The sequence below is a fragment of the Epinephelus lanceolatus genome, chromosome 12, assembly GCF_041903045.1.
Source record: "Epinephelus lanceolatus isolate andai-2023 chromosome 12, ASM4190304v1, whole genome shotgun sequence".
Lineage (NCBI taxonomy): Eukaryota > Metazoa > Chordata > Actinopteri > Perciformes > Serranidae > Epinephelus > Epinephelus lanceolatus.
In genome coordinates, this window is record NC_135745.1 from 23,857,470 (window position 1) to 24,069,525 (window position 212,056).

Sequence of the window (212,056 nt, forward strand, 5' to 3'; positions counted from 1 at the left end):
ATTATGGAGCCGCCCTTTAAACAAGTTGTTGAGGCAGCAAAACATCAAGTGTCAAATTCAATCTGGGTTGAACTTACAGGAGATGGGACGAAAGCTTCATGGTATTTCTTTGGGTTGATTCGCAACGGCCCCTGCAGAGAGAGTATGGACAATGTAGAATTTAATCCACCAGTTGACCACCCTGAGTAATGTCTTTCATACTCAGTATAGATTTTATCAGAGTGTCAGGAACAGAAACTCTGGGTTTGTACCTGAATGAGTTCTCCTCTTTTAAGGCCCTGGGAAACCTCTTCAAATGTCATGTAGGATTCAAACACTTGTTTCTTTGATCCTCTGCCTCCTTTGATCTTGCTCTTGTCAGCAGGAGAATTGGCACTTGGAGCTGAATAAGATTTAAGTCACTGATTTAATCCATCACAAACTATCAGATGTATATATTATTACATAAAATAAAATGTGTGTACATCTGCTGAGAATTTACATTTCAAAATCGTCAATTTACCTCTGGGCTGCTGCAGTGTTTTGTCTTTACCATGAGGGGATTTGGGCCTTGACATCTGAGTGTCAACCCCAGATTTGAATGCCCCTTCTCTGCTTCTCTCCTCTTCTGGGTACTTTGGCAGGTTTTTCTTCTTCGCCTTCTTCATCTTCTCTTGCTCCTGTCCACTTGTGCCGGCTTTCTTCGGGGACTGGGGGCGTCCAACAAGTGAGTTAGTCTCTTTTGAGGCGACATCTCTGTTAGAGTCCTTGTTTTTCTTCTGCTGCTTCTGGTGTTTCTTTGAGTCATTGGGTTTGAAAGAGCTGAGTTCCTCACCAGATTCGACGTCTCCATCTTGGCTGGTGGCTGTGTCCCTCCTCTGTCCCCATCGCTGTCTGTCAGATACACCCTGCTTCCTTTCACAGTCCTGCTGAGCACCGCGGGTGCTTATTTTCTCCATGTATAAAGACAGTGAACTCTCCTCTCTGCTTTTCATGGAAGATGGGGAGAAGTCGCTCGAATCTGAGAAATCATAGGGCACCTGGTCCCTTTTTCTCTGTGGTATGTTCTGCCTGTCACTCTGGGCTTTCAGCAGCATGTTTGGCCCATTTGCTTCCCTTTGAATTGCTGTGTCCCTTGCATATTGCTCTAGATACTGACTGAACTTACTGCTGCTGTGCTGGCTGAGGAGCCTGGCATAGGCATCTTTCTGAGGAGGAGTGCTCGACTGATTCTGGCTGCGCTTTGGCTCTCGACTCAGGTTTTTCGATTGCCGAGGGGAATCCATATGGCATTCCTTAAAAATGCTGTCTCTGGAAAGGCAAAAAGCGTACACTGTGAGTGCTGCCATTCAAACATGAGCTAATAAACATCACTTTCAGACAGGGTAGCTTTAATTAGGTAACAGTGCTTACACTTAAATCCACTCAAAATGTGCCAGAAATAGGAAATAGTTATATAAAACGAATGAGAAGAAAATCATAGCAACTCCTCAGCAGCTGAATGTTGCTGTCCAGTCAAGTCATCTTACATCATATAATTAGTCATAACTACAGACGTAAACATGCCTGGAAACTAACCAAAATGAAACCAAACTAACCTAAAATTATATTGGGAAGATGGTTATACGAGAAAACAAACTCTGTATTATCACATTATCTTCGGTTTTAACGTCTCGAGAAGCTCAGAATGCCTTTCAAAACATATCCAAGCCAGCACTCAACAGTTAACTACCGTTAGCTAACAGTTATTAGCACTGGCTAGTATTAGCTAAGCTACGAACAACGGGAGCTGTCAGTTTAACGTTAAATAACCACTAGTATGTCAAACAGACCGCGAGCCTGACCACGACAAACGACTCGAAAATAGACGGAAAGACTGTCAAATTTAAAATCTTAAATATTACCTTGTTCACTGCGTGTAAGTTATGTAACTTAGCTGCCGTTCAGAGCAAGATGCTAACTGATACTTTCACTTCCCCTGACGTCACGAATGGGTACAGTCATGATACATTTGGGTGCTGTCGGAAATTAGCATTACACAATACAAACGAAAGGCTCTGTCTTTAGGGGGTGTTTGTTTTTTTATGAGAGGGGAGGGAGGAACATTCAACTTAAACTGGTCGTATTTTATATTTATTTAAAATACCCTCAGAATCCCCAAATCCGCAAGTGGGTTTAAAAAGCATGTTTTCGTTAATAAATGGCCAAAATTACACCATTTATAGTAGTGAAAACGGATATTATCATTGGGTTTATACATTTACGACGGTATTTGAACATATCATGTCGCACCTACTTTATGAAATCTGAGTTTAAAATTGTGCTATTTCTTCAAAATCACTCTGTTTTGTGCCTTATTTAAAATGTTACCAAAAAGAAACTGTTTATAATAACCAGATCCAACACAAGGCTTAATTTGGCACTTCTGCATACACAAGAAAGTCTTTTTTTCAACATCAGGGTTTTGTTTTCGACCTTTAACTTGCAATCATTACAGGGTACTTTTTAAAAAATCTATTAAAACATACACTTTTGTTTATTTTATGATTTATTTGGGAAAACGATCATTATATGCACATGTTGCTATGAGCTACATGATCATTTCTTAAATAAATTAGCTGTTTGTTTTGCTGCTAACTCCCATCATAATGTTTACCTGTTGCACTGTCTCCAGACCTACATTTGGTGTGAATATATGCTCATTCATGGTGGAAGGAGGGTCACGCATTTTCTCACAGTCGCTCAGGGAGACTCAAGGAAAAATATTTGTAGCTTCGAGAAGGGTCAAGAAAATAAAAAGTCTCACCCTAACCACACCTGTCCTCTTATAAATTAAGTACAGTCCCTTAAAGAATCAGTGATAATATATACTAATATTATACAGTATAATATTGTCCTGTCCTCTCATCAAACATTACTCAGGGACAATCCTGTTGCTACTGTAGTTGAATAATCAGGCGGTACATTTTAGAAATGGCCCACTGACACTGAATTGGCAGTAAAATGTTTTTTAAAAAATGTTAACATATCACATTTTGCAAAAATAAACTTTTTATATCTCTTCTATACTTTTGAAGATATAGGCCATGAAAATAAAATGTTAATACCATTAAACCCTCTGAAGTCAAGATTTCAAAATGTTTCTCCTCTTACATACTTAAATTCACGTATTCAAACTTTGAATTCACTAAGCATTTACACTCAGTTAAAACAAAATCTGAAATAAGGCATTTAAACAGCTGTAATGGTGGCAGAGTGTCCAGAATCAGACACTCCAGATACTGTTAACATTTTAAAGATTTTATAGCCTACAGCTTTTTTTTTACTCTTTTCCATTTTTAAGTTTATCTAATTTCCATGTTCTCTACTCATTTTCTATATAATATGCTACAGTTTATAAGATACAAGATACACCATGTCAATGTCCATACCTTTTTTTATTTTAAGGTTTTTGGACTATTAAATGTGAAGGTGCCAGTACCTCCTTCTGTGTCCCCCCGTAAATGACGCCCCTTGATGAGTGACTCCAGGGGCTCATATATTTTTATGTGACACATTGCACCCACATGAATCAGCATCCCAGTAAATTATCGTGACTTCTGTCATTTTTATTCACTGAGCAGCTCCATGACCTTTAGATGGACCTGACTGGAAGCACAGGAGGGTCACAGGCCACCTCTAGAGGGCAGCAAAGACTGAAGATTTCATAATTTGACTATATGGTGACTTCCTGTGTGAGTCAGTTGAGCAAACAACTCATCCTATGTGAAGAGAACGATGGGAGGAAAGTAAAGTTAACATTGAGTCAGACAGGAATGTTGGTGTGATGTCTGGCTGCGAGTGTGTGAAGGCATGTGTTATCTTAGAGGATGAATATAGTTCTCTGCTATCACCTATATTTGCTGGAGATTCTCTCTTCTCTCCTGACAAGCTGATTTCACACCTGTCTGTTCACACTTGTTTCACTTGCATAGGACAAGACAACTCATGATGCCTCCTTCAAGCACACACACACACACACACACACACACATACACACAGACACGGTTTCTCAGTATAATTCCCAGGAGATGATTTTTATAGGGACGATTTTTGGCTGGGTGTATGTGTGCAGTCAGATGGAGCTCTCAGACATCTGAGTATGTAATGTAGACGAGGTTGTCATGTCTCACTGTGATAGAGGCCCAAAATATCCTGCAAACCTCACTCACACACATACACACACACACACACACACACAGATACATGCCTTCACTCGTGGTTGGGATCAAACAGTAGAGCTTTGCATGATTTAGGAGAAAACAATATTTTGTCTTACCTGCTGCTGCTAACTGTCATATGTCAATAAAGATGCTGAATACACTGAACTCCCCTGCACATATTGTCCTGTGACCCCCCTGCCAGTTGGCCTCACTGGCGACATCACAATGCACATTTTTCTCTGACACTTCCACAAAATCACTCAGACTGTCTGTGGAAACATCTGGTCTTCAATTATAACCCACCTGTGCAGCAGTGTGCATCAAACAGAGATGACGTGACAAGGCTCTAATTGGATTAATTGCATAATTTAATTATGTCTCAGCTACTGTTGCACCATTAGACAAAGACTGTATTTGTGCCTGTCTGGTTTTGGATATATAGACCTGTATTGTCATTGCATTTACATTTACAATTACACAGTTTTAGCTACACTACACTGGCTCCCAGTACCTTTTTGAATAGATTTTGGGGCTCTTTTACTTGTTTTTAAAGCTCTTACTGGTTTGGGACTGGCCTACATTGCAGACTCTCTGTTGTTTTATTATCCTTTACCAACCCTCAGATCTTCTACCGCTGGGTTTTTTATTACACAAAATTATACGCACAAGAAAATAGGCAACACAGCTTTTGTTAACAATGCTCCAAATGCCCTTCCAAAAGCCATAAGAGATTATCGTCAATATTTTATATTAATTCTCAAACTATTACTATTCTTATTGGTCTCTTTTTATATTTTGTTTATCATTGACTGTCTTTTTATTGCCTAGCTGCTAATTTGTGCTCGCATTTTTCCCTGATAACTTGATCCAGATGTCCAGGAGGTCTCTTTCTCTCCGAATGGATTTGGTTTAAACCAGTAAAATAACTTAATAAAGCAGTTTTACAAACCTGTGAATTTCAACCAGAAAAAAAAACACTGAATGAAGCAGTTTCACCTTACAAATCAGTGTTTTTTCGATGCTGCTCATCGTTGAGGGGCTGCTAACTATGGAGGCTGATGCAAAAATCCAATGAATGAATGGCCCTATCTAGAGACAGTGTTTGGTTTGTCCGATCTGGGCTCATGGCAGTGCAATGCGGCAGACTCCATGGGCAAGGAATCTGCCAAGGAGGTTAAAAAGGGGAGAAGTCACAGTCATACTATTGAGGTGCAACACTTGGGCAGTGAAATCTGGTCTGCACCTGCTTAAAGAGTCAGTAGCCGACACACTATCATAGAACATTGATGCGTTTCACTGAGGTGTCTGCAGTCGGCCTGGGGTTGGAATATATGTTTGTATGAAAAATAAAGATCTGGGTGAGAATTGCAATTCTGTAATTATTGAAAAAGTATGTGATAAAAGACCATAAACAAATGCTTTCAATATGTAAATGTCTATTAGAGCTCACTTTGAACTTGACGAAATCTGGCCCTTGGGCAGCGATTTGCAACGTCAGAAAGCAACTAAAAAGGCATCCTTTAATGTTGGCGTGATACACAGCTGTTTCCCATTATAGTTTTACAGCACCCATGGTGTCAGGTGGAAATGCAGCAGGACAAGAATGAAAGTTAAGGCAGCGAAAGTCCCAGTGGGGTGGGTTGAGTGGTGGATGGGTCCCACAAACACCGACTTTCACCCGAGAGAGTGGTGTTCGCATCCTGTAAGATTCTAAAGCCAAACCCTGTTCTTTTTTCCTAAACCCAACCATGTCTGTTTGTTGTTGAAGGAAAGAAAATGTCAAAAATATCAATTCATAGTGTCTTTTGAAAAAGACTGCATGTAAACATTTAATTTCCTGTGAAAACGTAAGTGTATCTTGAAAGAAGACAATGCATGTAACAGGTAGAACTTGACACGCCGTCCAAGAATGTCAACAACCAATGTACCCAGGGTACCTTGCACATCGTATGTGGACATGGAAAGTCCATGACCAAAACGTCAATATGTGACAAGGTCGGAGTGAGAATGTTTTGACTGCATGTTGGCTGCCATCCATTTGAGTGGACCCAAAGGTTCTGTCTAGCCAAGTGCACCCAAAGACCACCTGAGCAGACACTATTTTTATTTCTAGTGCCATCTACTGTAACCATTCAGCTTCACAGCTTCAGTTACATTGCACATATCATGTCATACTCCATCGTTGCCATGAGGTCAGAGAGTGTGTCCCAGCCTTCTATGAGTAGCCTTCCCTCCCTATGTAAATATAAACGTCTCATTCTAAGGTATCTAAAACACAACAATTCTTATTTTCAGGAGGCTGCTGCTTTGTGTCCCAAGGTGGCATAGTGCCAGTCAATTGTTTGTGTCCACTAGAATGCCAACCTGTGAGGCACTCTTAAGACAGCTGATGTTTAGTTTTATGTGTCGCCTGGACAAGTCAGAGAACCACATAATAGAAGCCCTAGTCAGCCCCCTGAAAAGCTGCTATAGATTCACTTCTAGGCTGAGACGGCATTGGTGCAATAGCTTGTATATCTCATGATATGCACAATTTTTGTATTTTTGTATCTCCTTTTTTTATACTATTTATACTGTATGTTGTGATATATGGACCTGTGTCTGCAATAAAGCTTTATATATTTCTGCCAGTATATCCAGATGAATCCTTTACACTGGACATTTAAAGGAACTTTTATTAATCTGTATGTCATTGGTTTGGAGGAACTTGCAGAGAAAACATGCAGACCTTTGGAAATATTTAAACCACCCAGACAGCTAGCAGATTAAATTCCAAGTGCGATCTCCCAGGGAAGCCACCCAAAAAATGTGACAACTAGACATCCATGTTTTTGATGAGACACACAGGTGCTACTCCTCTCTGTCCAACAGTGAGAGGTGCAGGCACAACTGGCTGATCCACATATTTTTAGGTGTTTTCTGACTCCAAAGTCAGCAGCACAAATCAATATTGCTTATAATATGTTACCAGATATCATAATTAGTTTGTTTTCTCTCCGCAGGTGGCTCAGTGATTAATACCATAGTCATCCCAGCAGTTAAAAAACTTGAGCATAGTGACACGGCTGCACTAAGTTGTCCATTGGCGTGAATTCCAGGCTAAATGTGTTTGTCTGTTTGTTGTTTGGCTCGTGATAGATTGGAAAACTGTCCAGCATTTACTCAGGCTCTTGCCAAGTGTCTGCTGGGATATGGGGTGCCGTTTGTAAAGTGGCTCACGCTGAAAATAACATCAACATTTTGCCACATTTAGCTTCAAACAATGTTTAAAAAAGTGTTGTGAATTTTTTAACGTCACCTTTTACCACATTTACAGCAATATTTGTTAACTTAGAAATATATTAAATAGTTAAATCTAAATATTAAACGTGGCACCTAAATGTTAAATGTTAAATCTAAATATTAAATCTAAATCTAAATGCTAAATCTAAATCTAAATATTAAATCTAAATCTAAATGCTAAATCTAAATGTTAAATCTAAATGCTAAATATAAATATAAATCTAAATGTTAAATCTAAATCTAAATGTTCTGGGTGAAACGAAATATTTAGCTAATATGCAAATTCACACTGCCGGTCACCGGAAGTACCAAAATAAAAGCTTGAGATGGTCAGACTGTGTTTATAGAATCAAATAACGAATTAAAACCAACTTATCGGGGGAAATAGACACTTGAACATACATTAGCATGATAATAACTACCTAAAATAACAAGAAACGTGTTTGGAGAAATTTTATTTGATGTGTACTTTGAGTTGTTAGTGTCCCTTCGGAGGGAATCACCTTGTTGTTTACAAATACTTCCGGGTAGAAAACCAGCGGAGTTTAGCTACATATATATATGCATATCTCACGTTTTTCACGTCACTATATCACCGTTTAGACTAATCTGGTGTTTGTAAAGTCTATAAACACAATGATTGAACAAACATTACTATCGCGTTCTGAAATTAATAACATGGTTATCGTAGATTAGCGGGGCTAACCGTTAGCTGTTAGCCCCGTTAGTGGTGTCTGTAATGACTCATTAACTCTCAACGATCAGTGAAAAAAAATTTTTTTTCCAGCAGATGTCTTAGTTACAACATGATTGAGCTAACTGGAGTAGTTTCATGTCGAATCCGACAACGGGAGGCTTTTAACAGATGACGTCCTGATGTTAGCTTTGCTGCTGCTGCAGCCACTGATGCTTTCGAGACATCGTGATTTTCCAAAACTGAATAAATACCACACATCGCAACACAAAACTGCTTTGCTAGCTCAGTCATGTTGTTACTAAGACATCCGCTGGAAAAAAATATTTTTTTCACGGACCGTTTAAGAGTTAATGAGTCATTACAGACACTGCTAACGGTGCTAAGAGCTAACGGTTGTTAGCTTAGCTTAGGTTGTTAGTCCCTCCGAAGGGACACTAACAACTCAAAGTACACGTCAAATAAAATTTCTCCAAACATGTTTCTTGTTATTTTAGGTAGTTATTATCATGCTAATGTATGTTCAAGTGTTCACTTCCCCCGATAAGTTGGTTTTAATTCGTTATTTGATTCTATAAACACAGTCTGACCATCTTGAGCTTTTATTTTGGTACTTCCGGTGACCGGCAGTGTGAATTTGCATATTAGCTAAATATTTAGTTTCACCCAGAACATTTAGATTTAACATTTAACATTTAGATTTAGATTTAATATTTAGATTTAACATTTATATTTATATTTAGCATTTAGATTTAACATTTATATTGATATTTATATTTAGTATTTAGATTTAACATTTAGAATTAGATTTAGATTTAATATTTAGATTTAACATTTAGATTTAGATTTAGATTTAATATTTAGATTTATCTAAGTTAACAAATATTGCTGTAAATGTGGTAAAAGGTGATGTTTAAAAATTCACAATACTTTTTTAAACATTGTTTGAAGCTAAATGTGGCAAAATGTTGATGTTATTTTCAGCGTGAGACACTTTACAAATGGCACCCCATACTGGGATAGACTTCACTCACCATTAACAAGGGAGACATGTGTCTATAGATAAAGAGCCACATGTATCGCCAACATTTGGTAATATACTATAACAATACACACACCATTCATTTGGAACATTGTGCTGATATTTGCAGATGAAGTAGATGTTTTCTTCTCCGAGCATTAGTTGATAAACTGTACGTTCCTCTGGCAGACGGTACCTGGGGAAATGAACATAGTTACAGTTTTCAGCAGACTTTTTCATCTTCATCAGGCAGCCAGATTATTGGCATTTAACAGAGTCATTATTTTGAACCATTTCCCTACTTTGAGTCTTGATGGCCTGTTTCTGTTTTATAGCACCACAAAACTGGTGGATTTGACTCGGAATTCTGACGAGTGACAGAGTGACTGAACGCTAAATATAAACTGCAAAATGTCTTTATTATTTACATAATTTCTCCCATCATTCTTCTTCATCACTTTCTGATATCTTTCTGGAACCCTACTGACTGATCCGGGGTGAACTGTCAGAGGAAGAGATATCAGATATCAGAAAAAGTTTTCCTTTACCATCAAGAGGCAAATTGTACCAGAGCTCACAGATGTCTGACACTGAGTGGTAGAAGGCTTTGTCCCTTTCAAATTCTGTATTTCTAACAAGATTAGAGAGGTTTACTTTAAAAAAATTATGATAACATATGATGTTGTCAAGATCCACTGGCTTGGATGAAAAATGTACAGTTTGAAGAGTGAACCTGAAACACTGACACATCTGCTTTATACTTGTTCACATTGTATTTAAAGGTCCAGTGTGAAGGATTTAGGGGGATATATTGGCAGAAATGGAACATAATATAATAAGTATGTTTAATTTAGTGTAGAATCACCTGAATTTAAGAGTATTCATGGTTTTGTTACCATAGAATGAGCCGTTTATATCTACATATGGGAGTGGGACCTCATTTACATAGCTCACCGTGTTGCATTGCCATGTTTCTACAGTAGCCCAGAATGAATAACCAAACACTGCTTCTAGATAGGGTCATTCGTGTTTTCGCATTTTTGCGTCAGCCACCGTAGTTAGCAGCCCCTCCGCAACGAGCAGTATCATCAGGACATATATTTCTCAATTGAAATTGCTTTATTCTGTGTTAGCCACCGTAGTTAGCAGCCCCTCCGCAACGAGCAGTATCATCAGGACATATATTTCTCAATTGAAATTGCTTTATTCTGTGTTTTTAAACGGTTTAAATCACCTGGTCCGTTTGTTTTGGAGAGGAAGAGACCTCTGCGGATAATTTGGCTCCCGGTGAAAACCCTCCTGGACATCTGGGATCTTGAGTTATCAGAGAAAAAAGCTGGGCTCACATCAGCAGGTCTCTAACATACCAAACAGTGTCAGAGAAATATTGATTTGTAAAGTGAGACTGCTTTATTCAGTGATTTTACCGATTCAAATTACCAGAACCATAAGCATGGAAGTATGAGTGCAGTGATGTGTACAATGTGTGAAATTAACTTATATATTCTCAAACATAAAAGGGAGTATAAATGAGCCTTATATCCACATAGAAAGCGAGTCCTCATCCCTGTATTCCACCATATTTCTACCGAAGCCTAGAATGAACAAGCCAAACACTCTCTCTAGATAGAGCCATTAGCATTTTTGCGTCAGCCACCATAGTTAGCAGCCCCCCTGTGACAAGCAGCATCAGAAAAACCCAGATTTTTTTTAACCTGAAACTGCTTTATTTAGTGTCTTTACCAGTTTAAATCACCAGGTCCGTTTGTTTTAGAGAGGAAGAGACCTCTACAGATAATTCGGCTTCCAGTAAAAACCTCCTGAACATCTGGATCTTAAGTTATCAGAAAAAAAATCTAAGACCACATTAGCAGGTGCTGAGCTAGTGACTCGTCTCCAAACAGCAAAGGAGAAACACTGATTTGTAACAAGAAACTGCTTTAATCAGAGTTTTTATTGGTTTAAACCACCTGGTCCATTTGTGTTGGACAGGAAGAGACCTCCTGAACAATAAAAAGTGAAGGAATTCTAACCAGGAGAAGTTTCAGCTGGTTGCCTTCAATTTTGGACAGATTTAGAAATACATATTTTTTTAGAGTAGATAGATAGATAGATAGACAGATAGATATTTATTGTCATTGCCTATAAAAAAAACACAACGAAATTTCGTTTGCAGCACCAAAATGGACGCTCTATTAAAATTAATCCTAAAGATGTTACTGTTTATTTTGAAAGCAATGTGGTTTTGTGCTGCGGAACAAGAACCTGTTGAAAATCCTCAGGCCTGTCAGGAATTCCAACTCTTAGTTTGTTTTCATCTGGTTTTGTTTTTGTCTCATCACTAACTCTCCTGTCATTTCAGAGGCCGTTTACACGTTGCCGGCTATTTTCATAAACGGACATTTCACCGTCTCCGTTTTCAAAAAGATCTTCGTTTACACTTACCCGTGTATATATACACAAGAGCATGCCAAACCTGTAGGTGGCAGTGTAACGAGAAGCTCAAGCCTTCCATGTATCCATTGTCACCATAGCAACATAGGTCGCACTTTTTACACAGGCGCAAGTCCCGGCGCATACTGTGACGTGGGCTGCCTATAACTCCGTTTATCTGCGTTTATCTCAGTTTACATGCAAACGCGCAACCGGAGTTTTCCAAAATCTCCACTCTGGCCGGAGTTTTTAGAAAGACTCGTTTTCAGAGGAGAAATCTCCGTTTGCATGTAAACGAAGGGCACAAACGAAGGAAGATGTCTCCGTTTATCAAAATCACTGTGTACGTGTAAACGGCCTCTCAGACCACACCTCCCTCTCAGCCCATGCAATCTGCTCATTACCTGCACCTGGTTTTCCCCGCCCATCTCCACACCTGTGGCTCATTCTCCCATTAGTCCTTCAGTATATATACCAGTCCATTTTCCCCTGCCCTCTGCCAGATTGTCATGTGTTCCTGCCAAGCTATCCAGCATTTTTCCCTTTTACTGCCTGATCACCTGTTTTTGGACCCTGTCTGCCTGTTTTTTGGACTCTGGATTCCCTGCCTGCTCCTTGTCGGATTTGTTTGCTGGTTTGTCTGATTTCCTGGTTTTGACTCTGCCTGAACTGTTCAAGTAAAGTGAACTTTGCCTGCAACTCTATTGCCTCATTGTTGTGCATTTGGGTTCAAATCTGTACTGGTGATTCTCACAAGGCCACATTTAACTGTCACACACCTAATGTTACATTTAATTCTTTTCCTGTACAAATAAATGTAATGAAATGGATTTTATGATAAATCTCATGATCCTGTAAATGTCATGCACACAAATCTATATTCACCAAGTCACCCCCTGTTTAAAAGTTATTTTTTATGATAGATTTTGTTATCTTAATTCAGTCTCTGGAGCATGTTTATAATAAAAAGTTTATCTGTCATTTATTATTATGAATTGATCTCTTCAATTACATCATTTTAAAATGTTGTCTTTTTTCACATGCTTAATGATTTTTTTTTTTTGTCTGTCATTTGTCTTACTTGACAATGTGAAGTCCAGGATGTCTGCCTGTGTATTGTCTATTTTCTTAATTTAAAAAAAATCCATTCCCACATCAAACTGGGGTCAAACCAGGTCAATAACCATATAGGCTCCAACATTATTGCTGCACTTCCACAAGCTGCACAGCAACCAAAACAGAAAAATATTTCCCACTTATGGAGCTTTGATGTTGTTGACAGTGTCTCCATTAGCACAGACGGAGAGCTGTGGTTGAAAGTGAAGCTTTTAACATCAGAAGGAGGTACTGTTATGACAGTAAACTGCATCTATGACAGGAGCACATAAACACCATAATTCATATCTATAAATACTCAAATCTTACATGAGTATGAAGACACGCGACTCATACCTATTAGAATATTTATCAGTAGATTATTTGAGTGTGAGTTGTTAAGTGTTGGAGAGATGTCTACCTTTTCTCCAATGGAGTGGAACTAAATGACACTCAGATTGTGGTGCTCAAAAAGACCGAAAAAAAACCTCAACAGACATCAGTACACCGTTACTCAAAATAATCCACGGGCCTTGTTTGAGCAGTTTCATGTAGGAACTATTTTCTGTCTAAAAAACTACACCTGCCAACCATATCACTGTGCAAAAGGAAGCATGCATCTACTGCTGCTCAGCCTTGCTTCCATTTTTTCCCAGTAGCCATTTGTGATATTGCAGTGAAAAAATTCCCTGCAACCGCAAAAGCATTTTTCCCATTGACCACCATTAATAAAGTGAAGTCTGTAAAACTGTTGACAGGACACCTTGAACTACAAAAAGCAGTTATGACTCTTTATATCATGAATTTTTGATCCATTGAGGTTTTATATTTGTAAAACTTTCCCGAGCCCAGAAAGCAATTTAAAAATCTGTGACGTCATCACTATGCAAAGTCTGTGAGTCGAGAGTGAACCAGTGGGCGGAGCTAATGGAAGGAACACTACTGTGCATTTGTAGTGGGCTGCATACTGAGGAAGTAAACCCAGAAAGTAGAAACTGATATGTTCCTTGTTTCTGCCAAATGAGCAGTTCCACTAGACTGAATAGGCGCCATCTTGGAGTCCGGTATCTAGTTATTATTTTACATCTTTACTACTCACTTGCCCAGCAATATTGACCTAGCTATCATTAAAATGCAGCCAAGGAGGACGCCCATGAGTAGATGCACGCTTCCTTCTGCGCAGTGATACAGTTGGCGGATGTAGATCGATAGAAAGAAAATAGTTCCTACATGAAACTGCTCACAACAAGGTCTGTGGATTATCTTGAGTAACCAGGTCATGATTTCTGTAAAGAGACATTGATGTTGAGTTTTTCAATTGACGTTGAGTTTTTCAAATCAATTTTTCTGGCACTTTGATCACCACAAGCTGAGTGCCATCTAGTTCCATTATATTGGAGAGAAGGCAGACATCTCTGCGGCCAAAACAATCTATAGATTGAAAAACAGCTCTACAGGTAAAGCCCAGTTCAGACCAAAAATTTGCGACGAGATGAAACTGTTTTAGAACATTGCAGCAGTGTGAACTGGCCGGGCTGAGCTCGACTCAAGCCGGCTGATGGTGTCACCTGCAGCTCAGCTGGTCAAACTGCTGGCAGCTGATTTTAAAGCACATCACCTGTTTCAACAGCCAGTCAGCTTGTGGTGAAGTCCGCTGGTCAAGTCAAAATGACCGCAGATGGCGTGTTTGCTTGCTGCAGCAGGTGCTCCGTCCACGTCGAGCCCTCTGTTTCAGTCCTCACAGTGTGCCGGTGTCGGACAGTGGGTTGCTGCTGCTGCTCCCTGTATGTTCTAATGCTTTGCCCACACACACACACACACACACACACACATTCTCACTGACTGTTTATTTATAATATTGTGGCGTTTTTATTATGAATACAGTCTGACAATCTGATGCTTGTTTTGTTTCTGTTTTTCCACCGTTTCATCACGACTATAAAAATGCAGCTGTAGCCAATATCTCACTATCACTATCCTCATTCATATTTTAAGAAGCTACAAATTATATTCAGCCACAAAATAAGCCTGATAATCTACAAATCAGAACAGAAGCACAGTCAGTTGTTGCATAGAGATGATACACCATCTCATCTAGTTGCATTGCTGTGAACAGGTTTTTAGAACGTTGCAGAACAGCACATTGTAAGTAGTTGCATGTTTCAACTTCATGAATCTTTGGTCTAAACTAGGCTTAAAGGAGCAATAAGCGAAATCGCTTCACCGCTAGGTTCGCTGTTGTGCACTGCCTGTAGAGCAAAACAAAGTGTGTCATGAGCCATTCCTCCCTCTACCTCTGCTCTCCAACACCCCCACCCCCCCCACTCGCCTTGTCTGTGCCGGCGAGCACCGCAGCATCTCCACAGACTATCACATCCAGACGGTTCTGGTGTTTCTTCCGCAGGCTCCACTTCACTCAGCTTCACTCAGCTGCCCGATATACCCGCTGCTTCTTCCCACATTAACCTGAATAACAAACCAGGGCTTGGTGCTCCGGTTGGATCCAAACGGAGAGCAGCTACCGGAGGCTAACTGGCTGTGTTAGCAGCTGAGTGAAGTGGAGCATGAGGAGGAAGCACCGGTTATTCCCACTTTCACTTCAGGCAGATTCACTCGCCACAGGGGCAAGGAAATAAAACCTAAACAGCCAACTTAGTTTAGCAGTTAGCGGTGTCTTTCACTCACTCTTGGTCTCTGCTGTGTTTAGCTATTTCCCTGCTTTCCTGTTAGCGTTAGCAACACTTGGCTGCCACGCTAACGCTCCAACTGAGCCGCGAGCCGGGCTCACAGTCTCATAGAGAAGAGTTGGGATGTTAGCATGGCAGCCCATTAGTGCTAACGTCCCCACGCTTCTCCGCCAGGCTCAGTGAGTCGGAACCGAGAAGCGTGGGGACGTTAGCGTAATATTGAGTAGTCGGCTGCAATGCTAACGCTCCGGGGGCCTGCTTCTCGGCTCCAGCGAGCTCTAGCGTGGGGACGTTAGCGTTAGCACTAGTCGGCTGCTATGCTAACGTTCCAACTCTTCTCCGTGGGCTCCTGGCTCACGGAGAAGAGAGGAATGTTAGCGTTAGCTCCCAGAGTTAGCACTAGAGCTACTACGGCTACTGGTGTACCTTGCAGCTCTACCAGCTTCTACCAGCTCTTCTAGTCACTGAGCCTCGCCTCCATTTCTGCAGATATATTACATTTATTACTGGTACCATCATCATTGAAGTAGGCAGGGGAATAGCTAAACACAGCCGCCAGGCTGCCCACCGGGCTACATTTTACAATGCTAATTGCAAATGTTAGCTGGGCTGCCGGGCTACTCACCTAACACAACTGTAACGCCTGACCCATTGCTGGGACAGAGCATGAACGTACATGAACGCGCAGCCGGACCGGCTTGTAAACAATGGGCTGGAGATCAACACAGAGAGAGGGTGTGTGAGGTCATGCTATACTCCAGATGAAATTACACCTCTAGTTCTTCACATAGCAATTTTTTAATGCCTTCAATCTAGAAATGATGAATTTCGCTTATTGCTCCTTTAAGAGAGAAATATGTATTTTTGATTTGGAGTGAACTCTTCCTTTAAGCATCTGAAAATTAGCTGCTCAAGGTTCAGAGCATAAAAACACACATCCACACACTTGTGAGGATGTGCTCTTGATGTCTTTATTACCATTACAAAACACCCTTAAAAGCACGACATGATCAACTTTTCCATCGAGCTCTGGTCACCTTGACAACTTTACTTGCTTCAGTTCAAATACAGCTCCCTGCATGGTTGTGGCAGCAGGGCAGACTCCTGCATGTACAACACCAAAGACAGACAGAATCAGAGGAAATCCTCTTTTGCTCGTGAGCCTTTTTTCTTTCCCTTGCTCTTTTCTGAGGAAATTTTACAGGAACCTCTGGGAGAACAGAGAGCGTGGGTGACAGAACGGCTGGTACAGCAGCCTCTCTACCACTGTTGCGGTTGTACGGACCCAAGTTGTAAAGCATGCAGATGAAGCAGCAAATGCCTATCAAATATTCATCGGGCCAGGGGAGGCAGTGCAGCTTGTAAAAGACGATAAAATAGAGGGGGCAGGAGAAGTCGCTTCTCTTTCCCTCTGATGCTCTCTCACTGCTTGTCTCTTTTCCTCCGCCTAATTCACCATCTCCACCACGCACACCTTTTTTGATGGGACCCGCAGGCTGCTTAGTCATTTAAGCCAATGTACAAAATGAATGAAGGAGCTGATAGTGATTTATGTGATTTACAGGTACTTTCCTGGCAGTATGATCTGTTCTATAATCCATCTGCTTATGAATATATCTCCTATCATGTCCCAGTATAAGGCTGATTTGGCTCAGATTGATCAGTGTGAGTGTGAACGTCTGTGAGAGGTGTATATGTAGTTGTAAATGCAGCAGGGCTGCAGACAGGCCACCTTCCTCATCACCGGCTGCAACGGGCAGCATGGGGAGATCTCTGCGGTCATCACCTTCCACTGCCATGGCAACGGCCTGCGAGTCACCCCGGGCGGGCCCCGCACGCCACAACGTCCATTTACAGTCCAGGGCTGACTGCTGATGAGCCCCGGAGAATGTCAGAGCAGACCAAGACGGACACGTGAACACACTCACGCACGACATCAAAACAGTGCTTTTGTGGCTTTTTTAAATGATCAACAACAGATGGAGGCATGGAGCATCTACAGGCAGCACAGAGTGGGATGTCCAACCTCCATCAGTGTGAATGAGTAAGAGAGGCAGGTGACACACGAATGTTCCTCTCTCTGACTTCCCTTTGTTCACATTTTCTCATATTTGTTCATATGTGAGTGTCTGCTTAAAGGGACAGTTCACCTTAAAATAAAAAAAAACATATTTTCCCTCTCACCTGTAGTGCTATTTATCAGTCTAGATAGTTTTGGTGTGAGTTGCTGAACACTGGAGATATCAGCCATGGAGATGTCTGCCTTCTCTCCAATATAATGGAACTAGACAGCTCAAGATAATCCACAGACCTTGTTGTGAGCAGTTTCATGTAGGAACTATTTTCCTCTCACCGAACTGCACCCGCTAACTGTATCATCGCACAGACGGAAGTGTGCTTCTACTCATGGACGAGAGGCTTGTGCTCATGGCAACACAAGATGTAAATATTAAAGGTCCAGTGTGTAGGATTTAGGGGGACATATTGGCAGAAATTGAATATAATATAATCAGTATGTTCTCTTTAGTGTATAGTCACTTGAAAATATGAATTGCTGTGTTCTTGTTACCTCTGAATGAGCCATTTATAGCCCAGTAGTTCAGTAGCCCAGGACGTACAAGCCAAACACTGGCTCTAGAGAGGGCCATTTGTGGGGTTTTTTCAGTTTTGTGTAGTTTTTGTGGTGGGTTTTTGTGTTTTTGCGTCAGCCAACACACTTACAATAGCAGCTCCTCTGTGATGAGCAGTGTCCGAAAAACACTGACTTTTTAACATGAAACTGCTTAATTCAGTGTTTTTACTGCTTTTAATCACCTGGTCTGTTTGTTTTGGAGAGGAAGAGACCTCTGCAGATAATTTCACTCCTGGAAAAAAACTCCTGAGCAATGAACACTGAAGGAATTCTAACCTGGTGAAGTTTCAGCCGGTTGCAATCTGCAGTCCTCACCACTAGATGCCACTAAATCCCCCTAAATCTTACACACTGGACCTTTAATGGCATCCTCCTCAGCTGAGCTGTAACATCAGCTAGCTCAGTGGTGCTTAGCTAGCAGTAGATGCACGTTTCCTGCTGTGCAGTGATACAGTTGGTGGATGTAGTTCAGTAGAAAGAATATAGTTCCTACATGAAACTGCTCACAACAAGGTCTGTGGATTATCTTGAGTAACCTGGTCATGATTTCTGGAAAGAGACATTGATGTTGAGTTTTTAAAATGTATTTTTTTTCTTGCGAACATCACAAGCTGAGTGCCATTATATTGGAGTGAAGGCAAACATCTCTATGGCTGATATCTCCAACACTCGAAGAGCAGCACAATGAGGAGCTTTGACATCAATTTTACATAATGGCCAAACATGGAATTACAACATCAGGGCTCATTACGTGATGCTATAGGGCCCTGAATGACTTTTTCCCATTGACTTACATGACAAAAAAGACGTCTGTAAATGAGTGGATACATTTTTTGAGTGTCACAACCACCACAAAAATGATTCATTTCACTATAAGGTTTTGATCCACCCTAAGACCCCGATTTCATACCGCAGAAATCAAGCTCTTTTGGCTTCATGTGCCTCTGAGTAACTTTCATATGAATGAACATAGCCTCCAAAGCTGTATCCAGTTCTCTTCATACATCTATGACTCAGCAACTCAGACCAAAACCACCTAGACTGATAAATAGCACCACAGGTAGAAGGGAACGTTTTGCATTGAACATGTCCCTTTACCTGTGTCTATGTATACAATATACAGGGTAACACTGTGTGGCCAAAAATAAGTGGACACCTCTGTACTGTGTACTTTGTTGTGTACTAGGCTCCATGGTTCCATTAAAGAAAGGTTTTACATATAATGATGTTTTCTTTCTGGGATGGCCTGAACAGAGCAGGTCTTGTGATCCCTGCAGCACATTTGAAGTCAAATTTGCATATAAATAATGCTGGTTTGTAGTGTTGACTTTTATGAGCTGTACATTATACACCTTCAGCATCATAACATAATGATGCAACAGAAGCTATAGGAGCACTCCCACACTCCTCACCTCTGATATGATACAAACATGTGCTGTAATTGTCACAAGGTTTTGATATATACATGAAAAAAGCCATCAACACTAACAGCTAGGTTTCTGATCATGAACGCCTTTACTGTATATGTAACTCCTCCACATTCTGTCATATCTGCAGCAACTAAGATGAAGGTGAATATACTTTGGTTTCTGGCTGCCTGAACACTGCAGCATTTACAGTATCATCCACTGCTGTGTTTACACAAGCCTCTCCATTTGATCGCCTTTCGTGAAGGACGAGACAACAATACAATTTATCCTCTGCATTGCTGACTTAATGACTGTCTCAGCAGAAGGGTCTGAGATTGTCATGAGCAGACGCAGCAACATGGGCTTCAGTGTAGGTCTGTAATGTGCATCCTATGGAAGGTGTGAGAGGTTTACAGAGAGGAAGGCAGAGAATGTTTGATTTCTACTTCTATGGGAGCCCTCATTTTCAGCCACATGAAGCTGAAGGGCACCACTACCTCATGTTCTCAGTATGACTAAAGGCATTCGTGTTTTCTTCCAGGTGAGTTGTAATTTCTCCATGCACTGTGAACACAAGTATAGTATGTAGTGTGTTAGCAGGTTATGTAACATCACTGTCATGTCTTTATTGTTTTTGGCTTAAATGTATGCTGCCCCGCGACCCGGGCCCAGCTAGAGGGATAGAGGGAATGGATAGAGGGATGGATGGATGTTAATTTGTACTAATCTGCCATTAGTAGGGATGCATTGATCCGATATCTGGATTGAATATCTGCCCCGATATCATCAAAATAGATGGATCTGGTATTGGAAAATGCAACCGATACCTGAGGCAATCCTTTCCCTTTAAATCTATTGCGACACGAGCTACGTCATACGTCATGGAGCGAAGGTGAGAATCTGCTGTGTGGAGGTATTTCACACTATTTCAAGTGTGCTGCCTCGGTTGGAAACGCCGCGCTACAGTGCCCTCTTGAGTGGCGAAAATGAGAGGATGTGCCCTATCAGCTTCCCTTTTGAATGATGAAAACGAACGGATGTGCCCTTTTGGCTGCCCTCCTGTCCCCATGTCATGCAGCAGGTGCCCTTTTTTCCTTTCGCCCCTGCCCTTCAAACATCCTGAGTCCGTCACTGGTTTATAGCTTTTTTGGTCACCTCTTTTCAGGTGGAAAAATATAAGTGGCTCAAAATTTATTTTAATCTCCACTAATCTGCCATTAGATATAGTGACATTAATGTTTCTTAACTTGCTTAAAAAATTAAAAAAAAACACCCTCCAAAACCTTTTACACCTGTCTTACAGATGAAAAAAAACTTACTGTAAGAAAATGATTCTGGTAAAAAAAATTTTTACTTATCAAAACTGAAACAGATTTTTTAAAAATTATTTTGACACAATAAATAAATAATAAATCACCTTATAAAACTTTTTTAGACTTGCCTCTTGGGGCCTTCATACACTTCTTCTTGGGGCCTCCATACGCTTCCATTTGTATTTTCTACATACTTGTTTATAGTTTTAGTTACATAAGTTTCAAAACACAAATGAATCTACGGAAGTGTATTGCATTCACTTGACAAATTAAAAAAAATCTGTTTTATTGGGTAATTTTTTCTGTTTTTCTGAGTAATTTTTTATTTTTCTGTTTTTCGGTGTAATTTTTTTTTCTGTTTTTCGTGGTAATTTTTTTCCTGAACGAGGAGACAAGATACTTCAAAATCTCGCGAGAAGCTCCCACGAAAAACAGGAAAAAAATTACCACGAAAAACAGAAAAATAAATAATTTACTCCGAAAAACAGAAAAAATTACTCAGAAAAACAGGGCTTTTTTATTTGTCAAGTGAATGCAATACGCTTCCATATGAATCAACCATAAAGATCCCAACACAAATTTTTGAAATGGTTCAGTCCTCTGTTACTGTAGTGTAGTGGCACTAATGTCTATTTACATTTCAACCATTGCTGCTTAATCCTCCTTTGTCTTTGTACATCTATTCCCTGACTTATTTTGTATATTTTTTTTATCTGTGATTTTTTTTTTAAAAAGATCTTGTGTAGTTGCATTTCAAATTGGGAGGTGTGTATCACTGTGGTATTTATGTGGTAGCCTATATATGTAAAGATAATGCAGTGCAGTCTGAATTTGGTGCCCAAAGTTTACTTTACTGTCAAGTCGAGTCCCTTTTAACTACAAAGCCCAACCTGATATCACAAATCTCACATTTGCTTCAAGAGGCTTTGCAGTCTGCACAAACATATGACACCCTCAATCAAATATAAGTGCAATATTTAGATGTCCACATACTTTTGGCCACACTGTACAAATAAAAAATAAATTCCACCTTTTTATAGCACAGTTATCACACTATTCTACTTTCAGCTTTAATGTAATCGACAGACTGCTCCTTCGTCCTCCTCACTGACAGCTCTTCATCATCAACACCACCACCACCATCCTCGCTTTCCTTCCTACGGGCGCTACTTTCAGCACCGGACAGCTCCCGTCTTCCCCACGCTCCGCCCACCTCCAGCAGACTGGCAGTAAGAAACAACCACACACACCGGTGGGCGACACTTTAGGTGGCCTATTAGGGTTTTATTGGGAGGGACGGAACTTCAAGAACAATTTGCTCCGTTCCTCGTCATCCTACTCCTCTCACATGGATCTCTCCGGGAAGGAGTAAGAAGGAGGCGGCGAGGCGCTCGGTCATAACGTCGCTACATGTGAATGGACTGCGGACTGATGAGGAGTCACTGTTGTTTCTGTGTGAGTTAGGAGGCTGGAGGCTGCGTGGGTCAGATTGTGGTGCTGTGAAAACGCAGAAGAAGAGAGGGAGAAAGTGTTGTGAAGATGCACAGGATGAGAAGTGGGAAGCCTGTGTCGTTTCCAGCATGAGATCCAGGACAGTCTCCGGTGCTTTGGTTATGCTCGCCACACTTTGCCAAGTGCTTTCTTCTCTGTGCCTTTAAAGAGGAACGATATGGCTCTCCTGGTCGTCCCGCTGCTCCTGCAAACAGGACTCGTGTTGGGATCAAACTACGGGTATGTGGAGTGGTCGGATAATGACCGAGAAGAGAAGCACCCACCGGTGTTCAGCACCCAAAACATCCACAGGGAGCCGCCCCACCACCCGACCTACTACCCGGTACCATACACCGAGCGCGCCGTGGTGGCGCACAAAATTGAAGAGGACCTGCCGAGGGTGGTGACCGCTTTCCTGCACACCGGGGACTCCTCAGCGCTGAGGCAGGTCAACTGCTCCCGGAGGTACGAGCTGAGCAGCCTGCGAGGCGGCCTCCACGTCGCCTCTCACTACTCCCTGCACAGCATCCTGGACACTGTAGCGCATGCCACAAACTTCCTGAACATGATCCTGCAGGCCAACAGGTCCCGGGAGCAAACCCCGCGGAGGGACATCCACTGGTACCACGCGCTGGTCCAGAGCATCCTCGAGGGGGACCCTAAAATCCACAGGGCGGTGGTGACCTTCCACGCGGACGCGCCGACGCCGGGCCCCCACGTTTTCCTCCAGGCGACCAGAACCGAGAAGGAGGTGGTGCTGCAGGACCTCTCCGACTCCGCGCACCGTCACCTGAGGAGCAGGAGCCCGGAGTCCGACTGGTACAATGAGTTCAGGGACGGGAGGAGACCGCACACGCACAGAAGAGTCCCGGAGGCGTTAGGCACCGGGAGTGGAAGCTACCTTCTGGACAAGAACCAGATCAAGTGGTCAGCACCGTACCTGGAGTGTGAACACGGGGCGTTTGTGCCATATTGGCTGCTCACCTTGTCTGCTGGCTTCTATGGACTGAAGAGCAACTCTGCGCCAGAGTTCAGGTGAGAGGAAGAGAGAGGGAGAGTAAAAACATATAGTTTATGTTTTATAAGTTTTGTGACAGAACTCTTTTTGTACTCAAAAGTACATTCAAATGTTTCTATTTGATATCGCATATATTAAGGTAGGCATATTACAGATGGCAGGACCATATCACTTATTTAACATTGAAAATTTTAGAAATTCTTTTTTGAAAGAAAAATCTCAAGCAAAGCAAGTTTAAGTATAAAGCTCCCTATGATACACCAAGGTTATTCAAAGTGCTTTACTGGCAAAGGATAAGAAAGAAAATAGAATAATGAATAAAATAAATGAAAGCACATTCAGGATTAATGACCAAATAAAGTACCATAAAACTGATAAATAAAAAGCTATGGAAAATAGAAAAGTCTTAAAAAAGAATTTCACTGCTGGAATGATTGACTTAAATAAAACTGGGCTGTCTATGCAGGAGAAAGATGCACAAATCTTTGACACTGGTGCTACATGACCAGAGAAAGCAGAGAAAAAGGGGCTGTGGGATTTGCTTTTGCTCACAAGGGTAGAAAACCTACATCTACTAGAATGCACTGCGCTGCACCGGACCAATAAACACTCCTGCTGGTGACTGATGTAACAAGAGCTTGGATGGTTTTCGCAGTTGGGAGAAATTTCCCTTGAGGGCTTTCTAACAGAAAGGGATCTCTTGGTTAAGGTTGGAAAAAATATATGGTTTGGGTTAAAATGAATCGATTTCTGTCAGAAAGGGTTTTCTCAAAGAAAGCCTACAAGAAAAAAATTCTGCCATGTGCACAGTTTTCTACAAGAAACAAATATGGCGGCCAGCAGGTAATAAACATCTCTATTTACAGTTAAGCTGTTTGATCTCATGATTTTCAGCCTTTGTTTTTACAATACAGGAAGCTGTGTGGCACCCAGTTCCTGTACACAAAGTCTTTTATTACAGCCAAACAGTGCACTAAAATATATTTCTGAAGACATTTTACAAGAAGAAGAAGAAGAAGAAGAAGACATACTTTATTGATCCCCATAGCAAAATTCAATTTTTCACTCTGTTGTCATATACACACAGGTCTGAAATACACACACATGCACAACAGCTTCCAGTCCACGCTTCATACTTGATCTGGACGTAGACTTGAGCCGGTGAGCCTCTGGTTCCCAACTCAAGTCCATATGGACTGAGCTACTGCCACCCCAAGATGTAATACAGGCAGTACAATAACATGATCTTGGTTTATATTTGCTTAGTCTTGTCTAGTTTTAGAGTTTGGTCTGAGATTGAGAGGGAGAGCACTCTCTTGATCCGCTTTCATAATTAATTATTTCGATGTGGCAGGCATATGACAATGCATAAGTATAATCTGTAGTTCAAGCAAGTGAAAATCTGGTTGAGCTGAGAGATGAGCAGGGAGATCTGGATGCTGGTAAGATGGAGGGAAGTTTACCACCGTTCATTTACACATAATACCCACACTGTTATGATACAAAGCTGATTGAAAATTAGCAAAGTGTCCCTTCAAGCTTAGTTTTAAAAATAGCTACAGCAAAATGGCTAAAAGCCATTTCAGCACATATGGCCTGAACTCCGGGCACCACTAACTGACCAGTCCCTGCAGATCTGAGAGACCTACCTGGCTTGAAATCAGCAAACATATCTGCAATATATTTTTGGCCCAGACGATTAGATGGTCACCCCTCAGACCAGGGGTCCTCAAGGTTTTGAAGACTGAGTGCTATTTTAGGGAGCCAGCATATGATTGAGGGCTGCACAGGAAGAGGGCACCTTTTTTTCCTTCACTGTTTCAAGACCTTTTTAATGACGTTACTAACATTTTACAAACACTATAACAATTTCAGTGATATAGCCTACACAACACTATTACATTCTAGTTACAATACATTTAAAAGAAATGAATCAGGAAGACAGCACAGTGTTTGACATTGTTTGTGCTCACAGCAGTCAAACAATAGCTTCTGCTGGTGTACGGCAACAGGCAACACCATTTACACAAACCACACAGAGATCTAGGTTAACACTCACTTAGGTAGGTAATGTAACCTTAGATTTGCATGACCAATTAAAAAACACAGTGTTAGATTAAAGCTGCAAACAGCGATGAACAAGCCCTCGCACCTTCCCCCACATCGGGGGTACTGGCAGGATCTCGGCTGACGTGGCTGTTAATTTCTGTGAAAGTCAGAGACAGATGGTATATCTCTCATCAATTGTGGGTGCTGGAATGATCTATTTCACATTTTGAACCACTTCCTGTGTCCACTATGTGGCGCTGTAGAACACACTAATTATATGTCATGATGCTGTAAATCAGTGGTAGACCCCACCATGTAAAAGTCATGTAAATCAAAGGATAATTGTCAGACAACACCTACTTCCTGTTGCCAGTAGGTAGCGCAGTCATCATGACACCTTATTTGCATGTTGATGCCTTCAGGCCTGGAGGCTTATAAAACAAGTGAAATTCTGGGCACATTGGACAAGGTACACAGAAGTCACGACAGCCTCCTGTTTCATGGCGAATACGGCGTCGCCATAGCAACATCTTTCAATTTAAAATCACAATAGTGGGGGTCTCAGCGTCTTGTGACAATGCTGACCAAATTTGAGGAGGATCTGGTCACTCCTGTGGGAGGAGCATGTCAAAGTATAAAACATGTAATTTCCTGTTGCTAGTAGGTGGCGCTATAACTATAACCTAAATTTAGCAAGTAGATGTGATGACGCCGAGACTTCTATCATGCATGACAAATTTTAGGCAGATTGGACAATGTATGCTCAAGTTACAACAACTTCCTGTTTCATGACAAAACAAGCAAAATGGCCGCCATGCCATGGCAACGCTGTTTGACAAAGACTCACAATTTTCATCACAAAGTATTTAATCTGAGGTGGATCTGGTCAACCTGCTTGGAGAAGTAAATGAAAGTATAAAACATGTAATTTCCTGTTGCCAGTTGGGGGTGCTGTGACTATAATTATTGGCATGAAGATTTGTTCATGTAAAGTTTGTGGCAGATGGGACTATGTATGCTGGAGTTACACACCACTTCCTGTTTGGTGGCAACTTGTGGAAATTTGGTGTGTGCAAAGTTTCTTGAGTTTTTGCATACCATAAGCCCTTCAAAAATGTGATTAATTTTTGGGAAATAATAGTTCCTTAAGTTTTAACAGGGTTCTCGCACTGTGTGGTGCTCGGGTCCTAAATATGTTTTTCTATAAGTGGTTAATGTTACACACAGTTTAACATTAATGCTACACATAGTACATTAAACGTAAACTTCAGCTAAAAAACATGACAAGGTTACTCCTCTTATGTGCAATATTTACAAAGTTTGTACAGTATCGAGAGAATGCCAAGAGTGTGCAAAGTAGTAATCAGAGCAAAGGGTGGCTATTTTGAAGAAACTAGAATATAAAACATGTTTTCAGTTATTTCACCTTTTTTGTTAAGTACATAACTCCACATGTGTTCATTCATAGTTTTGATGCCTTCAGTGAGAATCTACAATGTAAATAGTCATGACAATAAAGAAAACGCATTGAATGAGAAGGTGTGTCCAAACTTTTGGCCTGTACTGTATATGTATGCAACTAGCTAATGTTACTAATATAATTCTAATACTTGTCTCTAACGTTCACCTCAAATTATGGAAGCTAACTTTGTAAGAGGCGTGCAATGGTCTTTGAGCTCTGAGTCAGTTTGAACCCCTCGCTCCCACCCAGCTCCACCCTCTCGCCACTCTTGGTCACTGCTGGCTGTAAAAAACCAAGATGGTGCCAACCAAAATGCCAAACTAAGCGGCAATATCCAAGACTAAGAAATTAAGCCAACAGGAAGTGCCAAAAACTGCAATTCATCACATGTCCACTTGAGGCTGGCTCCAGAACAGAGTAAACCCCCACAGACCCCCGTGTTAAAATGCATGACTTACCTAGACTCACAAGTCAGTCTTTAGACGCTTTGCTTAACTAAAGACTGATGACTTTCTCCCTGATTTTGTGTTTAGATGGGCGGATACAATTTCAGAGTTTAAAAAAAACTCCCTACATTGCAGAACCAATAGTAAATCTGCAGGGCGGTCCTTCGGTGGCTCGCTGAACTCTTGTGCTTGTAAACATAGTCCCACTAGAAATACGTGTAGTGGTACAAAATGGCTCAGCCGCGCTCGCAGAAAATGCCGTCAAAGTTAGCGGATGTTTGTCGCGTTTGCAGCGACACATTCTCGCCAACTAAAAGAAACAAACATAATCTTTTACAAGGCCATGACTCATCCGTCCGGCCGGACTATAGAGGGAATCGCCTTGTTGTTTACAAATACTTCCGGGTAGAAAACCAGCAGAACTTGTCTGTAAAGTCTATAAACACAATGATTGAACGACATGAAACTACTCCAGTTAGCTCAATAACGTTGTAACTAAGACATCTGCTGGAAAAAATATTTTCTTCACGGATGAGCACACGTTTGATAAAACGGAGTTAAATCTCTCGGCATCCATTTTCAAGCTCTCCGTGTGTTTGTTTCCTTGCAGACGAGAAAAGGAGGAGCGCACGTTTCCGAGAAGGCGTGTCCTTTTCAAAAATGCAAGAGGTGTTGCTTTGTTGCCGGCCGTTTTCGCCGGTGTGTTAAACACACTTTAGAAAGGAGTGTCCCCAGACTATCAGAAGGCGGAGATCTCTGATTGTCTGGTGGCGAGACTATGACTTACCAGCCGAAATTAAAATGTTTACAACCTGGTACAAAAAATACGTTGGTCTCCATCGCTAATTTTCCCCTTCATGACAACTGTACAGGGGGTGAATTTTTAGATAACTCACCTGTCGACATTTTATTAAGGCTTAAACTTACTTATATTTAATGATGGGGCTGCTTGGAGTGACAGGCTTTCTGACGATAGTGTCCTTGGCTTCTCAATCAGATACACTCCTTGCTCCTCCACAGCGCCAGGCTCTTGCCCAAATATGGTCACTGCTGGCTCCAAAATACCAAGATGGCACCGGCTAAAATGCCAAACCAACTTCTAAGCAACTTCTAAGGCTGAGAAATTAAGCCAACAGGGGTTGCCAAAAACTGCAGTTCATCAAATGACCACTTGAGGCTGGGTCTAAAACAGAGTAAATCCCCATAGACGGCCATGTTGAAATGCCCAACTTTACAGCTACAATAAACATGTTTACAGCCTGATACAAAAATGGTTTTGGTCTCTATGGCTAATTCAAACATTCATAACAACTGTACAGGCAGTGGTTTTTGGTTTTTTTTTCAGCTTGATCGACAGGCTGTCTGCGAGGTGTTGCTACCAGTCGCAGCTGTCTGTGAGTCAGATCCACCCCTTGCTCCTCCGCAGCAACAGCCTCTCGTCCAAATATAGTCCATTTTGGCTACAAAAAACTAAGATGGCAGTGGCCAAAATGGCGAACTCAAGGCTTTAAAACGGTCCACAAACCAATGAGTGACGTGACAGAAGCTACATCCATTATTTATACAGTATATGTGCCAAACTCAAGGCTTCAAAACAGTAGTCAGCAAATCAATGGGTGATGTTACAGTGGGTTCAGACTTGACTGTAACACCAGAACCAGTATGAATAATTAAGTTTATTATGATTATGATTACATTTGCTAACGATTACTTCAGACTGCATAGTTGCCTTTTACAGCACGGCAAACTATTGCCTAGCCGCACCACTTTTTCAGGCAACAAATAGACAGTGTACTTATCATTAGCAGTCAGCTAGAACAAAGTTTCCTTCATTTGATTGACAGTAATCATCTATGAGACTGAATGTAAATATGAATCCTGATGATCTGCAGCCTTGATGCGAGTAACAGATGGTGTAAAAGAGGCTTCACAGACACAGGTAGACCTTTCTCATTTAATATGCTCGGCTGTCAAAGCACAGCTGTGCATCTCTACTGCTGCAGCCTCCCATCTAATGAACACTGCAAGCTTTACACTGTGTGATGGTTGGTGAAGGGATCTATAAAAGCTGGCATTTCTCTGTGTGTATGTGTGTGTGTATATGTGTGTGTGTGTGGGCACAGCAGCGCATAAAATCACCCAAGGATCTCATATTTCAAGGCTCCGAAAAGATCAATTTAATCATGAATAAACAATGAAAGATCCCAAACAGCACCTGAATTTCAGGTGTGCTCATTCCTTAGAGCCATCAAGTGGATATTTATCACACACATACACACACACACACGAAGACGTCCTGTACTATCATAACTCATTAAGTGCATGTTCAGGAAAACCCAAAACTTAAAAAGCCAAAATTAGACCACAAACACCCAACACACATCTTACACTGCCAAGAACATGTTCAGTAAAGTCTACTTTAACTGCAGCTAGATGACAAATAGGACAAATGAATGTGGGTGACATTTTATGTGGAAGAAATAGACATGTAGCTCTGTGGTTTACACGCAGCAGTGTGTCGTGCTGGTGATTTGGGCCTCAGGTTGGCAGCCATCCACCCCGCTGACGTGTCCCTGAGCAAAGTGCTGCATCACTACCCGCTACAGGGACAGTCACTCTCGGGTTATGGAGCTCGTGATGTGGCCGGGAGCTGCTCTGGAGTTACCAGAGCAGTCTGATCAGAGTCTGATCAGAATCATCATTCATTTTTAGCTTGCCGAGCGAGATATGTAGTTTCAATTTACTGTAACAGCTCACACATTTCTGGCTGTGATGCTCCGTTTGTCTGCAGAAACGTCTTGTTGTCCATCTGAGACTGTGGTCTGAGATATTACAACCATCAACATGCAGTGATGAGGATGTTTAGTCGAGAGAAATGGAAGATCTGCTTGTGCCAGCTGCCCTGAGTGTCTGTTAATGTTAAGTTTCATTGAATTAATTCAGAGGATGAATTCATAATTAATCAACTGACTATTCGAGCTCAGCTGAGAGGCCTTTTGAGTGAGTGTTAAAATGATTGTGACATTTTACAAGTAACTGTGATTTGTGACGGAAAGAGAAAAGTCAGATACTTTAAAGGCTCTATCTGACATTCAGAGCATTAATATAGCAGCAAACAGCTATTTGCTGCTTGACAATATATGGCCTCCTGAGCAGAGAATCATGCTAAACTTCTCTCTTTGTTGTCTGCATATTTCAATCAGGAGAGACAGAAGAATGAAGTAAAGATAATATTTAATACAGAAAATGAGTATGCAGATTAACAGATGATTTGTGCTGATAATGATTTAACAGAAGTCTTTGGTGCTTGGACACCAGAGGGAGATATTTTCTGATTGAGGGACATCTGAGTGGCAGCAGGATACATCCTCTCATGCAGTCCAGACACTGGTGGTGGCGGCTGATGACTCTGAGGCTGTTGACGCGGATAAGGCTGATGAATCTGTAGAGACTAGGTGGTGATGGGGAGGTGGGGGGCGCACATGACTGCAGCAAGACAGAACTACGGCAGAGAACGAACCATATTTAAAATGAGGAGCAGTAAGATGATAGGCTGACTGGCTATTGGTTGATTGTGGATCAGCTAATGACTCAATGGACCTACCCAAACAATGATACCTAGAGATAGTGAGTGAACATGTGTCCAAGGAATGAATGGCAGGGGGAGACAGAGCATGAGAATACACCAGGTACCACTGATAACACTACCCCAACTTACGGTGTCGTTGTGGAAGCAAAGCTCTCACTCTCTGGTTCTCCCCAATTAAATACTTTTAGCTCTGTCAGCACTGTTGCTGTTCGAACTGTTAGCACCATTAGCGGCTCTGCTACCTCCATGTTGAGAGCCGTGTGCAGACAACCTGTGTTTGAAAAACCTGAGTGGAAACAGAAAAAAAAAGAAAAATCTCAGTACATTTAAAAACAGTTTTTACACTTAGAGGAGGTGGAAAAGTTGGTGTTGATAAAATAGCTGGTGGCTTAAAATGGTTAACAGAACTCCAAGACCTTCCGACAGCAAAAAGCTGTTTATAAGTTATTCGTTTTTGTAAACTTTCTATTCCCATTGTCCAGTATATGCTCCCCTTTATTACACATCCATTGTTTGTCTTGATTTGAGGTTTGACCGGCGCTCTTCTTCTGCAGTGGTATAATGGCACCTGACTGGAGAATTAGCAGAGCTCTTAGTATTCACATAAAAATAATGAGTGGAAAAGCACATAAAATCACATTTTCTTTTGCTGATTTTCTAAAAATTCAACTAAAATTTGTGCTACATGTGGATGAAAACCCAACTGTAGATCTGCTCTGAATGTCACATACAGCTCCTTTAACTTGTGCATCACATCCCATTTGTGATATTGCCCAAGTTGGAAATTAGCACCCGCCACCTGCCAAATGCGGGTGAATCTGGCCAGTGGCAGGTGGATTTTATTAAACTACCCGCAAATTTAACCAACAATTGAACTGATTCATGAAAAAGTCAACTCAATCATGAGGCTACCAAAGTACTTTAGTGTGGTGTGTCCTCACTGCATCTTCTCAACCAGTCCAAGTGAGGTTTTTCTTCTTCGTCTTCTTGCTACTGGTGGACCGCAAACCATCCAACCAACTGTCGTAAAAGAAGATGAAGAAGAAGATTCACAAAGTTGAGTAGCGTTAGCAGATATATAGCATGGGTGCATTTGTCTTATGTGATGGAGTATTTTGAGGAAAATGTGGCGACATACTAGTATAAAGAGAGTGGTCGATATCATAGTTTTTGCTTGGGTGTCTGCATTTTGTTTTTGTGCATTTGAAGTGTGACTGTGTGTCTCTGTGAGAGATATAATTAAAAATTGATAAGTGTTAAATGAAATGTTAAACTGATACTTTTTATGATAACAATGTGTATTAGTTGTTTATTTTTTTATTTTTTGTACAGACAAACATAACACTAAAGTTAGTGATACACAAAAGTGTGATAAGAGAATGGTGGCTGGTAGAGTTTAATCCCCAACACTGAATATTGCATAATACTCCACATTAATTAAATAGGACTACACGATTCACCATTTCTGCATCAAATTGACGATGTGCGCATGCGCAATAATCACATCACAGGATGTGCGATGTCACATACGCAAATTAACCTAACTCAAACACATCATGCTATAACTTTTTTTAGTGTTAAAAAAAGAATTTTCCTGACTAATGTCACTGGCCAAGCCTTCCCCTTTAAGACAGGTTACTTATGTGATGTATCTGTGTGCTACAGGAAGTGAGACAAGTGCAGAAAAGTACTGTAACCGGCCGGTGCTGTATTGACAGGTGTTCCCCCGTCGGATAGTGTCGCCCTCCTGTTAGCACCATACGTAGCGATCCTCGCGCATGCTGCAGCAGACACAGTGAAGCGCGTGCCTCTCTGAAGGTAACGGTACAACAGTAGCTAGCTTAAAGTGTCTTATGTCTTAAAGTGTCTAACTAAGTTCAGGTTTCTGTGTAAAAACTGTAAAAATGGACGCGTTTTCTGTTCGCTTCACAAAATAAGTAAAACAACGTTATTGCGTCGTCTCCCAACATTCTTCGCCGAGTTACCGGACTATAAAAGCAACTTCACTTGCTAGCTAGAGCCAAGCTAAAGCTAATGGAGTTAGCCTAAAGAAACTATGGGTCTTCCAAAAAGGATTTTAAGCCAAGAGGCTGGTAAGGGAAAAGTTAACACTAACATTAAGCTGCAAAAGAAGTCTGCCCGATGAAGGAGAGGAACAGGAGGGAGCAACACAACGCATCCCTATTTTCAGGGTAAGCAACATGTATCATTAATAGGACTATTGGTGATGGGGGAAAAATCAATACAGCACAGTATCCTGAGGCAATATAATATCGATACACAGGCACCAGGTATCGATTTTTAAACATGTAAATTATTAATATTGTGAATACATATTCAGCTATTGGTAGACTGCTTGAACAATAAAATCAATTGCATTTTTAGTCAATTTGTTTTTGCTGCAATTAAAATGGAAGATTGACGTAAGATGAACAGACTTAATCTTATCAGAAAAACAAATGTTGACAGTTTTACTTTGATGACATAGTTTGCAGTTGATAAAAGGGAATGAATCGCAGTATATGTTAGTGCAATATTTGGCATAATGCAAAACATTTAAATAATACTATAAATAATACTGTATTGTGACTGGAGTATCATAATGATATGATGATATCATGATATCATGATATCATTTTGTTGAAGAGTATTATATAAATAAATTGGTGTCACGGTGAGTCAACCAGTCAGTGTATTAAACAACCTAATTTCACATTCCAAGATCAATACAGAGGATAGTTCACACTTAGAAAAAAGTCTTAAGAGGAAAAACACTTTCACACTTTTCAATCATGCTTTTTATTGTGTACAGCAACCTACACTGTGACACATCGAGTTTATTGTACATATAACAAAAGATGACAAGATTGTAAAAGTATATTGAAGACCACATTATTCATAAACACAGAAGAAAATAAAATAATGAATAAACAACATACACTGACACAACAGGTTCCCTGCACCTACATATCTCCGTGATCTGCCAAAAAAAAAATCACCCTACTATATCTAGAAGGCTTTATTATTTCCAAAAGAGCTATGTTAGTCATCAGATGAAGATTCCTGTATTTTCAGTATTTGCAGAAAAGAAAAAGGAAATTGGGCAATGTCAGTTGTTTCCTAATATTCCAATACACAGCCCTGTTATAAAACTTTATTTTTGTTGATGGCTGTTTTGATGATGGACATTGTACATATCGCCAGAACCCTTTTTTTTTCACATTCTTTTCAGGGCTCTCAGTCATACCCCATGGTCTTCATCAGTGGTTGGAGTTTGCTCAATTGTCATGAGCATTGATCCATTGACATGTGAGCACAGCTGTTATGATTTCATCCACACACTTTAAGGACTTTAAGCCCATGTTGGCTTATATTTGAGCTTGAAAATAGTAGTTTGACATATTTCAAACTCAAGGTCCACTTACTTGCTTTTTCGTTTTTTAGCATTCATGCCTAACTTAAAGCTAACACCAGAGAAAGGTCCTAAAAATACTATGAAATCCTAACAGCTACTGAGCTCACATGTCAACAGAGTCAGCCTCTGATGAGGAAGACCATGTCTTACAGTTGAAAGCTCCAGAAAAAACTTAGTAAATGGACTTTGAGTTTGTCTTTGACTTTGTCAGCAACAGTAGTGATGTCAGCAGAGAGCCAAGCTAGAGGGGAACATTATCCACCTTATTTTCAAACACGGAAGTAAATAGTGATCAACTTCCGTTTTTTGTGCATGACTTCCGGTCAGCCGCTTTCCCTCATGCTTTCCCTTACCGGAGCTAACAGTGCAAGCTAATTTTTTTTCAATTTTCAGTTGTTTATGTTAGTCAATCAGTTAGTTAGTTAGTTAGTTAGTTAGTCTGTGTATTTTGTATAGATAACTGTGCCCACGTTTCCGTTATAACGGAAATTTATTCCCTCTAAACGCGAATAAATCGCACGTCAATCATAAACTATGAACCAAAAAAGCACAATCTATCCCGAGTGAGACAAACTGCTTGATCCCCGTCTCCAGTGTACCAGCAGAGAACCTGCAGAACCGAATCAGCGAAAAAACCAACCTGATCTCACAGAAATACGTGAAATGACCACGACCTCTTAACACCGCATTCCGTGGTGGCAGCACGTAATGGGTTGAAATTACGTGCTGCCACCACGAAAACAATGCCAATGTAAAGTCAATTAGGATCCTCTCCCGTGGTGGACACACGGATTCTCTGATTCAATCACGTCACGTCAACCTCGTTTTCCTCAATGATATCTTTAACATTCCTGTACACACACAAAAACGCGGAAGTGTCCTTGATAACTCAACAATATGACAGGTTAATGTCAAGGCCATAAAATAAAATAAATGTATTTTGCCAGCTTTTGATAGCGTAGGGCTTTAAGAGCATTGTGCTGTGGGCGGATGGGGTGCGTTCCACTACTGTTTTGTAGCTGCTGTCGGCCGTCTGTGGGCTTCATTCCATTTCAGATTGCCATCCGTCTGCCTTAACTGAATCCAGACGCCACTAATAAATAAATAAATAAGAAGATAAAAATAAGGCTGAGCACGGAAGAACCAGAGAGGAAACACCATCACATGGAGCCGTCCACCCCTGGCAACCCGGCCACCCTCCACTCCACCAGGGGAGAGTGGACCCCAAGCCAGCGCCACAGAACCAGCGGCTGCCCCGCTGGTTATACGTCCGACCGTGGCAGCTGTCACACAAACCGCTGCTGAAAATTCAAAAAAATTCAATCAAAATACATTTTGATACAGGTAGGCTATATACATATTGCAAAACTCTGTAAAAGTACACCAAAGCATATTTTCATTTCCAAATATTTATTTGAAAACAAAACCATTCATACGGTCAATATAAAATATTTTGTTAGTAATAAAAAACAAATGTAATCTCAATGTGAGCCAGCCGGCGGGACTGTGGCTGAACCACTTCCAATGTTCATTCATTCATTCATTCATTCATTCATTGTTAATCTAATTATTATTGTAGAATGTATTTAGCAAATCACCACTCTCAACTGGAGACAGCAGCAAAAAAAAAAAGGCATTATAAAAAGCCGACAAATAGTGTTAATTAATTGACGTAAGACATTGAAGAGGTTGTCTCCTATAGTCTGTAATTTTTTATTTTTTTTTTATCATAACTTCTCGGAAATTACTCAAAAGTAGAACATGCTAAAAGTAAATAGTACAATAATAGGCTAAATAGTATCTAAGCAATAATAAAGTGTCTAAACAATAATAAATATTATCTAAGTTATCTATTAGGCTACCATTCCACTCTGTAAATAGATTTTAAAATTTCAATATGATTTTAATATTATTTTTGCTTATTTCATTATTGTTATTATTGGTTTTATTTTTTAGTATTTAGTATTGTATTGTCTGAGGATGACTCATTTTAGTAACTATCTACAGTAAAAAGGAAAAAAACAAGCAAAGAAACAAACAAAACTCATTTTATACACAGGGCCTTCAAAGTGCTCTCTGAAACCACACCTGGCATGGCTTGTGTCCAAAAAATGAAAAAATCTAAACTTTGTCGTAGAGCTAAACCAAATACATCATTGGAAAGGTCTCAACCTGGAGAGTGACATGTATGTCAGTATGAAGATTCTACATGGCTCCTGCTTTCAGCCATTGACCTTTGAACCTTGACCTCAGTGCATGTTTTAGGGCTTATAACTCAGCAACGAAAGGGGGTACAGACATGGGACCAACTGTTATAGAGAGCTCTTGACCTCAGCTATCATGTGAGTGTAGTCAACAACTGTGGGTGCTGTCAGATATGGATAAAATATGGATAAAATTAATTTTCACCCATTTAGAAATTAGATATTTAAAATCTGATTTCACAAATGTGTTTACCATCCCCTTAAAGTCCACAGTGTACTCTCAATTCAATATTTACAACTTCCAAATCTGGGAAAAACACTTAGATTTTTAAAAAAACTACAATTCCCTGGGACCGCGCCATGCAGTTTGATACATATCAGCAACATAGTTGTAGTTCTTCTGATTTGCAAAGTAGGGCTCTAAATAGGGTTGTAAAAAGATATATCTACTGAATATATCTAATATCAAGTAAAGCCGAACGAGTTATTACACTCCACCTAGATGAACTATGGTAAGAAAAAGTAAAGATGTCGGCTAATTTTCGAGATTTTAGCTAATACACTAGAAACGGCGTTTTTGGGACAGTAGGTTCGTTTGCGGCTTGTAAAATAGGGTTGTAAAAAGATAGATCTACTGAATAAATCTAATATCTAGTATAGCCGAAGTAGTTATTACACTATATCATTGAGGAAAACGAGGTTGACGTGACATGATTGAATCAGGGAATCCGTGTGTCCACCACGGGAGAGGATCCTAATTGACTTTACATTGGCATTGTTTTCGTGGTGGCAGCACGTAATTTCAACCCATTACGTGCTGCCACCACGGAATGCGGTGTTAAGAGGTCGTGGTCATTTCACGTATTTCTGTGAGATCAGGTTGGAAAAAACACACCGGGCTAAGCCTCTCTACCTGAGCAGCTGAAGCTGCGGCTCGCACCCTCGACACACAGACGGTGCTTCTGCATACCAGCCAAACGTGTGCGTAACTGTGAGAAATAAATATGTGAGGTGTACGCTGCTTTTCTATCTTTTTTCCCTTTTCTTTCTTTCTCTCTGTCAGCGACATACACTCCTAACACAGGACGGGTTGTTTTAATTGACTGAGTTGATCATTAAGCCATAGTGATGCGCTGATCGGCTCTGATAGCACCTGAATCAGCATGTACGCATCAACCATCCAGCCATTACAACATGATTGAGCTAGCAAAGCAGTTTTGTGTTGCTATGTGTGGTATTTATTCAGTTTTGGGAAATCACGATGTCTAGAAAGCATCAGTGGCTGCAGCTGACAGGGACAGCTAACGTTAACACTAGCAGCAAAGCTAACATCAGGATCGTCATCCGTTAAAAGCCTCCCGTTGTCGGATACGACATGAAACTACTCCAGTTAGCTCAATCATGTTGTAACTAAGACATCCGCTGGAAAAAATATTTTTTTCACGGGCCACTTTGTGAGTTTAGTGAGTTATTACAGACACAGCTAACGGCTAACAGCTAACGGTTAGCCCAGCTAATCTACGATAACCATGTTATTAATTAAACACAGAGAAAATACTATTTGTTCAGTCATTGTGTTTATAGACTTTACAAACATCAGATTAGTCTAAACGGTGATATAGTGACGTGAAAAATGTGATATATACATATATATAGCTAAACTCAGCAAGGTAAACAACAAGGCGATTCCCATTTACACAGTGGTAAGAGTGCTGGACCAGAAGTGTCGCACAAAAAAACGGAAGCTGGCTGCGTTCTGTTTTGCCTCCGTGTTTCCGTGAAAAATAAGGTGGATAAAGTGCTTGTTAGACCAGACTGTGTCTTGTAAACATACGCTCCCTAACTGAGTATAACAATTGGCTGCAACTTCACTACTGGATACATGCTGCTTTCCTCCTCACTCTTCCTTTTGTCATGTGAATTGTGGTCTGCAACTTTTCTGTGACTTGTCCTACTCATCTCAGTCCTGTGATGGCATTTCTAAAAATAGAAAGCCAGTTGGCTCTGAACAGAAAAGCATAAGCTAGTGTAGATGATGGAGTCAGTTCCACCATGTCGGCTACTTTTACCTCAAAGCAACCTCTTTCTCATCTTTTTGGCCTTATTCACTGTCCTTCCAAGGCCACATTTAAAACTCAGTCTGTGGCCAGTGTAGATAGTTCTGTTAGTAGCTTTCCCACCGCAGAACGGAGGCCATTAGTTTTTGTAAACCGAATCAAAATATACACAAAGATTTGAATCAGAATCAGAATCAGAAGGAAAGGAGGGAGAGTGAGGTTGCTTATTTTACATTCAGTCGAACTGTTAAAGGTCATAGGAGTATTTCTGTGCCACTCTCCGGCTGCTGTAAATGGCAGCTGGTTTTAAAGGTGGCTAGCAGAGCAACTCCCTTGGCAATATTACTGCTAATAACACTGTCCTAACCCAACAGCCTTGCTGCAGACACATGATGGCCACCCTGCAGTCTCTCCCCCAGGTAGCTCTGGTGAGTAAGCTGCTTCACTTTGAGGCACAAAACCCTGTTAGCATTCTGTTAGCATCATTAACAGTTGGTCAACAATGCTAAAGGGGGGGTTCTCAAAAAAAGGCCACATACTCACTGGGGCTACCCAGAGGAAGACTGAAAGGTGGCCATCATGTTTCCACAGCAACACCACATCACCAGCGGTTAACGCCAAATGAGTGGCGCCACTAGCTAGCTCCCAACTGAACTGGGCAGTGTGCCAGCGCTAGCTAGCCAGTGGAGACCATAGATATATCAAGAGACTTGGATGCACCGTTGATGGAGGGGCCTCCTGTTCATTCCTATGAAAGCTGCTCAGTGGCGCATAATGCCAAAATGGTTCAAATGCCACATATAAAATTCCTCGGATGATCGGCACTGCTTCTGCATTGTTTCTCCCATGGAGCAGGTGCACCAGAGATTTTGCTGGCTGAGCTAGCTAAATTTAGCGCTTCGTTAACTTGAATGGGGATAACATAATTTGATCATGGGGCATCGGTGGCTTAGTGGATAGAGCAGGCGCCCCATGTACAAGGCTGTTGCTGCAGCGGCCCCGGTTCGACTCCAGCCTATGGCCGGATAACAAGATAATTTAATCGTGCGGCTCTTCTAGACTCTCCAATTGTAATTGACCCGGAATGGATTCTATCCTGATTATGAAATGAGTCATTTCGTGTGGGTCGTGACTTTAAAAAATAGGTATCCACTGATTTACAGACGTCCTTTTAACACTGGAAACACTGGCTTCAAACCCAGGTGCACTTCCTGGGGGGATGGTGGAGACTGAAGGATGGGTAGTGGGCGCTATGTTTCCGCATGTTAACCTGGCTAGCTACATGTCTGTCAGTGAAGCCAATGGGAAAAATGAAGTCAAGACATTTACATCACAAAACATTAAAATTTTACCATCTCTAAATGGATGGCACTTTGAGGTTGGGCACTAAAGCTCACTGAGTCAAAGGCGCGCCAAACTAAAATGAAAGGCCTCTTTTATTGAGTTTTATATTAGTTTTTTTTTTTCTTAGAAATGAATTTATTAGTTACCAGTTACTTGGGTGGGCAGGGACAGCATAAATTCGAGCACATGAAGCTGATGCTGTCGACAGTTTTGTACAGCAGGTGGTGGAAAGACTGAATGACTAATGACTTTTTTTTTTTAACAAAAACTGATATATTTAACGTGGTCTTAAAGATTATCAACAGCCCCAGACTAAAAATATCACCAAGCATCTACTTGAGCTTTAGTGTTGTTCAAAATGTGTGCCTTGTGTTACTTTCAACGGGCCCACAGATGGTTCTCCGATCCGCCATCTACTGCATCTCTGTGCTAGTTCTACTGATTTTATTCTCTATCAAGCCTTGACCTGTAAACACAGACTGGAACACACACACACACACACACACACATTATGTCACTCAGAGGTATCAACACATTTGCCTCCCTCCCTTTCTGCCTGGTTGTGTACTTGAGGAGAGCTGTTGGCCAAAGCGTCTCTCCATGCTTGTTTGTTCCGCTCCCCAGCAGGCAGATGGAAGTAATGGGTGTCGGGCCCATCCACTGAACCACAGAGGAGAGAGAGAGGATGTGTGTAAATGTTTGGCTTGTACAATGGTTTAGGAATCGGGGGGGGGGGCAAATTAAAGAAGACTAAGCATGCTTTACATATATGTGTGTATAATAGAGAGCGAGCAAGCGATGGCTCTACTCATTAGGCTATAGGCTATACGACAACAGCAGAAGCAAACTTTGCCCCACCGCTTTAAGTCCCAGATAGTTTTCCTCTAATGCTGTATTGCAGTCACATCCCTGAACAGTATTTAAACTTATTCTCTTCACAGTGTGGATCTGTGATGGCTCACTGCTGCATAGGCCAGCAGTCTCAATATATTGAACTGCACCAGCCTCCTGCAGAGATGTTTGGGTCTGCAAGCAGAGAGAAAACTCTTTCTCACCTTAGGTGGGAAAATACCACATGTCTGCAGTGTTGATAACCAGCACATGTCTAATTGCTGTCTTTAAAAGTTTATTTTGAAACTAATGATATCATGATATAAGGATATCTGAAGTTTTGTCTTTTTCGAGTTTTAAAGGCTGCATTACAGTAAAGTGGTGTAAGTTTCTGAACTTAACAGACTTGACGTCAAGTTTGTTAGCTGGAGGCAAAACACGACTCTCCACCACAGGGCTGTAGGTTACACAGTAGTCTTTATATGTTGTCTTGTTGTGTTATTGGGAGCCAGAATAGAAAGAGTCATGGCTCAAAACTTAAATTTGATCACATAGGCTACCAGCTGCCACTGCCTGTCAAAAAAACAGAGACAACTATGACTAAATGTGATAAGACGAATGGACTGGACGGAGGCGATCATCAAAAATGCTCACATGTGCAGTGTGCGCTGCACATGTGAGCATTTTTGATGATCAGGGTAGGGGAAAGTATTTCCTGTTGTCGGGATGAGTAATGTTATGTGTATTAAGGCTTATCATGTCCACCTCATTAGAGATTGGACTGAATGCATCGTGTCTGGTTTTGTTCTGTTTGTTTTTTCTGTTTCTTATCTGTGTTTTATGCACACTTCAAGGCATTGCCTCTAATTTCATTGTACAACTTGTATAATGACAATAAATTTGATTCTGATTCTGACTGGGGAGGTATTAAGAGGAATATTGGGTTTCTCTGTAATGCTAACTTTTTAGTGCATTAGCTATCTTTAGTTTTGATAGCAAAACAAAATGGAAGAAACCGTTTAAAGGGAAATTTTGGTTTATTTTGACCTGTCTCCTATCGTCCTAAATTTGTTTCAAGTGACTAGTGACATAAAAATAATAGTTAGCATGTTAGCCGCTAGCCTAGAAATTTCCCTTTAAGTGTCATCCTTCTTTGTAAGATTTGCATAGTAATCAACCACAAAGCCCGTTAAAGGGGTTTTTTGGGGAGTTTTTCCTTATCCGCTGCGAGGGTCCTAAAGACAGAGGGATGTCATATGCTGTAAAGCCCAGTGAGGCAAATTGTGCGATATTGGGCTTTATAAATCAAATTGATTGATTAAATTGAAAGCTTCCTGTGACATCATCCATCCACTGAGTGAGAGCATACGGGTGGGCCAGTCTGGTCCCGTTGGTCAGTGTTTACTTATTCAAGAAACACTTGTGGTCCCGGAGAGTGAGTGACCTGACATGGTGCGTTCGTAAATTCAGTCTGATGCTCTACACTAAAATGACAGAGCGTTATATTTTTATGTGAATTAACAAACGGTTAAGTTGATCACACATTCACTCCGCTCAGTGCTCTGCTACTCCGCCTCCCCAGACAGAGTGCCCAGAGTGCGCTCTCCCACTCCGAGAGTGCAGTGCTCTGGACAACAGCACATTCAGACAGTGCTCTGAATTTACGAACGGTCCAGTTTGTGCCAGAGTGCCCAGCCCTAATTGAAACACAAAACACAGGCCACTGATATTAAGAAACCAAGCAAACGAAACCAGTGCCTTTAGGATATGTCTGGTGATGTACTATGTATCTCTTAATAATCCAATGAAAACACACAAACCAACAATGAATTGATCCTCTTAATAAGTCTAACAAGTATTGCCCGTGTAACCAAAGCCCGACATGTCATATTCCTCTGTGAGATGGCACTCTGTTGTTTCCCAGAAATGCTAAAAACACAATAATGAGCCACACTGTTGCACTGGATAACATGTTCTTTCATTATTAATCTGCAGCCAAAAATAGTCCCCAAATAAATGCACTGTTTACTTTGTGTTTGTTGTAAATGACAGGGCCCTGCTGTTTCGGGAAATTGCACTCAGCTGCCAGTGTACTAGTACCTAGCTGAAACGAATTCTGTCTCAAACAAGAGCCTTGCAATAAATTTTGTCTTCATAAAGGTTATAATGTTCAGTTGTACTTCATTCAACTTTTTATCATTTCGGAGACTGCAGCTTGTGGTTCTGTTGAATTGACAGGTGTTTCTATTATTTTGTCCAACCCATCTATATCAGTGTCAGTAGGTTAAATAATAGAAACACCTCTCTGTGTAATGCAATATAGTCCAGAAAGCAACATTCTTTTAGTGCCGTGTTTTTAGACACCTGATGAATCCAAGTCCAATATTCACTCTCCTTTTTAGCTCTGTTTGGGTCCTCACCAACTTCTGAGTAAAATATGCGGCTCTTTAGCTGCAAAATCTTACTATGCTCACCAGTTGGCTGCTACCCTTGTCTGTTTGGTGTTTGGTGTTGGACAGGTAGAGTACAGTGGGTTTATATGAGCCCTTTCTATTGAAAACACTTTGGTCTTTCAGGCAGACTGCAAACAGCTATAGCGCAAATATATTAACAGCAGCTTTTAATTATCTGACTGTCACATATATAGTTTTTCAATTTCAAATGTTTATGTTGAACACAAGTTTCCAAGTTTCTATGTTTTCCAGTGGCCAAAGTTTCAAGTAATGAGGTAAACATTTGTAAAAGTATCCCAGTGAGCAAAAACCTCAGGCTTCAGGCTGGTCTGGATACTCTGTAGCCAATGCTTTTTCTACTTTTGGACAAGATGTAGGGTTGCAGTGATAGACCGGTTTTAAGGTATACCGTGATATGAAAATTGATGATTATCATACTGAATACATTTGCTTATCTGTGATATAAAAAATAATGCAACTGGATGAAGAATATCACCTTTATTTTAGTTATTTTCCAAAGGGACTTTTTTCTTTTTTACACATAAAAAATGTGTCCAACATTCAGTTCCAGTAATAAAAAGTTGTTCAACCAAATATAACCCTTCCATTTTAATTCCTTAAGGGTCATTCTGACTGATAGTAATATAAACTAAGCACAAAAAGTCAGGAAATTTGTGTTTGGTAGATTATTTCTTTGTTGTAACAATGCTTCTTGGCAATAAATCTTATACCATTTGAAAGCCTGTTTATTTCCCTTTTAAATGGTGCCACATTTGTAAGGAACATGTATTTGTGGGATGAGCAGCAGAGCTGAGTATGTGGGTTGTGCCCATGAAATTTGCCAAATCTTCTCTGCCAATGACAAACAGCTTTTTAGTTTAAATGCTGTAATATTTATGGTAACGTGAAACCATGAAAGCTATTGTACCGTGAAAATCTCATATTGTTATAACCCAAAGAAAACTACAGCTCGTGACGGATTCCTTTGTATATGGTCATCTGCTCCAGGCTACTGCAAGTGTTTACATCACATACCCAGCTACTTGTAGCTACATGCTAACATCAGGGAAAAATGTCATCTTGGATGCAGATGTTGTTAATTTCTTCCTGATTTTCATTTTCCTGCTGGAACATGTCCAGTTGTGAAGATTTTGGTTTAGGCTTTTATTGGGGATTTTTCATGATAGGTAGGGCTGTGCGATATGACGCTATATATGGTGTGACGAGAGAAAAATGTCGATGGTTTCATATTTTTGCTCTATCGTTTATATTGTTGTGACGCAAATTACACTTTTTACGGCAATTTTTTCGTCATTTGGAGTCTGTCCATCTTTTGCATGGATCTCATTGATAAATTACTCTTCTTGGCTTTTTAATTTGCGAAGCTTTTACGGCACTTACAGCAGTGTTGGGTAAGGGTTACTTTAAAAGTAATCAAAGTACGTTACTGCGTTACTTTTTAAAAAATTAACCAGTTACTTTACTGCGTCACTCCCTGAGTAAAGTAACTCAGTTTCTTTAAAAGTACTTCCAACGTTACTCCCTGAGAAAAGTAACTCAAGCACTTTTAAAGTACTTTTGAGTATTCTACATTTCCTATTGGGCAATGGACCACAGGGTGCTAAGCCTACATTTTTTTGTCACCAAAATTAAAGTTATGGACCACTTGCCCTTCACTGAGAGCCAGTTCTCCCATCACAGCCGTCACTTTGACCAGTAGAAACACAGAACAATCTGCTGCCGTAAACAACTGTATGACAACAACACCCCAGCGTTTTTAATATTTCCTCTAGGGATGTTACCACACAGAGTAAAAGGGGGAAATGATGGTGTGAAACAGCAGAGGCACTTTGTCAGCCCGCTGAGTTAACGTTACTGTCATTAGCATCAAGCTAGCAAACAATGTTACATCCTCACGGTCGGACATAAAGTAATAACATTAACAAATAGCGGCTTTTACTCACCACAACTGCAGAGGCTCCCAGCTTCATTTGCCTTTCGTCTTTGTAAAGTTAACATATTGCAGCGTCATTTCAAACTCAACACTTGTTTCAAATTAAAAGCCCCTTATAACCTTGGCTGAGAGAATTCCTCCATTTTCTAAATAGGCTTTTATTCTGAAACATTTGTCAGAACTTCCTGTGGAAGATACAGTAGCTTGATAGTTTACGTATGGCGTTTCAAATGTAGCTCCTGCCATCTGCTGACGCTTTTAGGTGACTACAACAACATGTCGACTGACACATGAACACACACAGTGACTCAAATAATAGTGAAAGGAATAAAACTAGGACAAGAATAACCCGATGACATCACACACGCTGTGAAATACAACCGGGAATAATTGGTGAGTACCAGCGTGTAGCATGTACCAGGCATAATGCAAGTCCTGAGTCTGAAATATGTCTGTCAGCAAGTCCTACTCCACCTAAAGACTCCACTGTAGACAACGGCAGCATTTCTTCTACCACGTAGCGAGCCACAAGTTCCATGGCTTCTTTCAGACTGATAGGTTTAACGTTATCTCCGTTATTAGAACCAAACGACAGCCGTTGCTGTTTCGTAGCTGAAGGACCAGCGTTCTAAAAGTAACGGAAGTAACTGATGTCTTGTTTGAAAATGTACTTAAGTATTTGATTACTCAAACAGCAAACTAACGCGTTAGGTTACTCGTTACTGCAAAAAGTAATCAAAGTACTCTAACGCGTTACAAAGTAACACGTTATACCCAACTCTGACTTACAGTAACATAACGAGTTTATATGAGTCTACCGTCTCTGGTGTGGGCGTGTTTGTGCTTTAGAACATAACCGCTGTGAAACAAACAGAAAATAACGTTTTATTGATCTGATTCACTGGTTTTCTCGCTACTAGCGCTCCCTCTCTTCACTCACTCTCTAGTTTGCTCGACCACAGCTGCTCACTCTCTCTTTTTCTCTCCTCCTCTCCTCCTTTTTAAAATGAGTTGGTTGCTCGACTTATCGTAATGTTATCAAACAAGGAGAAATGTCATCCCCTCGTTTAAAGCTCTGATCAGTCTGATCCCCGTCACACCTCTGAATCCGGGACACCTGCATGCTACGTAAAAGCACACACAGAGGCACATTTATGCCTGGGGGCGGGGCGCTATATCGTGATATGTATCATTATCGGGATATGAAATTACCTATATTGTGATATGAGATTTTGGTCATATCGCCCAGCCCTAATGGTAGGTGTCACCACAACCCATTACAGTCATTTTCCTGGCTGCAATGATGTTGCAGAGGCACGAAGATACAGATGACTCAGAAATGCTGACCAGTCAGAGCAGACTGAACTCTTCATGAGTTCCTTTTTAACCCTCAGCAGCAGTTTGTGGAGTTTGAGTTGCCAGGTAGATGATAAATCACTTGATCCGATCAGAGCTGATCTGATCAGATCAATGGATGAGAGGAGCAGCTGCTGAAGAGTCGAGTGAATGCAAACTTTAAGGCCTAGCGCAATAAACAGTTCAGTTTCATTCTCACTCACTCTGTCTGTGCCCAGTGTTGCTCTGTGCTCTGAGAGTGTTGTGCCATGAATATCCAAACACTATATATAATCCAGCAGTGTTTCTAATGAACAGTCGAGCTCCAAAAATAAAAAATCAATACATGGCAGCAGATGTTGTTATCATAGCCACAAATAAACGAATGTGTGGGAAACCCTGAGGTCCCCTTTGACAGCGTTCATTCTCTGTTATTGCAAATTAGCACTGATGTTCAGCATATAGTATTAAAGGAGGGTTTGAGAATGAATGATAAAATGTCACAACAAAGTCTTTATTCTTTTTTTACGGGAGGAAACTTACTAAAAAGTAAGAAAGCTGGAGGCAGCCTGATATCCTCCTGATGTCCTGATGTCCTGTGTTGACCAAAACAAGACAATCTTAATGCATCTTTCAGTGCATCTCTAATGTGGGGCAAGAAGTAACCTTGTACAAGTATTTATTGAAATTTTAACCTTGCTTCTCTTTCTTCTCTTTACTCCCTCTCCTCTCTGTTTCGCTCCCATCACTCTTAATTTCTTTCCCAATTTCGATCTGTTTCATTCATTCCTCTCTATTACCACCTTCCCTCTCCCCGCTTCGTCCACTCTTGACCTTACTTCCCCTGAGCATCGCTCTTCCTGTTCTTTTTAATTTTCTTCTCTCTCACTCTGGCCTTCTCTGCCTCTGCTCCCTCCTCCTCCTCCCTTGTCTCCATCGCACCAATTTGCTTAACCTTGTGCAATCTTGTCACCTTCCCCCTCTCTTCCCCTTTCTCCCATGTCTATCATTTCTACATTACTGTCCCTCATTTTTTTATCCTGTCTCTCGCCTTCCTTCCCTTTTGATTTTGCTTCTCTTATATTCTCACAAATGTATTTCTTTTCTTCTTGTTATCATTTATCCCAATCTACTAATTCTGCATCTTCCATTTTTACTTTAATTCTTTGCCTCATCCCCTCCCTCTAATTTAATTTCGCCTCCTTATCATTTCCATCCTTTTATCTCTTCACTCTCTCTTAACTTCCTCTTGTGATTGCACCATCTTCTCTCATGATTTCCCTCTCACTATTTCCTCTAACTCTACTTATCACTACTTCCTTCCTTCATTTCCTCCCTGCTTTCTCTCTGGCAGGGGTGTGATTCGTGTGGATGTGAACCTGCAGGACGTGGACATTGACCAGTGCTCCAGCAGTGGCTGGTTCGCAGGGACTCACCGCTGTAATCTCACCAGTATGGAAGTGAGTCTGCTCTGCAGTGTGGTTGTCTTTGAATCAGCACTGACAGAAAAACACCCCTCACATCAATTCACTTTTCATTTATTATGTCATTCTCGTGTTACGGTGTTATTTGTTCACCCATGCACACTTCAGTCTGATCATTGTTTCTTTAAAAATAGAATCAAACACTGTGATCAAAGCAATCAAATCTGCATCAAGTGAATAAAACAACACTTGTGTAATATCTAAAGCCTTAAAAGAGACCTTCGACAAGCGCCTTTTTTTCTGTTTGACATTAGAGTTATTCACCTTTTCCTCTTGCAGCCATACTCCTTATTATAGTGTCCTTGATCTGCTTACTTACTGTACGGCTCTCTCTTTGAGAGCATCAGCTAACTGACCAACCTGTCTATTCACTCAGCCACAGTGTATGAAATATGTGAAGCAGAAGTTTGAACAAGACTAAAGGCCTTTAGTCACTGGGGGTGGGACGAATAATAAAAATGTGAAAAACTTGCCTGGAACTATTTCACGTTCATACCAGCGGCAAAGCAAATGTGCTACAGCTTCAACATGTTCACCGCTGTCATGACTTTGTGACCTGACGTTTGTTCCACACAAAGTTGCTGGTTGATGCCCTCATTCCTAGTGCAAAAGACCCCATTCAAAAAATCACGCCGCTTTATTGCTGTTCAATATTTGCATTTTGTGTAAAAGTACTCATGACAAAAACAACAGTTTGAAAAATATATTAGTGCCAGAGCATGTGAGCGGAGCGGGGAGCGGGAGGATTTTGTGTTGAGCGAGGAGCGGCTATTTTTTTTAAAAGGTGGAGCGGAGCCTTATCTCCCACTCCAATTTCGCTCCAGTCGCTCATGCCCCACGCAGAATGCATCTTTGCACCTGCGCACACCCACACTATTTTCTTTCAAAACTATGGAGTTTACTGTGTACTTCAGAAAAGAAACTGAGAAGAGAAGCAGCGGTACCTTGGAGAACGGTCCCTAACTGCAGGGAAAGGCGAGAGGGCTTTGGAGGTCGGCCACTTAACCTGGTCCGTCTCCTCTACGCTTTGACTTATTTCCACCCTGCCAGCGGTACCGTGTAGAACGGTCCCTAACTGCAGGGAGAAGGCTTCCCCGGAGAATCTACCAAACTCATGTTTTATTGGTGCCGTAGCATTGTTCCGACCTCTCATTGTTCCGACCTCTCATTAGTCCGACGTCCCGTTGTTCCGATATGTGATTATTAATAACCTCTTGTTATTAACTCTGGGGTCCGGGTTGTGTGGGGAGCTCTCCGCAGTGCTGAACGGCTCCCGGCGGGCGTATTTGTGCCTTGATGGTGCGCCGTGACCGGGCAGCTGGGAAAGGCTTGAGGCAAAGCAGGCTCACAGCTTATGTGTTTGCCACTTTCTTTTTCATTTTAACCCACACCATGATCTTTTCCTAACACTAACCAAGTGGTTTTTGTGCCTAAACCTAACCAGACCTTAACCACAGGGCATCATGATGAATTCGGAACAACAGGACTTCGGAACAATGGGTTTAATATGGTCGGAACAATGGGATGTCGGACCAATGGGCTGTCGGAAAAATGGGCAGACCCTGTTTTATTTGTGAATAGAAGATTACAGGTTAGGGTAGTACGATGCAGTTTTTCTGAGCGGAGTGGTGAGCGAGTGGAGCGGGATAAAATTTATGATGGAGCGGAGCGAAGAATGCGCAGAACCAAGCGGAGCAGACGAGCGGCGCAAAGTGACAGGTCTGCGAGCGAGGAGCGGAAATTTTCACCTGCTCCGCTCACATGCTCTGATTAGTGCGCAAATTAATCACACGAAATAGTGTGTAAAGGTCTGAAAGGGTAACTTCAGTAGTGTTCGACCATGACCCTATTTTCCCATGCTTTTGTGTGTAAGTGACAAATGGAGACAACAAATATTGTATTTGATCCAGTATTAAGCAAACATGCTGCAATGTAACCACTCAGGGTGGTGTTCAGTGTCTGAGTTCCTGTCTTTGCCACTGACAGGCTCAGATTATTATGGTAAGGATACCTACAGAGATAAACTTTTTGTTAAAGACTAAGATCCTTTTTGTTAACCAGAAACAGCCTGGAAATCACATCGCCAATCCCAACAGACTCCATGTAAATAAACAGTAATTCTAGCATGTATAGATTCAGCATATTCACATCTAACTTGGTGGATTAAAGGTTTATTTAAAGCAAACCAGAGTTGGTGGTTGTTGGTACAGTGGAAAGATGAACCAAGGGAATTTTTGTGTGTTTTAAAATGATAAAATTATTTAAGTTTATTAAATAGAGTCTGGTGGGTTTGACGAAAGCGATTTCAGAGTTGTTGCTGGTTGAACAAAAAGGTTCTTACTCTTTTACACAAAGGTCTATCTCTGTAGGGATCCTTTCCATAATGTTGTCAGACTCTTATAATAACAATCTGAGCCTGTCAGTGGCAAAAACGCTTTCAGTGGATGTTCATTTATGGGATGCAATTGCCCATTAACATTACATTGCAGCCTGTTTCACTGCTGCTGCCTGCAAAGCTCTCACTAGATACTGGACCAATTTCAAAAATCAGACACAAAAACATAGAAACTAGGGTCCTGGTTTACCCTTTAAGAGTTTCCAGCCATGTTAACAGCTCTGTGAGGCTGAACTTAGACACAGTGGTGCTTTGAGGTAAATGCTAATATGAGTGACAATGGTAACATGCTGATGTTTAGCAGGTGTAATGTTTCCCATGTGAACAAGCTCAGTTTAGCATGTTCGCATGCTAACCCTTGATAAGTACCACTTCACACCAAATGCAGTTGAGGCTGATGGGGACATCATTAGCTTTGCGGTATTGGACAAATCAAAATTGACTTGGTGATGGTGCTACATGAAAAGTTAAGCAACCACTTAAATTATTATGATTCATCCTGAGAGGAACATAAATGTCTAAATCAAATTTCATGGCAACATTTCATTAATGTCACAGTGGTGCTAGAGTAAAAGTGGGGATCGCCATAGTTATAAAGATTCATTGTTAGTAACTATTAATGTCTTTACACGTTTTGTGCTAATTGATGCAATAGGTGTTGAGATTTCACTGGATTAGTAAAACTTTGACCTGTCAGTGGCGCTAGATGAAAGGTCAGAGGATCACCAAAGTGGTTAGGATTCATCAATTAAGTACCATGGACATCTGTACCAAATTACATTGCAATCATCCAATAATTGTTGAGACATTTCAATAAAAAACCCAAAATATAACCTCATAGTGGTGCTCGAGGAAAAACCAGGGGATCATCAGTATCCATAGGCTTTATCCTCTGGGGACCGTGCATGTCTGTACAATATTTCATGGCAAGCCATTAAATAGTTGAAGAAATATATCAGTATAGACTAAAGTGGTGGACAGACTGACAGACTGACAAGCCAATTCACAGAGCAACAACACTAGTATGAGGGTTTTTTAAAGCCCTAACAAAGATACAGTGGACAAACCATGTTGGCTCTTTCGATAAAAGCTTTTTAATATTTCCTTCTTTGTTTATATATTGTTGGAGCTCCTGGATTGCCTTCTTGTGTGCCCAGTTGTTCTCTGTTTTCCATGACCACCTGACCTTATGTTTTGATCTACATTTGATCACGCAGTGCGACCAGTCGTCTCTTTTACCAAGTCACAGAGATTTTCCTCCTCATTTCATGGTGGATTGTCTGAAACCCCCAAACCCCCCACAGTAGTCCAGAGTGTGTAGCCCTCAGCGAGTGTGCTGCAGGGTGTCTGTGATGATGACGGCTGGTGATGGTGGTGTAAGTGTCTTCTCCGCGGCGTAATGCGCTTTTACCTGTGTGACCGCTGTGACGGAACTGGCGGCAGCCATACATCATGTTTGTATCTATTAGAGCCCCTGCATGCTGGTTGCATGTGTGTCAGTGTGTGGGCTCTGCTGTGCGTTCGCTGCCTCGCTCATGTCAGTGCCAAAGCGTCAGTTCTCTGTGATGTATTGCAGGAAGCCTCTCTTTCTCCAGCAGGGGAGAGTGGCTGCTCAGGCTTGCGTGGCATGTCGCTGGCCGTATGATGTATAATAAATGCAGTGTAATGGATTGCAGCAAGATGTGGTGAATAATTGACCATGCTCTTTGTCTGTGTGCCCCCCCCCCCTCGGTCTGTCATTGGGGGGGAGGGCTACAGAGGAAACATGTTCGTCTCCGTGTTCGTCTTGATCTGTTGTGGTGGTTCCTCAGCATTGTTCCATTTTTATAAGCAACTCTCTCGTGGCTGCTGTCTGGTAAAATCTGAATGGTGCTGATTATAGTACTGTAGTTCTTCTCCTCAGATGTATTTGAGTGCAGATGGTGTGTGGTGTTTTTCTATCATCATCACAGTGGTGGGCAGATACAGCCTTTTAGTTACCGAAGCCATTCCAGCCTGTCCATCTAACACCACTTTCATGGAAATGCTTTGAATTATCTGAGGTATCTCCTGCGTGTGTGTATTTTGGTTCCAATTATGTACATTAATATGTGTATAGGTTTTCCCCTTTTTCTCTCTGTGCAAACGTTTTGCTCTTAAACTGCTTATACACTGTAAATAAAATTAAACCTGAACAGGGAACATTATGAGAGGAGATTTTCAGGGGATCATTACAGAGCTTACCGCTCATTACTCTCCTCCTCTGATGATTCTCGCTCACACACCATATTTGGCCAGGCGGCAGTCAATGATTCAGTGCCATCTTGAATCAACAGTGTTGTTTGTCTCAGATGTAGAAATGTTGGAAGCAGGAATTAAGAAAACAGCACAGAATTGAAACTATAAATTATAGTCATTCATTGCAAATGTTTTGTTCGAGGGGACAAGTATTGACTGTGAAAATCTATGTGTTTCTAGCAATGTCATCAATCTTGTCCTTCTGCTCTATTTGTTATTTAATTTCGTAATGAAACCAACAATAGGAATTCATGTTACTTGCAGGATGAATTTAGATCACTGTCCACTGAATGTATAATGTCAGTCTCTTTGGATTTTCAACAGAGGTTACAATTATGTATTTGAGCTTTTGCATTGTAAAGCTATAAGAAGACTTTATTGGTACAATGACCATCTAAGAAAATATCACAGTATCACGGTGTTAGAGCCATTTCTTCATTCCTTCTCGTTTTCTATTATTTTTTTGAGTCACTTAAACGCACCACCTGACCTGGCATCTCAGAAACCTTTAATTAAAGGCAGGTGTGCTGAAGTGAGTATGAAGTGTGGAAGACGCCACAGGGTTAGAGTCTTTACCCACCGTGTCGTTAGTTAATCTTAGTTGATGGTTTAATTAAATTGTTTAAAACCCTAGTGATTTGGGCTTTGTTTTTTGTAAAGGCCTGTTTGTTTGGGGTTTTTGTTCTTGTTTTACTGCATGACAATCAGTTATTAGCATCATCCTGCAACTCTGATACCAACCGAAGCATCCTGGATCATCAAACACTGAGTACGATTAAACCAAGACAGTGAGTTGATCATATCTCCCGTTATGGCGTCTGTGGACGACTATTTTTTAACTTATTTGGAAGCTGCAATACACGGCATTACGCATTTATTATTATTACCAGTTACAATGAAACAAATGAAAATGGATTTTTTTTTGGTTGAACAAACACTTTATTGTAGTTGAATTTATTTCTAAAATAGAAGTATGTGTAAAAAGTCTCCCTTTTGAAAATAAATAAATTAAAGGTGAGATTATTCGTCCAGTAGCATTTTTTTGAACACTGTAGATAAGCAAATGTCCACGGTATGATAACCACAATTTTCTTACCACTTTATAGACTACTGGGAAACCTGTAAACCACTGCAACACTAGTCTTTACTCACGGGGGTGCGTGACAAATAAACAAAAATGCAAAATACTTGTCAAGGAATATTTCTTGTCAAAACTATTCATACTGGCAGCAATGTGAATTTACCACTGTTTAAACAGGTCTGCCATTGTTGTCATGTTATGATGTTACATCTCTTCTGCAAAACTTGATCGGTTGATAAGTGAAAGAAATCGACCTTGTTCTGGACAAAACAATTAAGCTGCCTTTTTGCCATGTAGCCTAATGCATGTGTTTCATGTGAAAGTACTCATTACAAAAACAAGAGTTTGGAAAAAGTCTTCATGAACATGAACATCATGAACAGTCTTCATGAGCTGAAGTAAACGGGGACCACGTTCAACAACAGTAAAACCTAATCAAAACATCCGTTTACAAACCCTCACACAACTCGGGAAGTATAATCCAAGTCTCATTTATCCAGTCAAATGCTCAGTACTTTCCAAACACATACATTTTACCAACATATTAGGATTTAAAACACGTCAAGACAAACAGCATCATGCACGGCCAGCGTCCCTGAGCACACTTGTGCATTTCAACTCTGCGCAAGCTGAGCCCATATGCATGCTGAGGGCGTGAATTTGAGGCGGAAGTGTTTTATATTGTAATGTTTTAACAAAAATACATGTGTTTTGGGATCTACTGAGCACACAACTGGATAAATGAGATGTGGATTATGCTGCACGAGTTGTGTGAGAGTTTGTAAATGGGTGTTTTGATACAGTTTTGCTGCTGTTAAACACGGACCCCAATGACTTTAATTCACGAAAGATGTTCACTGTTATTGGATTCTCTGTTCACCATGGAGGCGTGCGAAAAAAAACAAAGTTTTCTTCACAAATTCAACATAACATGAGGTGCGTAATTGATATGGATATGGGCATTTTGTGGATGAAATATCCATTCTAGAGTCTGAAGCCATGCAGGCAGCTGTGCTTGGTGTGAAAGGGTAACATCAGCATGCATGAGCTAACATGCTCATGTTTAACACTTGTTTGGTATGGTTGTCTGTACCAGAATTTGTGTCACTCCATTCTGTAGTTTTCCCTAAAAAACAAAAATGTCAGTCTCATTGTGGGTAGATGCAAATACTCAGGGGATCATCAAAGTCATTATGATTCATGGATGCCTGCACCAAAATTAACAGCAATCCCTCAAATATCTGTCGAGACAGTTCAGTCTGAACCAAAGTGGTGGACCAACTGTCAGACCAACGTTGCCATCTATAGAACCACACTGCTAGGATCACTAAAAACACATAGTAGCGGCAGTAGCTCAGTCCATAGGGATTTGGGTTGGAAACCGGAGGGTCGTCTGTTCAAGTCCCCGTCCGGACCAAATACGGAGCTGGTGGCTGGAGAGGTGCCAGTTCACCTCCAGTTCACCTCCTGGCCACTGCCGAGGTGCCCTTGAGCAAGGCACTGAACCCCCCCAACTGCTTGGGGCGCCTGTCCATGGCCCCCTCACTCTGACATCTCTCCACTTTGTGCATGTATAGGTCCTGTTTGTGCATGTGTGCATTTTGGACCTGTGTGTTGATGACAACAGAGTGAAAAAATTGAATTTCCCTTCAGGGTGATTAATAAAGTATATAAAATTAAATAAAAATTAAATTAAATTAAAAATTTAAAGTAAATCCCCTCAAAGTAAAAGTCTCAATGAAGCAAAAATGCTTCCATCAGCTTTTAGCTACAAGGACGTGGCGAGGCATGAGAGTCGACAGTTTACTGATAGTGTTGGAGCCTCTGTAATATCTCCAGACTGTCACTTAAATTGCTGTTTTATAAAGAGAGATGAGAGTCAGTTATTGTATATAACTGGAACAGATGAAGAATTGTCATGATCTTGAAAAAGTGAGTGAATTTACAGTAAATATAATTAAACAACAAGCTGCAAATAATGATAAATGCTACTTAACAAGTGGGAATACAAGCAGTTTGCCTCATGATCACAGTGCTGTATGAAATTTGTATTTTGTTTTAAATTTAGGATGAAAATGTTCCGTCTCTTGCTTCTTTCTTCCTCTTCTCAATTTGTCCTTTTGTGCTGTTTTCCTCTCAATAATTCAGTCTTTTCATTTCTTTTCCCAGCTTGTTCCTACTCGTTGTAATCAATTGCTTATTGCTGTTGTTCAGGCAGCCCATTCCCCACACTTTTGTGTAGTACTTTGGGGACTTCACCTCAATTTCCTTGTTCAAATCAAAGTCTGAAAACAGTGCAGTCAAAGCTTCCAGGAAAAAGATGATTTGGCTGCGAAAACAGTATCCACAATACTACATTTAAGTAGAACTTTAATAAAAAGAAATGAGAGGTTTCCTTTGACTTGTTATCACAGTCCAAGAAGAAAAGAATTGCCTTTTGTCCCAAAGTCCCCATTAAAAAACAGTTCATTTCTAAATCTCACTAAATACATTTTTTGGGAAATGGGCTGTGGAAAGTCAGTGTGAGGCTCATTGCTTTCTCCATTGAGAACAAACACACCCTGAGGCTCTGTCTCACAGAGAAAGATAATAACGAGACAGACTCTAGTAATGTGACAGAGCATAGCATTACCACAACCATTCACTTCTCATTGTTACTATGATGTAATGACTCAGTTTGTAGCTGAGCAACTTTTATGTCAACACTTTTTCAACCCTGTTTATTCTGTGTGATGAACAACCTGTTTTGTGAATCCTGAGGAGGTTTGGTTGTGTCTGGCTATTTATACCTCTAGCTGTATGTCTCACTTTAAGGAAACACTTTTTTAATACCCATTTAAAAGTTATGACTCCAGTAAATAGAGGTTAGTAGTGGTTACCAGTGTTACAGATGTTGGTTAAAAGGCTCCTGCTACACTGACTAGTTATGTTCAGAATGCTGTTAACACCTTATTAAACTATTGTTGGAAAGACTTTACATTTCTTTACATTACAACAACACTGTGGTTATCATGTTGAGGCACAAAAACATCTTAGTTGTATTAAAGAATGGATAGTGTTTTGGCTAAAAACACCTGTATTTGGCAGCACAAAAGCTGGTGGAAATGTAGCGACTGGCTACTAAAAACATCTTTTTTTAGTAATACAAATGCCGTTAGAGACGCCTCAATGTTTAGGGGCACAAATGCAGCTGGAAATGCCTCAATATGTTGCCAGAAAAAGCCCACATTTGGTGGCAAAAACACCACCGGAAACACCATAATGTGTCACTAAAAAACACCCACGTCTGGGGGTACAGTCGCCATTGGAAATACTTCAATGTGTCGCTAAACTAACATCCAAGTTTGGGGGCACAGTTGCCACAAACCACAACAACAACAACAACAACAACAAAAACCCTGCTGGAAATACCTCAATGTGTCACCAAGAAACACCCAGGTTTGGGGGCACAAACGCCACTGAGTAACGCCTCAATGTGTCGCTAAGAAAAAGCAACACGTTTGGGGGCACAAACTCTGCTGGAAATGCCTCAGTGCCTCACATTAGTAACAACCAGTGTTGTAGTTTGTTGGTCCTGAACAGTGGTCTGCAGCTTGCCAGACATCTTGCCTAGATTTCAGGCCATCCACCATCCCCTCCACCTCCCATTGATCAGTCAGCTGATAGCTTATATACATATTTGCTGCATAAACAATAATCTATAAAGTTATAACCACTACTAATGCCTATTTAAAGGTCCAGTGTGTAGGATTTAAGGGGGATATATTGGAATATAATATAATATAATAAGTATGTTTTCTTTCATGTATAATCGCCTAAAAACAAGAATCGTTGTGTTTGCGTTACCCTAGAATGAGCCGTTTATATCTACGAAGGGAGCAAGTGCTCATTTACATAGAGTGCCGTGTTGCACAGCCATGTTTCTATAGTAGCCCAGAACAAGAAAACAAACACTGGATCTTGATAGGGCCTGGAGAAGTTTCAGCTGGCTGCAGTTTGCAATCCTCACAGCTAGATGTCACTTAATCTCCCTAGATCAGTGGTTCCCAACTGGTGGGTCACAGTCAAAAAGTGGCTCACAAGTCCATTCTGAATGGACCGCAAGTGGCTCGCCAACGTGTTAAGTTTATAAACACACTTTATTTTTAAGTACAGTGAATTTCTGGCACAGAGCTTTTATTTTGAATTTCATCTTCCTGCTATAGAGTGAATGACTAATGGACAGCTCTTTGACAGAGACAGCAAACTAGCAGGATGACATGGCCAAATGCAATCTGGACCATTGATGGACCATTTGGGAACCACTGCCCCAAATCTAACACACTGTTCCTTTAATAGAGTGATAACATCTGAATGGGGTGTTCCTCATGGGATTGAGAGGATCATTTTGGGACTCAAACGTGCAAGAATGAATTTTTTCGGCAACTTGGGGGTGACACAAAAAACTGCAAACACAAAAATATTAGCAAATAGTTTCTTATTTAGACATCCAGTAAATAAGTAACATCAGTATTAATTTGGAGTTTTTTGCTGACCACATGATAAATGGAGGTTGAGTATTCACTCTCCTTTTTAGTTCTTTTTTGGTCTCCACCAACTCATGAAAAAAAAATCTTTCTCTTTAGCCGCTAATTGCTCCACTATACTCACCAGCTAGCATTAGCTGTTAACTTTGTCTGCTTATCTTTTGGTGCTGGGCTGGTCAAATTAAGTGAGCTTCTGCTTCTGGAAATTGAGTTTATGAAAGACTTTTTTGGCTGGAAAACCAAAATATGAGCTATGAGTTTATGTTATGTTGTCTAGACTGTAATTATGGTCAGCCAAGTGGGAAATATGGCTCACGCAAGCCGCCTAGTTGTGATTCCAAGTCGTTGTTGTGAATCTCCAACAGCTACAATCTCTCCCAGTTGGCGAAAAGAACTATAGAAGTGTCAACAAACCTGTGGCAAAATGGCTAGAAAGCCATCTGCTATGTCCTCGGTCCAGGGGAAACCTAGACATAACATGCTGTGTGACTCGTCCCACTCTTTCCCATTCCAAAAAAGCCAGCTACACAGTGTGTATCAAAATTCAAAGACAACAATTTAAAACTTCAGAGTTGAACAAAACCCAAAACAACAGAGGGAGATTCGCAAGCCAAAACCTTAAACTTCCCTAACCAAAAAACAACATTTAAAGAAATGAAGAAGTCTCTAACCTGAGTACCCAAAAACAAGTAAAATGTTCAGCAGCAAACAAAAAGGGCTTCTCACTCCTACCAAACTGCTGCTAGGTGTTCCATATTTACAGAGTACAAATCAACAGATGACTCAGAAATTGGCACAATTGCACCTAACACGTCTTAACAAAGTTACTAAATTATAAACACATTACTCAACAAATTTGCCAAATGGCTTTTATGTGGTAACCCACTTACACAAATCTGTCATAACAACACACAGCACTAGATGCTGGCTTATATGGTGTGTTCCATTTGCACTGGGAAGTCAGAATTTAAAGTGTCTAGTCAGAAATTTCAACTGGAACATTCCTAAAGTCATATTTTCGACTTGGAAATCTGGAGACACCACACCAACTCTGATCAGCAGTAGTGAGAGCTGCAGTATTATTCTGTTTATTAGCACTTCTGTCTTATTTGCGTCTCATTAAATCACAGTCATACTCACAGTCAGGGGTGCAAATGTGTCACCTTTTGGCGATAATTGCCGTTCTGAATACAAAATATGTCATTTGTGAGATTTGTGTAGATCTGATCTGAGTTTTTGAGGTGGCGGGGGATCTGGGTGTCTGAGAAAAGAGTCACAGGGAGTTAAAGGAGGTCAGTTTTTGTCTGCCATTTTGTCATTCAAAGGGAGTGTAATGAAGGGCTGAATGACTTTTTTTATAATGATTTTTTTGTTTCCCTGGCACAAAAGGATGAATAAATAACAACAAAATAAACAACAACAAACTGGGAGAGTGGCTCCAGCAGATTCCAGGTACAACATCTGAGGTCTCTGTCCAAAAACCTGCTGTCCTAGAAACAGCTAAGATACTGTGCAGAGCCCACAACCTCCCAGGCCTCTGGTAGAGGACCAGACAAAAACGTGGTGCATTTGCAGTGTGCTAGTTATGAATATTTGATACTTTAACTTTGCATCTGGCAGTCAAACAAACATTCAACTCATTATCAAATTCTCTATTTTCGTCTGAGACTTTTCCTTTATGTTTTTTTTTTTTAAATTTGGAATCCATAGCTTACCTAGCCAGAGTAAAGGCTAAGCACTGCTAATGGTGGCTAAAGGTTTATTGGGTGTATGGGCTACTAGGGCTGTCAACGAATATTCTAAATTCGAATTTAAATTTGAATTTGAAAAAAAAAATGGACCTTCGAATGTGAAAATTGATATTCGATTGTGGAGGAAAAAAAACCACCACCAGCTGTCTTTGCGAGTGGGCGTTGGCCTGGGCCGCTGCACTGAACGCACTGCATAAGGCCACACCGCCCGCGGAGGTGCTGCGTAGCGCAGCGCACCGAAATTCTCACACAAGCCGGAGCACTTCCGTTCACATCAGACGCGCATTTCTCCATGCTGGTCGACAAGCAGTTCTGCTCCCAGCTGTTGTCTCCGTCATCCGGCTTGACACATTCGCTCGCGGTTCACGCAGAAAATAGACCAAAGCCAGCCACGGAGCTGTGCGGCGCGGCGCAGCCGGTGTGGATGATACAATCGGTTAACATGGGTGCTGAAAGGAAACTTGCTTCGCTTTGAGGCGCTTCGAGGTTCTTCGCAGCGCTTCCGCGAGCGGTGTGACCTGACGGGTCAGAGAGGGGGGGCGAGCGAGAGGTCCGCGGTCGTTTCTAACGTAATGTTATAGATAATTGTTTTATGTGTTTTAATGTGTAGGTATGTTTTCAAAGACGTTTATGTTGAAATAAAAATACCTACAAGTAGTTATGTTTCCTTGTATTAATACATATACAAGCATGTTTCCTTGTATTAGTTTGCCCTCTTGTGGACATAATGCGAGAAAAAAAAATTTGAATGGTTTGAACCTATGAGTTATTTTTAGAAGGAATATTCGAATGTCATTTTTGAGCAATTTTGACAGCCCTATGGGCTACACATTTTTACAATTTGAGAATGTAAGAATCCCTTCAGGCCTACAACAATGAAACATGAAAATCAAAATGTTAAAAAATAACTGCTATTCATTTCCAAATCATTTTGTGTCAAAGCCACAGGGAGCCACTTAAGAGGAGATCAAGAGCTGCCTGTGGCTCTGGAGCTGCAGGTTGCCTACACCAACACATTCTCACTCCGACCTCGTCACATATTGACATTTGGTCATGGACTTTCCATGTCCAGATATGCAATGTCCAACCCTGGCTGCGTTGGTTGTTGATGTTCTGGGACACCGTGTCAACTTCAGCCTGTTACATGCATTGTCTTCTTTCAAAATACACTTCTGTTTTCACAGAAAATTTACAGTTTGAATACAGTCTCTTTCAAAATAAACGCACTTCGTCGGTACAACACCGAGAATTGGCGTTTATTTCCTTCAACAACAAATGCACGTGGTTACATTTTGCCAACATGCACATTGTTGGGTTTAGGAAAAAAGAACAGGGTTTGGCTTTACAATCTTATGGGAAGTGAACACTGGCCTCCCGGGTAAAAGTCGGTGGTTGTTGGACCCATCCACACCTCTCTTGCCCGCCCTTCTCGGCCACCGTGTGAGTCGTTAGGGTCAGGTGGGACCAGGGGTGAATGGGAGTGAAGTCGTCTGGGGAGGGATCCCAAGACTGCATTGTAGGTGGGGTATAAGTAGTTTCGTAAGCCCCCCCTCTGAGCAGAGGGACGACTCACAACTAAGAGCTCACGTGACCCCTACGACCCTGCAAGGGTTCCCACCCACACAGGGTTTATAGCCTGCAACTTTGTACCAGTCATTTAGAACTGAAGAAGCTTCTTGGATGAGAGGCGAAACGTCTACAAGAAACGCAAGCAAGTTCAGTTGTTTACAATTTAGCACTTACGATTACCATGACCTGGATGACTAAGAATCTTCACCAACAACTTAAAGGAGCTATATGTAAGAAAAATAAAGCAAATGGTCGTAAAATCATCCTAATATGTCACAGAGACTAAGGAATAATGTTCATATAACTTACTGATCTCACCGACAACAATAGTACAGCCAGAATATTCGCATTTAAAAAGCATTTTTACAGTCCGCAAATCATGTTTATATTTTGAATTTGTGTTTTGGCCTGTTGCGCCACCCACCGCCGTCTACCAGTCACGCAGTCAGTAGAGTCTCAGCATCAGTTCCAGTTACGACTGAGCTACAGCAGCACGGCAAGCAGCATTAGCAATGTCCCGGTACATAGCATTAGCAGCCGGCTCCTCCTCAGCTGTATCCTGGCAGCAGCGTTAGCAGCAGAGAAGCCGGACTTGCTCAAACGGTCCGCTGGAAAACCGAAGATCAAGGAAGCAGTGACGCGGTCCTGCCACAGCAGCCGCCCGTGGGCAGACAAATCAGTCTCCATCAGCGTATCATGCCGATGTGAAAGGATGGCTTTTTTTGTTGGTGTCTGAAACAGGAAGTCACTGACCATGTGCTGATTTTTGATGACTTCAAAGTGAGACCTTCTCTTGTATTCATATTAATTGGTTACCTTAATTTCTTAAAAGAACTGAAATTTACTGAAACAATAATTTTGGCATTAAAACCAAGTGAGCAAGGAATGAGTTGGTTTTTAAATTTCCGATATACGTAAGAGCTCCCTTTTGCTCAGCTTCTTCTTCTTCTTCTTCTTCTTGGCCTTTTTTTCTGGTCTGCCCAGATACAGTGAGGCTGTGGAGGAAGGTAGAATGTGTCACCATGAACCAAATACAAGACTTCATGCATTATGGATCGACAGTCGTAGGGGAAGCATCTTACATAAGGAGCCACTGCTTATATAATTAGACGAGGACTTGGGAATGATTAGTGTGGGTGATTTGTGACTGGATGCATCTGAGTAGGTTTATATGTTTTTCTTTTTGTGTGCTTTTGAAATGTAAGTAGCCGAAGCATCAATGTGTGCAGCGTGTTTACATATGCATGTGTGTGTGTTTTCTCTCCGCCCGTCCTGTGAAACGTGCCGCTGGAAATAAAGGGCTTCAAAGGAAGAGCTCTGCTAATGAGTGTAAACTGCTGTGACAGCCAAGGAGGGTTACCCCCTCTGTCTGTGCTCTCACTGCTTGCCTCAATCAGCTACACTTCCTCCTCTTGCTCCTTTCCACGCTCTCTGTTTCCATGGCTATTTACACCATCCCAAATCTCCCTCTATCTTTGTCCATCACTTCCTCTTTGTCTCTCTTTTACTCTCTTGTTTTCCATTCTCGCCTTCTCCATCACCCTTACTCCAGCCAGTGTGTCTCCATTTTCTTAGAGCCAATTAACTCCTCAGAGGAGGGCACAAAGACAAGCCAGAATTATCTCTCCATCTGTCTACATTACATTACATTTAATCATTATTTAACTGACCAAGTTATAATTAGAAATACTCTTCACCTTCTTCTGCTGCTTTAAAGGCCTCATTCTCCTCGGCATCGATCAGTGACCTCTGCTATTATCATTGCAGTGTACAAGCTTTAAAGGAATAGTTCAGATTGTAAATGTGGGGTCTTATGAGGTGCTTATAAAGAATCAGTATCAGTAGCCCGTGCTAGTATTTGCTTAAATATTTGTATCAGTATGAATATTACTTGTATAAAAGATAGCTTTGAATAACAAATCAATTATGTGTTATGACACTTGTTTCACAGCACTCGGGAATTACAGCACCCAGCATAGCAACACAACACTACTTTATCCTGTTAAAACAATATTCACAACTGGGATTCATTTTAATGAAACACTTTTGAATTTTTTGATTGGTTGGATCTAGGCATGTGCCGGTTACCGGTGTCATGATTTACCATGGTAAAAGAATGTCACGGTGTCACTTACCGCCCATTTTCCATTCTGACGGTAAAGGCAGACGGTGTAACCTACGCTTCATAAATGGGAACTTCAGGAATGCAAAACTCAGAGATCATCCTGTGCCAGTCGTACGTTTTAACTGGCACACACTTGGCACACATTTTGGTTATCAGAAGAACCCACTTTGTCCCGACTTTAGAGAGCATCAGAAAAATGAGTGGCCGCGGAAAGACCGGAGGAAAAGTCAGAGCCAAGACAAAGACCCGCTCCTCCTGTGCTGGGCTCCAGTTCCCAGTTGGCCTGTTCACAGGCTGCTGCGCAAAGGAAACTATGCGGAGCGTGTCAGTGCCGGTGCCTCCGTCTACCTGGCGGCTGTGCTGGAGTATCTGACCGCTGAGATCCTGGAGTTGGCTGGAAACACTGCCTGCAACAACAAGAAGACCCGTATCATCCCCCGTCACCGGCAGCTGGCTGTCGCAACGACGAGGAGCTCAACAAGCTGCTGGGCGGTGTGACTTTTGTGAAGTTTAGAAACAGTTCTATTAGACTTTTAATGGGTCTCTATTAGCCTACACATTTAAACAACTGGTGTGATGATGCGTTGCACTGACAGGAGATGCCTGGTACGTGCTGTCGCTCATAAACGGTCAAACGAATATTAGCCTACCGTTAAAAAGTCTAGAGCAGGAAAATAGGACGATGCCTGTTTTATTATTATTATTATTATTATTATTATCGTTACTGTGTTAATACCGGTTACCATGGTATTTTTGCCCACGGTTATCATACCGTCAAAATCTCATACTGGCACATGCCTAGTTGGATCCCTACATGCTAAAGAAATATAAATAACTTGAGAACAGACACATAATTTGACTTTATAACAGCTCCAGAGGTAACAGAGGAAGTCACCACTTGTTTTTTCGTCATGTCAGTAATGTCTCATGTCATGTCTCCGGTGCTCATGGTTTCAGTTAAATGAGCTCCAAGCTAACGCTGTGTAGCACCTCCATATTGACAAAATTTTAAAAATTTATATTTGTATGCCCAATCACAGCAGCTAACTTATGTTAGCTCAAGTGGGTAGTCAACAATCCACTTTTACACATCCAAGGAACTTCTACAGAAAAAAGGTGACACTTTTGCACCTGTGACTGGGAGTATGACTGATTTAATGAGACACAAACAAGACAGAAGCTTGTAAATAAACAGTAATAGTAGTATAATACTGCAGCTCTCACTACTGTTGATGCGTGAAGCAGCCATCTTGGATCTTGTGGTCGGAGTTGGTGAGGTTTCTCCAACTTTCCAAGTCGGAAATATGATTTAAGGGGTGTTTCAGTTGAAATGTCTGACTGGGAACTTGTAAATTCCCAGTGCAAATGGAACACACCATATAAGCCAGCATCTAGTGCTGTGTATTGTTATGACAGATTTGTGTAAGTGGGTTGCCACATAAAAGCCATTTGGCAAATTTGTTGAGTAATGTGTTTATAATTTAGTAACTTTGTTAAGATGTGTTAGTTGCAGTTGTGCCAATTTCTGAGTCATCTGTTGATTTGTACTCTGTAAATATGGAACACCTAGCAGCAGTTTGGTAGGAGTGAGAAGCCCTTTTTGTTTGCTGCTGAACATTTTACTTGTTTTTGCTCAGGTTAGAGACTTCTTCATTTCTTTAAATGTTGTTTTTGGTTAGGGAAGTCTAAGGTTTTGGCTTGCGAATCTCTCTCTGTTGTTTCGGGTTTTGCTCAACTCAGAAATGAAATACTTGTCAACCAGACCAGGCTTCTAAATGAGACAGGCCTTTATTTGTCAAAGTGTATAGCTACACAAGGCTTGTAACAGAGACTGGGCGTTGAATTGGGACTAGGCTTTTAGGAATTTTGTTTTTTGCATCAGTGTTAACAGATTAGAGTAGACAGTAGACACACTGCGGCTTGGCTGCTGCTCAGCAGTGGCACATCTAGAGGACAGGAGTCACACCTATGTTTTGACATGATACTACCTTTCACTACAGTTTCTACATGTCTATGAAACAGACATGAAAAAATGATTTTTTTCTTTTTAACTCCAACACTTCCTCTCTCCGTTTCAACATAAATGCCCCGCAACAGCATTTCTGTTGACAGAATCCCTTCATTTATTAACATAAGGCTTTTTATTGTGAAGTCTTTGCAGGCCCATGTTGTTGACGATGTTGTGGCTTGCAGCACTGTCTCTGTGAACACCCTCACGCATGAGAACAGCAGCAGTTCAGTGAGGTTCACGTGCTGCTCACATAGGCAGTGTGGTCCGGCATTAGTTGGCATGTGTACAGTTAGGAGAAGCAGGCTGGAGTCCTAAGCAATGTACTGCTGCAGATGGGGGTCAGCAACAGAACATATTTTAGCCACCTCCAGACTAACCCTTTTAAACACCAAAGTCACACAATAACACAAACTCACTGTTTGAGGCAGCAGTAGACCAGCAGCTCCTCTGTTCAGTGATGTTACATCAGCGTTTATCTCAATCGATTCTGGCTTTGAAGAGAGCGATATAACGGCAGAAATCACTTGTTTGACATTTAGGTAATGCAGGGACAATATTCTAAATAGTGTATACTTAAACTGATATTGATGGCTGAAACACATTTTGTTGCTGATCCATCCACAGCTCTAAATCGCTCAGCTTCCTTGTCGGCCTGCTTCACCAAACTGGTGGCATGCCAAATGACATCTACTGTATGTAATAAACTGACTCTGGGTAAGTACCCTACATAGCTCCGCTTCAGAAACTATAAATTACCTCCTAAAGAACTCCTAATTTGTGGATTCATGCAGACCTTGAATAGCACAGCCTTAAAAAAGCAAAGGCTGCAACACCATTATTTCTAGCTGCATCTCAGCTACTCTTTATAGTGATGTGAGAGTTCTGAAAAATTAATTACCTGGACACATGTGGCCCTCCTCTGGCCCGCTGCAAGAAACCAGGCTCTGCAGCCTCGGACTGTATGGGGTGAAAAAAGGGACATAAATTATTTGTCTCTGCCTTACTGTGTCTTTTTTTTGCAATCCTTATCATCTCTGGCACATTGCGGAGAAAGAAGAGGATTTAAGCTTCAAAAGTCTTAAAGTCAGTATAAATACTGCATGTAAGGAAAGGGATACCCAACTGAATAAGACGCTGCAAAAGCCTGTGCAGAATGTTCGCAGTAATGGGTGTTTAGGTTGAAGGAATATGCTGCATGTGGGGTTTTTGCTAAGATATGTCATTCTGTATTTGTCAGGGAGGCAGACACTCACAAAACCAGTTTTTTACCTGCCTTTTCTCTCCAGTAGGTAAAAAAAAGTTGACTTGAGGTGCAGAGGAGACAGAAAATAACTGCCAGAGGCTCTCCATCTCTCCTCGGGGGAGTTTGAAGCTCTACTGCTAAAGCTTGGTTGAAGTGTTTCAACTGCATCTGTACACCAATTGGCAATGCATGTGTGTGTTTAAGGTTCTTTTTCATCATCAAAGAGACCATTAGTGTTTATATTCAGAGCTGCATTTTAAAAAAGGTCAAACAGAGGTAAATAAATCCTCGACTTAATGAGGCGAGCTTTACTGTGCAGCTGTGAAAATGTATATCTATATTGAAAAAGACTTTTCTCATCTGGGGGCTGCAGGAATACACACATAACAGAGCATGAATTCACATTGTGAATTAACATAAAGTACCGTATCCAATAAAGCCTATTGCCATCTGGAGTGATCCTATACACCACCATGACTGTGACACTGAGGGGTTTCTTTCCAAATGGGCCCACTCATGCAAAACATGCATGCCGCTGCAAGTGTTTGGTATGAAAGCACCCAACACAAGGTGTGCGTTAGAATTCAGGGTCACCGCTTATTTCTCCCTGTACTGTACTGTACAGACAGACGGTACAAGACACACGGGCTGAACACATGGTCCAGATGAAAGCACTGAGCAGCACTTTTCACCATGAGAATTTTATTGCTTGACCTTTGTTAATATAAAAACTACATCAATAATACAGGACCACTCATAGTTGAGCTTTATGATAGTCACTTGTGCTGGTGCACCGACTATAAACACTTTTTATTAAAAAGAGATTTTGCAATATCTTTCCATTCTTTAATATTATTCAGTGGAGAGACACTGCAGGCAAATGTCTCAGCTTTCCTAGTGTCAGTGAATAATTCAAAGTTAACAGTTAAGCTTCACTAATCTTTGACAATGACAGGGATATTTTAAGTTATAAAAAATGACTTTAATTATTTATTAATTGTATAATTACCCTAAAGAGACAGGAAGTCATTGATGTGAATGTAACAATGCGGCTGCCAGACTAATGTTGACATTGTACACGTCTACAGACCACGGCTATGTTATATTTGTATGTTATTATTTAAAGAATACATTGAAATTTTACGTTTGTTTGCATTTTAGCAATGCTGTGGTTAATGTTTGGTCAGGTTTAGGCACAAAAAACACTTGGTTGCGATTTGGAAAAGATCATGTTTAGGCTTTAAATACCCACTTTTGGTGGCACAACCCTGGCAGGAAATACAGCGATGTCTTGGTAAAAAGCAACCGCTTCTTGTGGCACTATCCTGGAAGGAAAGTCAGTGATGTCTCCGTTAAAAAACAACAGCTTTTCGTGGCACCATACCGGCAGGAAACACGCAATGTTGCCGTAAAAACCAACCACTTTTTGTGTCCCTATCCCAGCAGGAATTTAGCGATGTCTAAGTAAAAACCAACTGCATTTCATGGCACCATCCGGCTGGAAACACAGCACTGTCTCGGTAAAAAATAACCACTTTTCGTGGCACTATCCCAGCGGACACCCAGCGATGTCTCTGTAAAAACCAACCACTTTTCTTGTCACTATCCTGGCAGGAAACACAGCAATGCCTCGGTAAAAATCAACCACTTTTTGCGTCCCAATCCCAGCAGGAATGCAGCGATGTCACAGTAAAAACCAACTGCTTTTCGTAGCACCATACCGGCAGGAAACAGCAATGTCTCAGTGAAAAACAACTGCTTCTCTTGACCCTATTCTGGCTGGATACATAATGTTGATTTGCTAAAAACAACTGGTCACATTAAGAAAATGCACAAATTTAGCACATCAAAAACTCAGTATTCTAGTGATGGGCAGTACTGCATGGCCAGAAAAAGAATGTCCTTTGTGTCTGGAGAAGTTTTCAAAGTCTGATGATGTGACCAGGGTTATCTGCACTCAGACTTGGAGCGTCATATTTTCCACAGAAGGCCTGGGTTAAAAACTGGGGGCATGAAGTTTGAAAGAGATGGCAGGGAGGGCGGCCACAGTCAGCTCCATCCATTGTTCCCCATCCCTGGCAACACATTGTACCAGCTCTGCACCAGGTCATTTTTGATCTTCCAGGTTTTCTTTTGCCTGGAGTCCAGTCGGAGCACACTTTAAGATGCAGTCTGCCTCCATGTGAAGCACAAGGCTCAGCCATTACAGTCACCTCTGCATTATTTCTGCAATGTTCTTGCTTTAGGATTTTCTGTTCAACTCCAAGGTTGTGATCTTGTTAAATGAAAAAATGCCCTCTCAGGCATTTATTAAGGAATGCCTCAACCCTTTTCACATCAGCTTTAGTTTTTGCATTCAGAACCATACGACAGGATGGACGTGACGTTGCTGTTAAGCAATATATATATATCGCTGCTTTTAGGCTGTATCGCTTGGGCGTCCAGATGTTTGGGAAAACACACTCCTTGCTGAAAATGCTTCCTAAATAAGTGATGTTCTCGGAGAATGTAAAGGGTGCAGTCTGCAGCTCTAATTCAATACACTTTATGTGAAATTCAGTGAAAATGTCCTCCTGGTTTGCCAGCTGTCTGTTCTGTGTGTGTGTGCAAAAAAATCCGGTGTTCATACGCAGTCCTGGCTCTGTACAAGTGGAAACAAACAGAGAGGTACAGGCTGAGTTATACACAACACTATGCCGGCTATTCTCCCTCCTCTTCGTTCTGCCCATAAGTAACAGCCCCACACCATGGTAGCAATGAAACGTAAATAACATCTGAGATATGAGCAGAGCTTCTGAGGGAGCACTGTATTTGTTTGGTTGTTGAGTTCAAATATCAACAGTCTTTTTCCAGAATTGCTGACTTCACTTTTGTAGGTGGCTCAGTGTTTATTAAAACTGGTGCTGGAGGTGGTCTGTATGTAGTAGATTGGGATTTTTTTTTCTTGACACAAACTAGGAACTAAAATGATTTCAACTGCTCTTATTTAAACTCTCCTCTTGGAAGTGCCCCTACTTTCAGGTTACTGCTAAATGTGCTGTTAAATATACTAAATTGCTAGAGTGGCCCTTTCATGCCTGCTTTCTGGGAAATTCTTCACATTGGAAACTTAATTAAAACTTAATTTAATTAATCAAAAATACACAACTCTCCCCTTAGCTGCAGTGCTTTATGAGTCTAGGGTTTTTGATGTGAGTTGCACCATGGACTCATGGAGTATGGAGCACAAATGTTCCTCTCTCTGACTTCTTTTGTTCACATTTTCCCATATTCATTTAAATGTAAGTCTGTTTAAAGGGACAGTTCACCTTAAAATCAAAAGCACATATTTTTCCTCTTACCTGAACTGTTTTGTTTATCAGTCTAGATTGTTTTGGTGCAAGTTGCAGTGTTGGAGATATCAGTTGGAGAGATGCTCCAGCACACCCGCGACCCCTAACAGTGTAGCAGTTATGGAAATGACTTACCTAGCACCACTGACCTAGTTAACATTAAAGTTTAGCCAAGGAGGACGCCATAATGTTTACATCTCATGCTATTATGTGCACAAGCTTCTTGTCCATGAGTAGATGCACACTTGCTTCTGTGCGGTGTTTCGGTTGGTGGGTATAGCTCAGTAGAAAGAAAATAGTTCCTTCATGAAACTGCTCACAACAAGGTCTGTGGATTATCTTGAGTAACCAGGTCATGATTTCTGGAAAGAGACATTGAGTTTTTAAAATTTATTTATTTATTTTTTGATGCTTTGAACATCACAAACCAAGTGCCATCTAGTTCCATTATATTAGAGAGAAGGCAGACATCTCTACGACTGATATCTCCAACACTCAGCAACTCACTAAAAAAAAATGAACTGATAAACAGCACTACAGGTAAGAGGAAAATATGTGTTTTTGATTTTGGGGCAAACTGTCCCTTTAAGTATAACAATTCACCATTATCAGTATTATCAGTTAAACAAAAAACATATGAATTAGCCAGTGCGCATGCTTTGCAGTATTTTCTGCCAAATCCAGCATATTTCTCCTTTGATCTTTAATTAGACCGATGACGCATGCATTGTAGCATGAATTGAGGAAGGAGACTGGAAGGACAAGGATGCATATAGGATGGAGATCAGGACGAGACAGGGAGGGAGGGAGGGATGAGGAGTGACAGCAGAGGGGGGCAGTCGTTAAGGAGGATTCATCCGCCACAGAGAAACACCATTCACTCTCTAATCTGTTGCCTGCAGCCCAGCGGCTGCAATGGCCAAGTGTAAGAGCCTGTCAAGTCGGCGGCAGCAGTTGGATCTTAATTGAGCGAGGCCTCCCAGTCGAGTACATGTAGGGAGCTGGGGACCACCCATCCTGATGTCTGTGTGGGAAAACTGAGGGTTCATCTCATAAGTCTTAAAATGCCAAGTGAGACTTGCTTTTCACTCCTGACATATTTTCTAACTCTGCACAGCCAATCAGGGGTAACCTTTTGAACATTTTTCCCTTTTAGTCAACTTTAATATAAATCAAAGCCTTAAATTTCTGAATCTACAATCCCATCACCTGTATTTCTTTCAGCTCCAGTGGATCCCAGTTGAGGATAGAGCGCGTTATAGCCAACTAAATATGGTCCATAGGATCCTAACTGGCAGAGCCACTAATTAGCGTCACTATTATTTAAGTCCATAATCACAATACCAGGGCTAGGGTAGGTAAGTTGATAGATTCAAAACGATGATGCGTAAGGTTTCTTTTATCTATACTGGCGCTACAGAGTGGAACAAACTGCCTCTTGCAATAAAGGAGGTGCAGAGCCCACAAGCCTTTAAGAAAAGGGTCAAACAGAGGCTGCAAGAAAGCGCCTCTAAGTAAGATCATGGTCGTTTTGCAAATTTAAATTGGGTTTCTTAAATAGAAAGAATATATTTATGTGTGTTGGTGTTGTTGTTGTTTTTTATTGGAATTTAATATATTTCAATAACATTTATATCTGTGGGTGAGTTGCAGTGTTGGTATGTGACACATTGTGGTCGAGCATTTTCTGCTTTGGCCATTGTATGTCTGTCTCCATCCCCAGGTAGCCAGCATTGGCCTGAACTCTGCAGCCCTAAGAAATGAGTTGGGCAGCATCCGGTTGCAGAACTACACTGAGACTTGAGATAAATAATGCCCCAGACTTGGGCCAAATAAACTGGCCAGATTTCGGCTGCCCTCACTGCCATCACTTGACCGTTATCAAAAATGACCTGGCCTGGCATCGGCCCAAACTCTGCATGCTGGAGGAAATAAGTTGAGCTGTGTCCGGTGGCCCGACTTGGCTGATATTTGGGATGAGTGATGCCCAGAATCAGGCCAAATAAACTGGCCTGTTTTCGGCCGTCAACACTGCCATAACTTGGCTGCTATCAAAAATGACGTGGCTCAGCATCGCCCCAAACTTGGCATGCCGAAAGTAATCGGGGTGCACCTGGTTGCCTGACTTGGCTGAGACTTGGGATGAATGAAGCCCCAGGATCGGGCCAAATAAACTGGCCCGTTCCTGGCTGCTGACACTGCCACCACTGGGCCAAAAATGACCTGGCCCAGCATTGGACCAAACTCGGCATGCCGGAAGACATAAGTTGGGCAGTGACGGTTGCCCAACTTGACTGGCACCCCAGAATCAGGCCAAGTAAACTGGCGTAATTCCAGTTGTTGTCTTGCTGTGTATTTGAAGCTCTGCTTTATTTGAATTCTTGTCAGATGAACAAAGCTAAAAAATAGGGTTGGGCCGAATACTCAACTAAGTATCCAGTACAGATAATGTTCTTTTAACAAGTACGAATATCATTCAAATAACATTTGTCAATATCCGTACTCATGATGAAGAAAAATCCTCATTTGGGTTCCAGGTTAAGTAGCACCCACTCCTCATTTAAACCCTGCCTGCTCCAATTACAGCTATGGATACGGATAATTTAGTTGGTTAAACAGATATAAATACAGATACAGCTAATGGGGTACTCGCTCATCCCTTCTAAAAAAGCTAATGTCCTTTAAGGATGCAGGGAGACCAATAGCTGCACTCAGCTCGCTCCTCCTGGTGACTCCATCTCCAGTCTCAGCACTGTAACCACGACAAGCCACCAATCAATAAGCGGCTATATAATCGCAGTTTTTTCCTCTTAACTTGATGGATAAATTCCAGACAGGCTTAAGTCCAAGGTCTCCTCTCCTCAGACATCCACTGTTTCAGTGGTTGGTAGTCTTGTGAAACAGCAGCAGGCAGATTCCATACCCAGGGGACAGAGTGATTGTAATGCTTTTAGGGTTTAATGCTTTCAGTGTATTTATAGATCTCTGAGGGACGCAGAGTGCTCTCTCTCCCTCCCTCCCTCCCCCCCTCTTCTTCCTCTCTTGCCAACTCCCATCTTGGTGTCGTGTTCACAGCTTTTTATCAAATTGTACGGTGAGAAACCTGAAACAGGTACCACAGGCTGCAGTCCAAACATGAGGGGCCTCGATGTGAACGTTACAGATAATTCATTTTTAGGTTTCACACTACTTCAGTCTGTGGAACACGTATCGGCTCTCATGTGAAGTATGTTTTTGCACTTTGCATGATAGTATCAAGAGATATTGTTACATGGTGTTGTGCTGAGGGCTCTGCGTTAAAACCTGTGGTTTTGTATTTGTTAGATGGATTAGCAAGTGGTCGCTGGGATTTAATGGGCTGTTATGTTGTGATTGTTGTTTTCATATTTCACTGTATAGTTTAAGCATGAAGATTAATTCTCAAACTTTTTCAAGGGGAAAGTCACCCTAAAAGACTATCATTAAAACAGCTGGGTCTAATTTGTTGTACCAAGTGTGGGTATTACCGATAATTAGCCACAATGGACTTTAATTGTAGAACAATTGGAACATATGCAGTATAATTTAGGCATTAATCTGCCCTACGGAAGCAAAGAGCAACGAGTTCTTCCCAGACTCATCATTTTATAGCGACATTCATCTATTATAAAAAAGAGAAGTCCACCCTAGAAAAGGGAGAATTGACAGGAGCCTCATAAGTCCGTAATGCAATGCAGCAAGTAGACTATTTTTGTGCTCCACTAATGCAGTAATGCAATTTTAACCCAGCTTGGTTCCACACCTTTGAGTCAGTTTCCACATTCCTGACTTTTTTTCCACAGTTGGAGAAAAAGCAACCAATCAGAGTTTGGTAGGTGCCTTTAAAGTGATCATTTGGATGTTTTGAAGTGGCGTTGTATTAGGTATTTATCCATAGTCAATGTAGAACACACAGTAAATGTCAGTCAGCACGTCCCCAGTTTGGAGAAGCAGGCTGGAGTACCACCACGGAAGCTAAGTGATGTACCGCTGTGGATAGGAGCAGCAGTAAAATATATTTTAGCCACCAAAAAACCCCAAAATTACTTTAAGTGGAGAATACTTTGTACTACTTTACCTTGCCATAAAACAGCCCTGTCTGATGGGGGACTGAAACCATTATATCCCATCCATGCTCTCTTTAGTGGCACTTAACTCCTTTGACAAACTCCATAATTTTAACTTGCAGAACACAAGAGCTGCTGGGTTACCCCCACCTCAATCAGTTACTTTTTATTTTATTACTATGTGATCTTGGTAAATATGCTTCCTGGGGTCAACACAAAATGCAAAAACAAGACAAAATATTAAATAATGACATTGTAGACAATTTAGGCATCTCACATTTACAATGTCATCACTTCAGGAGATCACAAAAGCAAACCAATAGAGCCCATAACCTAGGCTCCTATAGACTGTATAAAAAATGGAAGTAGCTACTGTGAGGTGACCCAGTGATTTGTGGACTCCCTTTTTGAAGCCTCGAGTTTCGTATTTCAGCTGTCGCAGTCTTGGTTTTTTGGAACCAGAAGAGACCGTGTTTGGATCGTATTTTGGCAGAAAATGCCAATTAAAATGGCAGCAACCATGGATGAGATTGACAAAGTTGTTTGTTTTTAAGTCGACTTTAAGAACAGCTGGTGAATCAGCATATTTCTTTGACATTTATCGCTTTTCACAACCTTGACTAATCGGTAAGCACAAAACAAACAGGAACTGGCTAACAAACGCAATGTCAGGCTGAATGAATAAAAGGAAACAAAATGGAAATTCAGTCTGATTTAAAAAATTTTTTCTCGTTTGTGTGTACTCAGAAAATAAGGGCACCTGTGTATTTTTTCCCTAAATGCTTAGTTTTAGCTCTAAGACCCTCCAGGCTGCTGGCATTCCCAGCCAACATTCCTGTCTGAAGCTGTAGCAGGCTAGTGGTACCAACTGTACCATGCTAGCTTCTCAGGAAGGAGGTTAAATAACGCTCCATAGTTAGGCTACAATTTGGTGAGGGACAAACAGCATGTCCATGTTCACAGAGATCCCTTAACCTCTCACCTCATGATATCTGATTGAAAATGGGTTCCCGAGTCTCCCCTTTACAGACATGCCCACCATATCTATTATTTTCACTTATTGTATTTGGATATTTATTTATGCTGGAGTCCCTAAACAGTCTTTAAATTACATAAATTGGGTATGACTGGAAAGCTGAGACTGGAGTGGATTCATCGAGCCCATTTTATATTCATGTGTTATGATGTTAGTCCCCATAGTCACTTTGTCACTGAGCTGAGGCCATTTTTAGAAACTTTACATCACTGTATAAAATGACCTGTTGTGACCTCTGGGATAATCACAGCCTCATGAAACTTGACAGCCACAAACTGCAGACCTTCAGTGGATGTATGGCTGTCATGGGTTTATTGTCAATAAGCAGGATTTGTGAGTAATCCCGAGGACAGAAGTGCTCGCCATCCAATTGCAGAGAAATGTAATTCATACAGAAATCTACAAATGTCAAAAAGTTTTTGATAACAAATCACAGCATGGATTTTTCCTCGGTGTTCCTCAAAGTCTTGGTGTTCATAATGCTTATATTTAGCACCCAAAACTGTGTAGCCAATAATATCAACCCAAATACTAATGAGACATAACTGAACAAAGGAATGGCTGTCATATACTTCCATCGTAATGTTCTAAGCCCCTACCCACAATCTTTCAAAGTTTTAATAGGTGCCTATCTGAAACATATTGTCTGAAACATATTACAATTTTATAATGACAACATTTTGACACACAGTGCTGAACTGCATCTCAAATTAATCTTCAGGTTCCCAGCTTTCAGATGATGTAAACCACTTCCATGGGGCATGTAGTGTTGGCCTGCTATTGCCCAATAAACATCCCATGTCCCTGCCCAAAAAAAGACAAAAATGGGTTGATGTTGGGTCACAGAGGGTTAAAATACACAAACTGTTAACATTTACAATCACATTATCAAAGTATGCTCGAGTATTCTCCCCCCATAAATTAATACTTTAATGATCAAGTGCCATTTATAAGCGAAACAAGGTCTGGGAAAATGCAAGGATCAGGTCTTGGCTCTGTGATTAAACATCCTCTGCCCAGGCTGAAAAGATAAGTCTTTTGCACTCCCTGTGATTGACAATGCAACCTTGAGCCCTGCCAGCCAGGTGTTGGAAAAAAAAAACTTGGAATTAAAAGCCCCCACTGCATCCAAAGTAAGGTGCAATTATAAAATACTTTCTCACTTTCAGCCTGCAGTCTGATGAAGGTGATCCATCAAACGGAGACACGTCAAACGACCGTTTCATAGCCCTTTCATAGTGGCTGAGGAAAAGCGAGGCCGGCCTTGGCACCGCTAAACCCCCTGCCTTTAGATGTGTGTGTGTATGTGTGTGTGTGTGTGTGTGTGTGTTGCTGCATGAGTGTGTATATTTTGCTCGAGAAAGCAGCAGCGGTGATAGACGCCATATGGAGCGGTGTGCTAGTGAGGCAGTTCAGGGGTATTGGGTGGCATTTATCTAGTTTTGATGGTCCTTGTCAATCTCCTGTGCGACATGCATGTTTCCTGTATTTTACTTGTGAGAGCTGTACTTGAACTAGTTCTGGAGAGACATAGGGGCTCAAGTAATGTGGCCGGGTTGGAAACAACAGTGTTACTCCTCTCGCACAAGGTTGAAATTAGAGGGGGTATTCAAGTCAGGTGCACTTATTTATTTGACACTCTTATTTGTTGCATTTTAAAATGCACCTGGGAACCAAAAACTGTTTCTGCTGTGATAACACAGACAGGTTTAATAAATGCAACGAATCGGATGCACACAGCCCAATAACGGTCTAAAATAGGCATCATATTTCATCCTTGCCCACCTCAGTGGCCCTGGGTATGTCTTATCTTAATGAGTCTCCACTTCCTTTGGAGTAAGCAGAAAATAGGTTCATAACAAATGCTGGTGGTGTATGTTTATGTCTGTATTAGCGTGAGTACAGAGATGAGTCAGTGTTGTTGTCAGGGGGTTCCTCAATTTGCTATAGAGTATTTGTGCTATCTATCTATCTATCTATCTATCTATCTATACATCTATCTATCTATACATCTATACATCTATTCATCTGTCCATCTATCTCTCATCTTTTCTGCCTAGCAGATGTTCAAAGTTTCAAAGTTGGACTCCAGCTGTGTTCAAGGCTCTCAGGGAGGCTGAGTCCTCGGCTCGCCACCTGCTCCTCCACTCAGAGAGGTAGAAACATCCTGGCCCAGACCCAGATTCATTCTCGTTTGAAGGAATAAAAAAATGATCAGGCTGCAGCTCAAATCAGTGCCCTCGTCCTGTGTTTTGTAGACTTTAATTTCACAGGTATGCTTATCTCCAGAGACAGAATACGCACAAATACTCACACACGTGCACAGATTTGCTACAGCAGTACATGAGCTGCAGCTTGCTGCGGCTCGGTTTCTGTTTTTGTTATTTTATTTGTTTTTTTATGCTCAGGTTTTTATTCATGTTGTGTCATTGTATGTTTCCACATACAACCACAGATACCTTACATTTGCATGTTAATTAGTGGCAGATACGTTGAAACTTTAAACAATGCCGTGTTTGTGGTGTAGTTAGGGTTAGGTACAAAAACCACTTGGTAATGGTTAGGAAAAGATCATGTTTTGCATGTCATGCAGATCATGCAGCAATGTCTCGGTAAAAAAACAACCGCTGTTCTTCCCTGCTGGAAAAACAGCAATGGGTCGCTAAAAACACCCATGTTTCGGAGCTGAAAAGCCACTGGAAGAAGAGCCATGGGGCACTACAAAACACCTGCTTTTGGGGCTAAAATGCTGCAGGCAACTACCAGACTGTTTAAAGAAATGGGAATTTGAGGCCCAGCCCAGCGTCATTATATCAAAGCCTTCTCTGGCACAGCCAAACAGGCACCTGGAAAATAAACAGGCAAACTGGTGGCTATGGAATAAGAGTAGAGACACCACCTGGGCCCCCGAGATGTCACTAACAACAGCAGGGTTTCAAGGGAATAAAAGCAGAGGGGGGCGCACCTGGGATGCCAGGTGTTGCCAGTGAGCCCTCTGGAGGTGTTGTGGGCCTATCATTGAAACACCAGGGAAGAAGAGTACCCACCTGATGACCCCAGTGACGCGTTTACCCTCCCTAAACCCCCACCTGTGCCCCAAGGATGGCTCCGACTATCACTCATAATCTTAATTATGTGCAGCAACAAGGAATTGATCAGTTAAACTCTACCTTGAATAAAGTTAGGTAGGTTTTTCTCCTGTTAGTTTCTTCTCTCTTCCCTTATCAAAATGAGGGAGTAGGGGAGGTAGAGTGTACGGCCCAGTCCGGCGGGGGAGAGTTCCGTCCACACAGACGTCTCTCTTTGGCTCCTTTTGTTCCTATTACTTTTCTGTCTAACTGTGCTCTTTCCTACCTTTAAGTCCATGTAACCTTAACCTTTTGGCTCCAACTCAGAAACCCCCAGACAGCACTATCACTCCCACTCATCTTTTCAAGCATGTACATTAAAGTATTGTAACAGCTAGTCCTAAACTGAACAGTGATGGGCTGCTAAAAAACACCCACATTTGGTGCCTAAAAAGCCGCTGGAACACAGCGATGACTTGCCAAATACCAACTGGTTTTGTTGTGTCTGGCTCTCGAGCAGTGGTCTGCAACTTTGCAGGTGACTAACTTAGGTGACATGCCATCCACGTGCCCCTCCACCTCTTGATAATAAAGCCAGCTCATATATTGTGTCACTTTAAAAAACATTTATGTTTCTGAAAACATCAGAGTGACACACCAGTAACGACAGATCAATTGGATTGGACTACTACCGCTGTAAGTGTACTTAAAAGTAGGGTAGCTCATTCTGTCAGGAAGGAAATATCCTAAAATGTGCTAACTCTTTAAACGTGGTGTAAAATATGGGTATTTCCTCTGGAATATATTTTTTTGCCTCTTAAATGCACTGCAAATGCTCACATCATGTTTGTAGGTCATTCTGAGCGGTGGCTCTATTTTTGTCAGCCACTTTTGTCCAGACTGAAATATACAAACAACTAGGGCTGCCCCCGACTAAGAATTTTCCTTGTCAACTAATAGTCGTCATTTAGCACCATTTAGCACCATTAAAAAACTTAAATCTTTACAAGAAGAGGCAGCAAAGTGCTCCAAAATAACAAACCTGTTTGGCCGCGGTGTTGGTTGACAGGCTGAGGCTGCTGGTGTTGCTAACGACGGAGATGGAGCTGGAGCCGGAGCCGACAGTGCCATTATAGCAGGTGTATTAACGTTAGCTAACGTTCGTGAGTGTGTATGAGCAAGGTTGGTTTTGGCAAATTGCTTTTTTCTTCTAGGTGTCCATTTCAAGAGGCCAACTAGCGTACTAGGTATTGCATAAGGTCATTATAATTTAAACCTGTACTAAAAGAAAATATGTGCTTGCTTTTTTTCCTGTGGATGCATGCAATTAACGTTAGTTGGTGCTCCCAGTCCCAAGGACAATGAAGCTGAGGGACAGACTAACCCCAGTCGTGATGAGGAGGGGGATGAGACCAGAAATATGACAGGTGCAATGTGAAGGCATAGCCTACTATGCATTACATTTTAGCCAGAGGAAAACCTTTTTAGTAGTATTACTGTAAGTGGGATTTTTTTGTTGTAGTAATAAGTGACTAAAACGGCAGACAATTATATTGTGTGTAAAATTAGATGCATTAGGACAGAGTCATATGCTCCTATTTTAAGTTAAATAATAAGCACATCGCCATTTGTGGCCAATTCATTATTGCATTTATTTTATAGTCTGGAATTAAACAATAACTGCTGATTTTCTTAGGCAGTTGATTCTTAGGACAGCATTTGTGTAGTGTGCACAAGCATATACAGGATTATAGGTAGAAACGTGGGTCGGTGTGTGGGCCGGTGTGTGGGTCGGTATGCCTGAAATGCCCCGGGCTGAATGCCCCGGGCTGAATTTGTGACCCAGTCCACCCCTGGTCTCGTCTCTTATACAGCATATGTGAACATGTAAAGATACTTTATTTGCACTTAGTTATACATTCATACTTTTGTTTTTGAGCAATCTTGTAATTCTGCATGTGACCACCACTAGAGTAAATCTAAAAGAAATCAGATATGAGCACTTGGAAGCTCATTTTTACACCAAAAAAACAGTCGAGGAGCATAACCCCAGGACCCCCTAGCAGGTGCTGGGTCTTGTATCCTTCTCACCTTTTTTACCCCCGACCCATTTTCATACCTGGACATGACACTTTCATAACTGTGACCTGACACGGTCATGAACCTGTCATGAACATTATGTACATGTCATAAACATTTATGACTGTTATCATCAAGTGTCATTCAGTTTTTGTAATGACAAGTTGACATTGTTGGGGTTGTCTTGATTATGACAACTTGACATTGATCAAAGTGACATTACCAGAAGTTGTCTTTGTTATGACAATTTGACATTAAATTTGTTTGGGATGTCCTTATTATGACAACTTGACATTAACCAAGATGACATAACCAGAAGATGTCTTTGTAACATATGTAGTCTTGCTGTGTAGTTGATTATGGTGTAAATACACAAACTGTTCGGTAGCATCACATTGTCTGTGTGTGAATGTGAAATCATCAGGACATTGAATTTCAGCTGCCATTCTAATGAGGAGGTGAAAGAGGCAGAAAAGTTCAAGGGTTGATAAAACCAGATGAAATGCACAACAGGATATTTTGTACATTACAAAACACTATGCTTGTATTTTTGTCCTGTTTTTTTGTCTGCCCTTTTGTTCACAGCTAAACCCAAAATAGCTTTAAGGATCCCCATCCAACACATTTTACATCTTACATACCTCATAAGAAAAAAAAATAAAAACAAGAGGTGGAGTCTCTAAGGTGTGACATGAATATTCTTTCTTCCAAAAAGTGGAAACATGCATCATAACTCCCGGGCCTGCTTGTCTTCACTGGTGCAACACTGGAGCAATGATTTACCGCATCTGTTTATTCTGTCAACCATTTGCACTTCAGTTCAGACACTTATACCCTCTGCAGCTCATCCCTCCTGCTGCTACTTCCCAGTTTAGAGATTTGGGGCTGTTTGTCAGCTTTAAAAAACAACTGATCTGTGCAGAAGTTCAGCGGGAGGCTTTAGCATTAACCCTTCCACTTGAGAAAAATAAAGACATAAAAATAAGTCTTATCAAAAATGACATGGAGTTAAAAGAGAGTACCACTGAAATACCAAATTCAGATATGTTGTATATTGGATTTAGGTTTTACTGGTCACATTTCCTGTCCCTTTTTTCATGGTATACCAAAGCTCTGCAGGAAATGGATTGCAAAATATCAGTTTAATGTATCATGCTGCAGGCAGAAGTGGTGAGTCTGCTATGGTGGGGATATTTTATGGTCAAAATCTGTTTGTTAGGGTTTAGGGATTATGTAAGACACCAACCATGACCTGCAATGTCCTCGGCTGGAGTCCGACTAGGGACCTTTATTGCCTCTCTGCTCTTGCTCTAGTGGCACTAAAGGCATAAAATGCTCCCAAATATAATAGTGATATTTTAAATAAATTAGTTTAGTAACATTTCCTGTGCAGCAGAGTCTTTTTCTACAGATCTGCACATTGCAGTTGATTTCAAATCCCCTCAAAAAGCAATCGCATTCTGTTTTTAGATAATGTGTTTGACATTTTGAGAACGACCCTTATTTGCTTTCATGCCAGGAGTTAGATACGAAGATCAATACCACTCTCATGTCTGTATGCTAATGCTGCATTTATGTCTTATTGTTTAGACGTATATGCTAATGCTGCATTTATGTCTTATTGTTTAGACGAAATTATGAGCAACCAACTTGGAAAATGTATCTGACAGTGATGGTATCTCACACTAAGTGAAAACAACTCCAGCAGTGTCAAGAAATTGATGGCAAAATGACTGCAAAGCCAGCGTCTCTTTCTACGAGAACATGTTCATGTTTCAGTGTTTAAAAAACACTTTATTTTCCTCACACTGCCTGTGCTGGAACACCTGTATTCGCCCTCTGTGATGCTCTGTTGTAGCACCTGACTCTTAAAGGCCACCCTCCCATAAAGGCCCAATCTACTATGAGTGTTCAGTGATTTTGGGTCCTCTGCATCTCTGCAGCATCATTGCAGGTGGGCAGTGACTGTAATGGAGTATGGTGGCACTTTCTAACATGACAACAATATCTAACAAAGTCACTAATAAAGCTTCTAAACCAAAATCTCTACAGACATGTTCCAGTAGGAATATGATCTGATATTGGGAAAAAATTAACAACTTTAGCAACCATAATTACAGATTACCCCCTGACGTTAGCATGCAGCTAGATGTAGCAGTGTACTTGAAGCCGAGGACCATCTGTACCAGAGTATAGCGGCACTTTCTACCGTGAAAAAGAAAAAGCTTTCAAACTTAAATTTTCACAACTGAAATATGTTTCAGCAGAAATGTGATCCAAAAATGGAGAACAATATCAGCAACCAAGAATACGGTTTCCCTGACATTAGCATGTAGCTATATGTAGCAATGTACTGTTAACACTTGCAGTAACATGCCGGGAGCAGACGACCACATAAGAAAATCCATTACAAGCTGACGTCTGTGTTTTGAGAGTAGAAAAAAAAATCGTAGGAAACAAAGCATTCAGAACAGTTTGAAGCCTGAGGTTTCTGCTCACAGGGATTACTTTTACACACATTTACACTGTAAATGAGTGTCTGCTGATATCTGCTGGCGGCATGTTGGTGCAGTGGTTGGCATTGTCGCCTCACAGCAAGAGGGTTCTTTTGTTCAAACCTGAAGTGGGGGGTTCAAACCTTGGGGTGGGGGAGCCGCTCTGCCGCCGTGTCAGCGTGGGTTTTCTCCGGGTACACTGGCTTCCTCCCCCAGTCCAAAGACATGCAGGTTAATTGGTGACTCTAAATTGTCCGTAGGTGTGAATGTGAGTGTGAATGGTTGTCTGTCTCTATGTGTCAGCCCTGTGATAGTCTGGTGACCTGTCTAAGGTGTGAACAGCCTCTTGCCCAAATGACAGCTTGGATAGGCTCCAGCCCCCCCATGACCCCAACAGAATAAGTGGTTAGAGAAGATGAATGAATGAACATCTGCCAATACCAAGTCCTGGGCCTCATTTATAAAACTGTGCGTAGGAAAGATCACTACAAACGGCGTACGGAGGAAACACAGGAAATGCGTGCGCACAAAAACTACCTGATTTATAACACAGTGCGCACGCATGTCCTACGCTTGTTTCCAGTTATAAATCACAATCAACTCTAAAGTTGGCGCACCTGAGGGAGCACCCTGCCCCACCCATATGTGGCTATAAAAGGTCGGGGGAACACCCTTGATACATATTCATTCATACCGAGTCTGAAGATGGCCCAAGAGGGGAAAAGAGCAAAGAAACGAAATTTCATGCAATGTGAAGTGGAAATTCTTGTAGATGAGGTGGAAAAAGAAAAATCGTGTTGTTTGATGGGCACAGTATGGACATTACTAATGCCAATGCCAAAAAGGCAGAAGAGTGGCAGCATGTGGCAGATGCTGTCAACAACGTTGCCTCAGAGGGCCGGACTGTGTGGACTGTGTTTTTGTTATATGCGTAGCATCACATCCAGACGCTGGCGCGGGGGGGGGGGGGGGGGGGGGTCCAGGGATGACATTGGCCTCAGGTGGTGGTGGTGGTGGTGGCACATTCTCCCTCTGTGCCATGTTGTGTAGCACAAGCCCTCACAATCTTACATACCTGCATGACAAAAATAGTTTTATGCAAAGGTTTAACAGCCTAACATTTTGGTGATGTCTTTTTTTAATTGAAAAGATCTAAACAGTCTCTCTAGGAAATGGAAATAATACACAATCTTTGTGTAACACAAACGCCCTCCTGTGGCATCGAGGCACTGCCACCTGCCTTTCAGCAGCCTGATGGCCCGCTCCACAACAGAGCGCGTCTGGCTGTGACGCCAGGAAACTGAGTGTTGTTACCAACTGCAGAGGGACTGGCACGGCGTGGTTCCTGTGGGTGCTCCTCTGTAGTGCCGGGCCCAACGCAGAGGTCCAGGATCACAGCGCATGGCAATTGAAACCGGCTCATGAGCCACTCGTCATCATGGGCCAATGGATCTTGCTGGTCCCTGAAGAGCCGCTCCCCCCGAAGTCTCCCATCTCCTGTCAAGTTTGTTTTTTATAAATCCCAAACTTTGCTTAAAAGTGGCGTACGCCTTCTTTTGTGTGTACGCAGCCTTTATAAATGAGGCCCCTGATCTGATACTTCTGCTTTCCTAGATGATACAGCTGCACAGTGCACACTTTAAGTACATTCAGTTTATTAAAGCCAATGTAGTGTATATACTTGCCAGCTGAATAGTTTAAAAAACAATATTTGTATGAAAGCCGGTCCTTAATGTTTTATATTTTTGTTTTATTTAATTATTACTGTAACACAATAACAAAATTTAAGATAACAAATTATCTTAGTAATCTTCTCGACCTTGTTCAAGGGACCATGCACCAAAGATGACAACAAGATGCAAGAGACTCACACTGAGCTGAAGCGGAACAATTGCTTATAACTTCACACGGGAGCTGAGAGCGCAGAGTGGACAAGAGAAAGACAAGCGTGAATAATTGCTCCCCCTTAAACAATTCATCCAGTAAATTCTAAATGAGTTATATATTGTTTGGTTGAATCTGTTTCACTTGATACCAAACTGCTCCAAATAAGAGCAAAAGTAAATAGTGTGACTACAAGGCTAGCAACAGGGGTAACATCTTGGAATTGCGTCCCAAGTCGGGATAAGGGGATGTTTTCCTGTTCTTCCCATTCTGCTGACATTGCGTGAATGCAACATTAGTATAGCTGGAGAAGGTTAGCTTAGCAACAAAGATGTGAAGCTAGGAAAAACAGCTGCCGTATTATATATCCACCCAACAACACCTCTAAAGTAACACCTTGTTTTGTTTGTTTCATACGCCTGCAAACAAAACGTGAAAATGACAAGACACGTGTTTATTACTGAGCTTAAGAGGTGCCTTTTCTAAACTTTGAAGAAAACTAGCCTCACTATTTTTATACTGTGCTTATTGCTTCCTGGCTCTACATGTAGCTTCATAGCACAAAGTGGCATCAATTTTCTCATTTAACTCTCAGGAAAAAAAACAACTAAGTGTATTTCCCAAAACACCAAACCATCCCTTCAAAATGGGCTCTGCTTTGAAAATCAGAAAAATAAAATGACTCCATCAGTGACTATCACAGAAGCATAAATATAGCCTTGCTGTTCTCCACAGCAGGCTTCCCAGAGGAGATATACTGTTTTTACTGTACGCATGCAATGTAATGCACTATTAATGAATGTTCATGTCAAATTTATTGCAGCTTTATTTTAGTACAGGGATATGTACGTTCACATGAGGGTACAGAATCCACACTGGTGCCTGTGTGTGAGTGTCGCTGAGTGTGTTTTCGCTCCAGATGGCACGTAAGCCCATGTAGCTCCCGCAGTTCTCCATGCAAGCTGGGATTATGCAGACGCGCTTAAATTCTGCAAACAACCCTTAATTCTTAATTTAGATATTAATTAGTTTCCCTGTTACTTGGCAAAGCCCCGTGATTTCCCCTGACACCATACATGTTTATAACTGGGGCGTCTTTTGCTTCACGCTGCAGAGGAGCACGATGTAGGAGACTCAATAACATGATTGAAACAAGTTCATTAGCTGTGCTGTCAGTGATTTCAGTGATAGATGAAGAGCCTGTAAAACACTGCAGCCTTTATTTAGTCTGTTATGAATGTTACATCACTCTCCACTGGTAAACTGTTGTAATCCCACTGTTGGGTCCCGTGAATCATCCAGATCTTGACAATATTTCCCTGCAAATGCAAATATTTACTCAAGAGGCATTTGAAGCGTACTGTGGAGCCAGAAATTCTGAAATATTAATGAATGTGTGAAGAGAACAATCAACACAATCAGTGTTTATGTCTTTGCAGCAGCTGTAATTTCAACCTCATGTTTACTTGATGTCCATCGTGGTTCCTCTTCATTTCTGGATAGTATAATTGTCTGTCTTTATTACTGGAGGGCTGCAACTAACAATTATTTTTTATTAATCTGCAGAGTGTTTTCTTGAATTTGGTCTGTAAAATTCTAGGAAATATTGCACCATTCCCAAGAACCTGAGGTGACTTCTTCAAATATTCAATTTTTTTTTCTAACATTGGGTCTCATGCAAGAAAAAATATAAAAACGAATTTTCTCTTATTTGTGTTCGTATCCATTTTTTGTTCTTTGTTAGTACAAAGATCAAATACGTAAATAAAGTAAAGTAAAATTAGTAAATAGTGGTCGAGAGCACTCCTACCAAGATAAGAAAAAAAACTTGTTTTTAAAGTCCACAAATTGTTGTCCAACACAAAGACATATGTTTTGAATTTGAGGAACATGCATGAATTTCATAACCAAACTATCAAACAGGAAGGTCAGTCCTGGGGGCACAGGCGTGGGTATATAAGGGCAGTAGGCTTAAGCAGGATTAAAAATGCAAAAATCTGCTCAAATCCAATGAGAAAACTAGAGAAAATGGCTAAAACACACACTCACAACTGAGAACAAACTGGCAACAGACAAAGGGCAGCACAGGGGCTAAATAGACATGGGACGGGCGGGTAATGAGGGACAGGTGAAACCAATCAGGGTGGGGCAGGAAGTGAAGTAGAACAGGAAATACTGACAAAAACTGAAAACAAGGAAAACATGACCTTCATGTGGACCTCAGGGTGCAGTTATTGTAATCGTTGGATTATAAAATTTGTGGGCTAAAGAAACACTACCATACCTGATGCATTGATCCCAATTAACTGTAATGTCAGTTACTGTGCGTCCCTCTGCTGACCAGAGCTGGAATGTCACAAAGTACATTTACTCAAATCTTGTACCAGAATTGAGGTACTCGAGTATTTTAATCTTAGGCAAGTTCCTCCTTCTACTTCACTACACTCCAAAAGGAATTGTTGTACTTCTTACTCCACTACAGTTTTTGATAACTGGAGTTACTAGTTACTTTACAAATTAGGCATTTTGCACACAAACCATGTGCAGCTGAAACGGTTAGTCGATGAATAAAAATAATTTAAGTTATTAAAGGAAAAACAGTAAGTCCTCATTTCTGAGAAGCTGGAACTATGAAATGTTTTTCCATGAAAAATGACTTCATGGGCTGCCTATTAATTTTGTTATCAATTGTTTCAGCTGCACTTGCTTATTTTCATAATATTTGTGAGCAAAAATTAAAACATAGTGGAGTAAAAAGTACAATATTTCCCTCTGAAGTGTAGTGGATTACAAAAACACTGAATACAGCAGTTCCACATTACAACTCAGTTTATCTACAATGCTATTTGTCGTCTTGCTTGGTGGCATGTTTCTCTGATAAGTGAAAATCTGCTCGCCTTTTCCTGATCCAGACATTCAGGAAGTTTTATCTGCAGAGGTCTCTTCTTCCCTGAAAAAAACCTCAGTGATTTACATTAGTAAAAACACTGAATAAAACAGTAAAAATTACCAAATCAGTATATCTCCAGCTACGTTCAGCATATCACTGATGCCATCCCATCCACCGCATGCTAATGTACGGTCACCTTTTTTTTCTCCAGTAACTTAACATCCAGACGTTTAGGAGGTTTTCAGTAGAAGCTGAAGTAATTACCCAGAGAGGTCTCTTCTTCTCCAAAACAAATAGACCCGGTGGTTTAAACAGTAAACAAAAAACACTGAATAAAGCAGTTTTACATGACAAATCAATAGAACTCCAACGCTGCTCATTGAAAGTGAGCCTCTAACTACAGTGGCCGGTGTAAAAATGTGAAAACGCAAATGGCCGTATCTAGAACCAGTGTTTGGTTTGTTCATTTGGGCTAGTGCAGAAACATGGTGATCACTATTAGCAAGGACCCGCTCCCTTTGTTAGATATAAATGGCTCATTCTAAGGCAACAAAAACACAACAATTCTTATTTTTCAGGTGATTAAACACGATGAAAAACATACTATTGTTTTATATTCCTTTTTTGCCAATATAGCCCCCTAAATCCTACACACCGGACCTAAGTAACATTTTCAATGCAGTACTTTTACTAGTAACAGAGTACTTTTACAGTGTGGTATGAGTACTTTTACTTATGTAAAGGTTCTGAATACTTCCTCTACTACTGCTGCTGACACAGCCTTTACAGCATCACAAATGTTTTGCCATTGCTGGGTTTTTGATTTTACTGTAACACTAGTACTGACATTCTAGAAAATCAGCCTTACTTTGTTTAAGTTTATTTAACAGTGCGTCAGTTTCACCACTGCGGATGTGTTTCTTCTTATAGCATTTTTTGGGTGTCTTCTCTCCAGTTCGTAGTTAGTTCTTGGTTACTCATCTGCCAAAGTCTGCACATGGCACCACACCTGCCATTACAGTGTTAAGGGGGCATTACCTGTGCTAATAGGTTACTTGTGATTAAGTGGGATTCATCATTCAGCACTGCTGAGTAAGAGCAGATTTGGATGGTTAAGAACATTTGGTGCAGTTGTCTTCCCTAATTTAATCTCTTAGCAGAAAATTAAGAGAAACTACAAGAGACATTTAAGAGAATGTAGTTGCATGAGGCCCATTATTGCAGACAGTGTAGCTGAGAACACTGTTGTTACTGTGTGCTATGATATTTCATTCTGCGTCTGAAATCCTAAGTACCAGAAAGGATTTCATCATTTTACTCCCACTTGCTTTTGGATTCAAGAAGCAAAACAAAGCTGCGTTGGCTGAGTCACACAATCATCCCCCTCGATCTCCATCTCCACCCCGCTGTTGCACATTCACGTATGATTTCCTCTTCAGCTTCTCACTTTTGCCCCCATACAACAAACTCCTGTAATGTTTTTGTTGATAGCAACCAAACGATTGTAAACACTGAGGCTTTTTTGTTAATGTCAACCTGTCTGTCTTTGCATTTTTCTCTCTCTTAGTGCACTCCCATCGTCGGCCATGGATTTGTGTTGGACAAGTACAAGTGCCAGTGCAGGAGAGGATTCTACCATCCAAGCCGAGTGGCGCTCAATGGCTTTAAAAGTAGGTTACAATTCCCTCTGTGGTGTAAAAATACATATTGCAGAGAGCTGTCAGATCAAAACTTTGAATTTTTCAAAAGCAAGCTTTTGGGATTTCCAAAAAGAAAAAAAAAACATCTATTATGTTTTTCAGCTGACAGCCACACATTTTGTTTGAAATTCTTCTTATGTCTTTGAATGGGTATCCTGGGGGCTGTGAGGTTATGGAACTCGAGCTTCAGTCAAAAGATTTTGCGACTGCGACTTATTGTGGAAATACTATGTTTCTATTCGGAGCTCTTGTGGGAGCCACAGGTGGCATCTGAATCACAGACCTGTTGGATTGTAAGGTGGCTGTGTAGACGGAGAACACATGTTGATGGGATAAACTTAAATAAAAGATTAGTCACACTTTAATTGAATGTTCACTGAGCCCCGCAACCCTCAGTTCCTGTTGCTACGCCTGTCAAGCTTTCAGTTCTCACATGTCACATACAGGCAGATTTTCCATTTGAAATTCTCTGTAATTTTTGAAACAAAGGCGGTTTGATTTCACCCAGAAGTAAACAAAACCCAACAACCATGGATTTTCTCGGCTGATATGACACGTCTCGAGCAGATTTTGCCAGCTGCAGCTAGCTAGCTTAAGTTAATGCCAATGCTAAAACTCCAGCTGTTTTTTAAATGTTTTAAGCTGAACCCTGTAGAAGACATGGGAATGAAGCGGCAGTAGGCTGCTGTTCATGCAGGGTAAAGCTATTTATCATGAGTATTACAGAGTATGTGAAGGTCTTAGTTCTTGTGAGAACCATTTGGATAAACTAATCACGAAAGTAATGTATCACACCAGGACTCTTCAAAATTTTCCAGACCAAGGACCCCTTAACTGAAAGAAAGACAGAGCACAGACCCCCCTACTACATACAGTATATTGTGTAACATTGAGTTGCATGTTAAAGTGGACCTACATTAACATGTACGGCAGCCTAAAGTGCCAAGTATAAACATACCCTTTTATGGTGTATACAGTACTATTAAACTAACTATTAACTATTAACTATTAAAATAATAATTATTGGCATATCTTATGTTTGTTTCTGAGGTGGACAGTGTGAGGTGGACAGTCTCTTGCTCGAAAAGTTCCAAAACCATCCACTGTGGTTCACAAGAATGTCTTTACACTTGGAATAATAATAAAGCTAACTGGCCAATATCTTTCAATAGTACGTAATTGTTACCTCCACCAAGGAGGTTATGTTTTCGCCAGCGTTGGTCTGTTAGTCTGTTTGTCTGCAAAATAACTCAAAAAGTTCTGGATGGATTTTGATGAAATTGTCAGGAAAGGTTGATAATGGGAGAAGGGACAGATGATAAAATTTTGGTGGTCATCAGTTGAAGCAAAGTGGATAACATAATAAAATGGTGGGAAATCCGAGCTGCTTGGCGGAGGTCTGCACTCTCCGAGTGCTTTTCTAGTTAGCTAATGGGTTTGTCTCATTGTTATGCACAGTGATTTAGCTTCAGCTAGTTAACATGATTGCATAAGATTCATGGGTAACAGTCAGCCTATCATCAGTGTTATGAACTGTAAATCAGTCATTTTTTTGTGCCTCTGCGCCAGCAATAGATGTGGCCAGGGGCCATTATGTTTTTGGATTGTCAGTCCATCCCATTCTCATGAACACAATATCTCAAGATCGCTGTGAGGGAATTTCTTCACATTTGTCACAAATGTCCATGGTCATAGTGTAAAGGCCATGGTCACTGTAACCTTATCTCTCTCATTCTTGTGAATGCAATATCTCAAGAACTCCCCAAGGGAATTTCTTCAAATTTGGCACAAATATTCACTTGGACTTAACAATGAAGTGACTAAAATTTGGTGGTAAAGGTCAAGGTCACTGTAACTATGTCTGTCTCATTCTTGTGAACATTATAGTTTACAAATACCTTGAGGGAATTTCTTCGAATTTGGCAGCAAGGTTCATTTGGACTCACGGATGAACTGATTACATTTTGGTGGTCAAAGGTCAAGGTCACCGTGACCTTGTATCCGTCTCATTGTCATTAAAGTGATATGTCAAAAACACTTTGAGGAATTTCCTCAAATTTGGCACAAACATTATTTTACATACTTTAAACAGAGTTATGCATTACTTTACATAGTTACACCCTGCAGAAAGTAATTTGTTACACTACATGTTCCATTACTTTTGTGTTACTTTGCAACACTTGAGATGCATTGCCATGTAATTGCAAGTTAACAGTAACATAATATTATTAAACGAGGATCAGGAGACTCGAGACAGCACTGGCAGCAGGCTATAACTGCCTTAAAATACAACTATATTAATATATAACAACCCATGACACAAACATTAATTGCCTTAAAATAATATATCCATGGGCCTAAATAAAGGCTCTTTGCCTTTGGAATTTTTAATGTTTACAGCTTACATTAGAGCAGATAAACACACTGTTTAATCTGTTCCTTACACTTTTGCTTTTGTATTTTAAAACTAATATCACTCTTTTTAAAGCTCCATGTATACCTCTGTGTCTGAAGCAAACCAAAGCTTATGATTTCCAAGCTGTGACTGGACAATCACTGTTTGGGATATTGGTTCAGCGAATGGTCAGCTGATACTATCTGTCCTACATATCTTGCTATCACTCTCATGTTTACATTATTATTTATTTTTATTGAGATGTGGCAGACACAATAAGGCTGAAAACTTTAAAATCTCAACATGTACACATAACTTGGCTTTGGACCTTTCCTTTACTGACGTTTCTCCTTCCACCCCTGCGATTTTCAAGTATATCCTTACCTTTACCTCCCTGCTCGTGCTTTGGATTTGAATGCCTATTTTCTGACATCTTGACTGAAAGCGCTGCAGTGTCCTCGGGCAGAAAGCTTGGCCCTGATGAGCGAGATAATCAAGCAACTGCGGTGGTTTTCATCCCTGACTCCAACAATACAGCACCCTGAGGGGGATGATATGCTAAGCTGGAGCTTTCTTGTAATGCAGCGTGATGAGGCCTGTAGTCAAAGAGCTCAGGCTGTGAAGAGACTCATCTTCCAAACCCCCATGCAGACCCCATCATTAAAAATCTCTGCGGCTCAGATTGGGTCGCAGTTGCTGGCGACCCTGATTTCCCCCCCTGGAACCAGTCTGTTCTTCCTCGTGCATCCCCGAAAAACGGACCAGACTGGAAACAGATTTTGTATTGTTCCCTAGCAACAGGCCAAAAGGACAGATATCAAAGGGGAGAAAGGATGGAGGGAGAACAACACAGCCTGTAATGACAAATGAATTATTCTGAAATGTGCAGTAGGACCTTATCAAACATGACATTTGATTTGAATGTCACAATCAAACTTTATGAACTTAATAGCTGTGACTATACATTAACAAGATAGATAGATAGATAGATAGATAGATAGATAGATGAAATTCACTATAATACCAGAATAATTTTTAATATCATGTGAAAAATTCATATGGTGATACTCACAATATTTCGACTTGTTGACATATTGACGTCACACTTTTACACACAGGAACAGCAAACATGGCTGAAAGCGAAATTATCACGGACTCTGCGGTGGTTCCACAAAGAGGAGCAACTTCAGTAGTGTGGAATAAACTGTGGCGTCATGAATGTTTTATGAACAGCCCCGGACTTCTCAGACTCTTTTAGTGACTTACAGCTCAGAGGGAACTCATTTAGCGGCTCCTCTGGCAGCAGCACGGCGTCTCTCCCTCTCCTCTCTCGCCGTACGCACACAGGAGTCAGTGTCATCAAGTGATTTTGTCATAAACCTTTGGTGATGTAAACCTATGTGACTCTTGCGGCTTGACAAAAAACTATATATGTGACTGTGTGATAGTTGTGGTATCATAACAGCCTGTCACAGGTTACAGCGTGATGATTAGAGGAGAAATGGCAGAGCATAAAGGTCCAGGTGGAAAAAAAACAACTCAGTCATTTAGGATTTTACTAAAAGAAGGAAATCACCTGTTGATTTATATATATAGATCCCAGGGGACATTTTTGTGTTTGGGAGCTGTTTAAATGTGTAATTTGTGGAAGATTTTATTTTGTTGAACTATTAATATTGTATACAGAATCTGAGTTACTGTTGTTGGTCACAAACTAAAGAAATGAGACATCATTTTAGTTTTTACTGAATATTTGAAGCAAACTATAAAACTATATCACTTATTTTGTTGGATTACGTATTCTTGAATTCATATATTTGTAAAAATGATATGTCATATCGACAAGAATGTTGCTATTCCAACAATACCCTGAAATGTTGGGATATTATTCTAGGGCCATATCACCCACCCCTTTTACCTATCACTTTTTAAAAGCATGAATTGTAAGAATGTTCTGATAAATAGCTTGCAACAAATAACGCATTGAGAAAGGTTTATTTTCACAGTAAGAAAACATATAATGTAATGGAAATATAGAAGAAACAAATGTGCATTGTCCCAAAAAAAATCCCCCCCAGCCCACCTACTCAAAAAAGACCCCTCCGAAAAAAACATGTATGCAAGTAACCATATATTCTTTATATCCATTAGGATAATGGATAATCAGGGCATCATTCATTCCAAGTCGCAGCCAAGTCAGGCAACCTGACGTATTTCTTCAGGCAAACCAAGTTTGGGCTGATGCTGGGCCAGGTCCCTCTTAATAGGGCCCAGTGATGGTAGTGTAGCCAGAATGGGGCCAGATTATTTGGCGGAGCGTCATTCATCCCAAATCTCAGCCAATTAGGTGACCAGACGCGGCTTGAATTATGTCTTGTGGCGTACCGAGTTTGGGCCAATGCTGGGCCAAGTCATTTTGGCTACCTGGGATATGAACTATTAGTCACAAAGGAGGACTGAAGAGTGAATCATACCCTCATATGTGTTGACTCGGCAGGGATAACATCAGTCATCGAGAAATGTTGATCTACGGGAGAATAAATATTTGAAAGCAATATAGAATACCTGAGAGCCTTACTGCATTATATTCCATTATATTTTAATATCTTGAACCTGCTGTGTGAATTATGTGTCTTCCCTTACATAAATAAGATATTTCCACCATAAATTGGTGCATGAAAATTCACCAGAACGCAGGTAATAAAGTGTTTGATGTTCAAAATTGGACAAATTTGAGTGCAACACCACTGATGACTTACAACAAGGAGCTGTCTCTACACTCAGATAGACTCTTTTAATGTGGCATTATGGGTTCAAATTTTGAGCGTGGTTAGTATGAGTTCTCTTGTTTGAATTTGCATGGCTTCACTCTAAGCAGGAACAAAGCATGTGTTTAATATCAGGTGATTCGACTGCGCGCTGTCCCTCCTGTCAGTGAGTGACATGCTGCCCTTTACCTTACTCTGCTCTTCATTGGACTTTTGCAGTGCGTGCTCCCACAGCGGTAGGCTTTGTTGTTCCCAGCCTTCATTCCCACATTAAGAGTGCTGCTCAGTCCTGTGATGCGCCATTACACAGTGGACATGGAACATTTATTATTTCATCTCTTGAAGTATGTACAAACACATAAACATGGGGAGGTCTCCTTGGCTTTAATGCCTAGTTTAAAATATTTACCAGAAAAGTAATTAAATGTAATAAGTTACACTGATTTGTTAAAATAATTAAAGTAGTTACAAATTTATTACATTTTTAACAGGGCAACTCATTATCGGTAGCCTATTATAATTCAGAAGTAATCTTCCCAACACTGCTTTACACCAGTGTTTCCTCCTCACCAGCTTCTGTGCAGAACTATCCACCATGTCCAGCTTATTAAAATCCACAGCTCTGACCAGGTCGCTGGAGCTAATAGCTAAATCTGCACTCTGAGCTAAGCAGAAGGTTTTCTTCTTGAGATAATGAATTTTTCACTTCTGTGTTGGTGATTCATGCTGTTTAAGGTACAAAAACAGCTCACGTTGAGCTCCCAGTCAGAAGATCAACCTGTAAGGTGCAGTTCAACAGCTTACTTCGCACCCAAACAACAGTGTTTTAGGGGTTAGGGTTAATTGAGAGACTTCTGATATCAAATCCTCAAGCTAAGTTCAGGTCATAAACCTACAGAGTATGCATGAAAAGACCAAAAACAAGCAACACAAGTTTACAATCTCCAGTTGAAAATTATAACAAGCAAACTGTGCAGCTATAGTTGTGTGAAAAAAAGCATAAGAGCAAAGCCATAGCAGCAGCTTGAGAGATTAGTTATCACTAGAGATGCGCGATAATATTGGTACGTCATTGGTGTAGTATCTGACGTGCCACATGTTATGTGACGACCGGGGTCTTATATGATTAGTTAGGGGCCCAGGTCAAGATTTTATCATGGCTTAGGTCAAGGATAGATAAGTAAGATGAAAGGTTGGATTCCAGCTAGATTGTCTCTCTGTCACTTGTCACATTTTGTCTCAAAGTTCATCAAAACAGCCAACCTATATATGCAGGGTAAATTGAACCATTATTCAGAGCAGTTCATATTTGGCTTCGAACTCTCTCTCAGGCTTCCTAGGCGCTTGATTTGATGCTGTACTTCTTGTAATAAACCTTTCTATATATAAGCAAGACGGTACAGTGTCCTTCATCATCTTCACATCATCGCTATTCAATAAACAACATTGGTATCAGGCACTATTGGCTTTGAAATGAACTATTGGAATTGGATATCTGCAAAAAACCAATATTGTGCATCCCTAGTTATCATTGAACACTTTTTTTTTGCAATTATAAACTTACAGAAAGATTACTCTCGATAGGGGATCTGTTGGAGGTGCTACCCGCACAGCGAAAAAACTGACCCCAAACAGAGAAATGTGCGATCATTGTGAACATCTGGCCCCACACTAGAGGTGTGAAACTGAGTCAAGAAATGAAAGCTTCACTGGAGTTCTTTCCTTCTGTGCTCTCTCCATTGATTGTGACAATGATTTGACCCTTAAAAGTTAAATCAAAGAACAGACTGTGTGCCCAGATATCTAAAAGTAGACCACTTCTTCACGTCTAATAATCACACCGACAGTCAGAAAGTGAAGTAATAAAGTATTTAGATATGCACAGATCTGAACAGATACTAAAAACAACCACTTTTTTCAATAATATTTGGCTGTTGGCTAAAACATAGTACTCAATATTCACACATTTGAGATTCATACATCTCAAAAGTGCATGCAAAGTGGGCCGAGGGAGCTTTTTAGATTTTTGTTAAGAGCTTTTTTCATTCATTGCATTTCTCAAATTTGTTACTGCAATAACCTCCCGCTTTCTCTCCGCTATTTATTTCTACCCAGACCTACCGCCCAGTTACACAGCTAAGGAGGTTTTTACATCAGGAGCCAGGATCCGAGTGCACTTGACCACAACATTTAGTTTAGTTTGCTAAGTGTGAACATTGTGTACTACACTCAGATAGAGTACTCACCCCATACCTGGGTCTACTTGAAAAGGTCTCGAGTACAGTTCATGTGGACTCGGGCACAGTTCACATCAGGTGTGAACACCAACTGAACCAAAACACATAAGTGGGCTCCTATTTATCATGAGTAGAGTTGCATATCCTGTGAACTGATCAGCCATGGGTGATACAGTAGGAAGGCAGGCGAGGAGGTCGTTCTTGGCATTTTGCCCAAATGTAAACAGTAGGCGTAAAGCAAAGGTCAACGCCATTGTATTGGCGTGGGATCTTGCAATTCGTGCTCTTTTCTTCACTGTAGCAGCAACATAAACAAATATGATGACATACATGTACTTTTGCATGTAACATTACTGATAGGGATGCACCATTTTATCAGCTAAACATCAGTATCAACCAGTATTCACCTTGTTGAGTGCCATCGGCCTATCGACAGCAGTGGCCGATGTTTATCTGTTGTGTCAGATCAGTTTGTGCAGGCTAAATGTGTTGAGTATTAGCAGTTGGACTGGGACAACAGTAGCGAGCATACCCAGCCGCTGATTCGGACGTGACTCTGGCATGACATAAGAGGGCAACAGGTCAGGGCAACTGTGCTTGTGTGGTTTTCATGCCACCACTCTGGCATCAGCTATGACTTGTGGCATTATGTTTTCAGGTTTTCCATCCGTCCCATTCTCGTGAACACAATATCTCAAATTCGGCACAAACTTTACCTTGGACTCAACAATTAACTGATTGGATTTTGGTGGTCAAAGGTCAAGGTCAGTGTGACCTTGTCCGTCTCGTTGTCGTCAACATGATATCTCAAGAATGCCTTGAGGGAATTTCTTCAAATTTGGCACAAATGTTTACTTGGACTGGAGGATGAACTGATTAGATTTTGGTGGTCAAAGAGCAAAGCTCAAGGTTGCTGTGACCTTGCATCCATCTGATTCTTGTGAACGCAACATCTCAAGAACAGCTTGAGGGGATTTATTTAAATTCGGCACAAACTTTCCCTTGGACTCAACGATTAACTGATTGGATTTCGGTGGTCAAAGGTCAAGGTCAGTGTGACCTTGCATCTCTCTCATTCTCGTGAATGCGATATCTCAAGAACACCTTGAGAGAATTTCTTTAAATTTGACAAAACGTCCACTTTGACTGAAGAATGAACTGATTAGTATTTTGTGGTTAAGGGTCAACAGTCAAGGTCACTGTGACCTCACAAAATATGCAATTGACCATAACTCAAGAATTCATACGCTAGTTATGAAAAAATTTCACACAAATGTCAAGTAGGATAAAATAATGAAGTGATGACGTTTCATATCCAAAAGGTCAAAGGTCAGCTTCACTGTGACATCATAATGTTCCATAAAAAATACCTTTCTGGCCATTATCGAACATCATATCTCAGGAACAGAAGGAGAGACATTCAGTCAGATACTGAATTGGTGACACTAATCTTGGGTGTCCATCTTGAAACTGAGCTGATTATATAGATCTTCTGTGCTGCTGAGGGGAGGATGTGTGTACAGCATCCATGTTTTCACAGACATGGATATAAACTGTAACTGCAGCTTGACAGGTTCATGGAGGCTTACAACCACAGGGCAGTAATTCTATTTTTGCATATCGTACAGCCCTAAATGAAACTCACAATGTGAATGTCAGTGCATGCATGAATCCCAGAGAAGATAAACGGCTTCCCTGGGATTTACAGCAGAAAAGACAGTGAAAGGGTGGATCACCAGTCATTTTGTTTTCACGGTCACCTCCTTCCCTTCTTTTCTAAACCCTTTAACACAGAGACAAACTGAAAAGACAAAACCACTCTTTTTGTGATTTCTTACATCAGTGACTGCATGATTGCTTGATAAATTGTCTATAATGTCTGTTATTATGTCTATAAATGTACCAGTCAATTCATGCTTAACTTGTTTAATCACCACCCCAGTACGATCAGCGAATTCTCTCGCAATCAAGCTCTGCTGAAGCACTGTGCAACTTCAGCACAGAGTCTGCATGCTGACAGAAGAATTACACGCTTTTCAAGAAGAGCTGCATTGTGTGTGCGTGTGTGTGGTGAAAATGGAGAATTTGGACTCAAGATTGACTCATGTCGCTGAAAGAAGGAATTATTATTTTTTCTTGGCACCGTCTGTTCTTTCTTTACATGTAATTGATTAAATTTGGGTTTCAGAGGTGCTTAACAGAACACATCCAGTCATGCTAATGTGAGCACTCTCAAATGAGATGTTAGAAAAAGTAATTTAGGGACTCACTTGATAAACCACAAATCCAAGTGTGCCACATGCTGGTATAACAACAATTATGCAGACCGGAGTGATAAAGGGAGCGGTGTCACACTATTTTATCCTCCCCTCCTTCATTATTCCCTCATCTGCCTAATTAAAGGCTGTATTCTTGTAATTATCACCCACAAGGCTTTGTGATTTATTGGATTGATGATTTCTACTCCTTCAAATTGATTAACTGAGCGTTTAATGAGAAGTCAGTGTGTGACAGCTAAACCAAATTAATTACATTGATAATCCTTGAAAACACTACAGTAAATCAGACCCGCATTCTGAGTTGTGATTAGATTTCATCTGTCAGAAGAGTACAAATACTTCAGCTCTGCAGTAGCGCACACTATGTGAGTGTACCCAGTCTGATTGTCAACTAAAGTGCCCTCCCGTCCTCCTTCAGGTAAGGAGCAGGGCTCGAGCAGAGACGAGACCTCTGACGTGTCCACGAAGTGCCTGCCGTGCCGTGAGGGCTGCCCCTACTGCCGGGATGACACGCCTTGCCTGGTGCAGGAGGACGGCGCTCTGCGGCTCGCTGTGGCCTCCTTCCAGGGTCTGTGCATGGTGCTGGACCTGGCCAGCATGGTGGTGGTCTACCACTTCAGGAGGAAGAAGGTGAGTGGTGGATGCAAAGCAAATGCTCTTCATTTAAAGGGGAACATTTCAATTTTCAAAATCAGGACCATGTAGGAAAACTTCACCAACAAAATGGTAATTTTGTATATCAGTTACTCACCCTGTGTTATGTTGAATTCAGGAAGAAAACTTTAGTCAGAAGCTACAGGTCATATGTGCACTGAAATGCCTCTTTTTCCAACTGAGCAACAAAAAGCTAGCCATCTTTTATTGTATATTGGCTATATTGAAGATGTAGTGGACTGTTGGTGGAGTGGCTGTGATGTGAATCTTTCTACTGGCTACACCTGCAGCACACATACAGTGTAGGGTTGTGTGAATCACAGGAAAAACAAGACAATGAGCCATCGTTTTGGGATTGTGTGGGATTGTTTATTCAGTTTTTGGACACAGCACGGTTCTTTGAAACTTCAGTTTGAGTAGTATGGTTAATATCGAGAGACTGTGTCAGAGATAAGGGTACTAAACAACTGCTAGCTTGTACTTGTAATAAATGCTGATAGGGTCCATGACCGAAACTTGCAAATAAACTAGTTGCAACACATTCTCACTCCGACCTCATCATGTATCGACTTTTGGTCATGGACTTTCCACATCGAGATACGTCAGATACGACGTCTGACACCGTGTCAAGTTCTGCCTGTTCCATGCATTGTCTTCTTTCAGAATACACTTCTGTTTTCACTGGAGATGTTCAGTTTACATACAGTCTCTGTCAAAATAAATGCGCTACGTCTGTACAACACCGTAAATTCATGTTTTTTTCCTTCAACAATAAGAGCACGTGGTTAAGTTTAGGACAAAAGTGCAGGGTTTGACTTTACAATCTTTAAGGAAGCGAACACCGGCCTTCTGGGTGAAAGTCTGTGGTTGTTAGACCCATCCACAGCCCCTCCCACTCAAACTACCCAGACTTCCACCGCCTTAACATTTGTGGTGTCCTGCCACATTTCTGGGTGCTGTTAAACAATAATGGCTACCAGCAATGTATCATGCCAACGTGAAAGGACGGCTTTTTTCGTCAGTGATGCCGGAAGTCACTGACCAAGCACCAGTTTTTGACGACTATGGAGTGACACCAGGTTGACTAGTTGCCACATCAAGTGTAAATTGAATATAAAGTTCAGCAGTTGTAATTCAGAAGTAACTGAATGCTAGCTAACGTTACATACTTATTCATATTTCCTTCAGGCAAAGGAGGTGGAGAAAAATCCTCCTCATACATTAGAGTGACTGCGATCACTATTCATGCTAACATCCATGCTATTGCATTGACATGTACGCTACAATGGTAATCTGGATGCCCTGGTAATGGTTTACGCCTGACTATTAACCACACCCCCATTCTCTGTTTGAGAAAGAACATTAGCTGAAAAACAGGAAGTCACAGGGGCTTAAGTGGGACTTTCACAACAGCAAAACTATCAAAACATCTGTCTACAAACAAGTACAACTCTTGCAGTTTAATCCAAGTCTCATTTATTTAGTCATATGCTTAGTACTTTCCAAAAACATGTATTTTCACCTAAACTTTATTTAAAACACTTGCAACTCAGCTGAATAGAAAGCAGGGTCAGAGTTAAAACACAAACGGATGTTCAAAGCATTAAAAGCATTAAAAGCATCCAGAATTTTCTCCATTTTGGGATTCTTCTTTCACTATGGAGGTATGTGAGAAAAACAGTTTTCAGCCTGAGTTAAATGTAACTACGGTGCTGAATAATGGCTTTACAAATGATCATTTGTGGGTGAAGGATTCCTTAAAGGTTTCTTAATTAGGAGTACTACTGCTGAGCTAGTAAAAAGGGTAATATAATGTCCTCTGTGGCTCTGGGGGGAGCTTAAATTTAAATGGTGTCATCAGGGGTTATTTTAAATTGGAGGAGACAGTTTTTAGCAGAACTTATGCATTTGAAACTTGGGGGTATGGAGTTTGAAAAGCTGGGCATCTACCAGGTAAAGAGGGTAAATGCAGTCATGTTACATGGACTGATTTAAGCATGCATCTCCTGTTTTTGTGCGAGCTCCTGGCTGGCTCTGGCAGACTTACAGTCCACCTTTGTTCAACTCTGACCATACATATGTGTACAGTCTGCCCATAGAAACACTTATGTTTGGAAATGTAAAGGTCATTGCCCACTCCCAGTAGTAGGCTACAATAATACATTACCAGGCTACAGTCTGCAGTAGCTCCACTCAGTTTTTATTTTTATTTTAACCATGACATCAAATCCTTTTTGGGGCCAAGAACGGAGCAGTTTCATATAACAGAAAGCTAATGTGGCCATGCCCCAATAAAGAGCGATTACCGAGCTGCATTTATGAGAATTGCAGGTTAAAAGTTTTTGGAGCTTAACCCATACAAAATACTAGTCAGAAAATCTCACCCTCTGCTGCTTCAGTTTTTGGACATTTCTTCTGTCATTCATGAGTCCCCAGACTTTAGAGGAATGCACTACTAAATCCCCAGAGCACTCTTTAAATTACTCAGCTAACAGTAGCTGGAAATATCCCGTGTGTGTGTAAAATATGTGTACCCATTTAACTGGGAGAAGGTGAAGGATCAAAGGTGAAAGCTGAGGTTAATGGCAGTGATAACCATTGTGCAGTGGCTCACCTGACCCCGCCACAGTGCTTGAATGGTGCCAGAAGCTGTTACAGACAATCTCGACATTAAACCAGACTTAATTACAGATGAAAGGCAAACAATCCCTCCATGCGCCGGCTCACACAGTAAATTGTGGTAAAATTAGACAAGTTTCAGCAGTTCTATTTCACACAGCCCTCAAAGGGCTCCATGGATATAACACTCACTGGATGTCAGTGAAATAAAGAAGCAGGTCGGATAAATAAACATTAATTTGCTTTAAATCTGTGTTTGAAAATATAAATATTTTGCTGGTTTTGCTGGTTCTCAGAAGCCCTTTTTTTTTTTTTTTTACACAGAGATCGCTTTATAGGGCTGCTACGAAGTCCCTTCTCTATGCTGCGTTTGTATTTTTACACAGAAGCAAACAGCAACAATGGTGTAACATGGCAATATCAATTATTTGACGTTCTCGTTATATGGAGGCTGATCTTGTGCTTACCTCGGATAGTAAGGAGCTCCCTGATATTGTTGTCTTCCTAATTGGCAGACTTTTGACTGCTGTTCTTCTTTGAGTTAACTGCTAACTGCTAGCTACTTTTTAAATCTCCCAGCTGTAGGTCGCATACATAACATGTCTTCAAAATGTCACACCTGTCCCATCCTGCCTGCTGTTCTTTTGCACCTCCGCTGCTGGCTTAAAGGCGAGACAACTCTGTCCCCTCATTCAGTGATTGTACCTTTTATAAAGAACAGCAAGGCAGAACTATGGCGCGTTATTCTCGCCTTGAACAGGCAGTGTAAAAGGCTATAGAAATACGTGAAATGGATACAAAATCTAAAAAGTGCATTACCAGCTGTTGGGCATGAAATGTGAAAAATTACGTGCTGGCAACACAAAAGCAGTGCCAGTGCAATTTTGTCGTGGTGGACACACAAAGAACAAGAATGTCCACATAGGGCAGGCAGGTGGGCAGGGCAGTGAATGGGTCAAACAAACATGTGTTACAACCAACAAGGTGATCCCAAACGCAGGACACAGACTCGGAAAGAGAGTGGTAACAAATGAGGTTTTGATGCCAGGATAATGAATATGCCCATAGAGGAAAATCCAGGGGGTGGAGGCTGATGGCAGGGAAGCAAATCGAGGTTGGAGGAGTTTGGCTGGCTAGGAGCGTGGCAGAAGGTCAAACAGGCAGGCAGGCAGGCAGGCAGGTAGGTAGGTGGTGATCCTATGACAGAGAAAAACACAAGGTAAGTATCCACAAAAAAATACCCAAGCAAAAGTCTAAGTTGAAGTCACAGTTCAACAGCAGCTTGAAGTATGACTGTACCACAGTGGTAGACACAACAATCTGGTGAGGACTGGAGAGTGTTTTATACTGCAGGGTTAATTACTGGATTGTTCTCAGGTGAGCAGCGGGGAGCAGGTGAGTTGAATGAATGTAATCAGGAACCCAGGAGAGTGAGGGAGACACACAGAGAGACATACGAGGGGAGGGGAAACAGAGGACAAGAAAAAACATAGGGAAACCAGTGACATGGCCAGGGCCAACATGGACTTTCAACCAGTAGACCGCTGTTTGTGTCCATAAACCAAAAGTTTATGTAGTCAAGTAACTTTACAGACTTATAGACTTTTAACTAGGCAAAGTGTTTTACATAGGTACCTTTGGTAAGTAGCAAAGTACGTAAGTTTACATCACTGACAGTTATTTTAACTGAAACCATTTTTCTGAACCTGAATCTGACTATTTCACAACAAAACTGTGACCATTCAAAATAGACTTTGCACCGTATTACTTTTTAGGGCTTTTTTTTTTTTTTGCGTTTACTATAGATCAGCTTGAGAGTGACAGGTAAATGGAGATGGAGAGAGGGGATGAGACACTGCAAAGGGCCATGGGTAGGAATCAAACCTGGGCTGCTGCCAAGGACGAAGTGAGCCAGAGGTCTTCCCACCAGCACATAATTTGAACTTATTTGATGGCCACCACCACATAATGTGTTGTTTTGAGGTTGTGTCTACTACACATATTTCTGTGATACTTTGTTGTGCTTTGATACTGCACACAGGGGCCAAACTCATTAATGTCTTTAAGATGATCCATCTTATCCTTTATGTTTTTGTTTTTTTAAACGGTGACATAAGACACAATGGTACCTGAACCCTCAATTTGAATCCACACAGATTTGCAGCAGAGTGGTTGCATAATATCCACACTGCTAAAAGAATAAAATGAAATAAATATGAGATCCTCACTGTGTAGGATAATTACAACCTCTCTTCAGGCAAAGTTCAGTCGAATCTTTCCCGGTGTGCTATTTATAGACATTGTGTTGTTGCTTCAAAATCTCCCACATTTCTTCAGTTCACAAGAAATGTCCCTGGAGCCCTTTGAATTTACATAAAAAACATAGAAAATCCTCCAGGAGGTAATGTGGGTAATTAAATCCAACCCAGAAAAGGTGCTGTCGTCACTTATATTCTTGTTTCAGGGGAAGGCAAAACATTAGCGCATATATATTTATATATTGAACTGCTCTTTGTGTTTGTTTGCTTCGAAATAAGCACTGATTTATTGTTTGCATTTGCCTGCTATTCCTCACAGTGTTCACTTCAAACAAACAGTGATGTCAGATTTACAGCAGCAGGATTTGATGCATTGTTTTGACATGGCGCCAAATCACTAAGCTGAGCAAAGACCTTCATCTGATAACTTCAGACAGACTATAATATTTCAAGCTCCATCAGCGCACCAACCCACACATAAATCACTTCATCCCTGTCAGTGATTGATTGATTGGTTGATTGATGTTTTTTCTGTTGTCTCTCTTTCCCCATCAACAGAGCATCCGCACATCTGGTCTCATTCTACTGGAAGCCATCTTGTTTGGGGCTTTACTGCTCTACTTCCCAGTAAGTCTGCCTTCTGATCTGAACTGACACCCACAATTTACTCAGTCTTTTACTGCTTCAGTTCCTGCTTCGTCCACATTAAAAGGTACAGTACACAAGAATTGTTGGTTATTTTTTGTGAACACAACACTGAGTGTACGAACACTGTAAGCTACTGTTGTAGGAACGTTACATTTGTTTTAATGTAAGTCAACACTTCAGCAGGCTAACTAAGCTAACCACCGGCATCTGCCTGTCCAGCAGAAAATACACCAGTTCCTCCTTATTGCTCTTTATCCTCATCCTCTCCTTCAGTGCTTGCCAGTGAAAATGAAAATTGAAAGTCAACCCTAGATTCACCCTCGTTTTGGAACGAGCTTCATCTGCTTGGCGTTTCACCTCACTATGTTTGCGTTTTTTCAGTATGTCCGCAATGTTCTTAGCTTTCTGTTAAATGCATGATTTAGAGGACTGCATGTACAGGAACGTAATTTCGTGACTTACTACTTACTCGGGCATGTATGGTGAGAGCATTTACGTGTGAGGGCCGGAGCTGACACACACCCTGCAGGAATGTGCGGTAATAGATAACACTCTCTGCGGGAGTGAATGTTAATGGTCAGAAATTCAGTGAGAGCGGAATTAGGATAACAGCCCCACACAGGGCTCTGGCGTGATGCGTACGGTCTGGCACCAGTCGCTACCTTTTTATAAAGTCCCAACATCACCTGGACGCTGTGCCCAAGATTGCCCCCCCACAGCACATTAAGAAGAAAATAATAAGATACAGGTAGAGAGCAGAGCCTCTGCAGAGAAAAGACACACACACTTCTAGCGGGTCATACATGATGAGTGAGAGGGATTACTTTTGTATGAGTCAGTCTATACATTATTTTTATGAAAATCCAGCATATTATACCTTTAAAATGTCATGCCTGATTTAGTTACATCAGTGGTTAGTGATGGTCACAGTGTGCTTTAGTACTACAGGCCCCAGAATTCCAATTCCACGAATGCTGTCAGCCCTTAACCACGGTCACAGATACATCACGTATCCTGTGGCAGCCTCACAGTAAAAGCCGCGTTTCAGCAGTTAAGTGGTTTGAATATGAGGCAGCTATAGAAGGAAATGTTGGGTTTGCATCAACAGTAACTTAATACAGCTCTGATACAGCTGTTGGAGAGATTAATTTACATTCATGCTTGATCACATGTGCATTATGTCCTGTTAATCCCTGCCTGCGTGTGAAATGTGGCAGTGGGGGACTCTGCCATGAATGATGCTGGCTACTGCAGAAAAAATGGTCACCTTGAGTAGTATCAAAAATGGGGCTCAAGTTCTTAAAAATTTTAAGTATTGTATCTTTAAAATGAGGGAGAGGTCAAGGTGTACATTTTAAATTTTTTCCAAGAAAATGAAGCCTTGTACATCTTGTTGAAAGCTGATTCCTGGGGCGCTGAGCAGCTCACCTGAGGTCTGTACTACAAAGCAGGATTTGGAGTTAGTGAACTTCAGGGTTAACTCTGGGTTTTCAGTACTGCGAAGCTGGTTCTCTTTTTACTGAGATAAATCACCATGCTAACTGATGCTGAACAGCTAACTTGCTCCAGCGCAGAAAAAAAGTATCCACAGACAAAACAGTCCTGAGTCCTCAGGTAAAATAAGAGTGAACTATATATTGTTTTAGGTCAGTAGAATCATTTCATTGTTCCAGGGCTCTTTCCACTGGTTTTAAACAGAGCTCCTAACAAACAGATTGTTTACACACTAAACACATGATTTTAACTTATGCAAAGTTTATTTTAGTCCACAGTGACAGTGTTGATAATTGACACTCTGATTCATCACTGCAGCTCAAAATAACGAGACACCTGTGTGATGAGAAATAGGATAAAACAAATAATATTTCATTAGTAAAATAATCCACACTGTTAATTTGCTCCTGTTATTATAAATGGAACATTTCAGTCAGACAGACCTTGTCAGTCATTAACTACTTTTACACTCTTTACTTCAGCAGCAGAAACAGTCTGGTGTTACTTTAAAGTGTTTTATGTGACATATTTAGAGGAGTTTCATCTTCATCCATCTAAACAGCAAAAAATACTGTATACAAATGTCACATATAGCTCAGTGACACCTACACGTAATTTAAGATAAGGCCGACGATGACTTTTTGGATAGCATTTTCAACATTTTACAACATTTTCCGTTAAAAGATTACAGAGTGTCGTTTACAACCCACGCCGCTGACATTTTACTGTCTCACAGTCCCACACACTTTCAGCACTGTTTCATCTCATATTATATGAAGCAGCCAGCTTCACTCATGATTGTGATGATGTCACTCATAATTAACACCCCCACTTCTCTCACATGAACGTGCTCGTGGCTGGATAGGAAAACCCAGAGTTGACTGAACTGGTTGATAACCAGCTTTGTAGTACCGGTTATCCAGACGGCTGATGTTGGGGTTAGTCAAGCCAGATAACGAAAAGATATCCTGGGTAAGCTGAACTGGCTTCGTAGTACAGGCCTCTGATAGAGCAGGTGCCCCATGTACAAAGGCGGTGTCCTTGCCACAGCAGCTGTAGGTTCGGTTCCAACCTGTAGGCCCTTGCTGCATGTCATCCCCTCTCTCTCCCCCTTTCATTCTTAACACTGTTCTGTTAATTAAAGGCAAAAAAACCCCCAAAATAATCTTTAAAAATAAAAGAGAAAGACATTCCTGCTCCTTCTGTTCATAATAAAACACAGTACTCTGTAAACAAGACAGTAAATTCTGCCTCCTACTTCTTCAGTTGCATTTGGATGTTGTTACAGTCCTGTATTTCTGATCACTGTCTGGACAAAAACAAAGAGTTAGACATCACAGTTAGTGTGCATGTACAGTACAAGTTTGTCTTATTGTGCATGCTGCCTGTGGCTTGGCAGCTTTTCTGCTATCTGTATGTGTGAGCATGTCCAGGTGGGAAGGTGCCAGCGTGCATTGTATAGGTGTGTATTTACACTTGTGCTTGCAGCCCACAGTGCACCTGGGGTGCCGCGTCTGAAGCTCATCTTTAGCAGGGAAACAGATGGAAGAAACCTGAGCGCCATATAACAAGGAGATCAGATGTAACCGGGGAATTCGCTCCCTTCACATACTTGCACAGACTGCCAACTGTGAGGCAGTGCTCTGCTCAAACACAAGGCCCGATGGCTGGATGTTAGCCATTTTTAAGAAGGAAAAAAAACAATCTGTTGAGAAGAAAAAGCTTCAGAGCGCTCGGCTGACTCTTGGGATAAAGGTTTTTGTTCTTATTCTAAAGTTACTGGAGTGTTACCGAGAGAAAGACATTTGCATTAGAATAGAAAGCCTGGTAGTTTTGGTGCAGCAGATAAAGAGCTGCAGGTATTGTAGGTTTGTCCTTACGTGACCACACTTTGCATATATTTCTGCTGTGGTGCTCAGAAATGGATTTTGCATCCACCCTCTCCCCCCATTCACCCCAAGGATATCTCCAGCACCAAAAATAGCTCCCCAAAAATACCCTGCCACTCTCTTATGTTCACACACACTTGGATACACTCAAGGGTCCCTTCCTCCCTTTGCTCTGCCCCATCTCCATCTTTCTTCCTGCATTCCTTAGCACCTTGCCTGCCTGTCTCTACCTTTCCCCTGTCCCCCCGCCTTCCCCCATGTTTTCCTTTCATTACCCCTCTGCGTGTTCTCTCGCCATCTCACCTTTGTGTCTGTCTCCTCTCCCGCAGTCTTAACGTTTGTTGCTGCTGCTGTTTCTTTGTTGCTGCCACCACAAGCTTTCTCAGCTAAGCCTGGCGCAGCTGCTCCGCTCTGGTGCTCGATGCATTTTTAAACAGTCCATCAAGTTCTAGCACAACTTGTTTTAAAAATACATCTGCTGATTAATTGATGGAGGAGGCATGGGAGGTTGGATGCGAACCAGGAGGGCCACCTCCTCTTCTGAGCGGTATAAAAATGTGGCTTTTTATTGTGCAGTCCCCTGTGACTTTGTAGTCCACATGGGTAGCACTGCAGAAAGGGTGTGTTTCTGTCTGCCTGTCTCTGTGTATGTTTGTGTATGTGTGTGTGTGCATATATATATAGGAAGGAGTTGCTTTAAGTCCTGACATTTTCCTGCGATCGTGTGCATGTGCATTTGTGCATGGATTTGCATTTCTGCATTTATGCATGTGGGTGTAGGAAACAGCGTGGCCTACTTTTACCTCTTATTTGTGGAGGTGATTTATTGTTTTCGTTCGTCATGTAGAGACCAGAGAGCTGCAAGGCTGGATGTTTTCTCAGGAGGCAAAAAGACAGAGGTGCCAGGGAGGATGCTAATCCTAACCACAGGTTACCATGAGAGTAAGACACAGAGAGGCAGGAGCAAAGACACCGAACGTAAGACAGAGAGAGCAAATGTGTGGTGAATTGTTGCACTCTTAAGGGTTGGCAACATTAAATCTGTCTATTGTTCTCTTCATCTGTGCTAACCACTTTCATTTATTTGTGTATTTGTCTGCTTTGTTGTATCCTTTTTTCCACCAAAAATAGCATCTATGCAGGTTTTTTAAACACAGGAAAACACGCTAAAAATAGGCAATAGTCTCCTTTCCCATGGCCAGCAGATGAGTATGCCTCTCTGTTTTTTCTGGTGTGTCATGTTCAGTGTCATGAACAGGCTAGAAAACAGGGTTAGTAAACAGTCGAAACCAGAATGTAGGCAAGTGAAACATTACAGCTGTTGCGTCTTTTTTATATCTGCTGCCTATTCAGTCTCTGTTAAAGTCGATGCTGACTAATTTTGACGATGTTCTAGCACTGCTTTGATGGAGGCAGACAGAATTTGTGGCCGATGTGATTAACAGTCACAGAAGTTAGCGACAGTCACACTGGATAAGGTGCGAAAACCAGAGGGGTGTAAATCACAAGTGCCCAGGGGCGGAAATCCCGGGGGGGGGGACAGGGGGGACATGACCCCCCCTTCAGTAAAGCTGTCCCCCCCTAGAATAATTTGAGACACAGTTAATAATTTTTGAACAATGCAGTAGTATTTATTAAAAGCACAATGTAAGCGGTGCTCATTATAATCGCGCAATAATGTGCTATTTAAATCTTAAAAGATTTAGTCCCCCCCTCCCATTCCTAGTAGTGGTATATCCCACACTCTTTCCAACGGCCGGGGCTGCTTGGCAGCAGTAGCAGCGTGTGGCTGGACCCGCTGTCCACATCGTGCATCGCAGGGTAAGATGTACACTCACACAGACACAGTTTAAGTTACACAAGTTACAACACATCCCATTTACTGTTACAACAAGCCCCAGGCCCAGGCTGACAATATAAACTGTCTGCAACATTTCTCCTGCATTGTTCAAAAGCCTACTCAATTACGAGTGCTGCTAAGCTAAAAGCTAATGATTAAGCTCAGAGTTTAGTGATAGTCAGAGAGGACAGGAGAGAAAGTAGAGGGAGAGGACAGGACAAGAGCAGTCAGTGGCAGAGCGGCTCATAGCTATGGGTACCTGTCTGTAGGCTCTCCACCTGTCAGTGAGACAAACATGAAAGACGTGCAGACGAGGAGCGGTCATTACGCGCGACAATTACGCATGGTTGTGGCGGAGTTTAGCTAATGGGTACCTGTCTGTAGGCTCTCCACCTGTCAGTGAAACAAACATGAAAGATGTGCAGTCTAATTGACAAGGAGCGGTCATTACGCGCGACTATTATGCACGGTTGTGAGGTGCACAGCGGCAGATCTCACAGCACACTGTTTATAAACCAGTTTACCAGTTTAATTGCAGGAAATGTTTAGTTTTAGTTTTAGTTTACTTAGTATAGACATTCACTCTGCCTGTTGGAGAGATAGAGAGAAGATTAAAGCATCAAATTGCGGTAAAAGATGTTGTATAAAAGACAGGCTACAACTTTTTTTCCTTGTCCCCCCCCTGGAATTATTCTCTAAAATTTTACTGTTTATTGTCCCCCCCAACTATGAAATGGGATTTTCGCCCCTGCTAGTGCCATATCACAAAGTCTGCCATGTTACGATTTTGATTTGTTTTAATTCAGGGGCCTGCGATCGATATGAGACGATAACAATAAATATCCTTATTGTCTCTTTCTCGGCTGCTTGCTGTTCCCTGCCTGACGCTAGGCCACAAGCACTGTTTTTGAATGTTTAGGAAGGAGGTGGGCTTGTATGGAATTGGTGACACAGACGTGCAAAGTGTGTTTTAAGATAAAGGTGTATCATAAAGATGACGATTTGTGTCGATGTTTTCATTTTGCATCAGTGACATTGGATCGTTGATCATTGCATTGATACGCTGATCCATGTATCGATGTATCGTTACATCCCTAAAAATTAGCGTGACCACTCAGGTGTCCTGTTTCCAGCAGTGACGATCAGAGCTAGAGCCATAAATACCCGTGATTTGTTCTGGGAATAAATGCCGCTCGGAGCCATTCATTTTCTGTAAGAAACAGAAAGACATCACCATCAGAAGCAGTAACATGATGTTTTAAGAAAGGATAATTAGTGTTTAAAGAGGGACAGTGAGTTAACTGTTCTTATGTTGACGGGCAAATAATTCCAGTCAGAGGGAGCTTTGAATTGAAAGGCATGTCTGCCCATTTCTCTGTTAGTTGTGGGAACTAAGAACTAAGGTTGTTGAGTATGTCTAAGTGAGTATGAGGATATATGTGGTGTTAGGTATTGTTTTAAATAAGAAAGATAAGTAAAGTTGATATATTTGAAATTGCACTGGAGCCAATGGTGTCTTCAAGTGCTGAGTGGTAACCAGTTCAAAGTTTCATACAAATAGCAGTGATGAGTTCGGCATGGACACTTTAAAATAAATCTACAGAGGCTATTGTAAATGACATTAAGAGGTAATGGTACAGAAACAGCTGCCCATTTCCAAAATCCAACATTGTCCAAAAAGGAGAGAGATAAAGGAAGAGGTAAAAGAGACAGAAGAGATCAAAGACTGTGTGGGGCACTACCCTCCACTTGTCTGGCTGCAATTAACTCTCTCAAATCCAAAACTCCCCCTACTGGCAAAAGTGTAAAAGGGCAATTATAGGTAAGCACCAACATTGTCGTACCCTAATGCTAATCTTTAAGGTTACAAATGTAAATATACATAACATTTTAGGCATTTTTAATTATCGACACATAGATTAAGTTCAAGAAATGAGATGATTAACTAATTGCATTACTGTAAATATGAACTGTATCTACTTAGACCTGCAAATACTGTAAATATTGTTTCTGTACATATGAACTTGGGCTGCACGGTGGTGTTTGCATGTTCTCCCTCTGTCAGCGTTGGTATTCTCCAGGTACTCCAGCTTCGTCCCACAGTCCAAAGACATGCAGGTTAACTGGTGACTCTAAATTGTCCGTAGGTGTGAATGTGAGCATGAATGGTTGTCTGTCTATGTGTCAGCCCTGTGATAGTCTGGTGACTGTCCAGGGTGTACCCCGCCTCTCACCTAATGTCAGCTGGGGTAGGCTCCAGCGACCCTCAAGAGTATAAGTGGTTACGGAAATGAATGAATGAACATATGAACTTAATTATTACACATCAGTTAGTAGCTAGGTAGCCAAAACATCAACAAACTGCATTTAGGCTCCTACAGACATAAAACTGATGTCATATGATTCTCACCTAACTCTTTGGAAGAAAGCTGGTAACCACATTTCCCAAAATGTTTATCCATCACTTTAAAAAACAAGTTATTATTCCCTAAAGCAGGTTATTGGTATTAAAGCTATGAGTCAGACTGTCTTCCACAAAATCCCTGTATTCTGACAAAGTGTGTCTTTCTCTGAAATGTGAAGGGATTCATTTTTGGTAGCAATTTCTTTCCAAAATTGATACATAAAATGAAACTCTGTCTCATAATACCATATACCAACTAATTTATCAGATCCTGAGCTGCAACAGTGAGTCACAGTCGGTAGTGGAGCATTAAAGAGGAACAGCTATAATTCCTGTTCTTGGGTATAAAATGGACTTGGCTCCCTGCTCTCTCATGACCAGCATACCAATGACGGACTTTGGCAGTGCGAGGTTTTGATGAGGATTGTGGATGGAAGGAAACTGTTGCTTCACCTCTGTGTGACACATACTTAATCAGGAGGTGAGAGAGATGTCTGTGTGCCAGAGCGGAGCTGAGAGTGGATGGACTGACGGGTGGAAATAGGGACGTTATGACAGTTTAATTGCACACTGAGCCATGTTTCGGTGGAATGAGAGAAACTGATCTTGTCAGTTTTCGATTATACAAACAAACATGGCAAAATTATGATCATTAAAGCAAGAGACAGATTTTAGATTGTTGTCATTTTATGTCTTTGTAGCATACTGTTTCCTCGCAGAGAGTGTACACTATCATCCATATTCCCAATCACACATTAGTTTCCCTTTTCTTTTTAACACGTCTAATAGGCAGACTGTTGCAGCCTCAGGGTCGGCTGGTTTCTTGAGTTTGCCACAGATGTTGTGCTTCTTTTCTCAGGAAAAGAGGTTACAGGTGCTGTTGTTGCTTAAGCTTAATTACTCCGGATAGCTGCTGTCTCTTGAATGCCAAGGCATCGTAAGGAGCTGGGATGAATCACTGGCTGTTCTCCTCTGGGATGCCTTTATACTGCGTCTGTAATGATACACAATACTCTGTCTGAGGCTGTGTGGTTAACTGTAACCGCCAGCTGATGGATTTTGTAAAGCAACCATCCAACAATATGAATAAAATTCCACTGTAATGGATACTGGCGTTTAACACAGCTCACAGCGTGTGAGAAACGGGGAACACCGTGGACAAATCACCAGACTATCACAGAGCTAACACGTTTAGCGAAACCTTGTAGGTGGATCTTAGAGGTGGAGGAAATAATTGATTCTTAGATGCATCGCAATGCGGATGTGAATGATTCGGCATCGTTTCACAAATGCCAATAATCGATTATATAAATGTTTTATTAATAACGTGATGTTGACGGAGCAAGAGAGGCGGACAGTCTACAGTGCTGCTATCAGAAGTAACGTTAACAAGCAAGACCAGCTGACCAACACCAAAGTCTTTTCCCATCCCTAACAAGCAGCATCAGCACTTCAAGAGCTGAAAAATGGATTCTCAGACACTTGGACTCTGATCAGGCCATCTCAAAATATGTGTCTATCCAGTAAATGTTTTTTTTTAATCCACATGTTTGGTTTAACATAATATAAAATCAAGATTTATAGACACACTTGGTGGTGGGAGAGTGCAAGACTGCAGGCACCGTGATCCTGTCCCTGTCTTGAGTATCTTCAATTATTCTTTGTCATTTTACCAAAACTTGGAGGCGAGGTCTTCCCCCATACTGTGTCTTTGCTGTTACACACCTACATGATTATGTTCAGAGTACCCTATAAAGGTCCAGTGTGTTGGATTCAGTGGTGTAAGTTGTCAGGAATGGTATATGATATTTATAATCATGTTTTCATTTGTGTATCATCACCTGAAAATTAAAGTGTTGTTGTTTTTGTTACCTTAGAATGAACCCTAACCCTAACCCTAACCCGTTTATATCTACATTGGGGGCAGGTCCTCATTTATGGTGTCTACAGTAGCCCAGAGCAGACAAGACACTGGCACTAGATGGTGCCATTCATGGTTTCACATCAGCCACAGTAGTTAGAAGCCCTTCTGTGACTAGCAATGTTGGAAGAAACACTAATTTGTGACGTGAAACTGCTGCACTCTGTGTTTCACCAGCCTCCGGTGAAAACATCCTGAACGTCAGGATCTTAAATTATCAGAGAAAATAGGTGAGCACACATTAGCATGTGATGGGTGAGCCACCCGTCTCAGACATGCCAAACAGCGTCAGAGAATCGCTGATGTGTAACGTGCAACTGCTAACGGTTTTAATCACCAGCTCCATTTGTATTGAAGAGGAAGAGACCTCTGTGGATGACTCAGCTCACGGTAAAAGCCTCCTAAACAAAGACCACAGAAGGAATCCTAACCAGGAGAAGTTTCAGCTGGTTGTAATCTGCAATCCTCACCGATATATGCCACTCAGTCCCCCTAAATCTTACATACTGAATCATGAACATGTGGTTATGTTCATGCGCAAAAAAAGACTTGGCTATGGTTAGGAAAGGTCACATTTTGGCTTTAAATACCAGGTTTTGATGCCACAATCACATCTGTAAATGCCAAAATATCTCTCTTAAAAAAACACTTGGTTTAGTTGTTTGTTAGCAAAAACATTGACATCATATATATGAAACCTATAAATGCAACATATCTGTAGTTTGCAGAAACATACAATGCCAAAATTTTCTTCTGGTTAGTGACTGGGCAGTTACACCTCTTAGTGCCATGAAACTTGCACCATTTAGGAGCTGGCATAAAAGTCATCAGGACTAATTCCCATCCTGGAAGCTCTGCCGGCGGAGCTTGGCAGGATTTTAATAAATATGTCAAGTATTTTCATTAATATCTTCACATATTTTTATCATACAAGCATTAAGAAATATTGACAGAAACCTTATAATTTACACTTTCTGGTGTATCCACTACTAAATATCATAAGATTTTAAAGTAATGTGATTTAGATAAACACAAAGTTTTTAAATTAAGTCACAGCAGAGATGATGCACTAAGTATCAACCATCCCTCTGTCCCCCACTATTTCCATGATAACCACATGATAATTGTTCTCGGTTTCTGGTTTCAGTTGGTGTATTTTTGGGGGGAAGCACAGTGAAAATGGTCACAACAAACACATTAGAACGTCATACAGATTGAAGAATCACTCACCTGTTTTACTTCAGATATTCAGTAAAAACTAAACAAAAATGATCTCTCATTTCTTTAGTTTGTGAACAACAACAGTAACTCAGAGTGAGATTCAGATTCTGTGTACAATATTAATAGTTCAACAAAATTACACACTTAAACAGCTCCCAAACACAAAAAATGTCCCCTGGGATCTATATCTATAAATCAACAGGTGATTTCCTTCTTTTAGTAAAATCCTAAATGACTGAGTTGTTTTTTCCACCTGGACCTTTATGCTCTGCCATTTCTCCTCTAATCATCACGCTGTAACCTGACAGGCTGTTATGATACCACAACTATCACACATTCACATATATGTAGTTTTTTGTTGAGCTGCGAAAGTCACATAGGTTTACATTACCAAAGCTTTATGACAAAATCACTTGACGACACCGTCTCGGCGAGAGAGGAGAGGGAGAGACGCTGTGCTGCTGCCAGAGGAGCCGCTGAATGAGTTCCCTCTGAGCAGTAAGACACTAAAAGAGTCTGAGAAGCTGCTCCTCTTTGTGGAACCACCACAGAGTCACTGATAATTTCACTTTCAGCAATGCTTGTTGGGTTAGAGTTACGTTTCTTACAACAATGGCTGTAGAAACACGAGTTAGTGCAAATCCTTCACCTGTTTGTTGAGGAAATGAAAACAGGCAGAATCACTTGAGTCTGAACAGTGAAGGAGAACAGGGAAGATAGTAACACTTTTTGTTGGAGCATCAAGTTCTGTGTGTTGTTGGTTTCACTGTCAGGACATTGTGTCAGATGAGCAACAGACACTATTCATATTATTGTAGTGGATAAAACACCTCTCAGTGCTGTGAAACTTGCACCATTTAGGAGCTGCTATAAAGATAATCATCTTTATAGAAACACTGAGAAAGGAAGATTTGTAGTGTTGTATTTGTCATTCATGAGGTGACTTAGATGTAGAACAATGAACTGAAGCTTTTGGCAGCCTGTAATCATCAAGGTTAAACTCGAGTCCCTGTGTATGTTTTGTGTGATTCAAACAGCAGGCTGACTCAGGAAGGAGTCATACTTTAACATCCTGGATGGTGTGTACCCGCCAGGTGAGTGAAGCAGGTTTTCTCCGCTTCAGTTGGAGCGAGCGCAGAGTCACTGCACCGGATCTTCAGCTTCGCTCGGGTCGCTGGAGATTTGACATGTGGCGCTGTGCCAATGTGCAAATGGAAGCTCTGATCTCTCCAGCGTGGAATGTGAGACCTCAGCCTCCATCGCAGCCTCGTCTTTAATGGTAATAGGCGCGAATAAACCTCACACCAAGCAGGAAATCGAACGGCTGACATTTTGTGAGCCACCGGCAAATCCTCTGTTTTATTCCCAGACCCAAAATGACAACCTGGGCCGCACATGTGAACGTCCACGCGCTGTAAATACAAATTAACATAATCGTACTCGGATGCAGTCGCTTGTTAAATACCATCAGCGAGATAAGAGCTAACCCTTCAGACTCTGGTATCTAATATGTTCTGGCAGCTGACATATGAAAAACATACAGTTAAGAGATGTCAGCAGGAGCTCTGGAGGCGGAGGATATCAGCGAGGCCAAATCTGCCTCCAGCTCTGGATCTCACATGGCGGAGACTCATGTTCATTTCTGATTCCTTCTGTGTGAATATGAGAGGAATGTGACAGGAGAAAGATATATATATAATCTGTGTGTGTGTGTGTGTGTGTGTGTGTCGGTGTGAACGCTAACGCTGCTGTACCACTCCACAGGTGATGATTCTGTACTTCCATCCCAGCGTGTTTCGATGTATCCTCCTGCGGTGGGTTCGCCTGCTGGGTTTCGCCATCATGTACGGCACTGTCATCCTCAAGCTGTACAGGTAAAACTGTCAACTCAAAGTTAAAGCACAGGAGTCGTGATCAACGCGTGACATTTCCTGTACGATATGTTCCCGTCCTATGAATTATTCCTGTCTCTAATGTAGGACAGAAAGCTAAAAGAGATTGTACCTCCTCCCTCCTCTCCTACAACCTCCTCGCATCTCTTCCTATTTCGTTTTTATTTTCTTGTCTCCTCTACTCATCTCATTTTGTCTCTGCTTCTCTCCTCTCTTCCTATCTCCTTATCTTCTTTCCCTATCTCCTCTGCTAACCTCCTTTCCTGCCCCTCCTCCTTTCCTTGTCCGCTTTCCAGCACTCCTTTCCTTTCCTTTCCTTTTTGTTGCTTTCCTTTCCTCTCCTCTCCTCATCTCATCTCATTTCGTCTCTGCGCCTCCCCTCTCTTCCTATCTCCTTATTTTTCATTTTCTTGACTCCTTATCTCTTCTGCTAACATCCTTTCCTGCCCCTTCTCCTCTCCTTGTCTGCTTTCCAGCACTCTTTTCCTTTCCTTTCCTTTCCTTTCCTTTCCTTTCCTTTCATCTCCTCATCTCATTTTGTCTCTGCTCCTCTCCTCTCTTCCTATCTCCTTATTTTTCATTTTCTTGACACCTTATCTCCTCTGCTAACATCCTTTCCTGCCCCGTCTCCTCTCCTTGTCTGCTTTCCAGCACTCCTTTCCTTTCCTTTCCTTTCCTCATATCATTTTCTCTCTGCTTCTTTCCTCCATCTCTCATTTTCTTGACTCCTTATCTCCTCCCCTGGTCTCTTTTTCTGCCCCTCCTCCTCCTCTCCTTGTCAGCTTCCAGTACTCCTCTCCTCTCATGTCCTGTCTCCTCTCTTCCCTTTATCTCATATTCTCTGCCCTCCTCTCCCCTGTCTCCTCTCCTTCATCCCTATCCCCTTATCTCTCTTCTACTTTTCTTCTCTATTTGTCTCCTGTGCTCCCTCTCCTTATCCCCCTTGTCTCCTTTCCTGCTCTTCAACCTTATCATGTCCTGTATTTTTCTCTCCATCTCCTATTCTCCTTGTCTCCTAACCTCTATTCTCCCCACTTCCTGAATGGTCTCCTCTTCTTATGTGTTATGTCTCCTGTCTCCTCTCTTCTGTTTTCTCCTCCTCTCTTCCTGTCTCCTCTGCTTTCTTCCTATCCCCTTATCTCTCATCTCCTTGTCTCCTTATATTCTCTCTCCTCCTCTCGTCCTATCTCCTCTCTTCTCATTTCGTCCCGTCCTCTTGTGTTCACCTGTCTCCTCTCCTCCCCTTGTCTTTTCCTCATCTCATATCCCCCCTCCTCTCCTCCTATCTCATCTTTCATCTCCTTGTCTCCTCATCTCCTCTGCTTGTGTCCTTTCCTGATCTCCTCCCCTCTCATGTCCTTTCCTCTCCTCTTCCTGTCTCCGAACCATCCTTGTTTCCTCAGCTCTATTCTCCCTTTTTCCGCCTGTAAATCCTCTTCTCTCCATGTGTCCTCCTGTCTCCTCCGCTCTCCTTTTTCTCTCCTCACTTCATATTCTCTGTCCTCCTCTCTTTCTGTCTTCTCTCCTTTCTTCTTTCCCCTCCTCTCCTGCCCCCTCATCTCCTAGTTTCCTCTCCTCTCCTTCTTCTGTCTTCTATCTGTTCTCCTTTCTTTGCCTCACCTTCACTCCTATCTTCTCCCCTCCCTGTCTCCTAATCCCTCCTTGTCTCCTCACCTCTGCTCTCCTATCTTCATCTTGTATATCCTCTCCTCTCCTTGTGTCCTCCCATCCATCTCCTTTTCCTCTCCTCACCTCATATTCTCTCCTCTCCTTTGTTCCCCTCCTCTCTCCCCTCCTGATATTAACTTGCCCTGTGAGTTAGCCTTTCTCAGTTTCAATAATTCAGCTCCCTCTCAGTCTGCACTCACACACATGTGCGCAGTCAATAAGCACATTTGAATTTCACATCAGGTTCCGTCTATCTGCCAAAGTATCCATTCAGACACACTCACTTCCTGCTCATCAGCTCCGAGCAAGTGTTGCCGATATGATAGAAGGGGGTCAAAGGCCGGCCAGAGTGTTCCCTTGGCAAAATTACCAATTAGATTTTTTCCCGCGCTCGCTGGGTGTGAAGTGTGCCCCGGGGCCAAGCTCTTACAGCCCGGTCCCACTGAATATATCAGAGATAAGATAGATTTGTCACAGTCTGGTCGGGAGAGAGCAGATGAGCACCGCGCAGAGACGATAGTAAACAGAGAAGTGACTGTTTGTGTGTCTGCATGGTGATATTTATATAACTACATGCTGTCTTTGTCCTTTCCCAGCATCAGATCACTCTAAAACTATTCTGGCTGATGTGTTGCATTTTTAATTCCCTTTACAGAGGCGGTATTGTCTTGTGTGCGTGCGGTAGAGATACTGTACTGTGCAACTTATAAATAAACTGCCTCTGCATGCGTTCAGGCGGGTTCCAGCCGTATTTGTTGAACCATCTCCAAACTGAAAAATTAAAAAACTGACACCCTCGAGAAAATACCAAGTTGTTAAAAAACAAATTTGCTTTCTCAGACATGTTCCTGCCCTCCGTTCATGTCTTCTCTCAGCACATGAAATATTACAACATGATTTAAGCCAACATGAATGAATTGAAATAATAGTGCCTTTTTCTCCCTGATCCTTTTAATTTAACCGAGCATGTTAGTAAGAGCAACAGCCGGAGGCGTGAGCTGTCAGTCGCAGGCAGAGCATCTCTTACTCACCTACACTGCTCATCATCATCTCACCCAGCAGTCTCAAGCACTCAGGCTCCTGCTGTCCTCCTCCTCCTCTCTCTCCCTCCCCCAGGGTGTTAAAGGTATTCCTATCCCGCACGGCCCAGAGGACACCTTACATGACCAGCTGGCGGGTGCTGCGGCTGCTGGTGGTGATCCTGGTGGTGGTGCTGTGGTTCCTGGTGGCCTGGACGTCTGCGGTGTGCCAGAACCCCGAGCTGAGTCGGGCTCTGATCGCTGCAGGCCTCACCCCAGAGGGGCTGCAGTTCAGCATGTGTCTGCTGGATCGATGGGACTACATGATGGCCGTCGGTAAGTGTGTGTCTTTTCTGTATTTATGGATAGCCAATGTGTAGTGATGTCTTTACAGGACGAGAAACAAGTGAGGACATTGTGGTCCTACTTTGGTGTGAGTTGCAGAGTGTTGGAGAGATGTCTACCTTCTCTCCAATATAATGGAACTAGATGGCACTCAGCTTGTGGTGCTCAAAGTGCCAAAAAATACATTTGAAAAACTCAACATCAATGTCTCTTTCCAGAAATCATGACCTGGTTACTCAAGATAATCCACAGGCCTTGTTGTGAGCAGTTTCATGTAGAAACTGTTTTCTTTCTACCAAACTACACCTGCCAACTGTATCACCGAGCAGAAGGAAGCGTGCATCCACTCATGGACAAGAGGCTTGTGCCTGTGACAGGGTGAGATGTCCTTGGGTGAGCTGTAATATTAGCTAGCTCACTGGTGCTAGGTAAGACAGCAGTTGATGCATGCTTCCTTCTGCACGGTGATACAGTTGCTGGGTGTAGTTCAGTAGGGAAAGAAGTTCCTACATGAAACCACAAGCTGAGTACCATCTAATTCTATTATATTGGAGAGAAGGCAGACGTCTCTACGGCTGATATCTCCAACACTCTGCAACTCACACCAAAACAATCTAGGCTGATATATAGCGCTACAGGTAAGAGGAAAGCTGTGTTTTTTGTATTGTTGTTGTGAGCTGTTCCTATAACTTTAGGGAGCTTTTGTTTGATTCATGCACTGAATATCCTCAGTGGCGGAATCTAATTACATGTACTTAAGTACAAATTTAAAGTACATGTACTTTACTTGAGTATTATAACTTCATGCCACTTTCTATTTAAGAATATCTTTGGGGCTTTTTGTGCCTTTAATGTTAGCACAGTATAGTGTGAATAGAGAGACAGAGAGGGGATGACACGCAGCAAAGGGCTGCAGGCTGGAGGCGAGCCTGCGGCAGCTGCAGCAAGGACTAAACCTTTGTACATGGGGCGCCTGCTCTATCCACTGAGCCACCAATGCCCCTCAAATTAAGATTTTTACACACAAAACTTATTAGAGCTGCCATGATTAATTATTAGTAAATTTGTTGTTGAAATCTAACCTAAGTCTAATCAATCACCAGCTGATTTGAGAATAAATTCATCAGTTTGAGTATTGAGTATTTTTTTTTTAAAGAAAAAGGGGCTGTGCAAAAAATATTTGGTAAACCTTATTTTTGACTTAAAAAAACAACACAGGACCATTAACATTTGCTTTAGACCCTTCACTGGACTTAAAAAGAAATTGCAACACCCTCCCTCTCGACTCAACCACAATTTCATGCTGAATATTAATGAAATTGCACATAGTGGAATCAGCAATTGCCCAAATCATTAGTTGACGCTCTTAAACTTATGGAAATGTGCACTTGTGGCTATAACGATTGATCTATTGACGGAAAATTATTCAGCAGCTTTTTTTGTAAATCAGGAATAAGTCACTTTTCATGCAAAAATATTTCAAGGTTCCAGCTCTAAAACATGAGGATTTGCTGCTTTTCCTTTTGAGTAGTGTAATTATTTTGGTTGATCAAACTGTTTTGAATTTTTCTGCATTTACTACTTTTACTTGAAGTACTTTTCTCTGATTGTACTTAAAAACAATGCATGGACTCAGAAGTAATCCCTCTCAGTCATCAATTATCACCCACCCCTAATGTGTGGTGGTGTATTTTTCTGCAGAGACTCTGCCCCCTGTCTGTTTTTTCTTATTTCCTTCTTTTTGTGGTCAGGATGTTTGTGGGTGTGTACCCCCACAGCACTCAGGTGAGGTCAGGGCTTTATAACAAGGTAGGGACCAGCAGTGATGGCCAAATGAAGCCTCATGAAGCATTTTCTTTATTTTCTGAGCCCACTAGATGGCGCTTTTTGTTCAACAAAAGGTTGAAAGCACACTGAATTGCTATTCTTTGAGCCTCTCGCTTTAAACCATGAGTACCATCTAGTCGGCTCAGAAAATAAAGAAAATGCTTAATGAGGCTTCATTTGGCGATCACCTGGGACCAGGCAAAACTGACAATTCTGCATAGTATACCTTTAAATAACATTTTCAATGCAGGACTTTTACTTGTGACTGTATTTTTGTGATTGTATTAGTGTGGTATATGTACTTTAAGTTAAGTATTTGAATACTTCCTCCAGCACTGAATAATCTTTAGACACACATTCCTCAAACTGTTTCAGATTCTCTTTTCTTGCATCCTGTGAGTGAGTATCTCATTAAACTTAAAAGTACCTTGGGGAGTTTTTGACTGAAGCAATGTTTTTATGAGGGGGTTTAAAGTCCTGAAGCTCCAATGCCAGCATGGTCAAAAGGTAAACAGAGACAGATGGCTACAGGAGGGCAAAAAGAAAACCTCCCTGGCCTCTCAGAGCTGAGCTTTCAGTAGCGTGGCTGCACCATATCTGACTCATTTATTTTTCACAGTGTAGTCCTCTCTTATGCTTTATAGAAGCTGATGGCACTGACAGCAAATGGATTGCACACAAATAGAGAGAACTGTTTGAAGTCGTTAAACTGCATCTTGAAATTTCCAGCAAGTCTTAAGCACAATGCATCCATTGTTGTTTGAGTGACAAATCATGTCAGACAGAAATAAACAGGTACGGGCCGGGAAATCTTGTATAAATGTGATAAACTTCTCTGCGTTGACGGGTTTCGTGTTAAAGATAAATAGAGCCACCTCCTTAAGCGAGGCATAAAGTGCTCCAAAACATGCCGCCCGCTTGCCAGAAGACTTTATTGTGCCGTAATAGGCCTGTTTATTCAGTGCCCTGCCCCCAGAGCAGCATTTTGAAAAACCTCTGCTCTGAACTCGAGGTTAAATGGATGCAGTTGTGAATTTTGATGATCATGTCCATTGTTTGATTCACATTTGCCTGATGGGTTTGCTCACAGCAGTTTAATGGACGATGCTGTGCATGAAGTTAACAAAGGGATGCTCTGATAAACAAGATGGAGTGCCCCTCTCTTACAGTGTGATGGGCTGCCACCAGCATTAAAGCAGAACACCTCCAGAGGGCAGGAGGTGCCACCAAGGCCCTCATTTATTTCTCCGGTGCTTCACCACGAGCGTGTCTCTAAGGACTTTCCGGGGGACAATTTATTTGGTTTATCTGGACAATAATCTATCACAGAATACAGTTATATAATGTGTTACATTACATTATTTGAAAGCAAATCTAAGCACAATAGCAGACGACTCACCACAGTCTGAAGGTTTTATTATCTCAGCTGAAGTGAAATGAATTGCTTTACTGTATTGTTTCTGAATGTGTATCTGTTATGTTGTTGTCACTGCGACTTCCCCTTGACTGTCCATATTCTGTTCTCCTCTCATATATTTCATCCCAGTCTTCTATGTTATGCTCACACCTCTTTGAGTTTCCCTTTGTTATGATTCGCATTCATCCATAGATCATAAATTATAAACAGAGCAGCCGATAAAATGTTAGTGAACCAGACTCTAAGAATTTTTTTTCTGAGAATGAGTCCTCCACAAAGGTGCCAGTTTTGACCTGTAGGCAAGGCGAGGCAGCTTTATTTGTGTAGCACATTTCATACACCAGGGCAGTGCTTTACAGAGCAATAAAATATGAAACATAATAAAAGATACAGATTTACAATAAAAGAGTGAAGAGAAAAATGATATGAAAGGTAAAACTAATTACTAAATGATTTACAATTTAAAAAAATCACTATTAAAAATAGCAAAAGTGCAGACAAGAGGTGCAAAGATAAAAAGATTATTTAAAATTGAGTGTAAAAATAAGTTTGCAGTCATTACCATGTTTGTTCTGACTCTATGGACAGTCAGTAGGTCGGTCCCAGATGTCCTCATGGTCCTAGATGTCACAAGCATGTCAGAGACATATTCAGGCGCTGAGCCACAGATTGATTTATACACAAGCAGCAGGATTTTAAAATCAATTCTCTGATTGACAGGTAGCCAGTGTACAGATTTTAGACTTGGAGTAATGTGGTTATATTTCCTAGTTTTTGTCAGGACCAGAGCAGCAGCATTCTGAATAAACTGAAGTTGTTGAACAGCTTGTTTAGAAAGGGCTAGATGTGGGTGAGCCTTTAAAGGTCTTGTTTTGACATTATTCCTCTGACTCTAGCGATGTTGTTTAAATGGTAGTAGGCAGATGACTTTATGGATTTGATGTGGCTGTGGAAATTTAAATCTGAGTCCAGAAGCCAGTTCAGCTTACCCAGGATATCTTTTCGTTATCTGTCTTGGCTAACCCTAACATTGGTCGTCTAGATAACCGATACTAAAGAGCCTGTTATCAACTAGTTCAGTCAAATCTGGGTTTTCCTATTCAGCCATGAGCGCATTCATGTGGAAGAGGCAGGGGTGTTAATTATGAGTGACATCATCAGAACCATGAATGAAGTCGGCTGCTTCTCATGATATGTGATGAAATGGTACTGAAAGTGTTTGTGACTGTGAGACAGTGAAATGCCAACGGCGTGGAATCTAAATGATACTCTGTAGTCTTATAATGGAAAATGTAGAAACACTGAAAATACTCTCCAAAAAATCACCATTGGCTAAGACTTAAATTATGCGTAGGTATCTCTAGGCTGTAAGTGACATTAGTATAGAGTATTTTTTGCTATTTAGTTGGATGATGATGAAACTGCTCTGAATATGTCACATAAAACACTTGATGATGCCAGACTGTTTCTGCTGCTGAAGTAAAGGGTAGAAAAGTAGTCAAGTTAATGACTGTTGAGGAGTCATTAGTACAACAAAACAGACAGTACAATACATAACACACAGTATCCAGTATCACACACTGTCGGGGGTAAATCATGGACATTCAGGGTCAATGCTTGTTAAGATAAGCAAAAGCAGACAGGACAAAACATGATCTATAACGCTTTGTGCTGCATTTAGGGAGGCTAAACCTCTGCTCTGTTGGAAGCATCTGAAACTCAACGTGGAGGGGATGTTGAGAGTCTGAGACAAGCTTTAGAGGTGACCCTCTCTTCATACAGATGCACTGTAGGTTATTAAGAGTAACACCAGTGATCTTACAGAACAACTTGATCACTTTTTAAAACTTGTTCTTGTTTCCAAGGCTCAGATTACCAAACCAACAGATAATAAAAGCAGAAAAGAACAATTTATTGATAGTCCTATCTACATTAAACTCCTCAGCTTCCTTAAAAAGAATAGGCGTTGGCTTGCCGAAGCTCTGTGTTAAAACCAGTGGAAAGAACCCTGGAACAATGAAATGATTCTACTGACCTATAACAATATATAGGCTACTCTTTTTTACCTGTCACTCCAGACTTTGACATGTTGGGATACTCTTTTCTTCAGTGATCTGATTGGTCAGAGGTTGGGGTGTTGACAGGCTGTGATCAGATACTCTGAAGTAAACCTGCTCTGGAGCAAGTTAGCTGTTCAGTATGATTTACCATGGTGTTTTATCCTGATTAAAAGAGAACCAGCTTCGTGGTACTGAAAACCCAGAGTTAACACTGAAGTTACCTCGCTTACTCCAAATCCTGCTTCATAGTACAGGCCTCTGGTTACAAAATGGATCGAGTGCATGTATCTTTCGACTGGAGAAGTTTTGGTCTACTTGGTACTGGGTTATTTCGGTCGATACCTTTGAGGTATTGAGTACTGGGGTGCCCTGTAGCTCACCCGCTAGAGCATGCACCCCATGTATGAAAGGATGAGTCCTTACCGCAGCATCCTCTGTTTTGACCCTTTACTGATTGTCGTCCCCTCTCTCCCCTCTTTCCTGCCTATCGCCAACTGTCCTATCCTATAAAGGCAAGAAACCCAAAAATGAACAAAAAAAGAACAAAGGTATTGAACAGTGATATCCAGCCCTTCAGTCAAGCTAACAAGCATTAACGGTGATTGTATTGATAAGAAGTTGCAGGTTTTCTGCCTCATGTTTCTGGTGAGAACCTGGAGGGCCTTGGTTGTGTGTGTGTTACAGTAGCTTCCTAATGACAGACTCTTGAAGCAGGAGGCAGTGATGGGCACCTCACTGAAGCCAGTCTGACAGCAGGGGAGACTAATCCTGTTTAGAAAGAGGCAAAGGATGGCTCCCTAAAAGAAGCCTGGTCCGCCTCTGAAAACTGATGGACAGGCAGACACAGAAAGAGAGAGAGAGAGAGAGAGAGAGAGACGGAAGTGGCAGGGAAAAAGAAGAGTAGAGCCTGTGAAGTATGAAGCTCTGAGGGATGTGGGAAACGATGCAGAGAGAGTTTTCCACCAGCTGGGGAGGGAGGAGGGGGGGAGAACTTGAGAGGAAGAGAAGAAGAAGAGAGAGGACAGCTAAGGACACTCTGGAGAGGCGACAGAGGAACGCAGCATCTTCAGAGGAAGTGACGGCGTGTTTGTGGTGTGACAGCTTCCCACAAACGCAATAAATGAGATGAAACACGTAGAACACAGCAATCCCTCCGTTTTGCATCCATTTGTGTCGGTGTGAATTTGTGTGTGCATTCAAGACAAGATAGGAAATGAGGGATCCCCGCTGTTCGCAGTGACAGCCAGTGAGAACACACTGTTGTGCGGAGGCTACACTGAAGGACAGGAAGCACCCTGCGAAGCTGCCGTGGAGGATTTTAACAGTGCATGTTGTGTTTGTGAAAATTAATCTAATTGGTTTTTTTGTGATTTGGCTTGTTTTGTTATAATGCTGACAAGGCAACACATGTTGGTCTAAAACGAATAAATCATCCTGTTTGTCTGGAAATGCAAAACAAAGCAGAGTTGAAGCAAAACAGTATTGACAATGTCAACAATAAGCAATTCATTTGAATCCGCAATTAATCTGCATTAGTTGGAATTGTTATCCCTTCCCTCTTGCAAGCAGCTCTCCATGCATCCTGATTCAGAGGCTAAGTACCAAGTAATTAGTGATGATTTATAGACTAGGCCTATTCATGAATATTAATGGACTGTAATCACCGTAAAGACTTTATGGGCTCATATGCCAACACAGTCCTTGGCACAGTTCTTGGTGCTCTTTGCTGTCTGCAAACAAAACAACAAGCTCGTATAGCTCACATCTGACCCGCTGATACTTATTTGGAATTTTTATATGCAGTATTACGATAACTAAAACAATTTTTTATTTGAAAACATGGTGTTTTCCACTAGTAGTAAAACTAGCATCATCTTTTTATTGCACACTCTTAGAGAGAAAGGTTCCAAAAGGCTTCTTTCTGTCATGCTACCCAGAGCCATTTACTTCTGAAAAGCCCTTTTTGGAAGGAGTTCTTCAATGGCTGTTGAAGCATGGGGGCTAAAACATCCTCATCCTCAAATATTCAAATGTTTACCCATGTTTTAAATGGTAGCTTTAAATGTAGATTTATCTGGAATCCCCTTTATCAATTCATTGTACTTGTGTTTTTCCCATAGTTGATATCTTTACCATCATTTCATGCTATACTAAAGTTAATTGTCTACCTGTATTGAACAGACACTATATTGTGTCTGTGTCATACGGATTACTGTTAATTTATTATGCTGATCTGTTCTGTACGACATCTATTGCACGTCTGTCCGTCCTGGAAGAGGGATCCCTCCTCAGTTGCTCTTCCTGAGGTTTCTACCGTTTTTTTTCCCTGTTAAAGGGGTTTTTTTGGGGAGTTTTTCCTTATCCACTGCGAGGGTCATAAGGACAGAGGGATGTCGTATGCTGTAAGGCCCTGTGAGGCAAACTGTGATTTGTGATATTGGGCTTTATAAATAAAATTGATTGATTGATTGATTGATTGATTGATATTAATTGGTTAGTGGGTGGAGATAATGTCCACTCCTCCACTGAGCATTCTGGTAGAGTTAAGATCCACTGTTCTATTGAAATACTGAAGCCTGTAGTAGTAGTAATTTCACAAAGTCTCTGCCCCCTAAAAACGTTATTGTTGTTGGTTGTGCCTGACCACATCAGCTGCAGCCCTTTAGGAGCCTCATGAAGACCAAGGCTGCTTGACATGGTTCCCTTGGCCCTGGACTAGAACCATAATTAGTGGAGCATAAAAGTGTTTTTGGTAGAACCCCTTGGGTAGGCTCTAGATTAAAGCCTTGGAATACAAAAGGGTTCATGGTAGAACCCTCTGGGAGAGATCCTTGATAAAAACCTTGGATTTAAAAATGGTTCTTGGTAGAACCCCTTTGCTGGGTTTTGATGAAACCCTTGGAATCTAAAAGGGTTCATTGTAGAACCCCCTGGGTTGATTCTAGATGAAACCTTTTGAACATGAAAGGGGCAATGGTAGAACTGCCTGGGTGGGATCAAGATGAAACCCTTGAAATACAAAAGGGTTCTCAGTAGAACCCCCTTGGTGGGATTCTAGACTAAACCCTTGGATTTTAAAAGGGTTCATAGTAGAATCCCCTGGCTGGGTTATGATGAAATCTGTTCTTGGCAGAACCCCCTGGGTAAGATTCAACATAAAATCCTTGGAATACAAAAAGTTTTTTGGTAGAGCACCCTGGGTAGGTTCTTGCCAGTGCCCATAGAAGGTGAAAAGGTTCTGTATAGAACCCATAGATATCCCCTTTCCACAAAATTAGCTCTGGTTCTTTAACTAGTTCCTTTCAGGTTTCTTGGAACCTTGATGCTATCAAGCAAACCAGCTCTTGTTTCCACCAGTTTTGAGTAGAACCATTACCGTTATCAAGGATGCATCATCAACACAGTGTGTTTCACAGCGCACAATGCAAGTAAATGGTAGTAACACAATGACAGATCATATTGATTACCTGCAGTTTCTGTTCTGTCATTAAAGATATTTGTTTTATCAAAAAGTTTGGCATGAACCAACTTTACAGCTGGGAACCAACTTTTTGGGTTTCAAAGCAATTTATTTTTGATTGAAATGCTTGGAATGGTCAAAATTAGGTGTGGGAACTGAAATCCGTTCATTGTTGGAGGAGAAGGGGTAAGAAAGGGTTCTGGGTTGAACCATTACACAATAGAAGGGTTCTACATAGAACCTCTTGTAGGGGCTCAACGGTCAAACCTCTCACAGATGGCTCTAGGTATAACCTTTTATATGGGCTTCTAGATAGAACCCTGTAAAGAGTTCCAGGTGGATCCTTCATAAAAAGTTCTACTGGGATCCAAAAAGTCCTCTTGTATAATAACAAGTCGAAGAACTCTAAGGTTCTAATAAGCACCTTTTTTAAAGAGTGTACACCACATTTAAAATCTATTAAGTTTGCTCCAAGACATAATTTCATACCTCCAAAAATGCAGCACCCCGAAAGGAATCCTCCTCATCACCTTCTAAATAATTAATATTGATTTTTTTTTTTTTTTTTGTAGTTCTTTAAATGTCATTACACTGACAAGATGATAATGAGCTATCTGTGCACACATACTGCGAAGTATATGACCAAAATACATCTTCCCTGTAACTAGCAGGCGGGCTGTGTGACCTTGGTGCGATTAGGCAATAGCAGGAAAGGTGTCATCACACTGTCGATGAAGCAGCTACCTCACTTCGTGGAAACACTGCAAACGTGAGGAACTCTTGCTAAATTAGGAGCTGCTAAATTTGAATCTTCATTGTTGTGGTGATCGCTATCAGCATCGAAGTGTCAAAGCTGGGTCAGGCAGTCGAGGAAAAACCTCTTCCAACTTCTTTATTGTGTTGATTAACAGTAATGCTGTATTCTATCCAGTGACTCTGCATCTACATTTTGCTTGTTTTCCACACTGAGTCAGAGCAACATTGCTGCTTTTATTTAAAATGCAAATAAAACACAGACTTAATCAGTGATCAAAAGAACAGTTCAACATTTAGAGAGATACATTTTAGGGAAACGTCTTTCTGAGAGTGAGATGAAAAGATCGATACCACTTTCATCTCTGTATGCAGAGCTGGAGCCAGGAGGTGATTAACTTAGATTGGCATAAAGACTGTAAACGGGGGGGAAGACAAGCCTGGCTCTGTTGAAAAGTGAAGCTGCCTACCAGCACCCTTAAAGCCCACTATTTAAAATGGAGATAGACTTATAATTATGACGTAAATGTTGATTACACAATGAAGTGGCTGTAGAATAATGACACCGTCTGCATTTAGATTGCTTCCCTATAAGCCTCACTTTCACCATGCAGTTCTGTCTGACAGAAATGGGACCAAGTCATAGTTTTTCAAGTCACAAGAAAGTCTCAGGTCTTTTCAACCTCTAGTCAAGTCCATGTTGTTTTTGTATGTAAACAAAGTGACAGACTCGGTGTGAGGAATCAAGTCTCTTGAATTCACGCAGCATAGAGAAAAACCTCAAGTGTTCTCTGCCAACCCTCAGAATAAACCAAGGCTGCCTCTGACTAAGAATTTTCCTAGTCGACCAATAGTCGTCATTTAGCATCATTAGTCAACTAGCTGCCCACATGTTTATGATATTAATTTAATTACTGAATTATATATTTTGGGCGGGGCAACACAATGGTTTGAGTTGAAGGTGTGAAAAAGAATATTATCAGTAACATTGTTAACACTGTGCTACATTACAGAGAGATACAAAACCGTACTAATGAACCTTCATTAATATAGGCCTATATTTTATCTACAAGTGCACGTCACACACTGAGCGAGCCGCCTGTTAATGACGCTGTCGGCAAAGCAGTAATGATTGTGCTAAGTGGCTAATGGGCATGTAGCTACTTCCATGTTTCAGATGATACGTCATGTTTGTAGTCGACCAATGAAGATGAGTTTACATATCACCTTGGGTTCATCCTTCACCTTCTCAAAATGATCCCACTTTGGATTTCCTGCCCGACATGTTATTAACCAGCCTGTGTGATGACTGCAGGTACCAGCCCTGGAAATTAACCTGACTCCTGTCTGACTGCTGAGCGTGGCCACTTCCTGAGTCTGTCCTTTCAAATTAAATTCCCACATGGTCCAGTCATATAGGTTTGGATTTATTTTGACAAGGCACAGCTCCTAATAGAGTTTCACGTTGGTTTGTTTGTTTGTTTGTTTGTTTGTTTTTCTGCAACTGAACGACCAATGAAATCTTGCCAACTATTGACCTCTCTGGTCGATTAACGCTTGGCCGACTATTAGGAGGCAGCCCTAGAATGTACAGACTTTCATACCATACTGAAGCTTGGGCCCCAATGCACAACCAAGAGCTGTACTTGTAAGAGATTGCCCCCCATAAAACAGATTCACCAATACTAGAAACTTCCCCCTACCAGAAAAAAGGAAATGCCCCCAAGATATAGGAAATAACCTTCCGATAGAGTCCTGCACAAGTCCCACAATAGGGGTAATGTTTGTTGATTCAGGTAATGAATTGATTCATGGCACACTATTTAAGTAACATATTTTTTAATCTTGGAGCAAGAGGGAATGATTATGATTATGATGAGTCTAAAGACATCAAACTTGTGACTTGAGTCCACATCTCTACCGTCTGCCATCTGCCATCTGGTACGATATCTGGGGAAACTGAAGACTCGATTTACTGTACAAAGAAAGTGTGTCAACCATTAGAGCCAAAACAGGTAAAGGATAGCACTTTTGTTTTTCCTGGTAGCTATGCAAGCACTTTCCAAAGATTATCAGTGTAAATTCTTTGCGGTTACTATCCCCAGTAGTGGAAGTGGCAAACAGATGAACAGCCACAGTAACTGTCGAAAACAAAATGCAGGTCTGAGGAAAATGGAAAGTGATTCAGAAATGTAAAAGTTGTCTTTTTCCACGCGGTAACAGATGCCATGAGACAATGAAATGAGTCAGCGAGTCAACAAGATGCGTTAAGGCATCTAATATGAATAATCTGTACATGAACAGAAAGTAAAATAACAATTTAGGGGACGTTTCAGGGTCTTTTTGTCACAGTCTGGTGCCATCATTGTGCCTGTACAGAGCCCTACAGTCAACTAAAACACGTCCTCACCAACCATTTTTGGTTAGCTGAGCTGAAATTTGAATTTTCACTTTTTTGTTTGTGTATGAATTAAACAAAGGAGATACTGCTTTTTAATTAGTGAGCTTTAGAGGTGCTGGTGGACATGTTATTTAACTTTGTAAGGAGCCAGGCTAGCAGTTGACTCCAGCATCTCGTCTTTACGCTACGCTAATATAATGGCTCCCAGCTCCAGCTTGGTGCGTCCCTCTAGACATGAGAGTAGTATCGATCTTCTCATCTCACCCTGAGGAAAGAAAGTAAATTAGTATGTTTTCCCAAAAGTTGAACTATTACTTTAAAACTTTAGATTGAGTTTGGTACTTTGAAAAGAGACAACAGTTTCAAGCCTTCAGGGAGGCATTTTATACTACTTTATGGATTATATAGGCTTGTCCCAGCTGGAGGGGAATACAAAGACTTACTGTAAGACTCTTTTGTCTTTAATTTAATGTTCATAATTAGGTTTAAAGACTTTAAATCAGTCCTCTAACCCTCCTTGTATTCTTTTTGTTTCTTTTGTCTAGCGGAGTTCCTGTTCCTGCTGTGGGGAGTGTACCTCTGCTATGCTGTCCGCACCGTACCCTCAGCTTTCCACGAGCCTCGTTACATGGCTGTGGCCATCTATAATGAGCTCCTAATATCGGCCATCTTCCACATCATCAGGTGGGTGAGGAAAATGGGGTGGAACAGAGGCGAGCGGGCATGAACGGTAGAAGATGTGTGGTCAGAAGAGATTTGGCTAAATTGTCCTCTTGTATGCTGACTGAGAGAGAGGGAAGGGAAAAGGAAACATATAGACCTAAAGAGACCTAAAACAGACCTGAGACTGTAGAATAATGAAATCATCTCCGTGACAGTAATGACGAAATAGTAAGAGTAGTGCAAAGGGGCTTAGAGGACTTCATCCCTTCTTGCAGCACAAGTTGTTGTTTAATTATAATCATAGTGATATTTGCGTGTTAGCGCAGGGCATTACAAGTGCTGAACATGTCAGATGAAAGGCAGAGAGTTCACCCGCCCCCTTCATCAGGGAAATGAACAGTGTCAGCAGAGCGCCTGGGTAAGCCGGTTGAAAGTAGGTGAATAAAAAATGTCTTCCCCAGGCAGAAACACAGCACAGATTTACTGTGCCAGATCCCCAAAATAAACTCTCTGTGCCCTGTAACTCACTGTCTGTCTTTCTGTCACAGGTACCAAATAACATAATGTACTCAGACATCTTTAAAATGTCTTTTGTGTGTGAGTAATCACCATTAGGGGTGTTAGGGTTCATAAAATATAATGGTTCTGTTCGACACAGTGGTGTCATGGTATGGTACGTTTTCGATACTGTAAAAAAGCCAGAGAAAATTCCTTGATTTTTAAATTCATGTCATTTTAATCAATTTATTCATTAAAACTAACATCATACAGTCTGTTCTTTCTTTACTTTGAACAATGATGGAGCTATATCTGAGTGGGCCATCTTCTGGGGTGTCTTCTTAGCAGCTTATGAAGCAAAGACAGCTCCGTATAACATATAAAATGCAGTATAGTAGTTATAAAGAAATACAAACAAATTAACAATTCTCTTTCTGAAATGCCAATACTTCCTTGTTTTTGAAAAACATTTAAAAACTAACATTATAATTTAGGCTTTTGTTTTATTTTTTTGTGCAAAGCAGGAATTACAGTCTGAAATGGGCGCATGAGGGAATAAAACAGGGCTCGAATACATTAAGCATGTTCATAAAGCCTCTGTTTTCCACTACTGAATTCGCAGCTACAAATGTACCAGTCAGCGCAGTGATTTCCTTTTCTCTGTCTGAATCATATAGGAATGGCTGCATAAATGCTGCAGGGAGAACATTAGCTTGTAGCTTGTGCTGCCACTTGTCTTCATGTAGTTCCATCGATTGACACACTGTGTTGATGTCAGCATAAATGAGTTGACATGTCTGAAGTATTCCCAACCTGCTGTTGTGTAGCAGATGCAACATACGGTTGTTTTTTGTCCACCACTCTCCCTCTCAACATTGTCTTGATAATTCACAGCGAAACCGAAGTGGCTCCAAACACCAGACCTGTAAGTTATCAGAGGATCTTCTATTTATGGTCTGGGAATGCTGGGAATACTAACCATATGCCATATAACTACATTGCAATGAGCTAGCTTAGCATAACGTGCTTTCCAGTATGTCTCACTGGAGTAAAATGTTTTGGTTTGGAGGTGGGAGGGGCAAACACCAGTCACTTGTTCTGTCGTGTGGGCTTCCTTGTTTAGCACAGTGGTACTGAGAACATTATATTAAACACAGCTTAAGCTGTATATTTTATTTACCTAATGCAATAGGATTGTTCAACATATTGCTCCATTTGTAATGCGTACCGAACAGAAAGCCTCTTACTAGGGATGTACAATATTGGATTTTTGTTTATATCTGTCATATATTAGTTCAGGAAGGACCCAAATGAGGAGCAGCAGGCAGGTTGATGGTTTAATAAAAATAGAGCTTTATATAGCCAATAAAAAATATCCAGAACAGGCAGGTAACTGAAATCCAAATGAAAGAAGAGTCAAAACTAAGTGAAAACTTATTGTGATAATATGGTGAATTTAGATAAAAAATCCAAACAGAACACAAGACACCAGGCAGGAAACAGAGCAGGGAACCACACCAAGAACACAGGGATGAATGCAGACAAACTGACAAAGAACAAAGGGAAACACACAGGTTTATATACACTGAAAACGAATCACAAGAATGAGACACAGCTGGAGTAGGAGGACATGCACAAAAGGAGGGAAATGGGCTAACAACAAGGGTGTGGAGGGGAACACTAGGGTGGAGCAAACAAGACTAATACAGAACAGGTGTGAAGGGAGGTCTCTGGGAACAGGGAAGGACTAAAGAGACTGGTGGAAGAACCAGACATGATGCATGAGGAGAAATCTACAAAATAAAACAGGAAACAGATTAAACACTAATGAGTAACAAAACAAGGAAGAGGACAAACAGAAAACCGTAAAACAAAGTCCACAAGATAACAAAACATAAACAAATAACTCAGGATTCTGCAAGCCTGAATTCAGCTGTTACTTATAGTTCTGGCAGACAACGATACCTTTTGTCCCTCCACTTTGAGAGGTATTATGGTAGAGAGGTGTGGTGTTGCTGCTGGATCGGCATCAGGTGTCACTTTTGGTAAGTTTGTGGCCACGCTCCCTTTGCACAGTTGGTCATGGGACTGGATCCACCTACGCATTAGGCGGATGCATTTAAGACTGTGATAATCACTGTTTATCACATTTGTTACTTTCACACCCTTAAATCACAGAGCTCTCCCGTCATGATACACTCACAGTTTGGGAATCCTGTAGAGAGTTTTCCTCAGGGGAAACGTATTGTCAAGGACTTTGGAACGGCAATTATTTTCAAAGTTTAGTTTTGAAAGCGATCAGTCTCTATCACACATATTGCTTATGATCATAGCCACACATCACTTGTATTATATTTAAAAATGTGCTGCTTCAGGTGACACTCTGGCCAGCCTCATTTAGAAACCGATGATGCACACAGCCATTACCCTGGTTACCTGGGGCCGGTTGCACTAACTGGTCTTAAGCCTGGTCTTAAGCTAAGTCAGTTGTAACTTGGCGTTCTAAGTCTGACCTAATAGTTACGCCGGTTGCACCAACAGGGCTTAAGCCTTCTTCTCACTAAGACCGGGCGTAAATCTTACACCTAGTCAAGAGCAGGTGTAAGGTCATTATCAAGCTGCGCTCATGCGCTCTAGAGCGCAGAGAGCGCAGCTTGATTATGGCACGTCTCATCCACTGTCGGTATACGAGCGGGCATTTAGACGGGAGAGGGTAATTAGGGACAGAATCAATTGGACATAGCCTATATAATGACGAGGAGCTGATTGAGACGTTTCAATTTGGTAGGAGAGATCTGTTTGAACTTACTGAAGAGCTGTCACCGAATTTACAGTTTGTGTTGGGCTGCAACGCAGCACTACCACCAGCCTTCCCACCAGGCAGGGGAATCCTCCCCCAATACGTCAACAATGATGTCACTGTAAATTGAGGTTTTCGGGGAGGACCCCCGCCAGTTGGATGATTTTTTTTGGAGATGTATTTTTTTGCCTTGCTGAGAAGATCTTTCCACTTCTTCCTCATGTCAGCCTCTGTATGAAGGCAGCCAGAGTCTGAACACGTATTGATGTGCCCCGTTATCTCTGCCCATACCGATTGTTTTTCTTATTTGTGATACGTCTCTGTGCTCGCTGTACAGCTTGATTAATTTTGTAATTTCAGTGTCGGTAAAGTTTTTCGTTGATCCTCAATGTTTTCTTCAAATCTTAAACTGTAAATAAACTGTCAACACAGATGAGAGGGGCTGTCAACTGTCAATTGTCATCTGTCAAGCACACGGGGTGATTCAGCGGCACGTCATTTAACGTCACCGCGCTCCTCTAGGCAGGCCGCGTGGGGCATTCCGGGGGCATTCACATGGACGCGCACAGCTAAAACCAGCGTAGCTAAGACCAGGCGTAAGCCCTGTTGGTGCAACCGGCATAAGTCCACTCCTTAAGACTGGTCTTAACAAAGACCATCTTAGGAGTTACGACCAGGCGTAGTAAAGACCAGTTGGTGCAACCGGCTCCTGGTGTTCAGGATGGAGACACCAGGTGAAAGACTGACAGGAACAGACAGTCCTGAGGGAGTTATGAGCAAAGTGAGAAGTTTTAAGTGATTCATAATTTTTTTTATTTTTTTTTATTTTGTGGAGCTTCGTGAGTTGTTTTCAGTGTGTCAGTCTCCAACATGCCCATTGATGTGCAGAGAGAATAATTAATCAAAACAACATGTTTGATGTGCGCATAAGCCCTGGGGGATCTGTGGTTATTTTACAACAGTCTGACGCTGGTTGCACAAAATGTAACTGTAAATCTGCCGTGCTTAATTGTGGCTTGACAGTGCGCAACATTTCTAGTTGGACACTGCAGATGGAACAGATACCTGCTGCCTTCAGATGGCTGTGAAGAGTCACCACCGTAAAGGAAAGGCTTTCAGTATATAGTACTAAGTGCTGATATTTACATATTGAAAGAACCCTTAGTAGTTACCAGAAACAGCCCAAACTCGGTTAGAGCACACAGAGCACACCCACTGTACACCACGTACCAAACTGCAGACTGACAAAGCTGGCGACTAGTTAGTGAACACAGAGGAGCATTTGGCAGCAACAGAGCCACTTATTGGGTCTCAGTCATGAAACGTGAGCAGAATGAATTTGTGTGTAAACTGTTCACAGAAGGAAATCTACGTGTATCTCAGCAAATCTACACCTGCTTCTGACTGCTCGTAGTGCTCGTGTAAATAAGATATGTCACATAAATGTTGCTTATCATTATTGAAAATTACAGTTTTAATTCGTATTGTGTTCTGTTATGTTCACAATACGCAGATGCCTTTGAAACACGTCAGTTAAACATGACAAAAGATGAGACAAATAACATGTTTAGATAAGTTAGTTGGCAACACTGGGTTTTCAGTACTACGAAGATGGCTCTCTTTTTAACGGGAATAATCACCATGGTAAGTTATATTGAACAGTTAACTTTAGGGTATCGGATCACAACCTGTCAACATCCTGAAATCTGACCAATCAGATCACTGAAGAAAAAAGTAGCCATGAGAGAAAGTGACAGGTAAAAAAAGAGCAGCCCATATGTTGTTACAGGTCAGTAGAATCATTTAATATTTCCAGGGCTCTCTTTCCATGGTTTTGAAACAGAGCTTCTGACAAATGGAGAGATCATTTACACACTAAACACTTGATTTTAGCACTATTTGAAATTATTAAGTTTATTTTAGTCCGCAGTGATAGTGCTGTTTCTTTTACACTGATTTCATCACTACAGCTTAAAATAACGAGACACCTACATGATGAGAGCTGGGGAAAGAGATAATATTTTATTAGTAAAATAATCCACTCTGTTAATTAGCTCCTGTTATTATAAATGGAACATACCTCGTCAGTCATTAACTACTTTTACACTCTTTACTTCAGCAGCAACTGGTGTTACTTTAAAGTGTTTTATGTGACATATTCAGAGCAGTTTCATCATCATCCAACTAAACAGCAAAAAATATTCTATACTTATGTCACATAAAGCTCAGTGACACCTGCACGTAATTTATGTCTTGGATGATGGTGAACTTTTAGATAGTGTTTTCAATGCTTCTGGATTTTCCGTTTTCAGATTACAGCTTGTCGTTTACATCTCATGCCACTGACATGTTACTGTCTCATCTACAAAACACTTAGGCTACTGTTTCATCACATATCATATGAAGCAGCCTACTTCATTCATGGTTCTGATGATGACGCTCACAATTAAAAATCCTGCCTCTTTTATATGAATGCGCTTGTGGCTGAATAGGAAAACCCAGAGTTGACTGAACTAGTTGATAACCAGCTTTGTAGTACCAGCTATCCAGACGGCCAAGGTTAGGGTTAGTCTTAGTCAAACCAGAAAACGAGAAGATGTCCTGGGTAAGTTGAACTGACTTTGTAGTACAGGCCTCGGGAAAGAAACAGAGCAGGGACTGACACCAAAAACGCAGGCAAAGACCAAAGGGAAACAGACGGGTATATATACACAGAAAACTAATCACAAGAACGAGCCACAGCTGGAGAAAGAGGACACGGGCAAAACTCTGATGACAAGGGTATGGAGGGGAACACTAGGTTGGAGCAAACAGGACTAATGCAGAACAGGTGTGAAGGGAGGTCTCTGGGAACAGGGAAGGTCTAACGAGGCAGGTCTGACAGAAAACAGGTAAACAAGTAAAACCATCTTGGCTATACCAACTTTTAAAAATGATAGTAAGCCAGTGTTGTGTTTTCAGTTTGTTTAGCTGCCCAAAACTGATTAGAATTATCTAATGTTTGCCAGTGTTTTCTGTCATGTGTCATATCTTACACAGAACAATACTGCAACAGCTTAGGCCACAAAGTTTTACAAGCCTAGTTTGTCTCAAGTTGAAGCTAAATGTCTCAACATTTTCTGGTTCGGATGCCCTCATTTTATCACGCATTTGAAAACCTGTGTCAAAATCTTTGCAGAGCAGACCTGAGGCTGGTTTGATGAATGGGATTTTTCTACCTTCAGGCAGCCCTTTCATGTTTGTGTTGCATGAAAATCAGCCTGCAGACTTGAAACTTGATTGAGATGCATAATGCCTCTTTTCATCCATTTTAGAATACACGTACATCTGAGCGTTCTGTGAGGTAGTAACACAGCTGAAGGTACGGACTGTTTGGAAAAAGGGAAACGTCTTTGTTTAGCATTAAACGCATGTGGGAGGTTTGGAAGAATGCATTACTGCCTCACCTGAGAATGATATTGTAAATGATTGAATCATCGTGTTGGACTGTAAAATCCGATTCGACTCGGTGAATTCTGACAACTATGCGTTCCTGTGTGCCTCTTAGGAGCTTATTTACAGGCAAGCTGTTTTTTATGTGCCTGAATGTGGGTTGAAAAAACACAACTGTTCAAAGAATCGTGGTAATGCACACATTTTTAAAACACTCCTAAAGCAAAGAATACTTTGTCAATCCTGTTGCAGTGGGAATAAAACCGGTCAGGTGTTTTTTACAGTCCTCCTGCAGGAGCCTGGGGCTAAAAATTCCATTTGTCACACTTTCTCCGATAAAACTGTTGGTGATTGAATATTCTTTCATTTTGGCAGCAGCCTATTGTACTCAGTTGGATAAAAAGAAAAAGATCACATCCTTTTAATCTGTTGAGAAACTGAAAAGTCCGATGGGTACACCTTCATCAGTGGTGTGAAACTGTTATAAATCAAGCTGTTCTCGCTTGCTGAGGAATAAAACAGAAGCATTTCTTTGGTGAGCTGACAGAGTCGGTCTGCGACTGTGGCCCAGAGATAAGGCTGGACTTGTGTGTGTGTGTGTGTGTGTGTGCGCGTGTGTGTGGTGTGGAAGTATTGATGAAAACAAACACACACACACACACACACACACACACACACTGTGCTTTTGGATATCCAATGTGAATTATGAATCTGAATATGATTAGTGGGAGTGATGACAAAAGACCAACAACCTCTGAGCCACCTTGATGGATTTCCAACAAACAATGAGAAAACAACTCTCTCTATCTTACACACACACACACACACACACACACACATCCTTGTACTTCTACCTTTGTGGGGACCCTCACTGACAAAATGTATTCCCAAGCCCCTATACCCTAACCTCACCTATCACAACTTAATGCCTAACACCAGTGCTTACCCTAACCTCAACCTAAAGACCCAGACACACCAAATCGACATAAACTAAGTAGTGGTGTCGAAGGTCAAATGTTGGGTCACCTCAAGTCATTTGTGCCTCAGCAAAAAAGTTGCAAGCGAACACAATGAAAAGACTACAGCCAGAAGCCAACTAGAATATATGTTCTGCACCTGCGTCAGAGAAAATAAGGTGGTAGTCTGATGCGTCATTTAAAAAGCGAAACCAGAAGACCGACAGGACAGATTCAGGCTAGTTAGCCAGTTAGTACATGAACAACACAACCTGATATTTAAAGAAATAATTATATCTACCGTGCGCTAGTGAACAATAACACAAACAAATACGAACTGTTTCGGCAAAAAACATAATCTTACCTTATATAACAAGTTTGTTTTGATCTCACACCATCTTGACTTTTGCTGTTTGTTTACTTTCCTGTTGAGCTGTCATTCCTTTATTTATATCGCGAGAGTTTGTGATAATGACATTTCACGTAATGTAGTAGCTAAGCTAACTATGCTAATAACAGATTGAAAATGTGCAACACGATTTTTTGCTGACACTAAATATCAAACAAAAGCCAGAGACTGTGTCATATTAAGAACATTTGAGCTGTAAATTCACCACTTCAAAGCAGGAGGCAGAAGATAATGTTATTTCGGAGCCTTACGAGGCAAAGCCTCTCTACCCCCGGGCAGCTGCCTCTGTGTACGCAGCTGCTTGTACCGAAGACCTTTGTGAAAGCAAGGAGAGCTTACTCTGCAGCTAAATCTGGGGACCAGAACTTCCGCAAAAGTACACTGCATATTGACTAACAAAAAAGAAACAAACAAAAATCGACTGCTTGACTTGAAGGAATCTCAGTCAACTGAAGGATGTCTGACTGATGATTTGCACCTCTGACTTTCAGTGGGAAGCACTACCTTACTTATTTCCATTCTCATGCACTGAGCTGAACTGCAGTTAGAGGGATTTCGTTCACCAACAGGCTCTGCCAGTTAGTGAACGAACGCTGACACCGGTTCAACATCCTGAATCAGCCGAAAAAGAGCTTACAAGAGCCCACTAGTGCCAACGGTGCGGGACACACTGCAAAAAGTAGGGCGACAGATGGTCCAACATTGAACGACAGCCGACAGTCAGCTTAGTGAGTCAGGGCCTTAATTCAAACCTGAACCTTAAATTCAAGTCCTAACACTCAAACAGTTCTTTAAAGAGGTGAGGACCGGCCAAAATGTCCCCACTTTCCAAAAATGTCCTCAATGTATTGCTTAAAAATGTGTCATGGTCCTTCCTATGTAGCAAGTACAAGTATACACACACACAACAAGCATTTTGGCACATAGGAATCTTTTCACAGACTTTGCACAAAATACACAACCCTCAGTTTGATGCTGTGTAATAATTGCATTGATTTATCTGTCATGGTGCCTGGATTTTGCCAAATGCAGCCACTCATTAGAGCCCATTTAGGCTTTTGTGTACTTTTCACATTCTGCAGTAATAATTGGAGCAATTATTACCTGTGCTGGCACTCGTGAACACAATACAAAGCATGATTCAAAAGTGCTACAATAATGGGAATGATGACAAGTGTTTAGAAGAAACCAGGAGCTACCAAAGTTGCTGCTGTGAGCTTTGACAAAGATTCTGTCTGGAGTCGGTGAGTGGTGACAGAAATGGGACACAATTCTTTGGTGCAGGATTACATGATTGGGTGTTTTGCTGATGGTCACAGAAAACTGTCTTTGCTCTGCTCTTTAAACTTTTTTTTAATATGTAGCACTTTTTTTAAACGTGACAAATAACTGTGCAGTTTCAAAATAACAGCAACAGATGGTTAAAATTAAATGAAATAATTAAGGTGAAGCAAAAGCAAGCGGATGATTAATGATTAAATAATGATTAGAAGAGTGCCATAGATCAAAAAAGTGAAGGGGACACATAATTTTTCCTCTGCCGACCAGAGAATTTCAATCAGCCATCGGGCTCAGAGAGAGTAAACAAAACTAATATAAGCAGGAGCCTAATCGTGCCGAGCTTTAAAATAACAGCAGTAAAATAAATTTTTCCAAGTGAAGGGCGGCAAGCCTGTAAAATATTGCATCAATCTACATTCTGTATAGAGTCTGCATGTGGGCGGATGCAGTCTGGGATGGTCTTTGAGGTAAATAAAGGGAAATAAAGTGAAATATCTCAGCGTCTAGCATGGCTACATTCCTCCCATACAACCACATTTCGATTGTTCCTACCCTCTAATACGGGTGTGTCAAACATACACCAGAACTGTTCAGTCTCTGATGTTGTGTTCACACCAAGAGTGAATAAAACAATTCACATGAGTGAAATTCATGAAAAGATGCAATTAGATGCGGATTCCCTCTGGGCGGCGCAATGAACACAATGCAAAAGACACAAATTAAACAGCAGGAATGAAGCTAGTAGCGTGATTTTGCGTCACATGTTTATTCGCCAGAGTTGAAAAATCTGAACTTAAGCAACTGATTCACACCACGATAGCCAATCAGCATTAGGCCCGTTTCCACCGCAGGAACTTCGGGGTAAATTTACGGGGCCGGGGCCGTTGGTGCGTGTCTCCACCGCAGGAACCACCACCAAGGACAGAGTTCCGGAATTTTTACAGGGGCTAAACAAGTCCCTGGCTGCGTCCGAAAGGCTAAGTAGTATGGATTGTAGTAGACCAAATTAGTATGTAGTATGTCTGAAACTGTAGTAGGGAGGAGTAGTATGCTACCACCCCTACTAAACACGCCTACATTGTAGTATGATCACAGAGCATACTGCAGGGCTACTACTTACCCAAAATGCACCGCGGGCTTCTTCTCCGTCTTCTTCTTCATCGTAGACGTTGCATGGCATGTTACCGCCCTCATCAGTCTCCTATTTAAATGCAACGTGCTCGCTGCCCGGCAAGATTCAAAACATCATGATGGCGGAGCAACGGCAGCCAGCGGCTGGAGCAGCGCATCAATACAGATTTAACTACACGCACACTTTGTTACATTACATATATATATATATATATATACATATATACAGTCAGGTCCATAATTATTTGGACAATGATACAGTTGTCATCATTTTGGCTCTGTACACCACCACAATGGGTTTTAAATGAAACAATGAATACCTGCTTAAAGTGCAGACTCTCAGCTTTCATTTAAGGCTTTTTTCAAAAATGTAGTATGAACCGTGTAGGAATTACAACCATTTCTTCACACAGTCCCCCAACTTTAAGGGCTCATAAGTATTTGGACAAACTAACATAATCATCAATTAAACAGTCAGTTTTAATACTTGGTTGCAAATCCTTTACAGTCAATGACTGCCTGAAGTGTTGGACACATAGGCATCATCAGATGCTGGGTTTCTTCCCTGGTGATGCTCTGCCAGCCCTTTACTGCAGCCGTCTGCACTTCCTGCTTGTGTTTTGGGTGTTTTGCCCTCAGTTTTGGCTTCAGCAAGAGAAACGCATGTTCAGTTGGATTCAGGTCAGATGATATGACTTGGCCATTGCACAACATTCCACTTCTTTGCCTTAAAAATGTCTTTGGTTGCTTTTGCAATATGCTTCAGGTCAATGTCCATCTGCACTGTGAAGCATCATCCAATGAGTTTTGAAGCATTTAATTGAATCTGAGCAGATAATGGTGCCCCAAACACTTCAGCTTTCATCCTGCTGCTCTTGTAAGCAAGACAAGACTTCACTAGAATAAATACAGAGGGTTTATCACAAGATGCAAACCATTGGTTAGCCTTAAAAATGGAAGGCCAGATTAGAGTTTGTCAAAAACCATCTAAAAAGCCTGTACAGTTGTGGAACAGCATACTATGGACAGATAAAACAAAGATCAACTACCAGAATGATGGGAAGACAAGAGAAGGAAGAAGGGAAGGAACTGCTCATGATCCAAAGCATACCACCTCATCAGTGAAGCATGGTGGAGGTACTGTTATGTCATGGCCATGTATGGCTGCCAGTGGAACTGGTTCTCTTGTATTTATTGATGATGTGACTGCTGACAAGAGCAGCAGGATGAAAGCTGAAGTGTTTGGGGCTACATTATCTGCTCAGATTCAACCAAATGCTTCAAAACTCATTGGACGATGCTTCACAGTGCAGATGGACATTGACCTGAAGCATACTGCAAAAGCAACCAAAGACATTTTTAAGGCAAAGAAGTGGAATGTTGTGCAATGGCCAAGTCATATCATCTGACCTGAATCCAACTGAACATGCGTTTCTCTTGCTGAAGCCAAAACTGAGGGCAAAACACCCAAAACACAAGCGGGAAGTGCAGACGGCTGCAGTAAAGGGCTGGCAGAGCATCACCAGGGAAGAAACCCAGCATCTGATGATGTCTATGTGTCCAACACTTCAGGCAGTCATTGACTGTAAAGGATTTGCAACCAAGTATTAAAACTGACTGTTTAATTGATGATTATGTTAGTTTGTCCAAATACTTATGAGCCCTTAAAGTCAGGGGACTGTGTGAAGAAATGGTTGTAATTCCTACACGGTTCATACTACATTTTTGAAAAAAGCCTTAAATGAAAGCTGAGAGTCTGCACTTTAAGCAGGTATTCATTGTTTCATTTAAAACCCATTGTGGTGGTGTACAGAGCCAAAATGACAACAACTGTATCATTGTCCAAATAATTATGGACCTGACTGTATATATACAGTACAGGCCAAAAGTTTGGACACACCTTCTCATTCAATGCGTTTTCTTTATTTTCATGACTATTTACATTGTAGATTCTCACTGAAGGCATCAAAACTATGAATGAACACATGTGGAGTTATGTACTTAACAAAAAAAGGTGAAATAACTGAAAACATGTTTTATATTCTAGTTTCTTCAAAATAGCCACCCTTTGCTCTGATTACTGCTTTGCACACTCTTGGCATTCTCTCCATGAGCTTCAAGAGGTAGTCACCTGAAATGGTTTTCCAACAGTCTTGAAGGAGTTCCCAGAGGTGTTTAGCACTTGTTGGCCCCTTTGCCTTCACTCTGCGGTCCAGCTCACCCCAAACCATCTCGATTGGGTTCAGGTCCGGTGACTGTGGAGGCCAGGTCATCTGCCGCAGCACTCCATCACTCTCCTTCTTGGTCAAATAGCCCTTACACAGCCTGGAGGTGTGTTTGGGGTCATTGTCCTGTTGAAAAATAAATGATCGTCCAACTAAACGCAAACCGGATGGGATGGCATGTCGCTGCAGGATGCTGTGGTAGCCATGCTGGTTCAGTGTGCCTTCAATTTTGAATAAATCCCCAACAGTGTCACCAGCAAAACACCCCCACACCATCACACCTCCTCCTCCATGCTTCACAGTGGGAACCAGGCATGTGGAATCCATCCGTTCACCTTTTCTGCGTCTCACAAAGACACGGCGGCTGGAACCAAAGATCTCAAATTTGGACTCATCAGACCAAAGCACAGATTTCCACTGGTCTAATGTCCATTCCTTGTGTTTCTTGGCCCAAACAAATCTCTTCTGCTTGTTGCCTCTCCTTAGCAGTGGTTTCCTAGCAGCTATTTGACCATGAAGGCCTGATTGGCACAGTCTCCTCTTAACAGTTGTTCTAGAGATGGGTCTGCTGCTAGAACTCTGTGTGGCATTCATCTGGTCTCTGATCTGAGCTGCTGTTAACTTGCGATTTCTGAGGCTGGTGACTCGGATGAACTTATCCTCAGAAGCAGAGGTGACTCTTGGTCTTCCTTTCCTGGGTCGGTCCTCATGTGTGCCAGTTTCCTTGTAGCGCTTGATGGTTTTTGCGACTCCACTTGGGGACACATTTAAAGTTTTTGCAATTTTCTGGACTGACTGACCTTCATTTCTTAAAGTAATGATGGCCACTCGTTTTTCTTTAGTTAGCTGATTGGTTCTTGCCATAATATGAATTTTAACAGTTGTCCAATAGGGCTGTCGGCTGTGTATTAACCTGACTTCTGCACAACACAACTGATGGTCCCAACCCCATTGATAAAGCAAGAAATTCCACTAATTAACCCTGATAAGGCACACCTGTGAAGTGGAAACCATTTCAGGTGACTACCTCTTGAAGCTCATGGAGAGAATGCCAAGAGTGTGCAAAGCAGTAATCAGAGCAAAGGGTGGCTATTTTGAAGAAACTAGAATATAAAACATGTTTTCAGTTATTTCACCTTTTTTTGTTAAGTACATAACTCCACATGTGTTCATTCATAGTTTTGATGCCTTCAGTGAGAATCTACAATGTAAATAGTCATGAAAATAAAGAAAACGCATTGAATGAGAAGGTGTGTCCAAACTTTTGGCCTGTACTGTATATATACACATACACATGTGTATATGTGTGTGTATATATATATATATATATATATATATATGTATATATATATATATATATAATGTGTGTGTATTACCTTCCCTCCAAAACTGGCATATTAAATTGATATTAAAACACTTTAAAACTTACACCTCAGGAGTTCTTACTTGTCGGGATCCTTCGGGAAACGGTGGAAGGCCAGGTGCGGGGTGTTCCACTGATAGTTGTTGCAGTTAATTGCACTACACTGTTTTCTTTTACTTTTTTTCTCCTCTCTCCTTGATATCTTGTATGTTGTCTGGGCGCTTCGGTAGTAGTATGCAGTATGCCAGTGGGCCTTTCGGACACAGTCCCTGCCTCGGACTAGGTACTCAGAACGGCCCCGAGAAACTCCTGGCTGGGGCTTGGGGGTTACTTGGTGCTGATTGGATATACTCAAGGTGGGATGTGATGTCAACAGAAAGCGACAAAATAGCCGGCATTTTTAAAACTCAGCAGACGAGGGTTAGCTCGTTCATATAGCTTCCTCCACCATGTAAAAAAACTCAATAACCGGTCCGTGAAAAACATAGTTTTTCCAGCGGATATCATAGTTACAACATGATTGAGCTAGCAAAGCAGTTTTGTGTTGCTATGTGTGGTATGTATTCAGTTTTGGGAAATCACAATGTCTAGAAAGCATCAGTGGCTGCAGCTGACAGGGACAGCTAACAGCAGCAGCAAAGCTAACATCAGGACGTCATCTGTTAAAAGCCTCCCGTTGTCGGAAACGACATGAAACTACTCCAGTTAGCTCAATCATGTTGTAACTAAGACATCCGCTGGAAAAAATATTTTTTTCACGGGCCACTTTGTGAGTTTAGTGAGTTATTACAGACACCGCTATCGGCTAACAGCTAACAGCGTCCCTACGCCACTACATCGCCCCGGTCAAAATGGTTGCGCAATGATTACATCACATCCAGAGCCCGGTAACTTTACAGGAACCTTCCTCCTACTCCGCTCTCTCAGTGGAGACCAGGTGGAGACACAGCGGTTGAGAAGGCTGAGCGAGAGGACGTTCCTGTAGTAGTTCCTGCCCCCCAGTTAGTACCAGGAATTTCTTCAGTGGAAACGGGCCTATTGACATCCTCTGGGGATGTATGACGTCGAGGATGTACCGACAGAAGTTCATTCAGCAAATTCACACGTGTATGATACAAGTTATTCGCGTGTATGAAGTGAGTCAACACAAAATATTATAGCGTTCAAACTTGGGCGAGTAAAGTGATGTGAAAATTCACGTTGTGTTTGACGTGAACACGACATCACACTGACAAAACTTCAGATTGTAAATGGTTTGCAAGGCAGCAGACAACTTTACCTGTTTCCTTCTTCATGTGGACAAACTGAGACATAACTGTTGAATTTGGACATATTTTCCTGAGAGGCTGTTCATCATCTGTTTTGTAAATGTTGTCAGAATGAATTTACAGTAAAAAAAAAAAAAAAGGGAAACATTTGAAGGGGTTCAGATTATTATGTAAGGGCACCTGAACTAAAATGAGTTGACACCCCTGCTCTAATACAACCCACAAGAACATCTTCTCAAATTAGTGCCTCTACGAGTTGCCCAGTTTTTTTCCCAGGATGGTGAAGGCATGACCCACCCCACTCTCCCTCTAAATGGCCAGTAGTCGTTGCCTTGGTTGGTTGGGTTTATTAGGTTTAGGCAAGGGGAGTGAGATTAGTTAGGGTGAGAATGTCAGGATAAGTCAATCAGAGGCAGAGTAAGGCGGAGCAGGGTGGTTCTTACCTTTGCCTTCCTAGGAAGATCAACTTTCTTACCAGTAAGGTTCACAGATGCATCCAGAGAACAGGATACAGCGCTGGGGTTGGGTTCCCATTAATTCCTATGAAAATTGCCAGTGGTGCATGAAGCAAAAGAACGTTAATATCCACATATAAAATTACCTTGACCTTCAGCGTCCATGGGCCGTTAGAGGAGGTGCACCAGAGACTTCAGCTGGACGAGCAGCTAACTCCTGGTTTAGTGCTTCTGTAACTTGAATGGGGATAAAATTATTTTATTGTGGGCTCCTTTGGACTTTTAAAATGTTATCAGATAGAATGAATCAAATCCTGAGAGTGAACTGAGTCATTTTGCAGGTGGTGTGATGTTAAAAAACATTCATCCACTGATTTTCAGATGTCTGTTTCACAATGTAAGTCTATGGAAAAAAGTATTTTGGGGAAGAAGTTGTAATTCACAGTTTGGTCACTTGGTTAGATTGGGGTCTTTGTTTGGTTAGATTTAGGAAAAGAATCATGGTTGGGCAACACATTACGTAACAACGTGACCTGAAGTATGTAACATGACCATGGGTATGTATGTAACTTGAAATAACTCAATGTAATGTTGACTTTCTAGTGTCACACGGGACATGAACAGTGGTCTCAAGGTCCAGCTTTTGTTTTACTTATCTATCCACCCCAACTCACTCCCTATGTGGACTTTGTTGCTCTTTATACTGTGTGACCTGACTTCCTGCTTTGCTCAAGTCAGTATTACTACAGTCACTAGAGGTCGCTGTCTACACTAAATGTAAGTATTCGTTGTAAGAAGCTGCTTGTACAAATGACCTACGGGGTTGTTTTTAAGGGGAGGACTGTCTTGTATTCTCAGGTTTATTTTGGCAGCTATGTGTTGCTCTACAGTATGAGGTCGTCCCATTCATAGTCCATCTTGCCTTGTCACAAAGTAACTGTACTACACTTAAAACCAAATGTAGATGAAGAAATCCTTCATAACCTTTACAGATTGCCTGTCTAAAGAAGCAGTATATTGGCTCCAGTAAACTGCTACTTTTATCATTTCCCCCTCCATTTTACTGTAATGTTTCTGTTTACTGGTTTTGAAGTCGAGACCGCCTCGGGGTTGTAGTAGAACATTCTGTTCTCCTCGTCCAGAGAATCACACAAAGGCTGCTTTTAATGTGTCTGTGTGTGTGTCTTAGCTTATTTCACAGGCACACCAGGTACTCCGTTTAACTGCCTTTCAAATATTAATTTTAATAAAAGTGCTGGTGAATGAACAGATGTGTTTTTCCGCAGGTTCTCTCTGGTGCCAGGGCTGCACCCTGACTGGATGCTCATGTTGTTCTTTGCTCACACTCATCTGACTGTGACTGTGACTCTGGGCCTGCTGCTCGTTCCAAAGGTAACACTCCATACCTGCAGTTCATGAACCATGTCGGGTATTAGTTCCCTGGGCTGTCAGTCAGCGGCCGGAAGTCACTGAGAAGATTTACTCAAGAGTTGCACTGATTTACTTTTACTTTACTAAAGTATATCCAATTTATCTTGACCCTTAGGCTGAAAACCACTGGGCAAAACTACCTAACTGTACAAAAGTACAGGCTCTATCTCAACCAGCTGCATCAGTTAAATGCTACTTAAACATGAATGCATCAGTATTAACTACCTAATAGTGTAATACACAATAATATATCAGGCATAAGGGACATTTTACTGCTTACTTTAATTTTAAGTATATTTTGTTGATAATGCTTATGTACTTTCACTCAAGTAAGATTTTAAATGTAGTACGTTTACTTGTAGTGGAGTATTTTTACATTGTTCTAATGGTACTAAAGTAAAGGATCTGAATTACACTTAAATAACAGGCAAATTCTAGTGCTCTACCACCAAAGTTGTCTGGTTTCTATGGAACTCATGTGTGCCTAAACTCTAAGTGTGCAATAAAACATTTTATTGCAATCGCATTAAATTTATTTTGTAGCTGTCGTTGCATAGACCACAGTTCAAGACCAGTAAATGGCAAACTGATTGTCTTTTAGCGAGTGATTGCTTTGTTTCCAGCAGATTTTTAGCCACCAAATATGGTTGTTTTTTTTAACGACCTGTCGCTGTTTTTCCACGGAGGATAGTGCCATGAAAAGCATTTGTATTAACTGAGACATTGATGCATTTCCTGCCAGGATAGTGCCACAAAAAGCAATTGTTTTTTACTAAAACTCTGCCATGTATCCTGTTGGTATGGTGCCATGAAAACTGGTAGTTTTGAACAAGACATCGCTGCTTTTCCGCTGCTGTGTTGTGTTCCTGCCTGGATAGTGCCTCAAACAGCAGCAAGCTTTTACTGACACATTGCCACGTTTCCTGCCGGGATAGTGCCATTAAAAGCGGTTGTGTTTACCGAGACATTGCTGCGTTTTCTGCCAGGATAGTGCCATGAAATGCGATTGTTTTTTACTGAGACATTACTGTATTTCGAGCTGGTATAGTGCCACGGATATTGGGTGTTTTTTTGCCACCAAAAGTGGATATTTTAAGTCAAAACATGATCTTTTCCTAACCATAACCAAACGTAAAGTTTCAGCGTATTCACTGCACAATAACATATAAAGGAAACATATCTGTGGTTTGCAGAGACTTACAATGCCAACATTTACTCTGGCGAATGAGCTTCATGGAGGTTACCTTGAATACAGAGAGACTTTCATAATGGCCACTGCTGTACTGTAGCCTGTGCAGAGAGAGGTCCATTAATCATCTTAAGTTCATTTGATATTAGCGATGTAGAACACACACAGATGCACACAGGCACATTTGCTACCATTACCTTAAACTCGTTCAAACTGGGTTAGTGGTTACTGTAATTTAGCTAAGCGCTCCCGCGGGTATCTTTATGTGCAATCTCTCAAGTCTGATGGAAAACATTTAATTCTCCTGCTGTGAGAGAAATGCAATACACCATCAGCGCTCTCCGTTCCTTCATTCTTTCTTAATTAGGCACCTCAGAAGTGCGAGACAGTCGAGTACACTGGGATAATTAAGCACAATGGGAGGATGTTAATCTCACACAGCGTCTGTTCCTGAATCTGGGCTAAATATTTGCTTTCTCTGTGTTCTCACATTTGTTATTTAAGCAAAGCTAAATAATACGGCCATGAAAAGTCAAAATCACTTCTCAGTTTAATGTGTTATTGTATTAATACAACCTCAACTCACCTTTTGTTTCTCTCCAAGGAGGAGATTAATGTTGGCGAAAACTGAGCTGCATAAATTTAAATTTGTTTTACACAGTTTGGGTAACAGTCGAAACAATCGCAAGAAACATTTATGTGAGAATAGCATACAGTACAGGCCAAAAGTTTGGACACACCTTCTCATTCAATGCGTTTTCTTTATTTTCATGACTATTTACATTGTAGATTCTCACTGAAGGCATCAAAACTATGAATGAACACATGTGGAGTTATGTACTTAACAAAAAAAGGTGAAATAACTGAAAACATGTTTTATATTCTAGTTTCTTCAAAATAGCCACCCTTTGCTCTGATTACTGCTTTGCACACTCTTGGCATTCTCTCCATGAGCTTCAAGAGGTAGTCACCTGAAATGGTTTTCCAACAGTCTTGAAGGAGTTCCCAGAGGTGTTTAGCACTTGTTGGCCCCTTTGCCTTCACTCTGCGGTCCAGCTCACCCCAAACCATCTCGATTGGGTTCAGGTCCGGTGACTGTGGAGGCCAGGTCATCTGCCGCAGCACTCCATCACTCTCCTTCTTGGTCAAATAGCCCTTACACAGCCTGGAGGTGTGTTTGGGGTCATTGTCCTGTTGAAAAATAAATGATCGTCCAACTAAACGCAAACCGGATGGGATGGCATGTCGCTGCAGGATGCTGTGGTAGCCATGCTGGTTCAGTGTGCCTTCAATTTTGAATAAATCCCCAACAGTGTCACCAGCAAAACTCCCCCACACCATCACACCTCCTCCTCCATGCTTCACAGTGGGAACCAGGCATGTGGAATCCATCCGTTCACCTTTTCTGCGTCTCACAAAGACACGGCGGCTGGAACCAAAGATCTCAAATTTGGACTCATCAGACCAAAGCACAGATTTCCACTGGTCTAATGTCCATTCCTTGTGTTTCTTGGCCCAAACAAATCTCTTCTGCTTGTTGCCTCTCCTTAGCAGTGGTTTCCTAGCAGTTATTTGACCATGAAGGCCTGATTGGCGCAGTCTCCTCTTAACAGTTGTTCTAGAGATGGGTCTGCTGCTAGAACTCTGTGTGGCATTCATCTGGTCTCTGATCTGAGCTGCTGTTAACTTGCGATTTCTGAGGCTGGTGACTCGGATGAACTTATCCTCAGAAGCAGAGGTGACTCTTGGTCTTCCTTTCCTGGGTCGGTCCTCATGTGTGCCAGTTTCCTTGTAGCGCTTGATGGTTTTTGCGACTCCACTTGGGGACACATTTAAAGTTTTTGCAATTTTCCGGACTGACTGACCTTCATTTCTTAAAGTAATGATGGCCACTCGTTTTTCTTTAGTTAGCTGATTGGTTCTTGCCATAATATGAATTTTAACAGTTGTCCAATAGGGCTGTCGGCTGTGTATTAACCTGACTTCTGCACAACACAACTGATGGTCCCAACCCCATTGATAAAGCAAGAAATTCCACTAATTAACCCTGATAAGGCACACCTGTGAAGTGGAAACCATTTCAGGTGACTACCTCTTGAAGCTCATGGAGAGAATGCCAAGAGTGTGCAAAGCAGTAATCAGAGCAAAGGGTGGCTATTTTGAAGAAACTAGAATATAAAACATGTTTTCAGTTATTTCACCTTTTTTTGTTAAGTACATAACTCCACATGTGTTCATTCATAGTTTTGATGCCTTCAGTGAGAATCTACAATGTAAATAGTCATGAAAATAAAGAAAACGCATTGAATGAGAAGGTGTGTCCAAACTTTTGGCCTGTACTGTATATTTGAATGTATTAACTCAGCTTTTACCAGTGATTTCAGATCCTTTAAGGAAGAGATGAAAACATTATACCTGTTTATACTGCTGGGTTTGACCTTGTTTGCTCCAACAGTCAACAGATGGTGAATGAAGGACACTTGACATTGGAATTAAACATGCATTAGGTGGTAATTATTCAATGCAGCAATCAATAATATAGAAAAATATAAATCTCCTAGACTGTCCGTGTTCTGCAAATGATTTTTTTCTGGCAGTCATTTTTTTAAGTTTAAAAACTCTTATCATGGTCAGGAAAATAACTTTTTCACTACTTAAGATATATATTAGTAAATATTTTGCTGCAGGAAAAGGTTTTTGACCTCCAGCCCACCTCCAGTGACCCCTTTAGCCAACATATTTATTCTGTCATATAATAAATCTAATCACAGGCGTCCTATTGGCCATAGTAATACTGTTTGAGAAACTACATTTCCAATTTTAAATCTTTTTCTCACCCTTCCAGCAGGCGCGGTGATGCCATTCTGTAACCTTTGCTCTCCATCTGTCTTAGTTCCTGTCCAAAGGGACTCAGGCCAGGGATGACATTGCCACCGAGGCCTATGAGGAGGAGCTGGACATGGGGAGGTCTGGCTCTTACCTCAACAGCAGCATTACCTCCGCCTGGAGCGAGCACAGCTTGGACCCTGAGGACATACGGGTAAAGTAGCATTTAGAATCACGGCAAGTAGGTTCAGGTTATTCAAATGCTGCAGCACATTTACAGTTTCTGTCCTCTTTTAGGATGAGTTGAAAAAGCTGTACGCCCAGCTGGAAGTCTACAAACGCAAGAAGATGCTCGCCAACAACCCTCACCTCCAAAAGAAGCGCAACTCCAAGAAAGGTCTGGGACGCTCTCTGATGAAACGGATAACAGAGATCCCAGAGACCATGCACATACACCGGCAGTGCAGCCGTGAGGACGGCAGCGAACACGGCAGCAACCGCAGCACCTTGAGGAGAAACCCTTTTGAACCGATCCACCACGGTAAAATCGTGATCCTACTTACTTAATCTGGGTCGGGAGGGGCTGGAGCCTATGTTATCCTATGTACACCTTGGAAAGATTGGCAGACTATCACAGGGTTGACACACAGAGACAGACAATCATTCATGCTCACAATCACACCAATGTGCAATCAAGAGACACCTGACATCTTTTCTTGCACCACTTCTCCATCTTCTGTTCCTTATTTTAATAGTATGTCATCTTGTGCACAACAGGTTTGACAAAGTGACTGCACTCCGCAATGCATCTAGTGCAACTTCCATCACTTTCCATTTCTCAACTGCAGTCCCCCTTTTTTTCTCTCTTTCCCTCTTAATTCAATCCATAAAAATGCCTGCCATTTACACACAAGAACTTACACTTTCAGAAAAAAAGCACGGGTAAATTGGCGAGAATCTGACCCAATTCAAGCCCCGGGGAATAATGAAAAATTACAGCCCAGTCGGGCTCGGGCAGAGAATCAGAACTCTAGTTGGGTGCAATCCAATCGCCACAATAAATGTTGGCATTGTACATTTCTGCAAACCCCTGATACATTACAGTTGTGCATTATTATGCAGTAAATATGTTGAAACTTAAAATTTCAACAACACTGTGGTTCACGTAGTTATTTTTAGGCACAAAAACCACTTGTTTATAGTTAGGAAAAGGTCCTGTTTGGCCTTAAAATACCTGTACAAACTGGTGAGTTACAAAAAAAACAGCGTGTAGTGTAAACGCTGCACAATGCTGTTGGAAATCAGAAACGTCAGATAGGTCCGACTATTGGTGTTTAACTATATATCTTTAAACTTTAGTCATGGCTAAAAAATGAAAACAGAAATAGTCAAGTTTGCCAATTTCACATATCTCAGCAATTCAAAACCCTTGCTAATTGTCTACCTGAAAGTGATTGCTGTTGTTAGCTTGACGTCATGGTGATCCGGTCTACAGCCACCTGTAGTCGTTGGTTTTGAACACTAACATTCTGATTATTTTGCAGGTTTGTTAACCATGGTACACATAGTGTTGTTTATCTTGTTAGCATGCTCACATTTGCTAATTAGCACTAAACGCAAAGTACATCTAAAGCTGGTGGAAATGGTTTTGCAGATATTTGGCCATAAAGCAAAATACTGAACACTTGAAGCTTAGTAACTATAAATGTCAGCCCAAAATTTTATGACAGTCCATCCAATAGTTGTTGAGATATTTCAGTCTGAACCGAAGTGCCAGAATGACTGATGGGCTGAAATTGCCATCCTCAGAGTCACACAGCTAATGTGTCTAAAAGTGAATAAACTTGTAAATTATATGTAATTATAATATGACAGGAAAATAAGTTGCATCAGTTAAAGTATTACACTTTGATGTTATCTTGTTGCTTTAATCTTTCTTCAGGCAAACCTCGGGATGATTCCCTGAAGAACAAAGTCATGGGCTTGAAGAAGTCTCTCAGCTATGACCACGTTTGTGACCAGGATGAGGAGACCAAGAGCCAAACTGGCTCGACTGCAGGAGACAAAACAACTCCTGTTGGCAGTGGAGGGGAAGGATCTCTTCTGGGTTCCCTGATTGGCCGGAAGCATACTAAGAAGCAGCTGGAGCCAGCTGCGACCCCACCGAGACTTGAACCAGCTGAATCCACCGAGTCTGTCCCGCTGTTCTGGAAATCAGCCAGCGCTCACAATTTAACGCACGAGAAGAAACCCGTCCACCTGCGGACCTCCATCATGCAGAAGTCTCTGAGTGTGATTGCGAGTGCCAAGGAGAAGATGCCAGGGCTGACCAACAAGACGCAGAGCGTGGAGGACGCCAGTAAGAAGGGTGTGAAGGGACAGGAGGAGAGGATGCTGTCTGAGGTGGATGAGACGCCTGAGCATTACCCCAAGATGATCATCAGCCAGTCAGTTGAGTACTCAAAGACACCCATGAAGATGGGGATCATGAAACAACAGGTACGCTTTTACATATTTACATTTCAAATGATGAATGCATTAACACATTCATTATCTTCAGTAGTTTGATCAGTTAGTCCAGACTAGGGGTGGGCGATACATTGATTATACTTAATATATCACAGCTTATTCCATGTTGGATGTATAAAGTAAAGTATCAACTGTCATTTCTTTTGAGCCACCAGCATGAGACACGCTTTGATCTTTATGGATCTCTCCCTCTCACAGACACAAAGAAAAAAAGACTCACAAACATGAAACATCACACGCACTCCACCACCTATCCAGACCACCCTCTCCTAGGGGATAGTGTGTGAGCAGGCAAGGCCTGTGTTATGTACCTGCAGGGCTCCAGACTGTGACAATCACATTTTGTAACCATGGAGCACCAGTGCAACTTGCAAATATTATTAATTGATGTCTAAACTAGAGAGCCATTAGTTTGTTTTCTGCTCACAAAAATAAATTCTCATGTTTCACAGTGCTGCTGTAAAGATTTAACTCTCCACTAACAATTTAGTCACATTTTGCAACCATGGAGCACCAGTGCAACTTGCAAATATTATTAATATCTGAAGTTGAGAGCTGTTAGTTTGTATTCTGCTCACAGTGAAAAAATTCTAATGTTTAATGGATCTTTTAATGGACATTTAATGCCCCAAGGATGGAGGAAATAGTCACATAACATGGCCAGCTTACTTAGTGTAAAACTCCATCATATAGGCCAGCAGTCCAAAAATGTATCCAAGGCAGTAGTTAAAAAGTCTTTTTTGATTCATGGATAAACCAACACGTTTGAACTACAAAGTCTTCATTAGGGTATAAAATGCACTGGGTACAGGTGAGCAATATAAAAATTAAATCAGAGATCAAGTAACACAGGTAACATGATACATTGGTATAACCCATGTGAAAACAAAACACTTGAAAGAAATAAAAATTAGGTAAATATTACTATGAGTGACTGACACATCCAGTAACAAAAAAGAGGGTTAATCCTAAATAAAAAGAAAGAAAACATCAGTGAAATAAAATAAGAATTAATATATTCTGTGACAAACCTGGGCATTAAGGGTCCAAAAGTGAAAAATATGCAATATAATTTAAGGGAAATATGACAAAAAAGACTGGAAAAAATACATATATATAATAGTGTGGGCAGACGACCACCTAACAACACACATAAAGTTTGAATATCCACAAAGAGTTTAACACATGTGACTAGTATAAGGACATGACAGTAGGAATAAAGTTTAGCCTAAAACTCAAAGGCAGAAAAACTTTATGGGCTCACAGGGGATCATCCTTCATGACGTACTTACAAAGACATGTCAACACTTAAAAGAGGGCGTATAAAAATACTTATAAATGTTCACCCTCATTAAAGGTAGTTCAAAAGCATCACAACAAGAATATCAGATACTGAGAGGAAGGTGTGATAATAATAGCTTCTTACATAAAAGTACTTTGTATAACTCTTTATAACAGTTATTTATCTTTATTTTAACAGTAGCTTACTTACTTTGCAGTACTTTAACTTTATTATAGCACTTCTTTGTTTAACTTTATCGTAACACTACTTTATTTAACTTTATTTTAACACTATTTAACTTTGTTGTAGCACTACTTTATTTAACAAAATTATAACAATACTGTGTGTAACTTTATTCTTACACTATTTCTTAACTTTAACGTAACAATACTTTACCATTATTGGAACACTATTTGATTTGAACTTTTGTAGCACTACTTTTTAACAGTACTTTGTTTAATTTTATTGTAACAGTACTTTAACTTTATCATAATAGTACTTTGTGTAACTTTATTATAACACTTCTTTAGTTAACTTAATTATAATTCCATTTAACTTTATTTTAACAGGACTTTATTTAATTTTATTGTCGTAGTACTTTATTTAACTTTATTTTAATGTTACTTTATTTCAATTTACTGTACTATAACAGTACTTTAACTTCATTATAAAAGTACCATTTTAACCTTATTATAACTTTTATATTTATAAACTTTATTGTAGCAGTACTTTCTTTAATGTTCTTGTAATTTATATTATGTAGTTTATTTAGTAGTGATGGTTGTACTTCAGAATTATGGCTTTCTTCTCCAGTGTGAGCTTACATTTGAAATACTAGTTCTTAATTAAAATCTTAACTAAAGCTCCAGTTAATAGCTTTTTCTGGAACTGTTACAGTTCCATCTCAGTGGATGGAGACTCTCATACACAGAGTAAAACATCTTATTAGTCAGGACGAGGATGAGAGATTGAAGTTAGTAAAGACAAGGGGTGTATAATGATCCTGCCCAGATTTTAGACTAGAGCTGATGGTGATAAATTAAAAGGGACTCCCATAAGCATCCCATTAAGACTTCCTCGTGTGCCTGAGCTGTCGGAACGTCTCACCTTCGAGTTTTTGGCCCGGCTGATTTTTTTGGTCACTGGACAACAGCGAAACAAGCTGTAAATACTGTCATTAATGCAATGCAGGAACAGAATCTTGATTTATACTTGATCAGTGCTGCCTAGTTTGACAGTTTGACCACAGTTCACATGATTGACAGCTGCGTTTGAGACTCTTCAGGTCTGATTGGTTGTTTGCGTAATTCTTGTGGAAGCCATTAGGCACACTGTGAGGAAGCAGAGGAGCATGTTTTTCTTTTACACATTATCTGCCTCATGTACAACTGTCAGGATATAGTGACAGTCATACAAACTTACTCTTTGTCATATTTGCTTAAAAAGCTGCCGACTGTAGCTTTAACACAGCAGTTGACTTGCTGGCCTCATATTTTGTTGTTTGATTTTACAGGTGAGTGGCAGTCAGCCGTCCATTTGCTCCGAGACTGGCAGGAACCTTTACGACGTGTCTGAGGTTTGTCCCTGGGAGATGGAAGAACCTCAGACTCCCTCTGAAGCAAAGACCCAGAAACATGTTTCAATTGCTCCTGGAGAAACCACCACAGGCCGGAGAGGCAGCAGCAGCTCTGGAATCAGCAAAGGCAGCCGGTCCCAGCAGAGGCAGAAAGCAGGGCAGTCCCCTTCCAACAGACGCCGCTCCAAAGACAAAGGAGGAGAAAGAGAAGACGCCAGGGAGACACGGAAATCTCGGCCACCCAGGTCACCCCTCCCTCTCAAGCCTGACGTCTGTCCCTGGGAGTTTGATGAGCAGCCCATGCTGGGAGGAGATTCAGATTCCATCTCCCCAGACAGGATCAGGCGTAAGAAAAGTGTCACGCCCACTGATGGAAAACCCAAGGGGCTCCACTCAGACCACTCCAAGTCCACGGGCAGCCTTTTGCAGCCTCCCTCCCTGATGGTGGAGATCTGCCCGTGGGATTACAACAGCCCACCTTCGCCTAAGCAGGAGAAGTCGTGCAACAGCCCCACCACACACAAGAAGAAACGGAAAGGCTCCTGCTCGTCCAACCACAAAGCTGAGAAGGAGAAAGCGAGGGAGAAAAGCAAAGAGAGGCGGAGCTCTTCCAGCAAGCCGGCGTCAGAGAGGAGACGCGTCAGCCAGTCTTCGGAGTGCAGCGGGCCGGTTTCTGAGCGGCGAAGGAGCTCCACCAGAGACCCAGAGGTGATGGAGACAAGGAGGGCGGAGGTTTTCTCCCGGGAGATGGAGCCCTCACACACCAGCTTTGCTCAGACTAAAAAATCACCAGAGAAGAAGAAAGAGAGCTCTTTGAGTACTAGTTACAAACCTGCAGTCATCAGCGGGGCGAAGGTGGCTGACGTTTGCCCCTGGGACTTTCAGGAGCAAGACTCTGGGGGGAGGGCGTGATGACTGGTGTGAGGATTGTACTCCTTTTGTATTCACAGACTGACAGCACAGAGGACGACTGAACGATAACGATGTAACACTGCGTTTGATAAGAGTGTTTTTCTCAAGGTGACAAAAGATTTTGCAAAGAGAACATTTATCCTGCTGTCCACTGATGCAATCCAAACTATTTGCTAAATAGAAAACATCTTGTTGTTACATTGCAGTGAATGCAACCTTGAAGTCACTCTAGAGGAGTTTTTAGTCTGCACTTTTGCTTGCACATTTGTCAGACTTACATTGTACGTATGTTTTATCACGTTGAATACATCAAGGTAATTTAAAAAATGAATCATACCTGTATTTACCAGCAGATCAGACAATCATTTGTCACAAACACAGTAAGGCTTCGAGGAGAGTTGAGTCAGTTTCTGGTTTTGCCAGTTTGGTCTGGTGTATGAGTTTAAACTGGTTTGATTTCGTGTGAGCTGAACCGGCATTTGTCATAATGAGACGTTCCGGTGTATTAAAACGTAATTTCACAGCAGCTTTTTCGAACAAATTGCATTGAATGTTCAATGTTCAAAGCTGGTTTTATGCAATGACATTGCAGGGGCAAGTGAAAATTGCAAAAATAGTTGTGATGCTGTCTGGGATTCGGAGCATGTTATTCAGAGCATTCAGTGTTTCCCACAGAATTAGAATCTAAAATGCAGAATTCACTCAGTATGTTTACATACAGCTTGAGAAAATCGAATTATTGGCTTAGTCCGACTGAGATCGTACTTTTAAATGCATGTAAACAGCTTAAGGTCCTGACACACCAAGCCGACGGTCGGCCATCGACCAAAGTCGGGTCGTCAGTGAGCGCCTGTCACCCTAGTTTTTGCAGTGTGTCCCGCATCGTCGGCTTTTCAGCCGATGGAGCATGTTGAACCGGCGGCGGAGCTTGTCGGTGAGAGAGATCACTCTAATTTGCTGTTCAGGTTTTATTTCCTCGCCCCTGTAGTGAGTGAATCTGCCTGTAGTGAAACCGGGGCTAACTGGTGCTTCCTCCACAGGCTCAACTTCACCCGCTGCTTCTTCCCACTTTAACCTGAATAACAAACTGGAGCTAGCTGGGAGCGGCTAGTGGAGGGAAGCACAGCCAGTTAGCCTCCGCTAGTCTCTGAGCTAGCCCCTGCTCTCTATTTGGATCCAACTGGAACACCGAACCCTGGTTTGTTATTCAGGTTAAGGGGGGAAGAAGCAGCGGGTTTATCAGGCAGCTGAGTGAAGTGGAGCCTGTGGAGGAAACACCGGGACCGTCTGGATGTAATAGAGGTGCTGCGGTGCTGGGCTGCACAGATAGGAAACCCCTCGGCTGACAGGATGTACCACTCTCTCACGCAGGCGCAGAACGTACATGTTACTTGGCCGTCGGATGTAGTCCGTGTAGTGTGTTCAAATGCAACTGACACAGGGCGACATGAGGCGATGTGAGGTTTTCGTCACCGCTAGTTCTTTGATGTCGGTTTGGTGTGTTCGCACCTTAAGTGTGACTGAAATTGGAATATCCGTAGCTTGACTAACACCTAGATAATTTGATCGAAAATGGAACTATTGCTGCATGTATCCACTTAGTCCGACTGGAGTCGGACTCTGCGTTCTGTTCATGCACCACTTTTTCTTTCGCGGACTTTCACCCAGAAGAAGAAGGAGATGACGTAGCAGCAGTGGATCATATAGCAGCGCAGTAACTCCCGGAAAAACAAACAAACACCATAGCGACCGAGAAGCAGAAGACACACTTCCAGACGGATGAGGAAACTACATTCATTCGCCATCTTCATTCGTCATTAGTTCCCTTTTCAGGTCAACCAGAACTAGTTCAATACGCACTATATAAAAAGGACACAGCGCAGCCTGTCGAGGCGGAGTCAGACGTACTTGGTCAGAAATTCGATTTTCTTTTCTCTTCTGCATGTATACTCAGACAAGATGAGGAGACATGCTATGAGCTTAGCTCGACTACTGTGTGCATGTAAATGTACTGACAGTGACTGGCTGAATTTGCGTTGATTGTTGCGATCTCAACATTTGAGATGAACTTTTGTATGACTTGCCTTGAAAGCACCACAATGGAAGAGGAACTGCTAATTCAGCTAAGTTAAGGAATTGTCTAAATGATAAGTTCTTATTTTACTACAAAAAGCAAAACTGTCTATATTGTAAGTCATGTTCAGTAAATATTACAATACAAAAGGTGCGTTACCCGGTTACTTCGTTACAAACATAGGAAGATAGCAACTCACCCATCTTTTAAGTGGCTATGTCTCCAGTGATCTTGAGTGCACAGCCGATATCCTGTGTTGTTTGTTTACATGACGTAAGTGCATTTTTATCTGATTCTGATCTGATAGCTGTAAGAACGCAGTGTCATTATGTTCAACGCGGAAGTGGCTGCCAAGTCAAGTGCAACACCAGATAAATTCGATATACCGGTCCGGTCCATCGTTCTGGCTTTAAATCAAACCGGTTTGGACATTTTTACACCGGCCCAACCCCGTGCTTTGAGCTTACTGAATATCGATGTGTGTCTTCCCTGTTACGCCGATGGTATTCTACGTTACACAGTAAGCCAGCTGAGACTTACTGCATCAGATGTAGATGATGAAAACAAGCAGGCGGCAGGGAAACAAGACCCAAGGAAAAATGGGATATGAGCTCTGAGAAGCAGGACCAAAGCCCCAGACACAGCTGGGATGCCTTAGCTTGAGGCCAAATGCATAATTCATGGAATGAAAATGATCTGTTTGATTAGTGAAACATGGGGAAAACAAAGGATTGTAGAAATGTTTCATTTCAAAAATGAAAATTATATGTTTCAGTACACACACTCAATATACAGGATGTATTTTTCTTTCTTTTCTTTTTTTTTTTAAAAAAAAAAACAGGCCATTGCATGTGGCAGCCTATCGAGCATCCAAAATGTTCATTGGTTAACTTGTACTCAAATATGACAGTGGAACTTTTAATGTTGTTGCTTCTGGTATTTGTCTCCTTATGTACCACATGATGCTTTTGAAATTATGTGCATTGCTATCAATAATGTACAAACACATTTCAGATGGCTTGCAGTTACAGTTGCGCAGTACTAAAATATCCATGAGGCTCTCCCTTCTGTTGATATTTATTTACCGTTAACTCAACATTCATGCCCTGGAAGTCCCGTCTCAAAGGGGCTGCAGTGTTTCCACATGTCTAAAATAATGTGATGAAATCTTTCAAGGAGCCAAAGCGAGCCTGACGAGGGTGGATGATGTGAATAATGCATTTTTTTTCCGTCACTTAGTCGCCCATTTTACATCTGCTTGAATGCACCTTCTGTCAAATATTTGCACATATTCAATCGCTAAAACCACGACTATGCATGACCAAAGCTTTTCTTTGCCACTTTCTCGCTAACAAACGATGAGTAATTTACCATTTCAACATCATCTCCAACAACAACAGTCTGCCTTCCTGTCCTGTGATCAGCCACCCACCAGTGACACCTAATGAAACGCAGTCACACACGGTAGTCAGTTCAGCTTCATTACGGCTGTGTGTGCATGACAGTGACAATACAGGAGTAATGTTACACTCAGATTCACCAGGAGGCATAAGACATTATTTATCAAATTTTTAAAGGGTAACTTTGGTGTTTTTTAACCTGGACACTATTTTTCCATGATTTTGTGTCTAAGTGACAAATGGAGACAATTTCTGAAACTGGTTCAGTATTGAGGAGACTGCAGCATCACTTTACGTCCACTAAAGGTGTTTGTTTTTGCCACTGACAGGCTCAGATTGTTGTTCTAAGTGTCTGACAACATTATGGAAAGGATCCCTACAGAGATAAACCTTTTTGTTAAAAAGTGAGATCTTTTTGTTTAAGCCAAAACAGCCCCCAAATTGCCATCGTCACACCCACCAGACTCCCTTTAGATAAACAGTAATTGTATTATTGTAAAACACACTTCATTCAAAGTCGACAGAAGCAAACTAAAACTCACAAAAGCCACCCTGATTCATCTTTACACTGTTTAAACAGTCACAACTCTGGTATGGTTGAAATAAACCCTTAATTCACTCAGTTAAGGCTGATTTATAGTTGTACATGGGCTCTACACAGAGCATAAGCCTGTGTTGCTCTGCAATTACACCTCCAAAACACTAGCTGGCAGTTGGGTTTCTGTGCCTCCGTGTTGAGTGTCTGTGAAGTCCAGCAATTCAAATCAAATAAAATCATATGTATCTATAAAGGATGCTTAAAAAACAACCAGAGTTGACCAAAGTGCTCAACAATACAATTAAATAAGTCAAATAACAATAACAATGAAAGGCCTTAGAAAATGTGTTGGTCCTCAGCTTAGATATAAACTTGTCTACAGAGGGGGAGGTTTTCCAAAGCTTTGGGGCGGCTACTGCAAAGTTTGATTGATTCAACAAACACATAAAACTTGGCTTCATAGCAACAATAAAAAACAAAATTACAATAACTCACAAGGTAAACAGCCATGCTGATGTTTTTAGCATAGGCTCATGACATTACATTGCATGAATTAGCCTAGCAGCTAGTGGAGTTGTCTTCTACTCATACGAAGCCAGGAACAACAGCAACATTTAACAAATGTAAAGTTACAAAATTCGTCTCTTCAGAAGGGGTCAGTTGAGGTGGTTCAGGCATCTAATCAGGATGCCTTCTGGGTGCCTCCTGTTAGAGGTGTTGGGGTCCCTCAGGAAGAGCTGGAAAGCATTCTTGGGGACATTTGGGGTGCTTTGCTTGCCCTGCTGCGTGATACAGCCTCTGATAAGCAGATGAAAATGGATATGAAATGCTCTCGTTTATGACTCAAAAAGTTCCCTGACAAATTATTTGTCTTACTTGACATGTTTTCCCCATAAATACAACAGCATTTGCGCAAGTTATTAGCAAAAGCCTAGGACATCTCCCATTTCAGAAATTAGCCTAGCAGTTAGTGGACTTTCCTTTAGGCTAACCATATGAAGACTTTAAATGCTATTTTGTGGGGGTGTTATTGTCTTCACTATTTACGGACGCCCCTGGGTCCAGATTTCTCCGTAGTCATGAGTTCAAGGTCCACATAGTTTAATACATTCGGTGTCATACTTCCATTTGGCCATGTCGTTGTGCTAGTTGCAGTCTGTCAAGTAACTGTCTGTTAGTCATTCACTCTACAGCAGGAAACGGCGCTTCAAAATAAAAGCTCTGTGCCAGAAATTCACTTTACTGAAAAATAAAGTGTATTTTTCACAGACTTGACAGGTTTGTAAGTCACTTGTGGTCCATTCAAAATGGACCTGCGACCCACTTTTGGACCGCAACTCACAAGTTGGGAACCACTGATGTAGTATGTGTCAATGCAGAGCCTGCGCTGTAGGTATGGTGACGATTCAGAGCAGAACTATAAACCGTGCTTTAGATGGGGAGGTATGTACATGCTAACATTACTGTTTATTTAAAAGGAGTCTGGGCTGTTTCTGGTTAAAGAAAAGGATCTTACACTTAATAAAGGGGTCTATCTCTGTAGGGATCCTTTCCATAATGTTATCAGACACTTGAAACAACAATCTGAGCCTGTCAGTGGCAAAAACACTTTTCATGGGCGTATATTGCCGGTGCACAGATGCCCTGAGTGGTTACATTGCAGCCTGTTCAGCAGCGCTCTCTCTCGATACTGGACCAGTTTTTAAAACTGTCCCATCGTCACAGAAGAAACGACAAGACACAAAAAGTCCAGGTTGAAAAATACTGAAGTTTCCCTTTAAAGAGGACTTAGGAGCACATGGGATATATCAAATATAGATGTCAGATGTTGTCATGTATTTATCAGGAACTTTCTGTGTAAAATAATAATTCAGAAAATCTATAAAGGCTTGATGAATAAACATGACCCACCACTCTAACGTTCACATGGTTTTATCTATCAGATGGTTTTAGGCTGTATGAAATGGAATGTTGTAACTTGCCCACTAAATGTATTTTATGCTTGTTATACTGTGAAAGTGTTGCTCCAAACTGTTGTAGCATCCACACGGGAGTATTTATATTGTACATCCATATTGTGTTGCATGTACATACAGTAAATACTCTGTTCTCAATTCTGGATTAAATCTTTCTATAAAACTCCAGTTTGCTTTTAGGACTGCATGTTTATTTAATTCAGTGTTTGATGTTTGTTTGTTTGAAAGTTTTTAAATGCTGACATTTACATGAGGAAATGTAAATAACCAAAACAGAGCCAAAACATGCAATGTTTCGACCAACTTAAAGAAATATTCATGTCTTTTATAATAGAAAGCACCTGATTCTGTGTTCTTTTATCTCTACAACACCTGCTTGTTTCTACCACACTTCCAATTTAGTTAAACATATTTTAAGTCTCTGTAAATTCTGAAGTAGCAGACATTCAGCTGTCTGTACAACACTGCCACCATGTGGAGAATCAGACTCTTCATGTCCACATTAGACAGTGTTGGAAGGTAAGTATATTTACTCACATATTTTATGTGAAGTATTTGTTCTTGTATTTTATGCTACTTTATACTTTGCTCCCTAACATGTCAGAGGGAAATATTGCACTTTAAAACCCAACTACTAGTTTGGCTACTTTTCAGATTTAATAAGTTAAATAAAAACATTAAAGTTGTAAAGGACTTTGACAAATTAAAAAATTAAAGACATTAACAGCATAAATTGATGCAGAAAAGGCAAAAATCAGTGCACAAATAATGACAAGAATGCAGGAAATTACATGTTTTTTGTAGAAAAACCCATGATAGGAATTTAATCCACCAGTTTCCAACCTGGGAGATACAACCCACACTACAGACCTTCAGAGCTTCACCACAAAGGGGGTTGCCGGGCCCTCTGGATTTTAAATGCTGTCGGAAACCTTTTTATTAAAAAGAAAGGAGAAAACTAGATTAAATTCATGTTATTTACAATATGAACTTAAACATTATATTATATTACAGACAGAAAATGTAATATGTAATAAAATGTAATAAAAGTTCCTCAAAACAGGAAAATGTCACAGTCTGCCCTGGTCTCCACCTGAGGTCATGTTTTTTTCCTTTGATTGATTTTTCTATGATTCGTTCATGCTTTGTTTCCTGTTTTATTTTGTTATTCACACCTCCTCTTGTTTCACTTCCTGCCTTTGTGTTTTCCCGCCCTTTTTGATTGTCATCCCCGCCCTGATTAGTTTCACCTGTCCCTCATTAGTCCTGCAGTCAGCTCACCTGTTCTCACTCCTCCAGTGGAGCTTTTTCACAGCAGACATTTTGACTTATTGTAGCAGGAAAATCACAGACGAAACTGGAAACATTAACGAAGGCTCAGCTCCATTACGTGTCCCAGTAAACTATTCCAGTGAGCCAGCGTGGACAATACCAGAGCTTCCTCTGAGTGAAATGTCATTATTATTATTAAATACACCTGCGCTTCTCCTACCATAACAAAATGCCTACAGTGAAAAGGTCTGTTAGTGTTTCTAAAGTTATACCTGCCCAGTTCCTTTGTTCTTGATCAGTTTGTCTTCATTTTTTGGTTTGGAGTTCTGATTTGAGGACTGTAAGTAGTAATGGCCAAATGAAGCCTCATGAAGCATTTTCTTTATTTTCTGAGCCCACTTGATGGTGCTTTTTGTTCAACAAAAGGTTGAAAGCACACTGAATAGCTATTCTTTGAGCCTCTCGCTTTAAACCATGAGTGCCACCTAGTGGGCTCAGAAAATAAAAACAAAATGCTTCATGAGGCTTCATTTGGCCATCACTAACTGTAAACCTTTTGGAAATCAAATTTTAAATTCCTCCAGCTACTTCATTTGTTGTCTGCAAGGTACTCCACACCTGCTACCTGCATAAAGCTCAAAGTGTGGCCCTGGCTTCTAAATTTCCCAGGTCCCAATCTGCTCAAGGATTCTTGTGATGTGCTGGTACCCCAGATGTACCCCTAATCCAAGGTGGGGCCTCCTTGGATCGGACTTGGCTCTGACCTGTTGAGGCATGGAGACAGGATCTCTGGGAGTGTCCTGCGGTGTCTGGCACCAGTGCGTTGGCGACAGATCCATTTAGTCCAGTGGGTTGTGAGGTGGGTTAATGGCACATGCCACAGATGCTCATGCAGATGGGATCTGGGGAATGTGGAGACCAGGTTGACACTTTGAGGTCTTTGTCACATTCCTTGGGTCATTCCTGAGAGATGTTTGCAGTGTGGCATGGTGCATTATTCTGCTGGGAGGGCCACTGCCATTGGGGAGTGTTTATGCCATGAGGGGGGGTACTTGGTCTGCAACAGTGTTTGAGTGGGTGGAACATGTCAGGTGGTATCCACATGAATGCCAGAACCAAAGGGATCTCTACAGAACAATGCATTGGAGCACAATAATCAAAGTTATCCACTTCACCTGTCAGTGGTTTTAATGTTTTGGCTGATCGGTGTAGATACATAACTTTATTGTAGTGTTCTCAGTTCTTAAACAGAAAATGTACCCATATACTCAGAATGTTCCCCTGGGTGCTGTCAGTGTCATCTAGAACATCTTTTTCAATCCATCGTCTGTGGAGCAGCTCCAGACTTTACACTCTGCGACAGTTTTTGGATTTGGGAGAGAGTTGTTCATGTTTACTAATATTTTTGGACTGTCTTAGACCCTTTAACCCATTGAAACCTGGGGCAACGTCACTTTTCTTGTGCTGCCTTCAGACGCTTTTCACAAGCATTTAAACCTTTGAACCTTGAGAAAATGAGTGTTTTCTTTCAAAACATGGGGAAAAAAGGCACTGACAATTTAGTAATAAATGTCCCACAAATTACCAAAAAAACAAAAAAAAAAACAACAATACTACTACTCCTACTAATAATAATAATATATTTAGAAAATTATTTTTAAAAACTAGGGAAAACTATATAATTATTATTACTACATTTTAGAATTATGTTAAAGAATTATTATAATTTTTAAGCACACTTTACAGGTTATTTTCTTGTTTGTTTGCTTTTAACTTTCTTTTTTTTTTTAGAAACAATTTTTCCTATTTTTAATTTTCTCTTTTTACTAATTTCTTTTTGCTATTTTTTTTGGATCATCTCTTCTGTCATGCTCATTGTCTTCTTCCCATGATTTTAAAAGAAACCAAGCCAATTTGCTCAGGGTGCAAAGTGATTAGGGGTGTGCTCTTTCTCTTGCGAGTGATCACACACCCAAAACTTGACCCAAAACTTGCATTTTTGATCAACAAAATAATATTATTTTTGAGGGCTTTAATATATGAATGAAATGAGACATTAGATTTTTTTGTTTTTATTATTATTATTATTTATTTTATTTTACTTTATTTTTAGGCCTATTCCTTTTTTTTTTTTTAATATACAGCATATTTTACTCAGTTACATGGACACAAGAAATAATTCATAAATCCTCTACTACATAAAGTCTAACTATCCTTACAGTTGATGTTTAGCTCACTGAGTCACTTACTGTATTTCGGTATTTCCCCACACCACCACATCACCACCCCCACCCAGCTCCACCCTACTAAATTAATCAGCGGCAGTGACGTCACCCTGCAGCACCGGACAGGGCTGCGTCCTTTCAGAACAGCCGAGCTGACACATCAACAGCACAGCAGCACAACAGCTTTCATCTGTCACCTCACAGCCGGACAGACACATCACGAGCAACATGGGCAACGTGCAGGTAAGACAACAACTTCTGCAGCTCAGATTACATCAGCTGTAACACTGTCTGCGCTGGGTGACAAATCAGATGTCTGCCACTTTTACAGCGCTCAGAGCTCGAGTCTGAAGTGATGCAGTGAGATAGATGTTAACAAATAACAGCCTTTGTTAGAAATAAACCGGAATAACAGCACTAAAGTGTCATTTTAAACCACAGAGAGCCTTTATAAAGAGCATAAGAGCTTTGTAGTTGTGTTCAGGAGAAGGAAACAAGAGTTAAAGTATGTGAACAGAGGGAGCAGTGAGCAGCAAAAGTTGCGCAGTTGAGTTGGAGCAGAGGGAGTGTGCCTGCCAGCAGCTGCAGGAATTTCTGAGAAACGCTGATCAATAAGGCCGCATTGTATAAAAGGGAGGGTGGGCGAGGAGGAGAGGAGAGGAGAGCGCATACTGCTGCTGCTGCTGCTGCTGCTGCTGGTGCCCCATGACTCAGCGATCACAGGCTGCACCCTTTTCCTGCGGGAGAACAGGGCCTGGATGTGCTCTAATGTAACAAGTCATCTCCACAACCTCACTCCTAACTCTGTTTGAGTGGAGGGCATCACGACTGTAGCTGTATACTAGTGTTCTTTTAATATAAATATACACTTTACATCAGTTTGATCACTGTTTAAGATGTTGCTGCTTTGGATGTACAGTGTGTCCTCCTGAGACCCTGCGTCCTCATATGAGGACATTACATTTTGGGTTTGCCACACCTCATAGTTCATTCTGCCTTACTTAGTCTGCAGCCGATCGTGACACAAGAGTGGACAAAATTAGAAACCTGATCAGATTTTATGGTTAAAGCCACACCAATAACATAAAGATTTTAAATGGTTTATTGCATACGATGGATTATGGGTTTGGACCAAAGCGCAAAGGGATGAGGATCGAGGGTAGAGAGAATGAAAGGATAAGGATGGAGGGAGGGAGGGATGATAGGATGTAGGATGGAGGGTGGGGAATGAAGGGACAAGGGTCAGAAATGACGGACAAAGGGATAGGAGTCGAGGGATGAAGGGTACGGGATGAAACAATGAAGATGGAGGAATGAGGGTCGAAGGGTTGAGGGATGAATGGATGAGAAAGAGAATGCATCAGGTGTGCTTAAATACTTTTGGGTGGAAATGGGATGTGTCCGAGGCGTGGTCTTTTTTCCTGAACCTGGGGTTGTTTGTGGTTGAGTGTGAAGCAGTTGGGATGAGAGTCAGCACCTCCAAGTCTTGGGCCATGGTTCTCAGTTGGGGGAGAGTTACTGTTTGAGTTGGAATATCTCGGGGTCTTGTTCATGAGTGAGGGTAGAAAGGAGCGTGAGACGGATTGGCGGTTTGGTGCGGCTTCTGCAGTGATGCAGGCGCTGTGCTGGACCATCGTGGTGAAGAGGAAGCTGAGCCAAAAGGTGAAGCTTTTGATTTACTGGTCCATCTACATCCCAACCCTCACCTATGGTCGTGAGCTCTGGGTAGTGGTCGAAAGAATGAGATCATGGATACAAGAGGCTGAAATGAATTTCCTCTGTAGGGTGGCTGGGCTCAGCCTTAGAGATAGGGTAAGGAGCTCGGACATCTCGGAGCTCAGAGTGGAGACGCTGCTCCTTTACATCAAAAGGGGTCAGTTGAGGTGGTTCATGCATCTGATCAGGTGGTGTTTAGCGCACATCCAGCTGGTAGGAGACCCCGGGGCAGACCCAGAACACACTGGAGGGATTACATATCTCATCTGGCCTGGGAACGCCTTGTAGTCCCCCAGGAGGAGCTGGAAAGCGTTGCTGGGGAATGGGACGTCTGGGGTGCTTTGCTCGGCCTGCTGCCTCCGTGACCCAGCCCTAGATAAGCGGATGAAAATGGATGGATGGATAATTTATACAGCTACATTTAATATTGCATACAAATGCTGACAATTTTAGCAACAGTAGTAAGCTAAGATACTGTTAATTACAAAGTACTAATTTGAGGACACTGGGACTTTGTATTATTGCAGCATTTTCTATAGGCCAGTAAGGCGACAGACTGTTCCTGCAGACAAAAAGGACATTACTAGCTTGGAGTGTGGAGCAAGGAAAATTCATACAGAACTACAAAATGACAAATCACGACACTTTTAGGTAATGTTGCATTATTTGCAATTTTGTTTTGCAAGGCCATGTTCAGGCATTGAAATAAACTGTTTTATACTTCATTCCACACTTGTGAACATTAAAAATTGTCCTCATGAGGGTATGATTTTTTTTAAAAAACTACTTACTGTTCAAAGACTTATCAAGTCCTACTAATCCTAAATAGCTCGGAGAACTTGAAAGTGCATACCAAACAAAAGCTGGGCTCTCAGGAGGATATGAGTAATAATACAGCACATTATTTTAAAAGTGTAGTTCATGTAACGTTTGCTTCAGTTTTATCAATGATTTTCATGTTTCTGATGTTCCTGCTGCTTTTCCCTCTCCAGCCCACCTTAGTCCCATGGGAGGACTTTGATGTCACAGCTGATATCAAGGCTATCAGGAAAGCATGTAAAGGTTTAGGTAAGTGTACAATGTAAGATGGTTTAATTGTGTAATTGTCCTCCTATTACAGCCCCGTTTCAACCAAACACTTTCGGTATGGTACCTCTGGAACCAACAGTAACCCTTCAGACATGGTACCTAGACTCTAGCCTCGCGTCACCAGGCTCTTCAAGCGAAGAGCCTGGTGTCTATTCACTCTGAATTTTGTCTGGATTCTGGTTCCGGTCTAGGGAGCGGATGCAGTATTCACCAAATTCACCAAACTAAAAGTGTTCACCATAGTAAAACTTTAAATTCTGGCGCACCATCGATTTGGGGTGATGAGGGGTGTAAGAAAATCGATTAACTTCATGGCTTGGGGCTTTTCTTGTAAATTATATTCTTTAAATTAAAAGTTTCACCGCATTTTCATTAGCTTGGTGCTTTTATTTTTACGGAAAGGCACATCCATCGAATTCCGGATCCTGTCTCACTCGCCCTGGTTCCATTTCCTGACCAAAACGGCCACTAACGGCCCCAGACTACCTAGACCCTAGCGTTTCCACTGCAAACAGTAGCCTTAAATGTGGGCGGGGTTGTTGTTACTCACTGCTCCACCTTTTAGTACCAGATCTGTGTGCTAGGTACCCCAACAGAGGGGGGACCAAAAATGGGGTACAGTATGGAACGGTTCCATTGGTACCATCCACAACTTTTCACAATGGAAACTGAACAAAAGCGTACCGAACTGAACTGAACCGTACCGGACTGCTCGGCGGAAACGGGGCTATAGTTATTTGGTTCCTCTGCTTGTGTGTGATAAAGGCATCCATTATCACCTCTTTGGAGTGCATTTACAGTCGATTCATTCATAACAATAGATCTCTTAAATCAGAAATTGAAGGAACAGTTCACCTCAACATCGAAAATACACATTTTTCCTGTCACCTGTGGTGCTACAACACGTTCTCATCCCAACTTGTCAAATACTGCCCCTTTGTCAGTCAACAAATGACACTTTAGGTAGCTTCCTTCATCAGTTTTGGACGTTTACAGACAGCGTCTCAATTAATGGTTACATCTCGCCCTGCCACAAGCATGAGTCTCTTTTATCATTATCTAAAGTAACCAGGTCATGATTTCTGGAAAGAGACATTGATGTTGGGTTTTTCAAATGGATTTTTTTGGCACTTTGAGCACCACAAGCTGAGTACTATCTAGTTCCATTATACTGGAGAGAAGACAGACATCTCTACAGCTGATATCTCCAACACTCTGCAACTCACACCATTCACACCATCTTCAGGGCAGCCCTTTTAATAAAAGGCATGCCCTGAAGATCACATCGCAGCCTGTTTCACAGCTGCAGGCTGCAGCAGTCTCGCTCACTACTGGACCAGTTTCAAAACGTGTTGTCTCCATGAGTCACTCACACACAAAAACACAGGAAAATAGGGTCCAGGTGGTAAAATACTTAAGTCTTCCTTGATGTACTTTTACTGTATTTTAAGGATCCTGATGTTAAACCTTGTGTGTGTACTGCTGTGTGTTCTCCAGGCACTGATGAAGAGGCCATTATCGAGATCCTGGCCAATCGCTCTGCAGCTCAGCGTGTGGAGATCAAAAAGGCCTACTTTGAGAAGTATGATGACGTAAGTACCTGCAGCCTACACCTCCTCTCTGTCTCACACACACTCACACACACATACATGCACTCAATTCTGTGTTTGCTCAGGAGTTGGAGGAGGTCCTGAAGAAGGAGCTGACAGGTAGTTTTGAGAACGCAGTGATTGCCATGTTGGAGCCTCCTAATGTGTACTTCGCCAAGGAGCTGAGGAAGGCCATGAAGGGGGCGGGCACGGATGAAGCTGTGCTGGTGGAGATCCTGTGCACCGCCACTAATGAGGTCTGTCAATATACGATGCTACTGTTGTGCAACATGTTTGTATGTTTTACTCTTTCTGGTTAACTATAATAAATTTAATAAGATTTTTAGTACATGTTTTATTTACTCACTGTCAGGTGGTCTATTTAAATAACAAATTGCTAATGACATGGGCTCCATTTGGGTCACCACATTAAAAAGACTTTTTAAGTATGTATCCAAAAAAAAAAAAAAACGGACTCAGTGTGCAAAGGCCTTTAGTCCACTGTGATAGGATCTCATTAGCAACCCTAAACTAGTGATGGTGAAATCGAAGCTTCATGAAGCATTGAACCACTTTGACACAGCTGCTTCAAGAATGACACACTGCTTCGAAGCATTTCATACAGTCAGAAGAGTGACATCTGCTGGCTGTGTGTCAGAACTGCATCTAAGTGGAAGACCTGAAAAAGCCTCAAGACTGCCTGTAACGAGGCCTGGTTCTCGGCAGTCACGTGATTGTGGGCGTGCCGAAGCAGGGATCGGAGCACTTGCGCTTCAAATGATCGACACTGTGTCGAGCAAACTGGCTCGAGCGTAACATCGCTACCCTAAACTAAATTTGGCAGTTTGTTCCACAAATATTGAACAAGTAAGCACAATAAAACCTCTAGGCGTAACTTTGGATAGCTCTCTATCCTGATCTAAACACATTAACGTTATTGTGATAAAAATAGTAAGAGGAATCAGTGTGACTAGGAAGTGTTCTGCTTTCATCGCTCCCTCAGTAATTAAATCAGCCATTCATTCTTTGGTTATGTCTCACTGAGGATACTGTTCTGTAGTCTGGTCTGCAGCATCAAAATCCAGTCTGAAAAAGTTGCAGATTTCCCAGAAGAAAGCAGCTTGTCTGGCACTAGGCTGCTCATTCAGAACTAGTGTCAGCTGTATGCATGCACCCCTGACTTGGCTAATGGTTGAACAGTCCTCATGTCTCTCCTAATGTTACTGCAGAGTGTCATTAGTTTTAACAAACCATCCAGTTTTGCTCATCAGATACACATGGCCGCTGGACGTGGTTACAGCACAAGAGGTGCAGCCTCTGGTCATATGACACTCCCGTCACTAGTGATGGCCAAATGAAGCCTCATGAAGCATTTTCTTTATTTCCTGAGCCCATTAGATGGCACTCATGGTTTAAAGCGAGAGGCTCAAAGAATAGCAATTCAGTGTGCTTTCAACCTTTTGTTGAACAAAAAGCACCATCTAGTGGGCTCAGAAAATAAAGAAAATGCTTCATGAGGCTTCATTTGGCCATCACTACCCATCACCAAGAACGACGTTTCGTAAATCTAACGTTATATACAAGTCAATAGCAATCTGGAGTTCTCTGCCTATTGATATACACTGCTAAAAAAAATAAAGGGAACACTTAAACAACACAATGTAACTCCAAGTCAATCACACTTCTGTGAAATCAAACTGTCCACTTAAGAAGCAACACTGATTGACAATCAATTTCACATGCTGTTGTGCAAATGGAATAGACAACAGGTGGAAATTATAGGCAATTAGCAAGACACCCCCAGTAAAGGAGTGGTTCTGTAGGTGGTGACCACAGACCACTTCTCAGTTCCTATGCTTTCTGGCTGATGTTTTGGTCACTTTTGAATGCTGCCGGTGCTTTCACTCTAGTGGTAGCATGAGACGGAGTCTACAACCCACACAAGTGGCTCAGGTAGTGCAGCTCATCCAGGATGGCACATCAGTGCGAGCTGTGGCAAGAAGGTTTGCTGTGTCTGTCAGCGTAGTGTCCAGAGCATGGAGGCGCTACCAGGAGACAGGCCAGTACATCAGGAGACGTGGAGGAGGCCGTAGGAGGGCAACAACCCAGCAGCAGGACCGCTACCTCCGCCTTTGTGCAAGGAGGAACAGGAGGAGTGCATGTGTCTGCTCAAACGGTCAGAAACAGACTGCATGAGGGTGGTATGAGGGCCCGACGTCCACAGGTGGGGGTTGTGCTCACAGCCCAACACCGTGCAGGACGTTTGGCATTTGCCAGAGAACACCAAGATTGGCAAATTCGCCACTGGCGCCCTGTGCTCTTCACAGATGAGAGCAGGTTCACACTGAGCACATGTGACAGACGTAACAGAGTCTGGAGACGCCGCGGAGAACGTTCTGCTGCCTGCAACATCCTCCAGCATGACCGGTTTGGCAGTGGGTCAGTAATGGTGTGGGGTGGCATTTCTTTGGGGGGCCGCACAGCCCTCCATGTGCTCGCCAGAGGTAGCCTGACTGCCATTAGTTACCGAGATGAGATCCTCAGACCCATTGTGAGACCATATGCTGGTGCGGTTGGCCCTGGGTTCCTCCTAATGCAAGACAATACTAGACCTCATGTGGCTGGAGTGTGTCAGCAGTTCCTGCAAGACGAAGGCATTGATGCTATGGACTGGCCCGCCCGTTCCCCAGACCTGAATCCAATTGAGCACATCTGGGACATCATGTCTCGCTCCATCCACCAATGCCATGTTGCACCACAGACTGTCCAGGAGTTGGCGGATGCTTTAGTCCAGGTCTGGGAGGAGATCCCTCAGGAGACCATCCGCCACCTCATCAGGAGCATGCCCAGGCATTGTAGGGAGGTCATACAGGCACGTGGAGGCCACACACACTACTGAGCCTCATTTTGACTTGTTTTACGGACATTACATCAAAGTTGGATCAGCCTGTAGTGTGTTTTTCCACTTTAATTTTGAGTGTGACTCCAAATCCAGACCTCCATGGGTTAATAAATTTGATTTCCATTGATAATTTTTGTGTGATTTTGTTGTCAGCACATTCAACTATGTAAAGAACAAAGTATTTAATAAGAATTTTTCATTCATTCAGATCTGGGATGTGTTATTTTAGTGTTCCCTTTATTTTTTTGAGCAGTGTATATACCGCTAGTGTCAAAAGAAATGTCTCGCCATATTTCAAGATCAGCACATAGCGCTGTTTTAATGTACTTGTATCCTCATTCCTTTATAAATTCTTCTGTTCAGTCTGCTCGTCACTTACGTTTGTAGCATCTTTTCTTTCTTCTGCTATATTGAATTATGGTTTCATCGGTGATTACGTTATCCCCAATTTCAGTTTGGTATTTTGACTGTTTTTAGATCTTAATTTGTCTGTACTCCTATTTTATGTTTGAACTGTATTTCAATGTGTAGGATGCCAGGAAGACTCAAGGCAAATTCACATGTTTCTAATGGGGGTCCTTGATTAAATAATAAACAATTCAGACATTCAGCAGATACAAACTAGCGCTGGTATTGATTTGGGATTGTGGGTGTGGCCACCTGATGAATGCAGAGGAAAGAGCATTCAGCTCTGAGGCACTAGCCTCTGTCTTTGTCTGTCTGCTGGGTGGATTTGTCTGTGCTTTTGCCTGCTGCTGCTGCTGCTGCTGCTGCTGATGATGATGAGAGCGATGAAAACAATAAAGTTGTGGCCTGTAAAACCAAAACAATTGGCTCAAAGCTACAAACACATTCCACAGAGCTTAGCTGTAAAGTTTGGGGAAGTTTTTCTGTGGGTTTATCACTGTGAGCACCCCCTTCATACTACACAGAGTTATTTGATCCATTTCTAAATATATTGGTAAGAGCAGCTTCAGTGTGAGTCGCTGACTGAATCTCATCTCTCTTTAACTTCTAACAGGACATCATGAGCTTCAAGGAGACGTATGCTGCGGGTGAGTTTTCTTCCATTCTTCTGACTCATGCATAAACAGTTACCAGTTTAATGTCCCTCCCATACTGGAAAGTGTCCTTTAACCAAAATGTGGAACAGATACAGTGCATACCGAGTTATATATTAGTCACCATGTCATGGGTGTTTCAGTTTTAGGAGTGAATCATGTGTCATGAGCCACGTTTTCCTCACTTGCTGACCATAAATACAGTCAGATTTTATCCTCATCAGGGTCACATTTCTACAGAGGCCCTGAGGGGAAAAGAAAGACAAAAAAATTCTTGTGCTCCATTTTCTAAATCTGATCTCAATAGTTTCCTGTGTTGTGTTTATTTAAGAACAAGTGAGGAACAAGCATTTGGCAGGATACTCTTACTGTGGTTCTTGAAAAAAAATTCCTGCATGAAACAGGTTGGGAAAAAAGTTTTGCCAGGATCATTTTGCTAGGTTGCTAAGGAAACACAAACTATTTCAGTCCTATTAAGAACACGGGGTAGTGGTGTACATCAGCCTCTTGTGGCCAAAATGAGTATTACAACAACAAACACTTAGAACTTGTTTCCTTTCAGATGAGTTTTAACCACAGACTGTTGAAAATAATGGACGTAGCTGCCGTGACGTCACCCTCTGATGTGCAGAGGGTTATAACCGGGAGTTCACGCTTAGCACATGAGAGAAGTTTCATCTGGTTGCAATTTGCAATCCTCACTTGATGCCACTTAATACTACGCACTGCTCCTTTAAGTGTTTTTGCTTTTGACCTTACAGTGCACGACCGTGACCTAGAGGCAGACGTTGAGGATGACACCAGTGGAGATGTGAGGAACCTGCTGATGTCGCTGCTGCAGGTAAAGTCTCACAATTTTAGCTGTATTAACAAACAAGACTTGTATAGTTACAAGAGGAGTTGCAGTACACAAAGAAAAAGAGTCACCACATTGTCAAGAACAATAAGATTTTGGGTGGAAGTCCCAAATCTGGATGGGAGCCATAAAGAGACAGAGAATAGTACTTTTCGCCCTTTGATAATGGCTCACAGAATTGTTCTCCATCCTGTGATTCGCCCACTGAGACATTCGTCACACATCACAACATTGGCATGCTTCGGCCTTCATGCCAACTTTTTCAGCGCCCCCACCCATTTCTGCTTCCCCTCTCTTTTCCTTCCCCCAGAAAGAAAAGACAAACACAGCGTGACTCATGTTCTACAGCGACGTTTATCCAAAGAGGCCTTCGAATATTTCCTATCGATGTGTAGCAGATGATTGTTATCCCATTAAAGGCCCGAGATTATTTTTGTAATCCATCTTTTTGACCTTTGCTCTACTCACTAAATCTTCTCCCTCTCTGTCTCTACATGCATCGTCTCCTTTATCCATCCTCTTAAACCTCTCTTACCCTTTTTCTCCCCTCCATATTTCTCTTCTGTATCCCGCTCTTCTTTATCCCTCTTCCTCCACAGGCGAGCAGAGACGAGGGCTATGAAGTGGATGAGGGTTTAGCCGAACAGGATGCCACATCTTTGTTTGAGGTACGCTCTCAGATGCTGCGTAATTCCTTCAAATTAAAGGGTCTTATTCAGAGTTTGCCCTTAAAATAACTCCAGTGTTTGCAGGGTAATGTGATCCTAGATTTAGATGGCTAAGCATGTGAGCCCGGGGTGACTGGCAAATCTCACAAGTACAGATTTGATTAAATCAAAGCACAAAGTTTTTGTGGTGGTGCTGTCCTGTGGCTTTTATTACAGTACAGGGAAACTATGTGGAAATTCTCAGCTAAGGTGTGAGTTTCACAGTAATACTGTACAAATACAAATGTGTGCAGAGACAGTGATGTGGTTAAGTCTGCGGGAATATATTTACCATATTTTAATCAGGTTTTATAGTCGGTCTTCTGCAATTGCTCCTCATGTAAAAATGACCAGTTCCTTTTAGCCACACTAGCATCATGGTTCTAAGGATGGCAGTGCTTGTTGGTTGGTAAAGACTAAAATATCTCAACAACAACCAGTCACGGTCCAGAAGGATGAATCCTACCGACCTTGGTGATCCGCTGACTTTAATTAGCGTCATTTATGGGTCAATTTTTTTATTTGTTTTGCATAACACATGATGTTCCCATCATTAACTGCACTTTCCTTTAGCGCTAATAAGCTAATGTTAGCATGCTAATATGCTAAGGTGGTGACAATGGTTAACATCATACCTGCTAAACAGCATGTAAACATTTTTATAGTGAGCATGCTGAAGTTAGCATTTAGCTCAAAGCGCTAACCAAGCAAACACTGAGACGTTGAATGACCATTGTTTGAATGTCCAATCAGAACGTCACAGTATGGTTCAAAAATAGTTTGAAAATGAAACTTGTGCCATTGTCCAGGATGCCAAATATTTTTCAAAGGCGAAGTCATGACCCGCCCTTTGAATGGCAAGTACTCATTGCCTTCTTTAGTTGGTGTGGTTAGGTTTAGACAGGAGGACTGGTTAGGGTCAGGGTAGGAATGTCAAGGTAAGCTAGTCAGAGGCAGAGTGACAAAGAATAGGGCAGGTATGCCTTCACCAACCTAGGAAAAACAAAAACTTGAGTGCAGGACGTTATCTGGCCATCAGCTGAACGTCCTCCCCGTGTGTCCGAGCACTATCAAAATATGACATTGACAAAGAATAAACCAACACTCACTCAAATGGGACATGAATGCCAGTTTCCTGGGTGAAAGTCCCACGCTTGATCCATTCATGTACCACAGTTTGCTCTGTATGTGTGTGGACTAGGGTTGTCAAAAGTATCGATACTCTGAAAAGTATCGATACTCAAACGCTGTATCTGGATACAATACGAATTTACAAAGGTATCGATAGTAACAGTGCACACCACCTCAGCGCCTGTCGGTGCACGTGACGGGTCCGACGGACACGCGCTGTGCAGGCAGCGTCTGGCAGACATAGATCCCTCGCTGCAACCCGACTTGTCGTCGTCGCTGTGCATGCATGCACACATTTCTGTTGCTGTAATATGGCCAGCGCGGCTACAGGAGGATCAGAACAGCCAGTTTTGGTCAAAAATGGTAAAGGAAAAAGCGCTCTTTGGAAATATTTAGAGAAGTGAACACAGCACGCTGCAGACGGCAGGTACAGCCCCTCCTCTCACTAGCAGCTGAGCAGCTGGTGTCGCCAGCATCAAACTAAAATATAACTTCTAACGTTAATGTAGGAGCTAAGCAGAAAACTTTATCAGTCATGCCCGTCTGTAACATTAATAGACAATGTTAGTTTAACAGGACAACACAATTATGTGTGTCTGAAAAGTTATGTTAACTGTAAAGTCACAGATTGAAGCTGAAAAAAACATTTGGTTTCTCCCGTAACCCCTGGTTCTCTGATCACATAGTGAGGTAGAAACAGGAGCATCCTGAGCCTAAACTACCAACTCTATTTGATCAGCAACGAAAATATGGTGCCAGTTCACCAGAAGCACAGAAAATAAACAGGGCTGTAGATAAATACATTTGTATGGACAGATCTTGTTTCTGGTTGTTATTTATTTTGGGGGGATTTTTTGTTGTTTTGTTGTTGATGTTACTGTTCTGATCTTTATTTAAAAAATGACATGCCTCTTAATTTTTTGCTGCTGTATCGAAAATGGTATCGAGTATTGAATATTTTCCTGGGTATCGATATCAAGTTTGAAATTTTAGTTTCATGACAACCCTAGTGTGGACTTTGTCGCTCTTAATGCTACATCACCTGACTTTTTGGCAGAAAAAACCCTGCAGGCTGCTTCGCCATTGTGCGATCAAAGACAACTTGGATAAAGACTTTTAGATATTACAAACACCACAGGCTTAAAATGGTGAGACAAATATTATTCACATATAGGGATATACATTAATGGCATAAACATCTTTTTTATTTTTGAAAAACGTGCATCCAGTAATAATAATCTGTGGAGGTGGTGTGGACGTATGATCACAACCATTTCACAATCTCAAATGTACGAAAATAAGACCCGGCTGGTTGTAAAATTATCCTTAATACTCACCAGTGTTGAGGTATTATCTTCTCTTTTTGCTTCAGGCAGGAGAAGGCAGATTCGGCACTGATGAGTCCACCTTCACCTTCATCCTGACACACAGAAACTACATGCAGCTCCAGGCCACCTTTAAGGCCTATGAGTCGGTGAGGACTGTTTTCACAGATGATTTCCGACTGGTCTCTAATCATTGTTAATATTAACTTCTCATGTTAACTTATTGTCATTGCTCTGTAGCTTTCAGGGACAGACATTTTGGACACCATCAACTCTGAAGCAACAGGAACTCTGAAGGACTGCTACATCACTCTGGGTAGGTTATACTGTAACAGGACTGTTAACGAGCCAAATCAAATATCAGTTCTTGTAGTAACTCCTGCTGCGTTTGTGTGTTTTATAGTCAGGTGTGCTAAGAACCCGCAGCTGTATTTTGCCCGACGCCTTAATGCCGCCATGAAGGGACTGGGCACTGATGAAGACACGCTCATTCGGATCATTGTAGGCCGCTCTGAGGTAAGTATCTGTGTGTGGCAGAATGTCTAGTTTCCAGATTACCAAAACTAGTTGTTGGTCTTGAAATGTGTGTAAACCAAAACAATCTAGACTGATTAATAGACCCTTTTAGAGCTGACATCACAGTGATGTCAGTTTGTTAGCTGGAGGCAAAACACGACTCTCCACCACAGGGCTGTAGGCTACATAGGAGTCTTAAAATGTTGTCTTGTTGTGTTATTGGGAGCCAGAATAGAAGGAGTCATGGCTCAAAATTTCCGCCACTGCCCATCAACAAAAACAAAGACAACTATGGTTAAATGTGATAAGACCAAAGGACTAGACGGAGGCGATCATCAAAAATGCTCACGTGCAGCGCACACTTCATATCAGGTTAGGGAAAAAGTACCAACCACAAAGCTTCCTGTGACATCATACATCCACTGAGTGAGAGCATACGAGTTGGCCAGTTTGGTCTCATTGGTCAGTGTTTACTTATTCAAGTAACACTCGCAGTCTCAGAGAGTGAGTGACCTGACATGGTGCGTTTGTAAATTCAGTCTGACGCTCTACACTAAATGAATTCTAAATTTATATAGAAATACAGTACAGGCCAAAAGTTTGGACACACCTTCTCATTCAATGCGTTTTCTTTATTTTCATGACTATTTACATTGTAGATTCTCACTGAAGGCATCAAAACTATGAATGAACACATGTGGAGTTATGTACTTAACAAAAAAAGGTGAAATAACTGAAAACATGTTTTATAATCTAGTTTCTTCAAAATAGCCACCCTTTGCTCTGATTACTGCTTTGCACACTCTTGGCATTCTCTCCATGAGCTTCAAGAGGTAGTCACCTGAAATGGTTTCCACTTCACAGGTGTGCCTTATCAGGGTTAATTAGTGGAATTTCTTGCTTTATCAATGGGGTTGGGACCATCAGTTGTGTTGTGCAGAAGTCAGGTTAATACACAGCCGACAGCCCTATTGGACAACTGTTAAAATTCATATTATGGCAAGAACCAATCAGCTAACTAAAGAAAAACGAGTGGCCATCATTACTTTAAGAATTGAAGGTCAGTCAGTCCGGAAAATTGCAAAAACTTTAAATGTGTCCCCAAGTGGAGTCGCAAAAACCATCAAGCGCTACAACAAAACTGGCACACATGAGGACCGACCCAGGAAAGGAAGACCAAGAGTCACCTCTGCTTCTGAGGATAAGTTCATCCGAGTCACCAGCCTCAGAAATCGCAAGTTAACAGCAGCTCAGATCAGAGACCAGATGAATGCCACACAGAGTTCTAGCAGCAGACCCATCTCTAGAACAACTGTTAAGAGGAGACTGCGCGAATCAGGCCTTCATGGTCAAATAGCTGCTAGGAAACCACTGCTAAGGAGAGGCAACAAGCAGAAGAGATTTGTTTGGGCCAAGAAACACAAGGAATGGACATTAGACCAGTGGAAATCTGTGCTTTGGTCTGATGAGTCCAAATTTGAGATCTTTGGTTCCAACCGCCGTGTCTTTGTGAGACGCAGAAAAGGTGAACGGATGGATTCCACATGCCTGGTTCCCACTGTGAAGCATGGAGGAGGAGGTGTGATGGTGTGGGGGTGTTTTGCTGGTGACACTGTTGGGGATTTATTCAAAATTGAAGGCACACTGAACCAGCATGGCTACCACAGCATCCTGCAGCGACATGCCATCCCATCCGGTTTGCGTTTAGTTGGACGATCATTTATTTTTCAACAGGACAATGACCCCAAACACACCTCCAGGCTGTGTAAGGGCTATTTGACCAAGAAGGAGAGTGATGGAGTGCTGCGGCAGATGACCTGGCCTCCACAGTCACCGGACCTGAACCCAATCGAGATGGTTTGGGGTGAGCTGGACCGCAGAGTGAAGGCAAAGGGGCCAACAAGTGCTAAACACCTCTGGGAACTCCTTCAAGACTGTTGGAAAACCATTTCAGGTGACTACCTCTTGAAGCTCATGGAGAGAATGCCAAGAGTGTGCAAAGCAGTAATCAGAGCAAAGGGTGGCTATTTTGAAGAAACTAGAATATAAAACATGTTTTCAGTTATTTCACCTTTTTTTGTTAAGTACATAACTCCACATGTGTTCATTCATAGTTTTGATGCCTTCAGTGAGAATCTACAATGTAAATAGTCATGAAAATAAAGAAAACGCATTGAATGAGAAGGTGTGTCCAAACTTTTGGCCTGTACTGTATATTGCCCTGCTTCTTCAACCAGCAGGGTGATTTATTTCTATATAAATTTACGAAAAGTTAATTTAATCACACATTCACTCTGCTCAGTGCTCTGTTGCTCAGTCTCCACAGACAGAGTGCCAAGATTGCGCTCTGCCACTGTGAGAGTGCGGTGCTCTGGATAACTGAACAGTACATTCAGACAGTGCTCCAAATTTACACATGGTCCAGTTTGTGTCAGAGTGCGCTCCAACACTCGGAGTGAGTATTTCTGAATGCACCACTCGCATCATCTTCCTCCACAAGCCAACAGAACTTGCTAGCTAGGGCTAACTAAAGTCTGTGGAGAATTGTTTTGCCTTCAGCTAAGCCCCGCCCATCAGAAAAAGCATCTATAGCACTACAGACAAGAAGAGAAATATGTGTTTTTGATGTTGGGGTGAACTGTCCCTTTCAAAAACCAAAATAATCAGTGAAAAAGGATTTTGTGATGACAGCAGTGTTATGTTGCAGATCGACCTGGAGACAGTGAAGGACATGTACTTGGAGAAATACGACGTTACCCTGAAGGACGCTCTGGATTCCGAGTGTGGTGGAGACTTCAAACGCCTCCTCATCGCAATCCTGCACTAAAACTTCTCGCCTTCTTCCTACAGGCCTTATTTAACCAACGTGACACAGTCTCTGTACCCACTCATCCTTCCTCCTCTTCTTTATACTCCTTTTACCAGTTACACTCATTCACTCTGTGGACCTCTCTCTGACAGTCAGTCCTCATTACAGCATGGACCAAAAACCAAATTATTACTCTACTATACAGTGTTTTACACATGGTGAACTTAGGCTTTAAATACACAGTTTTGCCAAGAACATTTCACTCAGTGGAAATTTGTAGTCCAACATACAGAGGTGCATTTAATGTGTTATTCCTTTTGATAATATTACAGTGGCATTGTGAATCTTATATGGATCTTAAATGTGCAGCTAAGCGTCATGTTAATTTATTTGTCCAAATAAATAGTTGTTCTTTATTCACAATCAGCAGCTTTACAATCATTTGGTATTTCAGCTCATCGTTTCATCCTAAACATCAAGAGGCTGCTGCTGCTGCTCATCATAAATGTCGCCTCTTATTTTTGTCACCTTGCACATTGCTGTCATCATCATCCATTAACTTCGCCACTGTTTGCCTCAGAGATGCCTTTCATGAGATGATAGCGATGTAATTTCCTTTCTTGCTGCAACACTCAACACATAAGTGCCGAATTATCACTTTTGATCTCTGATATCTGAGTACACCAGAGGATTAATTATACATGAATATGATATCAAAAGCATCAACTCTTTAAGTATGCAATATTGGCTTTTTGTAGTCACGTCCCTAAATGTTATGTGGGATTTTTAACTCAGACGGTTTATAGTCTTATCTTAAGTCACGGCTAACATGCTGCCTCTCACATTTACACACTTTGTTAGACTGTTGCCTTTTTTCCTGTTGTCACTCTTGTCATGAAATTTACTACAGAAGTATAATCCTACAAGATAACTGTGTAAAACTTTAAGATGATTTTGCATTTAATCTCATTAGATGATAATATTTTAAAAAGACATACATTTTGCTCTGTAACCTCTGTTGTACAATCAACACAGTGAACACAGTGTCTGCATCCATGTATGGAAGTATATCCTCACTAATTACAGTAATGTATATGACTAAGATATGCAGTTGTATTGTCATATAGCAAATGAATACACTAAATTATATGAAAGAAGTAACTGTTAACCTGTTGTAACGGTGTATGCAGTGATAATAAATTTTAACTGGAGCAAAAATGTGTCGTTGTCTTTATGTCCTGCAGGGGGCAGTGTTTCACCACGGGAAAAAATGGCATGACGGTGGATTAAATCATAGTAAAATCCATGATATATTGTTGTACATAACTGTATAATCTATTACATGCTTTAACATACTGTATTATAAACATTATGATAATATATATAAACAATCTTTTGCTGTGATGTCAAAAAAGACGATTTATTAGGCTGCTTACTGTTATATAATGTTTGTGGTGGTGGCCTATGATCCAAAGCCATGCAAGAGTTGTTTTTTACAGCATCTAGCCCAAAACATTTTGACTTACTACAGAGCACAGAAACTGTGGGACGCCTCTGGGCGACTAATCGAGGGGGAGAAAAGTTCAAAACAAGTGAGAACTGCTTCCAGATGCACTGACACAGGAGCAGCCGATCTCTCACTTTCTTTCCCACGGCTTCTCTTTCTCCCACTCTTCCCTCCATGTCTCTCTTCTCCTTCATATTCCTTGATGTAATGGTTGTTTCAGTATCAAGGGCAAAGTTTGGAGCACTCTTTGCTTTCTGCACATTCTTTTGCTACCTGTACATCCACAGCCTGTGCACCATATGTAGCCCAGTAGCCCCACCGGCCACCTCATGCTACACAACAGCAGCCCGCCTATCCCTCCCTGCAGCTGAGGAGGTCGTGTGCACCACACATGCTTGTTAATAAAAGGTGGGGGGTGTAGCCTAGATTCCGTAAAGTGTGTGGGCACACGTTTAAAGTGTCAGATTCCCTTTTCAGAAACGTTTGTCAGGATGTATTGTAGTTTTTGGAAGGAAATCAACCCGATTGCAACATTTTCCTGCTTTAGCACATATGCAGACATTTTTGCTAAAACGTTACTATTTAAAACACAAATAGTACGCACGGATGAGTGACGCGCCTGCGCAGTTTAAAGCAGAAATATTTTAAATGGTAAAGTTGAGGCAGGGGTCAGGAGGGATGGCGGAAATGGAGGACAGCACTGAGGAGTTTTACTGTAGAAGCAGGAGAATATCAGAGGAAAGACAGAAAATGAAAATGAGTCACAGTTTGAGTGAAAAGGAGAGAGAGATTTAAGGTGCTTTCACACCTGCCTGTTCGGTTCAGTTCAATTGAACTCAAGTTCGTTTGCCCCCTAAGTGTGGTTCGTTTGGGCAGGTGTGAACACAGCACTCGGGTGTGCACCAAATTACCGTACCGAGACCTTCTTCAAGAGGTGGTCTCGGTCTGGTTACAAATGAACTCTGGTGCGGTTTGTTTGTGGTGAGAACGTGTTCCGACCTCGATCTGAACCAACTGCAGTCACATGACACATTGTTTGGGTTAAACATGAGCATGTTACAGTCCTGGAGGATTATTAATGTGCACCTCCTCCTGTACTGCCTTAATATGCACATTCAGCACATCCAATGCATCAAAACATTGTTTTCTAGTTGGAGCCGCGCCTCGTTATCAAACTGTATGGTTTGACTAAAATGAACAATGACAGCAATATAGTCCACGATGAGCAGCGCTAAAATCAACCTGCGTAGTTGTCCCTCCATTGTGACATTAGAAAGTGTCACATTTATCTTGCAAGTGTACTCTTCTTCAGCGTTTTGTTTACTTCCTGGATTTTTCCCACATGGAAATTCTGAGCAATCAAGAGCTTTCTCACACAACACATTTTATCTGGTCCACTTGTAAATGCCGTTGTGAGAATATGAACCAAGTCTATGGCAAATGTGCAGCTTTGTAACAAAATTAGTCCCTGATTCGGACCAAAGCAAAATAACTCTAGGTCTGAAAGCACCCTTACATGGTTGGAATGAAGACTCAGGGTTTGATCGAGGGGGCAGGAAGTGGAGTACTGTCAGAGACACACTGTGGCAAGGTGGAGGAAGGAAGAAGGAAGTGCAAAAAGTCAAGCTGGTCAATGTCAAATGGTCTGATGGATGGTCAAATGGATAGTTTTGGAGTGTGGGTCAAAGAAACAGGTGGAAAAGGCACTGAAAGTCCACGTTTTGTAGGGATGGGATAGATATATATCCTGCAGCTGAACAAGAAAGCCCCAATCAAAGGTGTTGTTGACAGGGTCTCACATTTTGATTTGGAATACTTGCCAGATAGAGTGTTGCTGGGTCATGTGTCATATCCAGTAAGGCAGTATGTCCCCAAACTACTTCAGCATAAGAACTGTTGGATGTTTGGTCAGAGTTTGTTTGTATAGGGATTCTGAGACTTGTGGTAAATGCGGAGAGAGTGAATGGGGAGGAGATTGTGTGAAAGAACCAGAGTGTGTTCTCCACAAAGGCAAGCATGCAGCATGGTAGGCTACCTGCCCAAAGCGTGTAAGACACAATAAATAATCAGATCCAGAACAAAGAAAAGACATAGACATGAGGAAGTAGGTAAAACAAGCTGTGCATTCCAATCCCCACACTACCATACTATGGAGTATACCAGAAAAACATTTAGTATTTCCCAAAACAAAGTAGGTGAAATGCAGCATGCCAGAAATACCAGGATGTTCTACTACATCCAGTCTGACTTTGCGGTATGCAAGTAAGCATGCTTTTCTGGCTATTCTGACCCACAATCCTCTGTACAGCGGACGATACATCAAATCAGCTGAGCCACAAACAGACGGATGACAGTGCATTCAAATAACTGATGACCAGTCAAATAGTCATAATAGGAATATTGATTGTATAGGTGAACTGGGTAAAATAGTGTTCACAGGTCTGTGTACACCTATCCAACATATGTGGTGTCTTTCCCTCAGTTCTGGGGGTCAATCTTTTCAATAAAACCCCTTTAAAGATCATAATCTGATGTACTATACCTGTATTTGGGGTACTGCTACCCAACACCCATTTTTTTTTGGCCAAAATTTCCATTTACAGTTTGTGCCACACTGCTCCTATGGGTGTATCCACATCTAAACTGGGTTAATATTGTAATGTTAATTATTGTGCTATGGTAAAATACAATATTTCCCTAAGAAATGTAATGAAGTAGAATAAGAATGTAAACCAACATAAAATGGAAACAGTGGAAAATAATGGAGAGAAGACAGCAGGCTACTTGAGTACTCTCCATCACGAACTGCTCATGACGGGATGTTAATAACATAAATACCATTATCAATATCATAAAATGTCTGCTCCTTAATGTATATTTTAATGTACATTTCTTTGATGTCAAATAACGTTAAACCTCGCTACATCTCGCGATAGCAGTGTGATCTCACTCCAGTGATTACAGCGCACTCAAGGTTGCTATGGCAACTTAGGGGAAAAATTCAAATAAGGAAATATTAGATAGACTTTTCATTTCCAAACATTGATAACTGCTTGGTGGAAAAACAGAAACAGAAAAGCCAGAAGAAAACCGACTGAAACAGACAGACATGATCCACATGGAGGAAACTCCAGTGTCCATCAGGTAATGATATTATTCTGTTAAGTGTTTGAACAATTTATATTTGTTTGGGTTAAATAATGCATGGGACAAGGTTGTCTCGGTGGGGATAGTGGATGATAATATTGAGCTGCTACATAAGAGGGAGTTTGTTTTTAGTTTGTATGCTGCACTTTGTTCATGACAACATGTACAGGACAGTGACGATAAATGAGGTTCCATATTAAATATGAGGTGAGTCATGTCTAAAAGTCAATCACAGTCGTGCAGATATTCAGCACAACAGCGACCTCGAGTGTGATATTGTTTTAACACAATTATTTATCAGGCTACTTGCTGTCATATATTGATCTGTAGTTTTCTATTCATTGTGCAGGCAGTAAAATGTGTTTTGGTGACATGTGTGTTCTCTAAAGTGTTTTTCCCAGCTGTAAACTCTTGGAGCGTGTGATAGCGCTTTGGAGGCGTTTTTACAATGTGAGGCTTTGCGTCTGGTTGCTAGGATACGGAATATATGCGGAAATAACCATGTCGGCAGCACCTGCTTAAAACCACACCTCATGGTACCTATCTTATGCCACTGGGACAGTGTGTGGATTCTTGGGGGAAACATAATATGTGTAACCCCTGGGTAAATCCCCAGAGCTAAAATTTTAAAAATGTAAACTGAAATGTTTATATCAGTAAAAAATATAATAATAAATAAAATATAAAAATAATGGGTATATTCCTTTAAGAGTAACCAGTTTGTTTTGAGCGTACACCCTTCAACACAAGGGGGTGACAGACTACCGTCCTCTGATTAGTCCATATCCATATGATATCATGTTTCTGAACTTGTGATTGGTTGGTGGGCGGGACTAAGGCAGACAGCAGGTGAGAGTGACGGAGGGGACGCGGGACTACAGCGATGTGGTTACTGTGTGTTTTTCCTCCCTAAAGTTGACTTGCTACCAAAAGTGAGTCAAGTTAGTATTTTGGATAGTTAAACTCCTTCACAAGTAGTGTGTTATTCAGCTAAAAGTGTGTTTTTGCCCCTTGAGAAGCTGTCAACTGTGAGAGCTATAGCCTGCTGCTAGCATATCTGTTAGCATGTCGCCAACGGCCGGCTAGCTAATTGAATGGATTGTGAAGGCCTCTAGGTCACAAGATGGCGCCCCGTGTGACCGGGAAAGCACGGGTTCACCGCCAGCTCAAAGGGAGATCCGTTGCTGCTCGGTGCTGATTGTGACGAAGGTCCCTTCGTTTTCCAGTGGAGCACAGAGACACATAGTCTGTGAGTAACCCTCTGTCGCGCTGCTCCGATCAGTGAATACGGCGTTCAGACAGTTTGGTTGACCCACACTGCGTACAGGGGCTGCATCTAGGAGGTTCTTTATTTGTGTTTTTATTATCTTTTATCATATTATTATTTTTTTTTTATTGCTGGCTTTTGTGCTTAATTTCCATGTTGGCCCTGAAAAGTAAAACAGTTAATTGGTTGCTGATTGATCCAAATAGTTATGGAAGAGTAAACTAAGTAATACAACTTGAATTTATTGCTCATAGTGTTAATAGTGTCTTCTGCCCTAAACTTTTTGGTTTAAAGTAGGAATGGAGGAAAACATTGATACAATATAGCATCACAATATTTTGCGTGGTGATATTGTATTGATACACGGAAGCCAAGTATCGCTCTTTTATCACATACAGTATTCATTTTTGCAATTATACATTTTATTCCAATTCTTGATGCTAGAATAATTAAATCGTATTCTTCTCTGGCCCACTAGATGGTGCTGATGGGTTTTTTTCCTGGTGACTTCATCAAAACAAAGGTGGAGGCACTGGAGAAAGGAATCAGAAATGGGCCCTCTGCGTTTATATCAAACATCTGAACATATTTTTGGATTTCTTAACATGGAAAGAAAGGAGGACTAGGATATGGCACGTTATTTGCAAGCAGTGTCATATGAGAGTAAAATACTCTAGGAATACCAGAGATGACGTTAGCCACTGACAGCCAAAGTAACGCTAAGCAAGAGCGAAGAAAATAACACAGTCCATTACTGACTTCATGTGCAAAGATCTGCGTCCATACAGCATTGTTGAAAACAAAGGCCTTTGTGACGCCTAGACTTAAAGGTCAGTGGATTCATATGTGACTATAACGGCACATTATCTCACAGAGGACTGGAGACTGCTGTCTTGTGTTCTCCAGCACACGAAAGTCACACTGGAGCAAACATCGCAGACCTCCTGCAAAATACAATACAAGAATGTAACAGACAGCACTTCTAACATGGGTGTTGGCATTCAGTTAGTAGGATACCTGCATATGAAGTGTTTCGCTCACAAGCTTAATCTGGCCTCTGGCGTTAAATCTGCCAGCAGTTAGGTTTGTCAGGTGTATGCAGCATTTTTGACAGGTGTTATGACAGTGTTGGTCAGTCTGTCTGCTTTGTGTCACGTTTTGTCGTAAATAAAAATGATTTAAGTCAGATGAACAGACTGAAAATTTAAGCGCTACTTATATATAGTACATAGAAAGGTTTCTCCTCAATTGTTGTTGTTCAGCACATGTAAATGTAAGATGTGACGGTTTGTCTGTCTTTCACTGGGATTGATCGACCAAAGTGACACTGACGAAGGCAGTGTTTTATCCTAAGTTGAACATTTTTCAACTCTTGGCCCTCAGAAAAAACAAAACAAAAAAACAAGCAGTGCTCAGCACAGAATTCACGCCCAGTGCCTCGTCGCACTGCAGACGTTTGTAGCGCGGCACAAATACACAGCACTACCATTGTAAAACATTAATAAAATAGGCCGACCTGATGTCATATGAGCACACCTGTAGGTTTGCAATGAAGTATCCAGGCTTCTTTCCTCCTCCTCCTCCTCCTCCTCCTTCTCCTCCTCCTCGTGTGATGACCATTCATAATTTTACTCAGACATTATTTGTTGAAATGTGTTCATCTTTGTGATGTAAAGGTTCTTACAATGAACCTCAATGACCATATATTTAAGTCCTATCAGTTTTACAGGTGAGTAATAGTGTCATGGTTGGCCTGCCTCGTGGCTTCAGGCTAGTAGCAGCTTATATGAGCCAGGGAATGTGGATTTTGAGAACTGAAATGTCCCAGTTACCTGACTGTGGTCTTAAACCCTCTTGTTTATAGTAACAACTCGTGATCCCTTTTCTTTTTTTTTTCTTTTTTTTTAGTTCTGGAGCTGAAAATTCAGGCGAGGAGCCAGCCAAAATTGCCATAGATGTTGAAGATGACGTAGGCATAAGAGAGACACAAAACAACTTTGTGAATAGACTGCCATCTGCCTGGCAGGTCATTTTGGTTGGGATTTTGACAGCACTCGTCTGTGGTAGTGTTGTCGGTGTCCTTGTGGTTCAGGTAAACCAACAGCAAAGTCTAACAGCGGAGGTACAGCACATGACAGAAAACATCAAGCAGCTGCAAATTAAAATCAGTCAGCTGAAGCAACTTCTGAAGTCTACTCATCAAAACTTCACCCTTCTGGGAAGTGAGTATGTCCAACTGAAGCTGCTCGAAAACGCAACACAGTACAACCTCACCTTGTTGTCTGCTGAAAACACACAGCTGAGCCTGCTCTTGCAAGGAAAACCCAATTTGCAAGTGGAGAACAAAGAGCCGAACATGATTCTAAATTCAACCCTGGAAAACTGTGACCCTGTGAGAGGGGAGAACAGACAAGTGAAGCTGCTTCTGAGAGAATCATTGGACACCATCAACATGGTGTCTGCAGAAAGCAAACAGCTGCGCATGCTGTTACACAATGAACAACAAACCTCCATTCAGCTGGAAGCAAAGAATCAACACCAGCGTTCACTCCTGCTCTCCAACAAACTGTCCTCCTTCTGGAGATTCTGCAACAAGGACACGCTGCAGTGTTCCCGCTGCCCGCCTGGCTGGGTCGAGCATGCTTCACGTTGCTTCCTCCTGTCTCAGAAAGCAGAGAATTGGGAAGAAGCTCGCAGGAACTGTCTTGACATGGGAGGTGACCTGGCTGTTGTTTTGAGTGCAGACGACCAGGCATTCTTGACCAACATGACTTTTCAGTTTGCACAGCAGCATCCTCAGACAGTCTTCCATGCAGCGTGGATCGGATTGCAGGACATGGTGAAGGAGGGCATCCATCTCTGGGTCAGTGGCAACACAATCCAAACAGATGTCATTTACTGGGACCCCCTGAAGCCGAACAACGCCATGGCCCTCTGGGACAAAGATGGGGCAGGGCCGGACTGTGTTGCCATCGTCCCACCGTCACACATTGGACAGGAGAACTGGCTAAACTCCTGGGATGACATTATTTGTGGTGACCAGAGGCACTACCTGTGTGAGACCATGGCTCTCACTTTGTCAGCACTAACGTAGCTGCATCTCAACTCTCTCAGGCTGAGTTTGCTGGTGTTTACTCAGTCTGAGCACAATCACTGGTGTTGGGATGAAAATACCAGATTTTTTTTAGATTTGTTTTATTTATGAGGACAACAAACATTAATCAACACTTCTGTAAATGTGCCAGTGTTAGCCAGCTGGCTAATTTCCAACTGGAGTCCTTTGGATGAATGAAGGCAGAATTTCAGAATAAATCTTTTGCATGCTTAATTTCTCTCATTTATTAGTTTTGAACTTTTATTGCTTTGTGTTCCCAAATGGTTATTTTGGGGGTGAGGTATTCCTTGATTAGAAACAAATAAAGGATTGTAGAAAAATTACTAGTGTGGATAGGGGGGTGGAATCTTGAATAAATTTTAATGTTTAACTTTTTCCCAAAGCAAGAGCCTTAGAAAATCCCCCTTTCAGTATCTCAAAATAACATAAGAGTAGGCCTATTGATACAACTTGATTAAACATTAATAACCAAAAGAGAAAACAAAGATGCCATATAGAGCTTTGATTAGGCCCCACAAAATTAGGCCTGACCCTACAATGAATCTGTGTACTTTCCGTCCAAGCCTGTCTCAAGCCAGAACCAAGGCAGTAGTTTTCATTCTGATTTAAAACCAAAATTTCCACTTTTGAAAAAGTCTGTATTTACAAGCACAAGTCAAAGTCTTCAGTGCGGTAACAGACATTTGTGATGGGTGCATTTGTAAATAGTCACTTGCAGCGCCAAAGTGCTCTGTAGGGCAAACTTGACTGTTTGTAAAGTCAGAGCACTGTTTGGTACTTTGGTTATTCAGAGCGCCAGAAGCTCTGGGTACAGAAGAGACGGAGCAGCACAGCGCCAAGCGCAGTAAAAGTGCAACTTAACTGCTTGTTAATTTCTATACAAACAGAGAGATCAGCGCCAACCCTACACAGTTCAAGCCCTGGGGAATGTTGAGAAATTATGGCCCGGGCTAGAAATCTGGCGGGTCTGATCGGGCCCAGTTGAGTTCAGGCAGAGAATCAAAGCACATTCAAAACATGTCCCGCATATCTGCGTTTTCTAAGAAATTGAGAATAGAGTTATAATATTCAGAGAAAAAAACTCCTGTCCTATAGTCTGCTGTGCATGATGTTATAGCTCTTCAGACCGTCTGCCAGACAGAGCCCTGTTTGGACCTCTTTCTGGAAAAGACAAAGTTTAGGGAAGCAGCTGTGCACTGCTCTTCATCACAGGTGGAAAACTGAAACTAGATCTAAAAAAAGAGGAGGAGGAGAGTTACCTGTACAGTTAGTATCTTGCTATGGAAAAAGGGAGTCGGACACAGCTGTAATTCCTCAGCTGGGTCCCCCTTTTTCTCTCTGTCTATAAAGCAGTGTTGCTTGCCCCTTTTTTTTTTAGAGCACCACACTCAGAAGTAGGAAAACTATCCACTTTCCTGATAAAAGGATTGAGGGAGAAGCGTGCCTGAAGCCTCGAACCTCCTAAATAGACATTTCTGTCTTTGTTGATTTGTTTTTCCACTCATAATCACATTCAGTACATTGTTGTACCCGCTATCTTTGAAAAGCGCCTGGTCAAAACCTCAGAAAAATATGCAAATTTTAATTTTATTTTAGGTGATATTGTTATCTACTTTGAATCTGGATTAGGAAGTGATTTATGCTGTGGTCCCATTGTGTTTTCTAGCTAATAAGTCCCAGTTATAGTCATCTGCAGCATCTGTTTTCAAGAAAATATTCAGGCTGAGATGTAAACAAAAACTTAAACTTGAGCGTGTTCAAAGTTATTATACTCAAAGCCAGTAGCACTTAGAGTGATTCTGACAGCTGGGGTAAAAACTTTGGTGTCATCTTTCAAAAGGACCATGCATGTACACGTACTAAAAATAGCTTTCAGTTTACTTTGGGTCTGCCTTGGAGAGGCATTATGGGTGAATTTTAAAGGCATTATAAGATGATTTATGCAGTTATGATCTTCGTTATTGTATTTCTTTTAACAAATAATCTGAAAGGAAAACTTGATAGGAATCTAGATGCTTTTAAAGGCACATTCCTGCTCTCTTAACAAAGTCAGACCACCCTCCTTTCAGCAGAAAGAAAAAATGCAAAACATCCCCCCTTTTCTGAACCTCCTCATTCCCTTATAATTTCTATACAGTCCCTAAATGAATATGATGCATGGCATGACAGATTAATGTATTTAAAGGTCATTCCTTTTATATGACATTAGATGTTATTAGTTTTATAGCATTTAAATTTAAATTAAGTGTTTTCTAAAAGCCATTAAAATAATGCCTCTGGGACCTAAACACTAACATGTGTTTTCCAACATACATGTACACAGACAAACACATGCACTGCCTAAAGACACACCCATACCAGCTCGACACACTCATACCCTTGTCTTTCCCTCCATCTGCACTCCATTAACCAGAGTGCTAATGTGTAAGGGCAACTGGTCCTGCCAGACGGAGCTCCACCCTCTATACCGTGGGGCTCTGACCTTTTGCTCAAACGTTTTATCATTGTCAGCCCACCATAACTCACCCAGGCACTCATCCATCAGCCTGGAGGTGGTTTCAATTTGTCTCAAGACATGCTTTCTTTCTGTTCTGTTAGCCGACTCCGATCTGCTTATTGTCTCGTTCCTGACAGAGGTTGTGCACAAGATTTAGGCTTAGTTCACCAACTGTGCTGCTCATGCTTTATTCATAGCAACAGTCTGGTCAAGCAACCTTGAACTGGAGAGAATTAGACGATTGAAGTGGGGAAGCGGTCGTGCCGGCGCTCTTTTGATCCCACCACCTTTAAGACACAAACCTACATATTAATGGCACTAATCCCCTAAAAGTCATGATTTATTGAATAATCTATAGCACACAGTAACCTGGGGGTCACAGCTTCAAAGGCTGAAATAATAACATCAGTGGGTCCACTGGTTTTCATAGAACATATGCCCAGGATCGTAATATGCTTTTTGATCTTGTGCCAAAGCAGAGCAGCACACCCGCAATGAGAGGGGTTGATGGTGGACGTGCGTAGGAAGGCCGTTAGGAGGTTAACTACCCGACTAATATAATTTCAACTGTTTATATTCATGATAAAGAACCTCTGGTCTTTGATGTGTAATAAGAAACACCTGGCAGCTTCTGCCAGGAGCAAACATATTCGATTCAGTCTGCACGTCTCTGACTGAATAGGTGATCAGTCTCTAAGGCTACGCTCAGACTGCATGTTAAAGTGGACCAGACAGTGGATGCACAGTGAGGTGTCAGACCTGCTAAGTATTTGGGGTGACAGTTATTAACAAGCAAAACTTAAGGGGTCTGTGTTTGAAAGGATATCCAAACAAATGGCCAAGTAGGGTCACAGAAAAACATGGCTGCAGTGTCAGAGAAAAGTTAAGAGCCTAAAAGCAGAGTTTAAAGAACTTTTGCACATGTGGGTCAGTTCAGGACTTTGACCAGTAACACTGGAATCTGAGATGGGCCACATTTATGAAATAATGTGAGCAACCAAACAAACAAATATACAAAAAGGATCCAAGCAATACATCCGAAATGAGCATTAAGACACTAAGCAGTGCAATAACTATGGAAAGCTGCAGCATCTCCAGTCACTCCTGTGATGGGTTGACCTATGTTACGAAGAATTTCCTCCCACCTGAACACGTCGCCTCCCAGCTGCAGAAAAGTGTAATTGCTACAGCAAGGCGCACACACACTGTTGGTGTTTTCAGTACAAGGCTTGCTGTGTGAACCCTAAACAGAGTATAGGAGACATACAAAACAAACACAGTGATGATTTGTGATATATTAAATGATATAGTTTGTTGCAATTGAAATCTTTAACCCTTGTGCCTCCCTTAGAAAAAGAACCTCTGTCCTTAGATAACAAAAATGCATCTGCCATGAAAATATTAAACATTAATATTGCTTTCTACTTTCATTGAGTTAAATCATTTAACGAACTTCAGTGCTGATCATAACTAACAAATATTCATTTTCAGAATTTTAACCCTTAAAATGACAATTTGTTTGCATAATGTCACTGTTGTTTTTCATGGGGAAAAAAAGAATTTGTACAGTAAATGATTACAGCTTGCTTTGCCCGGGGGCCACTTTTGCAAAATAACAGGAGGCCATGGGTCGATTAATAAAAGCATTAATAATATTTATCAGTACTAAATTAATTATCTGTTTTCAATTTTTCGATGTTTGCTGTCCTCACTCAACTTGCCACTCAACTGGACTGGCCTGTCACTCAACAGGCCAGTCCAGTTGCAGCAGCCCCCCGCAGATCAGGCGTAGGCAGGTACGTTTGTAGGCATAGTCGTAGATATTTAGGGGAGATTTACAACGTGTATTTGTTTCCTTCAATAAAAACATTAAAGTAGTAGAGGAGTTTTCTTCAAATAAAATTAGATGTTTCCACCTTAAATTGATGCATAAAATTCACCAAAATGCAGGAAATTAAGTGTTTGACACCTAAAATTTCCTGTGGGATGACCCCAAACCCCCTGTTTACAATGTTGAATCAAACCAACGCCCTTGTTTGTGAGATTTGAGAACATTTGGGGGTTAGCCTGGACCTCTGTCGGGGGTCTGGGGGATCCTCCACTTTTTTATGCACTCTGGCACTGTATTTCCAAGTACAAAATATAATTTCAGTGTGAATCAACTGATATTCATTGTGAGTTGGAAAATGGTCGGCGGGCCACCTGGCAACCTGTCACGGGCCAGATTTGGCACACGGGCTGTAAGTTTAGTATCCCTGCTCTACAGCCATACCAGATGGCTGTAGAGTTAAAATCTGACTGTGTCAGAATGAGCAAGGGTCTTTATTGTTGAAGAAAGCTAGTTTTTATTTAATGTTCAGAAAGTTATTTCTTATTAAAGTTCTTCACGTGACTACACCCAATGTATCACCAAGCAGAGTCTTTACCAAAGACTGTATAGCTGTACACTATACAGTACAGTACAGTTGTGACTTCGAAGACTCTGGCTCCAAAAGCACAGGATGGCAGCACCCAGATATTTTGGCTGTAATTCTTTAGAGCGTGAGGAACTACAGACACGTCATCCATCTTTAAATACAGTCTGTGGTCCTTATACAGAGGCAGCAGCGAAAAAAAAAAAAAAGTCCAGCAAAACAATTTTATTTTTATTGGATTTAATATAAAACATCAAATATACACTTTATTACAGTTTAGTTTGAGTAAACAATAACTATGCCTTAAGGTGTTAATATTCAAAATAGCATAGTGTCTCTCCAGGGCAGTTTAATGTCTACAGGGCCTCAGTGAGACACACATGAATCTCTTTAAGTCCATAATATGCAGAAGTGGTCATTAAACAAGGCATGCAGTAGATATTCACATTAGAAAATGGCGGCTAACATGAAACACATGCTCTTAAAAAACACACTACTGAATGAAACCAGCACCAGCGTACAGCTTTTGGTGACAGTAGACAATGCTGTAGTCACAGTGGGAATGAGCTGGGGGTCTTTTGGTGTCAACAGAATAACTAAATTACATAAATAAAAGACAGAAGTAGAGCACATGGAATTTCTAAACATATAAAAGCAGAAAACACAAGTGTGAGATCAGATCAGAACCACCATTTACTTAATGTAGAAATCATTACACAAAACTAATACTTGCTTTGTTATAAATACAATTACTGACGTATGATGTTACATTTTTAAATAAAAGTCCATGTTTGAGCTTTTTTAAAAACACAAAATTAGCTGTAGGCTACTCACTACAAAGTCAAGCACCTTAAAGGAATAGTTCAAACTGTGAGAAATATGCTTATTCACTTTCTTGCAGAGTGAGAATATAGATACCACTCACATATCTATATGTCAAATATGAAGCTATGGCCAGGAGACAGTTAGTTTATTTTATTATTGCTAAGCTATGCTAAGAGTTTGCTGGCTTTAACTTCATATTTAAAGACAGATACAGGAGTGGTAGCCTAAACATTAAGCTATAGCCTGAAGATGGTTAGCTTAGCTTAGCATAAAGGCTGGGGGCAAGGAGAAGCAGCTAGCCTGGTATAAAACCTTGCTTTTACACTTTTCTTAGGTGAAAAAAGTTTTGATTAGTGAGTTTTACATGTGCTAACAGGTTTGTTTTGTTACCTTTGGACAGAGCCAGGCCTCTTTATGTCAAGCTAAGCTAACATCTACAGCCAGGAGATGTTAGCTTAGCTTAGCATAAAGGCTGGGGGCAAGGAGAAGCAGCTAGCCTGGCATAAAACCACAACTTGTTGCTTTTACACTTTGCTTAGGTTAAACAAACAAGACATAACATGTTAATAGTTACCTTTTGACACAGCCAGGCTTTCCATCTGGGTCTAATCTCTATGCTAAGCTAAGCTAAGCTAACAGGCTGCTGGCTTTAGCTTTATATTGAACAGACAGATATGAGAGTGCTATCAATAATCTCGACTAACTCCTGGCAAGAAAGTTAAAAAGTGTCTTTCTCAAAATGTCAAACTGTTCCTCTAAAATCAAACCAATGAAACTATTCCATCATATAAATGTTTTAACGTGGTCTATTGAACAGGAAAATCACATAAAAAAACCCCAACATGGTCAACTTTTCTCTTATGCTGCCACCCAGAGGACTGACACTCCACTTCCTGTTTGGTAGCTGATCTGGTTGACTCGTCCGCGTACACAGTCCAGTGTGAAGAACATCGCTGTGCCATTATGAACCTGGAAGGATGCCCGCAGGCTAATACTGGCCCAACGGCTGCCGTCAGGCATCTGACCACCCACCTGCTGGGCCAGAGGAACAGGTCGCGCTCCCTCTACCTCCCGGCCTCCTCCTGTCCCCTCACTTCGCCTCAGAAGAGTCACCTTGACCAGGTTGCAGGAGTGAATGAGTTTGAGATCCAGAGCCACACTAGCTGTGCCACTCTCCCTGAAGACAAAATCTCGTCTCTGATCTATGGATCCCTTCCCCAGCAGCTCCATCTGGGACACCTGAGCGCTGGTCTGGTGGAAGAACAGTGGTTTGTTTCGAACTGCTCCTGAAGGAAGGCCAGTGTGAGACACGGCAGCAGACAGAGATGAAGAGATAGCTGCAGGGACCCAAACCAAGCTGAGGATACTGATGCCTGTCTCGTCGCCAAAGAAACGTACGTTGCACTGAGCAGGAGAGAGGATCTCAAAGCCAAGCGTATCCCCAGAGTCAACTTTAGCCACTCCAGACATTGATAAGGATGTGTCTCGATAGTGGACCCCTGGTTTGAAGGTACGACACAGCTCTGTGCCAGTTCCGTTACGATTGAGGTACGCCAACAGTTGGAATCCCTCACTCACACACGCCTGGCCCATGGAGTACAACGCCTGCTGAAACACAAAACGCACTGTGCCACTTTCTGCAAATCGGATCCCCCGGCCGTCATGAGTCAGTCCCACAACATAAGGGTCAGAGGTGGAGGTGGTGCGGAAGACTGGGCGATAGTTTGTATGGTAGTGTGCAGACACCATGGCCTGTGCTGTCATGGCAACAGCCCCAGTGTCATGGGAGAGCCAGAGGAGACTGAGCGGAGCTGCTGAGGGATCGTACAGCTGCAGACCTTCACTGCTTTGGTTACAGTGGTGGCTCGCGCTCCTGAGGAAGATGGAGATCATGTGACCTGGGGCGACCTCTGCTACCCCACTGATGCTGATGCTCTGAAGCGACCTTGCCTCCTGCTGCTCGATCCTGATGCCACTGAGATCACGGCCCTCAGAGCTGTCTGTGCTGTTCATACGCAGACACAACTGGATGAAGCTACGACAGCCGTGGCTCACCGACAGATTCTCATCCAGCCAGACCAGACCGTGCTGCCTCAGCACCAGGCGCCCATCCTCAGCAGAGACCAGAGCGGCATCACTTCTCCCCAGGATGTGAAGCTGCACGCTGGGGAAGGCATGAGCCAGGACGTGGCCTCTTGTGCCAGGCAGATTCACATCTCCAGCCCAGGACAGAGAGAGGGTGCTGTCACCTGACGTAGTAGGGCCAGAGCAGATGGTGTCTGTGATGAAGGTACAAGGTGAAGCCACTGGGTCTCCATCACACTCATTACACGCCTGACACTCGTCCATGTCTGAGTTGAAGAAGTAGCCATGGCCGCACATTCCTGAGTTGGCGTCTCGCTCTGTCATGCCCTGGCACCTGAATCCACCTGATGATCAGGGAAGGAAATTGAGAGTCCAAAACTTATTTCAGTGTCAGAAAGCAAAATCTTTAACTATAAATCAGTCACTAGTTCAACAAATGCAAGACAGGAAAAATGTGGGAATGTTTTAAACAGTGGAGTGGTAAAGATGCAGGTAATTCATGTTACCTGGAGTATTGAGACATTTTTGTACATCTCCACACAGATCAGCTATTTCAAGGCACTCATCTCTGTCCTGTAATGACAAATAAATCAACACTTTATAGCAGGTACTATTAATACTTGTCAAATATGGCTACTTGTATGTTAAAGGGATTGCTCATAGTAAAACATGATGTTTTCCTAACCATAACCCAGCACTTTTTGTGCCTAAACACAACCACACGTTAACCACAGCGTTAATGAAACGTAAAGTTAAATGTGTCCGCTACTTAATAACGTAGAAATGTAACATCTGTGGTTTGTAGAACTGTGCATTGCCAAGATTTATTCTGGCGATTGGGTTGCAGCCAGTCCTCCACAAGTTCAACTGTTGGACAGTAAAGGAATAACAATGCTAACCTTTAGAGTTGGGTCAGTTTCCAGTTTCTTAAACTGGTTTGATTTCATGCAAACTGGCCAGTGTCTGAAATTAACTTTTTGACTTACTGGCCAAGGCGGCTGGTAGATGAAAAAATCCACCAGCTAAGCATATTTTTTACCAGCCAAAATAAGAAATTGCCTTTCTTTGTCACATATCCTCCTGAGACCAGAACTTTTGTTTGATATGCTTTTTAATTTCTCATTGCTATTTGGGATCAGTAGGACCCGATAAGTATAAAAAACTAAACATTGTCAGCGTCAATAAAGTCCCAGTGTCCTCAAACGAGACGATAATAACGTACCAATTCCCTCAGATGAGTGCTTCCAAATTAACAGTGTCTTATCTTATCTCTAGAACACAATCTGAAGCTAAATGATTTAAATGTATTAAACAACAATACCGGTCTGGTTCAGTCTGGTGTTTGGCTCAATAACAAACGGGTTTGAAGCTTTACACACCAGCTCGGCCCTACTAACCTGGCAGATTCTGTCTGTGTGGACTGAACACTGGTCGACCAGGAAGAAGCCGGCAGGACAGATGGTACATTTCTCACAGCGAGGATAACCGCTGCTGAAGCCACAGTACTCCTCAGGACCACAGCTCCCGCAGGACAACAGAGAGCGCCCCACCTGATGGCATCAAACACATCACTGAACATCACGGTCAAAGAAGCCTATGTAGAGCAGCTGACCAGATGTCAGATATCGCAGATATATTATTTAATTGTCCGATCACATGCTGGATGAGTTAGATCAGATTATATTTTGCTAAAACTGTGATAAAAGAATATTAAACGTGTACACTCTTGATTCCTGACTGAAGGTGCAGCTCACCTCCATCACGCTGGCCTCCATGTCCACCTTGTGCAGAGACAGAGCCTGCTGTGCTTGGTGAGCTCTGACCTGCCCACTCATGCTTTCCATGCGACTGTCCAGCTCTGTCTGGAGGTTTGGGAAAGATGTTTGTTTGATGCTATCCATCATGATGTTGTACTGGGCTTTAACCTGGGGGGAGGAAAACAAAAGATTTCTGTGTGTGATCATGGTGATAATCATCATGAGTTATGACTCAAAGAAAACAAATTAAACTATACAATGTGTGATTATATTATGTGTTTCGTTAGTCTGCTCTGTGCAGATTGTCCTAATTTCAACTGGATGTTGTGCAGAAAATGATTTTCCTCTGATCCCCAGATGAAATGAATCCTCTTCAGGGGAGGTCAGCACCATCTAACAAAACGAGGTCAGGTGTTTTCCATCCACCAGCGATCAACGTCTCCCCCATCAGCCTTACTTGCTCCATCTGTTCATACATCCTCCTCTGCTGCTCCAGGATTTCTCTCTGCTGGTTGACCAGCGTCCCCTGCTGCTCAGTGAGAAGCCTCTGCAGCTCCCTGACCTCGTCCTGCTGGCCCCTGAGGGCCTCAACAAGCTTCTCCTGGCTCTTTGACAGCTGCAGCTGCAGCACAAGAGCGTCCTCTGAGGGGAGCTCATTGGACCCTGTGGCAAAGAAAGAATAATATTACACAGCAATTTAAGTAATTATTTTCTGACTGAGGAGGCTGCAGTTTAAATGAGTTTATTTGTCTTTCCATTAAGTGACCAATCACTCACAGGCGGGTACTGACCTGGTTTCATGTCACATGTCAGCTGTATCCATGCGCCACGTTCCGACCCAAAGTCTGGAAGCTCATCCAGAAACTGCGCCGCTCTATCCGTCACATGAACCGGTGAAGAGTGTCCTCTCGCGTCGTCACCTGCATGCGCACCGCAGCCGTCTCCGACGCAAGACTTGGGCTTCTGGCGCATCCGGTGAGGAAGTTTACATTCAATCCCTTTGCATTCCCGCGTTGCACTGTCATCACTTGTCTTGCGGTGAGAGCCTGTGGTCGGACAGGTCCCACCGGCGCAACCAGGGTGAAACACCTCCGCCGTGATGGTTCTCGGGTTCGTCCTCCTGGTGCCATCCGTGACCGCGTGTTGCGCATACCCTCCCTGCTGAGGTTGGACGATGGTGTACGGTGCCAGCGGTGCGCTCTGGGCTTGGTGATGACTGTAATGAGCATCCTGTTGGTAACCCTGGTAGACTTGTCCTTGTCTGGACTGCGCAGAGTGGTGAAGCTGTCGTCGGGTCGCTGCTGCCTCCGTGCGCCCCTGGCAGTGCGCTCCGACGCACGGTCTGCTCCAGTCCTGGCCAGAGAAACAGCGCGTCCCCCGGCACAATTCAGATACGCTCTTAACTCCACTGAGCAAAGATGTTACGCAGATGAACAATATAGTAGAGATACGTGCCATGTTGCAATGCTGAAAGGTAAAAACAGAATCTGGCCACTTGTGAGTGGTGGCCCCTTTTGCGCATCAATCCCTTAGTCCTGTAGATCTTGTTTCATCTCTTTAAAAGCAAAATCCCTTAAATCAGTTACTAGCCATACATGTAAGTGCCAACTGATCTTGAACAAGTGGTTTCACAGACATTCAGCATGTCTCCATTGCGCGCACCGCGGTTTCTGCCCCCGTTGCCCCTTCTGGAGATACTGTAGCTACGTCTAGCCCACATGTGGCGCTCACTGCTCCTAATTGGCAACAGGCTTTGCTCCTAGTCTTAAATTAACCCGTAGCTTTCCCGGACATACCACTCTGTCGAGTCACTCTATTCCTGTAGAAGCTGTGCATGTGGTAGATATTTGGACATTTCTAGTGTTATTTTTATTCTCACACTCCTGTGGGTCATTCATGAGTAGTTTCGTACAGTTACCAGAACTTAGTGGGAAGCTCCAAACGGTCCAGAGGAATTTCAGAAATTTAGTTTACAGGGTTTTTCACATGTAGCTGTATTATTCAAAAGGATAATAGCTTTCTTTCTCACCATTTTTCCTTTTTCTTTTCTTTTTTAATGACAGGATCAGCCCCTCTGGGTTTTAACAAGCGCTGTCAGAATTAAAATCTCTGCTTTATATGGCATCAAAGCTTTGATCTCTTCTGTAGTACTAGATTAGGGTGCAGTGGTGGGACTCTGTAATATTTTAAAGCCAAAAGTGCCTCTTGTGTAAAATGCAGACTATATTACAGTTTATTGCCACTCTCATTTCCCTTCCCTGACCTCCACATGGTTTTGATTAAAGCTTTAACCCACATTAGAAACACTTAAATGTTTCCCTCTCCTCATTTTCAGTGCAAATGGACACACACACACACTGAATACACAAGCCAGTAAATCCTCCACCTCTCAGAAGCAGTTTTTATTTTATAAATCATGTGCTTGCAAACAGACACATAATGAATATACTGAGTCAGGAACTCAGTTAAAGGACACACATGCACGTATGCAGCAGGTGATAGCAGGTTCGCACTCAGACATGGTTACTAATTTACGCACTTACAGTGAGACCACACATGATTCTGAGTGTTGCTGCTGACGTCAGCTCTGTGCCTTAGAGATTAACAGACAAACAGCACACAAGGACTATAAGACAGTCAGAACTTCTGAGGCTGTTCATGTCTGTTAGCCTGACATCAGTAATATAAACTGTTTGCACACTATGGGACTTCACACATTTCTTTCACAGACTGCTCTGTACATAGTGGTGTTATCATTATCATCACTATCTTCCTCTTTCTGCTGCCACATCATGAGTTAATATATTCTACACAAACTGCAGCCGCTAAAATGATCACAAAGGTGAATCAACACCTCTCTGAAACAGTTTAGCCTAAATAACATACACAATAAACATTATTAACTTCATAAAAACAGGATTTATTGTGGGACCGTTTAGCTAGGAGTATCTAATACACAGGTAACTGAGTTTATATGTCCACCACAGCTGCTCTTTTTGTTATTAATTACAGGATAAATGTATCTAAATTTGCTCCAATTCACTTTGTCCAATATGACCAAGTGAATTGGAGCATTACACTCCAATATAATAAAATCCCTACAAATTCTCACTCCAACCTCATCACATATTGACATTTGGTCATGGACTTTCCACGTCTGAAAGGTACCCTGTGTGCATTGGTTCTTGACGTTCTGGGATGCCGCGTCAAGTTCTACCCGTTACATGCATTGTCTTCTTTCAAAATACACTTCCGTTTTCACAGGACATTTAAAGTTTACATACAGTCTCTTTCAAAATAAAAGCACTACGTCGGTACAACAACGCGGATCCTCCAACAACTAACACAAGTGGTTGGGTTTAGGACAGGGTTTGGCTTTATAATCTTACGGGACACTAACAGTGCCCGCCCCCCGATTGAAAGCTGGTATTATCTTCTACTCTTCCCCTTTGCCTGACTCGGACTTTCGCCACCTTAACTTTAGTTCTTGTCCTGCCGAGTGCCATTCAACTATAATAGCGCCCAGCCGAGTACCACACCAGTGTCTAATGCCGCGAGTCATCCAAGTGAGACTGGGTTGAAAATCCTTGCCTTTCTAACAGACTTTTTCCACAGCAGACCTTTTGACTTGTCACAATATGAAAAGCACTGGCGCAGTTAATGACATTAAGGATGGTTCCATTCAGTCTGAGTATTTTAATAAGATGTGCAGGTGAGCCAGTCCACATTAGCAGGACCAACTAGAATAAATAAATAAATGAAATGTACTGTGCTTTTCTCGCATGTCAAAAAGTCTAGTATAAAAAGGGCCTGGTACTTTGTGTCTGTTCTGCTGTCTCTGGAAACTGTATTGTTTAAAATTATGCCTCTCTGCTGCTGTGACTTAATTTCCCTGCAGAGCACCAACCAATTTTTTTTTATTTTAAAGGAATACTCCACCCACAAAACATCCACTTGTATTTCAATAACCAGTGGCGTAAGGTAGTTACAACAAGCCCCAGTGCATGCTATTACGACGGGCCTTAAGGCATGCTAGTTACTTGTTGTGCACCTAAACTAGCTACTGTATAATCTTATCGTCATATGATCAAATAGAGAGCTGAAAGTGGATAATGCCAACTGACATATCAACCAAAAATCATCACTGTTGCCAAAACCACCACCATGTCCTGCACCCATGACGTAGCTCTTGTCAGGGATGCATCAGGATGCATTAGTGTTTACACTACATAAGATATGTGGTCAAATGCATCCCAGACCACCTTGACAAGTGATTTAAATGAATCATAATGCATCTTGGTGGTCGTTCAGACCTGTATTTAGCGCTGTCCACTTGTGATTGGCTCACCCAAAACTCATGTTAGTACTGGGTCTAAACAGACTCTTAGTTACATGCTGCATTACCTCATCTGACCTATGAAAACTCACACAGGTGTTTCCAGTTGTGCTGATTGATTATACCTTGTTAGTGTGAGGCTGGTTCATTAGCAAAGCTCCTTTCAACAACATGGCAATGCAAAGTGCTTTACATTAGACAGAAAAAAGCATTGATGCAAGATGTCAAGGAAACACAAGGCAAAATGAAGACACATATGAAAAGTAAAATAAAGTAGAAAATAAAAAAACTAAGCTAAAATTGATCAAAACAAATTAGAAAAAAAGAGAATAAAAATTACATTCCAGTTACAGTAAAGTGCAACATGTGAATAAATAGTTCAAATTCTTTTTTTAATTAATTTTTAAGGCCAAAAAAAAGAAAAAAAAGCTTTGAGCCTCAATTTTAAAGGAACTGTGCATTAGAGAATCAGAGCAGACCTCAACAGCCAAGCAAAAGGTTTGCTGATGTCACCGAACTCCTTACGTCAGTCAAAGGTGTAATATATCCTCTCCCAAAAGATGCAAATATGGGCAGTGAAAGGGAAAATTTGGTTCCAGTTGTCTAGCTGATATATTTTAAATATTAAGCTCACCATACTCGTATATGAGACAGAAATTCATATAAAACAAATAAAACAAGTTATATGTGATTGTTTGCAATTATGGAATTATTTTAGCAATAAATGAATTATTGTATAAATAAATACAAGAATGAAAAAATAAATGTGGAAATAAATAAATAAGTAACTGTATAAATAAATACAGGAATAACTAAATAAATAAATAAATATGGATATAAGTAGATAAATAGAATAATAAATAAATACTGAAACAAATACAGAAATAAAAAATGGATAAATAAAATAAATAAATGTTTATAATATGGAAATAAATACATAAATGCATAAATAAATAAATAAAAAAACAAAAGTTGATGATCACACAGGACATTATTAAATAAATATCTGAATTTTTTCTACATTGTACAGCTACATTCATTCAATTATATATTTCTGTGTATGTATGTCAGTGAGGTAGGAGGTCCTACCTCTGCATTCACTAATTGAATTAATTCATTTATTTATTTTCATATTCATTTCAGCATTTCATTGTAGTTATTTATACATTATTTTTGTCCTCCATAAACAATGTTTATATGATTTAAAAAGTGTCTATCATTTAATATTTAGATTTTACACTTTTGTTTGTTTGTTTGTTTTACATATAAACAGGTTGTCTATCCACCTTATTTTCAAACACGGAAGTAAATAGTGATCAACTTCGGCGTTTTTGTGCGTGACTTCCGGTCAGCTGCTTTCCCTTACCGGAGCTAACGGTGCAAGCTAATTTTTTTTCAATTTTCAATTGTTTATGTTAGTCAATCAGTTAGTTAGTTAGTTAGTTTGTCTGTGTATTTTATATAGATAACTGTGCCCACGTTTCCGTTATCCGGTAATTGCCGGTAAAAATAATTCCCTCCAAACACGAATAAATCGCACGTCAATCAAAAACTATGAACCAAAAAAAGCACAATCTATCCCGAGTGAGACAAACTGCTTGATCCCCGTCTCCAGTGTACCAACAGAGAACCATGTAGAACTGAATCAGCGAAAAAACACACCGGGCTACACAGCCTCTCTACCTGAGCAGCTGAAGCTGCGGCTCGCACCCTCGACACACAGACGGTGCTTCTGCATACCAGCCAAACGTGTGCAACTGTGAGAAATAAATATGTGAGGTGTACGCTGCTTTTCTATCTTTTTTTCCTTTTCTTTCTTTCTTTCTGTCAGCAGCATACACTCCTAACACAGGACAGGTTGTTTTTATTGACTGAGTTGATTATTGATGCGCTGATCGGCTCTGATAGCACCCAAATCAGCATGTACGCATCAACCATCCAGCCGTTACAACATGATTGAGCTAGCAAAGCAGTTTTGTGTTGCTATGTGTGGTATTTATTCAGTTTTGGGAAATCACGATGTCTAGAAAGCATCAGTGGCTGCAGCTGACAGGGACAGCTAACACTAGCAGCAAAGCTAACATCAGGATCGTCATCCGTTAAAAGCCTCCCGTTGTCGGATACGACATGAAACTACTCCAGTTAGCTCAATCATGTTGTAACTAAGACATCCGCTGGAAAAAATATTTTTTTCATGGACCGTTTATTGAGTCATTACAGACACCGCTAACGGCTAACGGCTAACGGTTAGCACAGCTAATCTACGATAACCATGTTATTAATTACTAAATGTGCACACAGAAATAGTAATGTTTGTTCAGTCATTGTGTTTATAGACTTTACAAACATCAGATTAGTCTAAATGGTGATATAGTGACATGAAAAATGTGATATATATATATATATATATAGCTAAACACAACAAGGCGATTCCCATTTACACAGTGGTCAAGAGTGCTGGATCGTAAGTGTCGCACAAACTGGAAGCTGGCTGTGTTCTGTTTTGCCTCCGTGTTTCCGTGAAAAATAAGGTGAATAAGTAGGCTACATCTAACTTGTTTTGCGAGTAGCCTATTTCTGTCTCATGTGAGGAAAATAAGGTACATGTGAATAAGGGGGCTACATATTTACAATATGTCAGCTATAAAATTGTAACTGAATTCTTACATTCGCACCCCGTACATCAAAACTACATCATGTTTTTTTTTAATTTTTATTGTTTTTTTTTTTTTTTAGTCTTAGTGACTCAAAGTGCAACACAGGCAGCATTTACCCATTCACACACTGTGACAGATGCTG

General features: G+C 41.5%; 5 protein-coding genes across 5 annotated transcripts in view; 3 read left to right on the forward strand and 2 right to left on the reverse strand.

Moving 5' to 3' along the window:
• The window catches only part of dis3l2 (DIS3 like 3'-5' exoribonuclease 2), a 14,493-nt gene extending 12,512 nt beyond the window's left edge, over positions 1-1,981 (reverse strand). Inside the window, exons 1-4 of the mRNA XM_033650489.2 lie at positions 1,884-1,981; positions 503-1,290; positions 252-382; positions 78-131 (exon numbers count right to left, since the gene is read on the reverse strand). Coding sequence (XP_033506380.1) covers positions 78-131; positions 252-382; positions 503-1,265 — 948 coding nt within the window. The 5' untranslated portion in view covers positions 1,266-1,290; positions 1,884-1,981. The remainder of the gene's footprint in view (positions 1-77; positions 132-251; positions 383-502; positions 1,291-1,883) is intronic.
• A 19,471-nt stretch (positions 1,982-21,452) lies between these two features.
• gpr158b (G protein-coupled receptor 158b) lies at positions 21,453-161,253 on the forward strand. The gene is made up of 13 exons (XM_033649587.2): positions 21,453-23,273; positions 47,750-47,855; positions 89,294-89,396; positions 99,524-99,735; positions 105,195-105,263; positions 117,818-117,927; positions 120,730-120,968; positions 133,441-133,579; positions 150,663-150,768; positions 154,890-155,036; positions 155,120-155,363; positions 156,765-157,321; positions 160,147-161,253. Exons 1-13 carry the CDS (start codon positions 22,417-22,419, stop codon positions 161,119-161,121), a joined length of 3,864 nt encoding a protein of 1,287 aa, XP_033505478.2. The 5' UTR covers positions 21,453-22,416; the 3' UTR covers positions 161,122-161,253.
• Positions 161,254-170,705: 9,452 nt separating this feature from the next.
• Positions 170,706-187,525, forward strand: LOC117271486 (annexin A13-like). The gene is made up of 11 exons (XM_033649655.2): positions 170,706-170,849; positions 173,315-173,390; positions 174,909-175,003; positions 175,087-175,257; positions 178,924-178,957; positions 179,725-179,804; positions 180,419-180,487; positions 183,030-183,131; positions 183,223-183,298; positions 183,386-183,498; positions 186,206-187,525. The coding sequence occupies exons 1-11, from the start codon at positions 170,835-170,837 to the stop codon at positions 186,323-186,325; spliced, it is 951 nt and encodes a 316-aa protein (XP_033505546.1). The 5' UTR covers positions 170,706-170,834; the 3' UTR covers positions 186,326-187,525.
• A 4,304-nt stretch (positions 187,526-191,829) lies between these two features.
• On the forward strand, positions 191,830-195,542 carry LOC117272524 (uncharacterized). The gene is made up of 2 exons (XM_078172826.1): positions 191,830-192,210; positions 194,137-195,542. The coding sequence occupies exon 2, from the start codon at positions 194,360-194,362 to the stop codon at positions 195,320-195,322; it is 963 nt and encodes a 320-aa protein (XP_078028952.1). The 5' UTR covers positions 191,830-192,210; positions 194,137-194,359; the 3' UTR covers positions 195,323-195,542.
• A 4,924-nt stretch (positions 195,543-200,466) lies between these two features.
• On the reverse strand, positions 200,467-206,645 carry LOC117271474 (uncharacterized). Its single transcript, XM_033649641.2, has 6 exons — positions 205,713-206,645; positions 205,379-205,584; positions 204,919-205,089; positions 204,562-204,714; positions 203,671-203,737; positions 200,467-203,508 (listed from the first exon to the last, which is right to left on the reverse strand). The coding sequence occupies exons 1-6, from the start codon at positions 206,377-206,379 to the stop codon at positions 201,938-201,940; spliced, it is 2,835 nt and encodes a 944-aa protein (XP_033505532.1). The 5' UTR covers positions 206,380-206,645; the 3' UTR covers positions 200,467-201,937.
• Positions 206,646-212,056: the final 5,411 nt, after the last annotated feature.

Bases quoted from the DNA above. Each gene is read 5' to 3' on its own strand.
- LOC117272524 (XM_078172826.1), top strand. From the start codon at position 194,360: ATGACAGAAAACATCAAGCAGCTGCAAATTAAAATCAGTCAGCTGAAG.
- gpr158b (XM_033649587.2), top strand. From the start codon at position 22,417: ATGGCTCTCCTGGTCGTCCCGCTGCTCCTGCAAACAGGACTCGTGTTG. The intron at 89,397-99,523 runs GTAGGTTACAAT...GTCCTCCTTCAG, and splicing joins GGCGCTCAATGGCTTTAAAA to GTAAGGAGCAGGGCTCGAGC. The intron at 157,322-160,146 runs GTACGCTTTTAC...TTGATTTTACAG, and splicing joins TGGGGATCATGAAACAACAG to GTGAGTGGCAGTCAGCCGTC.
- LOC117271474 (XM_033649641.2), bottom strand. From the start codon at position 206,379: ATGGCACGTATCTCTACTATATTGTTCATCTGCGTAACATCTTTGCTC. The intron at 205,090-205,378 runs GTAAGGCTGATG...TCCTCCCCCCAG, and splicing joins TGTATGAACAGATGGAGCAA to GTTAAAGCCCAGTACAACAT. The intron at 203,509-203,670 runs GTAACATGAATT...CCTGATCATCAG, and splicing joins AAAATGTCTCAATACTCCAG to GTGGATTCAGGTGCCAGGGC.
- LOC117271486 (XM_033649655.2), top strand. The intron at 178,958-179,724 runs GTGAGTTTTCTT...TTGACCTTACAG, and splicing joins CAAGGAGACGTATGCTGCGG to TGCACGACCGTGACCTAGAG. The intron at 183,132-183,222 runs GTGAGGACTGTT...ATTGCTCTGTAG, and splicing joins CCTTTAAGGCCTATGAGTCG to CTTTCAGGGACAGACATTTT.